The sequence below is a fragment of the Dermacentor silvarum genome, chromosome 5 (genome assembly GCF_013339745.2).
Source record: "Dermacentor silvarum isolate Dsil-2018 chromosome 5, BIME_Dsil_1.4, whole genome shotgun sequence".
NCBI lineage: Eukaryota > Metazoa > Arthropoda > Arachnida > Ixodida > Ixodidae > Dermacentor > Dermacentor silvarum.
The window spans coordinates 130,619,943-130,908,300 of record NC_051158.1 but is presented as its reverse complement, the minus strand read 5'-3'; the positions used below and the strand labels follow the sequence as shown (position 1 = coordinate 130,908,300).

Genomic DNA, 288,358 nt, shown 5'->3' with positions numbered 1-288,358 from the left:
AAGCACCATTGAGACCCTTCATGCAGCAGTTCTCGGGCTCGCAAATAGGACCACTAACCTCGAGGGAAACGTGCCGATGATATTCAAACAACCCGTATTCACGCAAAGCGGACACGTAACGGCGAGCACCGACGCGGGCCGAGCAACCATCAAGGGCAGCCGGGTAACTCACATCCGCTTCAACATGGCCAACGATAATCGAGGGATAGTAATATGGCAGTGGAACTGCCGTGAGTTAGCCAGCAAAAAGGCATTATTCAGCAACACATCAGACATGCAACACGTAAACCGGACGTAATATTACTCCAAGAAACGCTCACCAACGCGGCTACTTTAACAGGCTCACATTCGTTGACCACGAAATAAGTGGCATCCAGATGGAACACGCTCTCATCGAACTGATACCCACCAAGCAGAGGAAACAAAGCATATACATACTGAACGTATACAGCAGCCCGTCGAAACCCCGCCAACGCTTTCGGGGGCTGTTTCAGAAGACGCTCAAGATTGCCGGGTCCCGGACGCTGATTGCAGGGGGCAATTTCAACGCGGCAAACACGGCGTGGGGTTACGGATACAGCACGGCCAAGGGAAGACAACTCGGACAAGACGCGCAGGAACTCGACTCCACGTTCATTACGGATCCGGCGCATCCGACGACAGTCGGCAACTCCACCACCAGGGGCACGACTCCGGACCTGACGTTCGTCAGAAATTCTGGGACGACGGACACCACGTGGAAAAACACGTCGACCGACCTGGGGAGCGAGCACAATCGTGGAAATACACGTCCCGACGCCGGACAAGGCGCCGGGCAGTAATCGAAAATTCGAATGAACCGACTGAGAATATTTTAGAAAAAAAAACGAGACCAACAACAGTCTTGAGAAGATATGATCACGGACATTGAAGCATAGACCCGCTTTTTGGTCGCGGACGCGAGAGCGTCAACCAGGACCATCTAAACCGAGGTCGAAACGGACAAAATGGACAGCCGCCTGGCGCATCTTATCAAGGCGAAGAAGTCGGTCCTGGCCATATGGAAGGGACAGAGACTCAATCGGAGACTCAGAAACAAAATAACGGAGATCAATCGCAACATCGAAGAACACTGCCGCACGCTCAACCGCCAGCAATGGGACGAGTTATGCAATGCAGCGGACGGCCAACTACACAACGGGAAATCGTGGAACCTGCTCAGATCCCTGTTGGACGAAACGAAGACCAAGTCCCACCAGAAAGACTCTCTCGCACGTCTGTTGCATAAGGAGCTCAAGAAGCATGGTGAAGATGCAGTGACCGCCCGATTACGAGCAAAGTACCTGCCGCACACTTCGACCGTTCAACACGGCCCGTATGAAGGGGATCCGAACGAAGAATTGGGTAAGGACTTAAGCGTAGAAGAGGTCCGGACGGCACTGCACACCTCCACAGCAGTTCGGCGCCGGGCCCCGACCGGGTGTCAAATCGCGCCCTGAAGAATCTCGACGACCGATCTGTGGAACAGCTGACGGCATACATCAATGACTGCTGGCAGCGTGGCAGCCTCCCACAACAGTGGAAAACTGCGACAACGATCCTCATCCCCACACCCGGAAGAGCGCCGAGCCTCGACAATCTTCGCCCCATATTGCTAACGTCGTGCGTCGGCAAGACCATGGAGCACGCAACACTTAGCCGCTGGCAAGCCCACTTAGAGCAGAAAGGGGCACACCCACCCTACATCATATGATTCCGCCCACACCTGTCCACGCAAGACGCAATGATACAACTGAAACACCAGGTGTTTGACGGCTAGACGAGAGGCACCAGAGCAATTCTAGGCCTCGACCTCGAGAGCGCGTTCGATAGAATCGCGCACTCGGCGATCTTATGCCAGATATCGCGCCGCCACCTGGGCTTACGCACGTACAACTACGTGAAAGATTTCTTGACAGACAGACGAGCTATTTTAGTGGCCGGCGGCGTCCACCTAGAAGAGCAAACGCTGGGAAGCACTGGCATCCCGCAGGGCTCGGTAATCTCGCCCACACTATTCAACCTGGCCATGATTGGGCTAGCGAAAAAATTGCAGGAACTCGAAGACGTACGGCACACCATATACGCCGACGACATCACCATCTGGGTGCACGAAGGCAGAGACGGTCACATCGAAACAGCGCTGCAACTAGCAATTGACACAATAGAGGAACACCTCATGGGTACGGGCTTACGATGTTCGCCGAAAAAGTCGGAACTCCTACTATACCACCCCACGCAAAGGGGCAGACCACCCGGGGGTGGTGGGAATGCGGCGACGACCAGGCGAGAATACGAAGAGATCAGACTACGCACGAGGAACGGAGCAACCAACCCAATAGTCCAGAAAATAAGGGTCCTGGACAAGATAATCCAGGCCAACGGCGTCAATGGCAAAACGATTACTAAACTCAAGTAGAAGACAACCAACGCCATGAGACTCCTCAAGGGGGTAACTAGCAGAATAAACGGAATGAGGGAGACGAGTCTCACACGACTCATACACTCTTTCATGATGTGCCACATTGCGTACGTCGCGGCATTCCACAACTGGTACAAGGGAGAAGAAGCCAAGATCAACGTCCTCAACCGCAGGGTGTGCAAGATAGCACTGGGTCTGCCCTAGTCCACCAGCACGCACCGCTTGCTCCAGCTCGGGCTTCACAACACGCTGAGCGAAATCGCCGAGGCGCAGCGCACTTCACAACTAGAAAGATTAGCGGGCAGGAGCGTGGGACGCCAGATCATGGAAAGTCTCGGCATCCGTTACCACACACAACAGGGACAGAAAGTTAAGAGTCGACCCGATTCCACGGAACGTCCACCCGGATTACAACCGGGGCAGAAGGGTGGCCAGGGCCAGAGCTCTCCTTCACACTCACGGAGACAAACCAGGGACACGATTCGTTGACGCCGCGGAATACGCAGAACGCTCGCGATTCGCGGTGGCGGTCGTTGATTCGAAAGGCACAACGCGCATATCGGCAAGTGTAGCGTGCGCGCGCGCAGAAGAAGCGGAGGAAGCGGCGGTGGCACTCGCCCTCACGGATCAGACGTGCACGACGGTTCTCTGTGACTCACGACAAGCAGTCAGAAACTTCGCCAAAGGACAGTGGCGCGCGTCGTGAGCAATCGCTATGAGAGGTAGAATTTCAAACCAGAATCCAATGGTTCCCAGCGCACATGGGAGAAGTATCAGAAACGCATCGCAACCAAAACGAGACGACACACGACAAGGCGCTCGAGCTCACGAACCGCGCCGGCGACCGTCGTCCATGGGACAGCACTAAAGACTGCTTGGCGAGCTACAACGAAATTACCAAGGCCCTCTACCTGGCCCCCCGAACCTCCCCTCCGCCCAGCGAGAAGCTGGACAGGGCGCAGGCGGTGGCCTTCAGACAACTGCAGACGCTAACGTACGCTAACCGGGCACAATACCACAGACTCTACCGCGGTACATAACCTACAAATACATATATGCAAGGTCTGCCAAACTGAGATAGCCACTTTGGCTCACATGCTCTGGGACTGTAACGAAAACCCGTACGGTGCTAACTCCGGAACCCTTCCTCCGCGGTGGGCCGCTGTCTTGCGCAGCTTCAGCCTCTGCGATCAACTCTAGACCGTCCAGCAGGCCCGCGAGGCGGCGGCGAGGCAACAGCTCGACGTCCCCACGTGGGCGACCTAATGCCCCGTCGGCAAAAGCTCTGCAGGACCTCAATAAAGTTGTTACCAACCAACCAACTATCACACTGCACTGCAGCGTACTTCCGAATTTGCATTGTGATTCTGGCAAGTAAATTCCTAGCGTTTATATATATATATATATATATATATATATATATATAACAGTAGATCCGGTAAAGAGTAGGATCCTTTTGTTCACCACCAGGATACATTGGCACAAGTGATTCTGCAGGTGTTGGAGGGGCACGATGGGAGATCCTGATCTTCACATGTTCACATTCACATGTTCAACCTGTTGTCTTCAAGAGACTGCGCGGATTATTCAGTTACAAAAAAATCCCGTGTTGCTCATAACAGTTCTCAGCCGGTCGCTGTTGCGATAAGCTGGTCCCTAAAATGGTAAACAATATTGCTCTTCCATCTTAAATACCTCACGTCTAGTTTTCCAAATACAAGGTCGTCTTAAGTGTTAAATGTTTTTTTCTTTACTGTGTAACCATTTCAACGAGAACAGCAAACTACGATAAAGTGACAACCCGGCAAAAAAGCACATTAACAGATTCATCTCAGAAGATGAAGCTTACCAGCCCCACAGTGCGAACAGGGCCAACGGTACGAACATATCGCTCTATACATCACGTACTGGTGGCATCGATTAAACACGGAGACTGGCTCTTTTAGGGGCGAAGCTCCTTAAAGCGGCACCCGTTCGTGCCTCGTCGTAGTAGTAGTGTGTAACCAGTCTGAGAAAAATTAGAAAAAAAATTCCGAAGTTGTGTCCGTAGCGCGGAATCGAACCAGGGACCCCTCGCTTCCGACCGCGCGGCGTTAGCCCACTACGCCACGAAGCTTTTTTTTTTCTTTATTCCCTTCTTTGCAACAATACACACACCCGTACAAATACAAATCAGGTAACTTGGCGCTACACAATATTAACGCATAATTTGGCTAGACTATGCTACTTTGAAAGGCCTTCAAAGAGGCCACCACAGACACCAAAACGTCAAGCTCCTGAATCCACTCTGGTGGTTCAATCATGTGCCTTAGGGCATCCCGGGTGTACGTAAGACTTTCAACTAGGTGTTGCCTTGCCGACCTTGCATCTACGCGGGCATTCCTGACATCCATGCGCATTTTCCACACACTGTTCATACACAAAAGCATTATCATGTCAGCCGGCACTCCCTCTGCGTCTGCGCATGGCAAGAAACGAATACCGAAAGGGCTTATCGGCAGTTCTTTTTTCAGAGTTCGTTTGAGAACGTCCCACAAGAAAACGGAGTCATGGCAATCCAGGAAGATGTGCTCGATAGTTTCCGATTTGTTACATATGATGCAGTTAACAGACCATGGAACAAATATGCCTTTGCTTTGTAGCCATGGCTTCACAGGTAGAGTGCCAGAATGCAATTGAAAAAAGAATGTTTTAGCTGAAGGTCTAACAGGCATATTTTTCACACGTTTCCAAACATTCCGTTCAGGTCCTAAGTTGTATATCGTGCGATATACAGGAAGCGGTAAGAAAACATCTACAAGATCCCGATAGAGTTTCTTTCGCGTCACAGAAGACAAAAATTCATTCGAAAAATGAGCTTTCAGTAATGAAAATGACATAACAACTTCCCTCAGAAATCCGATTGGCGTTGGTGTTCGTTCATTTCTTGACGAAACAACCCACTCAGGCAACGAAGAACTTAATCTCACTTGAATAACAGTACGCAGAAATATATCACTTTGATCCCGTAAGAAAAAGAACCTACTTACGATCTGTTTCAAAAACAAATGTGTTAGCCCGAGTCCCCCATTCTTCAACGAATGAAACAAGTTACATCGGCTAGTTCTTTCCCAAGTAGATCCCCATATAAATACTGCAAACACTCTATGAAATTTCTGCACCGAAACTCTTGCCATGCATAAAACTTGTAGTACATAATACACTTTTGTAACTAACAACAAATTGCACACACTAGCTCTTGAAAACATCGAGAAATTATGCCCACCCCATTTTTCTGTCTGGTTTTTAACTCTTTTTATTTCTTCGCTCCAATACTCTGCACTGTCACGATAATGTTGCAATGGCACCCCAAGGTATTTTGCAGGGATAACGCTCCAATTTATGTTGGAGAAATAGCCGGGTGTCTGTGGCCAGCTGCCGTGCCATAAGCCTAGGCACTTAGTCCAGCTGACAGCACTTCCAGTTGCGGCACAAAAAGAAACAACCTCTTTCATAGTTTTCTCCACACTCTCAGTATCTCTGCAAAAAATTGCCACATCATCCGCATAAGCCAGAACTCTAGTCTCAATTCCTGAATAGATAAATCCACGAATAGATTGGCTTCTAATTATTTTCAAACAAAGCGGCTCTAAATACAAGGCAAACAGAAGAGGCGACAAGCAGCATCCCTGTTTTACTGAAGACTGCACTTTTATACTGGCGCTTAATTTTCTATTAATTATTAATTTTGCAGTGCAATCTTTGTACACCATTTTCACTCCATCTGTTATCACTGAACCGGCTTTAACATGTTCTAAAAGCAAGAAAATGATATCATGGACGACTCTATCAAAAGCCTTTTCAAGATCAATTTGTATCATGGCCACTCGGCCCTCCTTTTCGTCACAACATTCCAGTATGGCCCTTGCTGTATGTATATTCGAAAATATTGATCTCCCTTTGATACCGCAGGTTTGATGGGGGCCCACAAGTTCTTTTATCACAGTTTGCAATCGTCTCACTAGTACTTTAGTGTAAACTTTATAGTCCATATTTGTCAAGCTTATTGGTCTATAGGATTCAACCGCCAAAAGCTTCGCTGGGTCTTTCGCTTTAGGAATTAAAATAACGTGCGATGTCCGAAAAGAAGGAGGCGCTTCCTTCCTCTCGTACATCTCACTTATCACACGGTGTAATGCTACAGCTATTTCCCTTTTAAAGCTCTTATAGAAAGCCCCAACGAGACCATCAGGCCCTGGCGACTTGCCGGGACGGAGATCGTCAATCGCATCTTCAACTTCCGAAAGGCCTATTGGTCTCTCGAGCACTTCACAGACTTCATCTGATACTGTTGGAATTAAGGACAAGAATTGAGTCTTAAAACGTTCGATATCACAGGTCTTTTTCCCCAACAGACTTTCATAATAAGAATGAAATGCGTGCTCTATCATTCCCACATCATTAGTGACTTCCCCTTGATATCTTATTTCCCTTATTTCTTTGGAAGCCGCTTGTTTTTTCTCATCGCACATTGCTCGCTTGGTTGGCGTCTCTCCCATCCATAAATGCTCTGCCCGTGCCCTTAATACCGCTCCCTTATACTTCTCTTCATCCATAACTTCAAGCTCAGATTTAACTTGTTTGATTTCTTTCGTAAATAATCCAGGCGAAGAGCTTTCTGCGCAGAGCATGTATTTTAAACTGAGGTGCAATTCCTTTTCACGTTCTTTTTCTTTATGCTGGACTACACATGCTCTCTCAATTGCGGTAAATTTAACTTCTGTCTTAAAGAGTTCCCATTCTGCTGTGAAACACGCTGACGTAGTGGTGCTGAGCAAATTTTCGAGCTTATCTTGAACTGTTTTTCTAAAAACTTCATCTTGCAAAAGCTTATCATTTAGCTTCCATAAATCCCAGTTGAATTTTGATGCCCTTTGTTTCTTTCCTATCGTTGACATAACCATGCAATGATCGCTAAAGCTAACTTGTATCACTTGATAATTTGAGAATAAAGGTACAAAGGTTAATGGAGCATAAATTCTGTCTAGCCTGCTATGACATTCACCTTGGCAGTGCGTATACAGGGCATGATTTTCACTTGACAACACATAACCAATATCTTCAAGGTCTTGCTCCCTGACAATCGAACTTAAAAGCAAGGCACTTTTATCGCGAACGCTGGGCAACTTAGATGTATCTTCTGGAAAGCAAACACAGTTAAAATCACCCAGTAAAATGACATGCCTTTCACAATTTATGTGCTGCTGAACTTGACCAAAAAAGACTTCCCGCTCCCGTGCTACGTTAGGAGCGTACAGGCATATGGCCCTCCACGGCATCTCTGAAAAAGTAAAATCACAGAGAACCAATCTACCATCCTCGGACGACGTGACCGCTTCTACCACGGCAATGCTGGTACGCAAGAAAATAAGACAGCCCCCAGACCTACCCAGCGCATGACACACGCATACGCTATATCTGGGGCGGAAAATGTTAACCATTCGCTCCGTCTGTTCATCACTCCCAATTTTTGTTTCTTGAACGGCCAATAAATCAATATTATTTGCAACAAGGATACGGCTAACTTGACATTGCCTTCTACGCGCGCCTAGTCCACGCACGTTCAACGTCGCGACACAAAGACCATTTGAAATGCTAGCTGCCATTTTAAAGACAAGATAATCTACACCATGCAGTTACCACACATCGTCCGTCTCACATCTCCTGTTTCGTTGACACGGTGGTCTAGCCAGGCGGACCATGGTTTTCGGGGCTTTAAACAGCAATGACGACGGCCAAAGCACATCCCACCCACAAACCCTAGTCCCCAGACCACAACTCTTGCTCTCCTAGAAACGTCTCCGCGTTAGCGGAGGCGTCGGGGTTGTAGTGCGGCGTTTGGCTTGAACGCCGGGCTTGGGCTTGAACGCCGGTCGGCGTCCGGGTGGAGCCTTCGGTGGAGGCTCGTCACTACTCCCTTTCTCTTGATCCTTTTCTTCCTGCTCATCCGTCTCCTCATGAAGCCTCTTAGCAGGCGCACTGCAAGACGCAGGCATCACGGTGTCGTAAGTGTCCTGCGTTTCCCCGGTCGTCGCTTCTGCTAAGGTGCGAGTTTCCTTGGCGTCTTTATCCTCGATCTCAACCAAGGAATTTGGCTCTGCCGGGTCATCCCATGGGTCTTTCCCGCCGTCCGATGGCTTGGCCTCGTCAGCAGGTGTTGCCTTCTTCAGAGGCGTCAACACTGAGGGCTGGACATCACTCCCTTCACCAGCGGCTTCCACTGCGTCTACCACGTCCATCAGGTGATCAGTCGCGTCCTCTTTCAATGCCGGGCCTGTCACTGTTGCGTAGGTTCGCACGCACTGAGTCTCGTCGTGGCCGTAACGACGACAAAGCCCGCAGCGTGGTACGCGGCACTCGCGTCGTATGTGCCCGATGCCCCGGCATCGGAGGCAGAGAGGAGCTCTGCCTGGGACGTGCACGAGCGCGACATCTTCCGCTACTCGCAGCTGGTGGGGCAAGTCTTCAGTGGTGACGCCAGCCTTCAGCTTCAGTATCACGGAACGGGTGGTTGACCCTTTGTCAACGCATCCTTGAACCCGCCACTTGTCCCTGGTGATTTCAGTCTCTTTTCCAAAAGGTGATAAAGCAGTACGAACGTCTTCGTCGGGTACTCCGTGAAGAAGCCAGTAGAGCTTGAGTCGGACGCCACGGTCGCACGGGTCGACGACCACACAACGGTGGTCCTTGACATCAAACGCGTCTGCAGCAAGAATCTTCTTTTTCCCTTCTTCGTCCTTGAAAGTCACCGCCCACAGATGGTTCATCTGATATGCACCCAGGGCAACCACTTCCGGCATGAGCGACAGTCGTATAAGAGCGTCGCGAAAATGTTCCACCTTGTAAGGCCTAGCCTTGACATCCCCGTGAAAAAAAAACTGTGTGCAAAACGGACGCACCTGTTGGCAATGATGGCAAAATCACTTGGTAGTCCTGGCCTGGTTTTTCAGTTGACCTGATACCGCGGCCCTGCCGGGCCGCTGAAGCCGCTCCTTCGGAGCTCATGCTACGCACGACCGTTCACCACGGACGCAAGAAAGCAACCACTACGCCACGAAGCACACATAGACACAAGCACCACGATGGCAATAAATACCCAACATTAACGAAAGGCCGCGTTTCTAGCGCGTTTCTAACGCGTTTGTGCTAGCGCGTTACGGCCCGTGTAAGAAGCTGGTGTAAGACGCTGTGGCCTCTCCGCCTTACCTTCAACGCGTTTCGAACGCGCTGCCCAAGGCGGTGGCAAGTCAAGTTCAAGTCGAGGAGCGTTTATGAATACGGGGGGTATACTCTCTCAGCAGTCATGTGATGGCGTCGGCAAACGCGGTGCACGTTCCGGCATGTGTAAATGGCTGCGTAAGGCGCTGTGGCCGCTCCCCCTTACTAGAGAGTACTGCACGTCTCTAACGCGTTTGTGCTAGCGTCCCCTTAAGCGGGAGATCCGATGATTCCCTCCGGAGCTTCGCCCACTCATCATCATTCACCCCGTGGATATGCTGTGATTTTTATTTCGTATTCCGCTTATTTATTTAACTAAGGTGATTTAAGACTGCTATAATTGTGCGTCTTGCTACGTTATAAAGGGGGTTCGGAAACAACCGCTTGAGTTTTTTGTGAGAACTTAGCTCCTGCTTGGTGCTGTTTACCGACAACTGAGCAAATTGCGCTGAACATGCGCTGAACATCGGTTTTGTTTTACAGCGTAAGCGGTTGTGGGCTCATTACAATAGCCATTTCGGGTTGCGATGATGCCGCCGCTGGCGGCCGCGTAACCGCTATCGCTGGAAACGCGAAAAAAGTACCCGATTCTCGCCGGGATCGAACCCGCACCCACTGCGAGGGAGGCGGACACTCTACCACTGAGCCACGCAAGCGCTTGTTATCACGCAGCAGGAATATTCCCTTTAAACGCGTGACGCGCAGCCGCAGACGACCCAAGCCTCCGCCAGTATGGTGGCGCCATCTAGTTAAAGCGCTTGCAACCGCCGCGCGCGCAGGCGTGGACGACGCGATGCGATTGAGACGAGGGGCGCAATCAACACTATCCCGATGTTAGATCTGCGTCACGTATTCTGCGTAGCTCTTCGCCACACGTTATGACGTCTCCTCGCAAGGTAGGAACCACTGCTGAAGAAGTGAATCGTAGTGCTACGTGTGCGGCTGCAACCAGGCATCATCGGGCTCAGAAGACTGCTGTCATTACAATTTGCGCACTACAAGCCGCAGCTCGCCGTCGACGCCGGACAGACAGTTCAGATCGTTCTCGTCAAAACTAGGTGAAGAGACTTTGCAGCGAAGAGCGCGTTCTGCGTGGTGCCAAAATTGGAGCTACTCTTGTGCCGCTCAACCAGCTTAGGCTGTGACTGTGCTGCGTGTGCCGCGTAGGCCTGTGACTTTTTATGCACAGACGTTTGCAGTAAACTTTTAACAAGTTTTTGGTTTGGCGATCTGCCCTTGTGAGTAATGATATCACCTACGAACTGCACTTCAGTGACGTCAAACTCGCATTTTTCTGCTTTGAACGTGAGACCAGCGTTTGCAGCAGCTTTCATGACTGCCACTAGTCTTTCGTCGTGTTCTTCTTTGGTTGCACGCCACACCAAAATATCGTCAATGTACACAGGTACACCTGGTAGGCCATCGAAGCTTACATTCATTTGTTTTTGAAAAACTTCGGGAGCCGATGGGATGCCGAACGGCAACAGGAGATAACGGTATCTTCGAAAGGGGGCAGCGAAAGTACATATTTTGGACGTGTTCTTGTCAAGCAGTATCTGGTGAAAATTAGAGTTTGCGTTCAAACAGCTAAAATAGGCTGCGCCAGCCAATTCCCCTTCCATGTCCACATGCTTTGGGAGCTTATAGTGCTGCCTTTTTACGTGCTCGTTTATTTTCCTTGGGTCCATGCAAATACGAAGTGTGACACCTTTTTTCTTAACCACGACCAAGGGACTTACCCAGTTTGTGGGGCCATCTACTTTCACGATGATGCCCGCACGCTCCTTTCTTCGGAGCTCCTCCTGAAGTGGCTGTCTCAGGGACAGGGGAACCCGGCTGGCTGGTTGGACGATTGGCATCGCCAACGGTTGCATGTCCATGCTGTAGCGTTTCTGCGGGCAGCCTAGCCCCTGGGAAAGATGCTTGAAATCCCTAATTGCTTTGTACTCCGAAGCATGTACTCTGGCGACCGTGCGTTGAATCAGTCCAAAGGCTTCGCCTGCTTGCAGTCCTAGTATGGCTTGACGGTCATTCTTTGCAACAATAAAAAATCACGGTGGTGGAAGCGTTACCGAAAGTTATTTCCTGCGTCGTCGTCTCGAAGTGCGTTATCACGCCCCCAGTGTAAGCTCGCAGCACAGCACTTGTAGGCATCAATTTTCCCGCCTCACGAATCTTGCAGTACACTGACAACGGGAGCAGGTTGGCCTGTGACCCAGTGCCTACCTTGGAGAAACCATTTTTGCCAGCAACTCGAGTTTTCACTTTCCAGTCTTTGCTGTTTGCTTTGTCAGTTCCAACTTCCAGAATATCAAAGTCGTCAAAGCTGTCCTTACTGACTTGGCCAACAAAGTCGTCGTCACTGCTGTCCTTGCTGACTTGACCAACTGCAGACATTCCTCCACAGCAAATTGCGAAGTGGTGGAGCTTGTGACATTCATTGCACCTTTTCGCGTATGCTGGACAATGTCTGGGCATGTGCCGTCGATTGCACTTTTTGCAACGGTACAGCTTGCTGCATTCATCACCACTTTGGCTCTGCGATAGTGACGCGTCCCTGGAAACAGCATCGACGCGGTTGTCTGCAGCGCTCCAACTTCTCCTCGTTGTGCCAGTGATTCTGCCATCTGGCACAGTTCTTCAGCTTTCAGCAACGTTATAGACTTTTCTCGAAGCATTTTTCCTCACAGGTTGGAGTCGTTCCTGCCACACACGATCTGATCTCTGATCAGGGAATCTCGTTGCTCTCTGAAATTGCACTGCGCGGCTTGTCTTTTGCGGTCCCGGACAAACTTCTCGAAAGGTTCTCCCTCTGCTTGCTTCCTTGAGCGTTAACACGTAACGCTGGTGAACTTCGTTGCTCACCTCGGCACAGTACGACTCGAATTTCCCAACGAGCGTTTCGTAGTCGTCCTTGCATTCCGCTTCCTCAAACTTGAACGCGTTGAACACGTCGAGTGCTTTATCACCGGCTATGCTTAGCAGCAGCGCGGATTTGGCAGCTTCGCTTCGAGGATGCTCCTTCGTTGTGGTCGCCCGCAGCAACAGGTCGAACTTCCGATTGAAGCATTTCCAATTTGCAGAGAGGTTGCCGGTCAGTTGCAAGGGTGGCGGAACCTTCAGAAGTACCATTGTAGTCGCTGGATCCCACTTCTGACACCATGTAACGTGATGTTGTCGAGCTAGCAACAGAGGCAACTACATGGTGACTGCAACAAGAAAAAGCAGGGTTCATTAGCGTGCGGTTATATAGGTGATGGGGGGGGGGGGCGAGCAATAGCAGTGCCAAGTACACAGCTTATCGTAACACCGTCACAACATGATAAGACAGTTAACGCGCTGTCATGATAGGGCAGACAGCGCATACCTAATAAGTTACTAGGCAACGCGAGGGGACATAATCATTACTGCTTAAGCGCATGCGCATCTAGGCAACGTGGGTGGCTTCGGCAGCAGCTGTCCGTTTTGCCTCATTGGTGCTGCTACAATTTCTTTCTCTCTCTATCTCACTCTAATTTTCTCTTTTCTTATACTTAACGTCTCATGTCAAGGCAGCATGTGCACGGCACGGAGAGGAGGCGAGGCACACGCCGCTCCGCGAGGTGGTTGCTAGGCAACGCTGTGACGTCATAGCTCGACGAGGCTTTGCGACAACAGGCGCTACTTTTTACGGTTAGCTAGAACAGCTTTGCTGTTAAAATATTTTGGAAGGTCATTTGTCCCACACCTACAAAAGAGTTACTTGCGTTTGGCACTGAGTCTGGTGCTGCAATTGATGTCATGGATGTTGCTGATCGGTTTAATGTATTCTTTTGTAGTGTATTTAATAACGAAACACCCCTAGATATGTCCACACAGTTTTCTTATGGTTCTCCAATTATGTAATATATAACTTTGACATGTGACGATATTGTGAAGCCAGTGAGCGTTTGCGATCATTTTATAGTCCAGGTCCTGACGGTATTTGTAGTAAGCTACTAAAATTGGCAAAGCACAATTCCGCTCTTATATTTACACTATTGTTTCAGCAGTCTCTCAGCACTGGCGAAATTCCAGACGTCAGGAAATTGGTACATGTGACACCAATATACAAAAACGCGACAAAAACAAGCTAACAAACTATAGGCCTATACCCCTAGCGTCTGTTTTATGCGAAATACTTCAACACGTCCTATCGTCTCAAATCATGCAGTACATGGCTAGCAACCACATTCTATGTGCAAACCAGCACGGTTTTCATCAAGGTCGGTCATGTGAATCCCCAGTTTGTTGAACTAACTGCAGACATTCACCTCAACCTTCACGAACTTAGACAAACTGATGCCCTATTTATAAATTTTACTAAAGCCTTTGACCGTGTGGCTCCTAACCGCCTAATATGCAAAACGAAGCTGATCAACGGTAACGAAAAACTAATAAACTGCGTTAAAGAATATTTAGGTAACAGACGACAAGCTGTCGTATTAATAATGTCCGTTCGTCATTTCAACCTGTTAAGTCCTGTGTGCCTCAAGGTTTGGTTTTGGGACCCACTCTATTTATAATTTATGTATAGGGCATTTATCAGGGTATGGACTCGAACAACCGGTTATATACCAACGACTCGGTTTTGTATCGGCCGTTAAAATGTAAGGCTGACTGTGTTAAATTACAAAATGACTTGAACAGGATTGAAAGATGGTTCTGAGACTGGTAAATGAGCGCATATACCTGAAAAGCTAAACTTATGAGACTTACCACTTGGAGTGAAATTACGAAGCACACATACTTTCTTAATGGTGAAGCTCTAGAAACTGTAGAACTATTTAAATATCTTGGTGTTCATCTTTCTCCGACTTTGTCTTGGCATAATCATGTCGGTTGTATTGTTTCCACTCTTGGCTTCAGTCGTCATCCGCTTTGTCAGGCTAACAGTGATACCAAGCTTCTTGCATATACTACCATACTTCGCTCAAAACTTGAGTACGCCTGATTTATATGGAACCCGCAGCATACACATCTTATAACCAAATTAGAATCTTTTCACAACAAGGCCGCGCGATTTATTACAGGTAACTAACTATTCACCAAGTTCAAGCATCATCAAAGTAAAACATGACCTAGGAATCATCCCATTGCAGACATAAAAGAAAGTGATTTCGGTTAACTTTCTTCCTACAGCTTTTTCATCACCCAAGTATCTTCTCCCAGGCACAAATATTGCCCGCCAAAAGAAAATGCTCGTTAATCGATCACGAATTTAAGCTAGAGCTACCGTTTGCACGCACTAAACTGTTGCAGTTTTCGTGTCTGCACTTAGCCAGACATTTCGGAACGGCATCATCTCACAAGTATTATAGCCGAAATAACTGACCATATTATATTTAAAAATGCACCTTATGAAACGTTCGGATATTAGAAACACGAAACATTGATATTGCTGCCTACATTTCTTGCAACACAAATACCAAGGGGAATAAGGCACTCTCCACTGACACCACGAAACGTCACACCATCACTCCACGGGAACATAACTTTCCGACCCAGCCTCTCTTTGAAAGTCACACTCATGACGGAAACGGTAGCACCAGTATCCACTAATGCTGTTGCAGGTATACTATCAATTAACACACGCACTTTGTTCTTCACCATCATAATAGGCAGAGGAGGATTTCGCAGAGACGCAGACTGTCCGGCGACCTTACCTCCATCGGCCGCGCCGGCTAGTTTCCCGACGGCGGGGGTGACGTAGCACGTCGACGTGGTGACGGTGAACGGCGTTGGCGACTGGTTGGGGGCGTCAGGCTGCGGTCTGAAGCTGGCGAGCCACTACGTCTATTATATTGACGGAAGGTATTCCGGGGTGGCGCGCCTGTGGTGTTTGCAGTATCAGGGTCTGTCGGCCAGCGGTCGTCATAACTGACTTGTTCAAAATTAGGCCAAGCTGGTGGTGGGCCATATGTTGTTGTCTGTCGGCGCCGGCGACAAAAACGAGCAATGTGTCCTGAGGCGCCACAGCTGTAACACACAGGCGATGCTCGACCGACGTTGTAAGCCTCGGGGTCAACCCTGGGACGTTGCGAATAATAAACGCGATCTGCCGAATGCCGATTCGTGGTGGTAGCGCGACGAGTGCGCTGATCGTGCGTCATGTCGTCGGGAGAGGAACGTCGATGCTCTCGCAGCTGATCGACTCGACAGTCTGCAACGCCTGGCATGGCAGACAATGTCGACACAGCAGATGCATGCTCTTGAGGTTGGTTGCAAGCGCAACGAAGCTGTTCGACATTCGCCCCTGTGGGGTGTCGTTCAAGTTCTTCGCGGACAATTTGCCTTATAGTTGCCACAAGGTCAAATTGCAAATTGCACTTGTCGTTATCGTCAACGCTTGCCACCGTTGTGACATTCGCTAACCTGCCGAACTTTGGCGTGATACGGCGCAGCTTCAAGGCCTCAAATGTGCGGCAATGCTTGATGAGGTCGGCGACCGAGGCGAGACTCTCCTTTCCGATTAAATAATTATAAACGTCCTCGGCTATGCCTTTGAGAAGATGTCCAACTTTGTCCTCTTCGGACATTCGAGGATTGACCGTTTTGCAAAGCTTCAGAATCGCCTCTATGTACGTAGTACAGGTCTCAACTGGGACTTGAGCGCGCTGAAGCAATGTCTGCTCCGCCCGCTTCCTTTTCGTCGTGGAATCTCCAAAGCATTCTGTGAGGTCAATAACGAAGCTGTCCCACGTTGTGAAGGAATCTTCATGGTTCTCGAACCACACTAGCGCCGTGTCTGTGAGGAACAGACCGACATTGTCGAGCTGAGCCGTGGATTTCCAGCCGTTGTACTTGCTCACACGCTTGTAGTGGGTGAGCCATTCCTCCACGTCCTCTCCGAGTTTTCCTGAGAAAGGGCGGGGTTCCATCTGATGCATCCAGGTGCCGGTTGTTCGCACTGGAGCCGCCAGAGAAGGCTGTTGGTCGCCGCTGTGGGACATCGGGATCTCAAGCGGTGTCGGAGGCAGTCGAGCGAGGCGTCGGCTTCGGCGTGGCACTTGCTGCAACAGCTCCGTCGTCTTGGTCGAAATACCCCGCACCTCCACCACAAAACTGTTACGGTTAATGTTGAACCGGCTTTATTTAAAGGACGAGGTTGATGCTGAAGTAAAGATGGCGTCCTGAGGCTGCGCCAGCTAACGTCTTCCTCCTCTTCTCCTTGCCCGGCTCATGCCGTAGCAATATGAAAAATTTCGGTAACCTTGCTACAACCTGTAATTATTGTTATGATGTCAGAGGATGTAAGATTCTTGTTGTTATAATATAAGAATTATTGTTGTAGGATGTTGTCCGATATAATGGTTGCATAGCATGCAGGAATTCATACAGAATTTTCCACTTACATGCATGTTACCTTGCACTTTTTGTATATAACTTATTATTCTATCCCCCTCCCCAAATGTAAAGCCCAAGCTGGACCTTTTGAGTAAATAAAGTAAAAATAACAAGAGCTCCGCTTCGACAATGAGAAATGGTAAAAAACTGACCGCACGTATTGCGTCCAAATTGTACTCGTTTGCAGCTCTTGGTGAACACACCCACTCAATGTCAAGTTCTCTCGCGAGTTTCCGTTTAGCCGGACCGTCCAATTTCAGAGCGGCGCTCTGAAATTGGACGCCGTTCCTGCGTTGAGCGTCGGCGGGCCTTGGCGTCCCTCGCCACCGAGCGAACGAACGTAGCGAGAGATGAAAGAGCAAACGCTGAACGCAGCGGGGTATGAAAGGAGGTGATAGATAAGAGAGCGCAATGAGGAAAGCGGTAGAGGAGGGTGCAGCGGAACCATGTGGTGGTATGGGGAGAGTTTGGCGAAAGATTGAGGAAAGATTGCCGCACGAGGAATGCTCCATGGCGGCGACGCATTGCGCGTGGGCTCCTTTGCTTGCACCACATCCGCTACAAATGCGCTACGCGCTAACCACTTGCCCCGTGTTCTTACTTTGTGAGCAATGAGCGACGCAACCGGTGGAAGTGCTTCGCCCGCCACTGCTGCTAAACATGGTGCACGAGCAGAAGCTCAGCGCCGCCGCCGAGAGCACTGAGACGTTCAGATTCGAATTCTTTGCCTCACTATAACGCAAATTCAAAACACGTAAACAGCTGTGCTCAAATTTCGCATTAGAGAGTATAATAATCGTCGCTGAATTTTTTTTTCTAATACACCATGCGGTTTCCAGCCTCGCAGCGGAAATTGGCAAAAAATTTCATTTGTCATTAAATTTCGAAGCCGCAAAAATGTGTCCCCAGATGTCATGCTCGGATCATTGTTGCAAAGAAGGGGCTCAGATTTTCAGGATCGCAAAAAAGGCGCAGTTTCGCGAAGCATTGATAGCGATAGAAAATTTGTGGAATGCTATACGACGTAGGCAAAGCTTTATCGGCCGTATAAAGATAGGCAAACTAACTAAATGAACAAGCATGGTGTCACGCGCACGCAAGCAAACATGAACACATCTCACTCGATGACCGCGGAGTGAGGAAGCGCGGCTGCAGCAGTGAGCGAATTGACCTTCGTGCTGCATCTCGCATCAACGCGAACTAAGCCACGAAAACACAGCGACCGGCAGACAGGGTCCCCTGCGCAGATGGCTTTCAAGATACAGCGGCCTAGGCCGCCCAGAGTAGAACGCGCACAATTGCATTCGCACATTCAGCATGCGGCGCGCGACGACGATTTCATCGCCCTTGGACTTTATATGGAACCTCACAGGGACGCCGATGGCTGGAATGCGCTTGAAGTGTCCATGTAATTTCTATCGCACTAAAATGCTGATATAGTTTTTACACGGGCTCCGTGTATACGACGCGGCAGAAATTTATAGTCAGTACCGTAGATAGCCCTTGAAAGATTTCAAACCCTTGTATAGTAGAACTCCATGCATCATACACAACGGTATGACCTAAGACGTCTCAGAACGCGTTAGTCTCATGAACGTACGGCAAAATTTTGCTGTTTAGTAGGCAAGTCCCTGGAATAAATTTGAAACTGTAGTTGCGATAAAGTCAGACTTTTAAGTCTAAGAGCTTTTCTGAACACGAACGCATACCCGTCATTAATCACTGCGACAGGAGCTGCCTGACACATGACGCGCATAAAACATGGCAAATTCACTTTTCTTGCACTTTTGAATGGACGAACAATAGTTTCCAACAGAATGTGTTGCAACGGTTATAAAGAGCGTCCAAGTGCCTCAGAATGGCTGGCCTTATCCGTGTTTTTAACCTTTGCACCATAATAAACTCCATCTGTAGTCCCTTTCTGGATTTTATAGTCCGAAGTACAAGTGATTCTGACGCCATAATCAAGTAGGCAGAAGCAATCATTAGTGCTCCCTGCCGAGGCTACTGTACTGACTGCAATGTGATGGCAAAGTGAGTACACTCAATTCTAGTAAATCACCTAAGCAATATAGAAATCTCTTTACAAACATTATAGATGTTTCCAGAACACCGAGTGTAAACTTGGGACGTTTCGTGACAATAAATGAATGAATAAATTTTTATTTCCATTTTGAAGAAAGGGGAGAGGCCGGGGGAGGGGTGAGAGGGAGGTCTATGTGCTCCATCCCACCACTTCATGGGGCTAGACGTCAGTCGTGGTAGGCCTCCGCTACCTCTTCAGCCCACCTCTGGACTCGGTCCTGCAGAGTGGGATCAGAGCTGCGCAGGGCAGTCTCCCACAGCTCCTCGCAACTAATTAATGGTTTGAGGGTGCGGGGCGGAGATTTCGTGGTGCATTGCCACGTGATATGGGAGAGATCTGCTGTCTGGACAGGGCAGAAGCGACACTTGGGTGTCGGATATGCGACGGGAAAGAATAAGTGCAAAGTGCGTGAAGTATGAAAAGTGCAAGTTTGTAGTTGGCGCCAGAATATTTCTCTCTGGCGCGTGCTAGACACAGAGAGGGGTGGACAAGTTAGACGTTAGTGTTTGTAATGTGTGCAAGTTTCATGGAATGTGATGAGTGTGTCATTATTGGTGTGTTGTTGGGAGTCATTGGGTTCTAAAGTAAGGCCCACATTTGCGGCTACTCGGTCCCTGAATTCTCGAGCAGTGGCATGAGCCATTTCGTTGCCTGGTAGTCCGTGATGTGCTGGAGTCCAGATGAGAGCGGTGTAGATTTCTGGTAGGTGAGCGACAAGTAGATAGTGCGCACGGATGGTAATGTAGCTGCTACTGAAGTTCCGGATAGCAGTCTTCGAGTCACTGATGATGACATCGCAATCAGGTAGCTCCGATGCGTGACAAAGAATTGCCGAAAATGAAGTGTAGACAGTTCAGCAGATGCCTGTACGTTGCTGATACTAACATCAGTACAGTTTTCAAAACTGGATAGTTTTCATAATCTTTATATAGCAAGGTAACTACTTTTATTGTTTTTCACAAGGTTTTACATCACATATCTTTTTCAGGTACATGGATAGGTGCTTCACAAGTATGGCAGAGATATAACAATTGGTGTTCTTGTATTTCATGTTTCCGTGGAGCGGTCTGGGCAGCATAGGGCCCAGGAGCAGATTTTAGACGGACGTGGCTACGCTTTCTTGTTGTGCTGGCGTGACAGTCTGATACCGATTATGGGATTAGAAAAACAAAGAAAAAACACCATTTTGTCACCAAACGCAATACGCAACTTGAAGAGCTGGCGGCGTCAGGCACAATAAAACAAAATATGGGCGTGTACATCTTTTGTTGGGTGCAGACAAGCCCAGACGCACCACCACCGTATGTGTTCTTAAAGTTACCGACGCCCATGCCGCATTATTTGTGCAGCGTCCATTATTTCCCTACTAACTAAAGAGAGCAAGCAGGTGTTCTGCCCCACCCGCAGGCAGATTCCAGCCTGTGTATGAGCCTCTTAGTTTCTTCTCTCAATTCGCTGTATGTCTTTAACCCTGATAATAATATGAATAACAATATCCTTACCTGAATTTAAAATGTGATTCCCAATAGGTTTAAACTGAATGTTCGTGGACGATCAGACCAAAAAATAAATGCTTTTGTTTGGCATTTGCCTTCATGAAAAGAGGAACGCTTCCGAAGAAATAAATAAAAATACAATCAGCTACCCAACCTTGCACGGAGGACGTTCTGAAACAGCTGTGGTGTATTATTTAGCAGTGGGTGAAACGTCGTTTAAAGAAAAAAAAATAGATTGTATATGTTCCATATAGCCGAATACGAAATGTAGGCTTACTTTTGCGCAGATGTAGTGCGTACACTGCACGTACCGATGTGGGTATTACTGGTTGTTAAATGAAACTCATAAGATTTGACTATGCGGGTAAATTTACATCCGGATGCCTTTAGCGGTGGCAAAGCGATGCTTACTGGGGCAACTCTTGTTGTGGAGTAGTAAAGGTAAACAGAGTGCGCAGTTAGAGACAGCGGCATGATGGTCTTTTGCATGAAAGTTCGACAGCTCGACGTGTATTTAAAAATGGTTCTTTAGGTTTGCACACGCGTGCCAAGTTTTCATTCTCTTTCTCGGTGAAGGAGGAGTGGTAGTCTATACGTTGCCCTGAACCTGAATCTGAGAAAACTAGGTATGTGACAGCATCCAGCAAAAATCCAACAGCACATGGGGGCTTTCCTAAATATAGAGATGTCACAGCTATTTCGCTCTTCGGCATCGCGTCGGCATATGTAATTTCGTACCAGCTGCGACTTTTACAGAGCAGCCAGATGTATAATAAACAGCAAGCTCGACACTCTTTTGTAGCACGCCGAATTGCGGGACCCGTTTTCGAGGGCTTTACCCAGCAATCGTGCACGGTGAAATGGCTTTCCTGAGCTACAGAAGCGTTAGCGGAATGACAACTCGATTTCCCACAATTACACCAAAAGCGCCTGTGGTCAGCGATGAGATGCTGGCCAGCGTGGCTGGCCTAGGTAAGCTCCACATTTTCTTACAGACAGCGGCTTTACGAACAAACCATAGATGCTGTTGTGTAGCTGGCAACTTCACTGGATTCTTGTCTGTGAAATCTTGTTGCCAATCAGAAGTTGAATTGAGCTCAGTATATTTCTTTTCAATGGATGCTAGCAGCGTTCAACCAGTCCCTGGGTAAGTAATAAATATTGCAGAGGTGGTTATGAAGTTTGTCGTGAATACATACCGGTTAATTAGCAGGTATCAATAAAGGGGTGTAGAATGTCTAAAATTTATATATTCATGGAGTACGGACGCTTCTTTATCAATCTTAAAGGTTATGTGAATTTCAAGAGTAGAATTCAGTTAATATAGCATTATCTTCTTCTTGTTGTTTCAACAACTAAATTCTAATGTAACCTAAGGGAAGCTGTTCATAGGCAGCAGGAACCACAATAAGGGTTTCAGTGTCTTGTTTCTGTCCCATTCCAATTGTAAGTTATTGAACTACTTTATACTTCAGCCTTATACGCTTGACCAATATATTAGAGATAGCGGGAACTGAGTTCAATGTTATAGTGGCTTGCAGTATTAACCAACTCGATTTCAACACGTTAAAACTAAAGTTCTTGTATGCACGTCCCACCAACGCTGCTCCGCATGCCTTCCTCCGCTCTACCTTGGTTAAAATCTTATCGCCCTTCGCGCTACCTGTAAAGATTAGGGTGTAAAATTTATTCTAATCTTAAATTTCATCAACACAATGTCAACGCTACACAGAAGCCCGATCTGTATTTAGCAATAAAGCACTATTGTTTTTATGCTACTCATGTATCCAGTCACATGTTAAATATTTCAATGCACGCTGGGGCAATAGGCCTGCTACCTACCTACAATCACTGCATGCCTTGGATAACGAGGCTGTTAGAGCCACAAGTTTCAGTCCTAACTATTGGAATGCCAGTTACTACGCAACTATAGCATTCTTATCCTGTAGACCAACATCTTAACTTTAAATCTTAGTACGTATTTGTACCGATAACTAGGCAACTCTCACCGCAACAGTCTGATACCTCGAACTTGTCTAATGAATACTAGCCTTACGCGATTTTCATTAAAAAATACTTTCATTTTCCAAAGGTACGCACCAGTTAATGTAAGCAGTGTGTCCAATTTTCGTCCGTTTTCTTCTGGAACACACCACCTGCTACTATTAAGTAATGTAAACTATTTGTATTTAAACGAAAACTGAAAGATAATAGTTTATCATCTGCAGCCGCTTACTTATACACTTCTCCTTTTCTCCCTCCAAATGTACAATTTGTTATCACTTACGCTACGCGAACAAAGGTTCGGTTGGTTATGCCTTATTGTCCATTTACTTTTATAATGGCGTTATAAATGAGTCTACACTTTGGTGCTATAATTTGTTTCAATTAGTCGAATGTAATATTGTTGCACGCACGCGTGAGTGAGAAGAACGATTACTGGTGAACGTGCTTGCGGTCCCGAGTGGGAAAAGAGGAATAGGATGACGCTGAGTTCATCAACCAGCTGGCTGCTCTTGCACTCACCTTCACGACCTAAAATAAACGGCCCTCTTCATCCGTAAGGGTGATAAACGGTCTCATTCGCGTGTAACAATGTGGTGGAGGTGCTGCGTAAGCGATCACAACAACGGAACAGTCACTGCTGCAGCTTCGTCGAAGCCGTTGACTTGCCGGCCTCCCGCCATCTGCCGTGACCATCTTTGACTTGTCTGAAGAAAGAGTCGCTCCGAGGGCAGCGCCTAGCAGTTCACTGCAATACTACCGAGTTCCACCCACCTTCGGAAGAAAAGCGGGAGAAGATGCCGACGAGTGGCTTGTCCATTACAAGCGAGTGAGCAAGTCCAACGGGTGGGATTCAACCGCTTAGCTCATCAATGTGGTGTTCTCCCTGACTGACACCGCACTCGTATGGTAAAAGAACCACAAGGACACGCTTACAACGTGGGAACTTTTTGTTGAAGAGCTCAAGGCGTGTTTTGGGTACTTAGTCGCCAAAGAGAAGCATGCTGAGCAGACATTGTCACAAAGGGCGCAGCTACCAGGTGAGACATGCACCATGCAAACTGACGAAGTTTTAAAGCTGTGCAAGGTGGTAAGTGCTCGCATGTCAGAAGACGATAAAGTCGGACATTTGCTGAAAGGAGTCGCTGAGGACGTATACAATTTTCTAATCGGTAAAGAAAGCCTAATTTCTGTGTCCGACGTCATTCGGCAATGCAGAACCTTTGAAACTCTCAAGATGCGTCAAATTACGCCAAAGTTTGGTCGGTTGGGTAACATTAGGACGGTTGCCAGTGTGGACACGAGCCCTTACCTCGACCTGCCTAGGACCATCCGACAGATTGTCCGCGAGGAACTTTCCTGCCGCGAAGAGATGAAGCGTCCAACAACTGACCACCATGGTATGTACACGTCACATGAGGCTATGACTGCGCCTCATTCGGCCCCTTGGCAACCGATGGTTAGCCCAGCGGCCGTAGAGTACAGCGCCGCCCCACAGTCTCGGATGACAACACGTTCTCTGACTCCGCACTATGACCGACGCGCTCAGCACACCCCTTCTCGACGCCCGATGTATCTTCATGACACACGCCATGAACCAACTCATTCCACAAGATAAAATGACAATATTCGGTTCATCGACGAACAACCAAGGTTTCGACCTCCTCCGGTGCGTTAATCTTGCGGTGTCCCGGGTCATATATCGCGGTGTTGCAACCAGCGTATGACCACGTCGTATGGCCAGCCCTCAGAGTGTTCACGGCCCTCCAAACGGCCCTATGGAGTCCCGTGGCCAGCACACGCATCATCTGGCGACGAGTATTGGCCGCGCAGCTCCCGGAATCGCTCCCCGGCATCTGACAGGAGTTTGACGCCCCCACCGCGTCCTCGTGCTTCCCGTTCCCCCTCTCCGCTGCGTCGCATCACGTCCCCTTCGTCACGGGAAAATAGCTAGCGCGGACGATGGAGGTGAGGTCGCTCGAGATGTGCCACTGACAGAAATGCCTCCTGTGTTGATGCTCAAAAACAAAATGCGCGTTTTTGTGGATAATGTGCCTGTTATGGCTCGGGTGGATGCAGGCGCAACAATTTCGGTTGAGTGTGTCTTTTAAACGTGTTTTAGGGCGAAAGCTCATGTTCAAATGTTACGAAGCTTCAAAGTTCTTTGGAGTAAGTGGCGAGCCGTTGTGACATATTGGTGTGTGTAGTGCTGACGTGTTTTTGGTGGGCCATGTTGTTACGACAGAGTTTGTGATTATTCAACGGTTGACCCATGATGTAATTCTTGGCACAGACTTCTTGCGGGAGTGTGGTGCCACTGTTGACTACCGCACTGGGCAGGTATTCATAAGTGGTAGGATGCCATCAACACTCCTGTGAAACCCTGTAGATCACGAAACCACACTGTGTTTGTGGCGATACGGTCGTACCTGCATCATCTACCGTTTGTGTTCCCCTTGTCTGTCGCTGCGCCGATTCTGACAGCTTTGATGCTATCGTAGAACCAATGCACATGAACTGTGTGAAGAAGAATGTGTTGTTTCCACATTGTTTGGTGTCGATCAAAGGCGGACGCGCTGTCTTGTGGATCGTAAACGGTTCCACGGACCCAGTGATACTACCAGATGGCTTGAAATTAGCCTTCTTCCGGGAACACGCGTATTTATCGGTGGCTGAACTTACGGAAATACCAGGAAAACCGGATGGCCGCAGTTCGGAAACGGCCCTTTTGTGCACGATAAATAAATCATTCAGCACGAGTGAACGTCGAAAGTTAGTGGGTGTGGTTTCGAAATACGTCTTGGTATTCGACTTTGCGCAGAAGGACAAAATACCTGCAATCCCTACGCCACGAACCCGCCATACCGTCAACACGGGTTCGGCAAATCCGATTAGACAAAAGCCATATCGCGTTTCACCATCACAGCGCCAGATTATCAACGACCAAGTGCAAGAAATGATGAAAAGAGTCATACAAGAGCCAGCGAGTCCGTGGGAAGCTCGAATCATTCTTGTTAAAAAGAAAGGTGGATCTTTGTGATTTTGCGTCGACTATCGCCGATTGAATGCTGTAACAAAAAAGGACGTGTACCCACTCCCACGTATTGATGACGCAATAGACTGCCTTCATTCTGCCTCTTACTTTTCCTCAGTTGACTTAGGACCCGGCTACTGGCAAATTCCTATGCATCCTGAAGACAATTAAAAGACTGCCTTTCTAACCTCAGACGGGCTCCTTGAATTTATTGTCATGTCATTTGGACTGTTCAACGCTCCGGCAACTTTCGAGAGATTGATGGACACTATTCTGCGTGGCTTCAAGTGGAACATCTGCATGTGCTACCTCGACGACGTCGTCATCTTTGGCTGCACCTTCAGCGAACACAACTCACGTCTGGATATCGTCCTGAACTGCATCAGAAACGCTGGCCTATTTTTAAACTCAACGAAATGCCACTTTGGACACCACCAAACCCTTGTGCTTGGGCACCTCGTCGATAAGGACGGCATCCGCCCTGATCCCCAGAAGACAGCAGCCATTGAAGCGTTTAGTGCACCATGCTCTGTCAAGGAGCTCCGTAGTTTTCTGGGGCTTTGTTCATACTTCCGCCGCTTTATCCCAAAGTTTGCCGACGTCGCGTATCCGCTTACATGTCTCCTACGAAAGGATACCCCCTTTGAGTGGACTGCGGAGTGCGACTCTTCTTTTCGTCAGTTGAAGTTTCTGCTGACGTCACGACCTGTCCTTAAATACTTCAGTCCTTCAGCTCCTACCGAACTCCATACGGATACCAGTGGCACATGTATTAGGGCCGTCCAAGTATAACGCCATGGTGACCGCGAACACTTGATCGCATAATCCGAACTGTCGAAGATCTGAGTCACCTACAACCGCGCCATCATTATCACCGTCATTCACAAACATTCGAAGCCTGCTACCTAAGCGCGACGATGTTGCCTCGTTTCTTGACGACTGCAATTCTGATATCGTTATTCTCACTGAAACGTGGCTACATCCCGATATAGCTGATAATGAAATCTTCCCTGGCGATAACTCTTTTAACGTATACAGGTGTGACCGCACTGGAAAAAGAGGTGGTGGCGTATTCTTAGGCGTCAAAAAAACAATTAAATCGCATGTTATTAACACCAATTGTTTTATTGAAATAGTATGGGCAGAATGCCTAACCCGTAACCACAAAGTGTTAATTGGAGGCTGTTATCGCCCTCCTGATTCAAATCAGTGCTTTCTTGTTGAACTGCGCAATGACATTACAAAAGGAACTAACACTTGTCAGGCTGATATCATTTATCTCCTTGGAGACTTCAATTTTCCACTGATTGATTGGAATAAACTAACATCATCCTGTCGGTCGTCACTTGAGTTTATTTCTTTAACGTTAGATTACAATTTATTCCGAATGGTTACGCAACCCACCCGCGGCACTAACATTTTAGACTTAGTTTTTACTAGTGCCCCTGAAACATTTGGTGAAGTGACTTACTTAGAGGGCTTTAGTGACCATAAGTTGCTTCAACTTACTCTTAATGTCCCCTTGCAGTTTACAAGCGTCACTGAGAAAACTATCCGCGACTATAACAAAGGCGACTACAACAAAATAAACGAGTAACTTGAGACGTTCCTTTCTCAGACTTTCTTACCTTTGTTGTCCGCTCGGTCAGTTGACGAAAACTGGCTTCTTTTCAAGCAAAAGCTATGCGCGTTCGTAGAAAAGTATATCCCGCTAATCAAAATAACAAGTGATAAAATGAACCTATGGTTCACCCAGTACCTTCGACGACTTAGAAATAAGAAGAAAAGGTTGTACACGAATGCGAAGCGTATCCGTTCACCCACGGCTTGGGACAAATATAACCTTTGTTTGAAAGCGTACTGCTCAGCTGTAAGCGAAGCTAAAGATAAATATTATTCTCATGATGTACCCTCCCTTCTTAAGTCCAACCCACAAAAAATTTGGCAGGAAATATCACCCGATCGCGGTTCATACCATATTTAGTTAGTTGGTGAGAATCAAGTTCCGCTCTGATAGCGAATGTCCTGTAATCTTTAAGACGTTTTTTTCGTCCATGTTCACAAGTGAAGATCTTTCACTCATTCCTGAAGTTGCTGATTTCTACTGTAATATCGATGGAGCCCATCGATATTACTGAAGATGGTATCGCATGTCTCATCAATAGCCTTAAGTTATCTAGCTCTTCAGGCGTCGATAACAATAACTCTATAGTTTAAAAAAATACAACTTCGGTATCTAGTAAAATTTTGTACCATATTTTCCGCCAGTCATTGTCATTAGGCCAGCTCCCCTCCGATTGGAAAATTGCTAAAGTGGTACCTGTGTAAAAAAGCGGCAGCAAGAATTCCCCAGAAAAATACCGTCCAATTTCATTAACGAGCATATGCTGCAAATTCTCGAGCATATTATGGCGTCCCACATATACGAACACCTTGAATCAAATAATTTTTTCTTCACTAACCAGCATGGCTTCAGGAAAGGTTTATCATGCGAGACACAGTTACTAGAGTTTACCACTGACGTACATTCCCACATGGACCAAAACCTTCAAACAGATTGCATCTTTCTCGACTTTTCCAAGACCTTCGACCGTGTAGCCCACTGCCGCTTAATTTCCAAATTATCTGCGCTCAAATTAGACTCTTTAGCGCTATCTTGGATCCGTAACTTCTTAACTAATCGGCAGCAATTTACAGTTGTGAACAATTTTGCTTCACCCCTCACCTATGTGAATTCCGGTGTACCACAAGGCAGTGTATTAGGACCATTGGTTTTTCTAATTTACATCAATGACCTGCCTAATAAAATCTCCTCCTGCACGCGCATTTTCGCCGATGACTGTATAATATACCGACCAATTACCAGCTTTGAGGACCACCTTATGCTTCAAGGCGACCTTCAACACATTAGCGACTGGTGCAACGCCTGGCAAATGACACTTAACTCATCTAAATGCAAGCCAATGACTTTCACACGCAAACACTTTAACTCAAGCTTTTCTTATTATATAAATGCGGATCTAGTATCCGAAGCTTCACTGTACAAATATCTAGGCGTTCATCTCGCACCAAATCTTTCCTGGGCCTCTCATATAACAACCATATGCGCTAATGGTTCAAAAACAATAGGGTACATTCGCCGCAACCTACGAAATTCTCCATCTGACATCCCCAAATTAGCCTTCCTGACGTTCGTCCATCCACAGCTCGAGTTCGCGTCCCCGATTTGGTCTCCTCATCACGAGTACCTAATCTGCATGTTAGAAGCCATCCAAAACCGAGCTAGTCGTTTCATTTCCCGCAATTACAACAGGCAGTCAAGTATAACTCGAATCAAACTTGACCTTTCGCTTCCTGCACTAAGTAGCCGTCATGACGTGGCATTTCTGTCCTGGTTCCATAAATATGTCCATCAATTGAAGTCATCGTCTTTGCTGCTGGAACGTGCAAGTTGCGTATCACGATGACTGAATAATGATTTAAGTTTCACTCGCATCTACGGAAACACTGGTGCATTTAATATGTCGGCTTTGCCATGAGCCATCCGCTTGTGGAATTCCCTCCCTGACAGCGCTGTGATGCAAACGGACAGAGATAAACTTAGGAAACTCCTGAACTTGCAGTTTATGTCCTAAAAATGTGTCATTCTGTATGCCATGCTCTCTATTTGTATGTAACGGCACGCTGACTATTGTTTCCTATCATCCCTTAAAGTAAACTTTTCTTACGCAATGTTTGATTATATGCGTGAACAATGTGCCTGGTAAAATTTGTCTGGTATTTTGTACACTACCTTGAACTGTTATTTCTGTTTATCTAAGTATTGTTTGTATTGTTTTTTTTTCCTTTCATACTTTGAAATACACATTTTTACATGATGTTCGATATCTGCGCGAGCAATATGCGTGATAACATTTGTCTGATGTTTTGTACGCTAACGCGTCTTTTTCATTTGTAACCCTGTTTTGCGACGATGATTTCTGCTCATTTTTGTGGTCCTCGAGTTTCTGAATTCACGTGTAAAACTGTCTTGCAGTGAAGCCCCCCTTACCCAATGCTCCTCATGGAGCCTGTAAGGTATTTTGAAATAATAATAATAATAATATGCAAGTCGCTCATTAAGTAGGCCCGAGCAGAATTACACTGTCACGGAACAAGAATAGCTCGCGGTAATATTTGCGGTTCAAGGGTTTTGTTCTTACCTGTATGGACGTCCCTTTACAGTTCTCACCGACCACCACTTATTGTGTTGGCTTGTAAATCTTCGTGACCCTTGTGGCTGCCTTGCGCGCTGGGCGCTCCAACTGCAAGAATGCAGCTTCAGCCTCTCTTATAAGAGTGGTCGACGACACACTGACGCTAACTGCATCTCGCGTATGCCACTTAGCACTACGGACTGTGACGCCGACGACTTCGATCACCTTGTGGTTTCTGTGCCGCCAAGTTTTCCAGACTTCGACTGTTTCAAAGCCGAACAGCGAAATGACGCTAAATTAACACCGCTCTTCACCGCTACGACCTCCTCTACTACAGCAAACCATTTCTGTGTACGTGATGGACTCCCATATAAGAACTTTTCCAGCACTGGCGCACGTTTTCTTTGCATAGCGATTCTGAGTGCTATGCACGACGACCATACGTCTGGCCATTTAGGTTCGGCGAGGATTCAGGAACACTTTTATTGGCCTGGAATGCGACAGTCTGTTGAGACGTATGTGGCCACCGGCATGCAGTGTCAGCGCCACAAACGTCCACCTACTGCTCCAGCTGGTCGCCTGCAGCCGATCCCGCCTCCAAGCACGCCTTTCCAACAAGTTGGCAGTGACTTTGTGCCACGCAAAATCAGCCAAGGGAAATCGGTGGATAATTGTTTGCGTCGAATATATCACATGCATCTGCGAGACGGAGGCCGTGCCCTCAGCAACTGCCACTGACGTTGCAACGTTCCTGCTGCAATATGTCATTCTGCGACATGGTCCGCCTCGCGTGATCATCAGCGACCGTGGACGACAATTCACAGCAGATGTCGTGGAGGAGCTGCTTCGTTTGTGTGAATCCCACTTGCGTCACTCGACACCATACCATCCACAAACGAATGGCCTTACGCAGCGCACCAACCGAACAATTATAAACATGACATCTATGTATGTTTCATCCGACCACAGAAACTGGGATGACGTACTGCCTTTTATCACGTACGCGTTCAACACCACCAGGCACGAAACTACCGGCTATAGCCCTTTCTTCCAGCTGTACGCACGGCCACCCCGGTACACAATCGACAAAATTTTCCCTTTCTCTAAACACGAAAATCCCACTGTCGCCGAGACCCTGATGCCTTGTCGAAGAGGCGCGTCGTATTGCTCGTTTACGCACTTTGACATCACAGGACAGATCAAAAGCATGCTACGACATTCGCCACCATCCGGTGACCAATCTATTGCCCTAGTGATTTAGTGTGGCCGTGGACTCCTGTAAGGAAACGCGGGTTATGCCAAAAGCTTTTGGCCACCTACGATGGACCGTTTGTTATTCTTAACAGACTCACAGATGTCACTTATACCGTAGCTCGCGTCACAGCGAGTTGTAGAAGAGCTGCCAAGACGGAAGTGGTCCATGTCGCCCGCTTGAAATTGTTCACGTCAATACAACTCGATTGACTCGCCCGGCGGGCTTGGTCTGCGACGAGAGGAAAATGTTGCACGCACGCGTGAGTGAGAATAATGATAACCGGTGAACGTGCTTGCGGTCCCGGGTTGGATAAGAAGAGGAGGACAACGCTCAGTTGATCAACCAGCTGGCTGCTCTTGCGCTCACCATCGCGACCTATTCAATAAACGGCCCCATTTATCCGTAAGGGTGATGAACAGTCTCCTTCGCGCGTAACTATATAATAGTAATCTTTTTCTATTGTATTGGGTATTTTTATATGTTGCACGTATTAACAGAGGTGTTTTAGTACTGTCCTAAACCAATGTCGTGTTTGCTATTTTAAAATATTTTGAACTTTTCTGCAACTGTTGTTTGTACATTTACTTATATGGTGTAGTTAATGACATATTACAGTCTTTGAACTCGGGACCTCCTCCCGTATAGCATTTCTTGGTACCGTATCTTCTGTAATAATAGTAAAAATTCATTCATTGAAATCAAAGAATAAATGGGCCTAATTAGATGAACTAAATAGGAGAAATACATGTAACAGTTGTAGAACTTTAATCAAGTAACACAATGTGTACTTTTGAAAACATTGCTGATAGTGAGGATTCTGTTATAAACATTTGCCATGTAACCTCTCCTATTACATTTTGACAGGCGCCTGGTGGCACCTCTAATGGAACTTGGCACTATAGGTACGTGTAATATAAATCAATAAATACGATTCTACTATTAAAGTTCAATGCGTTTAGTCCAGCCCACTTTTTTTCTAATCACGCATATGTATTTACATGCAAAACCGCATAAAGTGGACAAGACACAGGCTCGAAAGCTTATAGCAGACCCTTGTTTTCTTGAAAAAATAATAAATATTGTCCACCGCAATCCTATTTTTCATGAGCATCTGCGGGGCATATTAATAGCCTGCATTATTGCTGATTTCTTACTTCAGGCAAGCAACTTCCTAACTTTAAGCAGGGAACACAAACACTCGCAGGTAAGCTAGTCTGCAGACTTGATTATTCTGTTATTGACGCAGACTATGCATTCCAAAAGGAGGAAATACTATTGACGCCATTTTTCTCTGACGAGAGCGATAGTGCCTAGGCATAAAGACAAAGCGGATATGTTACTGCGACATCTGTCTATTGATTAACAGGTACTGTACGGTGCCCCGTTATCTGTCACACTGCCTGTCATATTCGTTATTGCCCCGGCGACCCCTGCCTTACTCGCCATTATCCAAACATTCCCGTGATTTGGCCGTCAACACGCCACCTCGCTATTTTAAGCTTTAGTTTGGCTAAGGGTAACGAACGCGAAACGTCTGCCCGCCATTGAACCCTAATGATTGTGCACACACAATACCGACCCTAGTAAATCGCTTTTGAAGCACTGAATTATCGAACCACAAGAAGCTAGTCAGCGAAACTCTGGTCTCCACAATAATATAACGCACGACACAAGATCTGCAGAATAATTGTTACTGATATATACCCTTAAATCAGGTACTCCTGTTAATATAAGTTCATACGGTGTTGAGCAGCTTTATTATTTTATTACTTTAGGTCTCAGACATAAATGTTCGTAAAACACTATAAGTGAAACAGAAATAAAAAGCGCCCGGCGCTTAAATCAGAACACCGTGCTCTGCCATCCCTGAATTTGGAAATTGGGTGGGTACATCAACGTGCATTAATGAAGGGGATGCGCATGCCGCAATGGTTTCGCATATCATGTACTCCTTCTCATTTATGTAAGCTTTTGTGCAACATGCCGACTCTGGTATTGGCGATGTTTGTGCGTGCAGATATCGTATATGAAAGACCTCATGCGAGCAGCAAACGTGCTTTTCTCTCGATGGTGACCATGGGTGCTATGCAAGATGCGCGGAGTTTGGCGAAACTCGGGATCTTCACGAGCTCTGCCGACGTCCCAAGATAAAAGAGCTAATGGTAAAACAACAAATTTTGTCCGTCGGCACGCCTCCAGTTTCATTGATTTATCTAGATTCACCCTGGGTGGCTATCATCCCTTGGGCGTTGCCATATGGGCGGTCAACATACTGCGGATCACGTGGTCATACCGTCGGTGCATGGTCGTGCCTTCTTTCACTTGTTTGTCGTACCACCAAGTGCATTACAGGCACAAGAAAGTCATAAAATAAATGGATATCGCACAATAATATTAGTCACAATAATATGGCTTATAAGCATTTTAAAGTTTTCGAGACGTACACTGAATGTGCATTATAATAATTTATAGTTTAATACGTTTCGCGTTATACCACGAGAGGACGCTCGCCCTCCTTCTCTTTCCTCTGGATTGAATTGGTGTGGCTCGCTACGTGCTTGCGCTCTCATATCTCAGCACAGATTGGCGAGCGCCTGGTTTTCACCGCTGGGCTTTTAACTGATCGCTCGTTGCTGGCGCTAAAGTAACGCTGCGAAACGAAGTGAGCGTCGGCTAGCACAGGTGTTGTTTGCCGCGCGCTTACCTTGTAAGCAATCAGGAATGCCGGAAAGCACTCATACAAGTAAACAGTCAGAAATACTCTTTACTTTCTTTTATTTTGTGATGCATCTTCATCTAACGCCGAGCGATGGTTCCTAACAACCGCAGGAAAGAGTCGTCGTACTGGGTAGCCTCAAGCGATCCGTAAGTTCTAACGAACGCACGAAGGGTCTTTGCAGCGCACGTGGCCGTCAATTGACTGGAATCACATCCATCCCAGGTGGGACTCCAGCAGTGGTGCAGTTATCCTGCACCCACCGCTGACGAGATGGCGCTTCCCTTTTTGACAATAACTTTCAACTTTTTTTGCGTGTGAACACTCGTGATGGGGTCGACAAAGTTCACGGTGTGGTTTACTGTCCCCCAATGCAGATTGAGGCACAGCACTGTTAGCATCTATTGAATTTGGGATACCGTTCTATGCGGCCAATTCGTGACTATGAATAATCGTCCCTGGTTGAACATTCGCTGCAATAATGGCGCCTAGCGTCGCCACCTTTCGTCGCTCGAGCTTGAAAAGTAGCTGCACACTTCCGGTCGCGCAGACTACGCCGAAGTCTCATGGGCTACCAACTTCAACACCGCCGTAATTTTGGCGGCTCGCCCGAACGTTGTCGCCCGTCATTAGACGGCCTCGATTGTAGGTTTGCTCACCACGAAGAACGAAGTCGTCACAGTCTGCACAATCTTCCCGGGGCCATCGAGTGGAGGTCGCGCCAGCAGCTCGTCCCTAGCGGTCTCATGGGGGTAGTTCCTCCAGTCGCCTATGGCATGCTCCGATAGAGGAAACAAGTTGCCGGTCAACTCCTTCAACAGCCATATGCTTAAGCTTTTGCTGCCTGCAGAGGTGGTCGTTCGGGCGGCCGAGGCGGTCCGTGTTGGCGAAGTAACTTCCTTTGGTTCTCTGCCCGTGCAGTGCAGCGGTACCGTGTCACTGCGAAAACTGCTTTCGGCACCTGTTGCACCGGCCGGCATCCCCGCGCCCATTCTGAGTCTTCCTATATAATGTGACCACTTTGCCTTCACAGGTTGGTTGGTCCGAGTTGAACCCCAGGTACTCGGAGGTGCCCCAGTACTCCGATGAAGCCGCCGGACCTGGCCGGGGGCTGGGGCGCGGTGGACGAATAGCGCTTGACGCTGGAGAGAGCCGCAGTCTAGTATAGCGGAGAGAGCTGCAGCCTGTTGACACCAGTCTGTGCTCGGAAAGCCTAATTTGCCCGCCACGCTGTCTCCGAAGACGAGGGCCTTCACTTAACTCGTCACACATCCAGCACACTGACGTTTTGGAAAGGAAATATTACGCTGAAACTGTACGTTGGTCATGTAGGCTAACAGGTCCAGACGATCATATTGACGCTTGCTGCCCTTGGATGCGATGACACAGGCTGCTGCTGTCGCCGCCATGTTCGCGAGTTCAACTCGAGGAGGGATTCGCGATGTACGAGTTTGGCACGAGTTCGCTTGTCAATCAAAACCATAGGTCACGCCGCGCGCGAGGCATGTAAATTGTGTGCGCGCGCCCACCACGGTTTAGCCCTGCCCAACTTATTTTTCGGCAACAGTGACGTGGTGCGGAACAGAGAGGCATCAGCAATCATGACCGCTTAAATAAATCATGCACAACGCACTGTCATCGGTGATGTACTGAGCACCACGATCAAAAAGAAAGCGTCGATTTTCGCTGCTGTGGTAGCCTCACAACACGATTTATTGTCTGCATTATGGCGACGTAGCGCACAGCAAATAATTATCGGCACGCCACTCTAGCTGCTTGCAAGGCATCGGAGGGCCGTGGCGAACGACGATCCTGAGCAGTGCGTAGTGTTTTCCAACGACAAAATATCACAGCTGCCGTTTGAGACGGCTGCTCTGTCATCGGTGATGTATCGGAGCCGCAGTGTCGCAAACACGGTCAGCGTCGAGAAACGCTCGCTTTTCGAGACCCAGTGCAATGGCATTTCTTCATCACAAGCACAGCACACTAAACAGTTTCAACACCTTCCTACGTTCGAAGTTTAATTTACTAACTGCACACAAGAGCCCTCAGCCACTAAAATGCGATCGCTGCGCTGTCGTGCGCATGGCTCCGGCTGAGTGGAGGGAGGGCGTTCTACTTTGGCAGCAACTGCGTATGGTGAGGCTGCCCGCGCTTTATCCTGAAGGCGATCGGCTTTGGGAGTACAATGCCGAAACTCGGCGAGGTTCGCCGCGTGTAGGAAAATAAATGAAAAGATTGGATTTTTAAAACCTAATCATGGAAAAGCATATTTATTGAAAAGGGAAGTAAGGCACTGGCAAATATTCAGGTCGAGGTGCATTCGCTTTCTAAGGATTTAAGTGCTGAGAAGGCACCGGGGTGTTCATTTATTCATTTTTATTTCCTTAATGGTAGATAAAATACGATTCGCGTTTCTCGCGTTCTCTGGTAGTGGGAAATTGTTTTCCAATGCTGTAACTGTGATACTCGGAAAGCTGCGCTCTTTTGACGTAATATGTTTAGAAAGTGGCAGGCCGGGGACAGGCTGCACTTGTGAATGATCAGTGTTGAACCAAATTCTAAAGGGTGTGTCCACCTTCCCTATTTATAAAATGTTAGATGCTGTTCAATATTTCACAAGAGAAACGACATTCGATTATTCATAGTCGGGTTCGCCTTTATTTAGGTCCTTGAGCATAGTCAGCGTGCTCAATGATTATGGACTCATTCCAACAGCTGTTTCGGTTGACGATGGTGTCCGCCGCCACCTCCGCCGCCGGTGTCTGGTGCCCGTCGCAGCTATGGCCGCGAATGAGAAAAATAATACCCAGCTCCACCCCGGATCGAACCCGTTCCAGCTGCGCGGGAGTCTGCTACTTTACCAATGAGTTACGCCAGCGCTTGCTAGCTTGTAGCGGCGAAATGCCCTATAAACGATTCCTAGCGCCTGAGAAGACACGATGATGATGATGATTAATTGACATTCCCTTTGAAACCAGGCGGTGGCAAATAATTTGTAGCGCGACACACTTTAAAATAGCCACACCCTTTGGCTTTTCAGAATCACCCACATTATTGTACGGGACACAATGGACGATGGACAGGTGATTCTTGTTGCACATGGTGAGTGCTTGATATAATATTGTATGATTTTTTTATCAAATCTAAAGTGGCAGAATTTTTTATAGCCAAAGATACAAAGGGACACAGAATGCCCTTGCATAAATATGTTGTCGTGGTTTTCGGTAGAGCATTATGGATAAACGAGATAATATACTATATTTATCCAGCTATAGAGTCCCTTTCTTGGCGCAACATACCTTAATGGAATGTCAGCCAAATATCAGTCATTCAAGAATGTGTATAGGTAACGGAATATCTACCACTTATAATAACATAAAAAGGAAGAGAAATATTAGGAGGTACCAACAATAATTACAAAAATGACACATCTAACATTTGTGAACAACACGACAACAAGGCGAAAACAGGAGCCAATGTTTCGACAAGTGGACTAATATTTTAGAGGCGACATATGCAGTCCTCAGCACCGTATACAGGGCGTTTTCGTATGGCTGCACCAAATTTTTAAATATTGCCTGTGGCAGATAGCAAAATTATAATCCTTGATCTAAACTGCTCGATGAGTCGGCCATTACTTCCACAATGAATCAAATCGCCTAATTGAATAACTACCTAATGAAAAAATACGCTAAATAAAATTTCAATAATAAATTTACGGCACATACGCCAATCTATGAATTATAGCCGCTGAGTTAGCAAGGTGACGAAGACACTTGGAACGAATTCTCGGGACTGAACCAGTTTCGAGATACTAATATTCAGTGTGCGACAAAATGCATGGGCGTTCCAGTTAACGTTTTAAGAAAAATGCTGTTTTAGGTATTGAAGCACAAAGTTAACTGGAACGCACACAAATTTCGCCGGACACTTTTAAAATTTATATCTCGAAACTGGTTAAGTCCTGAGAATTCGTTAAAAGTAGATGCGCCTTGAAAACTCAGCGGCTATAATTCGTAGATTGAAAGATGTACTGTAAAATAATTGGTTAAAAGGTTAATTAGCGTACTTATGTTAATTATTCAATTAGGCGTTTTGATTTCTCATGGATGTAATAGCCGCCTCATCGAGTAGTTTACATCGAGGATAATAACTTTGCTATCTGCCACAGGCAATTTTTTAAAATTTGGTGCAGCTAAAATGATACATCCTGTATACAGTTGCCGAGGAGTGCATATGCCGCTGTTATAAAACACAAGTTCACTTGTCGAAACGTTGGCTCGTGCCCTTACCTTGTTCTCCTGTTGCTCTTCGTCTTAAATTGTCATCGCCGGCATTACCCGTGTTTTCCCTCAATCTAATACTTGTGGAATATAAATGATAACGTGGTAATGGTAGCAAATGTTTAGTTTCGTGTTATTGCTGTTTAATTCACATGGTAAATTCCAGCATTACAAAGTGCCAGGGGGTCTGTAGGCCAGGCAATTCATCAACAAGCTTACATATGACTCGCCGAAATTATTCTTAGATTTATGGCTAACGTAACTCATTACATGTAATTTTGATGACTATGGAAAAAGCCGGATAAGCGTTAACATAGCGCGATGATACATTTTACAAGTCATAACACATTATCTCACAATGAACTCACAAATGTTTTCTTAGGCTTGTCGCTTCAAGCCGACGCAATATATTTTTGGGGACAAATGTTTTCTTTCCTATTTGCCATAGACGTTCGTACTTGCTTTTATGAGAGACAGACCGGCAGGTGCGTTTCGAAGTTAAAGAAAACGACGGTTTGTAAGCAAATGTTTACAAATTGTTCTATACAGCTAACGTGCACTGCAGGTCCTAAGGTGCCGATCAGTCCACTCACGTGTAGAACACGCCTAACGCAATGGACGCTCAGCGTCAAAAATCTGCGTCACATCTCCCCAGAAGCTTAACAAAAAATTACAGCACATCAGGGTGCCTGACATCACTAGCTATATTTGCATGCACAGATTGGTTTCTCCAGCCATGTTAAAACACTGCCAAAAATTGACTCGCTACCCGGCTCTGCGAAAGCAGGTGTCCAGCGAAGCTCTTGAAAACCACCAGTACAATTGCTGATGGGGTATGCAACGCCTTATGGTTTTCGAGTAATGACAGTAATGCTATTGTAGATTATGGGAGTAATGGTAATTTTAGCTGCACGCAGCCATGCATAGCGATGCTGCAACAACATTGAAATCAGTTGCTAGACTGGTTATTTTATAAAGGAAAGACTAGGAATGTCTCTCCCCACGTCGCAAGCTGCTGTCGTCGTGGCAGTTTGCACAACAGTAATTTTTACTGCGAAACGTATGCGGGGAGCGCTGCGTGCGTCGCATTCCACCTATACTTAGACAATTAGTCTTAAATAATCATTCAACTTTTCAAATATTGGCGTGCGACTGGCCGCTCGAGGCACTTTTCGTGTATTCGCGGGTTCCTTTCACGCTCGGAAAAACACTTTTATGTAGCACGCATTCAGCAAAAGAAAGCTGTGTCGGGAGTATTTCATGTTGCTCTACAATTTCCCATTGACAATTTTCATCTATTTTAGTATTTGAGAAGTTGATTAATTATGTAAAACTACCGAATTGGGCGGAATGTAAAAATAATTTGATTATCTCCAAGCGACGGCAACAACGTTACCTTGGTTCTCTGTAGCTACGTAGCATTTGCATATTTTAACACGAAAGTGTTTTATGCCGGGGTCCACCAAGACTTCACTGACGTATTTCCGTCACGGAAATACGTCACACGAACATACACGAACATAATACAAAGAAAGAAACCAGAAGAAAAAGTTCCACAAACATGCGAAATTTGGGAATCGAACCCACGACCTCTCGGTCCGCGACGATATATCGCCGAGCGTTTAACCCATTGCGCCACAAACGCATTTGCAGAGAGCTACACAGACGCGCATTATATATCTAACACTCCTCCGTGTACCCGCGCTCTTGCTCGGGGCGGTGCCGCCGCCTACGAGCAGAAAAGAGAAGTACTGCATTACGACACTAACGCGCACCGACAGTGAACGCTTCGGTGTTCTCAGCACTACGACGCCTCGATGCCAGCATTCGAAGGGACGCTGGCATCAAGAAGCACTACCAACGCCACCTAGGTGGCGTTCACCGTACTCAGCACAGCGGAGCATGGCCTCCGCAATTAGCTCTGAAAATGTTTCTGAAGTTGATCGCGGAGGCTGCAATTACGACGCGCTGTACGCGCTGATTTGACTCGGTGACGATTCAGTTACGTGCTTTGTCTTGCGCGTTGTATTAGTGCGTCAGTTACGTGCTTCGTCTTTCGCGTTGTGCTAGCGTGTGCAGCGTAGTGCAGCTTCCATATGCACGACGGTTGCTCATGGTCATCGACGTTGGTAGTCGTGATGGAGGAGACGTGCCACCAGGCGTCAGCGTGGGTGCATCAACGCCTAAGGGCGCTTTAGCCACAAAACACCAATAGACATTATATATCAATGTGCAATAAACATTACACTACTTCTGTGAAGACACGTTTCACTTTCGTGTTCTATACCGATTCCTATATAAGAGGGATCAACCACATTTTTTTTTTAATGTTTGGCACAAGTTAAGTGAAAACCCCTGTAGAACGCTGAAAGAGTAGGAATGGAGAGTCAATCTGTAAACCGACCACATTAACAGTGCTAGAAACGTTGTATAACCATTCTTCTATAGAATTTAGTACATATAATGTCAATACACCCTCAATAGAACGTTTATAGAGGGCGAATGGAGAGCCAGTCTATAAACAGGCCACATTAGAAGTGCTAACACGTTCTGTAAACGTTGATCTATACAATTTCAATTGTTCTATACAGCTAACGTACACTGCAGGTCCTAAGGTGCCGATCAATCCACTATATTATACAGCCTCTATAGAACGTTTATAGAAGGCGAATGGAGAGCCATTCTATATAGAGATCACATTAGAAGTTCTAAAGACGTTCTATAAAAATTACATTATAGAATTCAGTACATATGACGTCAATACACATTCTATGGCACTTCTATTGTGTGTGAAATGACGTCTCCATAGAAAGGTTGCTTTAAATTGGCACAGAGATACTACGCAGACGACTCTATAGAGCGCGAGTTCCTACAGAGTTCCTTTTGACTTCATAGGAACTCTAAATCCATTTTCGTAAGGGTCCAGCGATCAGCTTGCATACGAGCTGCAGTGATGGGCACATATGTGGCCATTAGCCAGGCCACGAACGGTGCTCCGTTGAACAGGTGACCAAGGAGACGCCTTGCTCGCGATCCGCAAAGCCCGCAGCAAGGGGTTGCACAGCAGGCTATGCCCCGCTCTGAGCTGCAGTATTGCTGGCGAACGCCTTCGCCAAGGGCAGTGCTCGGGTGGCAGCTCCACGAATGGCCGCGCTCCCTGAATCCTTCAGGTCGCCGGCGTACGACACTTCGGCCCCCTATCTTCCATTTCCCGCTGACTATGTGCCTGTCTCTCACCACGAAGCATTTCGTCACGTGCTCGCCATACGTGGCCCAATCGTGGCACGACGCGTCTACATAATACCACAGCGCCTTCACTGATTTGGTGAGCTCACTCATATGCGTTGTCCAACGGCGAAATAACCCGTGCGCATTTCGTCGTCGTCGCCATCGTGTTTCATTCACCACACCAGTGATTCGCTTATGATGCTTTCGGGTTCTTGGGAACATAAGGAGCTATCCCGACATCCCCCAGCAGCTACAAAAACAGTAGCCCTTGCGAAATTCTTGCTTTTTACTAATAAGACGGCGTCCACATGTTCCGTGTGGTGCTTCTTGCGAAATGTTCATCCTATTACACCCTTAAGGAAAGCTGAAGCATGCTTCACCTTCAAAATTTCATAATACCCAATTGCAAACTCCCATGCAACTAGCAATTAATATCTATTTCTTGGCGACTTCTACGACGGATTCCTACTTTAGCTTTCATGCGCGTAAGTAACCTGTTATAATAGGAAAAGAAAACCGTGGTTAGCACTACACACAATGATACCGAAATACAGCGGGAGAAATTGGAACAAGCAACAAATTAATAACTTCAGAAAATATTTACTACGCAAAATATTTCATTAAAAAGTTGTCATGGACAGGAACCACCAAATATAGATAAAAAACACGCGCTCAAACATCGTTTCTTTGCAATGAACTGTTGCAATGAACTGTTGGTTCTGCAGAAGGAGGTGCCTTAAAATTTTTGGGTTACAGAAAACATTTACCCTTTCTTCCTCGCATTTAAAAGGTTACTCCACAATAGAATGCTGTATGTTGACTCAATTGCACGAAGGGGTCAACAGGTCACCTCGTAGGATGGAGCTTCCAACCAGTGAAGTCTGACATCAGCGAGTCTCATAATTATAGTGAATAGGTTCGTATACGAAGTGCCATTCAAGTGCTCGCGGATACCGCCTTAGTAAAGCATCCATAAGACAGGCACATACGCCAAGCTTAACTACGGGCAGTGGTTCTGTATATTGCCTGTCATTAATAACATTGGGAAATATTTTTTTTGCTTTCAGATGGAACTAAAACAGACGAATCTTTAAGTGGATCTTATACTATTTTTGGTGCTAACAACAGTTGCTTTGTTATGGGTACATCAAATAGAAAAAAAGGTAAAAAATCATGTTCAGCTCAATTCAACGCAGTACCGTAAGTACGGCCTAAACCGCTAGCGGCATTATGGATTTTGATTGCTTTCGTAAGGACAGAAGGACTGCAATAGATAGCTTTATGCTAATTGAATGTGTGCCCATGCCTATCAGAGGAAACAGTGCACGTAATTTGCCTAGGACATTGTAAATCGAATGTCTCGTAAACTATAACCAAAATGACAAGAAATATTCTGCCTACGTTTGAGGCTATCTCGTATTTTACGCCATAATTTTAGTACATAGCAATATATATATATATATATATATATATATATATATATATATATATATATATTTGTCATAATATATTGCGGAGGCCTAACACAATCCCAAAATGTGTGTGAGAACTTTTGCATATATACCCAAGCGATCATTTTTACAGCGAAGCTGTTATAATCTAGGCTCCAGTTGATTCCGTCTGTAGAAAACCGGAAGTGTAGTGTACAGCAATTTCAAACAGCTCGCGCCACCTCGGGAGGTGTATGAAAACGCCGGGTTGGCGGTGTATTAAAACTAAGGATTGTAAAGAATGTGCATTACACCGCGGTTTTCTTCAGATGATACGTTTGCGTCTTCATTGCGTGACGTAGATCACCCTGGCGACCACGTGAGCACATTAGCTCTTGTGTGCGCACCGCAATTGGCGTAACCGTCTTTAAAGGGCAAATAGTAAGACAAAGTGCAATGTTCAAATACGATCACAGAAACCTCTAAACGGTTGTTTCGTGCCAAGAATAGACTTATTTTATGAGAAAATTGCGTCTGAAGCGCCCGCGTACCTCTAGCGCCGTTCGAATCACCCGCCCGAGCAAGGAGTGGTGAGTAAAACGCCACCCGCAGACTGCGCTACGGCTTTTTTCCGGAAAACGCAGACATGCGGCGAGAAGCAGAGCCAAGACAGAGCCGATGGCAGTACGAAAGCGGAAGGAAAATCGTGCGCCGAATTGTAAACATGATGATCGCCGACGCTCGTTGCAATGGACCTTGTTGACGGCACTGACAATGGCACATTGGCTCGCTATGCTGGGCGCGATTTCAGCGATTTAAGCTCCGAGGAGAGTGGCTTGCTGCTGACGGCTCACGCTGCCGGCGTACTGGGACGGCGGCCTCGACACTGGTTTTTCCGAGCGCAAAAGCAACAAGGACTCCAGCAGTGCGACGTCGGGCGACGAATCTGCTCACCGTCTGGAGGTGCCGTCGCGCGGACCCTTCGGGCATCGCGCGACATCACATGGACATGACATTCTCTGCTGTTTTGTAATTTCAAGTGCGCGTTTAGCGAGCTAGTAACACCTGCGCAGCACTACGCGATAACGGAACTTCTGAATCTCGATAGCGTGCGGCGCAAAGTCGAGCGAACACGAAACCCTTACACCACCCATGTCGTTATTGAGGGCAACGCCAAAAGCGTGTTTTTTCTAAGAATCTAATAGAAGTGAGATACTTTTTTTGACGAGTACCTTCGTCGTCGGGTAAGTACCGGAAAGTCTCTTATCCTGTCCCGCATTTACCTCAATTTCGCGATTAATAAAGCGTCGCCTTAGAGGTTCTAGAGCGTTACTCTATCACTTTAGCTTGACTTTTTATTTGACTTTAAATTCCTATTAATAAAACGCTTTAGCGGTACGGTAATCACGACTGTGTGCGTCCCCTCTGCAGCGCCTACGAAAGGCATCTAAACGTTCATGATAGGCATGTTCGGTTGGGTGATGCCCAACGACGATACTCCCATTCTCGTCGTGGGAGCAATATTCACTACACCAGACATGCCATAGTCACAGCTTCGCTGGCTTCCATCTTTACAGTAGAGTAAGGGCTCTGGATTATAACTTTTTCTTCTTAATTTCGTATAAGCGCTATGCAATGCACCTAATTCACATAACGCATAATGCACTAGTCCAGCCTTATCTGGCATACGTCTGCATTAATGTGGACACCCCATCATAAGACAGACGCCGACAGAAGGAAGCTGGAATTTCTTATTCTTTTCTGGGGTTTTACATGCCAAAACCAGTTCCGATTATGAGGCACGCCGTAGTGGAGGGCTCCGAATTAATTTTGACCACCTGGGGTTCTTTAACGTGCACTACAACGCAAGCACACGGCCGTTTTTGCATTTCGCCTCCATCGAAATGCGGCCGCCGGGGCCGGGATTTGAAGCTAGATTATCTGTAGATCAGAGAGAATACAGCGACGCGCCAAGCTTACTTAGAATGAAGGGACGTAATCTTGATAACCAGAGCGTTGGTGATATCTTTGTGGCGCTGACAATAGGTGCCGCTCTTGACAATGAAATTTACAGAATAAAATTGGGTTATAGGCATACACTCTAAGAGAAAAGGAGGAAATGGGGTATTGAGGTTATCCTTTAGGGGAGGAACTGATCTGCCACAACCATTCCTCCCTTTAGGGGGTAAGTGAGAGGGGATGAAACATTACTCCCCATGCGGAGGACTAACAGTTGCTCTTTTCCGATGCTCCTCAAGGGAGTAACTGTTATTCTTTCCGATGCTCTTCGAAAATGGAATTAATTAAATAGCCATTATTCGTAATAAAAAAATATGGGCGAAAAAAAAAAAAAACGCACCGGCAAGTAGGATTCGAACTCACGTCCTCACGCTTACAAGTCAGGTACCCTAACCACTACACCATGGCAACTCGGTTGACAAGGCAGGTTACCGAGTCGAGTTTAACCAGCTTAACGCAGGTGCGTCAATAACAGAAGAGACTTGGCATTTGGTGTATGCTATGCCGGGAGAGTCTAACGTTGCGCATACTTACAAATCGAAGCGACTACATAAAGAAAGCTGCCCGATTATTCTTACGGTGGTTTAAACTGAGACATTACGTGATCTTCGTGTAGCGAGCGCAAACGGGGCACGCAAGACGACAGAGGACAACTTCTCTATCGCTTAGCGTGCCCCTTTTGAGCTACACATCGCTTCAGTTAAGTTTATAATCTCCTTGGAACGAAAGGATCTCCTGAGGTACTATTGGCCAAGAAAATCTGGCAATCTATCTATGACTTGCGCGCTTAATGCGTATCGTTCACTTATGGTGTGCACGCACACGAAGTGCACGGCTCTTCAGATTCCACCTTTTAAATTTCAGGCAATTTTCTCACGAAGATGCAAAGTGCTGCTTTACATCTAGTTCAGACAGACAGTACACGAACTTCCAACTATTCATGATATATAGACAATACCGCGTTCGCCGCATCACTCCACGAGACGGACGAAAACAGCAAAGTGCATGGGGAGTAACTGTTGCAGTTCGTCCTCGCCGTACGGCAGGCATTGTCAAATCCTGACTGGGAGGTTACCACTGTCGTTTCAAAAGAAAAGTGTAGAATCATTGCATTCTACCGTTGCTAACATATGGGGCAGAAATTTGCAGCGTAGCAAAGAAGCTCGAGAACAGTTTAAGGACCGCACAAAGAGCGACGGAACAAAAAATGTTAGGCCTAACGTTAAGAGACAGGAAAAGAGCGGTGTGTATCAAAGAACAAACGGGGATAGCCGATATTTTACCTGACATTCGGAGAAAAAAATTGAGCTAGGTAGAACATGTTATGTGTATGGTAGATAACCGATGGACAATTAGCGTTACAGAATGGGTGCCAAGAGAAGGGAAGCGCATTCGAGGACAGCATGGGCAACTCGATCACGTGCCGTAGGTCCGATGACGGCCGTCCGCAATTTCACTCATATAATAATAATAATAATAATAATAATAATAATAATAATAATAATAATAATAATAATAATAATATTAATAATAATAATAATAATAATTATTATTATTATTATTATTATAATAATGTAGTGAAGAAGAGGAAGAAGTGCCCTTGCGTCTGTCGCTGTGCGCACCATCAGCGTTCGTGGACTGCCTCGATTGCGTGAGACGTCTAATAAATCGTCATATCACATTTGGTGGAAGGTGCTGCTATCCCCGACCTCACCCTGGAACTTCGCAGCCGAACGTTGCCGACTGCTTCAGCCGCTACCATGCTCGAGCCTACCGACAATCCGCCTGCAGCTTCCGCCGCGCCCATCATTTGCGGCGCCGTCCAGCGGCAGCGGGACCCCCCCGTCTTCAGCGGAGCCGGTGAGACAGACGTGGAAGATTGGCTCTCTACCTATGAGCGCGTCAGTGAGAACAACAAGTGGGATGACCCGACGAAGTTACGTTCCGTCATCTTCTATCTTGCTGACGTTGCGAACCTCTGGTTCCGCAATCATGAGCGGGACCTCCAAACCTGGTCCGCTTTCAAGGCAGCATTCACGGAAGTCTTCGGCCGCCCAGCCTTACGAAAGCTCCGTGCTGAACAGCGTCTACGCCAGCGCGCTCAACAGCCCGGCGAGACATACACCAGCTACATAGAGGATGTTGTCGATATTTGTGCCCGCGTCGATTCTTCCATGAGTGAAGAGGACAAGGTGAAGCGCATCCTCAAGGGCATCGAGGACGACGCATTTCAAATGCTTCTCGCGCGAAACCCATCATCTGTCGCAGCTGTCGTCACTCTTTGCCAGAGCTTCGATGAGCTGCGTCGCCAGAGGGTCCTTGCGCGCAGCGCTGTTGCACCCGGCCACTCTCTCTCGGGCCTCACGCTTCCCTCCAACTCCTCGCCAGAATCCTCACTCTCCGTTCAGATTAAGGATTTTATTCGTGAGGAGGTGGCGCGCCAATTGTCTATGCTGCCTCTCAGCGAACTGCCAGCTTCGCGACTTCTTCAAGGCCTGCACAGTCGCCACGCAATTTACTGGACGTTTTGGTTGAAGGAACCGCCACAATTGCGCTTATTGATACTGGGGCTGCGGTTTCTGTTATGGACGAAAAGCTTTGTCGTAAGCTCCGCAAGGACACCACGCCGTTGTCTGGCTTGCTGCTGCGTACCGCGAGTGCGCAGCATATAGCGCCGCTCGCTCAATGTACCGCAAGAGTGCTCATTGCCGATGTTGTTTATGTTGTTGAATTTCTCGTGCTTCCTTTATGTTCACATGACATAATTCTTGGCTGGGACTTCTTGTCTCACCATCGTGCCATCATCGACTGTGCTCGGGCCGAAGTGGCGCTTTTCCCGCTTTCCTAAGCCTCGCTGCCTGACCCTTCTGAAAGCTCACGGTTGTCTCCGATACAAACATACCACCCGAAATGTCGGTTCTTGTGCCCGTATCTTGCTCCGCCGCGCCAGACGCTACGGTGCTTTTTACACCATCGCCTATTTTTCTACGTCGCAAGGCTCTACCTCTACCATTTGCCGTCCTCAACACTGTATCTGGATTATCCACTATGCTTGTGTGTAACCCGCTTCAATCCCCTGTGACCTTACTGCGTGGAGAATCCCTTGGTCGTGTTCAGCCCCTTGACCCGCTTCACATTCTCGATACTACCGACGACATGGCCTGTTATGAGCTCGACGCCCTCACTTCTCCATTGCTGTGCGCCTCATCATCATCATCATTGTCGTCGTCGTCATCAGACGTTCTTCAATCGGCCTTGGACGCCGATCTGCCACCTGCGTACCGCCAGCAAGTCCTCGCGCTTCTTCAGAATTTTCGCTCGTCGTTTGATTGCGACCAACCATCCCTGGGACGTACGGCGACCGTCACTCACAGCATCCACACTGGTTCCCATCCACCATTACGCCAGCGACCATACCGCGTGTCGGCAGCCGAGCGACAAATAATTACCGAGCAAGTCGACGATATGCTGCATCGTGGCGTCACTCGGCCTCCCCAGAGTCCTTGGGCGTCTCCCGTAGTATTAGTACGCAAGAAGGACGGCTCAATACGCTTCTGTGTGGATTACCGTCGGCTCAATAAGATAACTCGTAAAGATGTCTATCCGCTGCCTCGGATAGATGACGCCCTCGACTCCCTACAAGGCGCGGAGTACTTCTCATCTTTGGATCTTCGCTCCGGCTATTGGCAAGTGCCGATGGCTGAAGACGACTGCGAGAAGACCGCTTTCGTCACGCCCGACGGCTTCTATGAATTTACCGTAATGCCATTCGGGCTCTGCAACGCGCCCGCTACTTTTGAGCGTATGATGGACACTATTCTTCGTAACTACAAGTGGAAAACATGTCTACGCTATCTTGATGATATTGTCGTGTTTTCGCCCGATTTCCCGACGCACCTCGTTCGCTTGCGTGAGATCCTGACCTGTCTCACCTCTGCCGGCCTCCAATTCAACATCAAAAAGTGCCGTTTTGCTGCCCGAAAGTTAACAATATTGGGACACGTTGTTTCGAAGGATGGTGTACTTCCTGACCCAGCCAAGCTTCGCGCGGTCGCAGAGTTTCCGATGCCCACTACTCTTAAGGCACTCCGCAGCTTTATAGGGCTCTGCTCTTACTTTCGGCGTTTTGTGCGCAATTTTGCCACTATTATCGCACCACTGACCAATTTGCTTACGGCTAGCAGCGGCATCTCCGCGTGGTCAACTTCGTGTGACGACGCCTTCAAGCAACTACGTCGTCTACTTACTTCGCCGCCGATTCTTCGACACTACGATCCGACAGCGCCCACAGAGCTACACACGGACGCCAGTGGCATCGGACTTGGTGCAGTCCTAGCGCAACGGAAAGACGGCTACGACGAGTACGTCGTCGCATATGCGAGTCGCACTTTAAAGAAGCCAGAAGCCAACTACTCTGTCACAGAGAAAGAGTGCTTGGCCATTATTTGGGCTCTCGTCAAATTTCGTCCATGCCTATATGGTCGCCCTTTTGACATTGTTACCGACCACCACGCCCTTTGCTGGCTGTCCTCGTTGAAAGATCCGTCAGGTCGCCTCGGCCGCTGGGCACTTCGCTTACAAGAATATAACATCCGCGTTGTCTACCGATCGGGCAGAAAGCACTCCGACGCCGATGCGCTTTCCCGATCCCCGCTACCTTCCGATGTGGCTTCAGTGTCAACGCCCTTCGCATCCATGTCGACGATCAACGTCGCTGATATGCCGGCCGAGCAGCGTAAGGATCCCCTGCTTTCAACTATGCTGAATTTCCTCCACGATCCATCCGTCACACCCTCTTCTCGAACACTTCGTCGCCAAGCCGCTCACTTTGCTGTCCACGACAACGTCCTTTACCGCAGAAATTATTTGCCTGATGGTCGCAAATGGCTGCTTGTGATACCACGACACATGCGTACTGACATATGCGCTTATTTCCATGCCGCTCCTCATAATGGTCACGCCGGCGTTCTGAAAACGTACACTCGGCTGAGGCAGCGTTTCTACTGGCAGGGCATGTATCACTTCGTGCGCCAGTACGTACGCGCTTGCATGGCGTGCCAAAGGCGTAAAATTCAACAGCGCCCTCCTGGCGAGTTACAGCCGCTCCCCTGCCCGGCCCGGCCATTTGATCGCGTCGGCATAGACCTATACGGGCCACTTCCCTACAGTTCCTCGGGTAACCGATGGATAATTGTAGGCGTCGACCGCTTGACGCACTACGCCGAGACTGCCGCACTTCCGGCGGCTTCTGCGCGTGACGTTGCCTTCTTCATCTTGCGGAACTTCGTTCTTCGACATGGAGCACCACGCGAACTGCTCAGCGACCGGGGGCGTGTGTTCCTGTCCGAAGTAATACAAGCCCTTCTCGCTGCATGCAGCATCGTTCACCGCAAGTCTACCGCCTACCACCCGCAAACGAACGGCTTGACAGAGAGGTTCAACCGCACACTCGGTGACATGTTGACTATGTACGTTGCCTCGGACCACACTAACTGGGACACTGTTTTGCCGTTCGTCACGTATGCCTATAATACCGCCACACAAGCTACCACTGGCTTTTCGCCATTCTTTCTGTTATATGGTCGCGAGCCCTCGTGTACAATGGACACCCTGCTCCCATACCGACCCGACGCTTCTGAATGCACGCCAGTGTCTGAAGCCGCCAAATACGCAGAGGACTGTAGGCAGCTCGCCCGTACCCTTACGACCGCCACCCAAGGTCGCCAAAAGCTGCGGCATGACAGTAACGTGCCTACACCACATTTTCCGCCTGGTTCAATTGTTTGGTTGTGGATCCCACCTCACAGCCCTGGCCTTTCAACCAAACTTCTTGCACGCTATGATGGTCCCTACCGCGTCATCGACCGTACCTCGGCTGTCAACTACGTTGTCGAGCCTGTGACGCCATCACACGACCTCAGACATCGCGGACGTGACACGGTTCATGTCAGCCGACTTAAGCCATACTATGACCCCCTGATCCTACCTACGCCGTAGGTCGCCAGGATGGCTCATCTTCTCTCCCGGGGGCCATTGTAGTGAAGAAGAGGAAGAAGTGCCCTTGCGTCTGTCGCTGTGCGCACCATCAGCGTTCGTGGACTGCCTCGAGTATAGATACTGGCCTGTAGTTGGACATCGCTGTTTTGTCACCTTTCTTGAATAAAGCTAAGAGTTTTGCAGTTTGCATTTTAAGTGGAGAACACCACTAGCGAGTGATAGGTTATAAATATGCACTAACACTGGGGCAATTACATCGATAACATATTTAACAGGTTTCATCTGTAAGTTATCTATATCGCAGGTGCTACTGTCTTTTAAAGTTGAAAAGATACAGATAAGTTCACCTTCATCAGTCGGTCGAAAAAAAACTGTCCTGAGGCGCGGCTTTGATATGACGGCAAGCAGTAATATTAGTCGGTAACGCACTAATGTTGGTGAAATAATCATTGAAGACATCAGGTAACATCTCATCGCTAATATCAACCCCGTCTTTCTTAATAATAACAGGAAGTAGGGCATCAGGTGAACGACCGAGTAACGAATTGACCTTCTTTCATACTTTCCTACTATCGCTTGAACAGGACCCAAAATATTCATTATTATAGCGAATCTTCGCAAGTCGCAGCTGCTTATTAAGTTTATTACGGTATCTCTTAAACGTCTTTAGATCCGCCATGTCACGGGACACGATAAACTTGTTATACAGCCTATTTTTTTCTTTAATTTCTTGGAATAATTCTGCCGTGATCCATGGTTTTCTTATCTTTGAGGAGCGCTTTGTTTTAGTGCGAGTTGGAAAATGCCGGTCATAGAGCACACAAAAAATGTCCAAAAAGTTTCATACGCGAAGTTAGCACAGTTTGACTGAAAAATTGAACTCCAGTCAATGCGTCGCAGTTCATCACGAAATTTCTGCATTCGCAATGGGGTAATTAGCCGGGTGGAAAATTCACACGGGGAAGATCTTTTAATTTTAAGGTTTACACTGAAAACAATTGGCATGTGATCACTCAAAACGAAAGAACAGACACCAGCTTTTGTATTACACGCAGGGAAGTTGGTAATAAATAAATCAATGCAGGTGGCTGTGTGGCAGGTCACTCTTGTCGGCACCGAGATAACGTTTGAAAAGCCGTAAGAATGTAATAAGAGCTTGAAGTCACGACACAAGGGGGTTCATGCAAGTAGGTCGATATTAAAGTCGCCACCCCAAATAACTTCATAGTGATTATTAGAGATATAAGTAAAGAAGTTTTCAAGGAACAGGAAAAAAACGCTCAATGTTACCATCAGGAGGCCTATACCATACAATTACTAATAAATTTGTGCATACAACTGAAAGGACCTCATAATCTTCGGTAACAGTGCAGAAATCTTCTATACGCTGCACTACTAATTCGTTTCGAACCAAAGTACTAACTCCACCGCCACGTGTAATAGTCCTCGACTGCGTGAAACATCTGTAATTCGGAGGTGGCCAAACCACCAAGTTTTGGTGGTACCACGTTTCTGACAACATGATAAAGTCGAAAGAGATGCTTAGACTGCCAAAAAATGCGTCGACCTCATCATGTTTATTACTAGCAGACTGAAAATTCAAATGAACGCATTTTATACCATTTTTGTGTGTAGGCCCAAAGTAGGTAAACAAGTCAGTGTGGCAGGAGCGTGGGACGCAAAATTCAACGGAAGGTCCTACAAGAGATTGTACTGTACAATATTTTATCGTAGTACCGTCACAATTGCCAAGGGGATGAACCACTAGGCCGGCTGATCTACGCAGAATCCATAAATGGCGTACATCCTTGATACGTCTGTCGGCGTGGGTAGGTTCCCGTCACGCTCGCTGTTACTGAGTCACTGCCCTGAGGACGCGGCATATTTGGTCGTTCCTCCGGTCGCAAGCGGAACTGGTCCACGGCTGATGATTTAGAAGACGTTCAGACAGAGTGCGTTCTTGATTTTGACAACCTCCCATAAGTCGGCTATAGGTACATTATACAGCGTGTCCCAGCTACAAGCAACCAAGGTTTCAAAAACGACAAGAGTACGCCAGTACTCTTGTCGTTTGCCTGCAGCCTAGTCTGCAGTACGCACCCTAGTCTGCAGTATTTTATTTCCGCTATGGAAAGTCATTAAATTAGTATAAACTCATTGCCAAACATTTTGAATCTTGGCTTCAGTATGAAACTGCCAATATGAATGTTGTAGATTATATTAGAAGTAGCAGAGTGAAGCATTTGGAACTAAGTACTTTTGATGGAGCTTCTTGTAATTGCCCTTAAAGAAAGCCCGTCAAATAAAATAGCAACCGCGTGATAGCGCCACTATTTCAGCACACCCAGACGAGCGATCATTTATTTATTATAGGGTATTACGTGCCAAACCACGATCTGATTAGGAGGCACGCCATAGTGGGGGACTGCGGAAATTTGTACCACGTGGGGTTCTTTAACGTGCCCCTAAATCTAAGTACACGGGTGTTTTCGAATTTTGCCCCCATCGAAATGCGGCTGCCGTGGCCGGGATTTGATCCCGCGACCTCGTGCTCAGCAGCCCAACACCATAGCCACTGAGAAACCACGGCTTGTCACGACCCATCAGAAAACAAGGTTCGCTTATCTCTGAAGCGCTGTCCGGGACAGGTTTGGCGTTTTCGGTGGCCCCAAGGAACTCGCCTGCAACTGCTGACGCATCATCAAGAGCAAGCGGGGCCCCTTTGGTTTGCAGGAACAAAAATTCCAATGCATACATGCGATGTGTCTTCATAATTGTCATTATCATTATTATACGAGTCTTTCCAAAGTGTCCACATCATCAGCAGAATGAAAGATTGGCACGCGCATTTTTGAAAGCGATTTTATTTTTCAACTACCGAAACATAACTAAGACGGGCATCGTGGTCTGAGATGTCTGTCAGACGTCCCATTAAATTCTTCCGCGGTTATTACTATGAACAAATAGAGCGTCAATAATAATAGCTGTTGCCCTACACCAGTGTGTAGTCAGTAACTAGGACCGAGAAAACATAAAACTACTCCTGTCGGTTTTTAATCGAAACACGTCCTTTTTTCATCAAAACACACATTTATGCGATGTGTTAAAATGACTCAGACTTTTCCCAATCGCGAAGGGCTTATGGTGGATTTGGATTTGAAGGATATTCGAAGAGCCTTGCGTTTTCCCGGCCCAACTCTGTTAAATCGAATTGAAATGCAACATCAATAAGCCCCTCATCAATAACAAGGTTTAATGTGCCGGCTGTAAAGGTAGGCCAGCACAAGCTAGGCAGGTATGAATCTCCACTTAAACGTAGCCAGGTAGTATGACTTGTTTTAGACGAAATGTACCCTTTTAATTGTTGCAGCACCAAGAAATCCCAGGGGTGCACAAATCCCAGAGGCGCAGCACCCAGGGACGCATAAATTACTCATGCTTTGTTCGTTATAAAGCAGCTTACGGAGCAATGCCTCGACACCAAGAGCATCAGCCATGCTAACCATGCTAACGCGACAGCGTTAACATGGTTCACCTGTTACGGAAACACAGAAAGCCCGTGTCACAAAAAATCCGGCATCGGTGTCGGCGTGCGGGGTCCTTGGCCAAGAAAGTCATCCCGAACCACCCCGACAACGCAGACCCTCCGCGTAGCGCAGAGGCGCTGATGAACTAATTGAATTTCACAAAGTAAAATGTATCAGAAAAATCGTAAAGTATGACGTTACCACAACCTCAAGACGTGATAGCGTGTCTATAATTTCAACATACAACAAAACGTAATTCTCTTACGCGGAAACTAAAGCGCAAGTCCTTTTCCAGCATTTCTATCACTTATGTAACGGTACGCCGCGGTTTGATCTTTGCAAAAATACCATCCATATGGCGCTCGCGTACTCGGCAGCCGCTTGCAGAGGCGAAGTTGGGGAAAAAAGAACGCTGCTGTTGCCTGGAAGCCTCATAAGCCGCCTGGGATTTTTGAATGCTATCGCGTTTCACTCTTAAAGGCGAAGCTTAAGTTTCATCCAAATTTTTTAAGCTTTTAATAAAAATCAATGGGGAACCCGCCCAATCTGGAAATACGATCTCCTCGACAACGCATTGGGCGTGATTTCACTTTACTAATTATTGCCAGGAAACCATGTTTCAGTGAGTGCGTGTACATCCGGGTCATGTATTGCTGTCACAATATCAATATGCAGTCCTTTGCTTAAAACGCTCAGGCAGTTCACGTTTAAGGGTTTTAGAGAGCAGGGTTTTTCCAGTGGTGACTTCTGCGCCTGTTTTGGAAGAAAGGCGTCACCCTTCTTTTCGTTTTAAGTAAAAAGCTTTCTCTGCACAGATACCTATTACCTTACTGAAGTTTAACATGTCCAATTTGTTCCGTCATCAGTTGTGCTCTCGACACACTTTTGGAAAAAGTCCTCAGTTACATAAAATATCCAATTTTTAGATGTCATTACGTTCTCTGAACTTGTGAGGTTCTCGTGATAATTCGTTAATTTCAAGATTACAGGCCTTTTTTGTTATCCCACTTGGATCTAGTACACTTGCACGAGCCCGGCCCGCGGGCTGGGCCGAGTAAGCAATGGTTTACTCGGGCCCGGACCGGGTTCGGGCCTATAGGAACTTTGGGCTCGGGTCGGGCCCGATCCTTAGTCAAGCCCGGATTACGTTCATACATGATCTTTGCAAGTCCACAAAACGTATTACAACACTGCAGCATTATGCAAAGTTTATTTCAGTGGTGTTTGTCGGTTTATGGGTACGTCGAAGCAGGCAGGCCACGACACAGCAGCGGTACGCTACATACGTTAGTGCATATTACGGCGCTCTTCCATCAAGAGAAAACGGTAGCCGAGATCAACTGCGCCCACTGTACGCCCCGCTTTTTTACGCGATCAGCATTCTTTGCCTACATCAGGCACTTTTTATCTATCTATTAAGCCATCTAAATATCTATCTATCTATCTATATATCTGTCTAACTATTTATCTATCAAGTCATCTTACGTCGTGCGACCGAGTTGGCTACTAATTTCAGCCACAACGGGAACGGAGCACTGATGCAAAGCATGCTGACCGGAACTGAAAAACTGGCCCGTGCTGCACTCTACTTCGAACTAAGACGGTGGAATTTCTCAATTGCGGGTATTAAAGCGATAGCGTTAATGACCGTGTAGCAGAAAATCCGGCGTCGGCGTTGTTGCCGGCGTCCGCGGCTGCGAAAATAATCCCGAGCCATCATAGCCATGCAGGTTCTCCGCGCGGCACCGATTTGTTAGTGCAATAATTGAATTTCTCAAAGCAAAATCCTTCAGAAAAATCGTAAAGTTTGACTTAACCACAACCTACAGACATGATAGCGTCGTATTGTAATTTGAATGCATAAGAAAACATAATTCTGTTACGAGGAAACTCAAACATCAAGCCCATTTTCCAGCATTTCTTCCATACAACAGTGGTGCAGGTAGATTACTTGCAAAAACACCATCCAGATGGCGCTAGCCTCCTCGGCAGCTCAAACTAGAACTTAGCCTGCGTGATGCATTTTAGACAGGCGCGCACCTCGGGGCATTGGCAAACAATTGTTAAAATAATAATAAAAAGTCCTAGGACCTTCACATGTTGATATAAGACGGCTTATAATGCCCCTGTAAAATTGCCTTCCTAGCAATGCATTTGTGTTTAAAAGTGAAGCCGACTTTAAGGGGAACGGTGTAAGCTTGGCCTTTGTAAGCTGGCTTTCCCACGTTCTGTTTTGCCGCACGTCCTACTCATAAAGAAAAATGCAATGCGAACGATAATGCTATCGCATTCCACTCTTGAAGGCGAAGCTTAAGCGTCCTCCAATTTTTGTCAGGTGTAACACATTTTTGCTAAGTCACGCAGTATAGTCAGACGTATACGTGTAGTTTTGTCTGCGTTTTGTCTGAAGGCTCCTAGAAGCCACGAATAATGAGGTTGTTTCGCCGACTTCAACTTTCAAGTTATCTGCATTTATTTGTTATAAATGTAATGGCTTTCTTCATTTTTACGTGCAGTTCAACAGCTGCGAAAATATGCTGATATGGCGATAGACATTAAAACGCAATTCGAATGATTACAGGCTACCCTTTAATTGAGATGGCATGTCCGTTATAGCCATTTGCGCATCTTCTAACTTGTCCTTACGTTTACTCATCCTATTTTGGCATATATGACCTTTACAAGGAGGTCTCGATCGCTTCATTTCGCCAGCAATGATTTAATGCCATGTACACCAGAGCCATCAGAACCCTTGGGATCAGGATGTAGTTCAACGTTCCCATAAACTAGCAATGCATCTATTAAAAAGTACAAGCACACAGTCACAGCACGCTGCATATTGTGCGGGCAAGAAAAAGCCTCATTCCGTTAACATAATGTAGCTGCGGGTAACTAACTAACCTGTACAAGAAACAGGCGAGGCTTGAAGCGCATTGTTGCAGACACACTGCCACCTTGTCCACTGAGGCTGTAGGGCTGTGCTTAATGCACTTAAAGGCTCCTTGGTCGGTGGCGCTTCCCGGAACATGACACGGTAATCAGCAGCGATGGTGAACGCATGCCCAGTTGCTTGGAGGATGCGGCAGACATCTTCGCTAATTGTTCCGTCGCCACCCCGTTAGTGACAGGTCCTGCAAAGCGGAACAGGCGAAAAGGTGACCTTTTGTTTGTGCGTGCATCTCAGGATCTGCAAAAGAAGCAGGGTATTCCTGAAACGCATTGATGCGGACGCGCTGCAACCTTGCCCACGACGGGCTTCTAGTTCGACACATGGATGCCTCTCTACGCGGTCTTAGTCTCCTTACACGCCAGCCACAGAACATCGACGTTAGTAGCGTCGTGAATGTAGCCAAATCTTTCGTTTAGGTAATATTACCGCAGCTTATGAACAGTTATCCTCGATGTGCTGCCAGTGGGCAAACGCCAATGATGCCGCTGTGTTTCCCTGGTGGTTGGGTGACATGTTGAGTGGGAACTATGAAAAGTCAATCATGGCCGCTGCGGATAAGCTTCAAGTAGTACAGTCGACAGCGAAACTTTCTGTGCGTGCTGTAATTAGATGTCACTACTAATATTTGATTTACTTGTTCCACGGGCCCTTAGCCTTCGAAAAGTGGGCTGCTGTAATCTTTTGTAGCCATCTCACCCTGAATGTAGAGTCCTAATTATGAATAAAAACATGTTATGCCGCTATGTATGCAGATCGCCACTGAGAGCGAAAGTAACAAGGAGCCACAGAGACCTAGAAACTCGCTCAAGGCTGTTACTGTGGAAGCGCCGTGCAAAATAAACACCCTCTAGTTGAACCGAACATGGAGCTCCGGCTTTGCCCAGGGGGCGCTGCAAAAATGGTGCTAAAGAGCGCTCTCTGCCCTGGGCTGCGCAGAACCAAGCCCGGACGTCTGCTTCGGAAAGCACGTTTGCAATATGGGCCCGCACTTTCGCTTGCGTTGTGCCACGGCATGCAGCGAATATCGGGCGCCGATGATTTTTTATTGCGATAGCAATTATATGGACACTCAAAAGCAGATTTCTGTCGTCGGCGTCGCCGTCGTCGTCGCCGTCGCCGTGAGGTTCCGTATGGCGTCAATGGAGATGAAATCGTCGCCGGATAAGTGGTTCTTGAGGGAAAGGGAAAGGTTGGCGCTATCTTCTGCAGCCCTTGAGGGAGCACGGCTCAGCGCCAACGGGGAGGGGTAAGTGGGAGCGAAAGAAGGGAAATCGAACGCTTTATGTGCGAGTGAAAGGGCGCGAGGGGCGCGCGCTTTCAAGGGGAGTGAACGCACGGCGGAGAACAAACGCGCGTTCTGCGCCGTGCTCCCTTAAGGGCTGCAGAAGTAGGCGTCTCTTTCCTCCTTTACAATCACCATATATGTAGAGCAAACGCGCTTTCTTCCGACACGCGAAAGACCGTGGGGGAGGGGGGGAGGAGGAGGGAAGGGAGGCGACGTTTAGCTGCGGCACCAAGTGCCTATTTTTATCAGAGGCTCCGGCAACAGTCACCAACGCGGCACGCATTTTGAGCGAACGCAGGCAAAACGCCGACGGCGTCGACAACAGTTCTGCGTGTTCCGGTGCTGCTGCATGTCCAAGTTTATACAGCTGATAAAGCTAATATCACTACTCCGTATAGCTCTCTACAAATTTGCTATCGCAATTGATGCTTCGCCTTTCAGGTGAAACTGCGACAACTTTTTTCAGAGATGGAACGCTGGCGGAAAGGCAAGGAATTATGCATTGCAAAGTACGTGTACGCCGTTCAAGAAATTGGCGGCCATGTTTAAGCGCGGTGTCTATCGCAAGTGAAGCTCGAGTGTACGACGATACGCGCCGCGCCGGCAGCGGTCTTTCAGCATTCTGCGAATCGGTGGGCCTCCTGCAATCTTTGTTACTCATGCCGCTAAACAAGTAGTCATGTCTGCGCTGTAGTAACAACCATCGGTGCCTTTAGCAACTGATAACTGATGTAATGCAAATGAACTCGCTGTAACGAACGTGCGAATCCCGCAGCGCGAACTTGTGCGCTGCTCGCTTGATGTAGCTTTTAATGACAGTGCTCGAACATCGATGTGCTCTAATCAAAACTGCCTTGCTGCGCTGCCTTAACGTGTTGGCTTGAGGTCAAGGATGGGCACATTTAACTATCGAACCTGCGCTGCTCGTAGTGGGGTAGTGAATTTTCCAGCACCCCCGACGCACCGCTGCGTGAGGCCTTGGGTAAAATGGTAGAATTTGATGTTGGGATTCAGGCCTTCTTGCTCGTGACAGCCCTCGGCGCAGCAGTAACGACAGTGACGCTTTTTCGAGGCTGAGCTAGGTCTAGGTCGGATCGGCGACGCCAATTCCTTTCGCTTCCAACATCACGTCTCACCGCACACCGAACGTTCGTTTTCGTAAAACTAGGCTACGGCCAGCTCACAGAGTGGTCTGTGACAAGCGAGGAGCCTTTTCTTACTGACATCAGGGCAGAAAAAATGCGAATTGATTCAAAACTCAGGCTAAAGTGTGCTTCCCAACAGCCAGGGCTCACTACTACCTAACCTGGTACTACCTAGCCAACTTTTCTTGTCGCCACCAGGCGCCACTACTATACCTGAAACTCCAGCGCAAGAGCTGTTACCAGCTCATAGGTTACAGCTGTTACCAAAGCAGAATTCCATCAATATTGAGGCTCACCGTGGGCTAATACAACTGAGTTGGATAACACAACTAAAAATATAAATATATGGAACGAATATATCTATTACTGCCTGAAGTATCCTTATTATTTGTGCAGTAATCTTGAGTCCTACCTCTCCCACCTGGCATATGCGTTCTTTGCAAAACCCTTGGGCGTGCGGGACGTACCCAAAAAATCTTCGCCTAATGAAGAAATCATGTTTCGTGATTTCAGTGCTTTCCTAACGTTTTGCATGAGAGGAGGGTAGCAGATGGAGCGAAAAGTGCTCTTCAGTCAGAGAATTCTCGACGAGCCGTATGCCCGAGCGGACGCGTGCGGGGATGCGCGCTATCACGGAGAGCGAACGCACTCAATCTCCCACGCGCAAGCAAGGAAGCGGGAAGCCAGCGCCGGAGGGAGCGGAGGGGGGGGGGGGGGGCGCACTTCCTCTCTGCCAACGACCGCGCTCGTCGCTCGCTCGCACCGTCGCTTATCTCCACACGGCTCTGACCTTTATGCGCCGTGCATTCGCCGCTCAGTTCCGTTGAAGCGATAAACCGCACGTACCTTCGCCCGTTGGTGCGGCGTATGCGCTTGCTGCCAGCGTTTTGACAGTCGTTGTCTGCAGTCATTCAGTGTGATCTATTCATGTTTGTTTGTGCGCGCTCACACCACGCTTGTTCAATCAGTTAGTAATAGTCGGGCCACATCTTCCAACGCACGCTACACATGCAATGCTGCCCAGGTCGGCAGTGCAGCGCTACAGGTGTGTGTCCCTTCGCACGCGCTGCCCACGGGAAGCGCTTCTCATCAACACCACCGTTTCACACGCGCCTTCTCGTGGTCATCGAGTCTCTCTTCATGTCGGTCTACTTACGCCACAGCACACCTGCTTACTTAATCAGCTCATGTTTACTACAATTCATATTGCTACCAAAGCCGCACACCTTACTTCGTATGACATTGCTGTGTTGCTATCGCATTCATTGCTTCGCCCTTAGGGCGAAACTGTGACATTTTTTGGTCTTTCCTATCGTCTACTCTCTTCCATTTACTTTCTTTTTTCTCTGGCGGCAAGGGTTAACCCTGTATGGCTATTCTACCTTGGGTACACTATATTTTGTTATAGCAGCGGCATACAACTGGCGTCGTGCAGACTTATGTACAAGTTCTGTCGCGTTCCCTCGTTGCGCTGCGTGGTGGGCGGTCGGCGCTGTTGCCGAACACGAACATTTTCTTATGGCAGCGCAAACTTGTGTTGTCTATGATCGGTCTCTGAAAAGAGACCACACCGAAGCATCATTTCAGTTCTCCTTTCGGAGCAACGCCCCAGCATTCGGCAAGTACAATGCAGTGCATAGCGAAAACAACACACCCGTAAGAAACCTTTCTCCATTCCTGGTGGCCAAATGCCTAAAAGACTAAATTGTACCAACATATAAAGCCTAAAAATGTCTAGCGGGGACCTCCTTCTAGAACTAAATGACAAAGATCAAGTACAAAAGCTCTTAGAACTAACAAGCATTGGCGATGCCACAGTAACAATTTCAGCCCACAGAACACTAACCACAAGCATGGGTGTAATATCCGAGGAGGACTTTCTTGGCCTGAGCGATGAGGAAATGCTAGAGGGTTTCCAGGAGCAAAACGTTAACAAAGTACAAAGAATTGTCATCGAAGGAATGATCAAGAAATTCCGACAAAACGTGTTATACTCAACATTGGAACAAGCGAAGTGCCCACCTCTCTGACTGCAGGATACGTAAATGTCAGACCATATATTCCCAACTGCAGTCGATGTTTCAAGTGTCAAAGGTTTGGACATGCTTCACACGCATGCCGAGGACAAACAACCTGTGCTAAATGCAGCTCCAATAATAACCAATCTGACAATTGCACTTCTTCTCTACACTGTGTTAACTGCAAAGGGGATCTATCCAGCTTACTCGTGGTATTGCCCTTGCTGGAAAAAGGAAAAGGAAGTAATTGCACTAACTGTTAAAGAAAAAATCTCGTTCTATGAAGCAAGAAAGCAATTGTATATCTTTTCGAGAAGAAGTTATGCCGATGTGACGCAGGTAGGGGCAGCGTCACAGAGGCCTCGGGAGTCCTACGAGCCCACGCACAGTGGTCCCTCAGTGACCCCTCCCTTCCGCGTGGTGGAAGCAGTCAGTGCTGCTCCATCCTCTTCGAAGTGCCCCCGGACACTAGTCCCGCTGGGCCCTAAAATCAATCGAACCCTAAGGCCCGAGACACGTGTCCCGACGCCCATCTCTCGGTCCTCCAGCGCCTCAGGGAGAGCGATGGAGGTCGACGCCAAAACTCATGTGTTGTCGACGCCGAAGGACAAGCGCTCTTTCGAGAGCGCAAAGAAGGACAAAATCCCAATAACCACGCTAATTAAGAAAGTGATAACTTAAAGGTTATCGCTCCTTCTCTACATCTATGTCACCTAACATCTTATATCTTACTCAATCATAATGCTATTTTTTACCTTTCAGCTTCAAAATGGCTTTTATTATCGACTGGAATCGTAGACTCTTACGCAACTTCATCATCATCATCATCAGCCTATATTTATGTCCACTGCAGGACGAAGACCTCTCCCTGCGATCTCCAATTACCCCTGTCTTGCGCTAGCGTATTCCAACTTGCGCCTGCGAATTTCCTAACCTCATCATCCCACCTGACTTTCTGCCATCCTCGACTGCGCTTCCCTTCTCTTGGTATCCATTCTGTAACCCTAATGGTCCACCGGTTATCTATCCTACGTATTACATGGCCTGCCCAGCTCCATTTCTTCCGCTTAATGTCAACTAGAATATCGTCTACCCCCGTTTGTTCTCTGATCCACACCGCTCTCTTCCTGTCTCTTAACGTTACTCCTAAGATTTTTCGTTCCATTTCTCTTTGTGCGGTCCTTAACTTGTTCTCGAGCTTCTTTGTTAACCTCCAAGTTTCTGCCCCGTATGTTAGCACCGGTAGAATGCAATGATTGTACACTTTTCTTTTCAACGACAGTGGTAAGCTCCCAGTCAGGATTTGGCAATGCCTGCCGTATGCACTCCAACCCAATTTTATTCTTCTGTAAATTTCTTTCTCATGATCAGGGTCCCCTGTGAGTAATTGATTTAGATAAACATAATCCTTTACAGATTCTAGAGGCTGATGGGCGATCCTGAATTCTTGTTCCCTTGCCAGGCTATTGAACATTATCTTTGTCTTCTGCATATTCATCTTCAACCCAATTCTTGCACTTTCTCGATGAAGGTCCTCAATCATTTGTTGAAATTCCTCTCCATTGTTGCTCAATAGGACAATGTCATCTGCAAACCGAAGGTTGCTGAGATATTCGCCATCGATCCTCACTCCTAATCCTTCCCAGTCTAAGAGCTTGAATACTTCTTCTAAGCATGCAGTGAATATCATTGGAGAGATTGTGTCTCCTTGCCTGACCCCTTTCTTGATAGGTATCTTTCTACTTTTCTTGTGGAGAACCAAGGTAGCTGTGGAATCCTTGAAGATATTTGCCAAGATATTCACGTATGCCTCCTCCACTCCTTGATTACGCAATGCCTCTATGACTGCTGATATCTCTACTGAATCGAATGCCTTTTCATAATCTATGAAAGCCACATAGAGAGGTTGATTGTACTCCGCAGATTTCTCGATTACCTGATTGATAGTATGGATATGGTCCATCGTAGAATACCCCTTCCTGAAGCCAGCCTGTTCTCTTGGTTGACTGAAGTCAAGTGTTGTCCTGATTCTATTGGAAATTATCTTGGTGAATATTTTATACAATACTGAAAAGAAGCTAATGGGTCTGCAATTCTTCAATTCTTTAACGTCTCCCTTCTTATGGATAAGTATAATGTTGGCGTTCTTCCGGCTCTCTGGTACACTAGAAGTGGTGAGGCATTGCGTATAAAGGGCCGCAAGCTTTTCAAGCATGATATCTCCTCCATCTTTGATTAAATCTACTGTTATTCCATCTTCTCCAGGCGCTTTTCCCCTGGTCATATCTTTCAAGGCCCTTCTAACTTCATCGCTAGTTATAGAAGGAGCTTCTGTATCCGGTTCATCACTATTTCGAATGGAAGAAGCTTGGCTGTTTTGGCTACTGTACAGGTCACTATAGAATTCTTCTGCTGCTTTTACTATGTCATCGAAATTGCTGATGATATTACCATGCTTATCTTTCAGTGCATACATCTTGCCTTGTCCTATGCCTAGTTTTCTTCTTACTGATTTCATGCTGCGTCCATATTTTACGGCTTCCTGAATTTTTCCCACGTTATAATTTCGAATATCCCTTACTTTCTTCTTGTTGATCAGTTTTGACAATTCAGCGAATTCTATCTGATCTCTTGAGTTGGACACTTTCATGTTTTGCCGTTTCTTTATTAGATCCTTTGTTTCTTGGGAGAGCTTCCCTACAGGTTGCTTTGGTGCCTTACCTCCCACTTCAATTGCTGCTTCTGAGATCAGCCTAGTTACGGTTTCATTCATTAGCTCTATGTTATCTTCATCTTCCTGTTCTAAAGCTGCATATTTGTTTGCGAGCACCAGCCTGAATTGGTCTGCTTTTACCCTGACTGCCTCTAGGTTGGCCTGTTTCCTCTTGACTAATTTCACTCTCTCTCTCTTCAAATTGAGAGAAATCCTAGACCTCACTAACCTATGGTCACTGCACTTAACCTTACCTAACACTTCTACATCCGGCACTATGCTTGGATCGGCAGAGAGTATGAAATCTATTTCATTCCATGTTTCTCCATTAGGGCTTTTCCAGGTCCACTTCCTGTTGCTGCGCTTCCTGAAGAAGGTATTCATTATTCGGAGCCTATTCCTTTCCGCGAATTCTACTAACATCTCTCCTCTTGCATTCCTAGAATCGATGCCGTAGTTGCCAATGGCTTGCTCACCAACCTGCTTTTTCCCCACTTTTGTATTGAAGTCGCCCATGACTAAAGTATACTGAGTTTGCACCTTTCTCATTGCTAGTTCAACATCTTCATAAAATTGTTCTATTTCTTCATCATCGTGACTAGAGGTTGGGGCATAGGCTTGCACTACCTTCATTTTGTACCTCCTATTCAGCTTCATTACGACGACTGCTACCCTTTCATTAATGCTGTAGAATTCATCAATGTTGCCCGCTACGTTGTTATGCACTAGAAATCCTACCCCGGATTCTTTCTTATCTGGAAGACCTCTGTAGCAGAGGACGTGGCCGTTAGTCAGTACTGTGTAAGCCTCACCAGTTCTTCTAACCTCACTAAGGCCAATAATATCCCAGGAAATGCCTGATAATTCTTCAAATAGTCCTGCTAAGCTAGCCTCACTCGAGAGGGTGCGCGTGTTGAACGTTGCCAGGTTCAGTTTCCATTGGCGGCCTGCCTTGACCCAGAGATTCTTAGCACCCTCTGCCGCGTAGCAGGTCTGACCGCCGCCTTGGTCAGGTGCTCCGCAGCCACTGGGAACTGAGGGCCATGGGTTAATTGTCGGAGTCATGAGGGAGGTAGTGGCCGAATACTGCACCAGGGAGGCCAATTCCTGTTCTGGTGAGGGAGTGACTTTGATGAAGCTTAGTGGGCCTGCCTAGTTTGGTTGCACCTGAACTAGTATAGCCCCACTAGCTCTCGGCAATATGTACTTTTTTTTTCTTTGCCGGTGTCAGGCACCACTCCATGCCTGAAAATGTAGTGGAATGGAGCAGGATTCGAACTTACGACCTTCAGATTTGAAGTCGGGTGTTCTACCTCTCCTGTGGCTTTGTACTTGCACGAAACAAACCTAGGCGAACAACAAAAATTTTCTTAAAGGCTTCACTGTGGTACGACGCGACCGTACCCAGGCGAGCAGGCTTTCGGGTGGTGTAGCCATTGTTCTGCAGGGAGGTATCACGCTACAGAAGTTGCCATTAACTGTCACACACCAGCCGTTGCTGTCACCATTTTAGCGCACAATACTATCACCATTTGTTCGCTATACATTGCACCACAATCACATTTTACAGTAAGAGACCTAGAGTTAATTTTAAACCAGCTACCTGAGCCTTCTTTTAATAGCGGGTGATTTTAACGCACATAACACGTTATGGGGTAGTAAAGGAAATGACACCAGGGGACAAACACTTGAAGATTTTATCCTAGCAAATGAAGTATGCCTTTTAAACACCGGTGCTGCAACCTACTGCTCTTCAAGCACAGGAGCTATGAGCTGCCTGGACCTGGCACTGGGCTCTCCGTCTCTATATAGCGATTTCTAATTGCGTATTATAGATAATCCTTATGGTTGTGATCATATGCCTGCAATTATAAAACCAACATTCAAGCTACCTATCCTACCTTCTAGACCACCCCGTTGGAAACTTCACCTTGCGGATTTTCCTCTCTTCACCGAAAAATCTAGACTAGATGAAGTGATCTTGGATGACCTAAGCATAGATGAAGCGAATGAGAGGATTACCACTTGCATAGTTGCTGCGGCGGAAGAAGCTATTCCCCAATCTTCTGGATTCTTGAGAAAAAAATAAAACCCTGGTGAAAGAATGAATGCACAAAAGCTAAAGAACTTCAAAACAAAGCGTGGGGTATCTTCCGAAGGTACCCAATGTCCCAACACAAGATAATCTATCATTCAAAAAAGCGAAAGCGAAGGAGAGGTATATCCGTAGGCCAGCAGAAAGAAATTCATGGAAAAATTACATCTCATCGATTAACAGTTGAATAACATCCAAGAGAATGTGGGACCAGGTTCGCAAGTTTAGGGGCGAGTATTCTCCCTACACGATTCCCATATTCTCAACTCCAGGTACGCAAACAGGTGAACAAGCAGACGTACTAGGCCAGCACTTCTTCACCATATCTAGTTCGGCAAACTATTCCGCAACATTCCTAAAACACAAACAGTCTGCCGAAAAACAAAAGCTTCTGACAACGGGAAGTTCAGATAGACCATTTAATGACCCTTTAACACTCCATGAAATAAACATAGTAATATCTTCGGGTAAAAAGACAGCACCGGGTCCTGACAAAATACATTACACTATGCAGGCCCACCTGTCCCACAAAGTGGTGGCGGCCTTATTGCGTTTTTTCAACACGATCTGGGAAACGGGTAAAATGCCTGCGGAATGGAAAAAGGCGGGTATTGTTCCGTTCCTGAAAGCGCGAAAGTCACCAAATACTCCCAGCAGTTATAGACCTATAGCACTAACAAGTTGTCTCGCAAAATCATACAAAAGCATTGTAACATAGCAGCGGCCGCCTAGCTGCCGTCATGCAAGAAGGGAGACGTTGCCGACGAAGTGTTTGGCCGAGAACAGCCTCAAGCGTTTATTGCACGCATATATAAAGCAAAAGGAGAAAGGGGGGCATCTGTCGAGTGAACAGAGAAAACAATGTCGCGCATGCGCAATCTTGTGGAGCGTCGAAGAGGTTGTGTGGTTAGTTCGTCGGCCCCGGATGCCACGAGTCTTGGAAGAGGTCCCTGGTGGGCCACGTCTGGAAACGCTTCTGGGGGTGAAGATTCCCTCGCCTCGTCGGGGCTTGCGGATGGCTGTTGGCAGAGTGGCGGTGCGCTCGGTGTAATGTCACTGCTGAACGTGTCTGGGTCTGTGCCCGGTGGTTCATCTTGAGAAGCTCCAGTACGGGCACGCACTTGATCGATGTGACGCCGCACGATTGCTTGAGGAGTCTCCACTGTGACCATCCGTCCTCCCGCTGTCGCTGTTACCCGTCCTGGTATCCATTTACCATTTGACCCGTAGTTGCGGACATGTACACCGCAGTCAATTGGAGGCAACCACTCGTCGTTGCCTTTAGAATTAGTCACAGTCGACGCCGGGAAACAGGCGTCCAGGCGCTATCGTATCTGGTACCCCAACAGCATTTCCGATGGCGACTTTCCGGTTTTCTGAGGAGTCCTCCTGTAATTAAGCAGCAAACGCACAAGGTTATGTTCCAGCTTTCCGCCTCTCATCTTCCGGAGACCGTCCTTGATTGTCCTGACTGCCCTCTCCGCTGCTCCGTTTGACTGCGGGTGATAGGGGGCGGTTCTTAGGTGCGTAATGTTGTTCTTGTTAGCAAACGTTGCAAATTCCTGGCTAGTGAACTGCGTTCCATTGTCGGATACGAGGGTTCTTGGTACGCCGAAATGGCTAAATATATCCCGCAGGCAATCAATGGTGGTTGCCGAAGTGGCCTGGTTCAGTGGCACCGCTTCTATCCACTTAGTGTGGGAATCCACTACTACAAGAACCATTTTACCTTGTATTGGCCCCGCAATGTCGACGTGAACCCGCGACCATCTCTCCTGCGTTTGTGGCCAGTTTAACGGCGGAGCGGCCGGCGGCATAGGCAAATTGTCAATGCAATTGTTGCATTGCGCTGCCGTTAACTCTATTTCGCGGTCTATTCCTGGCCACCAAAACAAGGACCGCGCAACTGTTTTCATTGCCGAGGACCCCTGATCCGTTTCATGTAATAATTGTAACAAGCGCTTCCGTGCTGCAACAGGTATGACAACACGATGTCCCCAATAGACGAGGTCGTGTGCTATAGATAGCTCCAACTTGCGATCAGCAAAGGGAACCAAGGAAGGGTCAAGCCGTTCTGCGCCTTTCGGCCACCCGTGCAACACGTTTTGCTTTACGCGAGCTAAGGTTGGGTCATTGGCGGTCAGCTCCTTCAGCTCGCGTGTTGTGACTATCCCTTCATCCAGGCTTTCTAAAGAAAGTACGTACTCTTCAGGGTCAGGTTCCGTAACGGTATTGGGGCACCGCAACGGTAGTCTGCTCAGTGCATCCGCATTCAATAGCAGCCGTCCTGGAGCATATTCGAGCTTGTAACGGTAGCCTCCCAGGTAGAGGGCCCAGCGTTGGATGCGAGCTGCGGCCATGGCAGGCGTCTGGCGGTCGGGCCTCAGCAGTCCTAAAAGTGGCTGGTGGTCGGTAACCAGGATGAACTCTCGACCTAAAAGATAATCCCGGAATTTAGTCACTCCAAAAACAAGTGCCAGTGCTTCACGCTCTAACTGAGAATAATTTCTTTCGGCTTTTGTCATGGTTCTTGAACGGAACCCGACTGGTCTGTTGGTGCTTCCAATTGTGTGAAAAAGAACAGCGCCTATCCCACGAGCGGATGCGTCGCATTCCAACTTCAGTTGCCTCGATGGATCAAAATGCACAAGGACCTCGGCGTCCTTAAGACACTGCTTTGCCTTGCGAAATGCGGATTCCTGTTCGGACTTCCACTGTCATTGCGCCTTTTTTTTCTAACAACTGGTACAATGGAAACAAGGTGTCCGACATATTCGGCAAGAACTTTCAATAGAATGAGATCATTCCAAGGAATGAACGCAGCTCGCTTAGGTTTTCGGGACTAGGTGTATTCATGATAGCATCTACGTTCTTCTCAGTTGGGTGAAGGCCGGCTCGGTCAATACGATGACCAAGATAAGCGACAGATGGCTGGCTAAATTTACACTTATCGTATCTGAGCTTCACGCCGTGTTCTCTGAACCGTTCCAACACACTTCGCAACCGTGCTCCGCAATCTTCAAAGCTTTCCGAGACTAGCACGTCATCCAAGTAAGCCTGAACGCCCGGTAAGCCAGACAGTATTGTATCAATTTTTCTTTGAAAAATTGCTGGGGCGGAGGAAATGCCGAACGGAAGCCTATTGTAACAAAACAGGCCTTTGTGAGTGTTAATAACGCAAAGCTTCCGAGAGTCCTCGGACAAAAGCACCTGGTTATAGGCATCCCGTAAGTCGAGCGTACTGAACAACTGGCCTCCTCGTAATGAGGCAAAGATATCTTGAATAACAGGAAGTGGGTACTGCTCCGTGGCGCAAGCAGGACTTAGAGTGGCTTTAAAATCGCCGCAAATTCTGACAGAGCCATCCTTCTTAAGAACGGGTACAATGGGCGTCGCCCAATTCGAATGCTTGACTGGCGATATTACACCCAGCGACACTAACCAGTCAAGTTCTTGCGATACTTTGTCACGTAGAGCATAAGGAATAGGTCTCGCCTTACAGAATTTGGGAACAGCATCGCCCTTCAGCAGGAGGCTGGCTGGTGGTCCCTTGATCAGCCCCAAGGTTTCCGAAAAAACGTCCTGGTAGGTGTCGCGAATGGCATTGATGTTGTGGCAGTTCACTTGACTCTCCGTCGCCTCGCCTTCGCACGTGACTCGTAGTACCGGTACGCCCGCTTGTTCTAGGAGGATTAGCAGGTCTCTTCCGCACAAGCTTGATCCGGGGCAGTCTAGAACCACAAGGGAACAGTCAACAGAAATATCACGGTATTTTACACGAAGTTGAAGCTCGCCCATCACCGGCAATCTTCCATTGTAGCAGGACAGCTTCACATGCGAAGGCTTCAAGCTTGGCCAGCATTTGCGATGTTTGTCAAAAAGCTGTCGCGATATTACGCACACCGGGGAACCCGTATCTACTTCCATGGATAAATCCACGCCTCCCCAACTAAACGTTCGTCGAATTGGCGGCTCAAGAGAGTTCTTTCGTGCTGACGCCAACGTCCAGATCTGCACACTATCTCTGCTGTCCTCTTCTAAAGCAGCGTCTTCCACCACCAAAGCTTTCGCGTGAGGGACTCGCCGATTGCTGGGAACATCGTTACCATTGCGGTTGTGACACATTTTTGCTAGATGGCCCCTCTGACCGCAAGAGTAACACCGGGCTTTAGTCCATCTGCAGCTGCTGCTATCATGTCTAGAACTGCCACACCTTCCGCACTCCAATTTTTCTGCGCTTCCCACGCTTGATCTCGATGGTAGCTTGCGATGTGCTTCCACTTTAAGTACAGGCGGTACTTCTACTGACATTCTCCTGGCGTCTTTTTTGGCAGATTCAGCGGCTATAGCTATAGACTCCGCTTCCTCCAGTGTTAAATCATTCTTTGCCAGCAGTTGCTTCTGAACAGCACTTGAGCGCACACCGCAGACAATTCTGTCTCGAAGTAGCCTGGTCAGCGAGTCTCCAAAATTGCAATTGTCTGCTATGCGCCGGATTGCAACGACAAAATCCTGAATAGATTCGTTCTCATGCTGACACCGGTTGAAAAACTGGAAACTTTCAGCGATTTCGTTGCGCTTTGGGTCATAGTGGTCATTTAAGACCTTGACTACCTCGTCATAACTTAAGGCATTGGGCTTTGCAGGTGCTATCCTTCCCATTAAGATTTGGACCGTCGACGTGCTAAGTGCAGCCACTAGAAGTTCCCTCTTCTTAGTAGAATCCGAAATAGCATTAGCTTCAAAATACGCCTCCACTTTGATGAGGTAAGGCTTCCACTTATATGTGAGGTCGTCGAAGTTCGGAAGCATGTAGGAGGCCATCGTGGTCAGCGGCACGGCTGTCTCTGGATGCCTAGCGTTGGGTTCTTCCTTGACTGCGTGGGTGCCTTCCTGGCTCGTCGCCACTGTAACATAGCAGCGGCAGCCTAGCTGCCGTCATGCAAGAAGGGAGACGTTGCCGACGAAGTGTTTGGCCGAGAACAGCCTCAAGCGTTTATTGCACGCATATATAAAGCAAAAGGGGAAAGGGGGGCATCTGTCGAGTGAACAGAGAAAACAACGTCGCGCATGCGCATTCACAGCGCGCACATGACGCGGTGGTTTGATACCGCATTTACAACAAGCATAATAAATATAAGGCTTACATACGTTCTTGAAACAGATAACTTACTAGATACTCACCAGTGTGGTTACAAGAAACGCTGCTCAACAACTGACCATCATGTCCGCCTTGAACATACCATACGTGAGGCCTTCCTTTACAAACAGCTCTGCCTAGCGGTGTTTTTTGACCTAGAAAAAGCATACGACACCACATGGAGGTATGGTATTTTACAAAATCCAGCAACACTAGGAATACCCGGCAGAATGCTCAACTGTCTGGCCGATTTTCTGCCAAACCGAACATTTCATATCCGTCTGGGGGCAACACTGTCCCGAGTCATCGTCCAAAAAAGATGGCGTCCCACAGGGTTGCGTATTACGCACTACTTTTTTCGTGGTGAAGATGAATTCCATAAATTCAATTATACCGTCCACCATTATGTACTCTTTATACGTCGACGACCTTCAAATTGCATGCCGTGCCTCGGATATGTCTACATGCGAAAGGCAAATCCAGGTAACAATTAACAAGTTGACGCAATGGGCCGAAAAAATGGATTTCGGTTTTCTACACAAAAAACTGTGGCAGTTTTGGACCCAGCTCTCAAATTAAATCACAGCCCGTTACCACTTAAACACGAACAAAAGTTCTTAGGAGTCATTTTCATTAAACTTCATCGCCCACATTAACAGCGTAAAAACTAAGGCAAACAAAGCGCTTAACATCCTGAAGGTCCTATCAAGTAAGCACTGGGGCACCGGCCGAACTTGCCTCTTGCCTATTTACCGCTGTGTCGTGCGCCTCATTCTTGACTAGGGTTGCATAGTTTACGGGTCAGCAAGGCAGTCGTACATCAAACGTCTTGATCCCACACACAACCACGGACTTCGCTTAGCAACTGGTGCGTACAGGACGTCACCAGTAAAAAGCCTATAGGCTTTCTGCCGACAGTAACGAACCCTGTTTGGAGCACCGAAGAGCCTTCCTTACAATTTCATACGTGCTTAGAATCACAGTTCTACCTAATCATATATGCCACACTCTTGTTACTTACACCACACACAGAATACACTCTGCCAACAAACCACATAGCGTGAGACCACTTATCCTTCGATTCGAAGATATGTGCCAAAGCTACAGTGTTCCGAACGAGGCTCTCAAATTCGCCGATAGACCGAACAGACTGCCCCGTGGTATCATTTCGCAAATTTTTCGATGTTACTCTAACATGCCGAAAGAAAAAAGAAACACCGCTTGAACACATAATGAAAGCTTTCTCAGAATTACAAGAAAAATACAGTGACTACACCGAGTTTTACACTCATGGATCCATGAAAAATGAACATGTTGGAAGCGCAGTTGTATCGAAAGACTGGAAAAATTTTCTTAGGTTGCCAGTTTGCTTCGGTTTTTACAGCCAAAATATATGCCCTGCTTATGGTCTTGGAAAAAATAGTAACATGAGATTATAAAAAAGCAGTTGTGTACACAGATTCCCTCAGTTAACCTAATTCCCCACATAGAAAATCAGAGTGCGAGCCTTTTCACGGCTGTATCATGAGAATACTCGGCAAAAGTGAAAAGCATGGTAAACTAATTCGTCTCTGTTGGGTCCCAAGCCACGTGGGAATCCCGGGAAATGAAAACGCGGACCAATGCGCAGCAATAGCAGCGCGTGAAAAAATTACACAAATAAATCTTACATTCAAGGACTCTGTCCGGGTGGTCCGTGGTGCGGTCACCTCAAAGTGGCAACATGAGTGGGGCTTCCAAGTAAACAAGCTACAAATAGTACAGCCCATACTACAGGAGTGGAAGACATCATATCATCATCAGTCTATATTTTATGTCCACTGCAGGACGAAGGCCTCTCCCTGCGATCTCCAATGACTCCTGTCTTGCGCTAGCGTATTCCAACTTGCGCCTGCAAATTTCCTAACTTCATCATCCCATCTGGTTTTCTGCCGACCTCGCTTGCGTCGACGAAACGTCGACGCAAGCGTGGGAACCGTGGACCACGCCAACCCAAGAGCCCGGCGATCTACGAGCCCCCTGGCGCATTCCAGCAGCCGCGCCACTCCCACGATCATGGCCAACCTGCTGCATCATTTTCCGACACGTCGGAGAAACGACCGGCAGCTCCCCCGTCATCCCGCGGGAGAGCGGAGAAACAACACGCCAACCCCTTCAACAAAGCGCGGACGTGGGTGAACGCAGTCCTCCAGGACTCACAGGTGAGCGGCAAGGGCTGGCCCCCTCTCATACCTCATCCCCGCCCAAATCTAAACCACCACAGGACACTGCGAGGAAATTGAAATTGCAGCAATAAAAGAGTAAATTGCTAGTTTGCAAAAGCGTCTCGCACTTACCTAGGCACGCCAAAATGTACGTTGTCAAACATCTGCTCCCCATCCCGCAGAGAAAATGGACAGCAACTCATCGAGGTCTGAGATGCCTACTCATGGGCACTTAACCACAGAGGCGAGGTTACGCGCTATGGAAGCCCACATGATGCGCGCTGTAACGCCCTAGATGCGCAAGTAACCACTGCTCTTAAGGCAGCCATTGACATAATTCCGTGCCCCATAGCAGTGTACGTAATCAAACAGGCAACTACAACCAGATGGTACGTGCCACTCCAGCGTATAGTGAGCCCCAATATTAAAGTCGACCGACGAATGATTACTGCGGCTGAGGAGGAACCTACCCACGGTACACTTAATGCGCAGGCCCTCATGGGCCAGCGGGAAACCCGGCTCTACCATTCTCATCCCGTCATCGAATCAAAATCAAAGTGAACACCATGGTGGCCAACCCTAAGACACGCAGGCACTCACGAGGCAAATCACTTCCAGTTTAAATTCTACAGTGGAACTGCAGGGGCTTTAAGGCGCGCACTAAGCGTGCAGACCTGCGGATCCTCTAGCAACCCTCTCAGACTTGTGGCCCTGCAGGAGTCGGGGGACGGCACTACGCTTCCTAGTTATTCGGTATATCAGCGGGATGCAGAGTTGCCTGTGTGTGCATAAGAAGTGTACGGCTTCCACAGTAGATCTGCATTACGCCGCGACTTTAAAGCGAAGCTGCATACCTTTATAGAGCACTGCACGGGCCTGATTTTTCGGCCCGAGCCCGGCCCTGGCCCGCTTTACGAGGCCCGAGCCCAGCCCGGGCCCGTAATACAAAGCTCGAGCCCGGCCCGGGCCCGGGCGCACATGACCGAGACCAGCCCGGGCCCGGCCCGGGCCCGTGTTACTGAGCCTGGGCCCGGCCCGGGCCCGGGCGTTCATTGCTAAGCTTAGCTATGGCCCGCGTGTGCATGACCAGGCCTGGCCTGTAAGAAAAAAAATTCTATTTTTTTTTACTTACAGATTGTACCGTATCTGTCAGCCTCACCTTCTCGAGGTTTAATCAGCTGCAGTATATAAGCAATAAAAGGCCGAAATCTTTGTTTCTCCCACGGCAACATCAGTAATCCGGCCCATTGCCTGTGCTACTATTTTCCTGGTGGTGCACATGCACTTACCTTGATTTGTACGATATGGTTCTATGGTGTCATTTAGCATGCAAATATACAGGGCGTTTCATTTTAGCTGAACCGAATTTTTAAAGATTGCCTGTGGCAGATAGCACAGTTATAATCCTTGACCTAAACTACTCAATGAGGCGGCGATTACTTCCACGAGAAATCAAAACGCCTAATTGAAGACTTACCATAATTACGCCAATGAACGTTTTAATTAATTATTTTATGGCTCATCTTTCAATCTACGAATTATAGCCGCCGAGCTTGCAAGGCGTATCCACTTGGAACGAATTCTCAGGACTAAACCAGTTTCGAGATAATTTTGTGTCCGACGAAATCAATGTGTCCGACGAAATCAATCAAATCAAATCAATTTATTGTCCAGTTTACATGCTGGACGGTCATTTTGGACTAAAAGCTACATATGTAGCTTGACGTGACCCATAAGACCAGGTAAGGCAATAGTACAGGAAACAGTGTTCACACATGCACAATAATTCACATATATTTCCAGCTATCGCTGGAATTCCTCATAGAGGCAATAGCTATGAACGGAAAGACAAAGAATATTTGCGTCCCGGCGAGTTAACAGAATTGGAAAAAGTTTTAACAGAATGCATTTTAAACAACACTACAATAACAATACTAGCTATACAAAACAACGCAACACCAGCTATACAACATAGCATGAGACTGAATTTTACAAGATCAACATTTGCTAAGAAAACGAAACAGGATTTACAATACATACTCAGAACCATACACAAAGGCAGAATAATAATCACATCAGATACATTACAAGCGACCAAAATGTCAGCTGAGTTCTTTCTTACTGAAATTACTGTCATTCTTGTATCTGTTCAAAGTGAATAGTAGGTAATGTATTAACGACTGATGCTTAGAGAGTTGTTCTTCTTTCTGGGATTTTACGTGCCAAAACCAGTTCTGATTATGAGGCACGCCGTAGTGGAGGGCTCCGGATTAATTTTGACCACCTGGGGTTCTTTAACGTGCACTACAACGCAAGCACATGGGCGTTTTTGCATTTCGCCTCCATCGAAATGCGGCCGCCGTGGCCGGGATTCGACCCGCGACCTCGTGCTCAGCAGCGCAACGCCTTAGCTGACTGAGCCACCCCGGCGCGTTGATGCTTATAGAGTGTTCTGAAGTATGGAATTGACCATATCTCAGGATTTCTTGTGTTCGCTTTAATGCGACGACGCTCTAAGGAGGCTAATTGTTTTATGTAGTTGCAAGCTAATTCTGATATGGATGGCCTAATAGATGGTCAAACGCCTTATTGAATATTGAACATAATTATGCAAATTAACTGTTTAATTAATTATTTTACGGCACAGCTTTCAATCTACAAATTATATCCGCTGGGTTCGCAAGGCGTATCCACTTGGAACGAATTCTCAGGACTGAACCAGTTGCGAGATATTAATTTTCAAAGTGTCCGACGAAATGCATGGGCGTTCCAGTTAACTTTTTGAGGAAAATGCTGTTTTATGCATTGAAGCACAACAGCAACTGGCCTTAGCGCTAAAATAATGCCATAGTATCGACACTGGTAATAGTGCGATCGCAAAAGCGGTAACATGGAAATGGTTTGAGGAGTGGTTCTTTGTATAATTTATTTTTACTTACGCGGAAACAATGTTCGTTTTTGCGGAAAAGAAAAAAATTTGCGTAGCCAATTGCACTGGCGGCGCAATGCTAAAGAGACAGCGGAGATGATGGGCACCTAGCTAGTCCTGGCTTTTGGGCTAGACTAAGCACTACCAAGTCATCCCCAGCATTTCCCGGAATTTATTTATTAATGATTGATTATCGATTAGCTATTGATTGGCTATCTATTGTCTATTGAAAGATATTGGTCACGTATTTGGGATAGGCTAAGCACTACCAAGTTATCCGAATTTATTGATTATTGATCCATTATTGATTAGCTATTGATTGGCCATCGTAAGGTATTGGCCACGTATTTTGGCTAGGCTAAGCACTACCAAGTCATCCCCAGCATTTTCAGGAATTTATTGATTATTGATCGATTATCGACTAGCTATTGATTGGGTATCATTTGCCTATCGATAGGCAATTAGTACCCACCATTCTTCGCTAGACTTAACCAGGCTCAGCTTCGCTAGTTCACAGGTGTGTGTGCCATTGCGCTTGGACCCTTTCTGCACTGCTGCCAGGATCGGCCCACATTTTTGGATTCAGCGGACACATTAAGCCCGGCTGAAACAGCTCCGCTGTTAAAAATCAGAACTTCATCTGTTTTACTATTTTCTTTGATAAGATATAGTCATGTGATAAGATATACAGTCAAGAGAGCAGTGTGGATCTGAGAACAAACCGGGATAACCGATATTCTAGTTGACATTAAGCGGAAAAATTGGAGCTGGACCGGCCATGTAATGCGTAGGATGGATAACCGATGGACCATTAGAGCTACAGAATGGATACCAAGAGAAGGGAAGCGCAGTCCAGGACGGCCGAAAACTAGGTGGGGTGATGAAGTTAGGAAATTCGCAGGTGCAAGTTGGAATCAGGTAGCGCAAGACAGGGTTAATTGGAGATCGCAGGGAGAGGCCTTCGTCCTGCAGTGGACATAAATATAGGCTTATGATGATGATGACAGTCATCTTGCACGTGTCACTTTAGTTTGGCACAGAATGCACTGAACCATGCAATGCATAACGGTCGCGTATGCTCGAAAGCCTCATTAGGCCCTTCAATGAGCGGGCCCGAGTCTGGCCCGGGCCCGTGGCTTCAAGCCCGAGCCCGGCCAGGGCCCGCGGCCTCAAACCCGAGCCCGGCCCGAGCCCGCGGCTTTAAGCCCAGGCCCGGCCCGAGCCCGCCGACAAACGCGTCGGACGGCCCGGCCCGTGCAGTGCTCTATACCTTTACCAGTCAGGTAAGTTTTCGTGTCGGCGTAAGGAAAAAAGTTGTCGAAGCTTCACCCGAAATGCGAAGCATCAATTGCTATAGCAAATTAGTAGAGAGCTATACGGAGTAAGGATCGTAGTTTTATCAGCTGTGTAAACTTGGACATGCAGCATCACCGGCAACACGCAGAACTGTTGTCGACGCCGTTGGCGTTTTGCCCGCGTTTGCATTAAACGTGCGCGGCGTTGGTGACTGTTGCCGGTGCCTCTGGAGGCGCCTCGGAGGTTTTCGACGAGATCAGAACGGGACACTTGTCGAGCAGCGTCGGAAGTCGTTAGCACCTGCTCGTCTCCCAACGTTTTTAATAAATGTCGATAGGCATTTGGTCAGCAGCTAAACGTCGCCTCCCTTCCTCCCCCCCACGGCCTTTCGCGCGTCGGAAGAAGTCGCCTGTGCTCTACATATTTGGTGATTGTAAAGGAGGAAAGAGACGCTTAATTCTGCAGCCGTTCATGGAGCACGGCGCACAACGCACGTTAGCTATCCGCCGTGAGTTCTCACCCCGTGAAAGCGCGCGTCCCTCGCGCCCTTTTACTCGCAGATACAGCATTCTGCGTGCGGCGACGATTTCATCGCCATTGACGTCATACGGAACCTCACGGCGACGACGACGGCGACAGCAGAAATCCGCTGCGGAGTGTCCATATAATTGCTATCGCAATCAGAACTCCATACCCCATACCAGCTGTGCGATAGCTTCGCCGAGCTGGGGAAGATAGAGCTGATAGAGGGAGTCAACGCAGAGTATAAAAATAGCATCGTGAATCATAGCCGATGCGTGGTGGAGAGAAGTGAGGCAGGCGGTAGAGGGATGCCTAGAGCTGCTGCTGACGCCGGCCGCGTTCGCGCCTACCGCGCCTGGTGCCCGTGACTGCAGCCGATGCCTCTGGCGGCGGCTTGGCAAGTTTCGACTAGAGAACTGAGGGGCTATTATGTAAGACTCCCCTTAGTGAACGGTCTACTTCGGCTGTCGCCATTGGCCCAGGCCTCACGAGCGCGAAGGTGCCAGCCTCTCTCCTTCGCACTCGTGAGGCCTGAGCCAATGCTGATAGCCGAAGTGGACAGTCCACTAGGTGAACTCGAACAGAATGTCCTCACTGTTCGAATTCGAGTCACTAGTTGCTTCTGAAAGACGAAAGCGAGAGCTAGGGTGACTGAAACCAAGCATCGCGGAAGAAAATATCCCGAGTTTAGATTGTGGGAAGCCGAGAGTTCGCGTAGGCAAAGAAGTAGGAGGGCCCGTGAACGTGGCCGGTTGAATTCATCGCGATACTACGCAGAACATCGCGAAGAAATCCTGAGGGCCAGGAAGCTAAGTGTGTGGTTTGCCACTACTTTATGAGGTTTTCCCCAGCTCCGCTGGTCTCTGGTGTTGGCGGTAGCAGAGCCACGCATAATTTTGCATGCGTGATGCCCGGACTTTACCCGGACTTTACACGTAAAGCCAGGACTTTTGCCAGGACTGTACCTTCATTAAATTATTCCTTACCCAGATTTGCACAGTACCAAGGAAGCCCTCGATAGCGACCGCTGCATATTAGTAACCACGATCAGAACCAAACCCGTCACGCGTTCCTTTCCCGCAGGGGCGTCTGCGCAAGCAGGCGTTTGGTGTGTTGCGACACCACGGACCCGAGCACACGAGGGTTGGACCCTCCCGCGTGTAACCTAGCGCGGCTTAGCCGTGTCTGGGGAAAGGGGGATCCTGGGGGTTGAGCCGATGCCGGGTGTTTGGACCTTTAAGGCCCCCCGGCGGAGGCAACACACCTCTTTGGCCTCTGCTTCACATAGACGGCACCCCCGGACTGACCCACCCGGGGGAAATTGGCGGTCGCCTTTTCCTGTCCCCCTCTCCGATCTTTTTCTTCTCTATTTTTCTGTCCTCACTGTCCTGTCACCTCTTCTCTTCAGTTACTTCCTCACTTTTCATAGGCGGCTTTGGTTAACCTTGTGTAGGTGCCCTCTCTTGGGTTTGTATATAAGGTTATAGCGGCAATGTACGGCTGGCGCCTGCAGCCTTACACGTTATGTGCTGCAGCGTCCCCGTGTTGGACTCCGAGGTGGGTGGCTGCCATTGCTGCCGAACTACACCAAATTGCTATGGGAACACCCGCGTTTTCTGGGCTTCTTGATCGTCTCCCTCAGAAGAGGGGACGCACGGATGAGATTATAAACTTGTTCCCCCGACCTAAAGACATTTTCCCACGATTTCAAGTAGTCCACAGTGAAAGAACCGAAAAACTAGCAAGAACCATATCCCCATTTGTAGTTGCAGAAAGCTTGACCAACACGCTAGGCCCTGGCTACAAGGTCACCAAAATGCCAAGTGGGGACCTTCTCCTTGAACTACGTGATAGAGAACAATACAATAGACTCGGCAAACTTGTTACTTTTGGTGATGTCCCAGTTACTGTTTCACCGCATCGGTCCATGAACACAGTACGGGGGGTAGTATCAGAAGCAGACCTCATCGACTTATCTGAAACCGATTTGTTGGAAGGATGGACGAAGCAGAATGTCACGAATGTGCAGCGCATTGTTATGAGACGGGACCACAAAGAAATTCCCACGAAACACCTGATAATTACCTTTGAATTAAGCGTCTTGCCACAAAGCATCGAAACCGGCTACACAAAAATAGCAGTAAGACCATATATCCCAAATCCTAGGCGATGCTACCAATGCCAAAGATTCGGTTATGGCTCGCAGAGCTGCCGTGGTCGACTCACCTGTGCCAAGTGTGGAGTACAAGGCCATGCCTCAGACAATTGCGAGGCTACACCTCACTGCGTAAATTGCGATGGTGATCATCCATCCTACTCCCGGTCTTGTCCAAGCTGGAAAAAAAGAGAAAGAAATTCTAACACTGAAATTCCGTGAAAACATATCGTTCAGGGAAGCACGCAAAAGGTGCTCACCATTCCACACTACCACTTATGCTGATGCGGCGCGTCATGGAGCAGCGTCGCAGCGGCTACTGCCACCTGCCCAGCCCGCGCGCAGCGAGCTGTCGCTTGTGGCTCCTGCCCCCAGGGTGGAAGGAGCTAAGTCCACTCCACCCAACCAGCAAACAAGTCCGGTTACCTCAGTGTTGCCGGCACCGCCACAGTCCTCGGTGGCAGCCTGCGCTACGCGTAGTAAACCCGCAGGCCCGCCAGCAGCTCCCACGGTGGGTGCAGTCAAGGCTGCGTCACCCTCACCGGCCACAGCTAGCGCTGGCAACAGCCGGCACAGCTCAGGCCCAAAGGCAGCCCCATCGACCTCCGGGCTGGTGGGCGCAAATGTCTCCTCCTTCGCGGCGAGACTTTCTCGCGAAACATCTCGCTCGCAAGAGCGCGTGTCCGGCGCCTAACAAGAGGCAATGGACACTACACCCATCCCGACGGCGCACCAAGCGCCTAAGGAGCGGCGAGGCTCCCTCGACCGCTTCAGAAAGGACAAATCCCGAGTTACGGAGCCTGGAAAGGGCTTTGTAATCTAAAGCAACATTTCCTTTTTTAGTACACACAGCACCAATTTACTTTCATTATGGATACACAAATCATTCAATGGAACGTCAGAGGCCTTCTTAGGAACCTCGACGATATCCAAGAACTTATTTACCAACACAATCCAAAAGTGCTGTGTGCACAGGAAACGCACTTAAAATCCAAACATACAAATTTTCTCCGACAGTATGTTACGTTTCGTAAAGATCGCGATGATGCTCTCGCATCATCAGGCGGTGTTGCCATTGTAATTCACAAAAGCATAGCATGTCAACGTTTGCAGCTACAAACGCCCCTTGAAGCAGTGGCAGTTCGACTTGTTCTTCTAAACAAGCTCATCGCCATCTGCTCACTTTACATAACCCCCCCCCCCCCATTACCACTTACGTAAACATGAATTTCAGTCCTTTATAGATGAATTGCCAGAACCTTATCTTGCTCTTGGCGATTTCAATGCGCACAGTAGTCTGTGGGGCGACTCTCGTATCGATGCGCGAGGTCGTCTTGTTGAACAATTTCTTTTCTCCTCTGGCGCGTGTCTCCTGAACAAGAAGGAACGTACATTTTACTGTCTCGCAAACCGAACCTTTTCTTCTATTGATCTTAGCATAGCTTCCCAGTCTCTATTATCTGAACTTAAATGGGAAGTTACCAAAAATCCGTACGGGAGCGATCACTTCCCAATACTACTGCGAGCCACCAAAACTGAGCCGTCACCACAAGCCCCTCGATGGAAGATTGATACAGGCGATTGGGAGAAATTTCGAAATCTTACTAGTAGCATCTCCTGGGCCAACATGTCTTCGTTAGGAACTGATGCTGCTGTGGAATATTTTACTTCCTTCATAATTGATGCCGCTTCTAAATGCATATCCGAAATAAGTGGTGCGGCATGCAAACGCCGTGTCCCATGGTGGAACGACGAATGTAGGAACGTTCGTAGAAAACAGAACAAAGCGTGGGGATTGCTACGCGATTCTCCTACTGCGGAGAATCTTATCAATTTTAAGAAGGTAAAGTCCGAAGGCAGGAGAACGCACCGACAGGGAAGAAGAGAGAGCTGGCAGAAGTTTTTATCAGGTATACACTCGTATACAGATGAGGCTAAAGTCTGGAACAGGGTTAACAAGGTGAGAGGACGACAAACATATTCACTCCCTTTGGTAAACACACAGGGCGACAGCTTGGAAGACCAAGCGAACCACCTGGGTGCACATTTTGAACATGTGTCCAGTTCATTGCACTATTCCCCAGAATTTACAAAACACAAAGCAGCAATAGAAAAACAAAAACTAGACCGAAAGAGCACCGGGAACGAGCCTTATAACTTGCCTTTCTCTTTAGCAGAGCTTCAGGCATCACTCGCCTGTTGCAACCAATCTGCCCCAGGCCCTGACCGCATATTATATGAAATGTTGAAGAACCTGCCCTCTGAAACGAAGAAAACCCTTCTCTGTCTGTATAACTCTATATGAACTTCCGGCGAGATCCCCTCTGCCTGGAAAGAGGCCATAGTGATCCCTATCCTGAAGCAGGGGACGGATCCATCGTCTGTATCGAGTTATTGGCCGATAGCGCTAACAAGCTGTCTCTGCAAAGTCTTCGAAAAAATGATAAACCGTCGCCTATTACATTTCCTTGAATCAAACAAACTGCTGGACCCATACCAGTGCGGCTTTCGCGAGGGTCGATCCACCACTGACCATTTGATACGTATCGAGGCGCAGATACGCGAAGCTTTTGTTTGACAAACAGTTCTTTCTGTCTGTATTCCTAGACATGGAAAAGGCCTATGACACCACATGGCGGTTTGGAATATTGAGAGACCTCTCCCACTTTGGTATACGTGGTAATATGTTAAATATGATTGAAAGTTATCTGCTGAATCGCACATTCCGTGTTCGAGTTGGCAATGTTCTATCGCGACCTTTTGTGCAGGAAACTGGTGTACCCCAGGGAGGCGTGCTCAGCTGCACACTCTTTATCGTTAAAATGAACACGCTTCGTGCTTCCTTACCACCCGCTATTTTTTATTCCATCTATGTGGACGATATACAAATAGGATTCAAGTCCTGTAACCTCACAGTGTGCGAGAAACAGGTACAGCAGGGGTTGAACAAAGTGTCAAAGTGGGCAGACGAAAACGGGTTCAAAATAAACCCCCACAAAAGTTCTTGTGTTCTTTTCACCAGGAAGAAAGGTCTCGTTGCAGATCCCAATATCGAAATGTATGGACAACAAATACCTATAAACAAAGATCACAAATTTTAGGCATCATACTTGACTGTAAGCTTACTTTCATCAACCACATAAAACATCTCAAGGCGAAGTGCCTAAGAACAATGAACTTACTGAAAATTTTATCTCACACATCCTAGGGCACCGACAGGAAGTGTTTAATGAATCTTCACAAGAGCCTCATTCGGTCACGATTGGACTATGGTGCCGTAGTATATCACTCTGCCGCCCCTAGCGCGCTAAAAATGCTAGATCCTGTCCACCATCTAGGTATCCGCCTGGCCACTGGCGCATTCAGAACAAGCCCCGTCGAAAGTTTATACGTAGAATCGATTGAATGGTCACTCCACCTCCAGAGAACATACATCAGCTTCACCTATTTACTCAAAGTGCACTCCGATCGGGAACATCCTTGTTTTACAACCCTTAATGATTTGAAGTGTTCAACGCTTTTCTATAATTGACCCTCTATGAGGCGGCCTTTCTCACTGCGTGTAAGAGAACTTAGCGAAGAGATGGATGTCCCACTTCTAGAACATCGCCTAATGCCTCCAGCTAAGCTGTCACCGCCCTGGGAGTGGCAGGTGATAGAATGTGATCTATCCTTTGTAGAGGTCGCAAAGCATGCTCCCGGCCTCGAAATTGCAAGGCATTTCCGCGAACTTCAATCGAAGTACTCGTGCTCGGAATTCTATACCGCCGCATCCAAGTCCCATGCTGGCGTATCTTACGCCGCGGTTGGCCCCTCTTTTTCAAAATCCGACGTATTAAACCCCCTAACAAGCATTTTCACCGCAGAAGCCTATGCAGTACTGTCTGCGGTGAAGCATACAGAGAAATTGAAACTACAAAAGGCAATAATATTCAGACTCGTTGAGTCTTGTAAAAGCGCTAACATCTTTACAAAAGCATAAGAATCCTGTTGTTATCGAGCTTTACTCACTCCTGTGTAACATTTACCAATCTCGTAGACACGTAATAATATGCTGGGTGCCTGGCCATAGAGGCACCGAGGGCAATGTGCTAGCAGACCAGTTGGCCAAATCAACTACATCGCAAGCTATTAATCCTGCCGCTGCTATTTCCTCCACAGATCTGAAGCCTTTTTTGCGAAGGAAACTGCGAGGCCACTGGCAGCGTCTGTGGTACGCTGAAACAACTAATAAGCTCCACTTGATTAAGCCACAGTTAGGTTTCTGGCCCTGTACAACTAAAACACGACGAACTGATGTCCTATTCTGTCGTCTCAGAATAGGAAACACATATGGTACTCACAATTTTCTATTGAATGGAAATGATCCTCCAACATGTGGTAGATGTGGCGACAGGCTCACCGTCCTCCACGTCCTCTTGGAGTGTCGGGAAGCCGAAAGAGAAAGAAAGAAACATTTTCCTCTCGCATATCGCTATTGTGTCCCTCTGCATCCCGCTATGTTTCTCGGTAAAGAACCACTTTTTAGCACCAACGCAGTCCTTGCTTTCTTGAAAGATGTTGTGCTACATGTTATTAGCCCAATAAGTTCATAGTGCATTCTCTCTCTAGAGGATGTTGCTGCGATAGTTTTTTTTAACTGCACATGCCTCCAGGCCCTTGTGTTTCAAGGGCTCTGTTTAGGCACTTGTGCTTCTGGCCAATTCTTGTATCTTTAATTTTTTGTAACTCGTATCATTCTTTCGCAAAGCATTGTTCATGTCCATAGTACACATAATCACTCATTGCCATAATCTTATTCCTTATAGATTTTACGCACTTTACAGCGACTGATTTTAGGCCCCTTTACAGCCATGCCACATCTAATGTTCATATAATTCCCTATTCATCTACCACTAACAAGCCATTACCATCGTCTTGGCGCGAACTAATACTGTTATGGCGCTCTTTGGCCATACCTGGCCCTTGCGCCACTAAACTCCAACAATCATCACGCGTTCCTTTCACAAAAAAACCTCCCAGACTGAACTCGTTTTCGGTCCACGTATGGGAACCCTGCATCTATTGCCGACAAAGGATATTCCAACAGAAAGCCAGACACTAATCTGCGAGAGCACTCCTGTGTGCGCTGTCAGAGAATATAAGAAATGAAGAACATGAACAACTTGCCACCGAATTTGCTTATTTATTTATTTTCCAACTTTTACAAACCCCACAAACCTGTGTTTGCATCCTTTTCCTATTTATCATTTTCTTAAAGCGCCAGCTTTGCGGGCAACCTCCAAAGGCGCGCGATCTCTCTAGTCCGCCATTTTGCTTTGCAGAGATGAGCAAACCGCAACGATTTTTCTGGACGCGCATGAGACCGCAGCCACAAGCGAAACGGGGCGAAGCGGACATGTCTACTGATCGCACTCTCCCCGCCGGTCAGGCACAAGCGAAAGACAAGACGGGTAGTCAAATCGAGCTGTGCTCCAGCTATCGTAAGCAGCCTCAAACATACCGAGATAACGGAGCACAACACTTCGTGGCATTGGTGTCAGTCTAAGCCGGTCCAGGCTACGCTGCGGAGCGTTTGTGTTAAAGCATGCCTGACCGCTCTACATGCGCATTTCCTCTTCTCTTATTTACTATTTCTTTAAAGCGCTGCAAATGCATGAAACGCTGGCAAAAGCACCACATGCAAACCACAGAATCACATCTAATTAGGCAACCATACTGGTAAAGAAAGATCTCACGAATACATTTTTGCTCAAGATTTGTTATTCTAAAGCAATAAGAAGTTTCCTTTTTAATTGCATCTCGGTTCACACCCTTTTACACTAATGCGTGTTACTGTATTGGACCATAGGCATTTGATAAAGTTTTACGCCTCCATTACGTGATAATTCATGCACAGTGAGCAGTATGTTGAAGATGGGTCTTACGAGATAACAAACGTATCTCATGCTCCACACACTGGTGAATCAATGAAGGGTGCTCTCTGTTTCTTTTTAAATTATTACCTATTTCTGCTGTTCCATAGAAAATGAGGGCCCAATTTTGGAAGCTTTGCAGGAGCGAGAGATGCAACTTGCTCACAAACTCGCCGCCACTAAATTCATGCTGGCTGCCACTGTCTTTGTGCAGTTGACACGTTTGTTTTTAGTGCTTGTTTTATTCTGTATTTCCACTTCTTGAGGAAGGTTGGGACTGCTGCAGTAGACTAAGTGAAGCAAGCGTGCTGACAGTTGGTTGCGTATTTGATCTTACGCGCTGGCCAACAAGTAGCACTCTATGTAGCACTTCCAAAATACTTGTTTTATGACAAGGGCAGTAATAACCTGCCCCACCAGGGGCCACTTGCACGAAGCCATTTACAGACACGCAAATTGATCAAGTGGTAGATTTCAGATCTGCATAAGTTGTTGTTGCGATGTATTGAGCATTCAAACTGGTCTTGTGCTGCTGGCTAGCTCATTTGCATGGGGACAAAACGAATTCGTCCTTTTGCTACTCGTGCGCGAAATTTATTCGAAGGCAAATTCTCTTTTTCCTGCAGCTTATCAGTGCCTGACTATGCTTGTCAAGCTCGGCACATTCATTCTATTGGCCTGAGGCCACAGCAACTACACGTACTTATAGACCACATTTATCTGTTTGTTGCGTTCAACAATGAAGAGATCTGACTGGTTCAGCTTTGGCTCTGATGGCAGCATTATAATTTGTGAGCGTTTACAACGGTACCGTGAGCTCCGTCTGTGGAGCAGTATGGCTAGCATGACAGTGCCAATGTTGCTACACGTGATCAACGCCATGCAGTAAAGGAAGGGGAACAGCACAAAATTGGCAGAACACAAGCGGTGTTGCCAGGTTTGGCTATATATAGCCAAATTGGGCTACAGGAAAAAATCTTGGCGTCGACTTGGACGAGTTGGCTGTGTGGCTATATTTGGGCTACTGAAAATCTGCAACTTGGCTTTGTTTGGGCTTTAAGCGGCGTCCTAATCCACGCTCCAGCACGCTCCAGAGGTGGCTCTGATGGGGTAGAAGCAAATCTCGAAGGCTGTGTTTTAGCTGGCTGAGCCGGCCACGTGGCTGTGCGTGTGTGCGTGTGTGCCCCCTCCCCCCGCCTTTCATTCCCTCTCTGCGCCGTTGTCTGAGCCGGTGGCTTTGTTCTTTGATGCACATAAACTTACACCCCGCTTGACCGTTATGCACCCGATCCCCGGGCATCGTTGTGAACCTGGGAGTGGTGGGTTTTTCACAGTACACTGTACTAAAATGGCTATGCTCAGGAAGTGAGAGCCATAACATAGGGTAGGGGCTGTCGGGCGATCGTGGCGCCGACATGAAAGAAGGGAAGCACTGGTGGAATATACGCTCCAGTGTGATGACCATGTCTTCTGGGTGACGTATCGCGCCGGGCACAGCTTTCGACCTACTCCACGTTCCTCGCGCGAAGCTTTACTGGAATTTTCCTTCTCCTGCTAGATGGATTTTTGTTCGTGCTTACATTAGAGATTCATTTCGATAGGTTGGACGTCAGATCGGATCCTCCTCAGAGAAGAGAATCCAAACAAGGGGAAGTGGGCCAAGTATGCGAGAACGTATACAAATGAATGGGAGCAAGACCCCGAGCCAAAGGTGGGTTCTGGTGCTTTTACTTCTAGATGGTTTGCCCATAACGTCACGGACCGAGATTCTCATTCTGCTAATATCGAAACATGTTCGCCATAATGTCATCAGTGCACCACGTCACATGAACTTCACCCACCATGTTAGCTTAGCGTCTGAGGTGTCGCGCTGCTGGCTCGAGGACGCGGGTTTGATTCCCGGCCACGGCGTCCGCATTTCAATCAAGGCGACATGCAGGAACACCCGTGTACTTAGATTTAGGTGTAGTTAAAGAACCCGAGGTGGCCAAAATTATTTCAGAGTCCCCCACTACGTCATGCTTCCCAATTATATGGTGGTTTTGGCACGTAAAACCCCAGCAATTATTAGAGACTTTTAGAATAGCGGCCTCAAACGTTATGGCGCCCCAAAGAAAGAGCGTCGAAGCTACTGCGCATGCGAAAGACGCAAATTGCGTTTGGGCTTTGCGGCGAGCACACTATTTCATCGATTTAGTGGGAGCCCCAAAAGCTGCCGCAAATGCTTTGCGTCAACAAATATGACGGCGCCCATCGAAGCGACGGCCTGTTCCGGGGCTTTCGGGGCCTACCAAAAAGTGTTCATTGCATCAAAGTGCACCTAGCATCAAATTGGGTTCGATTCGTGGTAACGCGTGAAGCTCGTAAGCTAGGAGAAGGGATTGCGGTTATCGGTTTCTCTCAACTAACATGTGTAATGAAGATTGGTTTATTAGACGCCGCTGATTCCGAATTCATTTGACGATTTCGTGGCTCGTAGGCCTAACACGGATTGACTTGGCTGGGTGAAGGTACGTAAAGTTGGTTACTCAAAACTAAGCGCAACAAGTTGCTTGTTGCTAGTAGAATAAGTTCTAAATTGTAATTATAGGAAAAAACACGAAAATTTAAATTAGTATTCTAACTATAAAATGGTATATTTTATTTTAATATTTATAACAGCTTTTATTTGACGCCGCAATGACGCTGCAAGCGCAGAACGCTACCCGCAAACGCAAAACGCCTGTTCTAGAAGCCTTCACTCCTGCATGCCCGTACGCTTAAACGCGCAAAGCTCTTTGGGGCCCCAAACTTTGGGGGCCCCTATTCTAAAGCTTTATTAGCACATCAACATGGTTTTCTTTTTAACAGTAACCAGTTTTCACAGCATAACCACTGCTATCAATTTGTTGTTTACCTTTGCTCTTTGTGCGCCATCGCCGCTTTTACCATTTCGAGCGAGTTACATTCGGGACGTGCTCGCCGCTGAAAACGACTGCGCGCTTCTTACACTGGTGTACCGTTTTGCGCAATAATCTTTTAACGCTTCGCTTACACCGATTCAGACAGTGAGTGGCATCTGTTGTCTGTCACTTTGTCTGTCAATTTAACGCATGTTCTTGCCCTGCTAGAGACCTTAGATTGCGGCCAGGTTGATGCAAATGGACAGTATATAGAGCATGTACCAGCTAAATCGGGACAAGCTAATTGAAAAAAAAACGACAAAACCAGAGAGGACGATGAGACAAATAACACAAGATGTCACAGCGCGAAAGACTTGATTTATCTAAAAAAATGTCACAGTTTCGCCCTAAGGGCGAAACAATGAATGCGATAGCAACACAGCAATGTCAAACAAAGTAAGGTGAGCGGCTTTGGTAGCAATATGAATTGTAGTAAAAATGAGCTCATTAAGTAAGGAGGTGTGCTGCGGCGTAAGTAGACCGACATGAAGAGAGACTCGATGACCACGAGAGAGAAGAGAGAAAGAAAGGGAAGGAAAGACAAGGAGGTTAGCCAGTGTAAATACCGGCTTGCTACCCTGTACTGGGGAAAGGGGTAAAGGGAATGAAAGGTGATAGAAGAAACAAAAAAAAAACAAAAAAAACAAAAAACAAAACAATAATAATAAAAAATAAGAAATAAAATAAAATAAATAAATAAAATAAAATAAAATTCGCGCAATAAGGCGACCCTACGCGCTACAACGTTCAAAGCCGGTCGCACAATTCACAAGTCCTTAAGAACTTCAGCAGAGCCCTTAAGGACTTGAGTGCCGAAGCCCGTCTAGACCAGTGTCCTAAAACTTTTTCCTCTGTGAAGGGGCGATTGTCCAGTTTTTCAAGCGCAGTCGCGAGCGCTTTTCTTGCCACATTGTAGCGGGGACAGTCACAGAGGAGGTGCTTGATTGTCTCCTCGCAGTCACAGTTGTTGCAAGCGGAGCTGTCGGCCATTCCAATGCGGAAGGAATAGGCGTTCGTGAATGCCACGCCGAGCCACAGGCGGCACAGAAGTGTTGCTTCCGCTCGTGGTAACCCTGGTGGAAGACGGAGTTGCAGACGTGGATCCAGTCTGTGGAGGCGTGCGTTGCTGAAGTCACTGGTGTTCCACAGAGTCTGCGTAAGCTCGCGTGCGAGGGAACGAAGTTTTGTGGCTGCGTCTGTTCTCGACAGTGGTATCGATACAATAGGGGCACCATCGTGGGCCGATCGGGCAGCGTCATCCGCACTGTGATTTCCCGAAATTTCGCAGTGACCCGGTATCCACTGGTAGATGATGTTGTGCCCCTTGTCGGTAGCGTGATGGTGAAGTAGTAGGATGTCTGCGACTAATTGTGCGTTAGGTCCGTGGTTGAAAGGGGACAGCAGGCACTGGAGAGCTGCCTTCGAGTCACAAAAGATGGACCATGACTGTGATGATTTGGGACCAATAAATTCCAGAGCAGCACGGATAGCTGCGAGTTCTGCAGCCGTCGATGATGTAATGTGAGACGTCTTGAATTGGATGGTGACAGATTTCACGGGAATTACCACTGCTGCGGCTGAACTTTTGGAGGAGACAGAACCGTCCGTGTAAACGTGGGTGCGTTCTCTGTGCTTTTCATGCATGAATGAAAGCACGGTTTGTTTGAGGGCGAATGACGACATCTCGGTTTTCTTTTTGATACCGGGAATTACAAGAAGGGCTTGGATTGGATGCAGGCACCACAGAGGTAGAGATGGTCGTGCTGCAGGCGTGAAGTTCGATGGTAAAGTTCCATGGCTGGCGGCAATAGTCCTGCTAAACGCTGAACGAGGTCGAGTGGCAGGAAGGGAGGCGAGATGATGCGATGGAAGTCGGGCGAAGTGCCTGATGTGCATCCTTAAAGCGTCTACTTGAATGTACGTATTGATGGGGTGATCATGCGCGATGGCTATTGTTGCTGCCGTTGATGCACACCTGGGAAGGCCAAGACATATTCTCAGAGCTTGAGCTTGCACAGACTGGAGGGCACGGAGGTTGGTCTTACCGGTCCCACTTAGTACAGGTAAGCTATAGCGTAGGAGACCCAAGAAAAGTGCGTTATAGAGCTGGAGCATCGCCCTCACAGATGCACCCCATGACTTTCCCGCGAGAAAACTGAGAATATGGGTTACCATGGCCAGCTTCTTTTTTAGGTAGCAGATATGAGGACTCCAGGAGAGGTCTCGATCGATTGTCACTCCTAGAAAACGGTGCGTCTTCTCGTAGATGATTGGCTGTCCATTAATTTTGACAACATACGGTCTCATTGCTTTGCGCGTGAAAGCGACAATAGAGCACTTCTCTGATGACACCTCCAGACCTCGTACTCGAAGATAACCTGATGTAATTGTGGCCGCTTTTTGGAGTCTGGCGCGTACCTGGGGACGCGTAACCCCTGATGACCAAATGCATATATCGTCCGCATAGATCGACACATGGACGGATTGCGGAAGGGAATGAACCAGGTCGATGAGCACTAGATTAAATAGAGTGGGGCTCAAGACTCCACCTTGCGGTACGCCACGGTAGGTGTTGTGCTGCGATGTCACACCGTTCTCTGTTTGCACAAAGAACGACCTGTCCTTTAAATAGCTGTGTATCCATCGAAAAACAAGGCCACCTAGGCCGACATCCACGATGACCACGAGAAGGCGCGTGTGAAACGGTGGTGTTGATGAGAAGCGCTTCCCGTGGGCAGCGCGTGCGAAGGGACACACCTGTAGTGCTTCACTGCCGATCCGGTCAGCATTGCATGTGTAGCGTACGATGGAAAATGTGGCCCGACTATTACTAACCGAATGAACAAGCGTGGTGTGAGCGCGCACAAACAAACATGAATAGATCACACTGAATGACTGCAGACAACGACTGTCAAAACGCTGGCAGCGGGCGAAGGTACGTGCGGTCTATCGCTTCAAAGGAAACTGAGCGGCGAATGCACGGCGCATAAAGGTCAGAGCCGTGTGGAGATAACAGACGGTGCGGACGAGCGACGAGCGGGGTTGTTGGCAGAGAAGAAGTGCGCCCCTCCCTCCGCCCCCGCGCTCCCTCCGGCGCTGGCTTCCCGCTTCCTTGCTTGCGCGTGGGGGATTGAGTGCGTTCGCTCTCCGTGATAGCGCGCGTCCCCGCACGTTTCCGCTCGGGCATACGGCGCGCGGCGAAGATTTTATCTATAGGGAACCTCACGGCGACGGCGACGGCAGAAATCCGGTAGAAGTGTCCATATAATTGCTATCGCAATAAAAAAAAGAATCCGTGAGCACGTCGCCGTCACCGATCGCTGGACAGCTGTACTTTTACGCCTTAGGCAGAGATGGCGTGAGAGATCAGTGATGCTAAACATTTTGCGTTCACGACAGCTAAAAAGCAGAGTTAGTAAGTAAAAATAGTAACTTAGTACTGCCCGTCATAAAATAAAAGCACTAATTTCGCCCTCTGCAGCGATTCGCTGGAACTTAAGAGCTTCGGGGCCCTACCAAAAAGTGTTCATTGCAAGCATAATGCCGCTGTTGTTGATTTAAAGGGCCGACCGTCCCGGCGGCACGGACGGATATTACGACGGATTCTGCACAAAAGGATTGCCGTAGTCGAATGTGAAAATGTATACACAAATAAAACTGCAAATAAAAATGGCTATATTTGGCTACGAAATGTTTTGCACTTTTTTGTGTTTGGCTACATTGGGGCTGCAACTTCTCTAGTTTTTGGCTACGCCGCCTCGTCGAACCTGGCAACACTGAACACAAGACGGCGCTGACCTACAACTAATTATATATATATATATATATATATATATATATATATGTATATATATATATAGATAGATAAGCATATCTCTCGTCCACCTACATCATCGTCCTGTGCCACAAGCGTGTGCTGTATTATCTGCGAGTCAGAAAATTGAGTTCTTTTTGGGATATGGTCGCAGAGGGCACACTGACACAATTTTCTTTTAGGCGTGCTATTTCTGCGGCTTCAAGTATTTCTCTAGTTGTGTTTACCCTGTTTTTGCTGAAATGTTTGTTCGTAAAACGACTAGAACAACCACAATCCCTCCATTGGATACCTCTGTGGCCACAAATCACCTTGTGTACGTTGTACAGATTGACACGTATACACGTTTATCTTTCACCAGTGGCCGCTTTCCACCGGCTAACAAATGTTAAACGTTATCGCTCGGCACAGGACGCGCCTGTATCAGACGTTTCTAAAACGTTATCGATGCTTTTTTCCGTTGCCTGTTTTCACCGACGCTTATGTTATCTGATTGCATGACCGACGCGAATTGTCTAGAACTTTCTGGAAGACACGCGGGCATAAGGGATTAATCTAGAACCTTCGATGACTCAGGTATAAAAGCCGACGCGTTTCGCCGCTGATCAGATTTTCGTCGATCGCCGACTGTGTTCGCCGCTATCGTTGTGCTTTGAGTGTAGCTTGCTTTTGTGGGCACAGGTTCGCCTAATAAACAACCAGTTTCGTCATACACAGTTTTACGACTGTTTACTTCAGCGTCACTACTACGTGACATCTGGTGGAGGTGCTAGTTCGTTCATGCACCGAACGCCCCCGCAAAGCCGCGATCCAAGCCCGAAGCCAGAGGACAACGTCAACGTCGCCAAGGACCAGCGAGCTAGCCGTAGGCACCAAGGACTTCTGCCGGAGTACGGACTTCTTCCCGAAAAGGCCACAACAATCAAGGCTAAGTCAACGACAAGAATGGCAGCACCAGCGTCCCCCATCCTGCTGCAACAACCTCGGGAGCCACCGACCTACCGTGGATCATCGGCTGAAGACCCTGAAACCTGGCTGGAGACATATGAGAGGACCGCGACGTTCAACAAATGGAGCGACGACGACAAGCTGCGCCATGTTTATTTTTCATTGAATGACGCTGCTCGGACCTGGTTTGAGAACAGAGAGACCACCCTGGTGACGTGGGACCTATTTCGTGAGAACTTCGTGAGGACCTTCACGAATGTCGTGCGAAAGGAAAGGGCCGAAGTTTTATTAGAAACCAGAGTGCAATTGCCGAACGAGAACATCGCGATCTTCACGGAGGAGATGACTCGCCTCTTCCGCCACGCCGACCCCGATAAGTCTGAGGAAAAGAAAGTTCGGTCCTTGATGCGGGGCGTCAAAGAGCATCTATTCACCAGATTGATGCGCAACCCGCCCAAGACTGTGGCAGAATTTGTTTCGGAGGCCAAAAAGATTGAGAAGACGCTTGAAATGCGAGCCAGGCAATACAACAGCCGTGCACTGACAAACTACGCCGAAGCTCAAGCGCTAGGCGCCGACGACCTGCGCGAGACGATCAGAGCGGTTGTAAGGGAAGAGCTGCAGAAATTATTCCCACGGTCGCAGCCTCAGGTGACTTCGATCGCTGACATAGTTAAAGACGAGATTCAGCGGTCACTGGAAATGCTAGAAGTTGCGCCATCGCCTCAACCACAGCCGCAAGCGATCGCCCGTCGTCAAGGCCCCCCTCCGCGCTCGCGCCAGGGCCCCGAAACGCCGCAGTTCCGTCGATCACCGCCGCCACCGCCAGCACGCCCGCCCGTCGCCCATCGCAGCTACCAGAGGAAGACGGACATTTGGCGCACGCCTGACCACCGCCCGCTCTGCTATCACTGCGGGGAAGCCGGCCATGTCTACTGCCGATGCCCATACCGAGAGATGGGCCTACGAGGGTTCGCCGTCAACGCGTCACGTCCATAGCTTGGCGAGTGACCACGCGACATCGCTGACTACCTCGCCGGAGCCCAGTGGCAACCACGACGACCCTCACCCTCGCCGTAACCAGGACGTTACCTGTCGCCGCAGCGCCGACCATACACTGGCCCAGCCCGGGGCCGGTCCGTGAGCACATATCCGGGAAGCTAAAGGCAGCAAACGATGGAGGTGCGGTTGCTGTACGACGCAATTCCGAAGATCCTCCGCCGCCGACGATGAAGATTCGCGAATCATCACGACGAATTATCAGCACGCCGCCTGGCAAGAGCCTTGACGACAACACTTCGCCGCCGAAAGAAGACCTGCCGACGCGACGTAGCACCAGCGGAGCAAGCCGACGCAGCTGTGATACGACGCCACGACTTAACCGCGACGCCAGACGACGGTCTACCGAATTAGACGTGCTAATCGATGGTCATAACGTCACCGCTCTCGTCGACACTGGAGCCGACTATTCCGTCTTCAGTGGCCCGTTCGCCGCCAAGTTGAAGAAGGTGAAAACAGCCTGGCAAGGATCCAATATCCGGACAGCTGGAGGCCACCTAATAACGCCGACTGGAATCTGCACAGCGCGAGTCACGGTAAACAACCGCACTTACCCGGCGAGCTTCGTAATCCTGCAGCACTGCTCCAGGGATGTCATCCTAGGCATGGACTTTCTAAATCAACACGGTGCAGTCATCGACTTAAGGTCCAAGTCGATAACGCTTTCAACGCACAACGCGATACCACTGGATACAAGCATAAGTTACCATGCCTTGAATGTGCTTGAAAAACAAGTCACCGTTCCGCCTCGCTCCAGCGTAATGATTTCCGTCGGTACCGAAGTGCCTGCAGACATGAAGGGCGTCATCGAGGGCGATCATCACTTACTGCTCGACCGTGAAATTTGCGTCGCTTGAGGCATAGCTGAGTTACGTGCAGGGAAAGCAAGGGTGATGCTCACGAACTTCAGCCCCGAATACAAGCGCATTAACAAAGGCACCACGGTCGCCTACATCGACGAAATAGTACAAGCCAGCAGTGTTGTCGCCTTCACGGATTCCAGTGCACCTGCAACGACGACTATAGTACCTGAACCAACTTTTGACGTCAATCAGAACCTTCCCAGGCAAAAGAAAGAACAACTAAGAGCTCTGCTCGTGCAATACAAGGACTGCTTCTCGTCGTCGTCAAAAGTTCGACAAACACCTGTCGCCAAGCACCGCATCATAACCGACGAAAATGTCCGCCCACTTCGTCGGAGCCTGTACCGAGTTTCGGCACGCGAACGCGAGGCCATAAGGCAACAAGTAGACGAAATGCTACGCGACGAGATCATCCAGCCGTCCAAGAGTCCGTGGGCGTCCCCCGTGGTGTTAGTGAAGAAGAAGGATGGAACCCTACGTTTCTGCGTCGATTATCGTCGCCTCAACAAGATCACGAAGAAGGACGTATACCCCCTCCCACGGATTGACGACGCCTTGGATCGACTCTACAACGCAAAGTATTTTTCGTCGATGGACCTCAAAACCGGCTACTGGCAAATCGTAGTCGACGAGAGGGACCGGGAGAAGACTGCCCTTATAATACCAGACGAACTGTTGGAGTTCAAGGTCATGCCGTTTGGTCTTTGCTCGGCACCTGCGACTTTCCAACGCGACATGGATACAGTACTGGCAGGCTTGAAGTGGCAGACTTACCTCGTATATTTGGTCGACGTCGTTGTGTTTGCCTCAAGCTTCGAAAAACACCGGCGGCGCCTTGAAACAGTTCTTCAAGTAATCAAAACCTCCGGACTCACGTTAAAGCCAGAAAAGTGCCGCTTCGCATATGAGGAGCTCTTGTTTTGGGGCCACGTAATCAACAAGTCTGGAGTGCGCCCCGACCCTCAGAAAACTGCAGCCATCTCCAACTTTCCTCCGCCCGCCGACAAGAAGGCAGTGCGTAGATTTCTTGGAAATTGCGCCTATTGCAGGCGCTTCGTCAAAAATTTTTCACGGATCGCTGAGCCACTGACGTATCTCACGAAGGCCGACGTCGAGTTCAAGTAGGAGACGCCGCAAGTCGAAGCATTTGAAGAACTGAAGCGACGCCTGCAAACGCCGCCAATACTTGCGCATTTCGACGAAAACGCCGATACCGAAGTCCACATCGACGCAAGCAGCGTAGGATTCGGCGCCGTGCTTGTGCAGAGGACTGACCGACTTGAAAGGGTTGTAAGTTACGCTAGCCGGTCGCTATCGAAGGCGGAAGCAAATTATTCCACAACAGAAAAGGAGTGCCTCGCCATCATCTGGGCTACATCAAAGTTTCGCCCCTACCTCTATGGCAGGCCCTTTAAAGTTGTGAGCGACCACCACGCCTTGTGTTGGCTAGCTAACTTGAAGGATCCTTCAGGTCACCTCGCACGATGGAGTCTGAGACTTCAAGCATTCGACATCACCATCGTTTACAAATCCGGGCGAAAGCACTCTGACGCCGACTGCTTGTCTCGCGCCCCCGTCGAACCGCCGCCAGAGGACGACCAGGATGACGACACTTTCTTTGGACCAATTCATGCCGACGAATTCGCCGAACAACAGCGAGCCGACCCGCAACTAAGGAGCCTTGTAGACTACCTGGAAGGCAATACCGTCATTGTGCCGAATGTGTTCAGGCGAGGATTGGCGTCGTTTTTCTTGCAAAACGACATTCTTCTAAAGAAGAACTTCTCGCCTCTCCGAGCCAACTACCTCCTCGTGGTACCCTCGGCATTGCGTCCAGAGGTTCTGCAAGCTCTCCATGACGACCCAACGGCTGGACACCTCGGTTTTTCCCGCACGCTCGCGAGGATACAAGAAAAATACTACTGGGCTCGCCTCTCTGCCGACGTCGCCCATTACGTAAGGACATGCCGTGACTGTCAGCGACGCAAAACACCGCCGACAAGGACAGCCTGGCTTCTACAGCCGATCGAGCCACCTCGCCGACCGTTCCAGCAGATCGGGATGGACTCACTGGGACCTTTTCCGACGTCGACGTCCTGGAATAAATGGATCGTCGTAGCTACGGACTACCTCACCCGCTACGCCGAAACAAAAGCCTTGCCCAAAGGCAGTGCCGCCGAGGTAGCCCGATTCTTCGTTGAGAACATCCTCCTGCGTCACGGTGCCCCTGAAGTCCTCATCACCGACAGAGGTACGGCCTTCACGGCTGAACTAACTCAAGCCATCCTGCGCTACAGCCAGACAAGCCATCACCGGACCACCGCCTACCACCCGGAGACGAATGGCCTCACCGAGCGCCTCAATAAGACCATCGCCGACATGCTGGCAATGTACATCGACGTCGAACACAAGACGTGGGATGCCATCCTTCCGTACGTGACCTTCGCATACAACACGGCCATGCAAGAAACGACGCACATGGCGCCGTTAAACCTGGTCTACGGAAGGAAACCGGCAACGACGCTTGACGCCATGCTACCGGATGTCTCCGACGAAGAAAATCTCGACGTTGCCACCTATTGGCAGCGTGCCGAAGAAAGTCGACAGCTCTCCCGCCTGCGCATCAAGGACCAGCAGAGAACCGACAGCAGACACTACAATCTTCGACGACGCTACGTCGAGTACCAGCCCGGAGACCGTGTTTGGGTCTGGACTCCGATACGCCGACGATGACTTAGCGAGAAACTCTTACGTCGCTATTTCGGACCATATAAGATCATCCGACGTATTGGCGCACTGGACTATGAGGTCGTGCCAGGCGGTATTTCTCAATCACAGCGGCGCCGCGCACTACCTGAAGTCATCCACGTGGTGCGTCTTAAGCCTTTCTACGCCCGCTGACGAACTTACGTCCTTTGTTGCTTTGTTATTTTTGTCCCTTTCTGTACGCGTGGTTTTGTTTTCGCTTTTGTGTTTGTAGCATGGGGACGATGCTTTTTAAGGGGAGGGTATTGACACGTATACACATTTATCTTTCACCGGTGGCGGCTTTCCACCGGCTAACAAATGTTAAACGTTATCGCTCGGCGCAGGACGCGCCTGTGTCAGAAGTTTATAGAACGTTATCGATGCTTTTTTCCGTTGCCTGTTTTCACCGACGCTTATGTTATCTGATTGCATGACCGACGCGAATTGTCTAGAACTTTCTGGAAGAGACGCGCGCATCAGGGATTAATATAGAACTTTCGATGACTCAGGTATAAAAGCCGACGCGTTTCGCCGCTGATAAGATTTTCGACGATCGCCAACTGTGTTCGCCGCTTTCGTTGTGCTTCAAGTGTAGCTTGCTTTTGTGGGCACATGTTCGCCCAATAAAGAATCAGTTTCGTCATACACAGTTTTATGACTGTTTACATCAGCGTCACTACTACGTGACAAAGCTCCTTCCCTAGGACAGTGGGACCGAATTCACAACACCTTCAATACAGTTTACATGAATTGATGAAAGTGGCTTGTTGGGCTAGTTGGTAAAAGGTTGTACATACTAGGAGAATGCCAACAAACTTGAAAAATGGAAAACGTCGAGAGGCAGACATAGGCAAAGAGACAAGAAGGTGGCGGGACTAATAACGGAACTTTATTCTTGAATGCAACGTCCCTCAAGTTCATACTAAATGTCCGCAACGCACAACATATCAAATACACGGTCAACACCTTATCTATACACGGCTACACTGATCAAGAAATTGAAGCTCTTTCGTGGTAAGGAACACCAATGGCGCCCCGAAAAGTGCGTAAGCACGCCATCGGTGTTCCTTACCATTGCTGAAACAGCTGCGCAAAGAGCCAGCGGTAAACGTTGCAGGTACCACGCAGAAGAGGCGTTTATCCGCGGTTCTTCCATATGTGCACAAGATGTCTCCCAACTTAAGGAAAGTCGCAGGGAAGTATGGAGTGGATCTTGTGTTCTCTGCGTCATGCAAGTTGTCACAACTGTGCAAACGCATCACGGGTAGTCAGGAAAGGATTTCCTGTACTACAAAAAACTTGTATAAGTGTCGAACATCCGCCACTGCGGTTTTGTTTACTTGGGACAGACCGGCCAGTGCCTGAACGATCGGCTACGACAACACTACAGCTGTTGCAAATCGGGAGAAGGGTTTAATGCTGCTCGACACTGTAAAAGTTGTGGTTGCTATCCGCGGATTAGGAATACGGAAGTTGTAGGCCATGAAAAAATCAAATTGGAACGCGAGCTTTTGGAAGCTGCGTTAATAGAAAATTATGGACCTGATAAGTGCATTCGCGTTCTTTCGGTGGTACTTTTAAACGAAAAAAAAAAAAAAACGAGACTCATGGGTGCCACAGCTAGGCTGGTTTGTTAGTTCTGCTTTTGCTTGTTTTTTATGCCTCTAGTTTGTTATGCCTGCGGTGCATGTTGTGCGCATTTGACCGAGCACTCGTGCTTCTCATCAGATGTTCTGAATAGATTGTACACAGGTTAGGAAGTTTTTTGCCGTATCTCTTAGTTTCTGCGCCTGTTCTATATGTTGCTGATTTTAGGGTGTCCTGGGCGCATGCGCACATTCTCGCGGCAGGAATTTTTTTTGCAATAAATATTGACAGTTTACAGTAGCGCTTGTACCGTCCGACTCGCCTCACTCTGTCTCGTCTTTCGCGCTTCACCACACTCATATAGGAATCACTAACTGGCCCAAAATTTCACTCTTCTGACTATATAATTGCTATTCTTCAGATGAATAAATGAAAAATACAAAAGTCTGTATTCTTCAAAAGACCATAAAAAGTATTTACTCTTTGCACTTCTGGCTTACACACGCCAGTTGCCTGGAGCTGCCTCTGCTGAGTGTGGCTACAAGATCTGCAAGCATCCTGAGTGTCGGTTATTGAATACGTTGCACCGTCAAAACAAACGAGTGTGTTCTTGATGCGCAGTAACAGGTACAGTCACCTCTGCAAATTGACCATTGCACGACCCCCAAGATTTGGTTGAATTATCCAAAAGATTTAATTAAAAGTGGCAGAATAAAAACAGGTATTTTTTATCACCCGAGGTGGTGTGTAATGTTTCCCTGCTTGCTCTTGAAGCACAACTCAACCTGTATGCATCAACGAGCACGGACATGTTTAACACTGCCTTAGTGTTGAACCGTAAGGAAGATTTATGTTCTGGAGGTTCTGAAAAATAAAAGTAAAGTAAAGGCAAATGAAAGCAGCTTCATACCAAGGGAATCAGTGGAGCCATTTGAATTTCTTTTTTTTTCAAGCCTTAGTAGCCGCTGCTCGCATGAGGGGACGCTGTCGAGGCCGAATTCATCAAAGCGACATGCTTTTGCATTCGAATAAGTGTGTTTTTGTTCCATAGTAATATGTGGTTTCTTGCTTGGACATTGGAGTGCGTTTGAAAGTAAAAAAGTCAAATTAACTGATATTATGTGGTAGAGATTTGACTGTCATGTGTCTTTTTTTGTTGTATTGTGAAGGTAGCTGACATAAAATCGCCTTTTGTTATTTTTCTCTCGCAAAGGCGCACACCGGCTATTCCCTGATAAAGTACGAGCTTGCCAAGTGGCATCTTTTCAAGAAATGCTTACGCCATAACACCTTGCACTGCTATAGTGAGGTACCACAGAACATCGCGGAAGTCCACAAAGCTGTGGACTCGCTGGACTAAGATGCAAGTCCTACAACACCAGTTACCTGCTCGACATGCCACTCAGACACTTGACTGGTTACAAAACATATCTTGTGGGAGTTGTGCAGAAGACATTGTGTAGAAATATCTGAAGGTACACAAGAGGACTTCAAAGAAAAAAGGACAATACAACAGCCCACGCGGCACTACTTTCCTTCTGGGACTTCATACACGAGGCATGGACGGACCATTTTTGTATTTCTCCCTTTCTTCTATATTTACCCCATTTACCTATATATAATCTTTCAAGCCAGTAGTTCCTTTGCACGTACAAATTTATCGGTGAATTGCAGCGCAGATGTAGACAGCAGAATAGTCAAGACGACAGACGCGCACTTATTTTTAAGGAAAGCTTTATTTTCGGCGGCTCGTGTTTATAGCCGCCAGTAACCACAATGCACATGCGCAATTCAAACCCTTAGGAAGAAAGTTGACTCTTAGTCTGACAAGTGTACAGATGGTGCGCAGACTAGAGCACTGCACGGGCCGATTTTTGCTGCCCGGGCCCGTTTTTACATTGGGCGGCCCACCTGAGCCCGATCAAAACTTTTATGGCGAGACCCGGGCCCGGCCCGGGCCCGGAAATAATCTACGTTACGCGTTACGCGTCCGCCCCGGCCCGTCACCCATTTACCTTAAGCCCGAGCCCGGCCCGAGTCCGACTCGAAACCGGCCCGAACGCGGCCCGAGACCGAAAAATACATGTTTTTCAGAGTTGAGAAGCCCGAGAATATCTCGCAGAAAGCCCGAGCCCGGCCCGGGCCCGGGTCAAAAAGCACACGCCGTGCCCGAGCCCGGCCCGAGCCCGTGAAAAAACTCCTCTACCCGGCCCGGCCCAGCCAACGGGCCGGGCCGGGCCCGGGTTTTCGGGTAGCCCGAGCCCGTGCAGTGCTGTAGCGCCGACACAAAGCCAAGTCGCGAAATGTTTCCAGTCTCAATTATTTCACGTGTTATTTGATCACGACTTCTGCTGACAACAGCACACTGAGGAAACAATGGTTCACAGGCGCACGAACTGCCACGACATGCAAGCCAACTGTGACATATGTTTTTCTTGACATTATTGTATGAGTGTTCTCTCAGCCGGTCATTTACATAGCATCCTGTTTGACCTGCGTACTGTTTACCACAAGAAAGAGGGATACAAAATACCATGTTGCTAACATAGGTGACGAACATATTGTCGTGCTTTTTGTTACACTTGTGCGGTGCACTGCGACATTTCCTTTGATTACACAGATCTATAAGCTTCTGAGGTGCAGAGAAGACAACTTTGCAACCATCAGCAGTTTACATGATATTGTGAGAAAGCTCATGTATTTATGGTATGACAACTAGTTTATGTCTGTCAGATGCAGTTTGCACATATATCAACTACTAGGCGCATGCGCTTTTCTGAACAAAGGCCATGTGGTCATTGCATCTGACAGCCATAAAAACTGGCTTGGTCGGCTTGAATGTCATTGCAGTTCGTATGGCTCTGAACCGTCGTTTGCTCAGTGTACTGTTGTCAGCAGAAGCGGTGATCAGCTAACACGCTAAATAAATGAGGCTGAAAAGATTTCGCGACTTGGATTAGTGTCAGCACATTATCCGTACACTTGTCACACAAAAAGTTAACATTCCTAAAGGTGCGAATTACGCATGCGGAATGTGATGAGTGACGACTATAAACATGGGTCGCTGAAAATAAAGCTTTTTTTTTGAACTTAGCACACGTCTGTCCTCTCGTCTTTTCTGTCGTCCATATTGACACGTGTACATGTTTATCTTTGACCGGTGACCGCTTTTCACTGGCTAACAAATGTTAAACGTTATCGCTAGGCACAGGACGCGCCTGCATGCATCGTAACTTTCTCGAACGTTATCGATGCTTCTATCCGTTGTCTGTTGTCCCCAACGCTTACGTAATGTGATTGTATGACCGACGCGAATTGTCTAGCACTTTCTGGAAGACACGCGGGTACCAGGAAATAATCTGGAGCCTTCGAAGACTCATGTATAAAAGCCGACGCGTTTCGCCACTGGTCAGATTTCGACGATCGCTGACTGTGTTCGCCACTATCGTGCTTAGAGTGTAACTCGCTTTTGTGGGCACACGTTCGTCCAATATAGAATCAGTGTCGTCATACACAGTTTTACGACTGTTTGCTTCATCTCACTACTACGTGACAATATCTGTGCTGAAATTCACCTATATGTTGTACCAACAAGCCACAGTTATCACTTACTGATTGGAGCTTTCCTTCATCACGAATGAATTGTGGTTTTGGTACAGTGGTACAGTATGCACTTCATAGCTGTAGGTTTCTTGGTGTGAACCAACACAAATTTGGGGACATTTGTTGATTTTTGTTCTCTTCCAAGACTGTAGCACGGTGTAACAAGCAGTCGTGGCAATGCAAGGAAGCTTTATGTTAAAGGAATACAGGGTGTTTCAGCGAACACTTTCAAAATTTATTTAAGGTTGCCTGTGGCAGATAACTCATTTCTAGTTAATGAGCTGGTCTACTCGAAGAGGCGGACATTACTTGCACAAGAAATTGAAATGCATAATGGAATAATTAACAGAAACTCACTAATTAAGTTTTTAACTAATTGCCTGATGGCCCATGTTGCAATTTACAAATTGTAGCCGTGGAGTTCGCAAGGCGGATCCACTTGGAACGAATCCTCGGGATGACACCAGTTTCGAGATATTATTTCCCGAACTTTGCAGAGAAATGCATTGGCGTTGCAGTTAATTTTGTTCTTCAATGCATAAAGCGATGTTTTGTTTAGAACCTAACTGGAACGCCTGTGCATTTCTCCGCAATGTTCCTGAATTAATATCTCGAAACTGGTGTCATCCCGAGAATTCGTTCCAAGTGGATGCGCCTTGCGAACTCTACGGCTACAATCAGTAAATTGCAATATGGGCCATCAGGCAATTAGTTAAAAACTTAATTAGTGAATTTCTGTTATTTATTCGATTATGCATTTCAATTTCTTGTGCAAGTAATGTCCGCCTCTTCAAGTAGACCAGCTCATAAACTAGAATTGTGCCGTCTGCCACAGGCAACCTTTAAGGATTTTTGAAAGTGTTCGGTGAAACACCCTGTATATTGATGACAAAGTCTTCACTGCTTAGCTCAATAAAATTAGAAGTTGTGGGTTTTTGTTTATTCTGCTTTCCCTGCTCTTGTGTCCAAGCGTATGGCTATAATTGTTAGGTTTTACAGAAATTTGCTTTTGATGTTTTGCATTATTCTCCTGGGCAAGGCCACTAGTGGTTGCTTCACAGTTATGCGAAGCTTAATTTGTTTGTAAGCATTTCTATAGCCTGTTTTCGCAGTACACGTGGCTTCAGTTTTTCAGATGGGACTTCATAGTTTGAAGTAAGTGGTCATGGCTCTGCAGGTTACCGCATTACTCACTTGAAAACCAGTGAGGTCTCTGGATGCAAATAAAGCTACCGAGTGAGGCATGTGTGCATTACTCGTGCTGCTGGCCATCATCCGCGAAAGTGAAGGCTGGCTCTCAGTGCTTGGATGACTTCCTGTTACTCTACTCCCTGGGCTGTGTTGACTACTTCAGACATGCTGCCATGTCTGCAAGCCATTTCTGCAACTTTAGAGCCTTTTTACGAGAACCTCTGCGCACTGGACGTGCATGCTTCTGTCTTGCTGTTATAGCCAAAATGTAAAAGTGTTATGAACCACTTTGCAGCTTTTGCATTATGCAATAATTTCTACTTGCAGTCAGCATCTATATCCTGTGCTATGGACTACAGCAATACAGCAATCAGGCAAACTACCATGTTAAACACTTTAAATATTTCGGATTAGAGCGAGTTGGTACTTTATAATGCAAGACAAATCAGCTGTCCGTACAGGTGGTAAGATACACCAGAGATATACATAAAAGACTGCTGTATTTCACCAATTCTTGTTTCAAATTTTCATGCATATGCAACATGAAAGCTATCAGAATGCATAATCTGCAAAGCAACTATAAATTTAAGGGTTTGCAGTGATGTCCGCCGTTTCATGCTTACAGCACTGCTGTTATGTCTGGCTAAATATACTAAAATGTCATTTGAATGTTGCTATAACGTCACATACATGCGTTGCCTGAAAGCTCAAGTATCATTAGGCAACATCAAGATTACGTCGTCAGGAAGTTTGGCTGACGGTATGCCAACATCGTGGGCTCGGTGGCTGTGCCACAATACGGTTGTCTGATCCACTCGTCTTCGCCATGCAGGTGTTCGCACCCTTGATTATCTGCGTCATGCTCCCTGCTGTCTTTTTCGCGCCCTGGGCGACCGCGATAGAGCATGCGCGCTTGCATGGCACGTTTGACGGAGGGACATTCTGCGCAGCAACCACCCCTTTTCATATCTTCCGACTCAAGGCAACTTGGCTCTCAGCGTTGAATAGAAGGCCGCATCGTCAGCGACCACACTCAACGTGCCAACTACAAAGGAGCAGCCACCGTCCGCCGCACCCTGGGGGCTTGGTGGCTGTGCCACAACACAGGTGTCTAATCCGCTCGTCTTCGGCATGCGGGTTGGTACCGTTGGGCTCAATTCACAAAAAAAACAGCACCTGCTTTTTGGTCCAGCTTCCGAGCCCCCAGTGTTGCCTTGTTACCTGGATCGAGTGCTTTTATGCAGTTGGGTTCCTATTACTGATGTGCGGTGATATTGAGAGCAACCATGGCCCCGACAAGCTAGACGTGATCCTTGGCGAACTAAAGAAGATGTCTGCTAGCCAGAGTGAATTGGTAAATGAAGTGCAAGAGCTAAAGGGTCAACTGCTCTCAATGGACCGAAAATGACGAATCTGACTACGGGTGTCAGCGCCTTAGAAGCTCACTGCGAAAGTATATAAACACTCCGCAGTGATCTAGAGACGATTAAAACCACTTCAGCTGCAACGACTCGTTTAGTTAGTGGGCTAGAGGCTCGTATAGGTGACGCCGAAAATCGCTCCCGTTCAAACAACCTCCTTTTCTAAGGTTTGCCTGATACTAACTCCACTGAAACGTATTCGCAAACACAGGACCTAATCATTCGCCACTGCTCTGACCACATAGACACCCAGTAAAACCCTAAGTACACTGAACGCACCCATGGCCTCGGACGAAACTCAAAGGACAGGAAACGCCCGCTTATCGTTAAGTTTCGATCCTTTAAAGCTAAAGAATCAATTCTTTCTAAACATCCACAATTCAGAGGTGCCGACTTCAGAGTGGGTGAAGACTTTTGTGGCATGTTTAAAACTGCCGAAAACATCTTGTCGCTTTTGCCAGGGCGAAGCCTGTGTCGTTTTCCCTGAAATTTAAACATTTGCATATTGCCCGAAAACGTTGCGCTTTTATGAAGTTTCGGAATGTGTAAAGGAAATATCTTAACAATCAACTCATCCTTGCTGGTCATCGCGCTATCCCCCACCTACTCCTCGTGCCAACGTTTCAATATCAGTAATCTTTACTAACATTTGCAGCTTCCTGCCGAAACGCGATATCGTATCAAGCCTTGTAATATCGTCGGGCAGCAATCTACTTATATTAACCGAAACGTGGTTGCACAACGATATCACTTACTCAGAAATTCTGTTTCACCGGCTCAATTTCCATCTTTTGCGCGCCGATTGCAAAGATTCTCGCGGGAAGGAGTTCTAATTGCAGTCAGCGAACAATTGTCTTGTTCTGCCATTATTGTCGCGTCAGACTTAGAAATGTTTTGGATGATGTGCCGCGCTTCACCACTGACGCTATTAATTAGTGCGTGTTATAGACCACCTCGCAAAAGTCCCCTTTCCCCGAAAGCTTCACAATGCTTTAGATTAACTAGATTCAAAGCACCCAGAATCATACATCTTATCTTTTGGGGATTGCAGCTACCCAAATATCGAATGGAGTTATCCACCTCAGCCCATAGTTAGTCAAGAAAACCCGAATGACTTCATTGACGTTTGCCTTAATTCTAGCTTGACCCAAGTTGTATCCGAACAGACATGCGTCGCAGGGAAAGCAGCTAACAATCTGGACCTTGTGCTGTCCACTCATCCAAATAGCCCTAATTTCATCACATACCTGCGACCAATCAGCCACCATAAAGCAATCCATGCAAATTTTAACTTCTCATCGGAATTAAAACGAGCTTCCCACAAATCTATTAGGCTCTACAATAAGGGAAACTACGAAGCAATCAACACTGAAATAACGCACTTTCTGTCGGTCTTTGAAACGACCTCTCTTTCCAAAACTGTAAACGAGAAGTGGACCTTTCTCAAACATGAAATTGGCGAATTAACAATCAAATACATCCCGTGATGCAGTTTTAGAAAGAATAATCAAAAACCCTTTATCACAAAGACGCTAAAAAGGCTCGAAAACAAGAAAAGAACGCGCATTCCGTACAGCTAAGCGCCACGCAAACCCGCACGCGTCGGAAAAGTAGTATGAAGCTGAGCCCGCATACTTAACCGCGATTGGAAGTGCTATGCGCTCATTTTACGAATTAGGGCCACCAAAAATAATAGTGAATAACACAAAGATATTCTGGAAGGTGATAAACCCGAAGGAAGCACACGCTCTCACCCAAACAATGCACGTGAAATCATGGCTGATACCGACTGTGCAGACACCTTTAACACTGCATTTTCATCTGTTTTTACAGACGAATCTGACGCACCATGTGTTACATTACCACTTATTATTACTACAGCCATGAAAGTCATAACGCTCAGCCGTAGTGTAATTTCGTGCGTAATAGATAAAATAAAAAAATAATCTGCCTGCGGCATAGAAAACATCAATAAAAAATTTTTGATAGAAGCTAACTTAGCCTGTCCCAATATTTTCTGTTCATTGCTTTCGCAATCACTCTCTAAAGAATTCATTCCAGACGACTAGACAGTGGGAACGGTCGTTCCCATGCACAAAACAGGCAATATTGATTATCCTCTTATTATCGGCCCATTTCAATAACAAAGTATAACCTGCAAAATCATGGAACATGTCATTTACTCCCAAATCATACAATTCCTCATCGCGTGGATTAACGAATTCTTAAGGCATCGCCCTCAGTCTGTCTTCATTAATAACCAACCCTCCAACCCGCTCCCAGTCACCTCCGGCGTCCCGAAGGGTTCCGTCCTCCTTCCCTTGTTATTCCTAATTTACATTAACGACTTACCCCAGCCCGTGTCTTGTCATATCCGCTTGCTCGCTGACGGTTGCGTTATTTATAATTTAGTAACAAACCCCTTCTGACCTAGAATCCCTTCAGGCAAACCTAAACCACTTGCTGAACTGGTGTTCGCTGTGGATGATGACTCTCAACCCTAACAAATATAGGTACATGTTTCTTCACCGCCGTCGCAGCCCTTTTGTTTCGAATATACCGTTTCTAACTCCCCTGTTTCCCTCGTACAGTCTTAGAAATTCTTAGGTATCACCATTTCGGATGATTTATCTTGGCGTCTGCACGTGACTAACGTGATATCATCGGCTAATAAAACACTGGGTTTCTTAAAACGTCATCTGCGGGTAGCTCCTCCACACATCAGACTACAAGAATACATCTCACTCGTCAGAGCCAAACTGCAATACGCATCGGCCATCTAGAACCCTCATCAAGCAGATTCAACAAATGTCATCGAAGCTGTACAAAACGGGCTACCGGATTTATTCTTCTTAATACACTCGTAATACGACGTTATCATATCATCTCTAAAATTACAATCAGGTTTGTGTAATCTTTCTGCTCCGCGTCACATTGCCAGTCTTGTTTTGTATCGCAAGTTCTTTTATTCGCCCCAAGAGAAAGAGCCATACATCTGCGCACCCCCACCACGCCGATCCCAGCGCATCGGTCACCCTCTTCAAGTTTTGCGTCGACGCGCGCGTACTACTACCTTCATGAGCCCAATTTTTTTCACGAACAGCAACTGACTGGAACGGCCTTAACCACCATATCGCTGCCATAACCTGTCCAAAGACATTTTTAACTGCTGTAAACGCCTAATTCTAATAAACCACACCTCTTATGTAGCACCCCGAAGTATTTAAGGAAAATAAAGTGATGTGATGTGAACGGGTGCTGCTCAACGCTGCCTCAACGTTACGGCCCAACGTTGTCTGGCGATCAAAAATGCAGACATTAGCAGCATGTAGGCAACGTTATGCACCAACATTTGCGCACATTCACAGAACGTTACGGCAACACTCTGTGTTACTTGGAAAATGGCATGGTCTTCATGCTCATTGGCTTGTAGTATTTCTTTCGGTCACCGTGTGGTACCTCTGGGAATTAGCGTTAATGAAGAAGTATCACATTTTACTTTGATGAAGGAATAAAAAGAGACTAACTACCCTGTCTAGACAATGCACATGCACTGTGTTTCGATATCACACTCAATTGAGTCATACATATCTCGTATTAATACCGTTGATTATGTTACTGACTGAAAAATTGAGAATAGAACGAAGCTGAATAAAGCAAGACAATTCAGTGTTAAATGTAACAATATGGTCAAACATAGTCGCTAATCCTTGGGTGTCACCTTTTTATAAATTATGGAGCTAGAAGAGCATTTTAGGAAATTCTGAACATAGTGTATATAAACTTGCATGCCATCCAAGTTCGTTCGCTCAAATTCAAACATTATACATTGCCATGGTTCTACAGCATTTTCGAGTGAGATAAAATGCCTAGCGATGTCCACAAAGCACAACCCCCTGTGTCTTCCGTAAATGTCACTATGCAATATTTGGCAAGTGTAGCACGGGCGTTAATACATATCACACTGTAGCTCACGAACGTAATGCAAAAACGGTGTATTTTTCTGCCTTCTCTATTACGGGTTTATTCTGAGCAACAAATTTTGTGAGAAACATGACATAGGAAAATCTGTCTCTAGCAAAGAATCTGTGTGCGGCCTAGTGTCTTCACATTAGACAAAAACCGCAAAATTATTCCTTTAGGCTTAGACACTAGCCGGATAAATCGGCCCAGGCAGCGTCGGGCTGAGTCGTGCACAAATATTTCGGGGCTGGACTGGATATGGTCCAGCTTTGAAACCACCAGACGGGGCTCGGTGGGTCAACGCATGGCACGCTAGGCCTACGGCTGAGGGCCGGCCAGGAACACCAGCCCGTGAATGCGCTAGAGCACTGCACGGGCCGATTTTTTTCAGCCCGGGCCCGGCCCGGGCCCGTTTTTACGTTGGGCGGCCCGCCCGAGCCCGATCAAAACTTTTATGGCGGTACCCGGGCCTAGCCCGGGCCCGGAAGTAATCTACGTTACCCGCCCGGCCCAGCCCGCCACCCCTTTACCTTAGGCCCGAGCCCGGCCCGAGCCCGACTCGAAACCGGCCCGAACCCGGCCCGAGACCGCAAAATAATGTTTTTCAGCGTTGAGACGCCCGAGAATAACTCGCTGCAAGTTACATGCACACCCCCAGAAAGCCCGAGCCCGGCCCGGGCCCGCGTCAAAAAACCCGAGCCCGGCCCGGGCCCGGGTTAAAACGCGCACGCCGTGCCTGAGCCCGGCCCGAGCCCGTGAAAAAACTGTTCTACCCGGCCCGGCCCGGCCCACGGGCCGGGCCGGGCTCGGGCTTTCGGGTAAGCCCGAGCCCATGCAGTGCTCTAGAATGCGCTACATGGCCATGGCTTGGTGCATTTGCATGTGCATTTGTTTTCTCCACGTTGTAAATCAATCGTGGATTGAAATTTGGCACAACAAGCGCTAAGTTAGCTTTGGAGATATGGCTTACATCCATGGCACCGTATAGGCATGTAAATTACTTGAAAAAGCTTCATGGTACTAGGTTCAAATAATTGTTGCACGGGTGCGATGCTCCATTATTTGAAAACATCCATTCATGTGCCCCGTATTTTTTCTTTATAATTTGGAATCACGCTTAAAGAAGTACATAAGGTAATCAAATAAACCATACAGGTTGTCAAATATGTTAGACAATGTGACGCATTCATTTCGATGCAGTCCGTGCAATATTATTCACCCATATTCAGAAAAGCTCGAAGCTAGAAGCACTGCAATAGGCTAAGTGCAACGTGAAAGCAATGAGCTGTGCCCTGAGCATCGTTACTTTTGCACAGGCCTTGTCTGTTGTCAGTGTTCTTTACTACTTTTAAAAAGTCTTTAAGAAAGTCAGATAATCATGTAAATGATTATCTGACTTTCTGACTATCTGAAAGACTGCAAGAATCTGAGCACCACTAGACCACTAAAGTAAAAATTTCAACATATTCCTTCAAAAGAAGGAAGGTAATGTGGTAGAAAAGGCACTGGCTCAAGCTACAGGAAAATGCCAGGAATTTGTGCTGGATAAATTGCCAAGAGTCACATATCACACATATGTCGTCTGAGAGAGCAGCGAGCTGAAGTCTGACGTTAAAAAGACAACCAAAAGCTCATTTCAGCGCTAATTTCCCCTTTAGAGATAATAAACTAGGAATGCTTGGATACCTCTACCACAATATTAAGAAGCTGAACACCTGCCCAAAAGCCAAGGAGAAAGTGACGTCGGGTTTCTGAGTCATTGAACCACCGTGTATAGGATTTAAGGTTGACGAAACCGTTCCTACAGGAATATCGATTTTAAGTGAAGTTTATGGCAGTATATCATTAAAATGAATTAGTATGAAAGTCAATCCACTGCCAGGGCACCTAAAGGATGCTTGGAAGGACACTACTGCAAGGCATGATTACAAATTTTCAACATCGGGAATTTATTGCTAAATGTATACAGCAAAGTTTTGAAAACCTGAATAATAAAGTTAGGTTGTTTCTTACTGCATGTATTTATTCCGCCTCATGCAAAAATAATTCTTCCAAGCTAAATCGTATAAGAACATCGATGTATTCCACCGCGACCGATAATAAGACTAAATTAACAAAGCGGTAGACAAACGGCATACAGGGGGCAAGAAGGAAAAAAGATACCCCGCGCTTCGTTGTGCTTGTTTCTTCCCCTCTGCGTACCGTGTTTGCAATGTTTTTTGTTGTTGTTGTTTTTTTTTTTCAAAATAATCGTGCATCAACGAGCCCAGTTGAACACAGTGATGATATGCTCTGAAACTATGACAGCGTCCATCGAAAAAGAACTTGCCAAACATATTTTTTATGCTATAGTTGATAAATATTCAAAAACCAAGTGTCAAAAAAGAAACCGAAAAATTTACTTCGTTCTTCCTAGTTCAGTGCCGATATCCAAATCTCAAAAGATTTCATTCATGTCATTATGGGTACTTACGTAAATAAGAAACACTGCATTGTACGGTTAGCCAGCTGTTCCTTTTTCGACAATGCTCCATGGCTTCATCTAACGTTGTTTGAATTCAGCGATATAATTGAATGAAAGGGGGGGGGGTTGAGTGGGGCGGTGAAAGACAAACAGAAACATCCCGAGAGCGACGGCAGCCACTGTTCTGTTGCTGTCCGCTTAGCGGCATTAGAAGCTGTGCACGTCCCTTCAGTCGTTCCTCTACATTGACGTCCCTGGGAACACCACCTAGATAGCACAAGGCCTACACATTCCGATCCATGACATCAGGCTGACTGGCCCGACTGCCATAGAATCTAATGGGGATGCTCCCGTGTAAGCAGCAGTGATTTTGACATCACTGCTTTCGTCACGCCAGCTTTGGCAATAAAAATTTCGGGCCAGGTGGCATGCCGCCATAGATCGGAGTGTGTAGGCCTGTGCTATCTAGGTGGTGTTGTCCCTAGCCGCTGTTATATCGGATGCGTGTCCACATTTGTAAACTTACTAACTTTCCACTGATGCGTCGCCTCACGCAGTGACGAAGCAGTTGCGGTTTATTTTTTTTGCTTACGTCATGTAGTTTTAGATTAGTAACTCGCTATTGTGTAGGTAGCGATTGTACCTGTTGCATACGCAGACTTGTACAGGTTACAGAAAAAAGCAGCTGAGTCAAATACGTTACTGAAATTATAAGTATTTACAATGACAACATGATACGCAGATTGGAGCAACTCAAGACTGATTTGGTTCCTTTTAGGTTATTTGGATTCCCACTTGTATTAACAATGCACAGACACGAAAAATAGAATGAGCTGGCCTGGTTATTTCATTGCGCCCGTTCATCACCATGCAAGAGATGGCTTTCAAACATTCCTCAAGTACACGAAAGGTGGTGCTTCAAGAAAGTTATCGAATGTAATTGAATGGGACTACTGCTTCAAAACTTTGCCTACTGAACTTACTAATATTTGAATTGCATATGTAAATAGGCTCATTGTTATCTCAGGTCTGAAAAAGCCCCTTGGGTATCCTGAATGTTGAGCAACATCTACTTCATTTACCATTTTTGTCTGACAAAACTACTAGAGATTATCTGTTAACCTTAACTCAGAGAATTTTCTAGAGCTTCATAACTCACTGAAGTTAAGGAAGGACCAACAAAGGGTAACAATTTTTTCACATAAAAATTGCTGTTATGATCAAAATTTGTTCAGTTTTCGCACAGCTCTTCAATTTTTATTTAATTTGGCCTCTGTGCCACGCTAGACATGTATCTGTGCTACATCACCGCAAAGCGCAGCGTCTTCAGAGGTTGCGATCAGAATGTTTTGCGCATGCCTGAAATTTATGGTCGTGGAAATACACAATATTCATAAGGCAGAGAGCGCATGTGTGATGTGACATTCTGTCAAGCCTAATAGTTTGTACAAATATCTCAACGCACGTCTGCCAGATGGCATCTTTTGATTTGCACATTGCCTGGGCTTGGCGGTGCATGTAGTTTTTGTTTTTATTCTCGAATATTCATCCTATTGACGTGTTTGTCTAGTCTATTGTGTGTGGCAGTTTTTTCACTTGAGTGGACGTCCGAAAAATCAACATGCCTATCATAGCGAGTTCGAGAAACAAAATTGCGGTAGATTTAAAACTTCGTCCTGTTTAGGTTAAATATGCTGACGACATATGATGAATAGCTAAAAGATGAAGATTCTAAAGATTGGCTTATCAATTTCTGGTTCCTTTATTGTGAGGAAAAACATTCCTTCAACAAACTGAAAAATTCGACGAGCACGCATAGGTCGTACAAAGGTAAAGTACCAACAAACGTTGTGCGGGAGATGACATTAAATTTCTAGTAAGGTAGTGCGTTGGGCGAGTTGGTGCATAGCTGGGCCGGCTTTCTAGGCCGGCTTGCCAAGAAATATACGTCGCTTTCTTACGTTGAATAACAACATCTGAAACATATAAAGAGTGGCATTGCCCAGTGTCTAAACTATTCTCCCGTCCTGATGAGCGCTTGGCGCTCTCTCACCATCTCTGTCCCTTGCGCCCCCCCCCCCCAAAAAAAAAACATTGTGATCAAGATATCGCCCCAACGGTTGTGCTCCTGCTTCTGTAAACTTCGCACTAGAAGCAGATTCAAGTGATCTGCTCATTTTTCAAACAGTAACCTAACGACTGCGAAAAAGGTTGCGGACCTTCCATGTCAGTGTACTCTTGTTTAAACAAACATAAATATGTGATAACGAGATGTTTAAGTCTATGGAGCACCAAGAACAAACTCAAAAAATCACGATGAGTCGCGCGAGAGACATGACTAAACGCAGCAGGTGTATTAGCGGAATAAGTTTGCCAGTTGTATTAACACTAGCGTGGCCAAGTGCAGTGGTAACGGAAGCCGGTACAGCGATACACAGCTAGAATGAGCGCCGCAGTAAACTTGTGTTGAAAAATGCACGCCAACGTGTATTGTTTCTCGTCATTGGCGTAAGCACGATTCCTTGGTGCGATCGAAGGAAAGAAAATAGTACTTCAACAAGCACTTTTTTGCCTAGCTCACCACTGTTCCAAGAAATATATATATATATATATATATATATATATATATAGAATATAAGAAACCCATAAACAAAGGCACCAAGGACAACATAGGGGAAATTGCTTACACTTACTAATTGAATGAAAGAAATGAGAAATGAATGCAAACGAAAATGGAGGCAACAACAACTTGCCGCAGGTGGGAAACAATCCCACATCTTCGCATGATGCCTGCCATCCTTTTACCGATTGTGTGCTACCGCGGTGCCGTTTTCCCCATCCACTTTCTGGGGTATTTATGTTTGTACTACTATAACTAACCCTCGGAGTGTTAGCAGGCCCCACCACTCACAAACATGGGCGGCGGATTATCCTTTCTGGCGCAGACGTCACGAGTACGTGATCTTTTCCGGTAAAGGCAACTGGTAAATTAACCCACACATGGTACCTGAAGGCATCAATGTTGCCGGATTCGAGACCCTTCTTATGTTATAAACGAGAATAGAGAGAACGGAGAGGGCCGATGTTTAAAAATCGTATCATAACAAGCCAACCAACGAAGACAACAAGGACAACATAGAGGAAATGACTTTTACTTAACAATTGAATTAAAGAAATGGTAATCTAATGGAAATGAAAATGGATGAAAAAACGAGTTGCTGCAGGTGGGGAACGATCGCACGTCTTCCCATTACGTATGCGGTGGTCTTACCAAGTCAGCTAACGCGGCACCGTTTTCCCATCCACTTTCTGTGGTGTTTATATTTTTACGACTAGAACTAACCCTGGGAGTGTTAGCTATCGCCAGCACTCACTAACCTTGGCGGCGGGTGATCCTTTCTGCGGAAGGCGTCACGAGTACGTGATCTATTCGGGTGAAGGCAACTGGTCACTAAACCCACACATGCTACACGAAGGCGTCAATGTTGCCGGATTCGAGACTTCGGTTATGTTTTGTACGAGAAGAAAGAGAACCGAGAAGCCCAATATTTAGTAATCATATTATGTTCCTACGCGCCAGTAGGAACATGACAAAAGCAGAACGTATTCGACACAGCTTGAAGGCCCTTGTCGTTCAAGATAACGATGCCTGCGATACTCTTACCAATTGTGCGCTACGGCGGTGCCGTTTTCCCCATCCGTTTTGGGTACCGCGTCCCCACAACATTGCGCATCTTCCGGTGAGGCTGATAAACCTGATCTACAGGCTCTCATACGCACCATCATAAGTGAAGAGCTTCACAGTCAAGATACGACCTTCCCTTATGTCTATCACCAGTACGCACTTTCTGTACTACGTTATCAGAGTATAATAATCAGCGTAGAATAGGCGTGACTGCCTTATGCATCGCGTGCACTCTTTCCACCACTCCGTCAAATCTGCGGGTACGCTGATGTCTGGTAGCGCCGACTCCAACGTCTGTCGCTGCCTTCAACCAAACTCCTGCGATGGGACTAGAGCCATTGGCCGCCCAATGTCAAGCTGATGCACATTGATGGTTCGTATGCCTAGGAACTGCCACACACATGAAGCAGTCAGACAACCTGACGACTCTACTTTATAGACAAGGCCAGCTGCACGAAAAATAAAAACTGTACTTGATGTGTCGCAGAACGTAGACCACAAGGGACATGCGTCGATGACGTAGGAAATGACACTTGTGGAGATTGTGCAACGGTTCCCAAAGGCACATTAATGTCTCCTGTGCATAAAGACGTCGACTCACGTACACAACGTTGTGTGCACTTAACAACCGGACATTGAAGAATTGAGTTGCTTCCCGTCACCAGATGCTCCGTGCTGACTCCTGGCGTGCTGCTGGAACGCACGCCAGCTTTGTGGCGGACTGCTGCGTCAACCCGGCGGCCTTGTCGCACTTTCACGGTGCGACGGTCACGCTCACGGAGTCGGGTGCCCTTGCGACCCGTCAAAGCCGGCTAGCGCGCTCCGACCCGAGGCTACCACTACGCTTCTTCTACTTTGTCCACTGCAATTAGAAACCGAAACTTGAATCTCCTTCACATGCTTCCCCCATCTTTCAGAAAGTTGTTCGCAACAGAAGACGGTCATTTGGTAAGTAAAGCTCGCATGCCAATAACAGTTGTCTTCCAACATCCCCCGATATCTCGCATGTCTGAGGTTCGGCTGAATCGTGGTACATCCCTATCCTAGCAGGCTCGCGAAGAGTCATAGGTTTGGGGCCCAGGGGCTGAGCCCCCAGTAAGAGAAACATGGCGAACAGACATTGTCTATATCGCGTGCATGTCTTTTCACATGCGGCATTTACAGACACCAAACATACAAGAACACATAAAATACTCAGGCATATAAAGAGCAGGCTTTGTTATTCTATTCTAACCGTCCCTGTATATGCGCTATAGTTCGTTATGGTGTGGCTGTCCGTTTTCACCCGACAGCCGGCTATCTCCAGGGGCGTCTCGAGGAGGTGCACTCACGGTACTAGACGGCCGGCGGGCGTGTCGCCTTGTGTAACTGCTGGCGCCATGGCAAATGGGAGTCCCTCCCATTTGCCATCGCGCCAGCAGTTCTGGGGCACAAGGGACGCAGCAGGTCCACTGGCGACAACCTCCACTGTCTTCTGCCAGCGTAATTTTTCCGGCAGCATTGTTGGAGGCCACGCGATATGTTGCGGTACCGCCGGCAGGCGGGACCGCATGCAGGGGCACCAGGGCGGACCGTCAGCAGCCCGGAGTCGTCCCCTGGTTTTGCTGAGTCCTCAAAGCAGGTACTCTAGCGGAGTGGTAGTTGCGTTGGCTGGTGCTGCCGGGCCTCAGGGACAGGCGCCTAAGCTAACCGGTGGCCGTCTTGGTCGCCACCGGGGCACGTAACTCCACATAGTCGCAAGCCGGCGCCCGTTCTTAGGCCCCATCCAAATCGAAGCGTAGCGCGCGCTTTTCTCACTTGGCACCCATGCTGCACCACCCTGCACCAAAGCCGTACCCTGTGCTCCAGTATCGACAAGAGCCGTAACTTCTCTGATGCCGTCGACGCGGACCTTGAGTGTTGGGAGCAGGCTTGTTTGAAATTGCATGGATTGATGTTGGGCTTGGGGGCAGTTCTTATATCCATAGCCGGAGCACACACACGCAAAGCATCCGCGTCTTAGAGCAGCCGGCTCCTGCGTGCAGGCTGCAGCCGACGAGTGGCGACTAGAAGTCTCCTGCAACTCCACCGCCTGGCGTACGAGAGTGATGATATCGGCCTGGTGTGTGTGCAGGGACAAGTTTTCCGCGTGTGTCAAGTCGTGTAGCCCATCGATGACGTACTGCCTGGCTGCCGGAGAGGGCCAGGGTATGTCGCATGCTTGTAAGAGGGACAGCTTGTCGTAAATGTAGGGTGTAGGTCTTCGGTTGAAACTTGGCGTGACCGCATCGTCATGACACGCGCGCCATAAGCTCTCGGAAGCGGTGGAAACGCGGCCGTTAGGGCCGCGCTCCAAGTTGGCCATGTGGTGTAATCGCACCCTTGGAATCGACGCCATGCTTGGGCGGATCCTCGAAGACGGCCTTCGGCAACGGATTTTTTGGTAGCCTCTGCCCAGGAGTACTTGAGAGCGACCGAGTTGACGATAGTGAGCCAGGTGGTAGGGTCATCTTTAAAAGCATGAAAACATGGACTTTCGTTATCATAGAGCGATGCGAGTGTGGCGCACCGAAATCCGGATGTCTATAGCTGTTGAGTAAGCAGGGACATGGCTTGTTAAATAGCGACGCTGGATTCCTGCTGCGGAGCTGTCGTAGAGGCTTGGACGCCGTCCGTGGATGGCCCTGGTGGCACGTCCGAGGGTGTACGTCCCCTTAAAAGTCTCAAGGACACAGGGACGTCGGGGTCTCCGAAGGAGTCGTGGTTTAGCGACTGCGTCATTGTAAGAGACGAGAGCAGACACAACACCCGTTACTTGAGTAAGCTGTTCTATTCTGCTTCATCCTTCACTTTTTCCATCCCGTCTCCGAGCCACGGACCAGCTCTTAATTACGGTATGTTTGTACGCATCTATCGCTGCCTCTATCTCTGTGTATATTACTGTTTGCCAGCCTACCTGGGTCACAGGGTTGTTTCTGGTGGAATTGTCAACGCATGGGGCTGCTGTGGTATGGTAACGGGGTTCGAAATAAAGCCATCGTACTAACCTGGCTGCCTCAGTATGTGGCACTGTGTACCGCTCTTCAAACACTTCTTTCCACGCCAACATATGGGTGACTGTTCGACGCAGTACAATCTAGATACGGCTGTTCGGTAAAACACTTTGACACCGATTAGAAAACTGAGTATGTGCCACTTGGTCAGCGCTGATCTTCACTGAAGCTGCAAAAGGATGGAAAGTTGGGCGAGTTGGTACGGTAACATATTCTTGGGTAGTTCTTTCCTGTCTTCTTCCACCACCGTCGGTGTCTTCTTCGCACTTATACCAAGAATATGTTTTCAATGAAGCTCTTTCAAGCCAAATTGAGTGACAAAAAAGATTCTGTAAATTTCTGCAATGTTTAGCGTAATCTAACCCATATAACAAGGGTGGCTCAAAGACAGAAACCCAACGCAACGCAACAATTGCAATATGTACGTGCTGCTTTTCAAGGAACGCTTTCCCCGCCATCGCTTTAGGGAGCTGCACCATGAATGCGCTGGGCTTGTGGGCAATTGAACACCATTAAAATATATCCAGCCTAAAGCACCTTCATCGGCGAATTGTTTGCCTCTGCAATATATATACAGGGTGTCGCAACTGCCTTGCACCAAGATTTAAAGATACTTCACGTAGCAACGTAGCCACGTAGCTGGACAGAACCAAAGCAATGTTCTTGGTCGTCATTTGGTGATACTCAGACTGTTTCCACATTGCGCCTTATTACATAGTCCTAATTATTTATTCAATTTCTCAATACTCCAATTATAAAAACACTCGGTACAGCTTTCAGTTGCTAAATACGTGCAGCATAAAAGCGTTTTTTCCGAGCATGAGTCAAGCCTGCGAATAAACTGAAAATTCCCGCGGGACTAGCCGCTCGACGCACTTTGCGTGCATTCGCGGGCTTCATTAAAGCTCGTAAAAAATTATTTTGTGTAGCGCGTATTGAGCAACAAAAAACTGTATCGGGGGTTTTTACGATCGATGCAAATGACAGCAATGAATATGTGAGTGTGGCACTAGAACTCCAAATTCCCGCGGGACTAGCCTCTCGACGCACTTTCCGTGTATTTCCCAGCTTCTTTATAGCTCGGAAAAATACTTTTATGTGGTTCGTCTTGAGCAACGGGAATGTGTATCAGGAGTTTTTAGGATCGATCCACATGACAGCAATGAGTATTTGAGTGGCACTAAAGCTTAGCCAACAGATGTTTTCCATCATCAGCGCCACCGTACCTCTAAGACAAAGACTTGACCTCTCCTGCCTATCGACTGTGTTTCAAGGCTACCCAGGCCCTGATATTGTTATAAGGGACTTCAATGGTCATCATCCTTACTTGGGAGTACTGCAATGAAGTATTTTAGTAGCAACTTGATCGACTTCATAGGCACTGAAGATTTGACTGTCATCAACGATGGGTAGCTCCCCTACATGCGCGGCACTTCCTGTGGCAGTTGCTTAGACCTCAGTTTTGTATTCTAATTCCTCCTGCCCTCGTCAGCCGGTGCTCGGACGTAGAAACGCATGGAAGTGGTCATATGTCCACATATGTGCAGATGAAGTGGTTTGTGCAATCAACGCTGTAGTGCCCAAGTAACGCAAAATGTTGCCGTAACGTTCTCTGAATGTGCACAAATGTCGGCGTATAACGTTGCCTACATTCTGCTAATGTCCTCTTTTTTGATCGCCAGACAACGTTGGGCCTTAACGTTGTGGCAGCGTTGAGCAGCACATTCACGACGTTATCATAACGTTAACAGAACTTCCTGGCAACGTAATGTGGATGTTGCTTTTGTCACTTGAGCTTTCAGGCAACGTACGTATGTGACGTTCAAGCAAAACTCAACTGACATCGCAGAATATTTGTAGACATACATGACAGCAGTGCTGTCAGCATGACACGGCTGACAGCACCGCAAACCCTTAAATTTATATTTGCTTGACAGATAATTTACTCTAGTAGTTTTCATGTTGCATATGCAGGAAAATGAAACAAGAATTAGTTAAAAACAGCGTTTCTTACGTATATATCTTGTGTAGCTTACCAAGATATCTGTGTACCTTACCTTGTGGTAAGATACACTATATACGTAAAAGAATGCTGTTTTCACCAGTTCTTGTTTACATTTTCATGCATATACGACATGAAAACTACTAGAATGCATTATCTGTCAAACAAATATAAATTTAAGGGTTTGCGGTGCTGTCAGCCGTGTAATGTTGACAGCACTGCTGTACGGGCAGCTCATCTGTCTTGCACTATATATAGTACCAATGCGCCCTAAGCCAGAATCTTTAAAGTGTTTCACATGGTGGTTTGCCTGACTTGTCTTGCTGTTGTCCATAGCTAAGCATATAAATGCTAACTGCAAGTAAAAGTGCACAATGCAAAGCTGCGAAGTGGTTCATAAGGACAATTTTTCATTTTGGCTATAACAGCAAGAGAAGCAGCATGCACGTCCAATGTGCAGAGGTTCTCGTATAAAGGTTCTCGCAGCAGGAAAGTAAATATATTCCACAAATGTTCATTTTCTTAAACATATCATTTAAGCTTAGACCACAGAAAAAAATCAGCCTTTGCTTCCGACTTCCTGCTCTAAAAATCATGTGTCGGTAGCTGCATGTGCTTTCAAGAAATTGCATAATAGCCAACATCAGCTGCTAAGAACAAACACTAGTATGTAGGAATTGTTTGTGCAGGAGGAATATGTGGTGGTTGAATATGCACCCATGAATATGCATTGGTCCACCTTAAATAATAGTGAATGCCATAGACAAACCTGGTTATGTCAAACCATGCATTTATTTACTGTCTGCTTACATCATCCTGGCAAACAAATGACACTTATATAACAGTAACTTAAAAAGTGATAACACACTGATAACACACTTAAATATATTTTCTATTAAACATCAAGGTCGTCTATCGGATATTGAGACTCTACTTACAGCTACAACTACAACACAATATACTTTGCCTTCCCATGTAGGTCAGACTTCGAAATTTTTTGCTTTTTGTTGAGTTCCCTTATTTCAATGGCAGAACACAATTTATACTTCTGAATAACAGCACAAATACTGTCCTCCTTCAATTTGTAATGTACAACACAACACAGTATACACTGCGGTTGCATACTATCTCCTGTCAAGCATCCAGCCGGTCTTTTTGCCTAAGCTTGCAGACATGGCAACAAGTGTGAAGTAGTCAACACAGCCCAAAGCGTGGAGTAACAGAGAGCACTGACAGCCAGCCATCACTTTTGCAGAGGATGGCCAGCAGCACAAGTGATGCACACATGCCTCCCTCGGTAGCTTCACTTGCATCCAGACCTCACTGGTTTCCAAGTCAATAATGCGGTAACCTGCAGAGACATCAATTATATCAAACTATAAAGTGCCATCTGATGATGATGATATTTGGTGTTTTTTGGCGCAAGGGCCAAATGTGGCCAAAGAGCGCCAAGACAATGAATGGTATGTTTGCCATGATCAGTGGGTTCCGATGGTAGGATGCTATGTGGCTGTAAAGGGGCCTAAGAGCAAATCGCGGTATATAAGCGTAAAACATATATCGAATAGAATTATGGCAGTGACGTGTGGAGTGATCTGTGGGTCGTGAATGTATGAGAAGTGGTCATGGTGCTAAAATTAAGGATATAAAAGCAGCACAACGCCTACCGAAGGCCTTTGTGAACAAAGACCACGAGGCACGTGCTTTCTTTAATAAATTACCGCAGCAGTGGCCTCTGCAGAGAGGCCGTGCTACACGTCACCTGGATAGATAACACGGAAATTATGTATGTCTTTTAAAAACGCGAGAAGTGATTCATATTTAAAAAGAGGTTCATTGACCAAAAACATAGAAGGATGTAATGGGAGATATTGCCGTGATGGTAATGGAAAATGTTTTTTCCTCCGAGGCTCCAGTTCAGGGCACTGTAAGAGGACATGAAGTACACTGAGTGGCTCGCCACATTCATCACAGACAGGCGGATCGCCACCGGACAATAAGTAAGCATGTGTACTGTATGTGTGTCCTATCCTGAGTCTGCAAAGTGTAACCTGTGTGCGGCGTGTCTTCGATTCTGGTGGCCAATGAGCGAGATGAGGCTTGATAGTGTGTAATTTGTTGCCCGTTTCTCTGTCCCACAGACATTGCCAGTAGGTCCTGACCTTTTTCTTGATAAAGGGCTTTAGGTCCATTAGAGGGACGGCTATGGGTGAAGTGGCAGCGTCTGTATGAACTGATGTGGCTAGCTTGTCGGCCAACTCATTCCCTTCGATCTCGCGGTGCCCTGGCACCCAGCAGAGCACAATTTGCTGCTTGGATACATACGCGGTGCAAATGGTGGAATAAAGAGTTATGATTACGGGGTTTCTGTGCCTACTTGGAGTGTTTAAACATTTCAACACGCTCAAAGAGTCAGTGTAAATGACTGCCTTGCGTATGTCTAGCTGTTTGATGTGTTTAACCGCCGCCAGGATGGCGTAGGCCTCCGCTGTAAAGATGCTTGTGTTTGGGTGTAGAACTCCCGCAGCAGAAAATGATGGACCGACCGCCGCGTAAGACACGCCAGCGTGTGACTTTGAAGCGTCAGTAAAATATTCCGGGCAAGAGTATTTGTGCTGCAATTCGAGGAAATGCATACGGATATGTAGGACCGGCGCATGCTTTGTAACCTCAATGAAGGACAGATCACACTGAATCAGCTGCCACTGCCATGGTGGCAGCTGTACAGAAGGGGGCATGACATCGTGCTCGTGGAGTGACACATCCATTTCTTCGGCAAGACTTCTTACTCGCAGTGCGTAGAGCTTTCTCACGGAAGGGCGGTTCAGAAAGGTTTGGGCACTGGACAGATCGTTTATAGTTGTGTAGGCAGGGTGTGTATTGTTTGAGTTCACTTTTAGGAAATATACAAAGGATAAGTAAGTTCTCTGTAGATGTAGCGACCATTCATTTGATTCGGCATAAAGGCTTTCTACGGGGCTTGTTCTGAACGCACCCGTAGAGAGGCGGATACCCAGATGGTGGACAGGGTCTAACATCTTCAAGGCGCTCGGCGTCGCGGAGTCATATATAATGGAACCGTAGTCTATACGTGAACGACTGAGGCTCTTATATAGATTCAATAGACATCTTGTGTCACTACCCCACGTAGTGCGAGACAACACTTTCAAGAGGCTCATTGTCTTCAGGCACTTGTTTCTTAAATACTTGAGATGTGGGATAAACGTTAACTTCGCGTCCAGAATTAGGCCTAGGCATTTGTGTTCAGTTTTTACAGGTAGACCCTCACCCTGTATCTCGATGTTGGGATCAGGGTGCAGACCTCTCTTTCTGGAGAAGAGGACGCATGTGGACTTTTGTGGGTTAAGCCGAAAACCATTCTCGTCTGCCCACTTAGACAATTTGTTCAGTCCAAGCTGAACCTGCCGCTCACAGACCGCAAGGTTACATGATGTGAAGCCTATCTGTACATCGTCGACATATACCGAATAAAATAAGTTGCGTGGGATGTACAGACGCAGAGAGTTCATTTTTATGATAAAAAGGGTGCAACTGAGCACACCACCCTGTGGTACTCCAGTTTCCTGCACATATGGTCTTGATAGGGCATTACCCACACGAACACGGAATCTGCGGTTGGACAGATAACTTTCAATGATATTCAGCATAATGCCACGTATTCCAAAGTGTGCGAGGTCTCTTAGTATTCCGAATCGCCACGTGGTGTCATATGCTTTTTCCATATCAAGGAAAACAGACAGGAAGAATTGCTTGTGGACAAAAGCCTCGCGAATCTGAGCCTCTAGGCGTATCAGATGGTCAGTGGTGGATCGGCCGTCGCGGAATCCACACTGGTATGGGTCAAGCAGCTTGTTTGATTCTAGGAAATGTATCAGACGGCGGTTTATCATCTTCTCAAAGACTTTGCAGATGCAGCTTGTTAGAGCTATGGGCCGATAACTAGATACGGACGATGGATCCTTGCCCTGCTTCAGGATAGGGATTACTATGGCCTCTTTCCAGGCAGAGGGGATCTCGCCGGAGGTCCATATAGAGTTGTACAGGCAGAGAAGGGTTTTCTTTGTTTCAGAGGACAGGTTCTTCAACATTTCATATAGTATGCGGTCAGAGCCTGGGGCAGATTGGTTGCAGCAGGAGAGTGATGCATCCAGTTCTGCTAGAGAGAAAGGTAAGTTGTATGGCTCGTTCCCGGTGCTCTTTCGGTCTAGTTTTTGTTTTTCTATTGCTGATTTGTATGTTGTAAATGCTGTAGAATAGTGCGATGAACTGGACACTTGTTCAAAATGTGCACCCAGATGGTTCGCTTGGTCCTCCAGGCTGTCTCCCTGCGTGTCTACCAGGGAAGGCGGATGTGTTTGTCGTCCTCTTACTCTATTGACCCGGTTCCAAACCTTGGCCTCATCAGTGTATGAATTGATGCTTGATAAGAATGTTTGCCAGCTGTCTCTCCTGGCTTGTCTGCGCGTTCTCCTACCTTGGGACTTGATTTTCTTAAAATTGAAAAGGTTTTCAGCAGTAGGAGAATCGCGAAGCTGCCTCCATGCTTTGTTCTGCTGCCTACGCGCGTTCCGGCATTGTTCATTCCACCATGGAACACGGCGTTTGCTAGAAAGTCCACTTGTTTGGGGGATACATTTAGAAGCTGCATCAATTATCAAGTTAGAAAAATACTCGACGGCACCATCAATTTCGAGCGAAGACATGTCAGCCCACGAGATCGTACTGGTAAGTGTTTGGTACTTCTCCCAGTCCGCTGCATCGACCTTCCACCGGGGAGCATGTGGTGGAGATTCGTGTTGTCTTGTTGCTCTCAGCAGTATTGGGAAATGGTCGCTCCCGTAAGGGTTTTTTATAACTTCCCATTCAAGTTCGGGTAATATGGATGGAGAAGCTATGCTGAGATCTATAGAAGAAAAAGTTTTGTTTGCAAGACAATAATATGTAGGTTCTTTTTTGTTTAGCAGACATGCACCGGATGAGAAAAGAAAGCCTTCAATTAGACGGCCTCGAGCATCGATGCGAGAGTCGCCCCACAGTCCGCTGTGTGCATTGAGATCCCCAAGAACAAGATAAGGTTCTGGCAATTCGTCTATTAGGGACTGGAATTCATGTTTGTGTAAGTGGTAATGTGGGGGTATGTAAAGCGAGCAAATGGTGACGAGTTTGTTTAAGAGAACAAGTCGAACTGCCACTGCTTCGAGGGGCGTTTGCAGCGGTAAACGTTGACACGCTATGGTTTTCTGAATTATAATGGCAACACCGCCTGAAGATGCAAGAGCATCATCGCGGTCTTTACGAAACGTAACATACTGTTGAAGAAAGTTAGCATGTTCCGATTTTAAGTGAGTTTCCTGTACACACAGCACTTTTGGATTGTGTTCGTGGAGAAGTTCTTGCACATCATCGAGGTTCCTAAGAATGCCTCGGACGTTCCACTGTATGATTTGTATATCCATATTGAAAGTAAAATTGGTGCTGTGTGTACAAAAAAGGAAGTTTTGCCTTAGATTACAGAACCTTTTCCAGGCCCTGTAACGCGGGATTTGTCCTTTCTGAAGCGGTCGAGGGAGCCTCGCCGCTCCTTAGGCGCTTGATGCGCCGTCGGGATGGGTGTAGTGTCCATTGCCTCATGTGAGGCGCTGGACACACGCTCTTGCGAGCGAGAAATTTCGCGAGAAAGTCTCGCCGCGAAGGACGAGACCTTTGTGCCCACCAGCCCGGAGGTCGATGGGGCTGCCTTTGGGCCTGAGAGGATGAGGCAGCCTTGACTGCACCCACCGTGGGCGCTGCTGGCGGTCCTGCCGGTTCGCTACGCGAAGCGCAGGATGCCTCCTTGGAGTGTTGTGGTGCCGGTAACCCTAGGGTAACCGCGCTTGTTTGCTGGTTGGGTGGGGTAGGCTTAGCTCCTTCCACCCCGGGGGCAGGGGCCACAAGCGACAGCTCGCTGTGTGCGGGCTGGGCAGGTGGCAGTGGCCGCTGCGACGCTGCCCCCCGACGCGCCGCATCAGCATAAGATGTGTTGTGGAAAAGTGAGCACCTCTTACGGGCTTCCTTGAAAGAAATATTTTCTTTGACTTTTAGGGTGATTATGTCCTTTTCTTTTTTCCAGTTTGGACAGGAACGTGAGTAGGATGCGTGGTCACCACTGCAGTTCACACAGTGAGGAGTGCCAGTACAGTTGTCGGAGGAGTGGCCCTGTACTCCACACCTTGCACAAGTTATTTGACCACGACAGCTCTGTGAGCCATGGCCAAATCTTTGGCATTGGAAGCACCGTCTAGGGTTAGGGACATATGGTCGAACAGTTAACCTAATGTATCCTGTTTCGATGGTTTCAGGCAGAACGCTAGATCCAAATGTGAGGACAAGATGTTTGGTGGGGATTTCTTTGTTGTCCCGTCTGATGATGATACGTTTTACATTGGTGACATTTTGATCTTTCCACCCTTCCAGGAGTTCTGCTTCTGATAATTCTAGGAGGTCTGCTTCTGATACGACTCCACGTGAGCTATTCATTGATCGGTGTGGTGATACAGAAATTGGTATGTTGCCGAAAGTCACAAGGTTGCCGAGTTTCTCGTACTGTTGTTTCTGAGGGACCTCAAGAAGAAGGCCTCCGCTAGCCATTTTGATGACTTTGTAACCTGAGCCTAAAGCTTCCGTCAAAGATTTCGCAACTATGAATGGAGAAATGGATCTGGCCGGTTTTGAAGCATTTTCACTGTGTACAACATGGTATTTCGGATAGATTTCTTTTGGTCGGTTGGAGTACAGGCTAAGTTCATCGGTGCGTCCCCTCTTTAGAGGGTGACGATCAAGTAGGCGGGGAAATGCTGGTGTTCCCACAATGGTTTGTTTTATTTCGGCGGCAATGGCGGCCACCCACCACGGAGCCCAACTAGGGGACGCTGCAGTGCTTAACGTGTAAGGCTGCAGGCGCCAACCGTACATTGCCACTATAACCTAATATATTGTACCCAAGGGAGGGCACATACACAAGGTTAACCCAAGCCGCCTATGAAAATTAGGAAGTGACAGAAGAGAAGAGGTGATAGGATAGTTAAAGAAAGGAGACAGGAAAGCAAAAGGTTGGAGAGGGGGATAGGAAAAGGCGACCACCGATTTCCCCCGGGTGGGTCAGTCCGGGGGTGCCGTCTATATGAAGCCGAGGCCAAAGGGGTGTGTTGCCTCTGCTGGGGGGCCATAAAGGTCCGAACACCCGTCATCGGCTCAACCCCCAGGATCCCCCTTTCCCCAGACACGGCTCAGCCGCGCACGGCTACACGCGGGAGGGTCCAACCCTCATGTGCTCGGGTACGTGGTGGCGCAACTCACCAAACGCCTGCTTGCGCAGACGCCCCTGCGGGGTATAAAGTGCCATCTGAAACACTGAAGTAAGCCATGTTTACTGTGAAAACAGGCTATAAAAATGCTTACAAACAACTAAAGCTTCGCATAACTGTGAAACAAACAATAGTGACTTTACACAGGAGAATAATGCAAAACATCAAAAGCAAATTCAGTAAAACCTAACCATTATAGCTATAAGTTTGGACACAAGAGCAAAGAAAGCACAATAAACAATACCCACAACTTTATTATTGCGCTAAGCACTTAAGACGTTAGTATCAATATATTCCTTTAACATAAAGCTTCCTTGCAATGCCACGGCTGCTTGTTACATCCAGTTCAGTCTTGGAAGAAAACAAAAATTAACAAATGATGTGAATGCTCTACCACGGTACCAAAACCACATTTTAGTCGTGATGAAAGTTCCAATGAGTGAGTGATAAATTTGACTTAATGGTACAACATATTGGTGAATTGCAGCACAGATATTGACGACAGAAAAGACGGGACAATAGACGTGTGCTGGCTTCCAACAAAAAGCTTTATTTTCAGCGACCCATGTTTATAGCCGTCACTCATCACATTGCACACGCGCAATTCACACCCTTAGGAAGGTCAACTCTGTGTCTGATAAGTGTACACTTGCTGACACACATGGAGCCAAGTCGCGCAATCTTTTCACCTTCAATAATTTCCCGTGTTAGTTGATCACCGCTTCTGCTGACAACAGTACACCGAGCAAACAATGGTTCACAGGCACACAAACTGCAACAACATGCAAGCCAACTGTCATGCATGTTTTTCTTGACATTGTATGAGTGTTCTCTCAGCTGGTCATTGATACAGCGTCCTGCTTGGCCTATTTACTGTTTACCACAAGAAAGAGGGGTACAGTAATCCATGTTGCTAACATAGGTGACGAACAGATTTTTGTGCTTTTTGTTACACTTGTGTGCTGCGCTGAAACATTTCCTTTGATTACACAACATTATAAGCTTCTGAAGTGCAAAGAAGACAACTTTAACTTTGGAGCGATCTGCAGTGTTCACGATACTGTGAGACAGCTTATGAATGTATGGTATGGCAGCCACTTTAAGTCTGTCAGATGGAGTGATCACATGGCAACCACTGCGTACATGCGCTTTTCAGAGTAGAGGTCATGTGGTCACTGCATCTGACAGACGTAAAACTGGCCGTCATACCCTACATTCATAAGCTCTCACAATATCAAGAAAATTGCATATCATTCTAAAGTTGTGTAATCAAAGGCAATGTCACAGCACGCCACACATATGCAACAAAACACCAAATTCCGTTTGTCACCTGTGTTAGCAACGTGGTTTATTGTATCCCTCTTGTGGTAAACAGTATATAGGTCAAATGGGAAGCTGTATCAATCACCGGCTGAGAGAACACTCATACAATGTCAAGAAAAATGTGCGTGACGGTAGGCTTGAATGTCATTGCAGTTCGTGTGACTGTGAACCGTCATTTGCTCAGTGTACTGTTTCCAGCAGAAGCGGTGATCAACTAACACGTAAAATAATTGAGGCTGAAAAGATTTCGCGACTTAGCTCTGTGTGTATCAGCACACCTTCTGTACACTTGTCAGACAGTTTACTTTCTTCCTAAGGGTGCGAATTGCGCATGTGCAATGCAGTGACTGACGGCTATAAAGATGGGCCAGCAAAAATAAAGCTTTTTGTTAAATAGTTGCCGCATGTCTGTCGTCTTGAATCTTCTGTTGTTGCCTACATCTGCACTGCAATTCAGTGCGCGAACGACCGGCTACGACTGCGCTACAGGTGTTGCATATCGGGAGAAGGATTGAATATTGCTCTACACTGCAAAAGTTGTCGTTGCTATCCGCGGATGACGACTACGGAAGTTCTGGCCATGGGAAAGTCAAATTAGAACGCGAGCTTTTGGAAGCGGTGTTAATCGAAAATTCTGGACCTGATAAGTAGGTTAGCGCCACTTTGCAGGCACTTTTAAACAAAGAAATGCAACTCATGAGTAGCCACAAATAAGCCGGTTTGTTAATTCTACTTTTGTTTCTTTTTAAAGACTAGTGTTTCTTGGGCTACCTAAACGCGAAAAACTTTGTCACAAGATTCATCCGCTCGGCCAAAACCAAGCATGAGAAGATGATGTTTTCTCCTCAGGGGCACCACATTTCGAAAGATATGCATCAAATGCATCTGAAAAGTTAATCATTTCGGTGCAATACATGTATTGTTACAAACATTACAAAAACAAACTTGAAAAAATGTGAATGATACTTACTACCCACAGCTTCCAATTTATCGGGACTCAATGTCGACTTCTTAACAGCATTGCCGTCCTTCAAGCACTGACAAGGAGCCCCTGTGAGCTCCTACGCCGAGCGCCAGGGCTCCCCACATCAGTTATGCCAGTTCTTTGCAAAACAGGGAATCCCGGCGATGGCACTGGAGCAGGCCCCAGTTATCGTTGCCAATGTATACACACTCCCTAGGTGTACCTGCAATAAGAGATGGCAGAGACCCATTAAGACTGCTTACGTGTGGGAATGTGAAAGCACCTTTAGTCAACCAAATGGCTGCAATGTGACGTGCACAGTGTGACACGCGCTAGGCACACCTTAAGTCAGCCAGAACCAAAGAGCTGCCCTGGCATAAGGGAAGCGTGCTCCTTTCACACTCCAGGTTCTATTCCCACCCAGTCTGCACAACTTTCTTATTAAAGTAATTAATTTGCTTTGTTTACATGAACCTACATAAATTTGACATCACTCCAAGCGTTTTGATGTGCTTTTATTGCTTGCGCAATAGGCCATCGGTTTTATGTCAATAAGTGCTGGTAGCACAAAGAAGTATGTCTAACCGTGCGATAAATGTAACCTGAAATGGCAGGTACGTCCAATGGCATCAGTGTAGGGGCTGCACACAAAATTATGTAGCTTACCCTGTTTCAAATTTATTTTAAAGAGCAGTTTCAGTGAGCCCAAGCACAGTTTGTGCCAGCCAACCAGATGAAGAGCTCTCCTAGTAACTGTCTCTAATCACCCGTTCAGCAACTAGTGATAGCCAAAATACAGCTTGTATCTCTACAACTGACACATGTCCCATTTCCTTAATGTGGTATTCGTCACTGATTTTGATGGTCAATTGGTTGCCATAGATGAACAATCGAAATCTGGCACGCAGCACCAGTCGTGTCAGTGCATCGTCAAGTGGCACGAACATATTTCTCCCTTGAGTGAATTATGGTGCTCTCCTGGGCACATGTTGAGGCACCAGCCAGTCTGCCCCATGTACATTTGACCGATTATATACATGATCAAAGGAACAGACTATGCGACCCCTGACGAACACAAGACAAATTGGGTTGCATCTTTAACTCAGCAAGCCTCAATTCTCATGTGGACTGCTATGCACGCACGATTCGAGCGAAAAATAAAGTAGGCAGGATATGCACGACAGTCCACAAGTGAATTGAGAAAGGCGAGCAGGCAAGGGAGGTTTGCTTGGTTAAAGATACCACCAAACTTGTCTAGTGTGTATGAGAGGCAGCTCACTGTATTCCTTTCACAACTGGTCAAATGTACAGAGCAGACTGGCCGGTAACTAAATGCGCCAAATAAATTCTCATATTTCACTCAAAAGACCAGCATGATCGTCCAGTTTGGCCGTGCATTGCCGCGATAGGACTTCAGGCTGGATTAAGATCATCTGTTTTCACCTACAGAGAAAAATTGACACGAGAGATCAGTGAGGCATACCACATAAACAAGACATGTGAGCCAGACCCCATGATCAATTCATGAAATAAAAGGCGTCCTTTCTAGATGACAAGTGATTGAAGTTAGTCTGCGCATATTTACTTTCCTTTTTACACAAATACCAATTATTGTGATTTTATGCCTTTATATTACAACTTACGCCTTCCCCCTGAACGAAATTGTGCACAACATAAGCACACATCCAGTGTTGCTATTTTTAATCCTTCCATCAAAATAAATGGTCAGTTAGCAGCGGTCATGTTGTATGGTACCCTTTTCCTCCCCATGTAAATTCTATCCTGAAAAGTTACATGAACTGACCGGCAAACTCATAAGTACGCTGCAAATTTCACCTAGCAAACACAGCTGGTTCTCAGAAAATGCACAAATACGGTGATAGGTATCTGTTGGCATACTGTAGCAATAGTAAGTGTCAGTTAGCTTCGACACTAGACAGTTTTAGTATAGCATATGCAACTAATAGCGTATGCCTATACGCTATAGTACAGCGTACGCTAAACAGCACACATTTATTACAGTTTTAGTTGACCTGCGAGATCTTCCGATCTCAGAGGCCATATGCCATCGTCGCACCTATCTCTCAACTTCACTGACAGGTGGCGCTTTCATATCTCGAAGGTTTCCCTCGTTAGGCTTCGTGTCGTTCGAAACGAGAAGCGATCTCGAAAACTCCACAAGGTTAACCATATTACACTGTTGTCAAAGCGGCCTGAGGGTAAGCGAAAGCTGTTTACACAGTCATTTGCTACGAACGAAGCGAATTCTGCAAAAGCCACGCCAAATTAAATTCGAAGCGGGCAGCGGGGACCGCCGCCATGTTTAACGTAAACTACGCAAACCACGCACAGACGGTAATGCTAAATCTGAGAAATAGCATGCATACGCTATCGGTCGGATAGCGTTCTGCACATGCGCAGTGATGACCCGCTATTTTATAGCATACGCAATGACATAGCGTACGCTAAACTAAAACTGTCTACTGCTGCAATACTTCAGCTGTCAGGCATCTACAGTGCTTAACACACCACACAAGTGTAAGTGCACAACAAAAACAAGCGGCGCATCAACCATAAATTTGACTTGAGAGTAGTGACAACATATGCTGTTTCGTGTAGCTAAAACACCAGCAAATATGTAGAAAGTATATGCACAAGTATACATACCTATAGATATTTGCCTACCTAACTTAAAACTATAAGAGTGGCAGTGCATATGATGCTTGTTCTAGACACTGGTATTTTTTGACAAAAATACTCTTTGAATTAGATATAATGCTTTTTTCAATTTATCCAGCCAGTAAATGAAGTCCTACACATATCATTATAATTTGGACTAGCAGGTTGAACATATTCTGACCTGAGCAGCGCCAAGCAGAATGAATAGACCGAATGCCCACTGTGCTGACCAAATACACAGGATGAAACAGAAAATATAGAAAGGGACCCCAAAGTATTAGAAATACTTCTTGACAGCTGTAGAATTAGGGCTTGTTGGTTGATTGTCACTATTAAAATTACACTAAAGCCAATCAGAATGTTCTGTATGGTGTAGTTGAAATCAAATTCATTTGACGAGCAACATTGCAATAACCAGCAAACATGGCAAGAGCAAGCAGACATGAGCGAAATAGTGTGCTTTTTTAATAATAGAGCATCAATACAATGAACTACCTACCAGTTAGCTATGAGTTCTATGCTGTATTGACTTGAAAAAAAAAGAAAAATAATGTAACTGGACACAGACTTGCAACTGCTACAATGCCTACTTTCATGAATGGGGATAGCTTGCCAAGAATATAAAAAAATGGGAGAGATAAAAGCAAGCTTACTAGAAAACACTCCAGAACTGTAGTAACTGCAGCACAGTGAATACTGGCCTTAATGTATCATTTCAAGAAGTTTAAGCTCATCAAATGTGTACTTTCCAGTGGCAGTTATTCTTGGAGGAACAATACAGAAATAATCGTGAATATGAATGTTAAACAATGGTAAGCACACTGTGTGCTTACACCTATGACATATTTGGCCCATTACACTTTGAATTTATATATGCGCAGAAGCTGCACAAGAGTGTAGTGTAAACACTAAAAATTCGAAAATAAAACCCTACAGCATAGGAAACAGTTTCAAATCAAGAAAACCAAAGTGAAAAGTGATAAATAGAGTGTGTACTAAGCAAAATTAAAATGTAACTTGCAGCCAAGCGATTGATGCAAGAAAAAATACTTAACATCAGGACATGTTAGGTCTACTTTTATATAGAACACAATAAGGTGTGCATAACACCTATGAACACAAATAAACAGCAAGTTGCATAAATATTTGGCCTAATTAGTAAGCTGTGTTGACTAATGTCGATTAACTTATCCACAAATGATACCGACATGCTGCTTTTTGGAACACGTACACTACTTACATACCTGACCCGACCATCCAGATTACACGTTGCACTACGGCAGGCATAGCCAAGGGGTCTGGTGGCTCCTCCGTTATATGGGCACTGTTATGGGTCACAGCCTCGCCACTATAAAATAAGTTCTGTGTTAACTTATAGCAGTGGCACATAGCTTTATAAAGCTGTCAAATTGTCTACACATGCATGGAGCATCTAAATATAGTCACAAAAACAATGTTTGCATTATTGCAGGGTGGCAACAGAATGAATCTTTTGATAATGGGGACCCTTTGATCACAGTAAAATTATTGACACGCAGCAGCACATAGCAAAGAAATGTTTGCTTACAAAAACAATTCATTTTTTTTTCATGACTCAGTTTAACTTTCCCCTGTCATGTTTAGTTACGTATAAGGTATGTCAAAACACCTTGTCTTAAAACGTAAGTTGGACTAGTAGCAAGCTGCGATTGCTTAATTTTTTTTTCTCTAAAACTGTCGCAAACCGAAAACTTCGTAAGCAGATATTATTAACAACGTCGAGGCAAGGAAACAAGTTTCCTTGGACAAGTATATATGAAACAAGTTTCCTTGCCATGTAAGCAAGGAAACGTCATTGCAATAAGAATCGGTGAAGAGGCAAATGAGTCGTTATTATGCAACTTGAGCAGAAAAGCGGGAGCTCACGCGCTGCACGCACATGATGAACACGATTATTTTCGAACGTTATATTTCTCATCGGAAGAAAACGTTTATCAAGATTTTCAATTTCGCATCGAAGCAATAAACTTGCGTAACTAAGTGCTGACAACCAGCGTTCAGCAAGCATCAGCACAGGTATCACTGTTGTCGCGGGACTTCTATTTCATACACTCGCGCACGCTATGCACACACGAGAAGCTCACACAACACGCGTGTAGTTAGCCAGCACGATTACTTACCTTTTGAATGGTATGACGCGGTCGCGAAGCGCTCTCCAAGTTGCCGGTGCTGCGTCGACGATGTTACTCCCCGCATACATGCCGCTGCGTAGTGGACGAGCTGAGGCGCGCTAACACACATTATTTCTTTGCGACGTCCACCCAACTTTCCACGACGACAACAAAGAGGCCGCACTCCACGGCATAAAAGCGTTGGGCCACATTTGCCTGGCGCGCCACGCATACAGCGAGTTTGCAGCATGACACAAGGTATCTTCAGGCACTTCTGTGCACGCTAACTGCGACCCACTTCATAACAGCAAACACAAAAACACACGATCAAGCAAACGCGACACTTGTAGCACCCCGCACATACGACCGCCATCATAGAACACGGAGGAAAAACAATAGCGCCACCTGCCTACTTGTGAGCACTTGTGAGAATGTTGTGGCCTCTGTGATGAGAAAAATATTAACCAGTACACTCGCATACTAAAATTTTGTGCCGCGTTTCACACAACTACGTATAGATGTTGCGTGACAAAATAACCGTAGAACAATCTATCTTTTACACTATAGTTTAGCGTAGAAAGAAATTTTATAATGTATTTTACCTTTGAATTGCTTCCGCCGTCTGCAGCCAGCATAAGCATGGCCTTCGAGATTAGATTACCTTATCCTTATCAAGCTGTCGTTGTGGCATGATTTGAACGGTTTGGGCTGTCTCGAAGCTGTCTCGAAGCCAATCCATGACGTTTAGCGATGCTGCCTACTTTTCCTACGCCGTCACTTAGTTTTAAATAACTTTCTGATGTCGTCAACATGAATTGTAGCCTCAGGAATTGTTGACACGATATCGGAGGTACAGATCTGCAGTGTGCGATGTTTCCGTGCGCGTTGTGACTGTTTCAGACGGAAAGGATCAAATCCACGAGGGTTGATAGCTCGTGTGGCGCAGGTTACACCCGCATCGTCCGCATTTCCTTTCGTGTCGGTGTGTTGAATGTGCGCGGGTTTTGCTCCTGTCGTCCGTACCTTCTGTGTTGATCGTGCGGCTCGCGAAGATTCCTTCTAAAAAAACATGTCTGCAGCGTGCATGTGTCCTGTGTGGTGTGTGAAACAAATGTGCGCTGGTGTACGATGTGTTTGCAGCCGTATTGGTGGCTTATAGTCCTTTGCTCTAGTGTCGTTTCTATGATGTAAACCATACGTGAACTGAAAAAAACGCACTGTTTTTCATATGGACAAGTAGATATGATCTGTGTGTATCAACTGTGGGGTGTGGATGTGTTCATCATTTTTATGAAGCTCGTATCATGGGGCTTGTGCCTATTCATGATGGCCCTTGCTTAAAGTTTCCACTTTTTGGGGCATGTGGCGTGCAAGCAGTCACAAAGTCTTGTGCATTTGGTGTGGAAGAAGGGAATACTTTTATGCGTAACTTTGTATACTATAGGTGAACCGTTGCAACAACTAGCATTTTTTCCATGTGAATGCTTCTGCCATTTGATATAATTTGTAGCAGATCTTATCAGCGGAGAAGCATAATAAACATAATTTAACATGGTGTTCCTTAGAAGATATTAATTACTGCATAACCACGATACATCTCCATACCTCACTGTATGATAAAGATCAATGTTCAGTTGAAAATGAAAATATCTTATAGTTGCATGAACGTATACATGCGAAATTCTACAGCAACCTGGCATCACATTAATGTCAATATTAGTGACATCCGGCAACGTTGTGGGAATGTGCTGTTTTCTAACGTTGCTACATTGATACCATTTACATGTTACATTGATGTTTACATGCAACGTTGACACAACGTGCGTGTTGGGACGTTGCTGTGATATCACTTGAACGTACAGCTGGCAACGTACATTCAACGTTGAGGTTGGCTGTTTAACGTTGCCTGACGTTTGTTACAATCAGGCAACGTTTACGCTACGTTCTGTGTTACTTGGGTGGTTGGTCCTCATTCTCTTCATATGTCGAATGGTATTGAGAAGACATCACTTCACTATCGGATATAGAAGGCATTACATCATCCTAAAGCCAGAAAAACCACCTTACGAACTGTCGTCTTACCAGCCAGTAGCTTTAGCTAGCTGTGTCGGTAAGGTGATGGAACGAATGGTGCTTTCTAACTTTGTGGTTCATGGAAAAGAATGAGCTTTATGATTTTACGTGTTCAGGCCATTCATGCCTTGCTTGAATTTGTAAAAAGTGCGGGCCTGCACTGTAGGCTTTGAGTATACCTGACGGCTTGTTATATGTTTTCCGTTATCCTTCTGTCGCGATCTTCACCCATCATGCTTCGCTTTCTTTCCCTCTTCGGCTTCCTCCAGCACATAGTAGTTGGCTTGAGGAATGTACCTCTGGCCAACTGTTTGTGTTTAGAATCTTTAAAGTTTGATCTCTCTCCCTCTCTTATAGAGTAAAGGGCACAGAATGCAAGAGTGAAAGTAAGGGAGGCCACTCGGCTCACCGCCTTCACCTTCTGTCGAAATAAATGTAGGTACGATGGCACGGCTTAGTGGGCCGCCTTCAGGTCATCCTAAAATGTGCTTTGCGAGCCTGAAAGAAGCCCGCAGATACACGCGAAATTGCGGTGCGACTGTCCGCATGAGGCACTTGGCGTGTATTCGCAGGCTTCTTTCGCGCTGATAAAAAAAAGTTGCAGTGGCTTAGCTCGGCTATGCCAGGATATACGTAGCGTTAGCAAAGGTTCAGGTGATTATTCTTAGCTTTCCTGGTTGTCTCCTACGCTCAACCGCTAATTGCCAGGCAACTACTTCGGGATCTGATGAGTCAAGCTTCTCCGTTCTTCTGCGCTGTTGAGCAGCATTTGCGCTCTCCTTCTCCGTGGCTATACCACACTGGCAAACGCCAGTCAGAAGCGCAGCGGCAGTGTCAGACGGCGACTCCACAGCGAGCGCGCGCCGGCGCCAGTGCGTCTACCACGGCTACGACGTCACTCCTCTGGAATGCTCAGACCGGCGGCGGTGAGTCGCGCGCGGCGGCGGCGGAGTGCGCGAGAGGTGCCGGCTCCGGTGGCTCCGGTGATGCGCAAGCCGTGTGACATCACTGATCCTTGCGCATGCGCAGCACGGCTTTTGATGTGCCGCGCGAAACGGGCTTGGCTAGGCCAGTGTAGCTAACGCTACAAAAATGTATAATTGATTTGAAAGTGTACAGGGTTCCCAGATAAATTCTTGAAACCAACGCGGCTGTAAATCCTGGAAATGCTGGTGAAAGGAGTGTGGAAAATAAAAAAGAGTGTAGGACATTTAATATACTTATTTATATTTCTTTTGAACGAAGTTTTCACACGTTAAATGGCATGGTCGCTGTGCTCATTTCCTTGTGTTCATTTTTCCGTAGCAGTACCCGTTTTCTCTGGGAATTGGCACGAACGAAAAAGTAGGACATTTTACCTTGGTGAAGGATAAAAAAGAAACAACGCTGTCTGGACGATGTACATGCACCGTGCTTCAACATTACAGTAACCTGAGCTGTAAATTTGATATAATAATAAGGATATTTATATTACTACCTCCAAATGGACAATAAAACGAAGCTGAACAAAGCAATGGAATTTCAGTGTTAAATGTAACAGTATGGTCGGACATGGGCGTTACCCTTGCCTGTCATCGTTTTTTTCTTTCAATAATGGAGCTAGAGGAGCTTCTAGAAGCAGGGTATTGGGGAATTTTGAACACATCAGTGCTTTATATTTAGATTCCCTAAAACTTCATTCGCTCGAATTCTAGCATTACACATTGCTATGTTTCTTCAAAATTCGAGAGGGAAAGAGAACTCCCAGGGGTGTGAGCAAAAGTGTAAGCCCATGTGCCTTTCCTAAATATCGCCTTGTGGCTATTTGGCGAGAGTAGTGCGTGGCGAGCCAACACAGTACGTGGTGATCCGTTACTAGATCAAATGGGTGGCCGTATATGTATGGGCGGAACTTGCCAAGCGCCCATACTAGACCCAAGCACTCTTTTTCAGTCAGGCTGTAATTGGCCTTCACTTTTGTAAGCGTACGACTCGCATAGGCGACCACGTAATCGGAGTAGCCAGGCATGCGTTGCGCGAGGACGGCACCCAGACCAACCCCGCTGGCGTCTGTATGTACCTCAGTAGCAGCTGTCTGGTCGAATGGCGAGGAATAGGTGGAGAGGTAAGAAGAAGACGCAGTGTAGCAAACGCGGCGTCGCATGCAGGGGACCAGGAGGAAAGGCACGCGTCAGCGCGTAGGAGCTGGGTCAAGGGCGACATCATCGATGCGAAATTACGGACAAAGCGCCGGAAATAGGAGCACAGGCCCACGAAACTACGAAGTTATTTGACGTTAGTAGGCTTCGGGAACTGAGCGACTGCACGAAGTTTTGCAGGGTCCGGTAGAACGCCGTGGTTGGACGCGGTGTGACCTAAGATGATCAGCTCCCGCGTGGCGAAGCGGCACTTCTTGAGGTTCAGTTGCGAGCCAGCGTTGGTGAGACACGTCAAAACAAGTCTGAGACGAAGTAGGCGGGTCGGAAAGTGAGGCGAGAACATCCTGACATCGTCGAGGTAACAAAGACACATAGATCACTTGAGGCCATGCAGTGTATTGTCCATGAGTCATTCAAACGTTGCAGGCGCGTTGCAAAGCCCAAAGGGCATCACGTTTAATTGGTATAGGCCGTCAGGTGTAATAAATGCCGTTTTCTGGGGATCGGCTTCAGCCATAGGAACCTGCCAGTAGCCAGAACGCAAGTCTAGGGACGAAAAGAATTCCGCGCCCTGAAGGCTGTCAAGGGCGTCGTCGATGCGCGGCAAAAGATAGACGCCCAGTCACGCCCTTGCGCGTGACCTTGTTTAATCGGCGGTAGTCAACGCAAAACCGAATACACCCGTCCTTCTGGCGAACCAGAACGACATTAGATGCCCAGGGACTGTGGGATGGTTGAATAACACCACGGCGTAGCATATCGTCGACTTGGTCGTTGATGACGCGACGCTCGTCGGCAGACACGCGGTACGGTCGTTGACGCAACGGCTGGTGTAAGCCAGTATCAATGTAGTGCTGCACTTGCGACGTTCGGCCCAGTTGCGGCTGACAAACATAGAAGAAATTTTTATAGTGTAGAATCTGAAGAAGCTCGGAGTGTTCGGCCGGGGCTAGTGTAGTGGCGATGGAACTTGAAAACATGTCATTCGATGACTCTTCAAGCATTGAATGAGCGAGGAGTTCGTTCGAGTCAAGATGGAAAGATTCATCTGGCGCGGTAACAAGGAACGAAGAGTCAAGCTGTTCCACGCGGCCGAGACATTCGCCGACAAGCAACGTAATAACCGACGCTAAAAGTGGATTGTACATAAAAATATTGCTTATGCCGGCGGAGATGTCAAGCATTGCAAAAGGCAGTGGAACGGCTTAGCGGCTTATAAAGATGTCAGATGGTGTGAGGAATACCATTGCATCGGTGACGGCATCGCAGACGACTGAGACAAAGGCAAAAAAGCCAGGCGGAATGTCGGTGTCCTCACACACGACCAGTTTAGGTGGCTGATGAAGAGCGCCGTGGGATGGTTCGTCATACAGCGGTGAAAATTCAACTTCAGCTCGTGCGCAATCAATGACAGCAATATGACAGGACAAGAAGTGCCACCCAAGGATGACGTCATGTGAGCAGGCAGGAAGGACAATAAACTCGAAAATGTACAAAACGCCTTGTAAAAGCACACGGGCGCTACAAGCGGCGAGAGGTGCAACGTGCTGCGCGCTTGCCGTGTGAAGCGACAGTCCAGACAGCGACGTGGCCACCTTGCGCAGCGAACGTCAGAGTTAGGCGGCTATAACAGAAATGGCAGCGCCGGTGTCCACAAGCGCAAAAGTAGAAATACCTTCGACAGATATTGCGACCATGTTAGCAGGATAAAAGCGAGGACTTGGGCAGTTAGAGGATGGTGCAGTTCTTGCCTCGCGAACTGTGGCACTTAGTTTTTCTGGTCGGAGGGTGTGGGTCGGCGACGCATTGGGGAGAGCGATCGTCAATGAGGAGATGGGTAGCGGCGCAACGGAAATTCAGGGAGGTAAGAAGGAACGTACCGCTGGGAGGGACCTGGGGCTGATTAACGCATGGGCTGACTGCCATACTGGAACGGCCGGCAGCGTCGTCGGAAGTTTGTAGGCGACGACGGCAATAGCGAGCGACGTGCCCTGGCATGCAGCAGGTGTAACAAATGGGACGATTGTCAGGCGGCGGCCATGGATTGCTGACTCTCGGCCTGGCCCAAGAAGCAGTAGGAGCGGCGAGTGGTGCAGACTGTTGCAGGATCGAGAAAGGCGGCTGGGGAGGCCTACGCACTACCTGCGCATAGGTAGGAGGCAAGGCAACAGAATGCACTGCCTGCGCATACGTAAGAGGCGCGGCAACAGGCTGCGCTGCCTGCGCATACGTAAGAGGCAGTGGCGTAGCCAAGGGGGGGGGGGGGGGGGGGTTGGGGGGGTTCAAACCCCCCCCCCCCCCGAAATTTTTTCCGCAACCCCCCCCCCCCCTTACTTACCCACCCTTTGTTTTTGTCGCTTCGCGCTGACATAATTCATGAAACCGGTGCTACTATCACAATTTAATTCCTGGGCGTTTCCGTTTGGGTTGGTAATTTACAGCGAATCATGTCTGCATATGGAAAAAACTGTCACGGTGTTCGTCAAGGCTTTCACACTCTGTGAAGTTTTGGGCGAGAATGTGGCGGCCGCATTCTGACGCAACAATGCGCAACAAATGAAGCAACAAATGCGGCAGCCGCATTTTAGATGATGGCGAAAACGCTCGACGCCCGTTTACTTAGATTTAGGTTGCACGTTAAAGACCCCAGGTGGTCGAAATCTCCGGTATACATTTCCGCCGCTTCCCTTCAGGTGCCGGTTAGGCCGCGCTCGCGCAGGATTTTAGGCTACGTTCACACTTGGTCTCAAAGCTGTAGGAAGCGGCAAAATCTTGCAAAAATCCGCCCGCCTAGGCGGCAAAACAGGCAGAAAAACAGGCTGTGAGCCAAATCGGTCTCGGGCCGATTTTTTCGCCATGGCGAAGCGGAAACGCGGCGGAAAGTCGTTCTGCTTCACTGGAAGCTACACTAGCATGTAAACAACCGGTCGTAAAATGGCACCGGGCACCAAAACCATGGCACCAAAAGTGTAGGCTGTAATGCTGATCGACGCGATCAAGAACCAGCCCTTGCTCTACGACAAGACTGGCACTAAAACGTACTGTCAGCAATACTCGCGATAGTATTCAACGTCGCGCGACCGGAGGTGCGGCAACGAAGCCTTGGCGTGACCCAACTTCTCGCGCTTTTGCAAGGCCAGGCGAACCCACCACCGCCGTTTCCGAGGTGTCCGTGTCTTCCATTTATTTATTGTCCATTTCTAGAAAACAAGTAGGTAGAAGTATGAAAGCCATTTCTTCTTCCACTTCCATGGCAGACAATATTTAGACAGATTCCTCGTTGGCGCTCCATAATTCTCCTCGCACGTGTACGGTATGTTGCAGAAGTCGCGGGGTGCTTTTCTCGTCGCGACGATAGATTGGGAGCGTAGGTCTCACGTAGGACGCGCAGGCTTTGGCGAGCCCCAACACAAGGGCCAGCCCGGGTTTTAGCTGTGGTGTTCCCGTTGCCCCTTTGGTGTCCTGGAGGCGCCGACAATACGAAATGATGAAATGTTATTACAACTTGTAAATACAAGCTATTAAAGAAATATTATCACGACTAGGCACCAACCTGTGACTCAGCGCTACCGCGCCCGTGTGCGGAGAATTACGGAATGCCAACGAGGAATTTACCGAAGGTCGCAGATGACACGCGAAGTTGCGTAAAATGATCACTTTTGATGACGGTACAAGGGTCAAAGAATGAACATACCGCTCGAAATAATGCGATAATGAGCGCCACCACGCCGACAAACGTACGCAGGCTAGATGGATCTGGACGAAAACGGCAGCGGCGGCCGCGGCGGTAGCAAAACAAATGTGAACGACTTGGACAGGCGCGGAAAAAATTTTCCGGCCGCTTCGGCCTTGCCGCCCGCTTGCCGCTTTCCAAGTGTGAACGTACGCTTAGTCTGCGCGAGAAACGTCTCTTGTTTGCGATTGCGCCCCTACGAAAGGCTGGTAATTACTGTTGTGTTGTTGAATTCCAAACCAGCAATTACGGAAGGCTGGTAGTTGCTGTTTTGTTGTGGAATCCCAAACTAGCAATGTACACACGAAGGGGTTGATGACAGCAGTGAAATTCCGCCGACTCGCAATAGAATGCACCAAACAGACAGCCGACAAGCATGAATTACTGCTGTGCGCAGTACAGCGTAAGTAAACTCTTGTTGCAGGCGCTGACAGTTCTCGTCGGTTTCACGCGTCCTGAGAAATTGATTATGTGCACTATGCACTGAACAAGACCGGAGTTCATTCCTGCATCACTAGTACACCAATCAGTCGAGATTCTGTGAGGTGCAAGGCCGCTTCTTGTTTGCACCGGCGTAAGTGAAGCAGAAATGCACTACTTAAAACGCGTACACATGCCATATCTGTGCTGAGCGGTGAAATATTCTGTACAATTCTGAATCTGTTGACGTAAAGGCAAATGATGGCTGCACGCTCGCACACAGCGGAAGACACGTACAGCGGCCCATGCACTTGCCGCACGAAATGCAACCCTCTCGTATGAGGGAGCAGGGCGACGAAAGCTTCGAGAAAAAAAACGAAAAAAAAACGCCTTACGCGTTTTTGCGCGTATTTAAGTTTTCTAGCGCAAAGACGCAGCGAACAAGCTATTGCTATGGGAGTAGGTATAGCCTGGTCACACGTGGATTTTCACGCGTCTTTGACTTGTGAAACGCACTTCGCCCCGACGAGGACGACGCCGTTTACGCTTAACGGAAATTAACAATTAATGATGTCTTCTCCGATCGCACGGGTCGTCTCAATGATGCGTTTTTGAAGACTGGTCCATTCAGTGGCGCGATGAGAGACCGTTGCTCCAAACGCCCACTGTACCTGTCGTACTTACTGTATTTACTGAGCTTACTTTACTTTTTACTTAATTTCTTCACAAGCACACGCACACGCGAGGGGGGGGGGGGTCCCATGTCTTTGATATACATGTATAGAGTCTGCTTACACTAACGCTATTTACTATCGATCACGTGACCTAGAGGAAAGCAGAAGTTTGCCCCCCCCCCCCGGTCGGACCGGTGAACCCCCCCCCCGAAAAAAATTTCTGGCTACGCCCCTGGTAAGAGGCGCGGCCACAGGTGGATGGTGGTGAGCGACGGAAGCAGCTTGAGCACACTCTTCGGCAATGACAGTGCGGAGCGTTGTAGGCAGACGATAGGACGGTTCCTGAGTGAAGGAGACCAAGTTGACGGGCAACCTCCTCACGTACGAAGTCTTGAATCTGCTAAAGCAGTGGAGAGCGGTCGGAAACGCCAACCAGACTTGATAGCGAGTCGGCGGTCGACAGAGGCTGCAGAGTTAGGGTGCGTTGCATCTTCAACTCTTCGTAGCTCTGACATAACGTGACCACTTCAGAAACTGTGCGCGGATTCCTGGGCAAAACCATCTTGAATGCGCCGTCATCGATGCCATTGAGGTTGTGTAGAACTTTATCAGTTTCGGGCATGGCGGCATTGACACGTTTACAAAGGTCGACGACTTCTTCAATGTAGCTCGTGAAATTTCCACCAGTCTGCTGTGCACGAGCTCGCAAGTCCTTTTCAGCGCGTAGTTTGCGGACAGCAGGTCGACCAAGCACTTGAGTGGAAGACGTCTGAAAAGTTGACCATGCAGGGATGTCGACTTCGTGGTTATGGAACCAGAGCTGGGCAGCGCCAGTAAGATAAAATATGACGTGGGTCAACGTCGCGACGTCGTCCCACTTGCTATGCGCGCTCACCCTTCATACGACGTAAACCAGTCCTTCACGTCCGTGTCATCTGTGCCGCTGAAGACCTTCGCATCACGTTGCCGAGGAACCCCGGTGCAGATGACGGACTGGGGCGCAGGCTCCGGCGGGAGTGTGTTGTCGGTGATTATGGGCTGAAGCGTTCGGGTTCGAAGATCTAGGGTGCAGGCGGCGGGGGAATGCCAGCACCTCCCCCAATTGAGAAGAGGTTTACTGGCGGTGTACTTCAAGGACGCTACGAGTTCCAAGAACGGCGAGGTAGCGTGGAGCACCGTCTACAAAGACACCAGCAACCAAAAGTGCGAGCAGAGCGGGCCGAGCGTTGGCAATGAAGCTGGACGGAGGCGTGTCTTCTTTACAATACATTCTTCTTTCACTTCTGAGATCAAACGCTCTCATCCTTCATTTGAATAGAAAACGTGGATAGCGCTATCACATTAAGTCGCTTTACATAAACGAATCATGACAAGTTGGCGTCCGCACGACAGGACTTGACCGTTTGATACACAGTTGCTTTTCATAAGAAAAAAATGAGCACGCGAGAGTTAACGGCGCTGGCGCAACGCATGGGGTTCCATGAGTGAGAGGCGCGAGAGTACGAGGAACAAGGCTGCGGAGAGAGAGAGGCGAAAAAGGACCAGCTGGAACTGGAGTGCCTCAACTTACAGTTCCGCCTTAAAGTGGCAGAAATGGAGGGCTATAGCGGAGAGGCAAGCCAGCGACGCTTGGAAATGGAAGAATGGACGCTTCAACTGCGCCTGAGAGTAGCGGAGACTGGTGCCGCGGAGCGAACAGTGGTTGACTCTGTGCTCCAAAGAGGTGCGTCTTCAGTCGTGAATCCGCACAATTTCATACCAGTTTTCAACGAGGACCGAGATGACCTCCACGCCTATCTGAAGAGATTTGAGAGGGTGGCAACAGGTCAAGACTAGCCTCAGGAAAAGTGGACAACGGCTCTTAGTTTATGCCTAAGCGGTGAAGCTCGGAAAGTATTTGGGCGATTGTCGCATCATGACTCTCGAGTACGACAAAGTTAAGTTGGCAGTGTTTCAGCGTTTTCGTTTCAAGGTTGAAGGCTACAGGGAAAAATTCCGGAAGAGCAAGCCTCAAGACGACGAAACTTGAAGGCAGTATGCCACAAGGCTTTTAAGCTCTTTCGACCGCTGTATAGAAATGTCCCAGACAGGGAGGGACTTTGATTCTGTACGTGACTTAATTGTGGCCGAGCAATTCATGGTCAACTGTCACAGTCAGCTGCCGCTCTTGTTACAAGAGAAGAACTGCAAGACTCTTCAAACTATGGCTGAAGCGGCTGATAATTCATGCAGGCATAAAGACTGCGGAACTTACCGCAGTTCGGGTTAAGGGTGAAAACGTAAGTATGAAGACGGAAGGAGACAACACAGGTTCAAAGGTGGAGATCAGATGCTTCGTTTGTGGGCGTACGGAACACAAAGCTTCTGACTGCAGCAATAAGATAAAGCAGCTATATTGACCATACTGTCGCAAAACTGGACATGAACCCAAGAGTTGTACCAAAAATAACCGCACATCAAGGCCAGCTACCTCTTGTCTCTTGTGGCCAAATGACAAGACCAGCCCGCAGCAACCCACTGACGATTGCGACGCTTTGAATCAAGACGACGACATCACTGGTACGGTGAAGACGCAACCGCTAGCTAGTACACGTAGCATGATGGTTTGGCCAGCTGAAGTCAATGAACAAAGTGTTCGCGTCTAAAGGGACACCGGAAGTAATACTTTGGTTGTTCGCCGATCACTCGTGCCAGGTGAAGCCCTCACTGGTACTACGGTTACATTGTGGTTCGCGGATGGAAGCAGCATTGTAGTCCCTGAGGCAGAGGTGCAAATAAAGGTCTCCCTACTTCTCTGGGACAGCGATTGTCAAGTGTATGACAACACCGCTATACAATGTCATATTGGGAAATGTACCTGGGTAGCGTGAGGCCAATGACCCCGATGACGCCTGAAAACTTTCTTCTCGAAATGATTCCAATAAGAGGGAAGTTCACTCTTTGGACGACGATTAATGGCCAAATTTACTTATAGTTGGCATAAAAGGCACGGAGAACTTGCAAAGATTGCCGTCCGCTAAATTCCCTTGGCAAATGTCCCACAGAAATTTCCGGGAAGAACAAGAGAAAGACGTCGAGCCACTCTGGCTCGACGTATGTAGAGCCAGAGTGGGCAAGGAATTTGTTAGTGAAGGATCCACAACCTTTGCGTTTGTCATCAAGAAAGGGATTTCATATCGTCAATACTTTCTATCCCCTGGCAAAACTTTTCAACAAGCAGTAGTCCCAAAGTCCCTGCGAGGTCAAGTGTTACATTTGGCTCATGAGAATGTCATGTCTGGACACCAGGGTATCAAGAAGAAGACGGATCGCGTTGTTGAGGCGTTCTACTGGCCTGGCATACAAGATGAAGTCCGAAGAAACGTCAGATCCTGTGACGCCTGTCAAAGGACATCATCAAAAAACAAGATGGACAAGGTGCCTTTGCGACGGATGCCCTTGATCGGCACCCCTGTTGAACGTGTGGCTGTTGACATCATTGGACATCTAACTCCCATGTCCGCAAGCAGTCATCGATATATATTCACTTTGGTGGATTTTACGACTCGCTAACCAGATGCTGTACCTTTGACAGCAATCGACTCAGCTACAGTTGCGGAAGGACTCGTAGAGATATTTTCTTGCATTGGCTTACCACGCGAAGTTCTGTACGACCAAGCTTCATCTTTTACATAGGAGCTCATGAAGGAAGTCAATGAACTGGTGGCAATCAAGCATCTTAGTTGCACTCTGTATCATCCTATGTGTAACGGGATGGTTGAGAGGTTTAATGGAACCTTGAAACAGATGTTGTGAAAGCTTGTACAAGAACAGCCAAAATCTTGGGATCGCTTGCATTCACCTGTTCTGTTTGCATATCGTGAATCCCCGCAAGCGAGTTCCGAGTTTTAGCTATTTGAACGCATTTATGGCCGACATATTAGAGGTCCTCTGAGCATACTGAAGGAGCTCTCAACTCAGGAGCAAGAAAATGAAGAAATCAAGACGGCATATGAATACGTCCTAGATTTAAGCTGGCACAACAAAAGTTGAGCCGAGCACAGAAGTCGCAAAAGAAGTATTACGACCGCCGCAGCAAACAACGAGAACTCAAAGTTGGCGACCGGTCCCTGATTCTACTTCCCACAAATAACAACAAATTACTAATGCAGTGGAAAGGGCCGTTTCTTGTCACAGGAAAGAAGAATGATTACGATTATTGGCTCAACCTGGGACCCAGCAAAAGGCTTTTTCATATCAACATGCTTTAAAAAATATGAAGAACGTCAGCTGGAAGAGCTTCCTCAAACGTGATCTTTCCTGGTGTTCAAGGAAGAGGAGTGCGAGAAGCCATTACATACGTTCAAGGTCGATGACAGCTGTGGCATTGACTCCGTAAGGATCAGAGATGGTATCGAGGAGATTCAGTCCGCCGGAAAGACACAAGCAGGTCTGCCTCTTACCGAGTTGACGAAGAATAAAACGACATGGAACAGGAAAAGAGAAGACGGGTTTAAACTGCTCAAGCAAGCGCTATCCTCAGGGCCAATTGTAAAAGCACCTGACCTTGAAAAATAATTTCTGCTCCGCTCAGACGCCTCAGACTCCTGTATAGGCGCTATTCTCACGCAAGATCACGAGGGTTTCCCCCGCCCTGTGTCGTATGCCAGCCGTCGACTTCAACCTCACGAAAAGAGATACTCCGCAATCGAGTGGGAATGTTTGGCGTTTTGGGCGATCAAGAAATTTCAGTTCTATCTCTATGAAACCTCATTCGTGGTACAAACCGATCGCCAGCCCTTCCAGTATCTCTTAAAAGCGAAGCACTTGAACAGCAGAGTGTTGCGTTGGCGCTTTGCATTACAAGAATATTCGTTTAGGGTAGATCACAATAAAGGCGCAGAAAATGTTGGTGCGCATTATATGAGTCGGTTATGAACATGCCCTCTTTAATTGTTGCCTTGTGACCACTTGACTGTGGAGTTTTTTTTTTTCTGTCAGTGCTTCTGTTAACAAAGTAGTGTTTTATCGCGTACTGAACTGCAGTATATCTTTCTCCGAAAAACAAACTTTTTCAAAAGGGGGACTCTTTGTTCTGACTGTGCACGAAACGAGTGTCGTAGAAAAGAGCGGTGCGGCGAAAACAACATTGAGAGCGAATGGGTGAGCGCAAAAAGTAGACGACGAAGAAGCGACGCGCGTGAAATCTGACGCGCCGTCAAAACAAGATACTAAGAAGAAAGCGACCATTAAGGGCCGTAAACGATGGGTGACGTAGGAGAAAAGGAAGGACAAAGAATAGATATGGGAGAGACCCTAGAACGGCGTGATGGTGTTCGGACGCAAGTGAGTGCTGAAGAAGTCAGCATCCGCCAGGAGAGGGAGTAGCCGTCGGGCCGTGGGCCCGTGCATCCAAACTCTTAGCAGCCTAACCTGGACTGCCTAGCCTCCGGAGCTAGCACAAGGTTCGACCACCTGACTGGAGTGAGCTGCCGGGCCACGGGGTCGAGCTTCCCGATTCCTACAGGCAGAACCTGGGCTGCCTAACCTCCTGAGCCAGCAGAAGGTCCCATCGCGTGACAAACTTGAGTTCGCTCAAGGAGCGACCAGTACCTTGTTTCGACGACGGCTCGGCGCTCTTCACCTACGCGACCATGTGCCCAAAGTGTTGGTGAGCAGCACCCAACTCTCTGTCCTCTGTCCTTGTGTATTTCGACACACCTAAGAATTATAGGATTAATTGTAATTCCTCTTCACTGCATGATTATAAGTATTCAAGCTCTTAGACTGGGAAGGCTTAGGAGTGAGGATCAACGGCGAATACCTCAGCAACCTCCGGTTTCCAGATGACATTGTGCTATTCAGCAATAACGGGGACGAATTAGAGCAAATGATTAAGAACCTTAACGGAGAAAGTGTAAGAGTGGTGTTGAAGATTATTATGCAGATGACAAAAATAATTTTCAATAGACTGGCAAGGAAACAAGAGTTCAGGATCACCAGTCAGCCGCTAGAGTCTGTAAATGAGTACGTTTGTCTAGGTCATTTACTTACAGGGGACCCTGATCATGGGAAAGAAATTTACAGAATATAATTCGGTTGGGAGTGCATACGGCAGGCATGGCCAAATCCTGACTGGGAGCTTACCACTATCATTGAAAAGAAACGTGTAGAATCATTGCATTCTACCGGTGCTAACATATGGAACAGAAACTTGGAGGTGAACAATGAAGCTGGAGAATAAGTTAACGACCGCACAAAGTGCGATGGAACGGAAAATCCTAGGCCTAACATTAAGAGACTGGAAGAAAGAGGTGTGAATCAGAGAACAAACGGGGATAGCCGATATTCTAGTTGACGTTAGGCGGATCAAATGAAGCTGGGCAGGCCATGTAATGCGTAGGATGGATAACCGGTTGACCATTAGCGTTACAGAATGGATACCGAGAGAAGGGAAGCGCTGTCGAAGACAGCAGCAAACTAGGTGGGATGACGAAGTTAGGAAATTTGCAGGCGCAAGTTGGAATCACCTAGCACAAGACAGGGGTAAGTGGAGATCACAGGAAGAGGCCTTCGTCCTAGAGCATTGCACGGGCTCGGGCTTACCCGGGCCCGGCCCGGCCTGTGGGCGGGGCCGGGCCGGGTAGAGCAGTTTTTTCACGGGCTCGGGCCGGGCTCGGGCACGGCGTGTGCGTTTTGACCCGGGCCCGGGCCGGGCACGTTTTTTTTTTTTTTTTTTGACGCGGGCCCGGGCCGGGCTCGGGCTTTCTGCGAGTTATTCTCGGGCTTCTCAACTCTGAAAAACATGTATTTTTCGGTCTCGGGCCGGGTTCGGGCCGGGCTCGGGCCGGGCTCGGGCTTAAGGTAAAGGGGTGGCGAGCCGGGCCGGGCGGGTAACGTAGATTATTTCCGGGCCCGGGCCGGGCCCGGGTCTCGCCATAAAAGTTTTGATCGGGCTCGGGCGGGCCGCCCAATGTAAAAACGGGCCCGGGCCGCAAAAATCGGCCCGTGCAGTGCTCTACTTCGTCCTGTAGTGGTCACGAATAGAATGCTGCTGATGATGATGATGAACAATTATATGATTTGAATAGCGGTGACTTTGATTAATGAGAACTGTGTTTGTTATAAGCAGTGTAGAGTACACTTTATCCTTTTTATCCTTTATTTATGTGTGTTTTAATTCCGCTTTCTATATGCAAATATACGTTCTTCTTTCATTTTTGAGTTGAACGCGCTCAACCTTCATTTCAATAGAAAACATGGATAGCGATATTACTTTATGTCGCATTCCATAAACGAACCGTCACAGACACCACTTTGTCATACAATAATAATGAGCGCTGGCAGTAACATGCTGTCCCATTTTTTGAGTGGTATTTTACACGGATTTTTTAGGTCAATTGGTCGCCGTAGTGGAAGAAAACAGATGAAGTTTGAAGTTTATTATGATTTTGACAATACAAGATTGTCATGGCGCCGGAGCAAAAGGCGAGACTATGCATGCCTGAAAAGGCTCCTGGCGCCACGAGCACAGCAGATAACAGTGCAAAAAAATGTATACAAATATACACATAATACACGCATACATACATACTTGTACATATACAAATGATACAATTAAACATTCATTAAGTCAATACAGCACAATAAGTATAAATGACGCAAAGGAAGAAATAAAACTAGGTACAGAAAGGCCGAAGCCAAATGGAAAAAAAGTACTACAGCACATTACAACATATCAGTTGAAAAGAAGGAAAATCAATTAAAAAAACAGGAGTCAAAATACAGTTTCGATTTCATTCTGAATACTGAAATGTTTGAGAAATCTTGCATAATATTAAATATAGCATGCTCATCATTAAGTAAATTAGGGGTCTGCCACTGTAAAAGCTGATTGCCGTAATTTGTTCTGGTTTTTACCTTAATAAAATTCCTAGCTATTAAGGAGTAATTACTTGTGGTATTAGTGTATGTAGAAAAAAAGTTCTCACGATTACTTATGAATTGTAAAAATGCTTTTTCGGATAACTTTTGTTTATATAGACTACTGACATTCAAAATACTGTCCTGGTGAACGTATTCAGAGGTATGTTCGTACATCGGTAAGCTATGAATAATACGAACACATTTTTTCTGTATTCCGAATGGAGTTTCCAAGTTAGCTTTAGAAGTGACGCCCCAGGTAAGTAGACAATAGTGGAGTCTAGAATGAATAGTGGCAAAGTACAGCTGACGCTTAAGTTTTAAAAGTAACAACGTGCGATGCTTATTCAGCGTACCGATTAATTGTGCTATGCTACGTTTATTGTATTTTATGTGACGCGTCAACCGTAGATTTTCATGGAAGAGTACCTCCAAGAACTTGTACTGGGAAACCTTTCAAGCGGTTGCGATTGAAATATCAAAGAAGATGCGAGCTTAACTGGCTTGTTATAGGAATAAAAAAATATAATTAGTTTTTTTAACATTTAGGCTCAGCCGATTAGCCGATAACAACATTGAAAGGGAATTTAACCAGTTGTTGATAAGAGGAATTAGACTAGAGATGTTAGCAGAGAAGAAAAAAACCGTGTGTATAGTCGGCATATAATACAATATCGGGTGTTTCTGGTATTGCCACGATATCGTTTATATAAAGGAGAAAATTCGTAGCACCTAAAATAGAACCCTGCGGGACGCCGTACCTAATATCTGCGAAAGCTGATTTTATGCTGTCGATTACGACAAATTGGGAGCGATGTGATAGATAGCTACGCAGTAAGTCTAGCGCAATGCCTCTGATTCCATAAAAGGGTAATTTAGAAAAAAGTACGTCATGTTTAATTGAATCAAATGCTTTATTAAAGTGTAAAAATAGGCCTATTTGTATTGTTGGTTTTTTATATTGGCAACAACTTTATCACGTATGTCAAGTAACGCAGATTTAGTAGATGTACCCCTTTGAAAGCCATACTGATTCGGGGATATAAGGTTATGATTTTGCAGGTATCCAGTTATTGTAAAATTCAAAGCTTTTTCAATAATTTTAGAAAAAACTGGAAGTATGGATATCGGCCGGTAAATAGTGATGAGGAATGTAAATCCGCAGTTCAGCCCCAGTTGCATCAATGCATGGTCAAGAGGACGAAAATACTGGTTCCTGGAGTGAAATATGGTGCTCTTCTAGACGAATTTCAGGCGTCGGTCAGCCTACCCCATATATGTTTCACCAAATATACACATCATCAAAGGAGTAGACTACACTGCTCCAGCCAGAACCGAGACTAGTTTGTTTGTATCTTTAACTATGCAAGCCTCCCTCACCTGGGTGCATTTCTCGGTTTGCTTGCGGACTGCTATGCCCTCACATTTCTTGTGAAAAATAAAGTGAGCAGGATGTGCAGGACAGTCCGCCCGTGAATAATGAGGGCCCGCAGGCAAGTGAAGCTTGCTTGGTGTAGTGCAGTCACCTTGTGAGTCTTGTTTACCTGCGTGGACTGTTTGAGAACTCTTGAGACTTGTCAATGAAGAATTAAGAAACAGAAGAAGGCGAGCCAGGGGCAGGCTCCACGCTGGTTCTGAGTAGCGGTTCCTGCGGCGTTCCTGTGCCTCTCGAAGCTTCGTTGACCTGCAGTGGTATTTTGGCTGTGTATAAGGCGGTTTCAGGTTTATAACTACCTTAATTCATTCCCTGATTTATTTGCATTCCTTACATCAGTCATCTTGGGCTGATGTCGACAAATCCTCCTGGCCAGGTGCGATCCGCCTGGTCAGCAACCCTGCCATCTATTGAATTACCTTTAGATTTATGATCAGTGGCGTACGCACCATTCCTGTAGCGCTCGTGCCTGCCAATGCAGGTTGCATCAGGCCCAGGCAGCACACCAACAAGAGTCCAAGCAGGGCCTAATTTTTGCAGAAATCTGGTACCAGTCCTTAACCAAAGCAAGCATATTGGCAAAATGCAACCCAATCCAAGGCTGGTCCAGAGTTTAAGCCAAGATAGGCCGAATATTATGCCAATGTAGCAGGCATTGTTGTGCAAGTGTAGTACCAGTGATGAGCCATTTCGTTACCATTATTAATGCCAGCATTCTGCCAATGCCCCTTGCATGACGAATATCGTAGATATGCTGGCTCTAGACATTGCAGCCATTATTATCTCGAGCCTTTTTGCTGGTGGCATTTTTGATATCAATTGTCCCCATACTGACTATATCGATTGTCGCTACGGAAACGCGATATAAATATATTAGGTCAAGAATCAGAAGTCCACTATATATAATAAGAATACTGAAAGACAATTTTATAACAGTTTATCTACAAATAAATAAGCACAAGCAGGCACTTTCCGCCGACCTAAATAGGTGACGCTGGGTTACGTTAAAACAGTTTATTTGAAAGCAAGTGCCAAAGAGCCATCCCTCGTGAAGCTAGGTGGATGACGGTGGATTAGGCTGGGCCCTGAGGATAGGAATTAGGCAAGGTGGCGAGGACGATGAGCTGGCCAGGGCTTTCAGGTGGGTAGGCTGGTTGGTCAGCGCTCGGCTGAAGGCGGACTGGTCAGGCCCCTGATGACTGTGATAATGCAGTGGTTTCATTGCATATACTGCCACCTCCCACAGCGACTTACCCGTTATTTGGAGGAGATACTTGCGCTGGAAAATAAAAACAAATATTATCAGAGATGACGAAATAACAAATGCATGTGGCAATGTTTTTATGTTGACAAATCACCGTACTGCAAAACATAGAATTTAAGCTAAACATTTCGACACAATAATCTCTGGTTGGGAAAATAATTAGGACTTAGAGCGTGACTGCAACCAAATAAGAGAATTATTCGGCTCCTTTTTCAGGGGTTATTCTTCGGAGGTGGCAGTGTATAGCTTTTAGAAAGATCCTTCGTAAACAAAAGGTGGGGAAGGTGGGGAGACACAAACAAAAGGTGGGGAAGCGGAAGGTGGGGAGACACTTGACAGGGCACCTTTTCTTGACAGACGGGAAAGGCGAAAGGGTGGGGTGGCAGCGGCGTTGCTGGCGGGGATGACTGTTGATGGGGGCGCTTGACCCCCGGGAATGCCGTTCAGGCGGAGGGGGGGGGGGGGTGATAGAAGTTTGAGCAGACAGATCCAAGGAGGTTATAAATATTTCCAGCAAAACATTTGTGAGGCAACATTATTTAACATTTGAACATATATGGCATCTTTTGTAGAAGGTGTTACAGGGAAGATTTACAACATACAAAATGCGGAGGATCCGTCCGTCTTCTTTGCACCCCACACTTAGTCAACGCTGCATTTTAGAACTAAAGAAGTGCAAAGAAACGTGCTACATCATAAAAGGCCTAGTTTCAAGTAGTGTAGATACAATGCAGCCTTCGTGCAAAATTTTACATGTGTAATTCGAGAAGTTGCGTCAGGAAGCACTAGCAAAAATTGGAATTTATTACACGGAAAGCAAAAAAGTTAAAAAATACTGCCACGTGAGCTTGCGGGAAATGATGCTTACCTAGAACCCTGCGAACAAACCTGGTTCCTCGGAATGACTAGCAGGATCAGGCAGCACCCATGGCATGATAAAATCATCCCTGGGTTTGGGTGAAATTCACAAACAGGGATTTACACGTGTTCTACGCTGGCTACTATTCAAAGGCTGTTAATAAAAGAAGTTAGTCAATTAGAGGCACTATACTTTAGTCAGGGATGTTTCAGTAGTATATATGCCCCGTGATAATGCTTGGGTTGGCAGCAGTTTAAAGCATTCATCCTATTGCCGTATAAAATAATTCTCACTCCAGCTCACAGCGTTTTTATAGACCATAAATGTGTCAGCACCTAAATTCACGTGGGAAAAAAACAAGAAAATAAGATAGCAGATTTTAATTATTCTTTCGGCTCTGCGCTCAATTACTGCGATAGCAGCATTTTGCAGCAGTGAAGACAACCATTTTACTTTCAAATGCCAGGTTTTTCCTGAAATCCTTGCGTTCCTCCACTACGGGGAACTCGACAACGATCAAGCAGTTCTATTAAAATGTATTTGTGTAAATAAATGGCATTGGAAAATATATAATTTAATCACTAAACATATTCACTAAACGTAAATAAATGTAAACGTAAATCTAAACGTAAACAAATGTAATCACTAAACATAAATAGCAGTTTTAAATTTGTAGTCAACTTAAATTTATAATCTGCACATCACTGCATGAAGATTATAGCAGGCAAACGCCACATAACATTGAAATCGCCACGAGACACCATGCTCCAGGCGTCCCAAATCGACAAATCAATGCAGTGCAGATGACCATGAATGGAAAAAAAAAGTTGCAACGTTAAGGAAGCAACAAAGCTATGATAAATCTTAAAACTTCAACAGTAATATGCACACAAATCGAGGAATTAAAGCGACAAGAAAAAGCGCTTGAGTAGTTGAACACAATTTTTAAGGCAACATGCAGTATCCTGAAATTTAGTTCATTGAAACAATCTTGCTTGTAAAACACACAATTCAATGCGCCGTTTCCCAATTCACACCATCTAGCACCTTAAAGAATTTGCAACATTCTCAAAACAAATGCACTCACCGTAAGATCCATGTTCCTGTATTTCCGAGTTCATCCCAAATCGAAGACGGTTGCCGCCAGCGCCGACCTTTTTATTTTCTGTCTTCGCCTATAATTAGTTATAACACTCGCAAAACTCCGTGACAACATTGCTGCGTATTTTAAGATGCAGGCTTTGCAGTAGGAAGGACGACCGCAAGTGAGCATTTTTCCCCGATAGCATTTCGCTGACAAGAACGGGCTAGTCTGCAAGCAGTCACGCCATCGACGGTATGCTAGCTATTCATAGCAGAAAAAGGTACGAGGAAAGGGCGTATGAAGAAAACGGCGTAAACGCCACACTCTCCCCCGCACGACCTACACACTCCGCGATCACAGGGCGGCAGCGATGGAGGGAGACAAGAGGGACAATAGTGACCCCCCCCCCCTCCTTGCCTCCGCCGTGCCTGCACGCACAATGGATTCTGCTTAGCATGTCGCTGCCTGAGTGCTTCATCCATAGCGCTGACCAGGCTTACGTGTTGTGTGAGGGAGGGAGGGTGGGAGGAAAGTTAGAAGGATGGAAAAGTAGACAGAAAAAAATGCGAAGGAAACATTATGCACCAAAGACAGGCAAGGACGAGAGGGTATCAAAACGTACAAGCGCAAAGTTTAAATAAATAAAATTTTCTTACCGTCAGAGGTGTTCATATCAGGAGTTTACCACACATGCGCAATGAAGCAATAAACAAACCCATTCACATATGAGCTTGATTATTACGTCAACGCAACGACGCACGCATTAACCTTTCTTTCTTCGCTGATAAACAAAGAAATAGAAGTTTCACTAACCCATGCGTTCCATCTCGAGGCAGTGGAACACAGTTCCATCAGCCATAGGCGTAGTTTCACGGGGGGAATTGTGTCATTCCCCCCTACCCACTTTCGCATCTGAAGCTACATTTTCTTTTGTCATAGAGTGACCGACCACGTTAGTAATGCTTTTCTTTACTACGTATACCCGGTTTGGGCAGTAAGTATTGTGCCTCCTCGCGACGCGCTGTAGCGGGCGACGCGCGGGATTCGCCATACAGGCTTGCATTGCGCAGAAGTCCTGGCGCTGGACAGCTTCCGCCGTAACAAATTACCACCTAACCATACCTGAAAAAACAAAACCATCGGCTTGATATATTTAACCTTCGGGCGAGGGGAGAGGTCCGGATAAACTATTTTAATCATCCGTACCCAAAGATGGGTGTGCCTTACTGCATGAAATCGTTGGATTTTCAGATACTGGAACTATTGAATATCCGTCCAAAGATAGTCAACGTAACTTTGTAGTATAAATATCTTATCAAAGCACTTATCAGGTCTAAATGCCGAATTTCTTTTTGTAATCACGCCTTATCGTATATATGTTCGTGAAAGTGACCTCGGTCCAACGTGCAGAGCCATTTCAGTGCCAATAGAACACTTAATTAAAATTTTTCTGAAGGCCTGTGTCACTTCTGCTTTTATCGATGCCATTTTCAGGCCTGTTTCTGAATAAGAGCTATCCTACTACTTGTTGCCCGGCAGGAGCAAGAACAGCTGACATTTTATATTTTGAAGAAATGAGGGCCACTTTGTGGTTACGTGTTCCGAAATTTTGAACTGTGTAGGTTGCTTATGTGCTCGAAAAACCGCTACTGAATATTCGCTTTCAGCCAGTTTTTGTGCTTTATACAAGGCATTTAGTTGTTGATCACGGTATCCTTGCTAAACTATGTGGGGCTCGGTGTATATATTTATTCGAAATACCAAGCAATGTCCTGAGTGACGAGCGATAAATGTTTTTTCTGTGTAGGTTCATTAGAGCCTTTGTAAAAAGTTACGTATTGAAGTGTTCCCGGGTGCCATACCGCCGCTTTCGTAGACTCCTAAACCAATGGCACAAGATACGGACTTGGAATTCCATGAAAATAACGAGAACATTAAGCGCAATGCGCTGCGAAAATCTTGCTTTCCTGCTCTATATGGAAGTGTCGGAGATAATTACTAAACCCTTGTTTTCCCATTTGTTGCAGTGCACCATACGGGATGCCTATAGGTTATTTCTCCGGTGTCCTCGGTGAGCTAAACAAGGCATCTTGTTTTTATCTGGGGAAAGCTAAGGGCATGGTATGGGCAATATTACATGGTATGGGCATGGCATGGTATGGGCAGGGTATGGGCATGGTAGGCATGTTCTAAGTAAGTGAATTAAGTTCTCCTTTTCCAATTGAATAGACGTCTGCGCTGTGATAGTTACCAATACAAGTAAAGTCAAATTTTGCGAACATAAGGGGAACAATATGTCAATTTATGCGCCATGGTATATGCGTGTTGATCGAAGGCAGCTTTAAAAAACTGTAAGCAAGTATTCGAAAGTTTCACACTGTTAGCTGGGTTTGTCAATGTTGGATGATAACTGTGTGCTTCAGATATTTCATAATTACACAGAATAGGCCGCATTTACGTTCCTGGTGGCCTCATAAGCGTTGCAAATAATTACTGAGCCGTCGTTTTCTCTCCCTACTTTCATGCGTCATAAGGCGTTGCCGGTTGGTTTTAACGATGTCCTCGGTGAATTACACAAAATACTGTTTATATTTGGCGAAAACAAAAGGCGCGGTATGGGTAAAATGTACGTAATCTTCATTGACAAAACAATAATTATCGTATTGCAGTAAATAACGCAAACAAGCGGTCCGGAGCTTTATAGATGTGTTTTACGAACAAAGCAGAATTTATCCGGCTGGCCTGGGAGAACTGTAAACTCAACCAATATCAAATCTGGCTATAATTGGATACGGGGAGGGGGGAGAGGGAGGGAGGGAGGACATCATGAAAATTTCTGGCGATGTAAGGTGTGTATTAATGAATTACTGTTTTTTTTTTCAGCAAGAAGGGCTTCGAACCAAAACACGGGGACAAGGTTTGAAACGGAACACTAATATAAGGGTAACTTTTCAAAGTATGCGTTGTAATTACTGGAAACTGGAACAATTAGTGCAACTATTCGAAAAAGAAATACAGCTTCACTGGAAATCAGGTTGTAATTCAGCAAATTCGCACACCTCTGCCGTCTTTCTTTCTTTCGTTCAGAGTTGAGAGTACTTTATGTTGATTCTACGTCGTTCTGTATAACCTCGACAGTATTATTACCTTAACTAGCGATACATCTATGCTGTAGACTTAACCACCAAGTAAACTTCTTTATTTAATTATTAAAATTGTTTGCAACAAATGTTAATTTTGTTGTGCTCTGCACTGCTGCTTCTCGGTTGGATCAGGGACCTCTGGGCACTCAATGCCATTTGTCCCTGCATCATATATAGATTTTATAGGGTCACGAAATAAATGCGAATTCAAACAATTGTTCCGGCCTCGATGGTTCACTATGTGTGATTGAGGAATAGGTTGCACATATCTGACGGATGCATTTCCAGGCTTTCTTGATTTATTGTAGTAGTAATTAGGAATATACACATATATATATATATATATATATATATATATATATATATATATATTTGTATATAACGAGAGAGAGCGTCAGATTGTCTGCAGTTTGCCCCCCCCCCCTTCTCGAGAAATAGTTGGTACGCCTCTGCCATCAACTCTCTTGCTGTACACTTCTTGATTCTGGCCAGAATAGTGATCCTCCAAGGCCACGAAGCCCACACGCGAAATGTACAATGCGCCGGCAAATCCGCAATACCATTGTTTCTTATCGAAAGCTCGTGTTCCATTGCACGATCCGTAAAGCGGCGGCTAGTTTGCCCGATAAACAATTTCCTCCCCTTGCTACGTTGTACATTGGCTTTGCTTTTAGGGAGGCGCAATTCGGTGATGGCGGAGTGCAAAAACGCCCGTGTACCATGCATGGGGTGCACGGATAAAGAACTCAGGTGTTTAAGATAAATCCCAAGTCCCACACTACGACGCGCGTCATGATAATATTGTCACGTAGTAGTGACGATGAAGCAAACAGTCGTAAAACTGTGAATGACGAAACTGATTCTTTATTGGGCGAACCTGTGCCCACAAAAGCAAGTTACACTTGAAGCACAACGATAGCGGCGAACACAGTCGGCGATCGTCGAAATCTGATCAGCGGCGAAACGCGTCGGCTTTTATACCTGAGTCATCGAAGGTTCCAGATTAATCCCTGATGCCCGCGTGTCTTCCAGAAAGTTCTAGAGAATTCGCGTCAGTCATGCAATCAGATAACATAAGCGTCGGTGAAAACAGGCAATGGAAAGAAGCATCGATAACGTTCTAGAAACTTCCGATACAGGCGCGTCCTGCGCCGAGCGATCACGTTTAACATTTGTTAGCCGGTGGAAAGCGGCCACCGGTGAAAGATAAACATCTATACGTGTCAATACCCTTCCCTTAAAAAGCATCGTCCCGATGCTACAAACAAATGTGAAAGCGAAAACAAAACCACACGTAATAAAGAGAAAAAAAAATAAAGTAACAAAGTACCTAAGTTCGTCAGCGGGCGTAGAAAGGCTTAAGACGCACCACATGGACGACTTCGGGTCGTGCGCGGCGCCGCTGTGATTGCGAAATGCCATCTGGCACGACCTCATAGTCCAGTGCGCCAATACGTCGGATGATCTTATATGATGATCTTATATCTTAGAGTTTTTCGCTAAGTCCTCGTCGGCGTATCGGAGTCCAGACCCAAACACGGTCTCCGGGCTGGTACTCGACGTAGCGTCGTCGAAGATTGTAGTGTCGGCTGTCGGTCCTCTGCTGGTTCTTGATGCGCAGGCGGGCGAGCTGTCGACCTTCTTCAGCACGCTGCAAATAGGTGGCAACGTCTAGATTTTCCTCATCGGTGACGTCCGGTAGCATGGCGTCAAGCGTCGTTGCCGGGTTCCTTCCGTAGACCAGGTTGAACGGCGCCATGTGCGTCGTTTCTTGCACGGCCGTGTTGTATGCGAAGGTCACGTACGGAAGGATGGCATCCCACGTCTTGTGTTCGACGTCGACGTACATTGCCAGCATGTCGGCGATGGTCTTATTTAGGCGCTCGGTGAGGCCATTCGTCTGCGGGTGGTATGCGGTGGTCCGGCGATGGCTTGTCTGGCTGTATCGCAGAATGGCTTGAGTTAGTTCTGCCGTAAAGGCCGTGCCTCTGTCGGTGATGAGGACTTCTGGAGCACCGTGACGCAGGAGAATGTTCTCAACGAAGAATCGGGCTACCTCGGCGGCACTGCCTTTGGGCAAGGCTTTTGTTTCAGCGTAGCGGGTGAGGTAGTCCGTAGCTACGACGATCCATTTATTCCCGGACGTCGACGTCGGAAAAGGCCCAAGTAAGTCCATCCCGATCTGCTGGAATGGTCGGCGAGGTGGTTCGATCGGCTGTAGAAGTCCGGCTGGCCTTGTCGGCGGTGTTTTGCGTCGCTGACAGTCTCGGCATGTCCTTACGTAATGGGCGACGTCGGCAGAAAGGCGAGGCCAGTAGTATTTTTCTTGTATCCTCGCGAGCGTGCGGGAAAAACCGAGATGTCCAGCCGTTGGGTCGTCATGGAGAGCTTGCAGAACCTCTGGACGCAACGCTGAGGGCACCACGAGGAGGTAGTTGGCTCGGAGAGGCGAAAAGTTCTTCTTTAGGAGAATGTCGTTTTGCAAGAAAAACGACGCCAATCCTCGCCTGAACACCTTCGGCACAGTGACGGTCTTGCCTTCTAGGTAGTCTACAAGGCTCCTTAGTTCCGGGTCGGCTCGCTGTTGTTCAGCGAATTCGTCGGCACTGATGGGTCCCAAGAAAGTGTCGTCATCCTGGTCGTCCTGTGGCGGCGGTTCGACGGGGGCGCGAGACAAGCAGTCGGCGTCAGAATGCTTTCGGCCGGACTTGTAGACGACGGTGATGTCGAATGCTTGAAGTCTCAGACTCCATCGTGCGAGGCGACCTGAAGGATCCTTCAAGTTAGCTAGCCAACACAATGCGTGGTGGTCGCTCACAACTTTGAAGGGCCTGCCATAGAGGTAGGGGCGAAACTTTGATGTAGCCCAGATGATGGCGAGGCACTCCTTTTCTGTTGTGGAATAATTTGATTCCGCCTTCGATAGCGACCGGCTAGCGTAACTTACAACCCTTTCTAGTCCGTCAGTCCTCTGCACAAGCACGGCGCCGAGTCCTACGCTGCTTGCGTCGGTGTGGACTTCGGTATCGGCGTTTTCGTCGAAATGCGCAAGGATGGGCGGCGATTGTAGGCGTCGCTTCAGTTCTTCAAATGCTTCGATTTGCGGTGTCTCCCACTTGAACTCGACGTCGGCCTTCGTGAGGTACGTCAGTGTCTCGGCGATCCGTGAAAAATCCTTGACGAAGCGCCTGTAATAGGCGCACAGGCCAAGAAATCTACGCACTGCCTTCTTGTCGGTGGGCGGAGGAAAGTCAGTGATGGCCGCCGTTTTCTGTGGGTCAGGGCACACTCCAGACTTGTTGATGACATGGCCCAAAAACAAGAGCTCCTCATATGCGAAGCGGCACTTTTCTGGCTTCAACGTGAGTCCGGAGGTCTTGATAGCTTGAAGAACTGTTTCAAGGCGCCGCAGGTGTTCTTCGAAGCTTGAGGCAAACACAACGACGTCGTCCAAATACACGAGGCAAGTCTGCCACTTCAAGCCTGCCAGTACTGTATCCATGACGCGTTGGAAAGTCGCAGGTGCCGAGCGAAGACCAAACGGCATGACCTTGAACTCGAACAGTCCGTCTGGTGTTATAAAGGCAGTCTTCTCCCGGTCCCTCTCGTCGACTTCTATTTGCCAGTAGCCGGTTTTGAGGTCCATCGACGAAAAATACTTTGCGTTGTAGAGTCGATCCAAGGCGTCGTCAATCCGTGGGAGAGGGTATACGTCCTTCTTCGTGATCTTGTTGAGGCGACGATAATCGACGCAGAAACGTAGGGTACCATCCTTCTTCTTCACTAACACCACGGGGGACGCCCACGGACTCTTGGACGGCTGGACGATGTCGTCGCGTAGCATTTCGTCGACTTGTTGCCTCATGGCCTCGCGTTCGCGCGCCGAAACTCGGTACGGCCTCTGACGGAGTGGGCGGACATATTCGTCGGTTATGATGCGGTGCTTGGCGACCGGGGTTTGTCGAACTTTTGACGACGACGAGAAGCAGTCCTTGTATTGGAGGAGCAGAGCTTTTAGCTGTTCTTTCTTATGCCAAGGAAGGTTCTGATTGACGTCGAAAGTTGGTTCAAGTACTACAGTCTTCGTTGCAGGTGCACTAGAATCCGTGAAGGCAAAAGCACTGCCGGCTTGTACTATTTCGTCGATGTAGGCGACCGTTTTGCCTTTGTTAATGTGCTTGTATTCGTCGCTGAAGTTCGTGAGCATCACTCTTGCTTTCCCTTCACGTAGCTCAGCTATGCCTCTAGCGACGCAAATTTCACGGTCGAGCAGTAAGTGATGATCGCCCTCGATGACGCCCTCCATGTCTGCAGGCACTTCGGTACCGACGGAAATCATTACGCTGGAGCGAGGCGGAACGGTGACTTGTTCTTCTAGCACATTCAAGGCATGGTAACTGATGTCTGTATCCGGTGGTATCGCGTTGTGCGTTGAAAGCGTTACCGACTTGGACCTTAAGTCGATGACTGCACCGTGTTGGTTTAGAAAGTCCATGCCTAGGATGACATCCCTGGAGCAGTGCTGCAGGATTACGAAGCTAGCCGGGTAAGTGCGGTTGTTCACAGTGACTCGTGCTGTGCAGATTCCAGCTGGCGTTATTAGGTGGCCTCCCGCTGTACGGATATCGGGTCCCTGCCAGGCAGTCTTCACTTTCTTCAACTTGGCGGCGAACGGGCCACTGAAGACGGAATAGTCGGCTCCAGTGTCGACGAGAGCAGTGACGTTATGACCATCGATTAGCACGTCTAAGTCGGTAGACCGTCGTCTGGCGTTGCGGTTAAGTCGTGGCGTCGGATCACGGCTGCGTCGGCTTGCTCCGCTGCTGCTACGTCGCGTCGCTAGGTCTTCTTTCGGCGGCGAAGTGTTGTCGTTAGGGCTCTTGCCAGGTGGTGTGCTGATACCGCGTCGTGGTGATTCGCGAATCTTCTTCGTCGGCGGCGGAGGATCTTCGGTATTGCGTCGTACAGCAAGCGCACCTCCATCGGTTGCTGCCTTTAGTTTCCCGGGTAAGGACTGGGAGATCGGCCCCGAGTGGGACCGGTGTACTGACGGCGATGGGCCGAGATGTAGCGGCCTGGTGACGGCGAGCGTGAGGGTCGTCGTGGTTGCCACTGAGCTCCGGCGAGGTAGTCGGCGATGTCACGTGGTCGCTCACCAAGCTGTGGACGTGGCGCGTTGACGGCGAACCCTCGTAGGCCCATCTCGCGGTATGGGCATCGGCGGTAGACATGGCCGGCTTCCCCGCAGTGATAGCAGAGCGGGCGGTGGTCGGGGGCGCGCCAAATGTCCGTTTTTCTCGGGTAGTTGCGCTGGGCGACGGGCGGGCGTGCTGGCTGCGGCGGCGGCGCTGGGCGACGGAATTGCGGCGTTACGGGGCCCTGGCGCGAGCGCGGAGGGGGGCCTTGACGACGGACGACGGCGGCGTATGTCATCGCTTCCGGCTGGGGTTGCGGCGATTCGGGAAGTCCTAGCGATTGCTGGATTTCCTCCCGCACGATATCGGCGATGGAAGCAACTTGAGGCTGCGACGAGGGTAGCAACTTCCGCAGCTCTTCGCGTACTATCGCCCTGATGGTGTCTCGTAGGTCGTCGGAAAGTCCTTGGACTTCGGCGTAGTGTGGCGTCGAACGGCGATTGTATTGCCGGTTGCGCATGTCCAGTGCTTTCTCGATCGTCGTAGCCTCCGAGAGAAAGTCTTGGACTGTTGTTGGTGGATTCTGTACCAGTCCGGCGAATAGCTCCTGCTTAACTCCCCGCATGAGCAAGCGAACTTTCTTGTCTTCGGGCATAGCTGGATCGGCGTGCCGGAACAATCGAGTCATTTCTTCAGTGTACATACCGATGCTCTCATTCGGGAGCTGTACACGGTTTTCCAGCAAGGCTGCAGCTCTTTCTTTACGGACGACGCTCGTGAAGGTGTCCAGGAAGGCGGCTCGGAAGAGGTCCCAGGTTGTTAGTGAACGTTCCCTATTCTCGAACCAGGTTCTGGCGCCGTCTTCAAGAGAGAAGTAAACATGGCGCAGCTTTTCGTCGCAGTCCCACTTGTTGAACGTAGCGACCCGGTCGTATGCCTCCAGCCAGCTTTCGGCGTCTTCACATGGCGAACCGCGGAAAGTCGGCGGCTCCCTGGATTGTTGCATCACGACCGCAGATGTTGGCACAGGGGCTGTCATGGTAGCTGCTGCCAAGGTCATGACTTTTGTCCTCTTGGTCTTCTCAGGTAGGGGTTCGTACTCCGGCGGCAGGTTCAGTAGCCTGCGACTAGCTCGCTGGTCGGGGTAGGCGTCGACGTCTTCTAGACGGTGCGGGCTTGGCTCACGGCTGGACGGGGGGGGTCCGGTACAAGGACATACCCCGCACCTCCACCAGATGTCACGTAGTAGTGACGATGAAGCAAACAGTCGTAAAACTGTGAATGACGAAACTGATTCTTTATTGGGCGAACCTGTGCCCACAAAAGCAAGTTACACTTGAAGCACAACGATAGCGGCGAACACAGTCGGCGATCGTCGAAATCTGATCAGCGGCGAAACGCGTCGGCTTTTATACCTGAGTCATCGAAGGTTCCAGATTAATCCCTGATGCCCGCGTGTCTTCCAGAAAGTTCTAGAGAATTCGTGTCAGTCATGCAATCAGATAACATAAGCGTCGGTGAAAACAGGCAATGGAAAGAAGCATCGATAACGTTCTAGAAACTTCCGATACAGGCTCGTCCTGCGCCGAGCGATCACGTTTAACATTTGTTAGCCGGTGGAAAGCGGCCACCGGTGAAAGATAAACATCTATACGTGTCAATATTGTGGTTTAGACAACTACAATCCCAGATATTAGGTTCGTATTGACTTTTTTTAAGCGTCAGTATATCTTACTAAGTCGTACAAAAATACAATAAAAAATTGAGAACAAGAAATTGGCAAACTACAAGTCCTCGGTTGTTCTAAGAAACCCAACTTAGTAACCCATGTTGGCAAATCTACCGTAATGTCCGTCCATTAATTACGGCCTTGATGAACGGCAGTGCAAATATTGTTTACTGCATTTGCGAAGAGGGCCAGCGTTGGATCTCTATCAGAATTGTCCAACCGATATTTGATCCACGCTGTTAATCTTAGGCCATGATTCGGCCAGGAATCAGAACTGCACAGTCAATATTGAAACCACGCTGTTAACCTTAGGCCATCATTCGGCCAGGAAGTGCCAAAACATATCGAATGTTGGTCTGAGCTGACGTGCCGCCTGGGGGCTCACGAACCGACAAGCTGTCCAGAAAGAACTTAAGACCATGTCCAACCACCTCCTGGACCATCACTGACGTGCGATCTTTTGGACGCGGAGGTACCGTGTCGGCTACCGGACCAGACCTGTGTTGAAGTCCTACTGAAATGCACTTCATTCGCTTCCACCCCAATGTGTGCTTTTATCTCGCCTCACCTTGTGTGCACCAAGGGTCACGTACGGGGCGTACATTCCCACTTAAGTCCAACTGAAACCCTGGACAAGTTCTCCGCAGCAGGTGGCATTGCTATTTATCATTGCAATCGCCTTGCAAATAATGAGAGGATTACGACTGAGTCAGTAATGACAACGTTTGTGGGCACATCATGTCCATCCGAAATCTGAGTCTGGTTTCTTGCGTTCCGTCTAGAACCACTCGCGTCACGTTCACTCTAGTTTGAGAATTCTTGGAGATTCGGGCACAGGGAAGGAGGATGTAAGTCGAGCTTGCGTTGCCACACCTGTGGTGGTCATCCTCAATTGGTCAACCATCAATTGAATGCTCGGAATGATCTCAAAAGTGCTGCCTCTGCGAGGGAACACAAGCAGCAGACTATTCGAACCACTCAGCTCGCGCCCAAGAAACTCAAATTCTTGAAGTAATCGACCACCGTCGCTGCTCCCGGAGAGATGCAATGACAGTTGTTAAAGGATATTAAAGGGACTTCGGACACTCTGGTGTTACAGCCCGTAACACTCCAATTATGAATATTGATCTCGCGGAAGCAATTGATGCTGCTGTGCAAAAGGCAATTACTACACTCTAAAAAAAGGAGTGATCCTTGCCCCTTTAAAGGAGGAACGGCGATGTCCCCTATGTTCATCTCTAAATCGAGGAACTTTCCTCCCTCATGGCTGGGAGCAACTGTTAGAGCACTGCACGGGCTCGGGCTTACCCGAAAACCCGTGCCCGGCCCGGCCCGTGGGCCGGGCCGGGCCGGGTAGAGCAGTTTTTTCACGGGCTCGGGCCGGGCTCGGGCACGGCGTGTGCTTTTTGACCCGGGCCCGGGCCGGGCTCGGGCCGGGCTCGGGCTTTCTGCGAGTTATTCTCGGGCTTCTCAACTCTGAAAAACATGTATTTTTCGGTCTCGGGTCGGGTTTGGGCCGGTTTCGAGCCGGGCTCGGGCCGGGCTCGGGATTAAGGTAAAGGGGTGGCGGGCCGGGCCGGGCGGGCGACGTAGATTATTTCCGGGCCCGGGCCGGGCCCGGGTCTCGCCATAAAAGTTTTGATCAGGCTCGGGCGGGCCGCCCAATGTAAAAACGGGTCCGGGCCGGGCCCGGGCCGAAAAAATCGGCCCGTGCAGTGCTCTAGCAACTGTTACTCCCTTTCCAAAACCAACATGGCCGACTCCAGGCAAGTGAAGCCAGCAACACGACTATAGGCTTAACAATAGGATTGAAGCTACTAGGGGCTCCAATACAAGGCTTCGAGATTCGCACGCACTGAGAAATGGTCTCGGAGGCTACAGGCAATAAAAGATTTTTAAAAAATTGTATGTACAAAAAATTTTTCCCACACTCGAAGCATGTGTGAACGTGTTCTTATAATATTATGGACACACATTTTTATATAACATTCTATTAATTCTCAGAGATTGTAATATAACACACTTAATTAATAGAGTTCACACAATGGTCATATATACACAGAGCAGTATTCAACTGTACACATACGCATTCAATTCATAGAGCACTTGAGAATCAACAACACGCGCACATTGTCACCCTGTCCAGTTTATATAATACACATGGTCACATTAACAAGCATACATAAACATTTTACACACAGACATTGTTCATGAACAGATTCATTGGCACGCAATTCATAGAGCACTGACAGAACCAACACGCACACATTCGCATATAACGACACGGTTCACCTTCTTTTCTTTTTACATGCTTCGTGTACTTGCGCACGATCTTATATAGGCATGAAATGCGACCACCCAATTGTGCAGGAATGAAAATCAGTTTTCTGCCAAGTTAAACAATTGCTGGTAAGACAAACCTAAACGTATTAGGTGGTATGACAGGTACAGGCAATGCACACAGACCTTTTAATATTATTACGATATCATCGAAAGATGTTCAAGGGACGAGCCGCCGCGAGAAAGACGATGAAGTGTGTCTGTGCTCTTGGTGCGAGCGAGTGTGGGCCTGGCTGTCTGGCTCCAGTGTAAATAGCCTGTAAATAGCCTCTTTCGTCTGTGTCCTTCCACACGTAACATTCTGGGGGAGGTTAGCGATCCCCGTCCTCGCCACGGAACTCCGAAGTGGTCGGTACATCGAGCTTGTCACCATGCCCCCCGGTGACGAGACCGCCTCTGCAACGGCTTCGGGTCGTCCGACTACTCCTATCGTCACGGTTGCCCAACATCGCGACCCTGGTGTGTTCTCTGGCCTGGAGGGACAGGACGTTGACGACTGGATCAAGCTATGTGAACACGCTAGTGCTAATAACAGGTGGGACCCAACGCTTATGCTCGCCAATGTCATCTTTTATCTCAGCGGCACCCCGCGCATGTGGCACCAAACACATGACGACGAGATAACAAGTTGGGACACTTTCAAAGAAAAGCTACGGGAACTGTTCGGCGACCCTATTGGGCGCAAGGTTGCCGCGAGAAAGGCTCTTGCGTCTCGTGTTCAGACCTCTACAGAGCCGTACGTTTCGTACATACTCGACGTCTTGGCTCTGTGCCGCAAAGCTGACGATGGTATGTCTGAAGCAGATAAAGTAGCCCATGTGCTAAAAGGCATTGCCGACGACGCTTTCAATTTGCTTGTTTTCGGCAATGTCTCGACTATCGACGCCATCATAAAAGAATGCCGTCGCCTTGAACACGCTAAGAGCCGCCGTATCACACCCCACATCACGCGGCTACCCAACACTGCTGCTACGTCGACATGTGAGGGTCGACCGCGTCAGGCCACTACCTGTGACGACGTGACCCGTATTGTTCGCCGCGAGCTCGAGGCCACCTGTTCCCCAGCTTTCTCCGCGACGCCTCCAGATCCGCCAGCTACCACGATTGCGATGATTCAGGCCGTCGTAAGACAGGAATTTGAGAACATGGGTTTGAACTCTGTTTGTTCAACGGCTCAACCCAGCGTTCATCAGCTCTCTAGCGGCCCTCCTCGTCCCCGGCCGTCCTTTTCTGCTCCATACCGCAACCCGTCCGAATAGCGTACCCCTGATGACAAGCCGATCTGCTTCCACTGCTGTCGCATCGGCCACGTCGCTCGTCACTGCCACAACCGAAGGCCACCACCTACTCGGACGTACGCCGACGCTTAATCCCGTAGCTTTCGACCTACTGTTCCCTATGCTACCCGCCACGAACCCGCTGCCGCTGACGCCCCATCTCCGAACCTTCGCTGTAGCCGCTCGCCCTCACCTCGACGCCATCAGTCTCATTCGCTCCAACCCGGCCGCTTTTCTTCGCCGCCCATCACCTCCCGGATCCAGCCGGAAAACTAACCACTGCAGCTTCTGGAGGTGAAGCTGCGTTGTCGACCCTGCCCTCAAATCCTCTGCTCACGTTGCCTACGAATCAAAACCTTCTTGACGTTGACGTTGACGGCTATCCTGTCACTGCGCTGATTGATACAGGAGCCCATATTTCTATTATGAGTGCTGCCTTCCGACGATGACTCAGAAAGCTCCTCATCCCAGCGTCGGCACGTGTCGTCCGCGTTGCTGATGGCGGTACTGTCCGTATCGTCGGCATGTGTACGGCACGTGTCAGCATCGCCGGCCGCCACACTCCTGTCCTCTTCACCGTGCTTGCTCATTGCCCCCACGACCTAAGTCTCGGACTCAATTTTCTTTCGGCGCATTCTGCCCTTATTGACTGCTCTGCCAGTACCCTTCGCCTTGAGTTGCCGATTCTCGCAGTACCTCCTAATAAACCACAGTGCCGCTTACGCCCCAGCGACTTTATTCGCCTACCAGCAAAGTCAATAGCCTATATTGAACCGACCTGCATGTTCCCGACCTGTTCCTGATGGCGAGTACCTCGTCACTCCTCTGCCCGAGATTCCACTACAGTATTTTTTACAGTATGACGTCACCGTGCCTCACAGTATTCTTACTATTACTAATAACTGCACTCGCCTGCCGAACTTTGGGTTGGCAAAACAAATTCTCCCGCAAGGTATTTGCCTTGCCAACGTTGATTGCCTCGGCGACCATCAAGTGTCAACTTTACCAACTGATGGTTCTTCCGAGCTCGGCGTGTCCCTCGCGCCAACGTCTGGCGCCGATCCCAACATAAAGAAAATGGTTGCGGCGGACCTGTCCTCTACACAGGCTGAAGACCTTTGCAAAGTGTTATCGGCCTACCGAGATATTTTCGATTTCGACGATCGCCATTTGGGCCAGACGCTCGCGGTCAAGCATCGGATTCCTACTGGCGATGCTACGCCTATTCACCGACGACCATATCGCGTTTCTGCGTCGGAACGCCGAGTAATTCAAACTGAAGTGACCGAAATGCTAGATAAAGACATCATTGAGCCTTCTTCGAGTCCCTGGGCGTCCCTGGTGGTGTTGGTTAAGAAGAAGGATGGCACGTGGCGCTTCTGTGTAGACGACCGACATTTGAACGAAATTACTAAGAAGGACGTCTACCCGCTCCCACGTATCGACGACGCCCTTGACTGCCTTCACGGTTCCAGCTATTTCTCTTCTATTGATCTTCGCTCTGGATACTGGCAGATTGCTGTTGACGATATGGACAGAGAAAAAACCGCTTTCATAACACCTGATGGCCTATACCAATTTAAAGTAATGCCGTTTGGGTTATGCAATGCCCCTGCCACGTTTGAGCGTATGATGGACTCCTTGCTCCAAGGTTTTAAATGGTCCACGTGTCTCTGTTACCTCGACGACGTCATCGTTTTCTCGCCAACGTTCGACTCTCACCTTGAGCGTCTAACAGCTATACTTGATGTATTTCGAAAGGCGAAGCTGCAACTCAACTCGTCCAAATGTCGTTTTGGCCGCCGCAAAATTACTGTTCTGGGCCATCTCGTCGACGCTTCCGGAGTGCAGCCTGATACCGACAAAACTCGCGCCGTCCGAGACTTTCCGGTTCCGAAGACAGCCGCAGACGTTCGCAGTTTTGTAGGGCTATGCTCCTACTTTCGTCGTTTTGTTCAAGATTTCGCGGCAATTGCTAGACCCCACACTAATCTTCTGAAGAAAGGCGCACAATTTTCGTGGGGTACTTCGGAAGCCACCGCCTTCTCTCGTCTCGTCACTCTTCTCACCTCACCACCCATTCTCGCCCACTTCGACCCTGATGCCCCTACAGAATTGCGTACAGATGCCAGTGGTCATGGTGTAGGTGCCGTCTTAGCCCAGTGTCAGCGTGGCCAGGATCGCGTTATTGCTTACGCAAGCCCCCTCCTATCACCATCGGAGCGCAACTATTCCATTACGGAAAGGGAATGCCTTGCTGTTGTTTTGGCAGTTGCGAAGTTCCGTCCTTACCTTTACGGCCGTCCTTTCTCCGTAGTCACTGACCATCATGCCCTCTGCTGGCTCTCATCGCTAAAGGATCCTACAGGCCGGCTTGGTCGATGGGCTTTGAGGCTACAAGAATTTTCATATTCCGTGATCTACAAGTCTGGCCGCCTGCACCAAGACGCTGACAGCTTGTCGCGTTACCCTGTTGACGACTCTGACACCGCTAATACTGACAATGCTGCTTGCGTTTTCTCAGTATCCCAGCTCCTTCATTTCGCCGACGAGCAACGTCGTGATGCCTACATCAGAGCACTCATCGACCGTTTGGAACACTCTCCGGCCGATGCTACTCTACGCCTCTTCGTCCTTCGCGACGGTACTCTGTACCGTCGTAACCTTCATCCGGACGGCTCTGAGTTCCTACTTGTAGTACCTAAACACCTCCGCTCAACCGTTCTAGAAGAGCTTCACGACGCACCAACGGCAGGTCACCTCGGCGTATCTCGAACCTATGACCGAGTACGTCGCCGCTTTTTCTGACCGGGCCTTGCCCATTCCGTACGGCGTTACGTTGCCGCTTGTGAACTTTGCCAACGACGCAAGAAGCATTCCCAGCTCCCCGCTGGTTACCTGCACCCGCTCGACATCCCGGCCGAGCCCTTCCATCGTGTTGGCTTAGACCTTCTCGGCCCCTTTCCGGAATCTACATCAGGAAACAAGTGGGTTGCCGTCGCTGTGGACTATGCGACCCGTTACGCCGTAACACGCGCTCTTCCGACCAGTTGCGCTACTGACGTCGCGGAATTCCTCCTCCAGGATATCATTTTGATGCATGGTGCTCCCCGTCAAATGCTCACCGACCGTGGCCGTACGTTCTTGTCCAAAGTCATTGACGACATCATGCGTGCCTGCTCAATACAGCATGAAATTACCACCTCCTACCACCAACAAACGAACGGCTTCGCTGAGCGTCTGAACCGCACGCTTACAGACATGCTATCGAAGTACGTTTCAACCGACCACCGTGACTGGGACCTGGCTCTACCTTACATTACCTTTGCGTACAACTCTTCCCGTCTCGAAACTGCTGGCTTTTCCCCGTTTTACCTCTTGTATGGCCGAGAACCGACGCTACCACTAGACACTGTGCTTCCGTCCACCACAGCTTCCACTAGCGATTATGCCCGTGATGCAATCGCCCGTGCTGACCATGCTCGCCAACTTGTGCGTGCTCGTCTGCAAGTATCTCAAGAAAAACAAAAACAACGCTACGACCTCCGTCACCGTGATGTGCATTTTGCGCCCGGAACCCTCGTGTTGCTTTGGCCACCATCGCGTAAAGTTGGCCTTTGTGAAAAACTGCTCTCCTGTTTCACCGGCCCATATCGCGTACTCCGCCAAGTGACCGATGTCACCTACGAAATCGTTCTCGCCAAGCCCACTACGTCCTCCGCTGTGACCACCAGTGATATTGTCCACGTCGCCCGACTCAAACCCTACAACTCTCCAAGCGCATTGGATATTTAACAGCTCCGTGACGGCGCTTTTGCCGCCGGGGGGGGGGGGGGTAGTATTACGATATCATCGAAAGATGTTCAAGGGACGAGCCGCCGCGAGAAAGACGATGAAGTGTGTCTGTGCTCTTGGTGCGAGCGAGTGTGGGCCTGGCTGTCTGGCTCCAGTGTAAATAGCCTGTAAATAGCCTCTTTCGTCTGTGTCCTTCCACACGTAACAATATAAAGATGCAGAATTTTGAACGGTTTAATTACAGGGTTTTAACGTAGTCCCGTGGCTACGGCGTTGCGACACTAGCCACCCTACCACTGGGCTCGAGGACGTGACGGCCGCTTTTAGGCAGAAAGTAAAAACGCTCGTACAGTGCATTGGATGCACGTTTAAGAACCTCGAAAATACATTACAGAATTTATTTCTACGCTAAACCTTTTTGTCTCGCAACATAGTTGGGCGCAAAACGGCTAGTTAATATTCATATATCACGGAGGCCACCACAGCCTCACTAGTCCCGTGGCTACGGCGTTGCGACGCTAGCCACCCTACCACTGGGCTCGAGGACGTGACGGCCGCTTTTAGGCAGAAAGTAAAAACGCTCGTACAGTGCATTGGATGCACGTTTAAGAACCTCGAAAATACATTACAGAATTTATTTCTACGCTAAACCTTTTTGTCTCGCAACATAGTTGGGCGCAAAACGGCTAGTTAATATTCATATATCACGGAGGCCACCACAGCCTCACTAGTGTGCAGGTGGCGCCGTTGTCATTCCTCCGTCTACAACGTGCTTGTTGGATGTGCGAGGTGCTTCGCTGCTGCTACGATCTGTTTGATCGTGTATTTTTGTGTTTTCGGTGATGAAATGTGACGTAGTTAGCTTCAATAATAGTGCGAGAAGATAGCTTGTGTCTTGCTGCAAACTCGCCTTATGCGTGGCGCGCCAGGCAAATGTGGACCAACGATTTTCGTGCCGGGTAGTGCGTTGCCTTTGTGTCATGGTTGTGGAAAGTTGGGTGCATGTCGCAAAGAAAGCATGCGAATTATTAGCGTGGCTGAGCTCGTCCACTACGCAGTGGCATGTATGCTGCGACAGCGCGTCCTTTATTTTTAGAAAAATAGAGGAGGCGCTGGCTGGGACTAACATCGTCGATGCAGCACCGGCAAATTGGAGAGCGCTTTTCGACCGCGTCGTACCGTTTGAAAGGTAAGTAATCGTGCTTGCTAACTACACGCGTATTGTGCGTGCTCCCCATGTGTGCACAGAATGCGTGAACGTAGGAAATGGTACTCCCACGACAACAGTAATACTGTGTTGATGCTTGCTGAGTGCCGGTTGGCAGAATTTAGTTATGCGAGTTTATTGCCTCAATGCGAAATTGAAAATCTTGATAAGCGTCGTCTTCCGATGAGAAATATGACGTTCGGAAATAATCGTGATCATATGCGCCTGTGCGTGAGCTCCCCCTTTTCTGCTGAAGTTGCATAATAGCGACCCATGTGATTTTTCACCGATTCTTACTGCAATCCCGTTTCCTCGCTTATAAATGCTTCGACGTCGTAAATAATCTCTGCTTATGAGGTTTTCGGTTTACGAGCAGTTTATGAGAAAAAAATCACAGCTTGCTACTAGTACAGCTTACTTTTTAAGACAAGGTGTGTTGACATAACTTATACGCAACTAAACATGACGGGAAAGTTGCTTATGAAAGAAAAAAGAAATGAATTGTTATGTAAAGATACATTTGTTTGTGATGTGTTGCTCCTGCGTGTGTTCAAAATTGTACTGAGAGGAAGGGGCCCTATTATCATGTGCACTGTTGCCACCCTGCACTAGTGCAAACATTGTTTTCGTGACTAATTTTAGGTGCTCCTCGCATGTGTTCACCATGTGACAGCTTTAATGGGCTACTGCTATAAGTTAACACAACTTATTTTGTAGTGGCGAGGCTGTGACCACATAACGGAGGGGACTCCTTGGCTATGGCTGCCGTGGTGCAACGTGTAATCTGGATGGTCGAGTCAGGTATGTATGAAGTGTACGTGTTCCAAATAGGATCTCGGTATCATTCGTCGATAAGTTAGTCGACGTATTACTCAACACAGCTTACTGAATTGACTAAATATTTGTGCAACTTGCTGCTTATTTGTGTTCATAGCTGTTTTGCGCACATTATCATGTTCTATAAGAAAGCTAGACCCAACATGTTGTGATGAGTATTTTTTCTTTCAACAATCACTTGGCTGCGATTAACATTTCATTTTTCCTAAGTACACGGTGTGTTCATTACTTTTTATTTTGGTTTCATTGTTCTGAAACTGTTTTTCATGCTGTAGCTTTTATTTCCGATTTTCATCTGTTTATGCTACACGCTCGTGCAGTATCTACGTATGTAAGAATTCAAAGTGTAGTGGGACAAATTTGTCACAGGTCTAAGCACACGGCATGCTTAGCATTGTTTAACATTTACAATTATTTGTCTTGTTCGCAAAATAAATGCCACTGGCAAATGTACATTCGACGAGCTTGGAACTTCTTGAAATGATACATGAAGGCCAGTATTCACTGTGCGTAGCTACTACACCAGTGAGGCGTTTCAATACCAGGAATTAGGGACATTTCGTACAGTTTCCTTTTTGCGCCACCACGTGGCGTATCGACCTTAAAGAATTTGAAGTTCCCGCTATGACGTATGCTATGACGCACAACTAAAGAAAGCGCAATAAAAAGAAACACACCCTGAAGCTGTCGCTTCACCTCGATGCTTGGAAAGGAGCGCACTTGTGTATCAGCGTTATCTCGAAGACGGCCAGCTACTTGCTCTATACTGACAATGAATCGACGGTTTTGCTAGACACCTGGCCAGAAAGCTCGTCCACATTCTGGAGAGATTTCTGGCCGAGATAAAGGCTCCCGCGAAGCTTCCGTTTAATATATATTTGTTTTCCGTGAGCAGACTTTTTATTTCTGCACCACTGTGGCCACGGTCTTGCATATACGTCAGGGTTCTGTTTCATGGGTTTCCTATAGAACTGGCGTGATCCATTGTTTAAGAGGAAGCTTTAGCTCGGGCCTATCTTCGATGCCGGACTCTCAAATACACGTAAAATGCAGGAATGCTTTTATGAGAAAACCGCTGAACCGATTTGAATGAAGTGTTTTGCATTACGAGGGAAAGTTAAAGTGCAGAGACTGCAGCAAATAGAATTTTCGTTTATATAGTGTAATGTTTTCAAAGAATCGCAGGATGTTCGTAAATTTGAAAAAAAATAGAAGCATGAAGTTTCCAAATCCGCAACTCAGCCATTAAAAACAAATATGACATTTCTATAAGCTGCACCCGTTGGAGCATCAAAAGCGAACAATTTTTTTTTGCTATGCCTTAAAACTTTCGTGAATTTGTTGTAATGTTTGGAAGGGTTTTGCAAATGCAACATTCACAACATAGTGGTATATTTCAGGATGGTGTATGATATATGATTGCTATCCGCTTTGGATGTATTATTAGGTGCAATTTACAGAATTCCGATATAATTTTTGGCTGCTGAGGTACATAGCTCTATAAGTCAAGTTTTCTTTTTCGAAATTTGGCAATTCTTTAAAATTTTACGTAAAAAGAGTAGACAGCCTATAATAAAATATCCCTTTCTGCAATCACTATATTTTACCTTTTTTTTCTAAATTCAACATAACTCATCAGATTTGGTGCATCGGTTGCTCTGAGAAACTACTGCTGATTTCTCATGTATTTCGATAGGAACCCCCAAGGTCAACGTTCCCCCTAAGTTCGAGCTTGAATAATATACTTGTTGGCAAGATACGTTTGTAAACGTGTGATCGTGGCCTAATGAGCTAGAGCACCTGCGTACTGAGCTCAACGGCCGAGGGTATGTTTGTAAAGCGTCTTGGGAAGGAATAGGAGAAAAGAAAGGGAGAAGGCTGGTATGTGATTCAGAAGCGTGTCTGGTTGGCTAAAATTACTAAATGCTTTGGTCGTCATACCACCTCAGATTCCATCCGCATAATTTCTATTTCATTACGCTAGTATTGTACAATTATTGTCAATCAATCGAGATTAGAACACCGGCGTCATGGCATTGTATTCCGTCGCAATTATTTATCGCCATCACTTCAGAATCATCTCATCGTCGTCATGCCGTCGTCCTTGTATGCCTTCGTCGTTCTATCGACATCATTCCTACCTCGTAATTCCTTCATCGTCACTGCATGCACCGTAGGCCTGCTGTTCTTGTTCTACCATCGTGAGGTAACATTGGCGAGCGATGGTCACAACAAAGCGGGTCAATCAGGGGGACAGTGCATGGCAGCATATAGCCGAATCACTTGAAACATCAGGGGAAACACTACGGATTCTAAATAAAGGTGTCTTAGCTAACACGGTGTGTCGCTTTTATATCGCTAGATTGTGTGAATGATCGCATTAACTTCGATAGTCATCTTAACATGGGTTCTGCAGGAATTCTTTCATATTCGCGACACCAACGAACTCATGTCCACATTGTTCCCAGCCTATTAACACCTCGAATTCCTAGAGGTCATCGTGCTCAGGCAAGTGACGGACGACCCGAAGTTTGATGGAGGTAGCGGTATGATTTCGACAGCGGCGCCGCCAATCGACAAGGGGAAACACATTTGGATGGGTGGGAATAGCGGCGAAAGGCACACTTCAAGAGTTGCTAGGCATCACAGATTCGAATCAACCTGACAAAGAGTTATAAATATATATGCATTGCAGTCGCGCTAAAGAAATGGAAAACTATTGGATTGGTGTGAGACTCGCTGCAAAAACATTCATTAGACTGTTTCAGGTATCCGAGCTATCCTTAACGGGAATCAATGAGATGAGTTTCGATAGAGCTCGTTACATTTTTCAAAAGCGGAAGACGTGCCTAGAGGCAGAGTCGGCTGCAATATTTTGTTGCTGCACAAAATATCTAGATTTTCGGTGCGATCATTTTAAAGGAAAAACAAAAATTAAATAAGTTTTCAAGAATTACTTAGAGTACCTCGAGAAAATTGTAACAAATAAATTCTGAAAATTCATTTGCAACTTTTTTGTATCTTAAGGCACAGGGCAACTTCCTACTCGTTTCCATTAATTTTCTTCGTTATATTTTCAAGCGAGTTGAATATTCTGCCGTAGGTGAATTAACAATTAGCCCAACTAATTAAACTGAGACTTTCAAGTGTATATTGTTCTTAGACAAATGCTTTAAGTCTACGCGGATGCTGCAAAATTTCTCAACATTGGGGAGGGGAATATGAAAAACAAAATAGAAATGCAGAGCATTTTATTGCCTCAGTAAATTTTTATTTTCAATGCTATTTGCACTCGTTAAGTGGCTCGACCCTCGTGTTCGCAGCCTTGTATATGTTTGTGTAGCACTAGACGCGTTGTCTGCGAATTTACGTGAATAAGCAAGCAGATCGTACTTTAATCGGGGCGGAAAACAAAAACAAGGAAAGCCTACGTTGTAGATGCACTGTACTCAAACACAATTAGACAAAGTCTAAATTTGCATATATTTCTAAACAAGGATGCCTAAATTGTCGATTAAACAATTGACATAATTATAATGAAGCCGAATAAAGCAATAAAAATGACATGTTCCGTGTGAAAATATGATGAGCGTTAGCCATTGTGGCTCAACAATTTCTGCCTAATGAAAAAAAAAAGCTTCTAGTGGCCGTGTATAATCGTATTCCTGAAAGCCAGTAACCAGCGTATCTAAATTTACATTCGCGCCAAAATTATTGGCTCGAGTTCCATCACTGTATCCGAATGACTATATGAGATTCAAAAGTGAGATTAAATGGTGGGCCGCGGCGGGTACGGTAGCGTTCACCTATGCCTTCGCAATATTATGTTGCCACACTCTTTAAAGCACGAGCACGGTGATCAATCGATGTGCTTTTCTACAACTTCATCCCTAAATGTAAGCCGGGGTTCTGCCACTCCCGGTGGTTGTTAGTCTGATCCCTCCCCATTTCCTTAACTGTCGATTGTATGGTTTGTTTTCATACCAAATATTCACACAATAATCTGTGCGTGTTCGGCTAGTAATGAAATGTTTATCTCTCGCAGTTAAATTATCAGGTAACCAGCAAGAAGGGATGCAGGGCAAAAACCTGCTTTGATGCAGCTTGAAGACCGCCCGGCGGCCGTTGATCACATGACAGTATCTTCACAATAATTGAGAACTCGAGCTCGCTTCGTATAGGCAAAAAGCCTAATGGGTCGAACAGAACCGGGCCGGCCAAAGTATGGTACTTCGGGCTCGGGTCAGGCCCGGACTTGAAAAACCGGCCCGTGCAGTGCTCTATTTCAGATAGTCAGATCAGTAGATTCCCATACCATCACGTAGTAATGACGCTGAAGTGAACAGTCGTAAAACTGTGCATGACGAAACTGATTCTTTATTGGCCGAACATGTGCCCACAAAAGCCAGCTACACTCGAAGCACAACGAAAGCGGCGAATACAGTCGGCGATCGTCCAAATCTGATCAGCGGCGAAACGCGTCGGCTTTTATACATGAGGCATTGAAGGCCCCAGAATAATCCCTGGTACCCGCATGTCTTCCAGAAAGTTCTAGATACTTCGCGTCGCTCATACAATCAGATTACATGAGCATCGGTCACAAGAGACAACGGGTAGAAGCATCGATAACGTTCGAGAAACTTCCGATACATGCAGGCGCGTCCTGCGCCTAGCGACAACGTTTAACATTTGTTGGACGGTGAAAAGCTGTCACCGGTGAGAGATAAACATGTATACGTGTCAATACCCTCCCCTTAAAAAGCATCGTCCCGATGTTACAAACAAGAAAGCGAAAACAAAACCACGCGTACAGAGAGAGAGAAAAAAACAACAAACAATAACAAAGTAACAAAGTACCAAAATTCTTTAGCGGGCGTAGAAAGGCTTAAGACGCACCACGTGGATGACTTCAGGTCGTGCCCGGCGCCGCTGTGATTGCGAAATGCCGTCTGGCACGACCTCAGTCCAGTGCGCCAATACGTCGGATTACCTTGTATAGTCCGAAATAGCGACGTAACAGTTTCTCGTTAAGTCCTCGTCGGCGTATCGGAGTCCACACCCAAACAAGGTCGCCGGGCTGGTACGCGACGTAGCATCGTCGAAGATTGTAGTGTCGGCTGTCGGTCCTCTGCTGGTTCTTGATGCACAGGCGGGCGAGCTGTCGACCTTCTTCGGCATGCTGCAAATAGCTGGCAACGTCGAGATTATCTTCGTCGGTGACGTCCGGTAGCATGGCATCAAGCGTCGTTGCCGGGTTCCTTCCGTAGACCAGGTTGAACGGCGCCACGTGCTTCGTTTCTTGCACGGCCGTGTTGTATGCGAAGGTCACGTGCGGAAGGATGGCATCCCACGTCTTGTGTTCGACGTCGACGCACATTGCCAGCATGTCGGCGATGGTCTTTATTAGGCGCTCGGTGAGGCCATTCGTTTGCGGGTGGTAGGCGGTGGTCCGGCGATGACTTGTGTGGCTGTATCGCAGGATGGCTTGAGTTAGTTCTGCCGTAAAGGCCGTACCTCTGTCGGTGATGGACTTCTGCGGCACCATGACGCAGGAGGGTGTTCTCAACGAAGAATCGGGCTATCTCAGTGGCGCTGCCTTTGGGCAAGGCTTTTGCTTTGGCCTAGCGGGTGAGGTAGTCCGTAGCTACGACGATCCATTTATTCCCGGACGTCGACGTCGGAAAAGGCCCAAGTAAGTCCATCCCGATCAGCTGGAACGGTCGGCGAGGTAGCTCGATCGGCTGTAGAAGTCCGGCTGGCCTTGACGGCGGTGTTTTGCCTCGCTGACAGTCTCGGCATGTCCTTACGTAATGGGCGACGTCGGCTGAGAGGCGAGGCCAGTAGTATTTTTCTTGTATCCTCGTGAGCGTGCGGGAAAAACCGAGGTGTCCAGCCGTTGGGTCGGCATAGAGAGATTGCAGAACCTCTGGACGCAATGCTGAGTGTACCACGAGGAGGTAGTTGGTTCGAAGAGGCCAGAAGTTCGTCTTTAAGAGAATGTCGTTTTGCAAGAAAAACGACGCCAATCCTCGCCTGATCACCTTGGGCACAATGACGGTCTTGCCTTCCAGGTAGTCTACAAGGCTCCTTAGTTCCGGGTCAGCTCACTGTTGTTGGGTCCCAAGAAGTGTCATCATCCTGGTCATCCTGTGGCGGCGGTTCGACGGGGGCGCGAGACAAGTAGACAAGGACTGATGGGTCTCGACAAAGTGTCATCATCCTGGTCGTCCTGTGGCGGTGGTTCGACGGGGGCACGAGACAAGCAGTCGGCGTTAGAGTGCTTTCGCCCTGACTTGTAAACGACGGTGATGTCGAATGCTTGAAGTCTCAGACTCCATCGTGCGAGGTAACCTGAAGGATCCTTCAAGTCAGCTAGCCAACACAAGGCGTGATGGTCGCTCACAACTTTGAAGGGCCTGCCTTAGAGGTAGGGCGAAACTTTGAAGTAGCCCAGATGATGGCGAGGCACTCCTTTTCGGTTGTGGAATAATTTGTTTCCGCCTTCGAGAGCGACCAGCTAGTGTAACTAACAACCCTTTCTAGTCCATCAGTCCTCTCCACAAGCACGGCGCTGAGTCCTATATACGCTGGTTGCATCGGTGTGCACTTCGGTATCGGCGTTTCGTAGAAATGTGCAAGTATTGGCGGCGATTGCAGGCGTCGCTTCAGTTCTTCAAGTGCTTCGACTTGCAGCGTCTCCCACTCGAACTCCACGTCGACCTTCGTGAGGTACGTCAGTGGCTCAGCAATCCGTGAAAAATCGTTAAGGACGCGCCTGTAATAGGCGCGCAGTCCAAGGAATCTACGGACTGCCTTCTTGTCGGTGGGCGGAGGAAAGTCAGCGATGGCCGCAGTTTTCTGTGGGTCAGGGCACACTCCAGACTTGTTGATGACGTGGCCCAAAAACAAGAGCTCCTCGTATGCAAAGCGGCACTTTTCTGGCTTTAACGTGAGTCTGGAGGTCTTGATTACTTGAAGAACTGTTTGAAGGCGCCGGAGGTGTTCGTCGAAGCTTGAGGAAAACACAACGACGTCGTCCAAATAGACCGAGGCAAGTCTGCCCCTTCAAGCCTGCCAGTACATTATCCATGATGCGTTGGAAAGTCACAGGTGCCGAGCAAAGACCAAACGGCATGACTTTGAACTCGAACAGTCCGTCTGGTGTTAAAAAGGCAGTCTTCTCCCGGTCCCTCTCGTCGACTTGCCAGTAGCCGGTTTTGAGGTCCATTGACGAAAAACTTTGCGTTGTAGTGTCGATCCGAGGCGTCGTCAATACGTGGGAGAGGGTATACGTCCTTCTTCGTGATTTTATTGAGGTGACGATAATCGACGCAGAAACTTGGCGTTAATTAAATCCTTCTTCTTTACTAACACCAGGGGGACGCCCTCGGACTCTTGGACGGCTAGATGATGTCGTCCCGTAGCATTTCGTCAACTTGTTGCCTTATGGCCTCACGTTCGCGCGCCGAAACTCGGTACGGGCTCTGACGGAGTGGGCGGATATATTCGTCGGTTATGATGCGCTGCTTAGCGACAGGGGTTTGTCGAACTTTTGACGACGACGAGAAGCAGTCCTTGTATTGCAGGAGCAGAGCTTTTAGCTGTTCTTTCTTATGATTGGGAAGGTTCTGATTGACGTCGAAAGTTGGTTCAGGTACTACAGTCGTCGTAGCAGGTGCACTAGAATCCGTGAAGGCGAAAGCACTGCTGGCTTGTACTACTTCGTCGATGTAGGCGACCGTTGTGCCTTTGTTAATGTGCTTGTATTCGTGGCTGAAGTTCGTGAGCATCACTCTTGCTTTCCCTTCACGTAGCTCAGCTATGCCTCTGGCAACGCAAATTTCACGGTCGTGCAGTAAGTGATGATCGCCCTCGATGACGCCCTCCATGTCTGCATGCACTTCGGTACCGACGAAAATCCTTACGCTGGAGCGAGGCGGAACGGTGACTTGTTCTTCTAGCACATTCAAGGCATGGTAACTGATGTTTGTATCCGGTGGTATCGCATTGTGCGTTGAAAGCGTTATCGACTTGGACCTTAAGTCGATGCCTGCACCATGTTGGTTTAGAAAGTCCATGCCTAGGATAACATCCCTGGAGCCGTGCTGCGGGATTAAGAAGCTCGCCGGATAAGTGTGGTTGTTTACCGTGACTCGCGCTGTGCAGATTCCAGCCGGCGTTATTAGGTGTCCTCCCGCTGTCCGGATATCGGGTCCTTGCCAGGCCATTTTCACCTTCTTCAACTTCGCGGCGAACTCGCCACTACAGAGGGAATAGTCTGCTCCTGTGTCGACCAGAGCGGTGACATTATGACCATCGAATCGCACGTCTAGATCGGTAGACCATCGTCTGGCGTTATGGTTAAGTCGTGGCGTCGGATCACGGCTGCGTCGGCTTGCTCCACTGCTGCTACGTCGCGTTGGTAGGTCTACTTTCGGCGGCGAAGTGTTGTCGTCAAGGCTCTTGCCAGGCGCTATGCTGATACCTCGTCATGATGATTCGTCGGTGGTGGAGTATCTTCAGCATTGCGTCGTACAGCAATCGCACCTCCATCGGTTGCTGCCTTTAGTTTCCCGGGTAAGGGCTGGGAGATCGGCCCCGGGTTGGGCCGGCATACAGCCGGCGAAGCGTCGAGATGTAGCGGCCAGGTGACGGCGAGCCTGAGGGTCGTCGTGGTTGTCACTGGGCTCTGGCGAGGTAGTCGGCGATGTCACGTGGCCGCTCGCCAAGCTGTGGACGTGGCGCGTTGACGGCGAACCCTTGCAGGCCCACAAAAGCAAGCTACACTCGAAGCACAACAGAAGCGGCGAACATAGACGGCGAACGTCGAAATCTGATCAGCGGCGAAACGCGTCGGGTTTTATACATGAGTCATCGAAGGTGCCAGAATAATCCTTGGTACCCGCGTGCCTTCCAAAAAGTTCTAGATAATTCGCATCGCTCATACAATCAGATTACATGAGCGTCGGTGACAAGAGACAACGGATAGAAGCATCGATAACGTTCGAGAGACTTCCGATACATGCAGGCGCGTCCTGTGCCTAGCGATTACGTTTAACGTTTGTTAGCCGGTGAAAAGCGGTAACCGGTGAAAGATAAACATGTATACGTGTTAATATGATTATGAAAGATTGAATAAAGCAGCTTAAGACGTAACCTGCTTCCCTGTTAAAGCAAAAGGATCCAGTCGTTATTTTTTCCTCTTACACTTAGAAAGCGGTTGTATATCCCCAGGTCGAACAGTGTCGCGACGGATTGGACTTTTTCTAGAGCATTATTATGCAAAAAAATTTATTGTTGGGCTTTACGTGCCAAAACCACGATCTGATTATGAGGCACGCTGGGGTGGTGAACTCCAGATTAATTTAGTACACGTGGGTTTCTTTAACGTTCACCCAATTCTGCATTGATATGCACATCAGAAACCGCATTCAACACAGGGCATGCCTACACCAACATTGGTAAAACTTGTTTTTTACGCTACTCTTTTACGTTAATACTTATGTGTTTTAAACTTTGTTGCCAGAAGTGAAGGACATTCCCTGCATTTCTAAGTACGGTATTAACATGTTATGACCAAGAGCCATCCTCGATCTGACATCATGAGACCTAAATATTTCACTGGTGAATTATTTTTTTATTTCAACTGGCCACTTAACAAATACTTATATCTCATTTTTTTACATTTTTGTAGTGAAGCTAATGTCTGCATAATTATTTATGTTTAGGAACATGCTATTAGTGACACACCATTTTTATACTCGCTTCAAGTCGGCCGCCATTAAAAACAATGACTCATTAGATGCCCTTGCACACGGTACACAATCATCCACAAAAATTGTATCCCGGTTCGATAATATCACACATATTGCTAAATAAATCCTTGCATTCAGCCGCGCAACGCTTGAAACAGCGAAGCTGTGTGATCGTAGCCCAGCTTTTCCCGGAAGTGCACGCGAACTTTTCATCTTATCACTCATGTAGATGATAATTTCTTTTCGTGCGTCTCGGATTTACGGCCGACCCTGCGCGTTGCAGAGCGCAGCTTGCAACACCGACACCGCGTTCCAATGCCGACATCGCGTTCAAGGAGACCCGCTCCGTGAATGCATCGCTCTCTCTCTCGCTCTCATAGCACGCAAAACCTCTTCACCTCGCAGAGCACGAGCGTACAAACGCGCCAGCTGTGGACGAATACGACGACGCTCGAACGCAATGCAGCCGTCGTGCAGCACGAACACGCGGCACGGGTCGTCGGTGCTGCCAGATTGCACTCCGTGGCGATGATGGCCTGCAAGGACTCGTCGCGATGTTGTTCAGCGCGCATGTCGCACATGTCAGTGAAAGCCAACACGCACGTCTCCGGATCATGTGCAACAGGATCAGGAGGATCCACGGGATGACGAGAGAGGCAGTCAGCGTCCTTGTGCAGACGTCCAGACTTGTACATGACAATAAAAGAAAATTCCTGCAGCCGCAAAGCCCAGCGACCCAGCCGTCCTGTCGGGTCCAGGAGGGAAGACAGCCAGCAGAGGGCATGGTGTTCTGTAATGACCGAAAACGTGCGGCCGTACAAATATGGCCGGAACTTGGCGGCAGCCCACACTAAAGCCAAGCACTCACGCTCGGTGATGGAGTAATTCCTCTCAGAAGGTGAGAGCAGGCGGCTGGCGTAAGCTATTACGCACTCGGTACCATTCTGCTGCTGGGCGAGAACAGCACCGATGCCGTGGCCACTGGCGTCAGTGTGGACTTCGGTCGGTGCAGATGGATCAATGTGGGCAAGTATGGGAGGGGTGGTCAGAAAGCCGATGAGAGCGGCGAACGCGTGAGCCTGCTCCAGGCCCCATGAGAAAGTCGTGTTCTTCTTTAGAAGATCTGTCAAAGGGCGAGCAACGTCGGCAAAGTTTTTGACGAAACGGCGAAAGTAAGAACACAGGCCGAGGAAACAGCGCACGTCAGAAGCAGAACGAGGCACAGGGAAACTGCGAACGGCGCGAACTTTATCCGGATCTGGTTGTACACCGGTTGCGTAACGAGATGTCCCAACACGGTAATCTGACGGCGCCCGAATTGACATTTAGTAGAGTTCAGCTGAAGGCCGGCTTTTCGGAAGACCGCAAGAATTGCAGCCAGTCACGTAAGGTGGCTGCTGAACGTGGGAGAAAAAACAATAACGTCGTCAAAATAACAAAGACAGGTGGTCCATTTGTAGCCTCTCAAAAGAGAGTCCATCATTCGTTCAAATGTCGCATAGGCCAAAGGGCATTACTTTGAACTGATATAAACCTACAGGTGTTATGAAGGCAGTCTTCTCGCGGTCCATTTCATCAACAGAAATCTGCCAGTAGCCGGATCGAAGATCAATGGACGAGAAGTATGTAGCTCCGTGCAAGCAGTCCAAGGCGTCATCGATGCGTGGTAATGGGTAGACGTCCTTTCGCGTGATCTTGTTTAAATGGCGATAGTCGACGCAAAAACGCCAGGTACCATCCTTTTTCTTCACGAGGACGACTGGCAAAGCCCAAGGACTAGCTGATGGTTCGATGACCCCTTTGCGGAGCATTTTGTCCACTTCTGATTGGATTATTCTACGTTCAGCATGTGATACACGATAGGGACGCCGACGAATAGGATTCATGTCTCCAGTGTTTATACGGTGGTGAACAACAGATGTTTGGCCGAAAGGGCGGTCGCCAAAATCAAAGATGTCGCAGTACGATTCGAGCAGGAGACGGAGGTCCTTGGCCTGAGCAGAGGTGAGGTCAGTTGCAATCATTTTGGCGAAGTCATCCATGAAAGAATCATAGCTGTGAGCTGCAACTGGTGCTAATAATCCACTCTCGGCATCCATACTCTCAATGTCAAATTCGGACGTATTAGAAACGCTGGCCAAGAACATGCCGGCCGGAAGCACTTGAGGGCACAGGCTGAAGTTCAGAAGCGGGAGAACGACGTCATTATTCGTAACCGTGATCAGCGTATGCGGAACAGCAACGTTTCGGTTCAAAAGCACGTCGACGATGGGGCGAAGCACATATTCACCGTCAGGAACCTGTGGCTGTGCGGTCAAAGCGACGTAAGTGACTGCCTCGGGTGACAGACGCACATCTTGAAGCGAGCACAGGCGCGGTGGCGGCGCGGTGCTTGGAGCATCGGCGAGTTGAGGCAGTTCCAACTGAAGGACGCCGGTTGCGCAGTCGATGAGAGTATAATATGGTTGGATAAAAAGTCCAACCCAAGGATAAGGTCGTGAGGGCAGTTGTCGATCACAGCTAAGAGAACAGAAGTAGGGCGGCCGGCTATACTTAAACGTACAGTATACATTCCGAGAACAACCAGCACGCCACCGTCGGCCACACGAAGCACTTGTGCAGCTGCTGGGGTGAGGACCTTCTTTAAACGTCTACGTAGGCAAGCACTCATCACAGATATGTGGGCTCCAGTGTCGACGAGTGCTTGGACAGGTACGCCGTCTACTTTGACGTCAATTATACTTCTCTTTGTGGGCACAGACAGAGGATTTGCTGCAGTAGTTGTCAATGCAGCACCACCTCCGAGGGCTGCAGTTCTTAGTTTTCCGAAGGAACGCGGTCGAACGCCACAGGTGTAGAAAGGCGACGTGGCTGCGGCGAACGGGAAGATGGGCGACGTGTTTGTGGTGAACGAGACTGGTGTCCGCGATGCGATGGTGAACGACTGTACCACGTGTTCATGGCAGAGTTGTCGGCACTGTTAGACTCGGCGGAGGGCGAAACACGGCGGGAATTTCCATCAACACGGTTCAGGTTGGTCGGCGTGCGAGGTGTTGAGGGCCACGAGTTGCGACAGTATCGGGCGACATGACCAATACGGCGACAGGTGAAACATATCCGCTGGTCGTCCGCAGTTCTCCACTCAATCGGGTTGCGATATCGCGGAGAGAAGCGTCGCGGTGGATCAAACAGAGTAGAAGGGCGTTCGTTGGCTCTGGGTTTGGCGACAGCACAGACAGAATGTAAACCAATGCTTTCAAGTTCCTGGCGAACGATGGCTTGAACGAGAGGAACTGAAAGAGGGGTAGCGTCAGGGCGACGCGAACAGAAAGCTGCGGGCGCCATCGCTTCCAGTTCACGTCGAACGATTCGCACCACGTCCTCTGATGGCGACGCATGCTGCTGTGCGGGCTGATCTTCACATGTCGACGTTGCGGCAGTATTGGCGAGTCTGGCGAATGGTTGTAGGACGCGGCGGCTTTTGGCCTGCTCGAATTGTCGGCACTCTTTAATTATAGCATCAACTGAAGAACAGCCTTTGCACATGAGCAGATTAAAGGCGTCGTCAGCGATTCCCTTCAGCACGTGCCCGACCTTCTCAGCTTCAGTCATGTCGTGATCGGCTTTACGACAAAGCGCCAGCACGTCCTGGATATACGAAACATAGGATTCTGTGGGGGATTGGGCACGGGAGGCGAGTTCCTGCTTTGCGGCAATCTTACGGCCGGCTGGTTGGCCAAACAACTCTTTTAACTTCTCTTTGCATTGGTGCCAGCTGGTCAGCTCCTCTTCGTGGTTTTCGCACCAGACCTTTGCCGTGCCTCTTAGGTACAACAACACGTTAGCTAGCATAAGCGTAGGGTCCCATCTGTTGACTCCACTCACGCGTTAGTACATGGCCAGGCACTCTTCAACGTCGGCGTCATCGGTCCCACAGAAAGTTCCGGGATCTTTGGCTTGTACAACCACAGCCGATGGGGACGACGACGTAGCTGGCGACGGTGCCGTTGACGTTGGAGGTGACAACGACGTTGATCCCGCGTGCTCACCGTCAGTCATGGTGGGGATGGGGATGCGACGCCCACTGCGGAGCTCCGTTTCCAGCCTTGGTACCCCGCACCTCTCACCAATGTATTACGGGGATGTTGGGAGTATAGACTGGATGTATTTACAATATATGCACAAGTAGGGTTAGTGTGGTCAAGATAGCTGACCAGCAACAACACGCAGCAGCCAGTGTCTCTCGATCTTCTTCTTTTTATTCCTCCTATCCTTCCGTAACAATATGATTCGCATAAATGCACGTTCTGGCAGCGTGGCTGTATAGCCTAGTGGTTACGACGCTCGCTTTGGGACCGGAGGTACGCGGGCTCGAAACCCACCTCGGCAAGAAAGTTTATTTTCTTTCTTGGCAGTTTCTTGATACGCACCACAAATACGGCTGGCTTAAACAGCTTCGCTGTTAAAAAAACGAAGAAATTCGGCAGACACATTTCAAACTGTTTACGTGTGGGTATGCGAAAGCGATATATTCCCTTTGGTGCAGTGTTGTACGGAACGGCGTTCCAGGAACTAGTTCCTTTTGGGAGGAACGGAGGAATGCCACCATTGCTTTAAGGGTCGGTGGAACTGTAACGGTAACTTGTTATTTTTACGAAGGAATGGCAGAGGGAACGGCGTTCCTTCTGTAAACGTTCCACGGCACTAAACAGGCGAACCGACGCACGCACGTATGCAGCACATCATGCAGGGCGCAAAGAACTACCGCTTGTCTGTCACGTGACTACTGTGCATTTTCTTTCGCGAATTCTGCATTATATTTTTTATGACTAGGCTTCAAGATTGTCACGTGACGCTCCCTTCTGTAGTTTCTTTCCGCCATGGCGGCCTGTCGGACACTAACATCGATATGTAACTCTTGCCGAGTTCAAACAAGGGTCTTTACTAAACTGAGAATATATATTCTGGACATTTCTTTTTCTACTCATACTGCACTATTGAATCAGCATTAATTAAACGCCTAAGTGTTGTTCCTTTCGATGCGGTTTCTTGTGCAAACATTTAAGTATATCCTCCTGAGACCCCTTGTACAATACATTGCACATTGCCTTCCACTTGTTTTCGAAATTCACTCGGAAGTGATTACGCAAAATATTCACTCTGGGTTTGAAGTACGATGCATGTGTAACTACTGTAAAGAAGTGGTTTACTCATATTCTTGTCATCCGCTTTCGAGAAATTTGACAATAAATTGGTCTAGATCTCTGTGTCGTCCCACACGACTGAAAGACGTCGAGGCGTATTTCGAAGTCACCGAGATTTCATGAAAATACCGGACGCGGCAGCAATATGGCAATGTACTACACGTAGTTCCATCTTCATCTCAGCGTTTAAACAATGAAATGCAGTTTTTACCGCAGCTAACATGAGGAGATGATAGAGATAGTCATTTTTTTCACGTACACGGAGACGGAGCTTTTGACATCTATCAGATACCGGCTCAGCCGGGTCTGGAGAACGTGCTCCATAAGCTTGCCCACACAGGACGTAAGGGATATGGGACGGAGATTATCGGGTCGAAGTGGTTTGCCTGATTTGGCAATGAAAACTACCTTAGCGTCCTTTACTTGGGGTTGGGAGGGCGCCGCGCACCCACCATTCATTGAAGTAGTCGGTTAGGGCTGTGATGGAGGGGGAATCGAGGTTGCGTAGTGCCTTGTTGTGCACTCCGTCGGGACCGGGAGCTGAGGACGTATTCAGGCGCTGAAGTTCTGCCCTAACTTTTGCCTCTCTGATGGTTTTGTCGAGGAGGTCGTTGGGGGAGCCTGTATAGTGGGTGGTCTCCGGGGGGATATGCGGGGAAGTGTAGACCACGAAGCGTCTGGAGGAGTTCCTGCGGGGAGGCTTCGGATGCGTCTATGAGCTTCGTCATGATCTGTTTCTGGTGTGTCTTGGACTGAGTCGAATCAATGAGATGGCGGAATAGGTTTCATGTCTGGGGCAGGCTCATGTTGTGCTCCAGCCTGTTACAGAGGGATCCCCAATTTTGGCGAGAGAGAGTCGCAGCATGCGTCTCAGTCTCCTTGTTGAGCTTGGTCAGCCGGCGTCTGAAAGTTGTATTCCAGCGCTGGCGTTGCCACCTCCGCTCGAGTCCCGCCTTAGCTTTCCAGAGCTGCAGGAGATGGGAATCCATCGCGTCCGCAGGGCAGTCCTCTGGGAGGGGGCGAGTTACGGCGCGGACGTCGCACTAGAGCTGGTCGAACCAAGTAGCTATGTCTGAGATGCTGTGTAGAGTGCGGGCTGCTCGGAAAGTGCGTAACGAGTCCCACTTCGTGATGGCAGCACCACGAGCGGGTCTGCGTGCTGGGCCTGCTTGTAGGAGAATCTCAATAATGTAGTGATCACTACCCAGATTCTCCCGGGTGTTACACCACCTGCTTGAGGTAGGCGGTGGGTAAATGTCAGGTAGGGAGTCTACTGTGTGAGGTAGGGGGTCTACTACGTGTGAGGTAGGGGGTCTACTACTAATGTGAGGTAGGGGGTCTACTTGTTCACAGCCGGAGCAGCGGCGTTGCTTGGGAGCCGGGCACACATCCGCGTGGTGGCCGAGTGCGCCGCGGTTAGGGCAGTGCTCGATATTCTTTTTGAGGAGGGAGCACCTATAGAGTACGGAGGAGAGGTAGATGTGCTTGGGCACCCAGTCTTGTTCGAAAAGGATGATGATGGACTCCGTGGAGCCTATGCGTATAAAGTCGAGGATGGGAGGGTTCTGCTCGCGATTGAGACGATCCTGAATGTCTTCGTAAGAGTGGGCGAGAGGGACCCCGTGAACCACACCGCGGGCGCAGTCTTACGGGGCCGCTTGGTAGGAGTAGTCGTAGGCAGTGTCTTTGATGAGTACGGACTTGATGGCGAGGTAGTGGTGTCGGCGTTGCGGGTCGGGAGTGTTGATGAGGACGACGTGTTGGAGGGTGTTGATGATTACGGTGCTTGGCTTGGCCTCTTGGTGTCCGAGGCGGGCTGCTTGCAGAATGGCATCGCGAAGCGCAACGCTGTTCACGGTCCGAAGGTTGAGGCCGCCACGGGGACGGAGGATGATTTTATGATCGTCGATGGGTAGCTTGGGGTGGCGTAGGGCAGAGAGTTGGGGCGGCCAGTGCTGGTGCCTCGCCAGAGCTTGAGGCGTAGATGGCTGCATACATTTCTCGGCAGCGGCGAAATTCGGAGTAGTGGTGGGGCGGGAGTTGCGAGTCGAGCTAGGATGAGTTTATCCGGTCGTAGGGGACAAAGTCGGGTCTCCTCCGCGCCCCGGAGGCCCGGTTTCGATTCCCGCCCAGATCAAAATTTACCTATTTTTTATTTCAAAGGGATTAGTTTACTTTGTTTACATGAACCTGCCTGCTAAATTTGTCATCAATTCGAGCATTTTTTACGCGTTTTTACTCTTTGCCGTCGGCCATTTTTGGTAGCGTCGCCGACTACAACTACGGGTTTTCGCGTAATGGGGCATATAATGCTTTCGCATTAAAAAAATGAAAAGGAATCGGCCCCCACACGGAGCCTTGCGGCACACCAGACGTAGCAGCAACATCATCTGAGCAACTCCCATTCAAAACAGCTCTTCGACGTGCTTACTTAACAACACGCAGTTACAGCCTGTATATTCATAAAAGTATTCACGTGTTCATAGTACGGCTAATCTTACATGGCATATCGAGATTAGTAACAATGCGGATCGAACGTTGGGTTATTGGCTCCTGTACACTTATAATGCCACCATCCTCTCTCATGTTACTACTATAGAAAACACTAATAGGACAAAATTTGAGTATACATCCAATGTGTGAAATTCCATTGTATTTATATGTTCAACTTATGATCGAAAAGCTACTCTAACCCCAAATAAAACTAAACTTGAATTTGTAACCCGTAAACTGATACACTCGAACCCGGATATATCGAATCTGAAGGGGATCACAAAAAGTTCGTTATATATATAAAATAATAGGCCCTCAGGTAAACGGTGGCTTACCGATTAGTGCATCCGAGAGCCGCTAACTTACTGCACGCAACTCGGGGAAAAAAAGCAAGCACACTTTATTTACCCGCAAAAAAAATTGCTGGTTCACTTTCAACTTCATTGAAAAGTTCAAGCTGATTCTTTTCTTTACACTTGTAGGGGCCATCGCTTGCGGAAAATAAACTCATGAATAGGCACTCAACCCACACGACGACGCCTCGAAAATCGGATAGAAGGAATGTTGACGTCCGAGGTAGCATGAGGGCTAGCCGAACAGGCTGACAGGGCTCAACTGACTGCACTATCTCTTCTCCACCTCCAGGTGCCAGAATACCTCAAAGTGTACAAATAAATGCACTATGAGGTCTTCTGCGTGGCACCGCGTTCGATATATCGAATGTGCTGGTGAACGAGCGTTCTTTATACGCGTGCACCAGCCCGATACATTTGCATGAAATTTTCAAGGGTATTTTACAGCTGTTCGATGTACAGAATAATTCGTTATAAGTTGGCTTGATATATCCGCGGACGACTGTATCTCCGTCACCACATATATGGCATCGTATTGATCAGCTGTACAAAATACGTATCAGATGTAGTCACATTAACTTCCTTCAGCTCTTCCTGGCCTCGAACAGCCCTTGAATGGTATCGCCTCCCCAAAGAAATCCTAAAGAGTACTAATAAACGCAAGTTTCATGCAACATCAACTAGCGTACGTTGTGTAATCTGAATTTGTTAATTACTTACTATGTTCCTTTTAAATTCTTTGTAAGGTCAGGTAATATGGTATAATTGTAAAGCTGCCTTCGTCGTGCGCACTGAAGTTTTTCCACGTACCACCAGCTAAAATTATATGATTAGAAAGTTACTTTTTAATAATTGCATTATTTGTTTGGCCTGCTCAACCCACTTCCTTCCGTAATGCCTTCGAGTGCTGATGGCGCAAATAAATATATTATTAAACTGTAAAAAATATTTCTTGGATCGGGGTAGTCACCTCCGGCAATGTTTAATCATCATCATCAGACTATATTTATGTCCATGGCAGGACGAAGGCCCCGCCCAGCGATCTCCAATGACCCCTATCCAGCGATGTATAAAATGTGTGCATTATTTAAAGCTCCATAGTTTAACACTACATAGCTAAACTCAGTTATTCTTCTGAAATGACCAGTCGGCTGTTCCTCTTAGCCGCTTATTTTGTCTGTGCATGAAAGTCTCTCGTTTTATTTGCTCAAATGACAACCTAATTAACGAGCTCTTGAAACTCATATCGCTTTGGTATATAAGTTGCTATGTGTTTTTGGACTCGCGCTGAAATAAAAAAAACGTGCATTGCTTTATAAATGCAGTGGATGAAATTGCCGCGAAAAGACAAAGCCGTGTAATACATTTGAGCTTTTCATTACATGCCTATAGCCAGGAAGTTTATGCAACCAAATGATTGTGTATTATTACATTTTCAAATTCCTACGGCATTTCCCCTATGTGGAGAAGCCAGTTAAACTTTTAAATGATTCACAATTCGACTTTGTGATGTTTCGACCATATATTCGATATAGACAAATGTGCATGACCAATCAGAACATATGTTGGAGGCAAAAATTCTTATCAAATTTTGCAATCTAATCTGTGTTTACCAACTGAGCAGCATATTTCTACCCTGGAACAGATAGGAAATTGAAATGAATCACATGCATCAAAGTTTGCAGTGCGAGTATTATGAAGTACAGTTTCAGTTTTATTTCTTTCAATTTATGATATATGATAGTTGATGTGATGACTTCAATTTCCTGTTTTATGTTTAGGCTATGCTGACACTGCACAAACTATTTTTTGTCATAATACGGAATACAGGCCACAGAGTGCGGCTCATAAACACATCGGGATAATGAGGTGTAATTTCTGGATACATTTCTCGCTATGGGTAATATAGGAGCCCCTTTCTCACAATTATGTCTTGGTTGAGAGCGCGTTTGCTGAAAGTGAACTGGTTGTCCGCGCTTTCCGTATAGCTACCGAAGTGACTGTGACAGCCTTTCGCTGTTTAAAGCTTTAAGCCTTTCGATGCCAAGCGCGCCTGAAATATACACAAACAACGCGCTTGTCCGGAACCAGAAAGGTCGCAAGCATCATGGGAAGGGAGAGATTACCCTTCTATGGGTTAGTCGCGTCCTTGAGCAAAAAAGAAAAACCGGGGAGTGACAAGTCATTTTTAACTACAGGCTGTCGCTCTTATGGTTATCACAAATGACGACTTGCGCCAACGTACTGCGCTTTGTCGGGAAGCTGTTATGGTTCGTTCTTTAGAAAGGGTATTTATTTTTTGCCGCAACGTAACTTACGTCATCGGGGCAGATTTTAAAATATAAAGTTCATGTGTCAGGCGGAGGTACCTAGGTGACATGAACGCCCGAGAAAGATGGACTTGTACAGTCACTTTCTTTTGGAAGCGCTGATAACGTTGCAATTTAAACCACATTAGAACTTCGTACATGGTATTTTTCCTAGCTGCTCAACAGAAGGCTATTCAGTCCTGATATTATTAAACTTATTACTTTTTAGGAGAGACACTCTCTAATGACTTCAATATATAAACAATAAAGGGCTCTGTAATTTCCACCGTGACTTTAGGTAGGTACGTTGGTGCACTTCATGTAATAATCGAGTCAGCCTACTAATATATACCGCACTACTAATCACATCTACCATGGCCTCGGCTACCTCCCAAGAAGCACTTGCTGACCTATTTTGATTATTTTGAAATTCGGTAAGCTTAAGACAGGCCAAAATTCGAATAGGAATACGTAGTATGGAATTAGTATGGAGCCTACCGGGATATAGAACGTATACGTTACACTCGAGTCTGTCCAGAATCGGACAGTAACATTCATTTACTTTGACTATTCATTTATCATCAGTGTTAATAAACAAAACGCATGCTGTGCCGGTCTTTCCCTCCACCTCACCCCAAATTGAGTTGGGCGCAGGCTACCACCCTGCGTCTGCTACAAACAAATACGTACCCTTCACCCGGCCCCCTCCACCTTATATTCCCTGAAGTTTACACCCCCAACTTGCGGTGCTGTGGCACTCACCCGGTATACGCTTCCGCATATGCTGTGGGAGTGCCCAGCACAGTACGCTCACATTCACACCACGACCCTCTCGCCGAGGTTGCGTGAGGCTCTGCGGAGCTCTGCCCTCGACGACCATTGGACCTGGGCGACCCAGCACGCCCGTGAGGCGGCGGCGAGGTAAGTCTCGACGTCCCCTCATCGCTATGTTGGCGTCGTGAAGTCGCCTGAGCTTGCACAAGTTCTACAATTCTACGCTCCAATATTCCATCATCAAGAGTTCGCGCTTGTCATCACGAATAAGCTAAAAAGCAACCTCGCCTTCAGAACGTATAGTCAGCGTCAAAAGCTTTCGTACCCCGGAAGGTGAAAAAATATTTATACTTCTACGCCTTAGTCACGCATCGTAGTATTCGGATTTACAGCGTATACTGGGTCTAGAGTAAACAAAACAAAAGTTTTGCATAGTTTTACTGGCTGCGGGCGTAGCTGCGTTGAAAATGAACTTATTCGCAGAACCTCGGCCGCGTAAACTTTTGGCGGCGACTGTGCGATTCAACACCTGCATTTTATTTATTCTGCACACAATTTTTTTAATGAATGGCCTTCCAGCCAACGTCATGCAGTGCTTACACCTGGTTAATTTTCAGGACAGCCATCTCAGACATGACTTATTAAGTAGAAGAGCTGAACTATTATGTAGTACGTCATTATTATCACCAATCAGGTGTAATAAATATGTAAACATACAAAGGATAATAACATTGCCTATGAAATTTTACTAAAATCTCAGGACTACTTCAAAACTTCGCATGTTCTTCTTGTGTACGTCCCTATACTTTCTAGGAAACTGAAAGGGAGAAATTCAAGGGTGAAATTGACATCTCTTGTGGCACTATGGCAGAAAAGGGAATGTGTGGCTTAGTGGGCCCATATGAAAGGATCAGCTGCGATTGTGCTACTCACGCACAAGGAACGACACTTTGGTATTTTATTTACAGGCAGTAAAGTGATAAATGGTGTCAGTGGACGCTGGCGTGATCATGACAATACCACCGTACCGATATGGGTCGTAAACGATTCTAATAAGGGAACATTTCTGCAAACCCTCACGGTCCTTCTCATGTTTCTTCAATTGTTCAAACACGTTAAATTTAGGGTAGGAGAATATTCTTACAGAATTACTGAAGAATTGTACCAGTAATTATATCATGGTGCTGCGATCTGATTCAGCAATAGAGTTAGTTAAGAACAGAACAGCAGAATGCCATAGCAACTTTGGTGATTCTAGCCGAAAACAATGTCTTCTTGCAACACTTTGTGGGCATAACTCAAAAAGGGTGTGGTCTGTGATTGGAATCGTTCTCTATTTTTACACGACAAACTACATTAACACGTCCCGGTGTCTTTTCGCATAATTTCCAATACTCCTCTGCGTACGTCGTGGTAAAAGGATATGAAGACCTTTAGTATTTCTGGAATTTCGTAAAGGTATATGGGAATGGCTCAAATGAAAAGACACGTGCGCTGCATATTGAGGATAGAATGTTTATGTTTCGAGGTATCGGCTTGTACTAAGCAAAAAAGCTTGTGAAATAATTCGGACAGCCTTCATTTGCACTGAAGATCCGGTACGCAAAAATTCTGCTTTGATATAATGCAAATATACTCAGTCAAATAGCTTCTGTATTCATTTGTAAGAATACTACAGTCTGGGGCTGCAGCCAAGTTTTCTACTTCTGTGTCTTTTAATTGCACACACTGGACACTGTTTATGTTTGTGGTAGGTTTCAAGCTGCACAAGAATCGCACAAACACGCCGTTTCCATGACATAACTGAAGACGCAAAAATATTTCTAAGTAATGTCTTCATAAATGTTTGCCTTAAGAAAGAATTGAACTTTCAAAACACGTAACCTGGGTTTATTGTCTCCAATACAGTACACCTAAAGTGCAAAAGAAGTTTGGAAGCACGTTCGCATGTTCACGAAACCAGCCAGCAATTTTTTAAGGAAGACGTTGGTACAGTAGAAAGAATTGAAACAAGAACCGTAACTAAATGACCTGCATTTGGGATTATGCCATCTGGCGGGAAACCGCCAAACTAAGCAGCGACAAAGCGATAAAAAATTAGCGGCGCCGCGGGCTTCGAACCAGCGAACTCACAATCGTGGTATCAGCGATCCTTATCTGTGGTCACGCAGAACGCTCGGCTATCGGTTCGACGTGCTACTGGAGGCAAAAAGTAGGTTTATATACGTACCACAATAAATTCTCCGACCTTGTTATGAAAACTGCGATTTTGGAACGACTTTTTTGCCATTTCAAGAGCTGCTGCTGCTACTAGCTGAAAGCTGAGTCATTGAAGTTGATAAATCCCCGGTAATACGTCGATCGATGCAATAGGCTCATCGCAAATTGCTTTTTACTGGCTAAAAAAGCCTCCAAAATTTGGCCTTTTCCATAGACTCCCATACTTCGAACTTTGCCCGCAATTTGGAACGGGTTTTCCGTTGTAAGTAATGGTACCGCTTGCATGAGATGTCGGGCTAAGCTCCTAGAGCCTATTTCCACGGTAATATTTTGAAATATGGCTTCTATGATTAGTTATTTGTGAAAAACGACGCTCTCCCATAGAAAATGCGCATGTTTTCAGAGGCGGCCGCTAGAGGCGCTGTTTGGCGATGTCCCAGATTCCTGGTATTGTCTAGTAAGCTTGCTATTTTATTTTATATTCATGGTAAGCTATCCCGATGCATGCAAATAGGCATTGTAGCAGTTGCGAGTCTGTCCAGTTACATTGTTTTTCACTTTACGTCAATACAGCATAGACCGCAGAGTTAGCTGGTAAATAGTTCAGTGTATTGATACTGTCTCATTAAAGAAGCACACTACTTCGCACATAGTGCTTAAATGTCTGCTTGCTCTTAGGGCATTTGCTGGTTATTGCAATGTTGCTCATCAAATGCATTTGATTTCAACATGACCACACAGAACATTCTGATTGACACTAGTGTAATTTTAATAGTGATAATCAACCAGCCAAGGCTTAATTCTACAGCTTTTAAGAATTATTTCTAATACTTTGGGTTCCTTTCCATGTGTTCGGTTTCATCCTTTGTTTCATCAGCACAGTGGGCAGTCCTTTAAAATTATTCATTCTACTTGGCGCTGTTCAGGTAGAAAATGTTAACCAGCAAGTCCAAAATATAATGCTATCGGTAAGACTTCATTACTGGGCGGATGAATACAAAGTGCTATATGTAATTGTAAAAGTATTTTTGACAAAAATACCGGTGTCTAGAACAAGCACCATATGCACTGCAACTCTTATAGTGTTAAGTTGGGTAGGCAAGTATCTATGCTAAGTATACTTGCGCATATACTTTCTACATATTAGCTTGTATTTTAGCTACATGAAAGAGTGTATGTTGTGACTGCTGAAGTCAAATTTACGATTGATGTGCCTGCCTGTTTTTGTTGTGCACTTACTGCTGTGGTGTCTTAAGCATTGTAGCCATGTGACAACTGAAGTATTGCAACAATGTGTAAGCTAGCTTGCACCTACTATTGCTACAGTATGCCAACAGATACCTATCACCGTATTTGTGCATTTTCTGAGAACCAGCTGTGTTGGCTATGTGCAATTTGTAGTATCCTTATGAGTTTGCCGGTCAGTTCACGTAACTTTTGATGACATCATTTACAGAGAGGGAAGGGAAACCGTACAACATGAATGCTGTTAAAAAGGGACTTTTTATTTTGATGGAAGGATTCAAAATAACAACAAAACTGGATGGGTGCTTATATCTTGCGCCAGTCCTATCAGAGGGAAGGCGGAAGTTGTAATACAAAGGCATAAAATCACGATAAACAGTATTTGCATTAAAAAATGTGGGTGAGCACAGACTAATTTCGTTCCCTTGTCATCAAGAAAGGGTGCTTTTTCATGCATTGATAACGGGGCTGGCTCACACGTCTCGTTTGTGTGGTATGCCTCACTGATTTCTCTTGGCACTCTTTCCGCGTTTGTGAAAACCAATGAACAATCTTAATCCGGCCTGAAGCCCTATCATGACAATGCACGGCCATGTCGAGCGAGCATACTGGCCTTTCGAGTGAAATGTGATGATTAATGTGTTCTCCTGGATGCATGTTGAGGCACCAGCCGGCCAGTCTGCCCCATGTACATTCGACCAAATATACAGGTGATCAAAGGAATAGACCACACTAGCACTGACGGACACAAGACAAATTTGGTGGTATCTCTAACTAGGCAAGCCTCGCTTGATTGGGTGCCTTTCTCACTTCACCTGTGGGCTGCTATGCACAACAGTCCACAAGTGAATTCAGAAAGGGGAGCAGGCAAGCGAGGTTTGCTTGGTTAAGGATACCACCAAATTTGTCTAGTGTGCGTGGCAGTGTGCTGTATTCCTTTCACAGGTGGTCAAATGTATACAGCACAGACTGGCTGTTATCTAAATACGTGCCAAATAAATCATCACATTTCACTCGAAAGGCCAGTATGCTCGCTCAACATGGCCGCGCATTGTCATGATAGGGCTTCAGGTAGGATTAAGATTGTTCATCTGTTTTCACAAACGGGGAAAGAGTGCCAAGAGAAATCAGTGAGGCATGCCACATAAGTAATACGCGTAAGCCAGCCCCGTTATCAATGCATGAAAAAGCAACCTTTCTTGATGACAAGCGAACAAAGTTAGTCTGTGCTTATCCACCTTTTTTAATGCAAATACTGTTTATCGTGATTCTATGCCTTTCTATTACAACTTCCGCCTTCCCTCTGATAGGACTTGCGCAAGATATAAGCACACATCCAGTTTTATTGTTATTTGAATCCTTCCATCAAAATAAAAAGTCCCTTTTTAACAGCATTCATGATGTACGGTTTCCCTTCCCTCTCTGTAAATTATGTCATCAAAAGTTACGTGAACTGACCGGCAAACTCATAAGGATACTACAAATTGCACCTAGCCAACACAGCTGGTTCTCAGAAAAATGCACAAATATGGTGATAGGTATCTGATGGCATACTGTAGCAATAGTAGGTGCAAGCTAGCTTACACATTGTTGCAATACTTCAGTTGTCACATGGCTACAATGCTTAAGACACCACAGCAGTAAGTGCACCACAAAAACAGGCAGGCACATCAATCATAAATTTGACTTCAGCAGTCACAACATACGCTCTTTCATGTAGCTAAAATACTACCTAATATGTAGAAAGTATATGCGCAACTATACTTAGCATAGATACTTGCCTACCCAACTTAACACTATAAGAGTTGCAGTGGATATGGTGCTTGTTCTAGACACCGGTATTTTTGTCAAAAATACGTTTACAATTACATATAGCACTTTGTATTCATCCGCCCAGTAATAGAAGTCTTACCGATAGCATTATATTTTGGACTTGCTGGTTAACATTTTCTACCTCAACAGCGCCAAGTAGAATGAATAATTTTAAAGGACTGCCCAGTGTGCTGATGAAACACAGGATGAAACAGAACACATGGAAAGGAACCCAAAGTATTAGAAATAATTCTTGAGAGCTGTAGAATTAAGCCTTGGCTGGTTGATTATCGCTATTAAAATTACACTAGTGTCAATCAGAATGTTCTGTGTGGTCATGTTGAAATCAAATGCATTTGATGAGCAACGTTTAATAACCAGCAAATGCCATAAGAGCAAGCAGACATTTAAGCACTATGTGCGAAGTAGTGCGTTTCTTTAATGAGACAGTATCAATACACTGAACTATCTACCAGCTAACTCTGTGGTCTATGCTGTATTGACGTAAAGTGAAAAACAATGTAACTAGACAGACTCGCAAGTGCTACAATGCCTACTTGCATGCATCGGGATAGCTTGCCATGAATATAAAATAAAATAGCAAGCTTACTAGAAAACACCTCACTGGTGTAGTAGCTGCACCACAGTGAATACTGGCTTTCATGTATCATTTCAAGAAGTTCCAAGCTCGTCAAATGTGCATTTGCCAGTGGTATTTATTCTGGGAACAAGACAAATAATTGTAAATATGTTAAACAATGCTAAGCATGCCGTGCCCTTAGACCTGTGACAAATTTGGCCCACTACACTTTGAATTCTTACATACGCAGATACTGCACGAGCGTGTAGCATAAACAGATGAAAATCGGAAATAAAAGCTACAGCATGAATAAGTTTTAAAACAATGAAACCAAAATAAAAAGTAATGAACACACTGTGTACTTAGCAAAAATGAAATGTTAATCGCAGCCAAGCGATTGTTGGAAAAAAAACAACTCATCACAACATGTTGGGTCTAGTTTTCTTATATAACATGATAATGTGTGCAAAACAGCTATGAACACAAATAAGCAGCAAGTTGCATAAATATTTAGTCAATTTAGTAAGCTGTGTTGAGTAATACGTCGACTAACTTATCAACGAATGATACTGAGATACTACTTTTTGGAACACGTGCACTTCATATATACCTGACTCGACCATCCAGATTGCACGTTGCACCACAGCGGCCATAGCCAAGGAGTCCCCTCCGTTATGTGGTCACAGCCTCGCCACTACAAAATAAATTATGTGGTGACTTATAGCAGTAGCCCATTAAAGCTGTCACATGGTGAAAACATGCGAGGAGCACCTAAAAATAGTCACGAAAACAATGTTTGTACTAGTGCAGGGTGGCAACAGTGCACATGATAATAGGGCCCTTTCATCTCAGTAAAATTTTCAACACACGCAGGAGCAGCACAACACAAACAAATGTTTCTTTACATAACAATTCATTTCTTTTTTCTTTCATAAGCAAATTTCCCGTCATGTTTAGTTGCGTATAAGTTATGTCAACACAACTTGTCTTAAAAAGTAAGCTGTACTAGTAGCAAGCTGTGATTTTTTTCTCATAAACTGCTCGTAAACCGAAAACCTCATAAGCAGAGATTATTTACGACGTCGAAGCATTTATAAGCGAGGAAACGGGATTGCAGTAAGAATCGGTGAAAAATCACATGGGTCGCTATTATGCAACTTCAGCAGAAAAGGGGGAGCTCACGCACAGGCGCATATGATCACGATTATTTCCGAACGTAATATTTCTCATCGGAAGAAGACGCTTATCAAGATTTTCAATTTCGCATTGAGGCAACAAACTTGCATAACTAAATTCTGCCAACCGGCACTCAGCAAGCATCAGCGCAGGTATTACTGTTGTCGTGGGAGTACCATTTCCTACGCTCACGCACTCTGTGCACACACGAGGAGCACGCACAATGCGAGTGAAGTTAGCAAGCACGATTACTTACCTTTCGAATAGTACGACCCAGTTGAAAAGCGCTCTCCTAGTTGCCGGTGCTGCGTCGACGATGTCACTCCCAGCCAGCGCCTTCTCTATTTTTCTAAAAATAAAGGAGGCACTGTCCCAGCATACATGCGTATAGATGTTGAGACAAAAAGAACCATTGAACAATCTATATCGTACATTATAGTTTAGCATAGAAAGAAATTCTATAGTGTATTTTCGAGGTTATTAAACGTGCATCCAATGCACTATACGAGCGTTTTTACTTTCCGCCTAAATGCGGCCGTCACGTCCTCAGTGCCTGAAGGCGAGAAGCGAGATACCACTGAAGTGGAACATTTCAGAAGAGGTCCCCAGTTGTTAGCCGTATTTCTGCGTATTATGTGGAAAAGAGAATTGCGCGGCATCATTTCGCCGTTACTTCGCCTACAAGAAGCACGTGTATCGCTTTCACACAAAAATGCATCGTAACTGATGCCTCAACTTCATCACATACAAACAGTGATGACACTGCTTCGAACTTTGACTTCATTGCGACAATCAGGAAAGCAGATAACGATGTTCTACATCAGAATCACGGATAAGTTGCAGCTACCGTTGAGTACCACAGATGATTTCTGTGGTACTCAACGGTGGTGATAGCAGTCACAACATACGCAGTCACAACATACGCTCTTTCATGTAGCTAAAATACTAGCTAATATGTAGAAAGTATATGCGCAACTATACGCAACCATTTGCGCAACCGCAACCGCAACCTATGCGCAACCATTTCGTAGTGGCAAAGCCACCTTTGTGAAAGCCCTCATTTATGATGTCATAGAAGGGATGTTCAAAAAAACTGCAAAGCTCCTAGAGGAAAAAATGTGGCACCGTGCACAATAGAAAACCTGGCATGCCAACTGAATGCTGCGGATATTGTCAATATATTTTCCGACTTGACAAGTACTCACATGAGAAAAAAAAATACATTTCCGAGCACTTTATTTACACTGAAGCTACTCAGATGCCAATGCAGACTGGCAGTTACAAAGACTTTACATGTTATATTTCTATCTCTAAACTGTTAACAAATTTCCTGAAATGCGAGGACTTGCTAGAATGCATTTGACAGTCTGTGTCAAAATCTCAAGATGTGCTCTATGACTTTGCTGATGGCAATGCATTCAGTCAGTACCGTCAGCTTGCACAGGATGCCAGTCATGGCACTATATTTCTGCTTTTGTACACTGATGAGCTGGAGCTTGTAAACCCTCTCGGTGGTGCTGCTGGATGGCACAAAATTTTACCAGTTAACTTTTCTATTTTGAATCTGCATCCTCGGCATCGGTCAAAACTCAGTGCCATTCACTTGCTTCTAGTTGTGGAGTACCGTGTCATGCTACGACATGGCCTAGCCTAAGTGCTACTGCCACTCGTGCAGGACCTAAATTTAATATAAAAGAATGGAGGGGGCACTGGCAGTCTGCACTTTAATGTTGTGACTGTGGCATTCTCGGGAGATAACCTCTCAATGCACCTCTTGGCAGGTCTCCAGTGCTGCTTTAGCAGCGGCACGGTCTGCCATTACTGCTTAGCTCAGCACAGACAATTGCGGATGCTGCATAATTTGGATGACTGTATCGAGAGGACAAGTGCAGCACACAAGAGCCACCTTATAGAATTCACACTTGACCCAGCTATAAATGGGCCCTTGTACGGCATTACAAATGTATCGCCATTGCAAGGCCTTGAAGAGTTTGATGTCACTGAACAATTACCTCCTGATGCCATGCATGACATACTTGAAGGGGGTATTGACTGTGTTCTTCCCCACGTTTTGGAAGGTTTAGTTGCTGACGGAGTGATCCGCAAGCAGGACCTTGGAAAAACATTGTCCTTCAAGTATGGCTTTCATGACAAAAAGGCCATACCTCCTGCCATTAGGGACGCATTTCGTAGTGGAAAAGCCAGCCTTAGGGGATCAGCAAGCCAAAAATGCTGCCTCTTTCGGCTGCTTCCCCAAATATATGCAGAGTACATTCCTGATAGCAACCCTCATTGCATGGTATACTTGGCATTCATGCATCCCAAAGCCACTGAGAAACCAGCACTCTTCAAAGTTCACTTTCATGTAGGCACAAAAAGGCACTTAAAAGCGGATCCTAACGGCATATACTTCTGCTGTCATTTATATGTCACAGGCACCTTCCCTTCAGGATGCTCAATGGCTGGCTTTCGCATCGTTTCTGCACATTGAAAAAATGGCTATTTCGCCCCTGTTTTGCTTATTTATCAAGATATAACTTCTGAACAATGCTTTGATGCACACATGCCGAAACCCATCTTTTCTTATGGCTGCTGGTGACATTGAACCCGGGTTGACGAGGTGGAACGCATAGAAATGCATGTGGTGCGCTGTTGAAGGCTGTGGTTTGTCATGGCCCCTTTAGGTGCCGCATGCTTTCTATTTATGTGCCATATTGCCTGCATCTTCGAGTGTTACAGATGGATAATAGTCACCACGGTTGATTTTATTTGTAAGACAAGTTACAATAAAGAATTGCTATGTATTGATTTGCAGACATCAACTGTGCCGCTGTACGTATTACTATATGGCTTTGCATACAATGTTGTAGAAGTGTACTTTTTAGTTTTTTTGCTTCTGGAATAACCATAATGTATTTGATTAGACTATTGTGATGCCTTATTGAAACTGTGGCAGACACCTGCTTATTTCTTCCACAGTTTCTTGCTCAGGTAGTGTGCTTTTGTTCATAGTATATTTGTTTTTACTTTTGTTATATGTTAATTATATTACTTTCGTTTTTAATCATTGTAGTGCGATTCTTTAAAAATCATTGGATGGCAGTACTTTTGAATTGTGCAGATTTATGTTATTAGCTAGTAAAAGGTGACAGACTCTTAAATGGCAATTTGGGCTTGTTGATAATTTATTACAAGCAGTAGACGTATAACACAACTATGTATAGGCTTTTAAGGACTGGCACGGCAAAGTAAGGCTGATAATTATGTGGACTAGTGGGAAAGAGGGATTTCATGAAGGAGTAGCTAAAAACTAATTCAGGACAACAACGATTCGAAAGCATTTTTGATGCATAACACCTGATGCTCGTGACATCTGAACATGCAACATCTCACCTGTAAACTTGCCAGTTTGGCTGACAATACGTTAAGTTTGCTTTCGTTTGAAAGCAATTTTAAATTAAGATAGCGACGGAGGCAAGAGTAAATAAATGCATACTTTATTACAGCATGGCAAGATTGCTTTATTATCACACACGTTTGCCAGCAATCTCGGTAATTTTTAAGCAGTCAAGATTGGTGCATTCAACAACATTGATGGAAATTCATGAAACAAGTAATTATTGCAAGACATCACAACAAAGCAGCAAACACAACAAAATCGGCAATTGTGTCATTTATGGTTGGCTCTGGCGTCTGTATTTATTTTCAGAAGCCATGCAGGTTATAGAAGCAATTAAGTCTCGTCTTTTGATGTGCTGAATTTCCACTTCGATGATGTACATATAAAGGTCCAGTGCTTGTTCCAGTTAGCCATGTATTCTAAAAGGAATAAAAAATTTAACTGTGAAAATGTCATTCTCAAATGCAGTAACGCATGACACTGAAAAAAGTGGACAAAGTTTTTTTCAAACCGAATATGGTGTAGCATGGCGCATGAAAAACAAATCAGATCACTTGGCCTTCTTTGTTTTGAACCACGTAAACAACATAGTTAAATAGCTGTAGAATAATAGGTTACAATTTGCATAAAAACTTGACAAGAGACTACAGTTGCTTTCAAATTCCGCCCCCACCGTAATCGGCCACAGGAACCGAAGTCGAAGCCGCGACCATAAGGAAATAAAGCACCATAGCCACTGCGGCCATAAATTTCAGTGGTGATCGATTTCGGGATACTATCGGTCACTTTCTGCACCGCTTTCATTACACGTACGCATTTCCACATATTTGTTTTTTGTGAACACAACTTAATAGGCACTTTCGCACTAATCATAATCGCACGACAGCCGCATGTACCGCGAGAATAAAGAAAAGAAATATCCTTAAGCATTATCCCCTACATGAGCAAGAAGATCTAGATTACCAATACATTTTAAGGTCTTGCTTACATCTCGGTGCAATAAATACTGTCTAACAGGACTGCGTCTAAAATGTATAGCCTACTGCTGAGAGCAATTCGTATGCGCATACCAATGATCGAGAATAAAACAACTTGCCTGTTTTGCGATCAACCTTCCTCCACCGACGTTCATGATATCGCATGCGCATCGTTGCGCGATGAAGTATCCATGCAGCACATTGACGGCACTCAAACACAGTCAGTGGGTGAAGTGATCGCCTATGGTGCTCGTAGAGATGGAACCGATCGGTCGCAGCCGATGAAATCGCAATGTGCTACACGGGATCACGGCGCAACTCATTTTCAGGTCCTGGGGTGCTCGCGCTAAGGGAGGAAAGTTCCTCCATTTACGATTGCCGCAAGAGGGCGCAGCGCGTGAACCTTGCTCGAAGGAGGAACTTGCTGGCCTGAAGGAGGAACAGAGCCCGTTGCTCCATTCTCACTCCCTTTTTTTAGAGTGTAAAGCTATGGATAAATTGATATTCAGCCTATCAGAGTGCTTAGCACAAAGCATTTCCAGTCAGATGATTCAAATGACGCAAGCCACTAAGGCACCGCTACAATCCTCAGGACTGAAGGCCACACCTCGAATGCCTAGCAACGACGTAGAAACGGCTTCTACATTTATATATCAATCGACGGACATTACTCCGCCATTTCAACCAGACGAGGTTGAGTCTTCTTCCGCAGACTGCCTTAGTGTCACAGATATGGTACTTCACGCTCGAGCTCTCAAACGCATGGCGTCTCCAATTTCTAAGGTTACGAAAACAAAACAAAGACTTAACTATCACCTGTGATCAAAGAAAGTTTTCTAAAGGTAGCAGTTGCCACTGCTGCGCGATCAACACCCTTGGGCAGTTGAAAGTAGTGCAGTAGAACTGTCGCTTTATCTTCTCAGCTTTAACAGATTTGTTTTACCTATCTCATCCGCTTAATCCAGATGTTATACTTAATTCTTTAGGAAACTTGGCGGTCAGCAGAGAAAAATCTTCATTTGAAATGTTTTCGTTCGTTCCAATTAGATCGTAACCCGCGAGACGGAGGACTATTGACATTTGTTTCAAATGAAATTTGTCATAAAGCAAACCTTTCTTTTAAAATAATATACTCAGACTGCGAAGTTTTGGCGATAGACTTATGGCTCCCAGGGTATCAACCATTTTCAATAATTTATGCCTATTTTCCCACCGGTGTACAAGGTACCCGTCAGCTTGATAGGGCTGTGGCTGCTTGTATAAAACAAGTTTGTTCCTAGGGGATTTTAATTCGCATCACGTGTCCTGGGGCCTAAAAACAGATTTGTGTGGTAAGTGACTATGGGAATGGTCTATTAATAGTAACCTTTCATGTTAGAACACAGGACATGTGACATTTGTTGGAGGTCACTTTCGGTCAGTGTTAGCCTTAACATTTTGTAGTACTGGCCTCAATGTTTCCTCATGGTTAACGGTTGACTCAGCAAACAACAGTGATCCTCTTCCTGTGTCATTTGAAACATGTGTCCAATAATATCTTTAGAATGCCAGGCGTGCAGATTTGTCAACCACAAAAAATTGAAGACTGTCTTACTTGCAGCTGTTTCGAAACTTGCTAATGCCAATGACAAGGAAATCGCTTCAACGATTTGTTCAGTTCTAGAGGGTTCCCGGAAATAAGCTGAATTTGTCATCCCTTCGGCTGAACGCAGTGCTTGTCGTTGGTGGAATGATGAGTGTACGCGTGAATATAGAAAAAGAAAAGCCGCTTCGAAAACACTTCTCCATAATCAATGCCCCACAAATCGAAAAAAATTATCAGTTTCACGCTGGTGTATTTAAGCGTACGGTTAACCGAGCCAAAGATGAAGATGGTATTAGGTATCACGATTATCTATCAAAATAAAAAAAGACAAGCGTGCACTGTTCACATTCCTTCGCGCTATAAAGGTGCTGCCAACACCGTTAATATTAGACTCCGTCGTTTTGGCCCCGCATGAAATGAGCTCCTCTCTAGAAGCGATTGCCAAAGGTTTAGACAATCGATTTGCAGCCCGGCTTCCGGCTATTCATTATGCTTTAGACTCTTCGGATGGCTTCACGTAAATTTCATTATCTGAGCACAGTCAGACTGCAGCATACTTGCCGAATACAGCCCCTGACCTTGACGGAATCACAAATGGAAGGCTAGAAATATTGTTACAGGAATCGTCAAACATTATTTTAGACCTGTAAATTATTCCATTAAAAATGCTTGGATTCCTTTGCAGTGGAAGCTTACCAAAGTAATAATGATACTTAAGAATCAAGGGGAGGGTATATATGAGAGAACATCAGGCCTATTGCTCTTACGTCAAACGTAGTAAAAGTAATTGAGAGGCTTATTCACCGTCCTATCATGAAATTTGTAAACTATAATTCAGTTCTTAGTCCATGTCAGATTGTTTTCAGGGCCGGCTGATCCATCTGGCATGCCCACGTCGACTTAGAAAGCCGGATACAACTTGCTTGAGGTGATAAGCAATACGCTGCCTTAGTGACGCTCGATATCGATAAAGCATATGATACTGTGGAACACACTGTTTTCATGAATCGGCTAACATCTTGTGGTGTTCCTGGGTATATAGTAGCATGGATTGATTCATTTTAAATGAAAGAGAATTATGTTGCTACAAAAGCGGCTTTTCGTCTTCTAGGTGCCAAAAAACGAGAGGAATAGCGCAAGGTTCAGTCCTTTTGCCGGCGCTTTTTAATATTCTCATGAGCACACTTCCCCATCATGGTCACAACTTATGTTTATGCAGAGGATATTGCGTCTTTCGCATCTGCAAACGACATTCACACGTTACATCAACGACTGCAAATTCATCTTTGCGCCCTGGAGAGCTGGTTAGGTGTGAACCAGTTTTACTGAATGCCATGAAATGTTACATTCTCGTTTTTCAAATATATGACCCAGTGCATATCTCACTGCGTTACCAGCTTCAAGACTCAGGCATAGGTAGAGTCTGTGAAGTACCTTGGAATAATTTATAACGCCTCTCTCAACTGGCGGCCACACATAGATTGGATTACGTGACAGGAAAAGGTACCCGTGCAATTGGCATTTTGTGTAGCCTGACCAATAATCGAATAGGATTGAGAAGAGACACCCTTCGAATGATATATCTTATGCACGTTCGCCGTCTATTAGAATTCAGTTGCGCACTCTTCTTTGGAGCTCCAGCTTACACTTCCCGCCATTTGATCATCTTCGAATGAAAATCATTGCGTTTGTGCCTAGGGCTTCCTAAATTTGTTGCAAATTCCGTTATTTATCTCCAATGCAGTGTTCCTTCTCTTTTGTGCAGGTTCCGTCTTTTTGCAGTGCAGACGACCTTGAGAATTTATGATTCACTGGTGCTATATCCTCAAACACTGTTGCTTTCGCAGCCTGATTATTTTTTTTTCGTGTAAACTGGCCGCGTTCACATACTTCGGAAATTACATTCACGCAACATTTACTTGACCCTTTGTACGTTCGCATCTGCTATGTTCTTCCGATTCCCGACAAATCTCTTACCACTGATATTAAATTCGATGACTTCTTTCCTTCTTCTTTCTGGGGTTTTACGTGCCAAAACCAGATCTGATTATGAGGCACGCCGTAGTGGAGGGCTCCGGATTAATGTTGACCACCTGTGGTTCTTTAACGTGCACTACAACGCAAGCACACGGGCGTTTTTCCATTTGGCCTCCATCGAAATGCTGCCGCCGCTGCCTGGATGATGACATCTTTCCTAGCAATTCCAAATTACTTCCACATAGTATTCTAGACGTTACAAGATCATATGGAGAGCCTACAAACAAACATCGTAATTGCGGCAGATGCTTCTCAATGTGAAGAAAAATCAAGTGTTGGTATATTTTCCCCTATTCTTGATTGCACATTTTCTCTACAGCTACCTGATTTTATAAACACATTTTTAGCTGAATTTGAGGTTGTGGTGCTGGCTCAACGCAAATTAGACCCATATTCTCAGTTCCTCTATTTCCGTTACAAAGCCTTGCAAAGGTCACATAATCATATAAATACGTGCAGACTGTAAGATTTGGAGCAGTACTGGACCGCTAAATGCTCCTTGAAGAGGAGGAAAGTCAAGTGGTGAAAAAGGCATTCACTCAAGTTACACCTAAATAACAGGCATTTGTTCTGGGGAAATTAGCAAGAGTCAGACATAGCGGCGCTTTTGCGGCTGTGGTGTTACGGTTACGGGATGAAATACCAGCCGCAGCCGCTGTATTTCGATGGGGGTGAAATGCAATAGCGCCCATGTCCCGTGCATTGAGGGCACGTTGTAGGTATCCTGGTCTTCGAAATTATTCCGCAGTCCCCCGCTACGGCGTGCCACATAACTAAATCGTGGTTTTGGCACGTACAACCTAAGAATCCATTCATTCGTATCGTACATGAGCCGCCTGAACGAGAAGTGAACTCTCGTCTGACATTAAGCTAAACTACAAAAAGGGCATAGAGCGATGCTTCCCCGAACGAGAAATGCTTGAACATTTCCACAAGTTTAAAACAAACCTGAATGCTAGGCAAACGGCCAAGGATAAAGTGACGTAGGTTTTCTGCGTCATTGAGCTCATGTCTAACAATTTAAAGGCGACGAATGCTTTGGACACTGACGTCAAGCTAACTAAGGAGTAAGTTAGGTAAATTTTCTCCGTCAATGACCGATCGTCTACAGTATTTGTGACCGACCGAACCGCTCCTACACGGAAATTGAGCTTAAGTAAATTTATGACGGTATATCATTAGATAATTATAGCATTATTACTATGAACTGCCACGGCACCTAAAGTATGCTTGGAAGCAAATAATTGCAAGCAAACTTTGATTAAAAATGCCAACTTCTTGAAGTAATTGCTGAGTTTGTATCACAAATTTTTTAAAACCTGGTTAGTTTAAGTCGGCTGTTTCTCATTGGATGTTTTTGATCCGCCTTAAGAGTGTTGAGGTTTTCCAAAGTAAATCTTATCACAAAGTCAACATATTCCACCGCAAGCGATCATGAGCCTCAGCCAACAAAGCGATTAAAAACGGGATACAGAGGGCAAGAAGGAAAAGCTACTATGTGCTTCGTTGTCTCCGTTTCTTCCACTCTGTGCCCCCTCCTTGCAATGTTTCTTTTTACAAAATACGTTATGCACCAACGAGCCCAATTTAACGCAATGATGATATAGTCTCAAATAATGACAGCGTCCGTCGAAAAAGAACTTACCAAACTTTAATGTTCATTTTGTCATCAATAAACATTCAAAAAACAAGTGTAAAAAAGTACTGCCCTTCTTCTATTTCAATGTGGAAAGGCTAATATTAAAGATTTTATTGATGTCATTATGTGTACTTAGGTGAATAAGAAACGCTACAGTTTACGCATAACCAGCCGAACGCCATTGCTCAATGAAGGCTGGTGTGAGACTGGAGTCCGGCTGCTTTGCACAACGCAAACATAACACGTTTCGGTGGTGGCAATGCGATGTATCGCTACATTTATCCAATGCAAATTGCTATCAGATGGACATTCAGGTGTGAAGCTTTCTACCGGAATTTTTATTCCGTGAGCATTCTTAGGGCACTGCACGTCCTTTCCGGGGGATATCTACCGTTCTATGTATGTATATATCGGTGCCTCTACCTCTGTGTATATTACCGTTTGCCAGCCTACCTGAGTCACTGGGTAGTTTCTGGTCGAATGGGTAACGCATGGGGCTGCTGTGCTGTGGTAAGGGGGTTCGAAATAAAGCCATCGTACTAACCTCGCTGACTCAGCATGTGGCACTGCGTACACACGTGTAGCTCTTCAAAGAACTTCTTCCACGCCAACATGCGTGACTGTTAGGTGCAGTGCAGTTTCAATAGAGCTATTCGAAGAAACACTTTGACACCGACTTTGAGAAATGAACATGTGCCACTTGCTCTGTGTTGATCTTCAATAAATCCTGGAAATTCATTTAAAGTGGACGCGTCTTGCTAACTCACCGGCTACAGTTCTAAATTGCAATATGTGTCGTAAATTCATTAACTAAGAAGTTAATTAGTCAATTTGTCCTAATAGTTGATTACGTGTTACGATTTCGCGTGGTACTAATCTGCGCCTCTTCGAATAACCAAGCTCAACGATAACGATGATATTACCAGCCACAGGTGACTTTTAAAAATCCCGTAAAGCTTAATTTGAACACCCTGTATATAGAGGCTGTCACAGTTGTCAAGCTGCGTGATCTAAAAATATGCACCCTAGTAATGTTCTTGGTTGCCACTTTGATATACTGAGACTGTTTTGGCATTGTACCTTATTACATAATTAGCCTAAATATTTATCAACTTCTCAAATAATATAATTTAAAGAACTCCCAATACAGCTTTCGGTTGCTCAGTACGTGCTACACAAGAGCGGTTTTCCGAGCGTGAAGAAGCCCCCAAATACACTCCAAATTCCCGCGGGACTAGCCTCTCGACGCACTTTCCGTGTGTTTCCCAGCTTCTTTATAGCTCGGAAAAATACTTTTATGTGGCTCGTCTTGAGCAACGGGAAAGTGTATCAGAAGTTTTTAGGATCGATCCACATGACAGCAATGAGTATTTGAGTGGCACTAAAGCTTAGCCAACAGATGTTTTCCATCATCTGCGCCTTCATACCTCCTAGACAAAGACTTGACTTCTCTTACCTATTGACTGTGTTTCCAGGCTACCCAGGCCCTCATGTTGTTATTGGAGACTTGAAAGGTCACCGTCATTACTGGGGAAGTACTACAATGAATTGTTGTGTTATTAACTTGATGGACTTCATAGGCAATGAAGATTTGACTGTCATCAACTATGGGCATACCTCACCTCCATGCGCGGCACTTCTTATGGCAGTTGCTTAGACCTCACTATTGTATATCAATGCCTCCTGCCCTCGTCATCGGGTGCTTGGACGTAGAAAGACATGGGAGTGGTCATATTGTACACCAGCTTACGTGCAGATGAAGTGGCTTGTGCAATCAACGCTGTACTGGTTGGTACTCATTCCCTTCATGTGTCGAATGATATTGAGAATACATCACTTCACCATCTGATATAGGAGACATTATTGCATCGTCAGTGTAGAAGACAACAAATATTATCAGTGCACCTATATCAAGAACGGTAATTCGGATTGAGTATGAACGGCTTTGCGCGGTCCCCCGTCGAGGGGAAAGGAAGTGTAGGCGCACTAAATGCAATGGTGGAGGACCTTCTGTTGCTCGCTATATACTCTAAAATGACTTCCAAGGATTGGTCAGATAGTATAAAGTATTCGTGCACCTGTTCAGTAAAAACATCCTTTCCCTGCTCTAGCTCTTCACCAATCTCTGATGGAAGTGCAATGCCGAAGACTTCTCTAAGAGAGTTACCAGGTGAGATATTTCCACATGTCTCACATTAGATGGACCCGCACCACCTCCTCAAGATACTGTCTTGACCTTCCTTTCACGATGCCGGAACAGGACGTTGAACTTGCTGCTTCAAGGCAATCCTCGGCACCTGGACCTGGCAGTATTTCATATACTTCTCTGTACCACCTATGCCTAGAAAATATGAAAGTCCTGCTGTCGTACTATAACACCACGTGGTTGTCCACTACATTTCCAAATGAGTGGAAAACCAGCTGTTTGGTGGCGCTCCTAAAGCCAGAAAAAGCACCTTACGAAATGTTATCTTACCAGCCAGTAGCTTTAGCTAGCTGTGTCGGTAAGGTGTTGGAACGGATGGTGCTTTCTAACTTAGAGTGGTTCATCGAAAAGAATGAGCTTTATGATTTTAGGTGTTGAGGCCATTCATGCCTTGCTTGAATATGCATTGCTTGAATTTTTAAAAAGTGTGGTCCTGCACTGTAGGCTTTGAGTATACCTAACTACTTGTTATATGTATTGCGTTATCCTTCTGTCGTGATCGTCACCCATCATGCTTCTGTTTCTTTCCCTCTTCGGCTTCCCCCAGCACATAGTGGTTGTTTAGAGGAGTGTACCTCTGGCCGACCTTTTGCGGTTAGAATCTTTAAAGTTTGAACTCTCTCCCTCTCTTATTGAGTAAAGGGCACAGAATGCAAGAGTGAAATTCAGGGAGGCCACTCGGCTGACCGCCTTCGCCCTTCTGTCTAAATAAATGCAGGAACGATGGCACGGCTCATGGGACGCCTTCAGGTCATCGCGCAAGTACACGCGAAATTGCGGTGCGACTGTCCGCATGAGGCACTTGGCGTGTATTCGCAGGCTTCTTTCACGCTGTTAAGAAATGTATAATTGATTTGAAACTGTAAAGCGTTCCCAGACAAATGCTTGAAACCAATGCGGGTGCAAATCCTGGAAATGTTAGTGAAAGGAGTGTGGAAAATAAAAGAAAGAATGGTAAAAGAAATAGCAGTCTGTATATAATACGTTCCACAAAGTTTTCACACGTTAAATTACATGGTAGTCGTGCTCATTGCCTTGAGTTCATTTTTTTCCTAGCAGTGTGCAGTTGTTAATTGGCGCGAACGAAGAGGTAGGACATTTTACCTTGATGACCGATGAAACGGAAACTAAGCTGTCTGGACGCTGTACGTGCACTGTGCTTCAATAGCACAGTAACCTGGGCCGTAAATTTGTTTTAATAACGAGAATATTTAAATGACTAATTGACAAAATTGTCTACAATAAAACGAAGCTGAATAAAACAATAGGAATTCAGTGTTAAATGTAACAGTAAGGTTGCACCTGGGCGTTACCCTTGTGTCTCCTTTTTTTGAAATATTGGAGCAAGAGGAGAAGCAGTGTATTTGGGAATTCTGAACTCATCAGTGCCTTTATACTTAGAATCCCTACAGCTTCATTCGCTCGAAACCTAGTATTATAGGTTGCGATGGTTCTCCAAAATTCAAGAGTAAGCGAAAACTCCTAGGGATGTGCATAAAAGTACAAGCCCGTGTGCCTTCCCTAAATGTCGTATTTTGACTATTTGGCGAGCGTAGTACGGACATAAATGCGTATTACCGTGTATCTAACGAACATAATGAAAATAGTGTATCTTGATTCGGAGCACGAAATTCAGTGGGAAACCTAACATCATCAAATCTGTCACTAGCAACCTTGGTTACGGCTTTCCTCTTTACCTGCATAGATGCCACACTTTAGTTGAAAAAGTTTCTTTGTACTATTTTGTAGTCATCGACGGGTGCGATGTTCCATAATTTGAGAATGTCCATGTATGTGGTACGTTTTTTCTTCTTTCTTGGAATTTTGGAAAAATGCTTACAGAAAGTCGGTAAGGTAATCAAATACACTACACAGGTTGCAAATGTCTTAGCCAGACGACGTGACCCATCCATTTCGATGCTGTTCGTGCAATATTAGTCTCTAATATTCAGAAAAGCTCGACGCTAGAAGCACTGCAATATGCTTAGTGCGACGTGGAACCAATGGGCTGTGCGCTGTTCATGGTTACATTTGTATCACAACCGTATGTCCTCAGTTTTCTTTATTTCGTGTACAAAGTATTGAACAAAGTGAGATAACCATATAAGTAATGGAGACTACAAGAGTGTGAACAGCACTGGACCCGTAAGGCCAAAAAATTCAAGATCTTCCTCCAAAAGAAGGAGCAATATGGTTCAAAATACAGTCACTCAAGCTACAGCAAAATGCCAGGAATTTGTACTGGAGAAATTGGCAAGCGTCACAGAGATACAGCACAGCTTGAAAAAGAAAAGAGTCATTCTTGACATCGTTCGAAATTGTTTTTCTTCGTGACATCAATAAAAATTTGTTTTCATGTTTCATGTTCATTTCATGGTTACTCCATTACCAGCTTTATGTCATTGAGTACCTGTAGCAAAAAGAAGTCTGCCTAACCGTGCGCGAAATCTAACCGGAAAGAGCATGTGCGTCTAGTAGCATTAGTGCAGGGGCTGCACACAAAATTATTTGGCTTACCTCTGTTTGAAAGACAGTTTTAATGAGACTATGCAAGCAACACACTAGCGGTTTCTTGATTCTAAACGGAGTATTTTGGCTTGCTGCAATGCACAAAAAGGTATGGGTTGTGTCAGCCAACCAAAAGGTCACAGGCAGGATTCGCCTCTGATCACCCTGTCAGCAATTATTCATAGCCAAAGTACAGCCTATATTTCTACAACTCTTGGATTCTGCTACGAGGCTATTACATAAACCATAAATGTAAAAGGTGAAGTACGTATTAGCATGCTGCATGAGAAGCCAGAAGAGTAAATTATCCTGACCAGAAGTGACATAAATGGCTAAGAATTCTCGGCTCAAAACAACATTTTCAGTTTATCAACAGTTGGTGCGTGTTCATGATTATCTTTTAAGTGCAAAACAACTAGGAACGCAAGGGTGCCCACATGACTGAAACGCTAGCATTTGAACATTTATTTCGACGGAAGAATGAAAGAACATATTTAAACTGCATGTGCGCTTGTGATGCCTAGAAATTTTTTCAGAGGGAGGACACAACTTTCAATACAAATGTATAAAAGCCTCATAAAGCGTCATTGCATGAAAATAGAATACATAAGCACGCAGTGATTGCTATTCTATTTCGTTTAGAGAGGACACCTCTCTGTCATGCAGTTTTAATGAGCGCTGGCGGACACATGCTGTCCCATTTATTACGCAGTATTTCTCATGGATATTGTTGGTCAATTGGTGGCCGTAGGTGAACAACACAGATACGATATATTAAGCCGGAGTGCAGCCCCAGTTGCGTCAATGCATGGTCAAGAGGAAGAAAATACTGGTTGCTTGAGTGAAATATGGTGCTCTTCCAGACGCATTTAAGGCACCGGCCAGTATAACAGATGTACGTTTGACCAAATACACATGATCAAATGAGTAGCCTACACTCGCCCTGTGATACCCGATACAATTTTTTGCTATCTTTAACTAAGCAAGGCTCCCTCGCCTGGGTCTTTCTTAATTTTCTCTTAAACTGCTAAGCTCGCACATTTTCAGTGAAAAATAACGTGAGGAGGATATGCAGGATATTCCGCCAGAGAATTAAGAAGGCCGAGCAGGCAAGCGGAGCTTCCTTGGTTAAAGATATCAAATTTGTCCCGTGTGCGTCAGACGCCATGTACTGTGTATTCTTCTCACGTGTGATCATATGTACATAGGTATATTGACCGATCACTTAATATATCTCTAAACAATCACCATATTTTACTCAAAAGGTCATTATGCTTGTCCGTCTTTGCTCTACATTGCTGCGATGGGTTTTCATGCCGTATGAAGAATCATTGAGCACATAAATAACGAGACATGTAAATCAAACGTGGATTTAAATTTGGCGCCACCAGAGCTGCGACAACGTTTCAAATATGGCTTTGGTCTATGTCAGCGTAGGTACCATCAAATTTTGTGAGAAAGTTTTTTTCTTATATATTTCAATGAAATGGTGAACTGGTGCGATATACCATTGTTTCAAAACGCCCGTGTATGTGCCAGGCTTTTTTTTTTCTTTTTTGGAAATTTGGAGGCATGCTTAAAGAAAGTATATCAAGTCAGACAGACAGACAAAGAACTTTAATGGAGGTCCTGAGAAGCTTTATCAAGTAATAAAATTTACTACATTGGTTGGCAAATGTCTTCGCCAGAAAATGTGACGTATTCATTTTGATGCTGTCCGTGCCATATTATTCCACACTACCCAGAAAAGCTTGACTGTAGAAGTACTGCAATATCGTGAGTGCAACGTGGAAACAATGAGCTGTGCTTAGAGCGTACTTAGTTTTGCATCGGCTTAGTCTGTTCTCAATTCCTCTATTTCTGTTACAAAGTCTTGAAAAGGTCAAATAACCATGTAAATACTCTCCGACTGCAAGATTCCGAGCAGAACAGGACCGCTAAGTTGAAAAACTTCAAACTGCTCCTACAAAAGAAGCAACGTAAAGTGGTTCGAAAAGCATTCACTCAACTTACACCTAAACAGCAGGCATTTGTTCTGGCAAAATTAACAAGAGTCAGACATCGGTGCACATTTGCGGCTATGGTGTTGTTCTGCTAAGCACGAGGTCACGGCATGAGATCCCGGCGGAAGTGGCTGCATTTCGATGGGGGCGGAATGCAAAAGCGCCCGTGTCCCGTGCATTGGGGGCACGTAGTAGGTCTCCTGGTTGTGAAAATTATTCCGCAGTACCGCACTACGGAGTGCCACATAATTAAATCGTGATTATGGCACGTACAACCCAGAATTCATACATTCATATCGTACATAAGCTGCCTGAACGAGATGTGAACTCTCGGTTGACATTAAACTAAACTACAAAAAGGGCATAGAGCGCTGCTTCCCCGAACGAAAAATGCTTGAATCCGTCCACAACTTTAATTAAAATCTGAATACTTGCCAAAAGGTCAAGAACAAAGTGACGTATGTTTTCTGCGTCATTGAGCCCATGTCTAACAATTTAAAGGCGACGAATGCTTTGGACACTGACGTCAAGCTAACTAAGAAGAAAGTTTTCTATATTTTCTCCGTCAATGACCGATCGCCTACGGTATTTGTGACCGAGGAAACCACTCCTACAGCGAGATTGAGTTTAAGTAATTTTATGGCAGTATATTATAAAATAATTATAGTATGAATAGTATGAACAGATACGGCACCTAAAGTACGCTTGCAAGCAAATAGGTGCAAGCGTACTTTGATTAAATCATGTCAACTTCTGGAAGACATTGCTGAATTTATATCACAGAGTTTTTAAAATCTGAGTAATTTAATTCAGTTGTTTTTCGCTGGATGTTTTGAGCCGCCTTAAGAGTGCTGATCTTTTCGAAAGTAAATCTTATCACAGTATCGATGTGTTCCACCGCAAGCCTCAACGAACAAAGCGAGTTAAAAAGGGATACAGAGGGCAAGAAGGAAAAGCTACTATGCGCTTCGTTGTCTCTCCCCTGCTTGTAATGTTTCTTTTTACAAAATACGTTATGCACCAACGAGCCCAATTTAACACAATGATAATATAGTCTCAAATAATGACAGGAAAGAACTTTCCAAACTTTAATACTCAATGTGTCATCAATAAACATTCAAAAGACAAGTGTCAAAAGAGAAACCAAAAATTGCTGCCTTTATTCTATTTGAGTGTGGAAAGGCTAATATTAAAGTTTGGTTGATATAATTATGTGCACTTAGGTGAATAAGAAACGCTACAGTTTACGCTTAACCAGCCGAACGCCATTGTTCAATGAAGGCTGGCGTGAGACTGGAACGCGGCTGCTTTGCACAACCCAAACATAACACGCTTCGGTGGTGGCAATGCGATGTATCACTACATTTATCCAATGCTAATTGCCATAAGATGGACAGTTTTTTGTGCGTGAGCATTCTTATCGCACTTCACGAGCTCTCCGGGGGATTTTACCTTTGTATATATGTAGGTATTTATCGATGCCTCTATCTGCCTGTTTCATGCCGCTTTCCCGCCTTCCTGGGTCCCTGGGTAGTGTGTGGACGAATGGTTAACGCATGCGGTTGCTGTGGTGTGGTAACGGGGTTGCGAACCAGCCTTCGTACTCACCTGGCTGACTCGGTAGGTACACTGTGTACGTACGTGCTGTTCTTCAAAGAACTTCTTTCACGCCGACATGGGTTACTGTTAGCCGTAGTACAGTCTCGATACTGCTGTTCGAAAAAAACATTTTGACACCGATTGGAGAACTGAGTACGTGCCACTCAATCCGTGCTGATGTTGAATGAATCTCTTTCATGTGAACTTGAGTTACAAAAAAGATCCCGCAAGTTTCTGCAATGATTAGCGTAATCGAACCCATGTCACAAGGGTTGCTCAAAGACAGAAACCCGACGCATCGCCAGGCTGCGCAACAAATGCACTAGGTATGTGCCGTTTTTTCAAGGAACGCCTTCCACGCCATCGCTTTAGCGAGCTGCACCATGAGTGCGCTGGGCACGTGGCGCTCTTCAATGAACTCTCGCCAACTTGAGTCACTCAGTGTGAAGACGTTCACATTATTTTTCAGAAAAATCACATTAAATTGCAGCCAGCCAAAGCACCATCGTCGGCGAATTGTTTGACTCTGCAATATGTATACAGTGTGTCACAACTATCAGGCACCAAGATTTAAAAATATGCAACGTGTCAACGTAGCCATGTAGCTTGACAGAACCAAAGCAATGGTCTTGGTCGTCACATGGATATACTCAGATTTCTTTCGCAATGCAACTTAATACATCATGAGTCTTAATTAATTATTCAACTTCTCAAACATTATAATTTAAAAAACACCGCATATCCACGGGGTGAATGATGATGAGTGGGCGAAGCTCCGGATGGAATCATCGGTAAACCGTGAATCTTCCGTGTAATTCGCCCAGACTCGCCGCACTAAATCGAACGATTGATTTCCACCAATGACACGCGCCATATGTGACGTCATTCCTATTTTATAACAGCGCCCTTCATTATAATTTCTCCATCTCCCGCTTAAGGGGACGCTAGCACAAACGCGTTAGAAACGTGCAGTACTCTCTAGTAAGGGGGAGAGGCCACAGCGTCTTACGCAGCCGGTTACACATGCCGGAACGTGCACCGCGTTTGCCGACGCCATCACATGACTGCTGAGAGAGTATAACCCCCGCATTCATAAACGCTCCTCGACTTCAACTTGACTTGCCACCGCCTTGGGCAGCGCGTTCGAAACGCGTTGAAGGCGGTGGCAAGTCAAGTTCAAGTCGAGGAGCGTTTATGAATACGGGGGTAAGGCGGAGAGGCCACAGCGTCTTACACCAGCTTCTTACACGGGCCGTAACGCGCTAGCACAAACGCGTTAGAAACGCTCAGTCTTTCGTTAATGTTGGGCATTTATTGTCCTCGTGGTGCGTGTGTCCATGTGCGCTTCGTGGCGTAGTGGTTAGCGCCGCGCGTTCGGAAGCGAGGGGTCCCTGGTTCGATTCCGCGCTACGGACACAACTTTCGGAATTTTTTTTTTTCATAAAGCGCTGGAAGCGTTCTCCGGAAGCCGGAAGCTGGCTTCCGGAACCGGAAGTGGAACCGGAAGCGGAAGTCGGCTTCCGGTTATACTATACGTATACATATATATGTATATATGGGTATACATACATATACGGACACACAACGCCATCTATTGAGCAATTCATAAAACTAGACGTGGCTACCTACTACGACGGGGACGAACGGGTGCCTCTATAAGGAGCTTCGCCCCTAAAAAATTCCGAAAGTTGTGTCCGTAGCGCGGAATCGAACCAGGGACCCCTCGCTTCCGAACGCGCGGCGTTAACAACTACGCCACGAAGCGCACATGGACACACGCACCACGATGACAATAAATACCCAACATTAACGAAAGACTGCGCGTTTCTAACGCGTTTGTGCTAGCGCGTTACGGCCCGTGTAAGAAGCTGGTGTAAGACGCTGTGGCCTCTCCGCCTTACCCCTGTATTCATAAACGCTCCTCGACTTGAACTTGACTTGCCACCGCCTTGGGCAGCGCGTTCGAAGCGCTGCCCAAGGCGGTGGCAAGTCAAGTTCAAGTCGAGGAGCGTTTATGAATACGGGGGTTATACTCTCTCAGCAGTCATGTAATGGCGTCGGCAAACGCGGTGCACGTTCCGGCATGTGTAAACGGCTGCGTAAGACGCTGTGGCCTCTCCCCCTTACTAGAGAGTACTGCACGTTTCTAACGAGTTTGTGCTAGCGTCCCACCGGGAGATGGTGCAATTATAATGAAGGGCGCTGTTATATAATAGGAATGACGTCACATATGGCGCGTGTCATTGGTGGAAGTCAATCGTTCGATTTAGTGCGGCGAGACTGGGAGAATTACACGGAAGATTCAAGGTTTACCGATGATTCCCTCCGGAGCTTCGCCCAATCATCATCATTCACCCCGTGGATATGCGGTGTTTTTCTCATAAAAGTAGACGTGGCTACCTACTACGACGACGACTACTACTACTACAGAGGAGGGACAGACCCACACCTATAAGGAGCTTCGCCCCTAAAACACTCGATAAGGATTTCTGTTGCTCAATACGTGCTGCATAAAAGCGTTTTCCCGAGCATGATAGAAGCCCGAAAATACACTCAAAATTCCCGCGGGACTAGCCTCTCGACGCACTTGGCGTGTGTTCGCGGGTGGTGGTCCCACTCCGGCGGCACGAGCCCCCCGTTTTCAGTACTTTTAGACCAACCGTGCCGGCTCTTCTACCTAGGATATAAAGTTGTGGTATATACCATAAAAAGGCCTAATTCTTGTAGATTCCAACTATATATAATATAAAGAAATTGATTATTGTGATTTAAAAATAAATGTTCAAGAAAAGCATGAGATACATGGTTTTTGCGAACTGTGTCTCACTTGTGAACATATTTAGAAGAAACTACCGCACTTACTGCATTGCGGCTTGCTCTGTAGCTTTAGGACATATTTATCTAGTTCCTAGACGTAGCAAAATAACTTTGTATTTTTACTTTTTGGATAATTTGCTTTTGAAAATTGCCAAATATCGCAATCTTCTGTTGTAAGCAGCCCGGGAACTACATGCTCAAGGAAGCTAAATTTATGATAAAGTAGAGTTCAGGGAATTTCCATTTGGGACGTAAAATTTCATTCATGTACCTTTATTAGTTTTAAACCGCAGCTTCGTAGCTTTAGTACCAGAATTCTAAATATTGCTTAATTTCAGCCGCATTATTAGGAAAACTCATAAAGTTACATGAATGAAGTCTTGCATCCTAAATGGAAACTTCTTGAACTCTACTTTGTAAAAAAAATGGCTTCCTTGAGCATGTAGTTGCCGGGCTGTTTACAACAAAAGATTGCAATATTTGGCAATTATCAAAAGCAGATTATCCAAACAGTAAAAATTCAAAATTGTTTTGCTACGTCTAGGAACTAGAAAAATATGTCCTAAAGCTACAGAGCAAGCCGCAATGCAGAAAGTGCGGTAGTTTCTTCTAAATATGGTCACAACTGAGACACAGTTCGCAAAAACCATGTATCTCATGCTTGTTCTTGAACATTTATTTCTAAATCACATCAATAAATTTCTTTATGTTATATATTGTTGGAATCTACAAGAATTAAGCTTCTTATGGTTTATACGACAACTTCATATCCTAAGTAGAAGAGCCGCCACCGTTGCTCCAAAAGTACTGAAAACGGGGGGCTCGTGCCGCCGGAGTGGGACCGCCACCTTAAAGCTTGGAAAAATACTTTTATGTAGCGCGTATTGAGGAACAGGAAATGTTTCGGGTGCTTTTAACATCGATCCACATGACAGCAATGAATGTGTGTGTGTGTGTGTTCCACTAAAACGTAACCAACACGGCTTGTTTGGGGAGACGACGACGAAGTTGCTCTTTGCTAGAACGCATATATCTCGGCTAGCTATATTTCGTACAATTTTCCACGATTTCCGGGGCGCTTCATGCGTCCAGCCTTGCGGCTATGGACGCGGAGCCTCCCACAGTCCTGTGTGGCCAGAAGTCTACCACGGTGAGCTCTTCATTGACAAGGGGCAACCGGTCCACCAGCAGTGAAGACTCCACTGAGGCTTCTGCTCTTGTGGCCATGGATGCGGATCCTGCAATCCCGCCGGGCCAGAGGTCTACTTTGACAAGCTCCTCAAGGAAGCGAGGTACTTAATCTAGCACCAGCGAAGACACTGAGATTTACTCAGTCACAGGCGACTACTCATCGGACGACAGCTTTGTATCGGTGAGGAGCCGGAAGGCAAAAAGGAGACTCATCAATACGTCATCACACGGGAGTACATCAACCCTGCATACAAAAACTGAGCGCTGGCCGGACACCATCCGTTTCATACCTGTGGATTATTCCATCAGCCTTCGAGGGTTAAACAGAGAAGCTCTCTCTGTTTTTCTTGAGGGAATGGCGCCAAACGAAATTAAGGAGGTCCCAATAAACACGCGAAAGAATGTCTTGGCTGTCGACACGACCCGGGGAAATGCGCTGGATAAGCTCCGACAGATAACAGAATTGGGAAACATCAAGGTAAGACCGGTTATACCAATGGAAGAAACGTGCACTGCTGGCGTAATCTACGACATTGACCTGGCAATTACGAACTCAGACCTGCCCATTCTGATTAAACCGGCATATGAAGGAGTAGTCATAACCCAAGTATGCCGCCTCGGAAACAGCCGCTGCGTGAAGATAGTTTTCAAGGGCGACTCTATCCCTTGGCATGTCAAGGTCGGTCACTTCCGACATGTTGTTCGGCCGTTTGTCCCTAAGCCGCTTTAATGCCACAAGTGCTTCAGGATTGGACATGTCAAGGGCGCCTGCGCAAAATATACAGTGTGCCCTTGGTGCGCGCAGTCTCACACTGCAGACGTCTGCCGCGCCACCAATATTAGATGTGGCAAGTGTAATGGTTCTCATGAAGCCACATCTAAAGACTGCCCCCGGATCAAAACAGAATTTGCTATCCTGAAACAGATGGTTAGGGACAGCTCATCTCACAGTGAAGCTTCTGAAAAGATCCGGCGTCGGCGTCATTACCAACGGAAACGTACAACGCAATGTGCAGTTCATGCACAGATTGCGCCAACGAGATCAGCTTCAAGTACAAGCAGACCCGAGATCACAAGGAGGCCTCCAACGGAAAATCCTTCCCTTGTAAAAGACTGCCCAGCACTCCCGAGCACCCAGCCTTCCAAGGGGCCTACACGTTTGATGCCTCCATCGAAGCAACCTTCAGTTGATGTTCTGCCAAGAGCAGACCGCCAAATCATTCCGATGTTGCGGTCCATAAGTGATGTCATCAGAGTAATGCTGACCAGCATGGAAACTCCATCCGCTCGAACGGGATTACAAGTGCTGGACTCGCTGAGCCCAGTCCTAGCAACTCTCGAGTGAACCATGGCTGACAACCACCAGTCATTTCGTAAGGAGGTAAGAAGCGATTATTCAGTGGAACGCCAGAGGTCTAAGATCTCACATTCCTGATTTTCGCCAATCTGTACATGTTAACCGATTTACAAGTATCGTTATCTGCGAACAAAATTTAACACACCCTATCAGACTATCCGGCTACGAGTCAATTATGTCCTCAAATAACAACGGAAATAGCAAGGTAGTCGTGTTTATTCGCCGTGAGCTTACTTACTTCATCCTGCCTGTGCAACCTCATGACGCCAATCACTATGTCTGCTTAACCGTCAAAAATAGAAAGCTCACCTTTACACTTGTAGGGGCGTACCTATCTCCATCAAGACAGTTTGACACCAAAAGACTAGAAGACATAATAAAAGCGTCTCCTGGTCCTTGGATTATCACCGGGGACTTTATCGCCCATCACACCATTTGGAGAAGCTCAAAAGTGAACGAAGCCGGACGACGACTCGCTTCATTTTTCTCCAATCATGACCTTTCGCTGCTGAATGACGCTAGTCCTACGTTTCTACGGGGCACAGTGTACAGTAGCTGCCTGGACTTGACCTTTGTGTCACACCGCTTTGCCACGCACGTTAAGTGGTTTTCGGACATTGAGACACATGGCAGCGATCACATCCCCACTTACCTCAAGATCGACCGCATGTCTAACACTCACCCGCCAAACACACTACAAAGAATTGATTGGACTGTGTTTAAAAACCACCTGGAGGACGCTTGTCAGAAAGGTCTCTTATCTGGACTGCAGGGAGCTATTAAACAAGCGGCGCAGACCGCTATGTGCACGCTCATGTGCTCATTGAAGTACTCGTCATTCGACCTGGAGTTGGAGCGACTTCGTGCTATTCGTCGTTGCGCCGAACGAAGATACCGACGCACGAAGTCCATTCACGATTTCAGGACAGCCCGGCGAACACAAAAGAAGATACAACGCCGCATAGATAAGGTGAGATCCGAGCGATGGACAAAGTTTTGTGAGTCCCTTGACCCCAGCAAGCCATTGTCTCAAATATAGAAAACTGCGAGAGGCGTACGTTCTGTTCCGGAACAATGCTTTCCATTGAAGGCACTAGCACTTTTCCAACGCCGACAAGACCTCAACGTAGCAGAAGCTTTCTGTGCCATAATTACAGGCCAGTCAGCGGGATCAAGTTTCCTTTCCTTTGACTACGTCCCGGACACACGGGACTCACGCATGTATCTGCCGTTCACCACTCAAGAGCTCGGCGCGGCACTTGCCCTATGTAATCGGTCGTCTTCACCTGGACCAGATGGTATTTCTTACCGTATCATATGCCACCTTGGTGAACTAGCATGAAGTGCCCTGCTGAACATCTTTAATGAGTCCTGGAAGAATCGAAACGTTCTTCAAGAATGGAAGACCAGCCGCCTGGTACCACTCCTCAAACCTGGCAAGTCTCCTCTAGAGATTACTTCCTACCGCCCAATCGCGCTGGCTAGTTGCATTGGGAAGGTGATGGAACGAATGATCCTCGCCAGACTTCAATGGTACCTGGAACTCTATGAAGTTTATCCACACGCAATGGCTGGCTTTCGACGTCACCGATGTTCCATTGACAACGTCATCTATTTGGTCACTTACGTTCAAAATCAAAAGACGTGTAAGCGATTATCTGTCGCCATGTTCCTCGACATCGAAGGAGCATATGACAATGTTCTTTATGAGGCTATATTAGAGGCTCTGGAAATGGTTGGCCTCAGCGGTCGGCTTTATCGTTGGACACGGAGTTATTTACATATGCGGTCTTTATTTGTGAATACTGAAGACGGCCCAACTTCTCAACACTGTACACAGCGTGGAGTACCACAGGGTGGTGTGTTACTCGCACATAGGCAGTCACATAGGCAGTCACAGCGCACATAGGCAGTCACTCGCGACCGCGCTGGCGCGTCTTGACGACCGGCCGCTTTCGGAGCAGACAGTCCTGGAACGCCGGCCTATACAGTCGTCACACAGCAAGTCAGTCAAGGCACTCGAAGTTATTGCGATCGAGTGGACTATCTGACAGACTATAGTTCTCACAGACGTTTCCAACCTCCTCTATTTTTTGTTGCTCGTATTTTTTTATTTCGTGTCTGCTTTTCTCTTCCCTATTCTTTCCGCCTTTCATTTCTCTTTCCCCCAGTGCAGAGTAGCAAACCAGAAACTTTTCGGGTTAACTTTCCTGCCTTTCCCACCACGTTTCTCTCTCTCTCTATCTCTAACCAACATGTGTTTTCGATCATCGGTGACAAAGCCTTCACCTCTCCTACCTATCGACTGCGTTTCAAGGCTATCCAGGCCCTCATGTTGTCATTGGAGACTTTAATGGTCACCATCCTTACTGGGGAAGTACTGCAATGAACTGTCCTGGTAGGAACTTTACGGAGTTCATAGACACTGAAGGTTTGACTGTCATCAAGTATGGGTCCCTCACCTTCATGCGCGGAACTTCTTACGGCAGTTGTGTAGACCTCACTATTGTATATCAATGCATCCTGCCCTCGTCAGCGGGTGCTCGGACGTAGAAAGACATGGCAGCGGTCATATTGTATACCAGCGTACGTGCAGATCAAGTGGTTTTGCAATCAACGCTGGACTGGCTGGTCCTCATTCTCTTCATATGTTGAATGATATTAAGACGACATCACTACACCATTTGATATAGAAGGCATTGTAGCGTTAATGCAGAAGCCAACAACGATTACAAGTGCACCTACATCAAGAACGATAATTGATATTGGGTATGAACGGCTCCGCGCGATCTGCCGTCGACGGGAATGCAAGCGCAGGCGAACTAAATCTTCATTGGACTTTGTCTTAAGTCGATAAGATCAACGGAGATACGGCGTCACCTTCAAAAAATGGGAATGCAACGGTGGAGGATCTTCTGTTCCTCGCTAGTTCCTCGAAAGCCACTTTCTAGGACCTGTCAGATAGTACGAAGTATTCGTGCACCTCCTCAGCCAAAACATCCTTTCCATGCTCTAGCACTTTACCAATCTGTGACGGTAGCGCAATGCCGAAGTATTCCGTCAGAGAGTTACCAGTTGAGATATTTCAACATGTCTCACATTGGATCGACCCGTACCACCTCCTAAAGGTACTGTGTGTTGACCTTCATTTCAATGATGTCGGAATTGGATGCTGCACTCGCTGTTTTGAGGCAATCCCCGGCACCTGGACCTGACAGTATTTCATTTACTTCTACGTACCACCTTGGCGTGGAAGGTCGGAAAGTCCTGCTGTCGTACTGTAACGCGACGTGGTTGTCCAGTACATTTCCGAATCAGTGGGAAACAAGCCATTTGTTGGCTCTCGTAAAGCCAGGAAAAACACCTTACAAACTGTCATTTTACCGGCCAGCAGCTTTACCTAGATGTGTCGGTAAGATGGTGGAGCGGATGGTGGTTTCTAGATCAGTGGTTCATCGAAAAGAATGAGCTTTATGCTTTTAAGTTTTGAGGCCATTCAGGCGTTGCTGCAGTTTAAAAAAGTGCGGGGCTGGACTATAGGCTTTGAGTATATAGCTAACTGCTTGTTATATGTTTTGCATTGTCATTCTGTCGTTATCGTCACCCTTCATGCTGCTATTTTTTCCCTCTTCGGCTTCTCCCAGCACAGACTAGTTGGCTAGAGGAATGCTCTTCAGGCCTACCTTCTGCGGTAGGTCTGCTAGATTAAACTTTGATCTCTGTCCCTCTCTTATCAAAAAAGGACGCAGAATAGAAGAGAGAAAGGCAGGGAGGGTAACCATGGACGTGCCCGCTTGGCTGCCCTGCACATGGCTACCCTGAAAAAAACGAGTGGTAATGTTGCAGTAAATGCGAGAGAAATGCGGTAGGCATTACGTCGCAACACTGTGAGGCCGCGGATCCATGATTTAAACCTGGTTAACCACATTAACCACATTAGGCAGGCGCAAGTTGGAATCAGCTAGCTTGAACAGGGGTAATTAGAGATCGCAGCGACATATAATAAAGGCTGATGATGATGATGATGAACCACATTAGAATCTGTTCTTCAGGAGTTCTTTCGATACACGTCCTTCCGCTTCAAGGAGCCTAGTGTAAATAACGGTGGGGTCTAGAGCAGGCCACCATGTATCAGGCTGTTTCATTTAACTTGAGCCAAACTTTTAAAATATGCAAGTGGGTACTGGCTGGTCAGAACCAAGGTAATGTTAGAGGTACTCGGATTATTTTTGTGTTCAGCCTAATAATAATAATAATAATAATAATAATAATAATAATAATAATAATAATAATAATAATAATAATAATAATATCTTTATTTATTTCCAACAAATTGGCGGAGACAGGGAAGAAAAGCTGCAAGTGCAGCTTGAAGAAACACCCTGCTCCCTATGGTCACAAGACATGGGCAACGCGGAGCTGCCGCGTGTTTTTGACAATATAAAAATACACAGTTTCCAAGAATGCATGAGAAGTACTAAGTGAAAAGTGAGTAAATGCGCGTAGATCAGTTACGCAACGTTTCACACATCACAGAAGAAAATATATATATATATATATATATATATATATATATATATATATATATATACATATATATATATATATATAATGTAAATGCATACAAGAAGCTGTACACTGAACTAATCTCCACTCCCCAAATAGCTGACCGTATAAACATGAATGTTAGTCCTGCTGATTAAGTCGAGAAAATTCGGATGGAGTAAGTGCACATATATCAATTCCAGATTTGTTGTAAGCATTTAAAAGCCTTGGTAAGTTGTTTTTTAGCATTTGTGAGCTGTAATTAGTTCTGAAACGGTGCACTGTCCAGGGTTCTGTGTTTCTTGTGAAACGTGAGGGGACGCGTTCTTCTAAACAAGATAATTTAACACGGGATAGATCATTTTTCCTGTTCATGTTATAAAACTTCTGCAAAAGTCGACGCCTATAAGTTTCGTGCATTGTGATAATTTTAAACTTGTCAAATAAGTGTTTGGTGTGTGCATCGTACCGAACATTTGCGAGGACGCGTACTATCCTTTTCTGTAATAAAAATAATTTGTTTAAATTCGTATCAATTGTAGTGCCCCATACGAGGTGACAATAATTGATATGAGAAGCGAATAAGGCGTTATATAAGAGTTATATATAACTGTTAGTTATATCAGTTATATCATCAGTTATATATAACTGATGTAGGAAGAAGGTATCGGTTACGGCTTATTATACCTGTTATCTGAGTCAGTTTTTGCGTTACAAAGTTTACATGGTCATTCCATAGTAGTGATGAAGAAAAATGGACGCCTAGGATTTTGATGCTTTCTACAACTTCAATCTGAGCATTATTATACGCAATTCCATGTAGTAAAGGGGAGGTGCTTCCTTTGGGACGGAAAATTATAGCTTTAGTTTTGGTTGAATTGACACATAAACAGTTTTGCTTTGACCATGTGCTAAGATTTAGGAGCACTTCATTTGATATTGTGATAAGCTCGGTGTAAGAACGTGACGTTAGAAATATGCTGGTGTCGTCTGCGTAAATTATAAATTTTGCGTTGAAATAAATATTTACAATATCGTTAACATAGAGATTAAAAAGCAAAGTACCCAGAATGCTGCCTTGAGGTACTCCAGAAAGTATAAATCTTTCTTGGGACCTGAAGTTATTTATCTGTATATAGTGGCGTCTATATTGAAGATACGACTTAAGAAATTCGAGAGGAAGTCCTCTAACTCCATAACGATTGAGCTTATGAAAAAGAATATTGTGGCTAATTTAATCAAACGCTTTGCTGAAATCTACAAACAGACCGAGAGTGAGGAGCTTGTTTTCGAAATTGTGAAGAATATATTCTTTTTGATGCAGTAGAATTAACTCAGTAGACTTGTCTTTTTGAAACCCATACTGAGATTCGCTAATTAAGTGGTGCTTGTTACAAAATGAGTTTAAACGTACAAATATTATTTTCTCTAAAGCTTTGGAAAAGATAGGGAGAACGGATATGGGCCGGTAATTATTTATGTCTAACCTGCTGCCTTTCTTATGGAGTACTGTTACTCTTGCAGTCTTCATCTTTGCAGGAAAAACACCGGTTGCGATGCACAAGTTGTGTATGTGTACAAGTAGCTCAGCGATCTCATGTAGCACAAATTTTACGGGTGTCATTTGCATCCCATCAGGATCAGTGCTTGACGAATTTTTAAGACTAGAAAATACTGTGTGCACTTCATGAACATCTGTAGGCTGTTCTGTGAGCGTGTTCTGATTTGGAGGGAAAGTAAGGTCAGGAAGTTTTGCAGAAGTAACGTAGGTATCGCGATACACAAAATGTTTATTAAACTGTTCAACGATTTCCTGCTGTGATAACTGCTGTCCTTTGTAAGCAATTCTTTCTATAGGCTCGCTCCTTCTTTGTCGCCCCAATACAAAATTCAGCTTATTCCAAAGTTTATCGTTCTGTGAGCATGAAGAAAACATTTGGAAATAATAAGCATCTTTTGCTTTTCGTAACTCTTTGGATAGTTTATTTCTGTACTCTTTAATTAGATGATTAGTCCTAATTAATTAGTCAACTTCGCAATTATTATAATTAGATTAAAATTGTCAATGAGAAAACTAGAGCAACGTGACAAACTCCCGATACAGAGAGATTAGAAAAACAGATTTTTTTCCGGCGCGTATACAACCGCTGGCGCGCTACTCTGTATGGGGATGGGGAATGGGATTACACGATTCCAGAGGAGAGTGGGAAAAAATAGAATAAAGACAATTATGAAATGCGCAAGTGGACCTGATACTATTATTTAGAGATGGGATGGCGCGTAAATTTAGGGTTTTCTATAATAAATGGGAAATCTATAACGTTTTCCAAATAGACCAATTTCTGATAGGTATTTGAACAATAAATCCAAAAGCCGCGACTGTTTTGAAGGGCCGGGCATTGGACCGAAGATGCTGAGCAACGTTAACGCATCGTGGCAAATCATGTCCATTTGATGCTCAAAAAATTGTCTCTCCTCGCGGTACGCGAGACATAACGCCACGTGGGTGTCCAGTAGATTTCCGAACCAGTGGAAAACACTGCATGTGTATGTAGCATGTTATGTAGCATGTTCAATACATGCTACATAAATGTTATAGCGCGCACCGACACCACAACGCGGCGACGCTTATTGTCGGCGCTCGCAGCCGGCGCGTTGGTGCCTGTTGCTAAAAGAAGGGAAAAATAAAGATACGCAGTGCGTACTCGAGGCGCAAGCTCGGCACGCGCAGTGTTGCCACGCTGCTTGTCGCAACCGCCGCTCGGCTCATCGCCTTCGTCCTTCTGTCGAAATAAATGCAGAAACGACGGCACGGCTCGTGGCCCGCTGTCACGCCATTCTAAAATGTGCTTCCCGAGCGTGAAAGAATCCCGCGAATCCACGCAACATTGCCACGCGACTGGCCGCTTGCAGAACTTTGCGTGCATTCGCGGGCTTCTTTTGCGCTGAGAAAAACGGTATAATTGATTTAAACTGTAATGCGTTCCTAGATAAATGCTTGAAAACAACGCGGATGGAAATCCTGACAATGTTGGTGAGAGTAATGTGGAAAATAAAAAAAAGCTGAACACATTATCTACTCAACGCTATTTCATTGGAACAAAGTTTTCACATGTTAAATGACAGGGTCGTTTTTCTCATTGCGTTGTGTTCATTTTTCACTAGCAGTGTGCGGTTTGTCTTGGAATTGGCGCGAACGAAGAAGGAGCACAATTTACCTAAGTGAAGGATAAAAAGGAACTAACGCTGTCTGGACGCTGTACATGCACTGTGCTTCAATACCACAGTAACCTGAGCCGTAAATCTGTTGTAAGAAGAATGATATTTAAATTACTAACTGAAAAATTGACGAAAATAAAACGAAGCTGCATATAGCAATAGGAATTCAGTGTTAATAAATAGGTCGGGTAACAGTATGGTCACACATGGGAGTTACCCTTGCGTGTCACCTTTTTTTATTCAAATAATGGAGCTAGAGGAGCTTCTAGAAGCAGCTTATCGGGGAATTCTGAACATATCAATGCCTCTATATTTTGATTCCCTACAACTTCATTCTTTCGAATTCTACCATTATACGTCGCTATGGTTCTCCAAAATTGAAGAGTACGGGAAAACTCCTAGGAATGTGAACAAAACTACAAGCCCCTGTGCCTTCCCTAAATATCGCCTTGTGACTATTTGGCGAGCGTAGCACGGACGTTAATCTGTATCAACCTGTAGCTCACGAACATAATAAAAATAGTATGTATTTTTCTTGCTTCTGACCAAGAAATTCAGTGGGAAACAAGACATTGTCAAATCTGTCTCTATAGTCGGGTACAACTTTAGAAGACAGGAGGAGGCCCCGCCCAGTTGACCGAAGCGCAGGAGCCAATTGCTCCGCGACTAAAGAAATAGTCCCACTCAAAAAATTGTGACTGCTTCTAAAACGCGTATTTGTCGGTATAAATAAGATTTGTGTATCTTGACGAGTGGTTTGGCAAAACTATCATGATGGAAATGCTACCGCACATGCCGGATCGCGAGAGAAAAATAACTCCGTGCCTTCTACAACGCTGTGCGTCGTCTGCTACGGAGCAAGATCGACGGCACTGGGCGTAGCATTCACTGGCTTAATATCGTAAGATTCATATATACTTTTTGTGTGTTTGCACAACCTTTTTTTTTAATGTGTTGGGCTTATTTTTAATTATTATTTTTTTCTTTTTTTTCGCGGTTGCGAACCTGCGATCTCGTGAGTTCGCGAACGATCGCGCGCGACATTCCATGCCAGTTTTCCGCCATAGAGCCCAGCGAGGTGACATCGGAACGCGATCCTTTGTTGCCGAACGAGCCTTGCGTCGCCTCGATGGCCACACCACCAAGGAGCCTCGGCAAGAACAAGAGCGGCCACATCCTGAACAGCAATTCACGCAACATGATCTTCCACTGCTCCACGTTTTGGCGTAACAGGTAGCCTGAACGCAACGTGGAGGACACGAGCAAGTTTGTCGCCGACATGCTTGGTGTAAGCGAAAGTACTGTGTTCAGGGTGAGGCAGGAAGTTAAAGCTTCGTATTTTTCGGGTGGCAAACTGACGACGCCCTCGCGAAAGCGCCCACGCAATGCGGAGAAGAGGAGACGCAGCGCGAAGTTTGACAGCTTCACGTTGTGTGCGCTGAGATCTGTGTGCACGATTTCTTTCGCCGCAACGAGATACCGACGGCCGAGAAGGTAACTACCGAGTTCTCGGAGCGTATGGAACTACCATCACTAAGGCGGTGTACTGTGCGTCGCCTGCTTGCCGAGATCGGCTTCAAGCACGAAAAGAGAAGCCGCAACTCGCTGCTTATCGACCGGGATGACATCACCGACTGGCGGAATCGCTACCTCCGTGACGTGGAGCACTACCGGGCGGAAGGCCAAAAGATCTTCTACCTGGACGAGACATGGGTGACGGCGGGACACACTCAGTCGATCGTGTGGACAGACACCGTGGTGCAGAAGCGCGGACGCCTGTTCACTCGAGCAAATGGCCTGACGACGGGTCTAAAACAACCTCCTGGGAAAGGTCAGCGCCTGATCGTGACGCACATCGGCAGGGAGGATGGTTTCGTCGACGGCTGCTTGGATATATTCCGAGGCCAAAAGACAGGCGACTACCACGAGAAAATGGACGGTAATCGCTTTGAGGGCTGGTTCAATGACGTTCTGCAGAAGTTGCCAGCTGGTAGCGTCATTGTTTTAGACAATGCACCTTTCCTTAGCCGGCGAGAAGAGAAATTGCCGACGACGACGGCCTGGAAGCAGGAAAAGATACAGGAGTGGCTCACAAGCAAGAACATCACCTACGGTGAAAGGATGATAAAGGAGCAGATGCTTGAGCTGGTGGCATCTCGAAAGTCACGCTTTCTGAGCTACATCGCAGACAACACAGCTGTAAGGGCCGGTTGCATTGTACTCAGGCTCCCGCCGTACCGCTGCGAATTTAATCCCATTGAGCTTGTGTGGGCCAAGGTCAAAAATGGCATCGCTACGGACAACAGAGACTTCAAGCTGTCCACGGTCGACGTCATCTTGAGGGAGAAAATCAAGCAGGTAACGGCGGAAGACTGGAGGAAGAGCATTCAGCATGTGATGGACTTGGAGGCAAAGTTCAGACTTGACACGTCTGGGATTGAGCACAATCAACCCATCATCATCCAGCTGGGTGAAGATGACACTGAAGACAGCGACTCCGACTGCGAGCTGTCTGGCATTGAGCCACTCGACGAAGCATAAACGCTTCTTATTAACAAAAGAACTGCCCTTATTAGGGCTACCAAAATTTTGCCGGTGGGTTCGCAACAGCCAACCACCCATTCCTTGACCTCTAAAATAAATAAGCAGTTCCATTTATGGCATATTCCTTATAATAGAAGCTCAGTTCTGATAACCAACGTCCTGCACACATTGTACTTGATTTAAGAAGTGGCATAGAAACACATTTAAATGCTGGCATATTTGAATTGAAAGACTATTGGTAACCCTGATTATCGTTGGCGGGCTCAAAATGCTCATTCGCGCAGCCATTCATGTGGTTGCATTGTTTATTTTGTTATCTGGCTCACACAAGTAAAGCGATTAAGAGAACAAATGTAAGACATCATTAGCTTAGTAACGCCTAAAATGCTCATTCAGGCAGCCACCGTCCAGTTTGACGCGCCCCATAGTGAAAGAGCAGTAGTCAGAGCACGCTTGATGGTTCTGTTAGCAGTCTGCACTGTAAATCACAGTCATGTCATAGCGAGTGGTGGTGAAATAGCAGCAGGCAACACCAAACTGACAGCCACTGTCAGCAGCTTGAATGCCAAAGCACATTCATGTGGTTGCATTGTTTATTTTGTTATCTGGCTCACACAAGTAATGCGATTAAGAGAACAAATATAAAACATCATTAGCCTAGTGAGGCCCAAACTGCTCATTCAGGCAGCCACCATTGAGTTTGACGCGCCCCGTAGTGAAATTAGTCGGAGCACGCTTTATGGCTCCGTTAGCAGTCTGCACTGAAAATTGAAGTGTTGTCATAGCCAATTTTCAATTTATTAATCTGAATCGAGCAAGTAATACGAAAGCAAGCACAATTATTAACGTGATTATCTTTGCTAGCATTTTTTGTCATATTTACGTACCGGAAAAATGCTCAGTAAAGTTGAACGTGTTTTAGTGAGTCACTTTGTTCATTACAAGCCGTAGGCAAAGTGACAGACAGATTCAGACAGTGGTATTGGGGAAGTAATAAATGGTGAAAGTTGCAAAAGCTGTCACAGCACTGCTTTGCTGGACTCCATCCACTAATAAACTGCATTTGTGATGATGAAAGCGTCAAGACAGGAAATGATACCCCACTGCACAATGTTATATATCTGTACCACCACATGTGACGGACAGCAAAACCATCTGTTTATTAAGACTGAATGCAACAACATAGCAAGGAGCTGTTTCACAATATGGCACCTATCATGTGCACTTCTGGCAAGCTACCGTATGCACTGATGCATAAACACATTAACAGGGGTAAGAGACGAAGTAACTGTGCAAACCACGTGATGCTTTTAACATTATTGTATCTGTCAATGTTTCTGTTGTCACAGTTTCTTTGGTGCAAGTTGGTTAATCACGTTGCGGCAACAGCACAAGAAGCAAGGTCAGAATAGTAGGAGAAAACTAAGCAAGGTGACAGACTAAGGAGGCAAGGTAGACAAGAGAGAATGACTTTAATGACATCGAAGAGGCCAGCCCTGCTATTCACTGGACTTGGTGCTTTGAATGAGACGAGTTAATGGAATTGTAAAGAAAGTCGTGGCTGCAGCATTCTTACAAGAACAAAAGCAAAGATAAAAGGATAGAAATAGGAATAAATACATACACGCACGGAAGAAGTCACATATTCACACACATGAACACAAACGCGAGCACGAAAACTAAGATCTGAAATACAAAAAGGGCAAAATAACAAATATACATAAACGCACAAGAAAACACGCACACACATTTAACGCAGACGCGAGTAGAACTATTAGGAGTCAGTTCACAAGCAGCTGTGCCTACTTTGTCGTACTTTTTTTAAATGTACATATTGGCTCTGTTGCCTTCACTGTCATATGAATTTTTAAGTAGCGACATATCACGACAAAGCGCAAAGCTGTGTTGTGGGAAAGCAAGTCGAGCGCTGACAGCACAGCTTATGCGCGATTGTGTCACAGCAGGCTTTCTACAGCTGGCGCGTGCAGTGAGCGAAGAGTTCTAAGCCACACAGCGACGCGAATTCATGCCAAGCTCCCTTGCAACGGCACCAGTGTATCAGTCATAATTTTATATTTACATACAGGCTGACATTAAGGAAACAAACACTGCTTGGAAACGCCTGACCGTTAACAATCCAATGACATTCACTCAAGCAGCGCGTGTTAGTCACTGATTGTTAGCATTGGTGGAAAGCAATCAATCGACGGTGCTACACAACACTCGAACGACGCTGCTAGACGCTCGGCTATCTTATCACACTGCTGCCAACGAACGGTCGTTTGCACGCTGAGCTGGCAGCAACGAATCTTTGCGTTGGAGGTTGCTTTCACAAATCTTTTCTGTTGAGAAACTCGCAGGTTGGTTGCATCCGCGCACGCTTTTCTCATTTATCCTGATAATGGTTTTGCTCCATCACTTCACCACGTCCGACGAGAAACGCAGGGGCACAGTACACAAACACACCCGCCGTCAAAATAGGTACCAGACTTTGGCGAACTCTCCTCGTCGTAACTTCACTTAGGAGCAAAAGAAAACATCACGGAACAAACACGTACGATGTTTGTTTGCAGCGGTATGCCGCCGCGGGATCTTGTTTCCAGACGAAGCGCAGCGCAGCGCCACCGATGTTCGCTGCAATCTTTCTTCGCCGGCTCACGGCTCAGAACAAACGCACGCGGCACAAATTGTGCATCGTAAGCTCACAATAATATTTCCGGCATGACAGACCACCACAAACAATTCGAATTCACTCTGACGAAGGGAGACGCACAGAGCTCACGCGACTCGGCCCAGTTCGAAGCGAGGGCGGCCATGTTAGGCATGTTCTCCGTCGGCGGGGACACCGGCCGTCCGGCTCATGACGTCACCTGTAGTACGCGCCTATTGGTGCCGGCTCGTGTGCATCCGCCTTTGAGGGGCAAATGCCGCTGTCTTCTAAAGTTGTATCCGACTATAGTAAAGAATCTGTATGTGGCACTGTGTCCTCACATTAACAAAAAACCGCAAAATTGTTCATTTAGGCCTAGGTGCTCAACGGCCAAATCAGGGCTGGGTAGGGCCCAAATTTGTCAGGCCTGAGTTAGATAGGGTCAAGGTATGAAACCAGCATACGGGGTTTTGGTGGACCACCGCATGACACTCTAGGGCTTGGACTTGTTGCCGAGCAGAAAAACCTGTCCGGGAGTGCTCTACAGGGCCACAGTTAATTCATTTGAACATGCATTTCTTTTCACTGCGTTCTAAATGAAACGTGGATTTAAATTTGGCGCCACCAGAGCTTGAAAAATGTGTGCGATGTTCCATTACTTGAAAGCGTCCATGTACGCAGCACGTTTTTTTTTTCTTGGAACTTTGGAAACATACTTACAGAAAGTGCATAAGGTAATCAAATATACCACATAGGTTGGCAAATGTCTTAGGCAGACAATGTTACGCAATCATTTCGATGCAGTCCGTGCAATATTATTCTCCAATATTCACAAAAGCTCGACGCTATAAACACAGCAATATGCTAAGTGCGGCTTTGAAGCAATGCGCTGTTCTTGTTTACATCTGTATCGGCTCCGTATGTTCTCAGTTTTCTTTATTTCTGGTACAAAGTCATGAAAAAGTCATATAATCAATAAATAATGGAGACTACAAGATTCTGAGCAGCAGTAGACCGCTAAGGTGAAAAGTTTCACGATCTACCTTGAAAAGAAGGAAGGTAAAAGGCTGCAAAAGGCACATACTTAAGCAACAGCAAAATGCTAGGCATTTGTGCTGAAGAATCTAGCAAAAGTCAGCTAACGCACATATGTCGTCTGAAGGAGCAGCGAGCTGACGTCCGATTTTAAAAAAAGACAACCAAAGCGCATTGCAGCGCTTCTTCCCCTTTCCAGATAATAAACGAGGAATGCTTGAATACCTCGACCACATCAATAAAAAACTGAACACCTGCCCAAAGGCCAAGCAGGAAGTGGCGTCGGTTTTCTGCGTCATTGAAAGACTGTCTATGGGATTTATGTCCGACGATGCCCTTCCTACATAAACATCAAGCTTAAGTGAAGTTTATGCGAGTGTATCATTCAATTAAATTCGTATGAACGTTCGTGTACTGACAGTGCACCTAAAGGCTACTTGGAAGCACACTAATGCAAGACTTGATTACAACATTTCAACTTTTGGAATTAATTGCTGAATGTATATCACAGTGTTTTTTGTTAAATCTTAATAATATAATTCAGTTTATTCTCACCGCATGTCTTTCAGCCGTCTTATGCGAATATAATTATTCCATTATAAATAGTATCAAAAGGCGATACGTTCCAACGCGAGCGATCATTGAAAAACTCGACGAGCTCGTATAGGTTGTACAAAAGTAAAATACTAACAAACGTTGAGCGGAAGATCACATTCAATTTCTACGCCTGCTTGCCAAGAAATATAACGTGGCTTCCTTAGTTCGAATGAGAAAATCTCAAACATATAAAGAGCGATATTGCCTAGTGTCTAAAATATTACATTGTCCCCGTGAGCGCTTCGCCCTCTCTCGCCATCCCTGGCCCTTGCGCAAAAAAAAAAAGAAAGACACTTATGAACATTATATTCAACATATGGCCCTAGTGGTTAGGCTGCTGCTTCAGTAAGGAAGCTTCGCACTAGAAGCAGTTCGAGTGATCATTGCATTTTTTTAAAAGTCACCGAACGACTGGGAAAAAATGTCACTGGCCCTCCACGTAAGTGTACTCTCCTTCAAACAAACATAAAAATGAAGACTAGAAAGCATGATGTTGACGTCAATGGAGCACCAAGAACAAACTAAAAAAGCACGTTGAGTCGCGCGAGAAACATGAGTAAAAGCAGCACAGGTGTCTGGGCGGAATATATTTGCTCTTTGTTTCGAGACCTGCGTGTCCGAATACAGTGGTAACAGAATTCAGGTAATTGTCAGCGGCAGATACAGATATACACAGGTATGTCCTAGAAAGAGCGCCTCACAAAACTTGTTTTGCAAAATTTTCCTTCGTGCTATCGTGATTCTTTCGTGCTATCGAAAAAAGGAACATTTTATATATAGAGGCACTTATGGAAGTGTCTCTTTCTATTATATAAAATTTGCCTTCCTTCGATAAGGCGGAGGCGGCCGTCAGTAGCTGAGCTGACAGGAGTGACGCCATAGTTAATGTCCGAAGTTCTTTGGAAAACTGTGTGTGGGCCGAGATATTGTTACGGAAGGATAGGAGGAAAGAAAATAAGAAGGAGATCGAGAGACACTGGCTGCTGCGTGTTGTTGCTGGTCAGCCATCTTGACCACGCTAGCCCTACTTGTCTATATGTTATAAATACATCCAGTCTATACTTCCAACATCCCCGTAACATATTGGTGAGAGGTGCGGGGTACCAAATCTGGAAACGGAGCTCCGCAGTGGACGTCGCATCACCGTCCCCACCATGAATGACGGTGAGCACGCGGGATCAACGTCCTTGCCGCCTCCAACGTCAACGTCACCGTCGCCAGCTACGTCGTCGTCCCCGTCGGTTGTGGTTGTATAATCCAAGGATCGCGAAACTTTCTGTGGGACCGATGGCGCCGATGTTGAAGAGTGGCTGGCTATGTATGAACGCGTGAGTGGAGTGAACAGATGGGACCCAACGGTTATGCTAGCTAACATGTTTTTGTACCTAAGAGGCACGGCTAAGGTCTGGTACGAAAACCACGAAGAGGAGCTGACCAGCTGGCACCAATGCAAAGAGAAGTTAAAAGAGTTGTTTGGCCAACCAGCCGGCCGTAATATTGCCGCAAAGCCGGAACTAGCCTCCCGTGCCCAATCCCCCACAGAGTCGTATGTTTCGTACTTGGATCTTTTGCATCAAAATCGCCCACAACTATTAGAGAGTTGTGTTTGGCTAGTTTTACTGCGTCTCCAAAGAGCTGCTCCAAGGTTCTTTCTCTGTTTAGGTGGACTGTAAATGTTCAGGCACTGTTTTTTTTCTTGCCTTTACACAAGATTTCTGTAACGCTATGTGGTATTTCGATTCATTCTATTGGTTTATGTTGTATTGCTGTTGTGGATTTGTGGACTAATGCCGCTACTTTCCATTTACTGCTCGTATTGACGTCTTCAACGTGAGTATCGTAACCCTGTATGCTTGGCTTGACTCCAGCAGTAATAGCTGTCCCTTCTGTCGAAATCCGCGGCAGTTCCATTGCCATATCTCGCACTCTTCGGTAGTTTTTGCTGGTCGGTTAGGCATTTTCGGTGGATTCTTGTGTCGTGCTTATTAGGCCTTGCCTGTTCTATGCTTTTTCTGCACTTTTCCTTATGTAGCTACCATTGGTATGCTTTCTCCATGCTTCTGTGAATTCTATTTGTTGTGCTTGGATTTTCTTTTCCATAGCTTCTACTTTTCTGTCTACCAGCGCCATGACTTGTTCGACGACGGAGGGAGTTATTTCTTTTATGGCTTCTTTCAGAAACGACATCATGACTGTAGAGTCTTCGCTCGTTCTTGATGCGTTGTGTTGTTGTTGCTGCTGCCCTACCAGGGAGTTTCGTGTGGATTTTTCTTGCGGTTGTTGTTGTTGTTGCTACTGCTTTTGTTGGTTTCTAAGTTACCTATTTTCTCTTTCTAGATCCCCCATCCTTACGCGCATTAACTCTAATTCTTTCTCTAGTCGTGAGAGTTGTGTGTGAGTAGTTGTTTGCGTGTGGTGTGGAGGTGGTTGGGAGGCTGCTGCTGCCCAGCTTACCCTGTTTTTCTGCTGCTGCTTCTGTTGTTGTTGTTGTTGTTGTTGCTGCTGCTGCTGCTGCTGCTGCTGCTGCTGGTGATTCTGCTGCTGCGGTGTCTTCTTGCTCTTCTTATTATTGTCCTTCATCCTGTCATGTTGTTGCCTTTGTTGGGCTGCCACATGGTCCTTCCCGTGGTTGCCCTCTCTAGAGCTGGAGCGGTCACGAGAGTTGGATGTGGATCTCGAGCTGGAGTTGGATTTAGATAGGGACCTAGAGCGTGATCCCCCGTCGGTGCCCTCCGATAGGTCCGAGTCCGTTCGATCCGAACTAAACCATCGGCGTTTAAGGATTCCTTTGGATTGCTTACCGTTTTGATATTTCGGTGGCTGTTACGGTGGTTTGCCCCGTTGGGTTACCCATTTAAGTCTCTTGGTGCATTCCGTTGCCGCTGTGGGATGAGCCCCTCCGCACAGGGCACACTCGCGAACACACTCGTGATCTCTTGGTGGGTCTTTAAGTCTGAAGTCACTCCACACATTCACCGTAGGTGTCGGACAGACGTCTGTCCTGTGTCTCTGGCTCTTACACAGTTTGCAGTATTGTTTAGTGGGTTGGTACGGTACACAAGGCATCACATCACCATGGTAATACAGGAAACGCGGCACAATGGATCCGTCAAAAGTTATGAATGCCGTCTCAGATTTTCGTAGCATGCGCGCCTGGACGATTGTGACGCCCTGGGTGCGCACTCTTAGGTTGTTTAGAAGTTCCTCTTCCGGCGTTTCACGTTCTATTCCGTGTACAACTCCCTTGAGGTACTCTTCGGGTGTAAAAATGTAGGTATTCACATGATGTCTGGTGTTGTTGAGTTCCAGTCTTGTTATATTTAGTAACTTATCTGCAACTTGCTCGTGCGGAGTACTTGCGATGATGATGTTGGATCCATTGCGGAGACGCACCAGGAATTTGTCACCTCTGCACGTTTCCGGATCGCCACTTGCACGTTAAATCGCAACTGGCACTTCATATGTTTTTAAGTCTCTCACCACGAGCCCTGGTTTAAGCCGTATTATAATTTTCATATCGTTCCTAGGTAGAGGCGCCGCTCGTGAGCCTCGGCGGTGCTCTCGTCGCACCTGTTACATCGCGCCTGCGGCCGTGCTCCTTCTATAGGAACTCCTATAGGACCAGTTTTCCCCCTGAAGCAATGAAAGAGTGGAACGAATTACGATCCACTGTTTTTGAATCGAAGAACTTCTCAACTGAATTCGAATGTATTTTTTTGCAAGCAAATGTGATTTGAGTTGCCAGACAGACAGACAGACAAAGAACTTCTATTCAGGTCCTGAGGAACTGTATTGGGACGCATCCTTTCATGGGGAGTCGGTAGCAGTCACGGGCCGTTCTCACGCAGGGACCGGAAGACCGTGGCCCTCCACTCTCTAGCATTCCGTCTGGACAGCCCAAAGTTGAACCGAGAAGTCGCAGCTTTTAAGGGCTTCCTCCCAGTCATCTTCGTTGACTAACTCTGTGTCGCGTAACGCAGGACATTGCCAGAGCATATGAGCTAATGAGCAATACGCCTCTCCGCAGTCCGGACATTGCGGTTTGATGTTGGCCGAGAAGGGACTAAACCTGCCCCTCGAAGGGAAAGACCCCGTTTGGAGCATCCTAAAGGCCGACGATTGTGGTTGAGTGAGTCTAGGATGAGGAAGTAGAAAAGCCCTCCGAGAAAGATGATAATCAATCAAGATATTGTGTAAAGTGAAGAGCGAGTTCCTGTACCTCCCGACGTGCGCGCCTTTGAATGCGCCGGGACCACCATGGTGAGCGAAACCTCGCGCACGGTCATGGGCAAATTTATTGGCGTTGGGAACATCGGGATGTACGTTGGCCCCCATGTGGGCCGGGAACTATTTTATGGTGTGAAACCCTGCAGCCCCCTCGCTGCCGAGAATGGCTGCTGCCTCCCGCAAGATCGAACTCGAGGCAAAAGCCCTAGCTGCGGACCGCGAGTCTCTGAATATATTTGGGCGCGATGGGTCCTTCATTGTTATAGCGATGACCATTTGCTCAGCCACCGTTGACAAACATTTCTAACCGAGGCAGAACATAGGAGTTTGCCAGTATGGTGGACCGAAACCACTGCGAAGCAATCGGAACGCCCGTACAGGGCTGCATCGACAAAGGCTGCGAGATCCCGACTCTGTGCAACCGATTTCAATAAAGAACGGGTCCGAGCTATGTGAGACCCTACATTGTATTGCGGGTGACGAGGATAGTCCCCGTCCCCAGAAGGTCCCAGCGGGCCCTTCCGCTAACCAGTACAGTAGGGCCTTTTCAGACACCCTCTTCACCTTTTGGCTATGAACGATTCTGTCAATAGCCAATCTTTGATTACCCTTGGACTGCGACTCATCAAGTAATTGTTTGAGGAGATTCCACTTGCCTCTCCCTCTCATCTGTCCATCAACAGAAGAACATACTTCGTTCCACTGCTGTTTCGACAGTTCAATAGGGTAGGCTTCAATCTCGCGATTGAGCTGCGCAATTTTCTTTCGAAGTCTGCGATTCAATCTTTGCGTGCTCCATCGGGCTAGGCTGGGATTCTTGGCCTCTAAGAGGTGCGCGAGACGCGCATCCATCCCATCAACCCTCAGGTCTGTTTTGATAACTTTGTTTTTTTTATTGTATGCTAGTAGCACATTGTCGTCTCCGTACATCAGTCCAGGGACCTTCTGTTCCACTATTTGTCCATTACGCATGTAGGATAAATCAAAACCTAATTCGCTTTTTCCAGTCGTCTTTCTATACCGTTGACGTAAAGTGTGAACAACAACGAGGACAGAGGGCATCCTTGCTTCAATCCTTGGTGAATTACCACCATTTCATAACCTTTTCCACCTTCCCATACCACTTGTACTTGGTTGTCTCTATATATCTCCCTCAGCAGCTCCACGAAATTGTCATCTATGCCTTCGTGTTGAAGAATATCCCATAACGATTCCCTGTCTACGTTGCCATAAGCTCCTTTAATATCTAGAAATGTTATCTATAAAGGTATTTTCGGAGCTACTGAAATCTCTATGCACTGAGTTAGTACAAACATATTATCCTCTAAGCGTCTGCCTGGCATGAACCCATTCTGTAATTCCCCCAATACATCGTTTTTCTCCTCCCAATTCGACAGTTGTAATTTTATGGCTTCCATTGCCATTCTATATATCGCCGACGTTACTGTAACTGGCCTGTAAGAGCTCCTCTTATCCTTATCTCCTTTGCCTTTGTAGATGAGGTTCATCTTGCTTTCACGCCATCCAACGGGAATTTTCTTTGTTCTAATCACTTGCTCTATGGCATTGGTCAGCAGTGCCTTGCTTTTTGAACCAAGGTTTTTGATTAGCTGTATTGGGATTTCATCGGGTCCTGCTGCCATGTAAGAGGGCCATTTTCTGCTTCCTTTTTCCAATTAAAGCTTTGTATGCCAAATTTTGACCTCTCAGGCCTCTCTGCTGTTGCTGGATCTGTTGTTTGAACTACGTATTTTCTCGTGCCGAAGTTATCCCTAATAACGTCTGGGATGTACCGCAGCGCATCGTCTCCTTCGTAGATGTTACCGTCTTCATCCCTTATAGCCGTTTGCGAGTTTTTAGTTGGAGCTCCGAGTGCTTTTATATCGTCCCATAATCTTTTTGGAGCGCCTTTGTCTCTTTTTTGAATGTTATGCACCCAACGTTCACTTGGCGCATTTAATTTTCTCTTGCACGAGCTGACTCGCCACCCTTTTCTTTTTTCGGTATGTATTCTATCTAAGGAGCACTTCTTCTTGTAATCCCTACTTTTAGGCTTCTCGATGAGCCCTACATGCCTCTTTATGCTCTTCTATAGCTTCTTTTACTTCCTTGTTCCACCACATACATGGTTTCCTATTTCCAATTAAACAATTGCTTTGCCATGGCTGCCTTATTTCATGCTGCATAACGTCCACCGGTTCCTTCAAGACTGCTGCAGGAAAAGCCTCAATTTTCTTCTCTATGTTTGCGATCTCTGTTATTTGCTCTTCATACATTTTTTAAAAACTCTGAGACTATTGGTTCATGTTCTGCGTTGGTATCTCGTCCAAACTTTAATGCCGAACGTCTATGATCGCTTCCCCCGCTATTAGAAGCGCAGCATCTTATGGTCGGGGCTATCTTGGGGCTATCATTTGGTCTAGTTGTTCGTAGACCATTTCTGAGACTAAGGCGTAGTCGAGACATGACTGCCTGTTTCCGCATTGCCACGTTACCTCTCCGTGACACTTATTCTCCCTGTTAACTACTATAAAGTTCTGTTCATCACACAGATCCAGCACTAGAGAGCCGCTGTAATCAGTATATCCGTCTAAATCGTCCATGTGTGCGTTCATATCTCCCCACTAATATCACCTGGCCTGATTTACTGAACTCATTAATATCGCTTCTAATGCAATCAACCAATTCCTTACTTTCTTCTCTGCTATCACTACCTGTCCATACGTAAGCTACTCCCTGCCACGTCTTTTTACCTTGCCATGTGCCGCTAATCCATAAATGCTATTCACTTGTCTCGTTTACCCTTTGCCACTTCAGACCTCGCCTAATTAGTACGCCTCCGCCTTTCCTTGACCCGGTCATTCTGTTGCACCCTTCCCATACAAAATTGCCAATAACAGGCGGCTGCTACAAATCTCGTAGATGCGTTTCGGTCATGGCGTACCGGCTAATCGCTTCATCATTCAGCTGCGTTTGAATTTCCAGCCATTTTTCCTGCTTGCGACCACCCTGCGTGTTAATGTAGCAAATTTTACCTACTCTTTTCTTATCCTTTCTGCGTATTTTCCTTACTCCTTGTCGTCTAATTTTTTCCCTTTACTGGTGTTTCCCTACGTTCAATGCTTAATCCTGCTTCCTGATTGCCTGAGGCCCGCCTAAGATAGCTACAGCTCGCACCTCGAATGGACGTCCGACCGGTGTTGCTACACTTTCACTAAAATGTATCCCGTCACGCACAAAAGCGTCTTCGCGGCCTGCTCGGTGCACTTCTCGGTTGATGTCAATGACCGTAAAATTTATTGCTTTAGCTAGAGTCAAAATTTCCCTGTTTACTTCAAGAACTGCCCTTTCAATTTCGTAACCCTGCCTTTCAACCTCTGGCACCGTGCACACCGCGATTTGTACTTCCTTTGAAACATTCCACAGGTCGGTGACCCCTTTGGCTATTTGCTTTGTGATCCCTGCCCCTCGTCCGTGCAGTACGTCAATCACTCCGCCCATTATCACCACTAGGTGTCTCTCCTCAATTGTGTCCCACATGCGTTACTTGGCCTTCGCTATCGCCTCTTTAATCGTCTTTCCCGGAAGCACGCTAACCTGGACTCGTTCGCCTGCACCTACCCTCTCTGTTATTGGCCGTTCTACTTTACGCATGTTGGACTCCCCAACAAAGACAACTCGACGCTTTTCTTTCCCCTCACTGCCGAAAGCTTCCCCCGAGGTCACAATGCCGTCCCCTCATTACTTATACTTGCACTTGGCTTTGTTTTCTCCTGTAGCCGCGTCAGTGGTATTGCCTTCGTGACCATCACGGACGTTTCCGCCACTGCTTCCTGGCGTGGCGGGTTCGGCTGTCTTAACTGCACTCGCATGGGAGCCAGCTCGCTTCGCGGTGCTCGCCTCGATGCGTTCACCATTCTTTTGCGGAATGGTAGCCCTCAGCTGCATTTCTGCGTTAGCTAGCTTTCCTTCTACCTCCTTCCTCTGCTTCTGCTCGCTTTTAAGTTCCCTTTCTACTTTTGCAACCCGCTTAGCTAGCTTATCCTTCTCCTGCTCTAGACGGTCTAGCCGCGACCCTAGCACGCATATCCTACAGATAAAATCTGCAACGTTCGCTTCGCGTGCTGACTTAAACCGCGTTTCTTCCAACGCGTAAGAACGCTCGCACTCCGAACAACGCACGCGTAGGTTCCCCTTAGCACCAACCATCATCTTGTACTAATAAGGGGTAGATGTGAGAAAAAAAAACTATTCGTTACCTACTTTTGTTTAAGCGAAACGACCAAGAAACTCAAATGCACGAAAATAATTCATAAAGATTGCTTGCCTAAGCTAACACTTCTAAAAAAACAAAGAGCGAAATATAAAATAAGAAAAGTTATCTGTTTGGCATGCTTCTCCTGCTGCGCTGAGACGGCACCTCAATTCGACACGTGCGCTCCCGGGCAGCCAGGAGCGTACCCGTGAGTGAGAGCACCCTCTGGAGCAAGAGCGAGAGCTGCGCCGGCGGCCAGCTGGCGTGACGGAGCGCCCCCGCCTGGGAGCACTTGCCACGCTTGAATCACATGGCCGGCCCTCCTCCTGGGCCAGCTGTTGCTGAGTCTTTTTGGCGAGCTTTCGACACCGTCTTCCCCGTCGCACTACGTAAGGGACTTGAAAGCGTTGTTCACACGTTCGGTCCGCCAAGATGTGTGGTCCACCGCAAAGGGCACATTTCGGTGAGCACTGGTGATCTTCGGGTGGAGAGGCGAGTCCACAGCCTCTGCACACCCTCTTGTTTGGGTAGGGGCAAACATCGGCCCTGTGACCTAGGCCTCCACATACGAAAGACATGTCGGTTTGGCGCTTGTAGAGCGTGCAACGTAGCAAGCTGACACCGCACATGACGTAGTTCGGCACTTTCATGCCGTCGAAAAGCACTACCACCGTAGTGGTGGTGTTCTTGATCCTCCTGGCTTCTAGAGCCTTTGGATTTCGTTGGTTGACAATCATCGTTTGGAGCTGGGCCTCGCTGATGTCGGTGTCCACGCCTCGTATGACCCCTTTACAGGTGTTATCGGGGGCTGCATCATATTCCGGCACCTTGTATGACCCTTCGCTTAGCCGAATCTGTTGTATCCCTGCTAGGCGTTTGCATTCTTCTTCGCCGGAGTGGAAACGATGAGAATGTTCTGGGCAACGTTAGGGCAAACGATGTCACCCTCAGTCTCTGCCGGGGCTAGAGCAGCCGCCGTGGCAATAGGTTGTGCGAGCTTAATTTCGCTTGTTTTTCTGATGTGAGGTCCATCCCTTGGCCTGACAATAATACGTATGTGGTCCCTTGGTAGCCGGGGGAGCTGCCATGTGTTCTAGATTTGAGGATAAATGATAGCTGAATTTGTAGTCTAGATCTTCGTCTTTTTGTTGTATGGCCTCTTTGTACTTTTGCACTCTTTGTGTTTTCGACTTTCTACTTTTGTGTTCCGGCTTTCTGTCTTTTTTTATTGCTAACAGGACAAGAGTTGAATTTGTTGTAATCATTTTATTGTTGTATAGCCTCGTCACTTTTCAAACTGATTGTTGCAATGTCCCTCCTGCTTGGGCCAAAGAATTGGCCTGCAGTATGCTTAAATAAATAATATAAATAAATGTATATGCCCACAATTTTGAAGGGGGTGCAGGGGCAGGGCAGAGGCTGCGAAGGACCGGCTGGAAGGGATGTCGAGCATTTTCTGTGTTGGCATGACGCATAGGAACAAACGTATTTGGCGACAGTGGTGGAAAGGCCCGGCTAGAATCCGCGTATTTTCATGCGGTCGTGGGTCTTGTGAAAGCCCATGTGACCAGCCGTACCGTCGTCGTGAAATTCTTGTAAACTTGGAATCGAATGAGTGAGGTATGACGGGGACTCATCAGTCACTGGAAGGGTGTTAAATTAGTCAAAATAACTCTCCACCATGAAGTTTAAAAGGTGAAAGTCTTCGTCTTAAGCGACTGTTGGGGCGTCGTGCTAGGCCATGAGTCAATCAATGAGCGTACGGCTGTATGGATCAGTACGTTGGAGCAAGACGAGATCAGTAGACGGAAGAAAGTCCACTGAAGCAACCGAATGTGCCGGGCTACTGGGCATGTGCTTGCACGTTTGGTTAGACGGAGAAGTGCATAACGAAGGTGAAGCATGGACATTTGGCGACAGTGGACAGCCCAACAAAGCATCGACGTGTTTATGTTGTTTGCTGGACCTATACGTGACATCAAAGTCATATTCCTGCAAGCGCAGTACCCAACGACCGAGGCGTCCAGACAATTTTTTCTAGGTACGACAACCAACAGAGACAATAGTGGTCGGCCACAATTGTGAAATGGTGACCGTAGAGTTAGGGTCGAAATTTTTGTATTGACCACACGTTGGCGGGGCATTCCTGTTCTGTGATGCTATAGTTGCGCCAAGCAGGTAAAAGAGGACGACTTGCATAAGCCATGACTTGCTCTTCAGACTTCTGATTCCGCTGCAGCAGGACAGCACCAATTCCATGCCCCCTTGCACACAGGTATGTGCAAGTGGCTAGTAGTAGTAGTAGTAGTAGGCAAGGCTAGTAGTAGAATAGTAGTGTGTAGAGTAGTAGAAGCGGTTGCATCGAGCTGACGGAGCACTGGCCCTGACGTGAGACATCCGACATCCGAAGGTCCGAAAGGAACCTTCACAGTCGTCCGAGAACACAAAATACTTGCTCGAAGTCAGAAGTGTGTGTAGAGGAGCGGCGATGGTGGCGAAGTCGCGGAAAAAGCGGCGGAAGTAGGACGCTACTCTTACAAAGCTGCGCAGGTCTTTAAGTGTGATTGGTGGGGGAATTGCAACACTGCAGCGACCTTATCTGGATTAGCCTGATTGCATGCTTACTGACAACGTAGCCCAATACTCTATTGCTTCGGCCTGCAAAGTTTCACTTTTTAGCATTCAGTTGGATACCAGCCTTTGCTAGACACGTGATAACTGTTATCACGTGACACGTGATAACAGAAGCTCGACAAAAAGATGACGTCGTCCAAATAAACACAGGCAGGTCTTCCATTTTGAGCCACGGAGTACAGTCTCCATCATACGTTCAAACGTAGCTGGCGCATTGCGCAGTCCAAAAGGCATCACGTTAAACTCGAAAAGACCATCTGGTGTAGCAAACGCAGTGTTTTCTTTATCAGGCTCATGCATTGGAATCTGTCCCTATCCACAGCGTAAAACGAGGCTCGATAAATACTCGGCACCTTGTAAGGTATCCAAAGCATCGTCGATAAGGGCATTGGATAAACATCCTGACGGGTCGTTTAGCGCCCTACAATCGGTACAAAAATGCACAGAACCATGGCTTGCTAGAGGCCTTATAATGTTGCGTGTGAGCATGTCGTTCACTTGTTCTATAACTTTTCGTTACGACATTGACATACGGTACGGCCGACGGCGAATGATTCGAGAGCCGTCTGTTTCGATTCGATGAGAAGTTACAATGATCTGACTCAAGCCTCGCGAAGCAACGTCAAAACAAGGTGAATGTTTCTTTAAAACGGTGAGGAGGGCATTGGTGTGGGCCGGATTCTGATCTGCACTCAAGGTGGCGTTAAAAGCATGAGAGTGGCCTTCTGCGGGCGTACAATGCGAGAAAGACGAGACAGGCGAAACGGTGACGACACATACTGGCGCAACGTCGGCGAGGTTCGTGACACTAGACCCTTCCGGAAATAAGAGTGGCTCAAGAGTCGTGTTAAATGCGGCGAGGCTGGCATCGCCGCGAGAGCACCGGACTAAGCAAGAGGTCAGCGCGAGTCCTCGAGAAATGCAGTGCTGGGACGTTGTAATCAGGGCGTCTCCGTCAACGATGTCTCTTGCTCGACAGTAAGTATACGTTCTTCGTCTGGTGGGGTCCGTTGCTGCAACGACGTTGGGACACGGGAAATCGAAAACGAGAGAATTCTCGGTAACGCTCATGTGAATTGTTGGTTAACCGCACAAAATTGGCGCAGAATCAGTGGACAGGAAGTCCCATTTATATGACCTGATGAGCGTGCGTCCAAAGCACATCAAGTTGTATGTGATGACGACTATTGTCTATCAACACGCGAGCTGTGCACTGTCCGGTAGTATAAATGGGAGTGTCATTGGCACCACTTAGAACCGGAGAAACATAAGGTGTTTTTATTTATCGCAGAAGGAAGCACAGTTCACGATAAATAATAGGAATAGCGGCTCCTGTATCTGCAAGGGCGCCGACAGAACCACCTTCCACACAAACCGAGAGTAAATTGGCACGGCGAGCAAGAGGAATTGCGAGAGTTCGATACGATGCAGTTTCTCCTCCAAAACTGTAGCCTCCAGTTTTCCGAACGGCGTTCTACAACATGGGAAGCAGCACGCAAGGGCATAGGCGCCGACTCTGGGGGGGCTCTGGGGCTCGAGCCACCTCCGGAATTACGCCGGGAGGGGGGGGGGGGCTGAGCCCCCCCCCCCCTCCCGGAGATCCGTAGCTGACCCCCCCCCCCCCCCCTCCGCCCCTAAAATGTCATTACCGGAGTTCTGTTACCCACATAACTTGAGGATTCTCTTGCGGTGCCTCCACATTTGCATTTTGTTGTGGCTAAAAGCTTCCGGCACCATTGTTCGCGCGGACGTGCACGGCTTTTAATTTATACTTTCGCTTTATTTCGGAACATTCTGACAATAGGAGGACAAGCGCATTAGAAGCACCATCGGCGGCTACCTCATCCGTGTTTCCTCACTTTAACATTTTAAAAAAATTTCCCCTGAGAACACCACGCACAGACACAGTATATTTAAATATATACAAAGGACAAAGTTTATTATATTTTTTAAAGAGAAGGAGGTATCTAACTAAATGGATAGCCTATACCTAGAAAATGAATATGTTGATGTATGTTCACCTCACTTCAAATTACTTTGCGTGCTTTTTTGACCCCGAAAAAAACCTGCAAACTTCAGTGACCCCTATGGTAGAGTCTTCTATCAACGGCGTGTGAAAAGCACGTGTAATATGTGTCTCAATATTGATTCTCTTTGCAGTAGGCAATGCTAACCACTGCCGACAAAATAAGAGAAAAAAAAGCTCTTCTAATTATTTACAACTTTTACGCGTTAGGGATGGAAACATCGCGTCTTGCATGCAGAGGCCATAAATACGGGGTGTTTCAGCAAACACTTTAAAAAAAATTAAAGGTTGCCTGTGGCAGAAAGCACAATTCTAGTTCATGAGCTGGTCTACTCGAAGAGATGGACATTACTTGCACAAAAAATTGAAATGCATAATCGACTAACTAAAAAAATCAACAATTAGGTTTTTAACATAGTAACTTATGGCCCATGTTGCAATTTACAAATTCTAGCCGTGGAATTCGCAAGGCGGATGCTCTAAGAACTAATTCTCAGGATGGCACCAGTTTCTAGATAATTCCCGAACATTGTGGAGAAATGCATTGGCGTTCCAGTTACTTTTGCGCTTACCTGCCGTGGTTGTTTAGTGGATATGCTGTTGGACTGCTAAGCATGAGGTGGTGGGATCAAATCACGGCCACGGCGGCTGCATTTCGATGGGGCGAAGTGCTAGAACACCCGTATACTTAGATTTAGGTGCACCTTAAAGAACCCCAGGTGGTCTAAATTATTCCAGAGTCCTCCACTACGGCGTGCCTCATAATCAGATCGTGGTTTTGGCGCGTAAAATCCCATAATTTGTTCTTTTCATACTTTTGTGCTTTGATGCATAAAACGACGTTCTGTTGAGAAAGTGACTGCACGCCAATGCATTTCTCCACAAAGTTAGAGAATTAATATCTCGACACTGGTGTTTGCCTGAGAATTAGTTCAAAGTGGATCCGCACTCCACGGCTAGAATTTGTAAATTGCAACATGGGCCATCAGGTAATTAGCTAAAAACCTAATTGGTTAATTTTGTTAATTAGTCGATTATTCATTACATTTTTTGTACAAGTAATGCCAGGCTCTTCGAGTAGACGAGCCCATCAACTAGAATTGTACTATCTGCCACAGGCCACCTTTACAAATTTTGGAAACTGTTCGCTGAAACACCTTAATTGTATATAGATTTCACTCAGTAACCGAAATGATGCCAAGCTGGATTCACTCAAAATGAGAATAAATAGAAGTCTAGAAGTCATGCGCAGCAGCGCTTATACTCGGACTCAAAGTACTAAAAAATTAAAAAAAGAGTGCAGTTTCGCCGGGAAGGCGAAGCAGTATTAGTGGTAGCGAAGTAGAAGACAACTACACGAAGAAGATTCTTACTATGTAAATCCGTGTAAGGATCGCACCCGTGTAAGCTCCGCACCCATAACTTGACAGCCAATATTAAAAAAAGACATCCAACTAGAAGCAATCGCGTCCCGTGCGTTCATTCTGATCGGGCTCAACAGCGAATTGTCGCACGCAGCGTACTTTCGCGCGTCGCTACTGGATGTCGAGAGGAGGCGATCGCGGAGGTTTACGGCGGATTTCATACGCGTAGTCGGAAAAATGAGGTCAAGTGTCCCGGTCCCATGAAAGGCTCATCAAAATCGCGACGGAAAAGTGTGGCCCTTACACGAGTTATAGTGGCCATATAAATTGTAGTAAACATCCACCTAAAGTTAAAATAGTAAGTATAGTGGACATATAACTATGGACCATGTAAACCTGTAAATACCTCACTGGATGACCTCGAGCACTCACTTTTACAAAGCAAACATTGTGAAGAGCGCCGGCAGCAGAGGCAAACGGTTCGTACAGTCGCGCGATTCACTGCAACTCCGAAAATTAGATTAATCATCATTATCTGTCTATTTTTATGTCCACTACTGACGGCCTCTGTGAATGATCTGTGATGACCTCTGTCTCTTAACTCTGCAACACTAGGGGCGCAGAAAAACAGCCCAGCAAGGAAGACAGCAGGCATGAAGTTAGCAGCCATCCCTGGTTGCCCTTTATCATTGCATCCACCAACGATTACCAACAATTAGATATGGCACGCGGGCCCCATAAGCGTCAGCCGCGCACAGTCATTCACAGCTACGGCAGGGCTAGAGGAGAAGACGCGTGCTCTCCGTCCCATTCGCGTTTGATTACGTGACCTACAACTAACTCGAATATTGAGCGCGTGGGAAATAATGCCCATCAAGCCGCCAACCTTTTCGGCTCCCTGTTACGTGCTTTTGCCCGCACCCATAGGGTATGGGCCGATGATGTATATGGCTTTTGGATTTAATGCGGAGCATGACGGCGACGATAACCGCGACAATTTGCCAGAAGTGTCGATTTAATTGCTTTCGCCACAAAGCTAGAAACGGAAAATCGTTAGCAGAAAGTATATATATATATATATATATATATATATATATATATATGTATATATATCAAAAATTTCTCGGCGTGTGGTTTAATGAAAATCTTTCTTGGTCTGGACATATCTCAAAACTTGCTTCCGAACTGAGTAAAATTGTTGGTCTGCTTTTTAGGATTTCTAAACTCTTGCCTGTTTGGTTAAAGGTGTCAATGTATAACGCACTGTTCTTTTCAAAACTATCATATTGTAATCTTGTATGGGGTACGACTACGTCTTCAAACTACCATAAACTACTGCTGCTACAAAAAAGAGCTTTGCGGGCTATTGAGGGCTACTATGGTCCACCACAAAATTTACGTACACAACCCTTGTTTGTTAAACATCGCATACTACAAGCTGACCAAGTCTATTATCTACGGCTGTTGCAATACATTCATCGAAACCGCTTGTACTCTGTAACTGACAGGATCATAAATTACAACTTTCGTAAGGTAAAATCACGAGTTCCGCGAACACGAACGAATTATGGTAGACAAAAGCTAAATTTTCAAGTACCCACAGCCCTCAACAAGTTTTCCTTTACTGATGATTTCTGTTTATCTGAAAATGTGTTTAAGAAAAACACGAAACGACGTTTGATTGAAGGCCAAATTGAAATGTAAAAAAAAAGAAAAAAAAATGTAATCCACCGTTTTCTTATATGTACGTTTTTTTTTTCTCTATCTATCTTTGTTGCGGACAAGTAGTGCAGTCGCATATTTCTTGTCTTAATTCACCAGTCATGTATGCATTATGTTTGTACGTGTATGACTTTGTATGCTTGAGTATTACCTTGCACATGAGTGTCTTTTTCCCTAATTAAGTTTCACTGTGCGCATTGTAGCATTGTTTTTGACATATTTGTGGCACCTTATATGCACATTTTCTTTTTCTCTTTTTTTTTTTACCGCCAACTGTATGGGTACCGGGGCCTCGTCAGGCCTTACCGCCTTTTGTCCCGGTCCCCTCTTTTCTTTGAAAAGAAGAATAAACTTCACTTCACTTCACTTCACTTCACATATATGAGTAGGTTTCGGAAAGCTGGTCGGGCCCCAGCCCCCCGGAAAAATGAAAACTTTCCGCCTATGCGCAAGGGTGATGAGGAACGGCGTTAAGTTGAAGGAGAGCGATGCCGGGGCGAGCGGGAAGCTCGAGGTATGACCTAAGGTGAGGGAGAGCGACCAGAAGAGGTTGTGTACGGATTCCAACCTAGGTGCCCTGTATCGCTCAAAGGTAGCGTAGGGTCGTCTTTCATCTTGCTGACGCCGGCGGCAGTAGCGAGAAGTACGGCCGCGAATACCGCGGTAGAAGCAGAGAGAGTGCGACCAGCAGAACAAATAGTAGTACTGTTAAGCAGCAGTATTCGCCGGCATCCAAGATAGGTGGTCGCAGCAAGCTTCTGCAGGTAAAGACAGAAGGGTTGAGGTAGGCCGGAAGGCAATTTGCGCATAAATTAGCGGACGAAGTAACCCAGTGAATTTGCCAAGTTCGGCGCTTGTCAGCGACGCCAGTTCGTCCTTGAGGATTTTACGCAGACCAGAAGAAGCGGGATGAACGGTTGCAAGCGTCGCAGGTCCAGATATATGTCCCTGAAGTTCCTCCCTGATGAGAGTACATATTAGCGCTCGCAATTCAGCGGTCACCGTTGAGACGAGTGTCACAAGAGGCGCGTGGAGGACAAATGTACTGGAGCATGTCAAGTTGTTGGCATGCAGCGATAATATAACGAACGCTGTTTGGGCTCTGATTGACGAGAGCATTGAAGGCGACTGAGATGATGCATTCAGTATGTGGCGAACGCGGTTAGCTTCCACCAGGTCGCTCTGTGCATGGCGACAAAGAGCGAAGATGTCGTCAATGTAGGATGTATAGGACTCGTCCGGTTCTTAAAGCCACGTTTAAGCCACGCCTTGCCAGCTTCTGTTTCGCGGAATCGGAGCGTCCAGAGAATATGCCGAATATCTGGCGTAATTGCTGGGTGAACGTTGACCAGTCCGTAAAGTCACTTTCATGTTAAAGAAACACGTCGTGGCAACTTCGGTAAGGTAAAAAGCGACATACCGTAATTTATGCGTGTCGTGAAAATGGCTGACATCGCCGGTATTGCTACAGCCAATCTTCCACGTCGTCGCAACGGAAGCGGCAAAGACGGGAGGGTCTTTGTTTGGTGTTCACAGCCCACATAAGCTAAGCTGGCTGAGCAGAGGTGATAGTGGCACTGGTGTACTAGTTCTTTTCTGCCATCACCGTGGAAGGTGAGAGCAAGCGACGACGGGAGCGGAGCTCGAGCGGAATCGGGATAACAAGAAGACGTGGGAATCAAAGCAGACTCCACCACTTGTGAGGGGGCGACCGATGCGATGCTTTGATTTCAGAGCTGCAGCACCACACGAGACAAAAGATGATGATGAGTCGCATGAACAGAAGACGACGACAATACGCACAAATACTGCTCACAATATATATATATATATATATATATATATATATAAAGCGGGGCGAATACGGCAACAATGATGCCTTCAGGTAGCAAATGTGTGGGTTTATTGACCAGTTGCCATGAGCCAAAAAGATCACGTGCTCGTGACGCCTGCGGCAGAAAGGATGTTCCACATCCGCCCTATGGTTTGTGAGTGGTGGCGCTGGCTAACAATCCCAGGGTTAGTTGCAGTCATAAAACATAAATACCTCAGAAAGTGGATGGGAAAACGGTTCCGCTGTAGCTCAATGGTGAGAGCATCGCACGCGTAATGCGAAGACTTGGGTTCGTTCCCCACCTGCTCTATCTATTCTCATTTTCATTAATTTATCATTTCTTCAATTCAATTATTAAGTACAAGTAATGTCCCTCATGTTGCCCTTGGTGTTATTGTTTGTTGGCTCATTATGATACGCTTTACATATATATATATATATATATATATATATATATAGAGAGAGAGAGAGAGAGAGATCGGGAGACAAGGGCGACTCTGACGGTTGACTGGCTGGCCGAAGAGAGAGTTAGCGTGCCACTTCTCTAACAAATTGCTGGATTTGGTCAGATTGCTGAACTGCAAGGAGGAGCACTGACACCGTCACTCAAAAGCTGAAAGCGCGACGTCCGGAGCGAGTGCTCTGCGCGTAGAAAGCCGTTGTTTGGGAATCTCTTCATAGCTGTGACAAAGCGTCTTGAGGTCGTTGACAGTCTGATAATTCTTTGCCAAGCGCAGCTGAAAGGCGTAATCTTCTATGCCTTTCAAAATGTTCTTGATCTTGTCAGCTTCACATCTTCGAATCGCGCCCATACAGCTGACACCAGTTAGTCAAAGCCCTCAGCTACAACGTAAAATTGCATTTTCAAGCATACGAAAAAATATGACGCCGCACCTACATGAATGACGGTCGATGTTAAGCCCAAGCAAAACATCACCACAGAGACAGGAATTGCATCACGATATATACGGACGCCACACGCCCTAAGATGGGGTCGTACGCGTATGCAATATATTTCCACATGCCTTTGGGGCTTTGCATCTGTGCCGGTGACTTTGTAATGCCGAGTGCTATCGCCTTTAAGCACTCGCGCCAAACCTACCGCGATACTAGCTTCGTACCTATGATGGACCCATCGTATCAGGCAGGGCAGCTAGCGCTATCTCTCGCGATAGTACTACGCATGTTCCTTCGCAGCCTTTACTGCCCACACATAGGTGATGGCCTCTGTTTTAACGATCACCATCCGTGCTCGCACGTGTTGCTGTTATTGCGCTAGTTGTTTTTGGTTATGCGGGGCACAAGTTGGCCTCAATAAATGTTTGTCTTGCCGCACGCTCGCCTTCTGTAGTTACCGGTGTCTAGCTCCACTCGTGACAACTGGTGGAGGTGCTGGGTATGTCCAGCGCTCGTTCGGGCACTCGCGATACCAGTCTGCGTAAACCAGAAGAAGACGACCAACGAAATAGCCGTCGGTATTTTGGGCTATTCCCTGAGTACGGCCTCCTGCCAGAGAAGACACGCCCTACGAAAGAGGCCACGACGGCGAAGATCAACGAGCCCGTCATTCCTACCACCGTCGTGTTGCAGCAACCTCGCGAGCCACAGATATTCCGTGGAACACCCTGCGATGATCCTGATAGAAACGCCATGGCTCCAACAATTCGAGCGCGTGGCGAGCTACAACAAGTGGGACGACGACGTGAAGTTGCAGCATGTTTACTTCGCGCTGGAAGATTCGGCACCTACATGGTTTATCAACCAACAATTCCAACTTAGGACATGGAAAATCTTCAAGCGAAGCCTTCTTCTGGCATTTACAAGTGTTCTTCGCAAGGAAAGGGCAGAGAGACAACTTCAAACACGTCTCCAGCTCCCCAACGAAAGCGTGGCCGTCATCGTGGAAGAAATATAAAATCTTTTTGGCCGAGCAGATTCAGAAATGCTGGAAGAAAAGAAGCTCGGTTTTCTTTTCAGAGGCGTGAAGGAAGAGCTTTTTGCTGGCGTAATGCGGAGCCCACCAAAATCTTTCGCCGAATTTTTAACTGAAGCCGAAGCCATCGAAAAAACACTCGACGTTCGAAGACAGTATGGGTGCCTTGCTCTGGCCTACGGTACGTCTCCCACGGAATTGGACGCCATGAGCATGAGCAGCCTTTGAGACACAATCAAGGCTGTAGTACAAGAGGAACTCCGTAAAATATTCCCTAGCTCCAGTCTTCAAGTCGCAGCGCTCGGCGACGTCATCAGACAAGAAGTCCATCAGGCACTGGGAACGGGCAAACAATTCAGCCACTCCAAGCACCCGAATACGCCTCTCGGGCCCCTCGGGTTATGTCATATGTCTCCACTGTGCAAAACCAAATGCGCCCGACCAGGCCGACGTACACACCACTGCTACGCTCGTGGCCAAACGACCGCCCGCCTATGGTCCAACAGGCAGCCCCGAGAAAGTACGACGTCTGCAGGACTCCAGAGCAGCGCCATGTATGCTTCCACTGCGGCGAGCCCTGCCATGTATACCGTCGCTGCTACTATAGGAACCTCGGCATCCGTAGGTTCTCTATCAGTGCTCCACGTCCGCAAGCTGGCCAAAGGCCACTTGGGATCGACCATTACCTACAAAGGCAGAATTCGCTAACGAGCCGCTACAGGTCGCCGTCGCCCTCAACCCATCGTTCTGCTTCGCCCCGCCCTAGCTACTGGGGAGCAGCGCGGGGAATGTCCCCCAGCCCTCGCTTGGGAAACTGAAGACGGCAACCGATGGAGGCACGGTTGCTGGTCATCGCACTGCTGAAGACCCTTCCCCGCCGCAACGTTCCAGTGGTGTAACTACGCCTACAGTGTACGACCAAAATTCGTCAACGACGCGACAATATAATCTTCATGCCTCCGACGAAACCGAGCGATACGTCAGTAGCAAGTCCCGACAATGCCACGACACCACACCGTGACGCACCTTCAATACCAGAACAAAATCCAGGGAATAGCACAGAAGGTAGACAACCGTGTTGTGTTTGCACTGGTTGATACCGGCGCTGATTACTGCGTCGTGAGCGCAGTGTTCGCCACTCAACCAAGGAAAGTTCTTACTGCTTGGGACGGCCCACAAATACGAACAGCAGGCGGTCATGTAGTAACACGAAAGGGAAAATGTACGGCTCGTGTAGCGGTGCGAGGACACACGTACCCTACCGTTTTCATCGTTCTAGAACAGTGTTCCCGTGACGTCATTCTCGGCGTAGACTTCTTTTGGAGAACAGCGCGGTCATTAATCTAAAGCACAGATCATAAGTGTTTCACCAGACAACACCATCGTACAAGACCTAAAGACCTGCATTATCTGCTTCACTCGCGATCCTCGATGATCATATCACGTTACTATGATCACAGTGGGTGCCAACAATGGCAGCTGCGTCGAAGGATTGGTCGAAGCAAACCAAAGTTTGCTGTTTGAGCGGGGGTTGTCTGTAGCAAGAGGGATCATCCATCTGGTTGAAGTAGCAGCCAACATACTGATGATAAATTTCGGCTCGGAATATTGTCATCTCCCCAAAAGCACCACGGTGGTGCTCTTCCAGGCTATTTAGGACATAGGCAACATCCTCACGATCAAAAACGAACTCGAACCTCGACCTTCTAACGTATCATTAGATTTGAACCCTGCGCTGCCGCAAGCGAGACAAGAACGACTGCAGAAACTGCTTTATACCTACCAGGCTCGCTTCGGTACATCATCCAAGATTCGCCAGAAGACACTTACGAAGCATCGAATCATAACAGATGAAAATGCACGGCCAATTCACCAGTCGCCGCACCGTGTGTCCATGAAAGAACGTGAAGCAATCCGGAAACAGATACAAGAAATGCCGCATGACGACGTCATCGAACCCTCTCAAAGCCCTTGGGCTTCCCCCGTTGTGCTCGTGAAAAAGAGAGACAACACCCTAAGATTCTGCGTCGATTACCGCCGACTCAACAAGGTCACGAGAAAGGACGTCTACCCACTCCCTCGAATTGACGACGCCTTGGATCGCCTTTGCAATGCAAGATACTTCTCGTCCATGGACATAAATAGCGGCTATTGGCAAGTGGAGGTTGACGAAAGGGTTGGCGAGAAGACTGCGTTCATTACACCAGATGGGTAATACCAGTTCAAGGTCGTGCCATTTGGACTCTGCACTGCCCCCCAAACTATCAAAGAGTAATGAACACCGTGTTGGCTGGCCTGAAATGGCAGACTTGTCTGGTGTATCTTCATGATGTGATAGTGTTCGCTTCTACGTTCGAGGAACACCTTGGTAGGCTAAAAGTGGTACTGGGTGCTATCAAGTCTTCTGGACTTACGCTGAAATCTGAAAAATGTCGCTTCGCCTACTAACAGCTCAAATTCCTCGGCCACGTTGGCAGCTCTGCACGCGGTTTACCAGACCGAGAGAAGACAGCTGCCGCGCGACACTTGCCGCAGCCCCGTGAAAAGAAAACCGTCAGAAGGTTTCTCGGACTATGCGCGTGCTACAGACGCTTCGTCAAAGACTTCTCGCGGTTCGCAGTGCCACTGACACTGCCTGACACAAGAAGACGTCCCATTTTTATGGCATACACCACGAGAGGAAGCGTTTCGAGAGCTCCAGCGCTGTCTCCAATCACCGCCCATTTTGGCGTACTTAAATGAACGCGGAAACTGAAATCCACACCGACGTCAGCAGTATCGGCCCCAGGGCTGTTCTTGTTCAGAGACATAACGGACGAGAACATTTCTTCACCTATGCCAGCCGTTCTTTATCGAAGGCAGAGCCAAACTATTCCACCACGCAAAAAGAATGTTGGCAATAACGTGGGCAACATCAAAATTCCGCCCATATGTGTACGGCAGATCGTTTACTGTCATTACAGATCACCATGCCTTATACTGGCTTGCAAACCTGAAGGACCCGTCTGGACGCCTCGCAAGATGGAGTTACGGCTGCAGGAGTTCGAAATTTCTGATGTTTGCAAGAGCGGAAGAAAGCATTCAGGCGCAGATTGTTTCTGCCGAGCCCCCGTCGAGCAGCCACCACCGTGTAAAGATGACAATTCAACTTTTCTTGGCATGGTGACCGCCTCCGATTTTGCCACGCAACGACGGGTCGATCCTGAACTGAGTGGTCTAGTTAATTACCTTGAAGGATAAAGTGACAGCGTCCCACAAATCTTCAAGCGCAGTGTGTCCGCATTCTGTTTGAGAGATGGTGTTCAAGTGAAAAATAATTTAGATCTTACTAAGAAGGCCTATCTGCTTGTTGTGCAAGACATTTTGCTTCAAGACATTTTCTGGCGTCTCATGATGAAGCAACATCCGGAGTCCCGGACACCTCGGCTGTACGCAAACACTCGCGCGGATTCGAGAATGTTTTTACTGGCCCCGTATTGCCGAAGAAGTCAAACACTACATCCATACGTGCAGAGAATGTCAACGCCACAAGACTCCTCAAACGATACCTGCCGGTTTCCTGCAACCGATGGAACCCTCGACAAGACCGTTCCAGCAAGTTGAAATGGACTTCCTTGGGTCTTTCCTGACGTCTACCGCGGCGAACAAATGGATTATTGTTGGGATGGTTTCTTGACGCGCTACGCAGAAACGTGCGCACACTCAGAAGCCACCGCTGAGGAAGCCGCCAAATTTTTTATTTGTGAGATCGTTCTTCGCCATGGTGCTCCAGATGCCATTATCACTGACAGGGGGACAGTATTCTGTAGTGAACTGATGCAGCCCATTTTGCGGTAAAGCCACACCACTCACCACAGAACAACCGCAGACCATCCGCAAACTAACGGTCTCACGGAACGGCTAAACAAAACCCTGGCGGACATGATGTCGATGTACGTTGAAGTTGAACATAAACGTAGGATGAAATACTCCCTATATCACCTTCGCCTATAACAGCCATTCAGGAGACAACCGGGCTGACACCATTTGTTCTTGTTTACGGCCGGGAAGCGACAAAGACACTCGACGCCATGCTGCCACATGTAATTGACGGCGACCCAAATCCCGACGCAGCGCGCCGAAGAAGCTCGGCAGCTCGCTAGAGTCCCAACCGCAAGAAAGCAAGCGACTGACGCCCGGCACTACAACCCTCGACACCGCGATCAAGAATACACGGCCGGCGAGCACGTTTGGGTGTGGGCACCAGTTTGCTGGTGAGGCCTCAGGGAGAAGCTCCTTCAACGTTATTTCGGCCCATAAAATGTTGTCCGCCGCGTGGGTGCACTGAACTATGAGGTCATTCCTGACGGGATCACGAACTCTCAGCGACCGCGCGCATGGCCTGAAATTGTTCATGTGGTGTGCGCTTGAAGCCTTATTACGCACGTTAGAAAGCTTGTGTAGTTTTTTTGTTTGCTAACTTTGTGTTCTTCAGAAATTATACTGGGTTATTCATTTACCTGAATACTCATTTCCAGTATCGGGACGATGTTCTTTCTTTCTTTTTTTTGAGGGGAGCAATGCCACGTGCCTTTTGGGCTTCGAATCTGTGCCGGTGACTTTCAAATGACGAGTGCTATCGCGCTTAAGCACTCGCGCAAACCTACCGCGATACCAGCTTCGTACCTACGATGGGCCCATCGTATCAGGCAGGGCAGTTCGCGTATACCACTCGCGATAGTACTCCGCATGTTCCTTCGCAGCCTTTAAATACTGCCCACACATAGGTGATGGTCTCTGTTTTGCCGACCGCCGTCCGTGCTCACACATGTTGCTGTTACTGGGCTAGTTGTTTTTGGTTATGCGGGGAACAAGTTCGCCTCAATAAATGTTTGTCTTGCCACACGCTCGCCTACTGTAGTTACCGGTGTCTAGCACCACTCGTGAAATTATGCACCCGGAGAGACAGCACCGATCACCCAAACAGCTGGACAATTTTCCAACCCTTCTATCATGGCCACTCTAGAAACTCACGCGATAATATATGCCATACAAGAAGCCGCTCTACTCGCTGAACACCCGTTATAAGCATTTATAGCGACTACAGCAAAGCCATTCGCAACATACAACGCCGACTATTTGAAACCCACGTACATGCCATTCTAATAGAATCCTGTAACAGCAACCTGAACTTTGCAATCACCCTGTGTTGGGTAGCTGGTCATGCTCATATTGAGGGAAATGAGTTAGTTCATCAACGTGCCTGCCAAATTAAACTACGGGTTCCCTCGATTCCCTGTTCAAATCCAACACAGTGGTAGACGCCGCCACGTACTGGATAGCTGGATACTGCAAGCACATAAAGGAAAATCGCGCTATTTTACCCCTTCCTCACAATAGTGAGGGTGGGTTGAGGTATATGTATATATATAAAAATACATGTGACATAATTTTACAAAGCAGCTTTCTCATGCATTCCGCAACTTTAGAAGCAAATGCTCACTATGTAATATTTGAACTCTAATGTTTTTGTCAATAATTGCAGGCATAGCTCTCACATAATGGTTCCCAATCACATAAAGATCGCATGCTTGAAAGCTTCAGCTTGACAATCTCTCTTCTCATCGCCACCGCGAATCCCTGAAGTTTTTTCACGCTCTAATTTACCCTCGACAATTTCCTCCACTAAGCAGCTTCACCGCACCCACTAGACCTACATCCACTTAACACCATCCTCACTAGATATAACTTTTTCATCACCACACCGAGCCGTTTGTATAGTTTTTTATCCACATTACAGGCCTGTATGAATGTTTTATTCCACCCTATTATATTTTTGTCACCTGCAGAATCCATCTTATATATTTCACCCATGATTCTGATTGCATCTTGTTCGTTTGTTTTTTCTTCTCCGCCAAATGTGCGTCCTGTAATGAGTATTACTACCATAGTCCTTCGGGGCTAGAGTATGTTGAAATAAACAAATTTCAATTTTAAGGTTTATTATTTTTTGTATTGCATCCATGCGCACTATGAGAGCAGACAATTTATAGCAGTAAAAAAAATTTAAAATACCCAAACCGCAAATTCCCTCTAGAACCATAGGCACTAGTCTGGTGTGCAAAAGAAAAATATAAACCACAACAAACCAGCATGTATGGCAGGCCGCACCACACCGCAGTGATGTGCACACCAGATAGAACTAAACCACCCTGGTGTGCACACCAGACAGCACCAGACAACTCTGGTGTGCGCACCAGATTTTTAAGACCAAACCACCCTGGTGTGCACACCAGATAGTAATAGGCAACCCTGATGTGCATACGAGATGGCATAAACCACCGTAGTGTGTGTTGGAAATCGTGCTCGCGCGGCGTATCGAAGAGGAAGAGGGAAATGAGCTTGCGACCGGCAGAATGCTGACGTTAGGCTTGTTACCTGGGGTTCGCCATGTTCGGACGGCTTAGCGTTCTGCGCCAATAAACCTGGCAGAAGTGTGTTTTCCCACATCGTATCTTTGGTGCCGAACGAACCGGGAAGCCAGCCAGTGCCTTTGAAACTTACGGCTTCATCTGTGAGAGACATCTGCAGCCAGACCGTCATGAAGCAAAACAAGAACAAGCAGACTTCTCGCCGAGCGCTGAGCTCGACGATCATTACCGAGGTGAACGAAATCATTCAATCCAGACAGTTTGATCGTTCTGCCCTTCATGTCCTGCATAGCCGGTTAAAGGCGACGAAGTCGGAATTATCCGTACTCAACTTTGGAAACATTCATGACCGAGGAGCAAGTCACAGCAGATTATGATTCCGTCATGGAATATGAAGAGGCTGCTACCAGCGCTTTGGTCTTGCTCGAGCACAATATCGACGTGCTAAAGGTTTCCTCCTCGCAGAGGCCAACTCTGCCACCGACCGCATCTGACGGGAACCAAGAGTCTGCTTCCTTGACGAACACGACACGTTCACAACGTGAGTTTGGTGCTAGGTTACCGAAGTTAGAACTTGTACGTTTCGACGGAACGATCACCCGATGGAAACCATTCTGGGATATGTTTCTTCATTCTGTTCACGAGAACCAACGGCTGTCCGACACGGATCATTTCCATTACTTGATTTCGCTGCTTGACGGAGCTTGTGCTCAAGCGGTCACCGGAATCCAAGTGACGGAATCAAGCTACAGCGACGCACTTGGAATATTGAAGGAGCGCTACGGCAACCGCAACTTCCTGGAAAACCTACGAATGCTCGGATCGTTGACATCTTCGAACAACGTTACAGCCTTGAGGAAGTTGCTCGACGACATTCAACTCAACTGCCTTCTGAAAGCTATACCTCAAGATATGGTAGTAGATTACTACAAGCGCGAGAGCATCGAGTCAACTATGCAATCGGTAGGCTCAGGCAACAGTGAGCACTCACCAGAACAGGAGTTAGATGGATGGATGGATGGAGATCTTTATTTGGTCCTGCAAGGCTATGGGGTGACCCACAGAAGGGCTAATCCCACGTCGGGACCGGAAGACTGAGCTTCGAGGCCGCGTCGTGGGCTTGCTGGACTGCCCAAAGTTGTTCAACCAGATCCGGACTGCGAATGGCAGCCTCGAACCTGGCCAGGTCCTGAGTGTAATCGGCATTGGTAGTTTGGTCGCATGGCCAGAGCATATGTTTGAGGTCAAGTATTTCATTACAGTTCGCGCACTGTGTACAGGGGAATCGTTCCGCCATGTAGTAGTGTAGGCGTTTGGGTGTGGGGTATGTATTGGTTTGAAGTAGTCTCAAAGTGAGTGCTTGTGGTCTCTTGAGTGTGGGATGTAGTGTAGCAAATTCCCTTCGGCTGAGGTAGAAGTGTTTAGTGATCTCGTTATATGTCAGTGGGGCGTCCCTGTTCTCTTGGAAATGGTCCGGACCCGTGAGGGCGGCGCTGCGGAGGGTTAGTTCTCGCGCGCTCTTATGAGCCATCTCGTTGAGATTCAGGGGAGCCTTCTCTATTTTTCCCAGGTGTGCAGGGAACCAGCAGATTGAATGAAAGTGGATTTTGCTCTTTTGTATGATATGTAAGGCTTGCTGCGAGATTACACCTTTCTGAAAGGCTCTGACTGCACTACGAGAATCACGGTAAATGTATGGCCTCCGGGTATCCGTTAACGCCAAGGCGATTGCTGTCTGCTCGGCAATCTCTGGGTTGTTTGTGATAACCGTGGCTGAGTTGACGGTCTTGCCCGTGTTGTCCACGAGAGCTACCGTGAAAGCTTATCTGTCTGTATGTCTTGCCGCATAGACAAAACAAGCGCTGTGCTTTTCTTTATGAATTTTGCGGAGAAGACTAGCGCCCCGGTATAGTCGCCTTTCTGTGTTGTCTTCCGGATTCATATTGCGAGGTAGCGGTTTGACTTCGAAGCGTTTACGCGTGTCCAACGGGATGTCTGTGTTCAGTGAATTGATTTTAGGTTCGTCGAAGCCTAACTCCTGGAGCAGGGCACGACCAGACCTGGTACCCGCCAGTCTAGCCAACTGAGCTCTTTCCTGTGCCTCTGCGATCTCCTTAAGTGTGTTATGTGTGCCAAGCTGCATTAGGCGTTCCGTGCTCGTGCAACTCGGGACACCCAGTGCCTGCTTCGTGATCTTTCTAAGCTGGATATTTAGCTTTTCTTTTTCACAGGGTTTCCATTTGTGCATCGCCGCCACATATGTGAAGTGGCATAAGGCGAATGCATGTACGAGCCTGAGTAAATTGTCCTCTTTGAGACCTTGTTTTCTATTGGCGACTCTTTTTATTAGCCTCATGGCGTTGTCTGTCTTAGTGATAAGCTTCTTCATCGCCTTGGTATTAGCGCCATTGGCCTCAATTGTCATACCTAGAATTTTGATTGACTCTACTATGGGAATCATTCCTCCGCTTTTAGTGTGAAGTTTGATGTCCCGGTCTTTGGCGTAGACCCAGCCCTTTGGTTTGGGTCCAGGTCTAATTGGTGTATAAAGGAGAAGCTCTCACTTCGTTGGGGGCATTTAAGTCCCGTGGGCTCTAGGTAATCCTCGATCGTATTAAGAGTACTCTGTAATGTCGATTCAATGTGGCCGTCGCTGCCACTGTTACACCATATAGTGACATCGTCAGCATATATTGTGTACTTGATGCCTTCGATGGCGCTGAGCTTTCTGCCTAAGCCTATTAGGGCTAGGTTGAAGAGGGTAGGAGAGATAACGGACCCCTGTGGTGTCCCCTTGTTGCCTAGCGTTAGAAGGTGCGACGTTAGTCCGCTAACCTTAAGCGTTGCTGTCCTGTCGGCTAGAAATGAGCTGACATATGCGTGTAATCTGGGGCCCAGGTTGAGGGTGGAGGTGGTATTGAGAATGTATTCGTGTGACAGGTTGTCGAATGCCCGCTCGACGTCGATTTCTAGGATATCTTTCAGGTCTCTGGAATTGCTGTCGATGATTTGATGCCTGATGAGCTTCATAGCATCCTGCGTGGATAGCCCTGCCCGAAAGCCAATCATAGCGTGTGGATAGATCCCACTGTTCTCTAGGTGTTTGGTAAGGCGGTTGAGAATGGCATGCTCTGCGACCTTACCAACGCACGATGTGAGTGAGATCGGTCTTAGATTATCTATGCTGGGGGTTTTGCCGGGCTTGGGTATTTGGACGATAAGGGATGTTTTCCACTCGGGGGGGATGTTGGCCTGCTTCCAAATTGAGTTGATTTCTTTGGTGAGATATTCGATTGATTCTGTGTCTAGATTCTTAAGTGTTTTATTGCTAATGCCATCGGGGCCAGGGGCTGATTTACTGTTGAGGATGTGAAGGGTAGTACGAATTTACTCCACCTCAAACTCTCGATCCAGTTCCAGATTATCCGTGCCAATATAGGTCGGGTATGAGCCGTTGCTGTTAGCGCCAGCCAGCGATAGATACTTGTTGGTCAGCTTGTCAATGAGGTGTGTGGGAGTGGAGTTCTGCAGCGCCACATGGATTGCCTTATCTATGACGCGATGCCAGCTAGATTTGGTGCTAGTGCTGTCTAGAAGGTGTTTAAGCAGGTTCCAGGCGCCATTGTTCCGCATCTGACCATCGGTAGAATTGCAGACATCGTCCCACTGGTGCCTGGAAAGCTTAGAGCAATATTCCTCTATTTTCTTGTTGAGCTCCAAAATCTTTTTTCTCAACCTGCGGTTAAGACGCTGTCCCTTCCACCTAGATGTGGGGGACTGTTTGGCCTCGAGAATGTGGGCTAGGTGGCTGTCTACGCTGTTTATTGGCAGGTCTGTCTCTATGTCCGAGCTGGCAGCTTTGATATCATCCTTGATCTGTTTCACCCATTGTTCTAGTGTGGGTGTTGGTTGGTCCTTGAGCCAATGTTCTGTGATTTCTCTGAATTTTGCCCAATCTACGAAAGTGTGAACTTTAGGGATTCGTGTGGCTATTGGGAACGTTAAGTCGTTTATGCAGTGGTCACTGCCTAGATCTTCGAGGAGATTACGCCAGCGGAATTCAGTGGCGTTCCTGGCAAAGAACAGGTCGGGTGTCGTATCTCTGCATGTAGAGGTACCTGTTATGGTGGGGAATGCCGGATCTGTGGCGAGTGTGCGATCTAGTTCGGTTGCATTTTGCCACAGATGCTTGCCCTTAGTTGTGTCATACTTGTAGCCCCAGGTGCCGCAGGGAGCATTAAAGTCTCCGGCGACTACAAGCGGGTTACCACCTGCTTTGCTACATGCTTTTTTCAGGTTTAGTTTGAATCTCTGTGCGTGGTCTTTGGCGCTGCTGTAAATGTTAAGAACGAATAGGCTTTTAGCCTTGCATTTCCTAGGAATTCTTTCGGTCATGATATGTTCCAGATTACTAGAGGGTACGTTGAGGTCGTGTTGAATGTGGGTCAGTTTGCTACTGATTAGCGTAGCTATCCCGTTACGACCACAGGTTTTTGCTATGGTGCTATATCCTGTAAGTGTATGGTTAGCCGTATTGATTTCCTGTAGGAGAATTACATGTGGTGCATCAGCTGTGGCGCGAATATATTGCTGTAAGGATGCTTTTTTTGCGAGCATATCCCCTAAAATTCCATTGCCAGATTCTAAAAGGTTCAGAGTTCTAAAAAGTTCAGCAGTTAGAGCACTTGCTCAAATTTCTTCACCTAGAAGTCGAATGTAGAGAGAAGTGCGCTGAGACTAAAACACCGAGGCTGAACGAAACACGTCCTAAACACAGTCCGAGCTTCAATATGCCGTCGACTACTGCTGCAAGGGTTCTTCACAACAAGGCAGAATTATTAACAGAACCATGCTGCTTTTGTGCTGCTAAGGGCCCCAGGACCGAGCGATGCACCAGTGACGTTAGCCTCGAACTCAGCATGCTGAGGAAACATTTTTAAGACCAAACCACCCTGGTGTGCACACCAGATAGTAATAGGCAACCCTGATGTGCATACGAGATGGCATAAACCACCGTAGTGTTTGTTGCAAATCGTGCTCGCGCGGCGTATCGAAGAGGAAGAGGGAAATGAGCTTGCGACCGGCAGAATGCTGACGTTAGGCTTGTTACCTGGGGTTCGCCATGTTCGGACGGCTTAGCGTTCTGCGCCAATAAACCTGGCAGAAGTGTGTTTTCCCACATCGTATTTTTGGTGCCGAACGAACCGGGAAGCCAGCCAGTGCCTTTGAAACTTACGGCTTCATCTGTGAGAGACATCTGCAGCCAGACCGTCATGAAGCAAAACAAGAACAAGCAGACTTCTCGCCGAGCGCTGAGCTCGACGATCATTACCGAGGTGAACGAAATCATTCAATCCAGACAGTTTGATCGTTCTGCCCTTCATGTCCTGCATAGCCGGTTAAAGGCGACGAAGTCGGAATTATCCGTACTCAACTTTGGAAACATTCATGACCGACGAGCAAGTCACAGCAGATTATGATTCCGTCATGGAATATGAAGAGGCTGCTACCAGCGCTTTGGTCTTGCTCGAGCACAATATCGACGTGCTAAAGGTTTCCTCCTCGCAGAGGCCAACTCTGCCACCGACCGCATCTGACGGGAACCAAGAGTCTGCTTCCTTGACGAACACGACACGTTCACAACGTGAGTTTGGTGCTAGGTTACCGAAGTTAGAACTTGTACGTTTCGACGGAACGATCACCCGATGGAAACCATTCTGGGATATGTTTCTTCATTCTGTTCACGAGAACGAACGGCTGTCCGACACGGATCATTTCCATTACTTGATTTCGCTGCTTGACGGAGCTTGTGCTCAAGCGGTCACCGGAATCCAAGTGACGGAATCAAGCTACAGCGACGCACTTGGAATATTGAAGGAGCGCTACGGCAACCGCAACTTCCTGGAAAACCTACGAATGCTCGGATCGTTGACATCTTCGAACAACGTTACAGCCTTGAGGAAGTTGCTCGACGACATTCAACTCAACTGCCTTCTGAAAGCTATACCTCAAGATATGGTAGTCGAGTACTACAAGCGCGAGAGCATCGAGTCAACTATGCCATCGGTAGGCTCAGGCAACAGTGAGCACTCACCAGAACAGGAGTTAGATGGATGGATGGATGGAGATCTTTATTTGGTCCTGCAAGGCTATGGGGTGACCCACAGAAGGGCTAATCCCACGTCGGGACCGGAAGACTGAGCTTCGAGGCCGCGTCGTGGGCTTGCTGGACTGCCCAAAGTTGTTCAACCAGATCCGGACTGCGAATGGCAGCCTCGAACCTGGCCAGAATTATTAACAGAACCATGCTGCTTTTGTGCTGCTAAGGGCCCCCGGACCGAGCGATGCACCAGTGACGTTAGCCTCGAACTCAGCATGCTGAGGAAAGATGGTCCATGTTTCAAGTGCACGACGAAGGGACACGTTGCGCGTGACTGTCGTCGCCGGATCCAGCGTACCGCATGCAAGCGTCGTCATGCTTCCACGATGTGCAACGCTGACGTTAGCGAAAGCTCGCTTTCTTCAGCACCAACCATTGTATGACACAGTTGTTTTCCCAAGCGTCACCTGCGAGCCCAGAGTGAGCCTCCTGATCGGAACAGAAAAGACGCCGGATGTTACCATGCACTTTCAACGAACAGTACACAGCCTCGACTCGCTACTGAGATTCTCATCTAGACATTCCGCGCCTGGCTGGCGACTTCGACACACTGTTGCTACGTCCGTGATGTTTTCGACAATGGTAGCCAGAGAACTTTCCTGTGAGAATACGTCTGCAAGAAGCTTAAGCTTCCTTCGATTAGGGAGATACATTTGGTCATCAGCACGTTTGGAGGAGCTCGATCCCAACACACTCAACGTGCAAAGGTCGCCAGTGTTAAGCCTCGGAGCCAACGCGACAACGCGTTCATCCAAGTGGAAGCCGTTGTCGTGCCGTTTATCTGCGATGAGAGGATACAAGCCCCGAAAACGAGCAAGTTTCTGTAAACCATCATAGCAGAGGGCAAACCATTGTCTAACACGGTTGTTTTCCCAAGCGTCACCTGCGAGCCCAGAGTGAGCCTCCTGATCAGATCCGACCAACTATGGAAAATGATGCCCGATTCGAGTGAGATCAGATGGGATCCTGACAAAAAAGCGTTCATCACAACCAATACAAGTCCAGCTGATCATCGTAGACCATCGTCTTCCGAGGCCCAAGTAAGCGATCATACAAACACGCATATCTGCGTTCTGTGAACGGACACCCATGAGAATGAAGAACTTGTCTCACCGATACAGCGAGTTTGGGAGCTTGATATCATTGGTTGTGTGGACAAGTCTCCATCCAGCACCATTCCGCCTCCAAAACATGGCCAAAACAAGAAGCGAGCTGTGAGAACTCATCTGAACTGTTAATTGACAGAAAACGGGCGGATGAGTTTATTCCGGTAGTTCAGAGTAGTAAGCCTGAGCCTATTACCGCTCAGGAGATATCAAATGGCGAAGACACATGGCTAAGGACTCTACAAGGACAAAGCTTTGGAAATGAGATTGTTGCACTAACCACGGACAAAGCTCTCGACAAGACGTCCACCATACGAGACCTTCACCCGTTCATGGATACCAAGGGCCTTATCAGGATCAAGATTCGCCTTGACAACGTAGTTGCTTTGGGAAAGATGAAAACCCGCAGATAATCGCTGTACGCACCTCATCATGCACAGCGAACATCGATGCCTTCTTCACAGTGGTGTCGGTGTTACACTCACCGAGTTGCGTGAGAAATGTCGGGTACTGCGCGGTCGCCACTCTTAAAAAGGTACTTGACCAGTGCGGTATCTGTGCGAGGTTTCGCCATAAACCGGCTTCCGCTCCTACAGCCCCGCTTCCGATCGACCGTCTCGAGGTCTCATCCATTTCAAGTCACGGGCGTTGACTTCGCTAGTCCAGTGTTTGTGAAAGGAAACGGCTGTGTGAAAACATTGATTGTAATATTTACCTGTGCTGTAGTGCTAGCAGTTCACTTAGAACTTTCCAGTGACATGACTGTGAATTCCTTTTTATTGCCCGTTCGGCGATTTATTTCACGCCGTGTTTTGCCATGCGTAATTTATTCTGACAATGCTCTAACGTTTAAGGCAGCCAGTCGCAAACTTCAGCTGACATTTTGACTTCTACGTGATGTCCAGGTATGACCTTTTGTGCATCTAGTAACATCACATGAAAGTTCATTTCTCCGCACGCTTCATGGTAGGCAGGATTTTGGGAAATAATGATTCGAACAGATAAGAACTGCCTCAGGAAAACATTGGGAAAAGGATCCTTCAGCTTCGAACAGCTCCACACTTTACTGACACAGGTCGATACAATGATAAATTCTACACCACTCTCATACATTTCTGTTGATGCTGCCGAAGCATAAGTACTAACTCTTTGGCACTTTTTGTCAGGTAGACGTCTCACTGCCCTTACAGAAGTGCAAGTTAGCGAGAACAGACACACTGCGCGCCTGCAGATGTAGACAGCATAAACTAAACGACTTTTGGCAGCGCTGGTATGAAGAATACATATTGACACTAAGAAGCGCGCACAGCAGGTTACAGAAGCTCCACAACTGTTTAAAGAATGATAACCCTGTCATTATTAGAGACAGAAAAGTGCCCATTACATTTTGGAAATTAGGTAAAGTTAAAATCTTTGAGGGGAGCGATTGGTACGTCAGAGCATGCAAAGTCCGACAAGCAGACGACGCAGAGCTCACGAGACCAGTTCAACTTCTTTGTCCTCTGGAACTGTGCAAGTGACATTGTTGGCCTTGGAGGATGTTGGAAATCGTGCTCGCGTGGCGCATCGAAGAAGAGGAAGACGGAGATGAGCTCGCGACTGGCAGAATGCTGACGTTAGGCTTGTTACCTTGGGTTCGCCATGTTAGGACGGCTTAGCGCTCTGCGCCAATAAACCTGACAGACGTGTCTTTTCCCACAGTGTGCACACCAGACAGCACCAGACAACTCTGGTGTGCACACCAGATTTGTAGCACTAAATCACCCTGGTGTATACACCAGACTGTACAAGACAACTGTTGCGAACACAAAGTAGCACCAGACCGTGCCTGTCTTTACACTACAAAACACCACAGTACAGTGAACCGGGCTGGTAGATATTGACACGTATACATGTTTACCTTTCACCGGTGGCGGCTTTCCACCGGCTAACAAATGTTAAACGTTATCGCTCGGCGCAGGACGCGCCTGCACGGGAGATCGGCCCCGGGTGGGACCGGTGTACTTACGGCAATGCGGCGAGATGTGTCCTGGTGACGGCGAGCGTGAGGGTCGTCGTGCTTGCCACTGGGCTCCGGCGAGGTAGTCGGCGATGTCGCGCGGTCGTTCACCTCGCACTGGACGCGGCGCGTTGACGGCGAATCCTCGTAGGCCCATCTCGCGGTATGGGCATCGGCGGTAGACATGGCCGGCTTCCCCGCAGTGATGGCAGAGCGGGCGGTGGTCGGGGGCGCGCCAAATGTCCGTCTTCCTTTGGTAACTGCGCTGGGCGACGGGCGGGCGTGCTGGCGGTGGCGGCGGTGGACGACGGAACTGCGGCGTTACGGGGCACTGGCGCGAGCGTGGAGGGGGGGGGGGCCTTGACAACGGGCGACGGCGGCGTAGGTCATCGCTTCCGGCTGGGGTTGCGGTGATTCTGGAAGTCCTAGCGATTGCTGGATTTCCTCCCGCACGATATCGGCGATGAAAACAACTTGAGGCTGCGACGATGGTAGCAACATCTGCAGCTCTTCGCGTACTATCGCCCTGATGGTGTCTCGCAGGTCCTGGGAGTGTCCTTGGACTTCGGCGTACTGTGGCGTCGAACAGCGATTGTATTGCCGGTTGCGTAAGTCTAGTGCTTTCTCGATCGTCGTAGCCTCCGAGAGAAAGTCTTGGGCTGTTGTTGGTGGATTCCTCAATAGTCCGGCGAATAGCTCCTGCTTAACCCCCCGCATGAGCAAGCGAACTTTCTTCTGACATAGCGGGGTCGGCGTGCCGGAATAATCGAGTCATTTCTTCAGTGTACATACCGATGCTCTCATTCGGGAGCTGTACGCGGTTTTCCAGCAAGGCTGCAGCTCTTTCTTTACGGACGACGCTCGTGAAGGTGTCCAGGAATGCGGCTCGGAAGAGGTACGAGGTTGTTAGTGCACGCTCTCTATTCTCGAACCAGGTTCTGGTGCCATCGTCAAGCGAGAAGTAAACATGGCGCAGCTTGTCGTCGCAGTCCCACTTGTTGAACGTAGCGACCCGATCGTATGCCTCCAGCCAGCTTTCGCGGTCTTCCCATGGCGAACCGCGGAAAGCCGGCGGCTCCCTGGGTTATTGCATCACGATTGCAGATGTTGGCGCAGGGGCTGTCATAGTAGCTGCTGCGGAGGTCGCGACTTTTGTCCTCTTGGTCTTGTCGGGTAGGGGTTCGTACTCCGGTGGCAGGTTCAATAGCCTACGGCTAGCTCGCTGGTCGGGGTAGGCGTCGACGTCTTCTGGACGGTTCATGCTTGGCTCACGGCTGGACGGGGGAGTCCGGTACAAGGACATAAAAGCACCTACACCAGATGTCACGTAGTAGTGACGCTGAAGTAAACAGTCGTAAAACTGTTTATGACGAAACTTATTCTTTATTGCACGAACCTGTGCCCACAAAAGCAAGCTACGCTCGAAGCACAACGAAAGCGGCGAACACAGTCGGCAATCGTCGAAATCTGAGCAGTGGTAAAACGCGGCGGCTTTTATACATGAGTCATCGAATGTTTCAGATTAATACCTGGTACCCGCAGTGTCTTCCAGAAAGTTCTATACAATTCGCGTCGGTGATACAATCCGATAACATAAGCGTCAGTGAAAACAGGCAACGGAAAGAAGCATCGATAACGTTCGAGAAGCTTCCTACGCTGGCGCGTCCTGCGCCGAGCGATAAGTTTAACATTTGTTAGCTGGTGGAAAGCGGCCACCGGTGAAAGATAAACATGTATACGTGTCAATATTTCAACTTAGAATTGGAAGCAATATTTGATTTATGGCCACGACCTTTTACAAACATTGCCAAAAAAAGCCAAGTTTAAACCAGATGAAGTCCGCAACTCTGCACCAAGAATAGATATCACAGTGCTGTAACTTACATAGGTCAGAACACCCAATCCGAGCACAAATAGAATATGGTAAGTTATTATCTTACGTGAGTTTGTGGCAATGTTTACAAAGGCTTTGCAAAAGAGCTACTAACATAATAGTGGTGTACTTGGCAAGCATGTATCTTGCATCAAATTTGCCCACTTTAAATGTACCAGTCGATTCAATTTACAGAATCACGATATAAGTTTTTATTACCGAGTTAAGAAGTTGTAAGCCTGATACTTTTGTTTCCTCAAAATTTGAAATATTCCGCAATATTTTTGAATTCAAAGCCCTATAGAAAATTCAATCTAACTAGTTTAGAGTTTAGCTGTTTCTTTTAAATGCAACAAGCCTGATAAAAGTTTTTGCAGTGGTTGTCGTGAAAAACGATTTCTCCTCTCCCACATATTTATACAGGAGTGCCTGAGCTAAAGCTTCTTCTTAAAGACCCGTCACGTTGCATAGCTTGCGGTTCCTGGTGGCTGTGCCCACATTGAACACAATGCTAAAACGTTCCTTTAGATTGACTTAGGTGCACGTTAAACAACACCAAGAGGGTTTACCAAAATGCGGGGAGCCCCACAAAGTCACCCCACATAGACCGCGCATCACTTTGGGACACAAAATACAGATAAGTTGATGTATAGGCGTTTTTGCCTCAACTTATGGGCATTCCGTGTTCATATTACAAAGACAAGATGCCACACTCAATCAGTCACTGTTTTAAGGGTCTGTTCTTGTCACACAGCCTCCATATCTAAGAACGGAATGCATTCATCTCTCGGGCTCCTAACTTCAGGCAACTTAAAGAGGCCACCACGCCACAATCTTTCCATTTTGTAGTTCTCTAACCTGTGTATCTAATCTGTCGCTCGGAAAAATTATTGTAATTGTCTAAGCTATGTCACATGCATTTCTAGTTTCTCTTTTCTTTTTGTTCCAGCTGGGCACTTGCGAAACAACAGCATGCAATCTTACCAGTATTTGGTTATACTCATTGCGATTTTCTGGACCTATTGCCACTGCCAATGTAAGTTTTATTATTTCATTAACAATGTTGCTACGGAACAGTATTTGCGATGGCGAAGAGGCGAGCAATGTGAAGACGACGACGACGATTAGAGGCTAGCGCCGGCTGTTGCCTCTTGGCCAAGATCGGCGTATTTGCTTGTATATATATATTTGTACATAGCTTTTCGTCTGCGTCTTCCTACGTAACATATCTGGTGGAGGTGGACGTACCCTAGAGCTCGTCACGGAGTTTCGCAGAGGACCGTACGTCGAGCCTTCCGTCATGGCTCCCGTCGACGACAGATCGACTCAGCCGGTTCCGACACCTGCTGCCACTTCGACGATCTACATCGCTCTCCACGCTCCACGTGATCGTGGCGTATTCTCGGGCAAAAATGGGGAAGACGTCGAGGACTAGTGTAGCCTCTACGAACACGTCAGCAGCAATACCCGTGGGACCCTAGTATCATGCTCACCGACGTAGTCTTTTACCTCGGTGGCACATCTCGAGTTTGGTTTCGGACACACGAAGATGAGCTCACCAGTTGGGATTCGCTTAAGCAAAAGCTCCGAGACTTGTTCGGCAACCCCTACGGTTACCAACTTGCCGCGCAGAAGGCGATATCCCGCCATGTGCAGCCGTCAACAGGGCCCTACGTCACGTACATTCAGGACGTCTTGGCTGTGTGCCGCAAAGTTGACGCAGACATGACTGAGCCCAGACGAGGTTCCCCACATTCCCAAAGGCATTGCCGATGACGCCTTCAACTGATGTTTTCAACAACGTGGTGACGGTGGATGAAGTTATAAAAGAGTGCCGCCGCCTATAACTGGCTAAAAGCCGACCTATCGACCAGCAGTTTGCCCGTCTGCCCAAAACCCCAGCGACGTCTTCCTGTGCAGACGCTCCTCCCAACAACACTGGCGATGTTACCAGGATCGCCCGGCGCTACATTAACGCTGCCTATATATCCGGCTGCCGTCGACTCCTGCTCCTCCAACGCACCTGCTCCCACGGTTTCCCCGATCCATGAAGTTGTCGGCTAGGAGCTTGCCACCTTCGGCACTGACTTAAGTTGACTTAGTGTCATCCCCACCAGTGCCCGACAATCACTACATCACGGCTCCCATGCAAGACGTCCTGCTTACATACGGGATCACAGTATCTCATACAGTTTTATCTATTACGGCGAATTGATTCTGCCTGCCAGTGATTAATTTTAGCTTGACCAACACAAATGCTGCCACGCGATATGTATGTGGCCCAGCTTTGCTCATTCGAGGATCACTCCGTTCCATCTATTGCGGTAGACGACAATTCAGCTGATGATCCTCTACCATCGCAGTCGGAAACTTGTACCATCGCCGACTTACAGAAAATGATTGCACCCGACATGCCATCCGAGCACTACCGTGAGGTCTAGCGCGTTATGTTTTCCTACCACGACACTTTTGACTTTAACGATCGTCCTTTGACCTCAAGTACAGGTGTTAACCATCGCATTAATACCAGCGATGCCCCTCCTATGCATCGCCGCCCGTATCGAGTGTCACCGGCTGAGCGTCAAGTTATTCACGCAGAAGCTCACAAAATGCTTGCCAAGAACATTATTGAACCGTCGTGTAGTCCATCGGCGTCACCCGTTGTACTGGTAAAACAGAAGGACGGTTCATGGCGCTTTTGCGTGGATTACCGGCACCTTAACAGGTTTGCCAAAAAGGACGCGTATTCCCTAATTGAGATTGATGACGCTCTTGACTGCCTCCACGGTTCTCGCTATTGCTTTTCTATTGACCTTCGCTCCGGCTACTGGCATGTTAACGTGGACGATCTAGATCGCGAGAAGACTGCTTTTGTAAAGCCCGACGGTCTTTATCAATTCAAAGTGATGCCGTTCGGTCTATGTAACGCCCCTGCCAATTTTGAACGCATGCTGGACTCCCTTCTTCACGGTTTGAAATGGTCCACGTGCCTGGACGACGTCATAATATAGCAGACTCCTCTCACCCTCAGAACGCAACTATTCCATCACTGAGCGTGAGTGTCTGGCTGGGCGGTTGCGAAGATCCGCCCATACTTATATGGCCGACCCTTTTCCGTTGTCACAGACCATCACGCGCTTTGCACGTTATGCTTACTGAAAGATCCTACAGGAAGACTTGGTTGCTGGGCCTTACACCTCCAAGAATATTCGTATTCTGTCACCTACAAATCTGGCCGACTACACAAGTACGCTGACTGCCTGTCTCGCTACCCGGTAGACGAGCCTGACGACGCCGACAGTATTACCGCCAACGGCATTTTCTATGTGTCTGCCTTCGCTAACATCGCCGATGAGCAGTACCGGGACCTATCGCTTCGAGCACTCTTCGAGCGTCTGCGTTCTACACCTACCGACGCCTCCGTTTGCCGATATGTCATCCAGGGTGGCATTCTGTACCGAAGGAACTTCCTGCTGACGGATCTGATCTTCGTGTCGTGCCAAAACATCTACGATGGACTGTGCTCTTTGAGATGCATAACGCACCCACTGCAGGACATCTTGGGGTAACCCGCACGAACGACCGCGTCCGCCACCGCTTCTAATGATCTGGTATCGCGCTCCGTCCGACGTTGTGTTGCTGACTGTGATCCCTTCCAGCGTCAGAAAACACCTTCCGTGCTACCTGCTGGTCACCTCCATCCGATCACCGTCCCTGCGGAACCGTTCTTTCGTGTTGGATTAAACCTCCTCGGCCCCTTTCGCACGTCTATAGCTTTTCGTCCGCGTCTTCCTACGTAACAATAATAAAGATGAAGCAATCCTATGGCAGCCTGCAGATAGAAGTTGAAACAAAACAATGGGGGTCTGAATCCAATAGAGACGTGTGAGATAGAACAAAATCAAGTCTGTGTTCGGCAGCTAGTAAGTGCAGTTTTATTACATATCTTGGTGCAGTCGGCTATTACATATCTTGGCGCAGTTCAGCGAGCCAAAGACAGCCTCGTCTTCACGAAGTACGCGCTCCCTGGCGACCCACCAGTAGATCTTCTCGTCGACGTGACGACAGGGGAGCTCGCGTCTATCGTTCCGCAGAATGCATCTATGTCTCTGGACGAGCTCCTTGAAAAAGGGTCCGTGAAGGTAAACCTTCAAGTCTCCCTTTACAACTATCGCTATCGCTATGTGCTATCGCAAGTAAAGAAGTCAGCCGCATCGGAGGAAACTTACCATGAAGGTCTCTTCAATTTAAGATTCCATAAATGCAAGTTTCCCAGCAAAATGAAATGATTCATGCTCTTTTTTGGGCTCTGAGTCTCTAAGAAAGCGTTCCTACAGTGGTTGTGCAACTTGAACCCTCTGATGGTTGGTCGAGGAATACATAAGCTTGGATTACGTTCTTTAAATGCGCCTGTAGACAGAACGGTTGGGACACAGATGAAAGATCAGTGAAGCATATGCTCCCTTTTCTAAACGGTATCGCAACCAAATGGTACGAGCTGCGTATCCCAGGTGATGCTTGGAGCACATGGAAGGAGAGCTTTATCTCGTCATTCCGTGGCAGCGCACTTGAGCAATGGGATCAAGCTATATTTTATCGCTACAGGTCTTAATCTGTGCTTGAGTATTTCTTCGAAAAACATCGACTACTTCAACTTGCAGAGCCGCCACCTCAACTTAATTCTGTTTTAATGCTGATATTACAAGGCCTACCTCGGGAATTGCGACGACAGATTCAAGTTGCAGCACCAAAAACTATGGAGGATTTGCTAGAATCACTTCAAGAGATAGCCTGCCATTGGACAGATAGGACGACAAAACCGTATCGGGATGTTCAAGGCGCACAACCATCGAGAAACAGAATGTTTCATGAACAGTTACCAAAGTCATCGCATAAGGGAAGTCACCCGAGCTCGGTACATACCACGGAGAGAGAGTCACTGCCTGAGGAACGAATTTTGCCCAGATTGAAAAAAAAACAACACACGAATGAGGGTTCTCAATCTGACCCTATGAAAAGAACGAGACGGTGTGTTTGATTGCTGCGCCTTTCAACATGTACGCGTACAACTTGAGGCTAATGGACAACGCACAAGAGCACTTATAGAAAGCGGCGCTTCTGTATCCATTCTTAAGAACAGCAACGTTAACCCACAAGATGTATTCTGAGGGAGGTCAGTTCATGTACGTGGATATGATGGAAGCAAGAGAGAATACTGTGAGTGGGCACGCATAAAATAAAGTACCTATCTAAAGAGGCAGAAGTGGTTGCATTAGTTTTTGACACGGTGGAGTACGACGTTCTCTGACCTCGTCCGGACATGAAGTTGTTGAGAGTGAATATTTATTAGAACGATACGGTGTCTGTTGCTGGCGAGGATGACCAGAGTCGGAACAAAAAGAAGACCACCTACGGATGCTGAAGAAAGACAATGTAATTCCGCAGCTCTACCCCGAACTGGTATGCTTGGCAGGATATCCACCGGCGACAACAAAGTTCGAAGCTCCATTTCACCTGTTAGACAAAACAGTTGTTAGAAAAAAAACATGCAACATGACAAGAGAAAAGAAGGCACGGCTAAAAGAAGAGCTGCAAAAGATGTTGGATGCCAATGTTGGATGCAGTGGGGGCAGTCGTCCCCACAGGTTCTGAACCAGTGGGGACCCCGCACTCAAAGCTGTTCCGACCGCCCCCCCCCCCTTCTCCCCTCCTACTACTGGTGAGGCTAGCAACTCCTTTGGCTAGTTAAACCATTAAGGCCCAGTGTACATAAAGCACAGTACCATTTTCATTTGTAAAGGATTACAGAACATACTGTGTTCCTTAGTACACCATTTTGCTAAGAAGGGTCCCGTCATTATAGTTTTTTTGTCAGATGCATGATGTAGTTGATCTATTCATCGTCAAACTTGGACAAGTGCTGAACATAGCAGGTGCTGCTGTACATGCAATTTCTTTATTTTTTGTTAACCATAGACTATGCTCCTCGAAGCTGAGGTTGGTGTGGAAGTTTTAGAAAAGAAAGGCGTAAACGATAAAGGGATGTATTACATTCTATAAGCTATACATATTCATAGGTATCGCAAGAAAATGAATGTAGGTGTACTTTGTAAAGTACATGGTGCCTATGTTTATGCTAGAGGGGTGTGCTTGTTCTCACAGCACATGCAATGCCTTTTTTACCTGTATTACGATAAATATTTTTTTGCTGACTACAAGAACGTCACAGACCGGTTGCAGGTAAACGATATATGAAGTATTACATCAACATTGCTCCAGGTTCATTTCTTGCTGCCACAAAGATAACGGCGCTCTTATCTTCTGAGTCAAATAGTCGCAGTTTCGCCAGAATGGGGAAGCATCGATTGCGAACCAGTGGAAAGTTATACGCTTTGCCGGCCGTATAAACTTATAAGCACAGGCATACAAACTATATTAACAAGCTTGGTGACATGCGCCCACAAGTAAACATGAACGCATCTCACTCTATGACCGCGAAAACTCGCTGTCACAACGCTGTAGTGAGTAAGCGCGGCTACAGCAGTGAACGAATCGACTTTCGGCCCGCCGCTCGCATCAACGCGAACTATGCCACGAAAACAGCGCAGGGAGGAAGGACTCTGCGCCCGCCGCAGATGGCTTTCAAGATACAGCCGCCCGGGCGGAAGCGCGCGGCGTAGTACGCAGCCTCCCGCCTCCCCCCCCCCCCCCCCCCCCCGTAGCCTTACAGCCTGGCGGGCGCGCTAGGACGCGCGGGCAGCGCGCAGTAAACCCCCCCCCCCCCCCTTTTCAGACCCTCCCTCTGGATCGTTGCGCGCAACTGGAAGACGGCGTTGCCTTCCCGCTTCCCGCCCTTGCGTGCGCGAGATTGAGCTGCAATCCCCGGCTCACACTCGCGCTTGCACTCGCACATACAGCATACGGCACGCGGCTACAATTTTATTGCCCGTGAACTTAATAGAAAACCTCACGGCGATGACGACGGCAGAAATGCGCATGGAGTGTTCATATAATGGCTATCGCAATAATGAAATAGCGAGCAGTTACTGTAAATTTAGATAGATAAAAAGCCCTTTAGATATATGAATATTATTCAAACAGACCTTATGCAGAATTTTATTAGAATCGCCAGATCACTGCGGATGCCATTGAGGAGCTACTTCGTCCGTGCACTTCTAAGTTCCGTCACTCCACGCCGTATCATCCGCAGACCAATGGGCTTGTTGAAAGGACGAATCGAACACTGACCAACATGCTTGCCATGTACGTTTCCTCCAATCATAAGAACTGGGACGGCGTGCTGCCCTTCATAACTTACGCATTCAACACGGCGAAACATGAAACCACGAACTACAGCCCATTTTATCTCCTCTATGCAAGGTTACCGCGAAGCCCTCTCGATACTTTCTTAAACTTTATTCTGCACGGCTACGAT

The 288,358-nt window shown here is 47.0% G+C and overlaps 1 protein-coding gene across 1 annotated transcript; it reads right to left on the bottom strand.

Moving 5' to 3' along the window:
- Positions 1-67,867: 67,867 nt before the first annotated feature.
- Positions 67,868-189,763, bottom strand: LOC125945770 (uncharacterized). The gene is made up of 4 exons (XM_049668061.1): positions 188,860-189,763; positions 157,033-157,091; positions 70,043-71,449; positions 67,868-68,976 (listed from the first exon to the last, which is right to left on the bottom strand). Exons 1-4 carry the CDS (start codon positions 189,450-189,452, stop codon positions 67,868-67,870), a joined length of 3,168 nt encoding a protein of 1,055 aa, XP_049524018.1. The 5' UTR covers positions 189,453-189,763.
- Positions 189,764-288,358: the final 98,595 nt, after the last annotated feature.

Bases quoted from the DNA above. Each gene is read 5' to 3' on its own strand.
- LOC125945770 (XM_049668061.1), bottom strand. From the start codon at position 189,452: ATGTTCTTGGCCAGCGTTTCTAATACGTCCGAATTTGACATTGAGAGT. The intron at 71,450-157,032 runs GTTTGTTCGCAG...GCTATGTTACAG, and splicing joins TAGTCATTCCGAGGAACCAG to TGGCGACGAGCCAGGAAGGC. The intron at 68,977-70,042 runs GTAAGGCGAGAC...ATTATCTTTTAG, and splicing joins CGATGCTGTTCCCAAATTCT to GTCGAGAGTTCATCCTGGTT.